The sequence below is a fragment of the Pleurodeles waltl genome, chromosome 10 (assembly GCF_031143425.1).
Source record: "Pleurodeles waltl isolate 20211129_DDA chromosome 10, aPleWal1.hap1.20221129, whole genome shotgun sequence".
NCBI lineage: Eukaryota > Metazoa > Chordata > Amphibia > Caudata > Salamandridae > Pleurodeles > Pleurodeles waltl.
Window position 1 is genome coordinate 735,844,760 of NC_090449.1, and position 257,901 is coordinate 736,102,660.

The 257,901-nt window shown below is 44.0% G+C and overlaps 1 protein-coding gene across 2 annotated transcripts; it reads right to left on the reverse strand.

Annotated features, from left to right (window-relative positions):
* Positions 1-42,855: 42,855 nt before the first annotated feature.
* On the reverse strand, positions 42,856-225,111 carry MTPAP (mitochondrial poly(A) polymerase). 2 transcript variants are annotated; one of them, XM_069211290.1, is made up of 10 exons: positions 224,948-225,111; positions 195,095-195,267; positions 190,751-190,984; positions 177,894-178,118; positions 151,230-151,441; positions 118,192-118,418; positions 100,474-100,566; positions 94,288-94,361; positions 76,072-76,165; positions 44,637-44,770 (listed from the first exon to the last, which is right to left on the reverse strand). In XM_069211290.1, the coding sequence occupies exons 1-9, from the start codon at positions 225,081-225,083 to the stop codon at positions 76,082-76,084; spliced, it is 1,458 nt and encodes a 485-aa protein (XP_069067391.1). In that variant the 5' UTR covers positions 225,084-225,111; the 3' UTR covers positions 44,637-44,770; positions 76,072-76,081. The 2 variants fall into 2 exon arrangements, with proteins under 2 accessions (XP_069067390.1, XP_069067391.1); XM_069211289.1 differs by lacking the exon at positions 76,072-76,165 and having other exon boundaries at positions 42,856-44,770; positions 224,948-225,109.
* Positions 225,112-257,901: the final 32,790 nt, after the last annotated feature.

The following is a 257,901-nucleotide window of genomic DNA, read 5'->3' on the forward strand; positions in this document are numbered from 1 at the left end:
GTACTAGGAGAAAGACACTATTCATTGGTCAAATTGAAGCCACCCTATGAACCCTCCAATGGAAGACCCTGAAGAATTTGGAATGTTTCTTACTTAAACCCACCGGACAAAGAGAAGCCAGCCATTTTCTACGATGTCATTTTGAAGCAAGATTCAAGAAGCCATTTTAGAATGACCCCTTGATGCCTTTTCTCTGTCGCAGAGAAAGAAACTTTTAAGAATTCTCACCCTAGAGACTTTAACTTTAATTTTGCCCCGTCTTGCTCAAGCAGTAACTTTGCCCCATTCTCCTTGCTGCAGCAAGGAAACTTGCCTTAACTCTGCCCCCTTGAAATCTGCCCCATGCTGATCGAACTGATACCTGAATGACGAAGACTTTTCTTGAATGCTGATTGTATTTGGTAAATATGAAAGGATAATTGTATTATGTATTGTGTTTTCCGTCCTAGGTACCAATTGCTTATTTTGATAGGGCCCAAGCTAGAAGTTTTCTAAATTTGTGTTGACTAAATTCGTTTTGCATGAAGCCCCACATGCCAATGCTAATTAGAGGCTAGTCGAGGTATACATCTGATGCACCATGCTAAATTGAAATCTTGTTATGCTGACCGATGTATGAAATTAGTCAAATTCAATTGCTTATATTAGTGATTTGCATTGCTATAACCAAGTGCATTATAATCCAGATATTGCGTGGATTGCGTTTCTTCCGTCGCTACGGACAGCTAGTAATGTTCGTATACATATATCATTTGGGTTTGAGACTTATATACATTGTGTTAGCTTTGTTAATATAGGGAAATAAAAACATTAACTTTTAATAAACTGGTGTGGTTATTCATGACTGAAAGGTCATGTTGCGTCAAAATACTGATTGTTATTGATTCCAAATGTGTTAACTGATTATTAATTGATTATTGGTTATTGATTATAATTAGTTATCGATGATTGATTTGAGTGATCCGACTATTCTTGGATGAGGAGAGCCCAACTAGGTTAAAAGGTTCACCGACCTCCAGCGTGTCCAAGTACAAGTAATTTATAAGGACTGGACGCTCTATCAGATCCGTTTTGATGGGTCAGGGATGTTGTTTCAGATCTTGGATGCGTAGCCGGAAAAGGCCCATTGCCTTATTTTGTTCCTTCTTACACTCCAGCCTCATGGTGTTCTGATTGCAGATATGCAGATCGTCACCAAGATGGTGAGCTTGTCAACAAGAGAGGCAGTGTGCTGGTCGAAATAGCTTTGTAAATGAAGGACCTGATTTTTAGAGGTTGGTGGGGCTATCAAGGTGAACCAGTGTATTTCCATCGGGATGAGGTAATGTGATCACATTTCTTCAGGCCCTCAATGTAATGTGCAGGGCGTCTCTATACTTGCAGTGAAGTTGTGGTTTATGGGCAGGGTTGGACTGCGAGCAAAAATAGGCCTGGCACCACAATAAAAGTGACCCCCCCCCCATTGGTGAATAAGAAAGCTAAAAATGTGACCCACTTTTGCAAATAGGTGCAGTTCTGAACTTCTAATAACATGCTGCATAGGTGTTTTGCACGGTATGGTAGACTGCATGAACTGCTTATTGCAGGCAATTTCTGTGGTAATATCAGGAAACTCTACAGCAAACAAAAGCCCACCAGACCATAAAACAGGCCCACAAACAAACCAAAAATGGCCAATGCGTGACGTGCCAGCTCAGCCTTTCCGTCACTGACAGATTGCCTGATAGGCCAGTTTGACCCAGATTATGGGAAATCCAGTTCTAATCTACCCATAGTTTATAGAGTAAGGGCTCCTGCCAAGACAAACTCTACTTGTGCTGATTCAGCCAAAGGCACAGTATCATTGGAGATTTAACTAGCACTTGGAAAAAGCAAGAGAATCATGTTAATTCTGACCAATAAAGCATCGGTCATTGAGTGGAGAACTCGGTCCTGACAGATATGCCTCCCATCCACAGCAGCTGAGCCTGTCAGGGAGTGCACTGTGGAATCCAGCAGGTGTCACTGTGTAAACAGAAAAACGCAAAAGGTGAATGAGCTAATCTCATAGATGAAAAATGTGTGCAAAACTCATTTATGTAAATAGATGTAATACAATCGAAATGTCCACATCACAATAATCTGTGTTACCAATTTGCATCACCTAAAATGCCCTTTAATTCCTGTAATCGAGAGACCCTGCTTCGTTTATTCCATAGAAGGGTTTTAGGGGAAGATACAGTGGGGAGCACAAGACTGCTTGGCTCCACCTTCTGCTGGTAGTCTTTGTTAGCACAGAGGAGACAGTGGTTGCCTAGTAGAACACTACCTTCTCCCTCTTTGTTTATAGCGAGTGGGATCAACATTGTGATGGTCTGCGTATTTAGGTTGACAAAGTATTACAGACCATAAGAAAACAGCTATTGCTTGAGGTAGTAATGTTGTTTTTGGGGAAGTTAGGGATAATCATATTCATTCACTTGAAATTGTAAATAATAGGTATGTATCCATTACAGAAAGTTTACAGTATTTGTATTCATCTTGATGCTATATTAGTACTATTATGCTTATTATTATAGGCATTTATAAAAACTTCCTGTAATATCTTTGTTTATAGTAATTAATTCCAACAGTCAATGGGCGTGACATGCACACCCTCCCTGGTGAGGGTCACGACTATTGGCTGCCACCATGGAAGGCTCTAAAAAATCCAAATCTCCTGGTGTTCTAGATGCCCCCCATGTTTGTGGGAGGCGTCACTGGAAAGGGGAAAGTCTCCCCTTTCCAGCGATGCTTTCCACAAACAGATTCCTGATCATGGATTGTGGCGTGCTGCAATCCATGATCAGGAATCCCACTTAGGCCCCAGGAGGCCACAAGTAATATGCAAGGGAAGGTCAGCTCAGGTGGTAACGGGCAAGCCCCCCACCTGGGAGCATCCTTTAAAAAAATATATCTTTGTTTTTTTCCCTGGGAGTGGAATCGCACCCCCAGACCGCAAGGGGGGGTCGGCCCACGAGATAATTATCCGGCCCCCCACCCAGGAGCATATTTATTTATATATATTTGTTTTTTTTCCCCTGGGGGCCCAATCGCGACCCCCATGAGATAATGAAATATACATTTTTTTTTAATGGGAAATTGTCAGGGGCCTATATACTGAGAGATACTATATCTCTCTCAATACATAGATCCCTTTTTTTAGTTCATGTGTGGTTTTACTGAGGGCTTATTGTGACCCCAAGAGAAACCGCATACATATATAAAAAGTGATCTATATACATATTAATATATATATTTATATATAAATAACTAGAGAGAGAGACTCTCTCATCATGTGTGTGTGTGTGTGTATATATATATATATATATATATATATATATATATATATATATATATATATATATATATTTACACCCACACGCAACTTTTGTGCAGCAATGAAAATGTCAAGCTAACTCTCGTGATTATGTTCCTGCTAGAGAGAGAGATCCGCATTTTGTAGTAGTTTTGCCATAAAATTGCCCAGAGGGTTAACATGCCTTCTGCAAAGTACAGATCTGTATTTTATGTGGATTGCTGAGTTGATTAGTAAAGGCAGCCGTTACCAGCACTTTAAAACAAATCAAAGTTATGAGAGACGATAGAGAGATGAGGGGCCCTTTCGTTGGGTGATAGTGAGGAAATACAAGGACGAAGTCATGGGACAGGAGCACCAAAAATGATTGTCGCACTTGGCACCACCAGCACTAAATGCTGTGATGATGGGTATGTGGTAACGTTAAGTAATAGTGTGCCTTTTTTGCTTTTTTTCAGTGTCTTTAGAGAACCTGCTGATTGAAGGAAGAAGCGAAGGAAAAGTGACTGACATTTAGTGTTGCACACATCACACACACCCATGCACCAGCAATTTTGGGAACAACATACCTGCCTTCTACGTAGGCTTGTGTTTTAGAGGGCCAGGTTAGCCAGTAGCAGAGATGGCGTCTCGTTGGATGCCTCCTGCTCAAGTTCTAACTTAGGTTATGAAGGACAGCTCTGAGGCAGGATCAGAGACTGAGACACCAGATACTGAGGCAGTATCTGAGGAAGAGGACAATGGAGCAGAATCTGGGAGTGATTTTTCAGTCGGTGGAGTCCCATCTGATGACTCCTCTTCCAGTGGTTCTGAGGGAGACGATGAGGAAAGTCGTGCTGTCCCTTCGCAAGCACAGTGTGTGAAGTGGGAGAACAGCAGGTTAGCCCAACCCAGAGATGAGGCACTGCTAGTTGTCTGGAAAACTCGGATTGGGCGGACAGGTGTCACATGGTGTGGGATTGTACTAAGTACCCCACAATTCAGGTGATTCTGCCACCCAAATCCAGTAGTCTCATTAGGATAATGAGAACCTATGTGACATGACACCACCAACATTTGGTCAGGCACTAATTTTCGGATCCTCCTAAGTATCTCTGTCTCATTATGTGCTAAAGGCACCTCAATGCTATATACGGAGATGTCAGTGGTATTGAGAATTTCCTCTTGAGCTAGGAAGGTAGTACCTATCCAATGCTGTAGGTGGTTCAAGATTGACCTATAAAAGGATCAATCCCCATTTGGCATCCTTATCTCTGAACGAATACCCTTAACACTACCATGGCAAACTCGCAACAGGTAGTAATTGCATCAATCATGCAAACACCTTTCATAGCACATTTATTGACAAATGGCCTCACAGGCCTGGGGGGGGTCCAATCATATTTGTTGTTGAGGCTCATCTGGCCTACAGAACAGAAATATTTCATTCTTGGGTCACTTTTCCAGCAGTTGATGAGAACACTATTACATTTCATTACTACGCACCTGCTAACATACCTGCACAATACAGAGTTTATGCATACTTAGCTATAACTCTGCCTTATCAAGACTATAATAATTGGCTTGATGGCGCCCTACCTCATACAATATTACACGTTAGACTAGGTCCTCTGAGCAATGATGGTCATACCTGGCTTTTACTGGCCTCATACACACCGCACCGTGATGTAGCAATATACAGATTTGTAATGCAAACATTAAATACTAACCCAGCACATGCTGCCCCAGTGCAACAACATGCAGTTACGCCAGGCATTAATCCTGCGACTGTACATTCTATCATGGGTAAAGTACCCGCCAAGTTGGAGGAGACTCCGTTTTGGTTGGCTCAAACAATTAATGCGCTGGAAGACGTTTTTCACCATATGGGCCTCAGGATAAACATAGAATACTTACTATGTGCCTACCATTGGGGATGGTTCTCAAAGTAGATAACTGTAATACTTGGGGCACGGTATTTGCCATGCTCTATACTACTGCACACAGTACACCAACACTTGCCAATCTTCCAGAGGTGTTAAAAAAAATTCAAGATGAATACAGGGCTGCCCTGGCCCTTGATTTGGGGATGCAGTTGATAGGCAATTTTGCCAAGGTGTCTTCAATAATATTGAGTAATCTCAAAGGGGAGGCAGTTGTACTAGCAGTGCGTATGTGGCTCGGGGATGTTCCTGCACTGGATCAAGAACGTGAGCTAGCAAAGATTATCGCCAAGACCTGTTCTTTATTTGTCGAGAGAGTCTAGGGGCCAGACCCATTAAACCACAATTACAGGGTAGATCTAATAAAGATTCTACCAAGCAAGCACCTGAAGGCTCTAAAAAGTGCTGGGATAAAAAACAACAAACACCTAAAAAAGAAAGGGGAGAATCTCCGCATTCGGGGGACCCCTCAAAACCGCTATAATCTTAGAAATAGAGATAGTATAAAAACGCCTGACAGATATCAATATACTGATACACGCCAATCTCATTCCTTTCAGGTCTCACAGGAAAAATGCAGTGAGAGATGTGGGCGATTAGAGCAGCAAACAGAGAACGTGAAACTGAGAAAGAACTCACAACGCTAGGCTGAAATTTCTGTTAAGAAAGAAGAGACACTTCTCCAACAAAAACCCCAATTCAAAAAGAAAGAAGTGGCAGCAGTTGCAATACAACATGCCACTCAGGAAGAGGGCTTTACTGAAGAACAGGAAGTGGGAACTAGCACTGCTAGGCAGTGCAGCAGAGGTCACAATAGTTTGCGGGGATCTTCAAGAGCATCTGGAGGTAAAAGCAACTGATGACTTTTTACAAGTTGAGACTGCGGACATGCATGTCTCCACACCCGATAAGGTGTATAAAGTAACTAGACAGTTAGAAGGAGACATTGAACGCACAATCAACGCCATCTTTTTGGATTGTGTTGTTATCATTTATGATATTTTGCTGGCCGAGAAGGATTGGGCAGCAGAATTTGTCTGTAATCTCCCCTATGGGGAAGAGATTATTGAACAGTCTTTCTCACCCCTTGTTCCCAGAAAGCTCATTGAAATTCACACCAATGATTGGGCAGTGGTGCAGGCACCTGCATTATATCACAGCCACATAGGATGGGATAAAGATTCCCCCTCTCATGTAATACCCAATAAATCCCAACCCCAATCTCAACCCCAATATCCAACAAAGCATGAAGCCAAAGCACCTGTGAGGGAAATCCTTACACAGTTAGAGTACCAGAACGTAACTGAACCCTGTGTCTCACCAATGAACACTCCATTGTTCCCCGTAGCTAAACCAGACCATTAATACATAATAGTCTTAGACTACAGACATTTAAACAGTCATACACGTGCATTTGCTAAAAAAAACGCACACAGCACAGCACTTATGAACAATATAGTGTGCAAGAAACATAAAACAACCTTATATATTTCCAACTGATTTTTTTGGCAAAATATAGCACCTGAAAGTAGAGACTTAACAAGTTTCAGCACTTTAGGCAATCAGAAAAAAAATTGCCGACCCCCACAACGGTACAAGAACAGTCAAGGACTGTTTTCAGCTTGTTTCACATCTATTTTACAAGACATTGACCCTGAGGCGTTGTCCTACATAAATTACATCTACCTCACAGACGATAACCTCATGCAACATATAAGAGGGGAAGCCCGCATTGTTGTGGGATTTGCTGAATTAGGCTTCAAATTTTTTTTTTTTTAAACCAAAATAGCCTTCCTTAGTGTCCTGTTTTTGGGATACGAATTATCAGTTGAAGACAAGAGCCTGGCACCCCAGGTTTTAGAAAAATGCACACAACTACAACCTCCAAACACATCAAACAGCTCCAGTCTTTGTTGGGCTTTTTAAATTTTGGGAGAAAACCTTTATATGACTTGATACGTCCTGACTTTTCCAGTAAATACTGGACAGTCGAACGCACATGCTTTCTCAGAGCATTACAACAAGACATGCTTGCAGCTAAACACTTACACACAACGAACAACAAAAAACACTTGGTCATCAGAGTGATTGCTGGTGCTATGGGTTTCATCTTATGTAACGTTCAATGAGGGTGAGACTGTCCCCATTGCATACAAATCATATTTGTACTCTACTGCAGAACAATGTTTTGCTCCAACCAAGAAAATTCTCACTGCTGTTCAGATGGCTGTCATCAAAGAGAGACCTCTGGCCCAGGGGAAACATATCATTGTTGTATCTCTTCCCTTGAGGCTGTTACCAAATTTAGCGCCCCCAACGCTAAAGCACTACATCCACGTTGGATTCAATAGGCAACGTCTCTGACGGCCTCTGATGTTGACGATATTTTTTACTCAAAATTACAAACTCAAGAATTTTTGCAATACGTACTTGAATACCCAGTTCTAGCAAACACATTGCCTATTGAACAATATCAAACAATTATGTACACTGATGGCTCAGCCCAACCAGCTATAGGCACTAAACATCAATACTCAGCCGCTTTTGGGTCAGGAGTGGCTACATGAAGGATGGTGAATTCCATCCACAGCATACTTACACGCAGACCTTTGGGGACTGCACTGCACAATTGGCAGAGCTTAAAGCTCTGGTGATGGCACTGGGGCACACATATCCAAAACAGCTGATGTTGATTGCCTGTGATTTGTACTATTGTGTGCAGTCCTTCAATGAATATCTGCATTACTGCCAGAATGGGTTCAGAAATTCAAAAGGTAACACCATCAAACACAGACTTCTGTGCGGGAAAGTAAGAGATCTGAAAGAAACGCTTCCTAATGTCCGTTTTGAACATACACTAGGACACCAGCATGTTGGAATACATGTTGCTGGCAGTCCCTTGGCTGATGAAGCAGCCAAAACAGCAGTAGCTACGGCTTCTGTTGCTACAGTAACTCATTCTAGAACAAAATTGGATGATGAAACACTGGCTGCTGTGAAAGCTGTGGCTGGCGGCACGCTCATGCCAGAGGCATATCCTGCCAAATATTCCTACCGCATTTCATGCCTCTATACTGCCCTAGTAGTAATACCAGGGGTGGGTAATCATGTGATTCCCAACAAAGATCAAAGACCAGAATTGATCTAACCAGTGCATGAGGGACTTGCTTCTGCCCATGCTTGTGTGGAGGCTACAATATCATTGTTACAAGCATGTTACTGGTGGCCAGGTCCATATAAACAGACCAAGCAGTATGTCTTTTGTTGTGACATCTGTCAGCAAATAAAGAGGTCCACCATCAAACGCCCACCACAGACACCCCTCCTAATTTCCAATAAACCTTTACAATGTGAGTACTTTGACCATTGTGGTCCCCTATCACATTTTAGTCACTGTTGACTCATGCTCCAGATTTCTATGGGTTTGGCCACAATGCTCAGCTGTCGCTGTCCGTAAAGATTTTCAAGTCTTTATCGGCGCATATGCTGTTGCGGCTTTTCACTTGGACCAGGGCCCTGCTTTCACCTTAAGGGCTTTCAGGGATGCTGTGGCTTCAATAGGGGTCCAACTGCATTAGTTGTCTCCATTTGATCCCAAGAGAAATAGTATTGTGGAGCGAAGAAAACAGGATTTAGAGCAATCTTCAACAGTCAGAGTATTAAGCACGGGTCGTAGTTGGCTTACTCACCTGCATTGAGTCCAGAGAGCACTTAATAATCTGCCCAGAATGTCCCTGGGGTGGCGTACTTCATACGAATGCCTGTTCAGAACACAAATGTATGTTCCAGATCTTGATGGTTCTGGTGCGGAGGCGGCAGATACACCTTTTGACATAAATGAAAGTGTCACTGTCTTGCAGGACTTACAAAGGTTCTGTGATGACAACACATCTGCCAGTGCCACCTCCTTGGGAATAAGGGATGTACCAATAACATATATCAGCTGGATTCCAAAAGTTGAGGATCTGGTGCGTAAAAAGATTGCTGTGAAAAAGTAGTTGGTTCTTCCCATTGTGCACCGGTTCCAGCCCTGGGAACACAGTACCAGAACTGTCAATATAACACCGCTGCCTGCTTCTTTTTTTTTAAATCTGTTTATTGAATTTGTCAAATGCTTTACAGTAATATAAACATAGAAGCGATTTATTATTCCGAGTCATCTTACATCTAGAACACCTCTTATGTCATCGTGATGCAACAACAGATCTCTTGTTCAACATTCAAAAGAAAAAGAATAACAATGAAACACCATTTAGTCAGAGAAAATAGTTGCACGCCGGTGGTTCAGACTCTTGTCTTGAGTGTATGAGGGGGGAGAGAGGAGGAGGGAGAAGGAGGGGGGGTCGGGGGAGGGGAAAAGGAGAAGAGGAAAGGATGGATGGAGGGAAGGTACTGCACATCGTGAAAAGACCATAGAGAGAAGGGGGCGGTGAAATGAGAGCATGCATACTAATGAGATAGCTTCAGTTCAAGGAGGCCGGGTGTCATCCTCTTGTTCCAGCTGTTCTATGAAGGAGTCCCATATGTCCGCCCCCTTGATCACCACCCCACTGTCGCGTAGTGTGTGTAGTATCTGTGCCTCTGCCCTAGCCCAATGCAGTAACTCTGATGACCAGCTGTGCATGTCTGGGGCGCTGGGTGATTTCCACTGTATCGCTATTAGGCACTTGAGTAGGACAAACGCAAGGTCCGGGCACCGATGTCTCTGCTTATCCTTCCCATGTCGTGAAGACACCCCCAACAGGTAGGATTCCGGAGTTGGGAGTAAGGGTAATCCCGACCAGACAGCCGTCTGTGCCGTTATCTCTTGCCATACACGGAGTACCGATGGGCAACTCCATGTCATATGAAGAAAGTCAGCCTCCAGGATCCCGCATCTCGGGCAATCTGAGGTGGAATGTGGGAACATACGCTTTATCCTGGCTGGGGTGAGATATGTCTGGTGTAGGTAATTAAATTGAGTGTATCAAAAACTGGCACTTCGCGACACCTCTCGAGTGGTTGTGAGCGCTGTGTTCCAAGTTTGCGTATGTAGAGGTGAGAGCAACGCCGCCTCCCATCTGGTCTTTGCATGTGTCTGGGCCTCCTCCGGGTAGTCCTGTAATGTCTTATATATCCAGGATATATCGGATTGCGCGCCCGCGCCCAGCAATAGTTCATGAAGAACCGTTGATGTGTGCGGCTCATTATTGCCGTTCCCCCATGTATTGCGCACCAACTGTTGCAGCGCTCCGTGTGCGAGAAATTCGCCCCTGCCCAGATCGAATGTTATCGCCAGTGTCTCGTATGATAGAAGTTATACCTCCCCAAAAATATCTCCGATAGTGTGTATACCCTTTGCGACCCAGGCGGTTAATTTAAACTGCCCTTTTATTCTGTTTATTCCGGGGGTGGCGAGCAATGGGATCTTGGGCGAGTACGGCTGGGACTGCCCCTTCACCATCACGTATCGACACCACACCCATTCCGCCACTCAAGTCAGAATGTTACTGTGGGATGACGGGCCTTCTCGGCCGATGAGCCATCTTAATACGTCTGAGTGTCCCAACCAGGTATGCACCACTTGTTCCTCCGAGCCGTGGGGGTTACACATCCAGTTCATTATCCAGTGTATTTGTGCCGCTGCATAATACAGCTCTAATTGCGGCGCACCCATCACCCCCCTTTCCAGCGGAAAATAAGTCTTGGCTAGGGCCACTCGACAACGTCCCCCGCCCCATATCAGGTCTATCAGCAGGCTGGATAAGGGTGCAAAGAAATTCTTGGGAAGCTTTAGCGGTAAAGCCGAGAAATAATACTTGAGGAAGTATGATAATTTTAGCTATTGCTACTCTCCCCAAGGGTGAGAGTGGAAGTGAACAACAGAAGGGCATCGAGCCTCTTATGGACCTAATCGTCTGATCTAGGTTTCCCTCCCTGAGATCCAGTTTGTCGTGGTATATTTGCACCCCTAAATATTTGAAAGTGGTGTGACACCACTGTAAGCTGTATGCGGTGAGTGCTTCTCTTTGTGGGCCCGGGAACGGTCGCATTGGGAACAGACATGATTTCGACCAATTTACTCGCAGACCAGATAGGTCCCCGAATGCATCTAGTATTCGTTGTAGGTCCGATATAGATTCAGAGCGATTGCGTAAATATATTATTGCATCATCCGCATACAGGGAGATGATTCTGTATTCACTTCCATCAAGAATATCCCAGAGCGGAGCCGCGGATCACAGTCGCGCTGCAAGTGGTTCAATTGCCAGTGCGAACAGGAGTGGTGATAGGGGGCAGCCCTGTCTAGTGCCTCTGCCTGTCGCGAACCACTCGGATATAATCCCACCTGTCTTCACTCTTGCTTTCGGGTCTGCAGATAGAGTTGCTACGCATCACATAAATGCATTGCCAAATCCCATGTGTGGCCAGCCCAACCTGTCAAATGCTTTTTCTACATCTAAAGAGACCGCCGTTTGCGTTTGGTCTAATTCTGGGGTCTCAGCTATGAGCCTTAAGAGGCACCTGATATTAGTGAAAGTGCTGGGGCCGGGTATAAAACCGGATTGATCCGGATGGACTAAAGTTGGCATCAATGGAAGGAGGCGATTTGCTAGCACCTTAATCAACAGTTTGCAGTCGGAATTTAACAGAGACAGGGGCCGGTAGGACCGAACATCTAAGGGGTCGCGACCTTTTTTGTGGAGGACCACTATTATTGCTTCCCGTTGTGACTCTGGGAGACGACCCCGTTCGTACGCCTCCTGTAGCATTTCCAGGTAAGGCATTAACGTCTGCAAAATTTGATAATACTCAGCCGTGAGACTGTTCCCCCCAGGGGCTTTATTATGGGCCATTTGTCCCAAAGCTTGCTGGATCTCGTCCAGTTCTATGGGTTTCTCCAAATCGAATAATTGTAATTCCGTCAAGCTAGTCAATTGAGATGCCTAGAAGAATTCCCTCATCTGATCCGAGGGCGGAGGCCCGCCCCGCCCTATACAGAGTGGCATAGTATTGTCTAAAGACCTCATTGATCTCCAGCTGTGTATTGACTATGTTCCCCGTGTCTAAGCGGATGGCGTTTATGGTGTGTGTTGTTGTTCGCCTTTCACCAGCCAGGACAATAATCTGCTGGAGTGGTCCCCCTCGGCGTGCATTCGTGCCACGTAATGCCGGTAGTCAAATTTCCGTAAGCGCGCATCGGTCTCGGTCCATTGTTTGTTAAGTCCAGTCTTATCGTTCATGTCTCCCTCGCCTGTCTCCACCCTCCTCTCTGCTCCCCGCAATCTCCCCTCAATGCTGTGCAGTTCCGCAATCAGCGTGCGTCGGACTCCTCCGGCCGCCGACATACACAAGCCCCGTATTACCACTTTATGTCCGTCCCACTCAACCGCCCGCAGCGATGCCGATTTCGTGTGTATTTTAAAATATGAGCCTATTCCGTCTACCAACTCAGCTCGGAAGGGGGGATCTTGCAGTAGTGAAGGCTGCAAGCGCCAGGTAGGAGTGTGTGTGATCAGCCTACCCCATCGCACTGCGACAACCAGTGGGTAATGATCCAATAAAGTCTTAGCCAGATATGATGCCCTGTCCAGGAGATGTGTGAGTTCACTTGAGCATAATACCAAATCTATCCGAGTGTGAAGTTGATGCACCGGGGAAAAGAAGGAGTATTCCCTGTCTCCAGGCGTCGTGGAGTCTCCTCTCTGTCAGCAAAGACCGCAGCGCTTGGGGGAGTCTCCTGCTATGGGCGCCCTCAAGCGGAGGGTGGGATCTATCTATGGTTACGTCTGGCATGCAATTGAAATCCCCTCCCTAGATGCTGGGTATTGATGGGTCCCATGACAGAGCTGCGTAGGTGGATAGCAGGAAATCTCCCTGTTTAGTATTGGGTGCATATATACACCGTTATGGCCAGCTGTTTCCCATCCAATTCTCCCATCAAGTGGACGTATCTACCATCCGTATATATTAGTGCATGTTTAACTATATAGGGGACCCCGGGGGCAATCCATATTAACACTCCTCTTGCGTATGCGGACGTTTTAGTGCCGTATATCGAGCCCAACCATTTCCTGCCAATACTACCTAATTCGTCAGTCGTGAGGTGGGACTCTTTGAGTATAGCTATGTGTATTTTATGGCGCTTAAGGTAAGAATATATTCTCCAGTCCTCCCCCACCCCACCTTGAGCATGAAAAAGATGGCGTGCAAAGAAAAGGCAGAAGGATGCGAAAAAACATACAATAACCAGAGCAACATTAACCTGTGTGGTACAACTGGTGCTAACAAAAACACTAATCCAATCAAGGTCCATTCGGTCACTCATGTGGGTGTAAGGGTGTGGTCGGGGAGAATCTGAGTCAGCGAGTATTCGTAGCCCATATGGATGATCATGTTTCCCTTTCAGTCTCGGTCATCCGGCCTACCGGCCGCGTCTGTCCCCTTAGATCAAGAACTGACACGACTTCCATTTCCGGGTCTGTCCCCGTCCCGCTCAGGGGGGCACAGCATGTTCAAATAGCGGTTCTCTGGCAGCCACTGCAGCGCTGGCCTTTTCTGAGCCACTTATGTCTCATAGTATTCCTTTATATTGCTGAGAGCTCAAGTCTTCAGTTCATCCGAGTCTACATACGGTGTTTCAAATGTCATCAGCCGTGCGTGGTGTTAGAGCAGGGCCAAATATAAGTGGCGACGAGGGGGATGGCTTAAGCAGCCTCATGAGGAATTCAAATCTGTGTCTCTGATTTAATTTCTGGACAGTGTTTGCGCTGTCATGAACATATTTGCCTCTTTTAGGGCTTGTGCCTGTTCGTCCGCGGCCTGTGATTTTGAGGTGTGCTTTAGTCCCGTTGTTCATTTTTTTCTTCCTTCGAGGACGTTGTTCCAGCCAGTCCCCATTTCCATCAGCCTCTCCTACTGGGTTCACAAGGCCCTTGGCGTTTAACCACATCCATACATCCTCCGCTGACGGGAAGAAGAGAGTTCTTTCGCCACTCTTAATCGGGCCGGGAACAAGAGGGAGTAAGTGATGTTTTTGTCTCGGAGTACTTGCTTTACTTTGATAAAAGTGGCGCGTTTGCGCTGGACTTCCACTGTGTAGTCTGGATATGCTGTGACCTCAGTGTTCTCCAAGCAAACCGGACACTGAGTCCGGAAGGCTTGCAGGACTTGATCCCTGTCTCGGTAATTTAAGAATCTTGTAATCAGCAGTCTGGGAGGAGCACCAGGACGGGGCGGCCCCCTGGGATCCGGTGGGCTCATTCTACCACCAGCAGTGTGGTACACTTTGAGATAACACTGTGTCCCTCAGCCATCGCTCCAGCAAGAGTTCCGCATTGGGGAGCTCCGCACGTTCAGGTATACCCAGGAACCTGACATTGTTCATGCGTGAGCGTCCTTCTGCATCCTCAGCTCTGCGCTGTAGTAGCGTTATTTCAGCTTCCATGCGTCTGATTTGAGCTTTCATTTCAGAGATATCAGGTTGGGTTGTTACAAGTATTGATTCAGTGATGGTGACTCTGTCCGCCAGTTTGCAATGATCCGCTCTAAGGAGATTAAATTTCAGCACTACTGAGTCTATTTTCGCTTCTAATGAGGTCTTAGTGTTCAGTACCGCCTGCAGCACCTTGTCAAATTGCGCTGAATGAGTAGCCAAGGTTTCGGACATCCTATGTAGGACGCCAGCTTGAGTTCCTTAATCCCCCTCTGAAGGTGGGGTCCCAGCCCCTGCGCTGGAGTGTTCACTCAGTGGCTTTGGTTTAACCATGATTGCGCGTGACGTAGCTGCCTTGCTCACTAAGTGATGCGCCGACTGACCAGTTCATGTCATATATTGCAATTCGCTCAGAGTTCACGGCAGGGCACGAGGTCCTCCCCGGGAACTTCTCCTACCCAACCCGTCCTGTTAGTGTCTTCCTTCTCACCTCTCTCACCCCTCTAGGGCTCTACGCGTGCCTGTCGCCTACACCGCAGCCCCCGGGTAAAGGTGGGGGCGATTGTTCCAAAGTTATTAGGCTGCGATGGCCAGGGGGATTGTCATGCCTGTCTCAATACCGGTCTGTTATTGCTTGGGCCGGTCTGCAACATGCCCAGCGTCTTCTCGTGCTGCTGTGCGGTCAGGGGTTAACCGCCCACTCAAGAGCTGGTGTCGCCGAACCCCCCAGCCCAGGCCACCGGTGTTTGGTTGAGGTACCAGTGGGGGGGCAGGGGTGGAATCAGGGTCTCTTCCCGTGCGGCCGCGATCATCAAGCCACAGGGAGAAAGAGAAGGGCGGGGATGGGGGAGATCTCAACCCCCCGCGCCGTCAGAGACAGGACCCCACTTACTTGGGGATGTCCTGGTTTGCTTTGCTTCCCTTCAGTAGATCATGACTGCCCCGCTGGTCTCCTCCAGGGCCAGTCGAGGATCCTCTGTTCTCTTGTGGTCGTTTTGGTAAAGCAGCTGTCCGGGGGGGCACCCGCAGGGCAATCCGCGGGCGAAGTCGCTCCCCTGCTCCTTCACTTGGTCGGGCAATCCGACCCTGAGTACCCGTGCGGGCCCCTCCACTCCGGCGCGCGGAGTACGCTTCCGTCTTCAGCGGGTCTCCTGGGGGGTCCAGTTCTGTCCCGGCTGCAGCTCTATCTTCCTCTTTCCTCTTCGGCCGCAGGGCATCAAAGGGCTTGGGGATCTTTTCCGCGGTGGCAGCCCGCGGCCTCAGATAAGGGGAGGCCTCACTGTCCCCGTCCAGTACTTGGGCCCAGCAAGGATCCGAAACCCCTCTCTCTGATCCCTCGCGTGCGTTGGGAGCGGCACCGGCAGCGGCTGCCTCCTGGGGGCTCCGCAATGCCGAGGTAGACGTTGGGAAGACTTTAGGGACGGAGATTTGCACGGATTAGTGTTGGGCTGCGAGCAGAGCTTGAACTACACGCCCGCTCCGGCTGCCATCTTAACCACGCCCCCGCTGCCTGGTTCTAAAGAAAATCGCCTTGTCTCCATTGACAATGTCAAGCTACACAATATGGCCAATCCTGCACAGCAGACCTAGAGGACTCCTGGGTAGTACTCGATCCCTCGCACTACAGACCAGGATGTTCCTTTACAGGTCTTAAGCAGCAACGCTGACACTTCTCAGAGCTTGGGGAGGGTGGAAAATGATCTTTCATTAGTTCCATTAACTTCTTCTGCGACAAGTAACATCAACAACATTGAGCGATTCTACTCAAATTCTACACAAACGGATGGTATAGTTTACTATGAACCACCTCGAGAGACTTCTTCCAGCTCTCCTCTTCCAAACACGGCTCCAGTGTTTGCACAAGCTGCTTCTGGATATTTTGAAAACATCAATGACACTTTCACTGACTCATCTGCCACTACTGCAAGAGATCTGTCAAGAGCACGTAAGCTGATAATTTGTGGTTCTTATTAACTGTACTTGCCTTCTTCCTTTGAATTGGGTTTGTCATCATTTTCTTTTTATTGATACATGATCATTACCTTCCTGAACGCTCTACAGTTGAATTGGTGGATGAGGTCCTAAAACCACATTTTTCCTCTCACAAAGTCCGCAGGGACTTGTCCATAGTAAGCATTTCCGCTATACCAATTCCTGATGGGATTGTTTGGAATCAAGTACCACTTGATATATATAGTCTGACGGAGGTCATCCAAATTCCGTATGTATTTAAATTTTCCATGAACAATGTTATAAGACCTGGAGTAGTTTCTGATGACTGGGATGTGAAAACAGTTGATTCTATGATGTCTGATTTGCAATATTTCACTGTATTTGAGAGTGAGGATGTTTATCAATCCAAAGAAAATAATATCAATATGTTCCGTTATAATTATTATGGGCATCTTTCATTTACAGAGCAAGTCCCCCAAATACTATTTTTAATTATACACAGTGGGAACACTGTCCGACTCTTCCAGTGGGGAGTTCCAAAACATATGCTGAAAAGTTTGCATATTTCTCTGGGCACAATGTTAAAAATGCTGAGTCGTATGATTTTAAATTGCCAGTAATCAAAAGCCAACACATTTTATTGACTGATACAAAATTGATTTATTCTGATTTCTTTGTTTCCCGGTTAGCTATAGAAGTCTAAGAATATTGGTTGAAGTAGATAGACTTAAAAAGTGTGTGGGGAACTAAAAATTGGCAAATAAGGGGAAAGGAAGCTTTATTTAGAGTATTCCTTGATACCTGTGCAAATGATATTTGTAAATGAAACAGTAAAACAGACAAATTGTTTGGGCCTGGCAAAAATTAAGGATTTGAATGCGCCCAGTATTCCTGCCCCTGCAAAATTTTACAAATTGCAAACGTACATAAATGCAACTGAAGATCAGCTCGATGAGTGGGTCCAGAATGAAACATTTAACATATCACTTTCACATCCTGGTTGGTGGTTATTGTGGCCAGTAGACACCAATGGGCGCCATAAACGTTTTGTAAACGCCACAGGGGGTTTTAGAACAAATCGGCCGGACCCTCGCTACGTGTCATCAGAACACTTGGGTATAGTGATAACATATAGGCCCTCATTTTTACCCTGGCAGTCTTTTGACCGGCAGGGTAAATGTGGCAGTCCACCACCAACAGGCTGGCGGTGCAGACCGCCACATTAAGAGTGTGGCGGGTTGGCCTCTGCCAACTCGCCACATCTCCACTCATACTGCCATGGCAGTGAGAACCGCCGGGCCGAAGATGATCATCTCCTACCCGGCGGTCCACAGAAGACTGCCAGCGGTATTAGGAGCTGGCTTTCTGCCATGGTTTCGGCAGCGGTAGCATCACCACTAAAACCATGGTGGAAAGGCTACCAGTGACAGAGAATTTCTTCCCTGTCACCAGTAGATGCCCCGCCAGCAAACACTGGACCCCCCCTTCCTTCACCCACAGCGCCCTCCTCCCCCACCCCTTCTTCATCTACAGCACCCCCCTCCCCACACCCCTGCATACATGCACACAGACATCCACACGCATCACACATACACCCATTCACCTACAATTACATACACGTATTCACTCATACGCATCCAAACACGCATTCACAACAACATTCATGGATGCATACTCACACCCATTCATATGCATTCACAACAACATTCATACAGCATACTCACACCCATTCAAACACACATACTCACATGCATACACACTTACATGCAGACACACACTCACTTCAACATTCAGACACGTCTACAACCATGAATTCACACATTCATGCACACATGCAGACACCACACACTCATTCACACACACACAACACCCCCCATCCTCCCACTGCCCTCCCCTGTCGGACGATCACCTTACCTGTTCTGGGGAGAAGGCCGCCCGGCAGGGAAGGGGCGCTTCCACCGCCGACAGCGCCCCACCAGCAGGACATCACCAGGCTGTATTATGGCCCATCATCTGGCAGGTGGTGTCCTACTGGTGTGGTGGGGCTGGTAGTGGAACCGCCAGAGCGCCTCCGCCCGCCAGCACGACTACTGCTGGATTTCCAGTCAAAGTATGGCAGAAGTCCGGCAGCACCCATGATATGGTGGGTCGAAGACAGCCAGCACTAGCGGTCTTCTGGCGCCCGCGGCTTTGGTGGCCTTCATGGAAGACCGCCAAAGTCGTAATAAGGGCCATAGTGTAGGGAAATTATGCCAGCAATGGTTGAAAAGTTCCTCACTTGATGCTGTTAAAGAACACCTCATTCTCCTGTCTAATGATACAGATTTGCAGGATTTCCTGTTAGGCCCCAGAAGAAAACGCAGAAAGCGCTTCCTATATGCACTATATAATGAAATTTGGAAACTTTCCCAACAAGAAGCTGCTCCCGGTTAAGGTAAATAGATCAGGAAAATGTATACAGAAAGCATTAGCCATTGTAGACAATGGGATTAACACCTTGTCCGACTAGATATACACTTTAAACAACATTGTCTCTTCTGCAATAGTACAGAGTGACATGTCATTTTTACACCATGGACAGAGTCAACTAAGGTCAATTATGCAGCTAGGTTGGACACTACAAACATTGAAAGCAGGTTGTGTTCCCTGGCAACACTTTAGCGCAAGGGACATATTTTCAATCATTTAATTTAACACAGCAACAACAAATAATGGCTAAGGAGGAAGCAACTTATGTCATGCTAAACATTAAGAAATTAGAAAAGTTGCCTTTTACTGTGGCTGAAATACCATCTGGTGAATGGTTAATACAGAGGATTATTAATCTGCCTATTTCAACACTTCAATTCACATCCTTCTTGAGACACATTCCAGTAGGCCGATATGAAAGGCTGGCAGATAGTTATATACCCTAGGTGTGGGAGCTTCTGTTTTTGTACAAATGTTTCAATGGCATGAAAGAGGTCTTTCTTAGTGGCAGTGAATGGAAGACTTCTGTGAGCCATTCAATGGTTTGTAAGCAGCTATCCTTGCACAGGGCGTGTAATGCCTCAGCAGCAAACTTGGCTTGCTATCTGAAGGGAGTTTAGTCCCCTTGAGTAGACCTGCGTTCCAGGTGCTCTCAAATGGAAGCTATGTGCTCCTTAACAGTGCGAGTTTTTTTTTTCAAATATGTTTTTATTAACTGTTTGCTGTTTTACATATGTAGGTCTATTTGCAGTAACATTTTGTTCTTATTGTACATTTCTACTGACTGAGACTCGTCCTTGTTATGCTTTGCTGGTAATTTGTTTCACAATCTCCCGTTCATTTTAATTACAGTTTAATATTTATACATCGTTGTTTCCAGCTCTTTAATAACAGTGCGAGTTGTTGTGGAATGCAAGCTGGAATAGCTTATGCTGGAATGTCCTTTTTCCCTCTCCACAAAAATGGGAAGTAGCAGAGATTTGGCCTCATATTGTTACTTCAGATGTGCATTTTGACAAGTTGAGCAGACTCAAGGCTTTATTATTTCAAAAACATGTGGCGCTTACATCTGCGTGTGACACCTATGCGCTTCAAGTTGCGAGGTCATCAGCAGAGATTCAGTCCCTTTTAAGCCCAAACTTTCCGAGACACTTTGGTGAACTCATGGGACGAATATTTTACGCGTCCAGTACTACTGGAATTGTGCATTTTCTTTAAGGCTGTTGGTTCTGGTTTCGTTCATACCTTTTCCTCTATATTTGCCTTAATACCTTCAGTCATACACTCAATATTTTCATGTGTTTTCAGGTGATTCCTGATTACTTTAGCTATAATAAGTGGCATTCTGCTGTTGCTATTTTTTCTGAGCAATGGCTGTCCCTTCACAACAAGGAGGACTGAAATCGCTTCCACCAGCGCAACTGTGTCATGAACGCATGATGCAGTATTTCGGAGCAGCACTTCTGGTAGAACTGGAGTGTGACTGGTCTTTGTTATTTACACCAGTTTTGGATTGTGCGCAGCCGGTGTTTTGATGCCTTTTCAAATGTGCACTGAAAGTTTACGTGGTGTTACTTTTATTGGACGCCGATCTGTTGATGTTCTCGCTGAGGGCTCATTGCCAGACATGCGCGTTGCGGGTTTGTTTGCTACGGGAAGCTGTCTATGACACAAAATGGGAGATTTAAAGGGGAACCCGCTTTTGAAAGGCAAATGGTGAACACTTGGGAGACTGGATGCTCTATGGTTTAGGTAGACAGGCTGGCACTCAGAAAGGAGACGGGAAAGCAGTTGCTAAACCATTTTTTCAGAGGTGTGTAGCCCCCTTGGTAGCCACAGCTCTGGGTTGGACTATAGACCCTTGCATGTTAATAGAAGGGTTTTGCCATCTTGAGAGTGGGCAGAATAAGGACTCCTAGGAAAGCTAGATGCCACATTTCACATGAAGTAGTCATCAGGAGGGAGGGAACATAGTAGCCCATTGGCTAGTGGCAGAGACATCCTCTGATGGCATTTTCTGGGCATAAAAAGGGCACACCTGGCACCCAGAACTCAGATCTCATTGCACTGGAGAAGAAGACAGAAGGACTGCCCTACTTCACCAAGGACCTGGCAAAGAGAGGCTGCACTTACATGAACAACGCCAGCTGAATCTGGTGGTTAGCAATGGAGAGGAGACTGTGCCTACTGTGTCCCGCTTGTGGAGAAGTTGACCCCGAAACCAACCAAAGTAAGAGACTCCAGGGGTCAGTTGGCTGAACTCCAATTCACAGCACAAGACCACAATAGCTGAAGAAACCTGCTAGGACAAGTTAGTAGCCCAGATTCCCAAATTGCCCCTCCTCACCGCCTTGCAGCCTAAGGGACCAAGACCCAACACTTGAAAGTTGCCTCCACCCCCTCCCTGAGTCTGCCGAACCCAGAAGAGTCATCAGAGTGCAGCTAGGTTGTCCAGAAGGCAAGTTACTGCTAAAAGAAGGGAACCGCTGAAACTGCTGCACTGGGCAAATGATAGCCTGGAGGAGACTGAACATCTGCCAAGCTTGAAGAGGCTTTGAGAGACATCGCCCCTATGGCCGGGATCATCTCAACAAGTCTGTGAACTGAGGGGTAGCCCAAGGAAGATCCCTCTTGACCGCACCGCGTCTTTGAGCATCTTCAGCATTCCATATCCCTTGCATCAGGATCGATACATAAAAGTCAATGGAAAGGAGCCACTTATGTTTGAACTGGACTGAAGACTTTCTGGAGAAGTAATTGATTATGTGGACCTTGTAGGTTACCCTTCCTGGCTCCCTGCCAGAGTTGGTCACCTAAAGAAACTCTAAGCAACTGTACTGATACTTACCAAAGTTTTTCCTGACAAACTTTCTGTGTCAAATTTGTTGAATTTGCCAGTGCTTGTTCACAATAAAGTAAAATGCGTTGATTTACTACACCTTGTAAATTCTGTATCTCAGGAACTCTCCAGTGAATCTTTTTCATTTTGATGTAAAAAAGATATAGAAATCTAATCGATTTTTATAAATTGGTACTGGTTTTCCTGAGTGTCTCATATTGCTTCTTCAATTGTTTTGGTACTTCAAAATGCTTTACACTTGTTCCTTTATGTAAGTCTACTGCTCAGGGCCACAGCTACGCAAGGTTGAGCTAAAAGTTTAACAAGCGAAATCTAATGGTCATAAAGCAGTGCTATGTGTATTACACGGTGAGGTCGCACAACCACACCATATAAAACAGCTGATTTTCTTGCAGTGAGGGGTAATTCAAACCAGTGACATAGATTATATTCTATGTACAATTCAAATAAATTAATACAGGTGCACATGACCACTGTTGGTTTTTTAAATCTTTTTAGCGATATATATTTTGCACTATATACAACAGGCTTCCGTGATACCAAATATTGGGATATAACAATCAATGTTATGTAGCTGTAGTGCCAGGGATTCAAGATCAAAGGCCATATAATGTAATCGCCTGTGACGTCACTGAGGTCAAACAGTTATATCACTTCTGCTACTCCTCTCATTTTGGTGAATCATAGTCCATATACTTACACTTGCCAGTCCTGCCATGCATAACGTGCTAGATTAATGCATGTACATAATGTCACTGATCACCTGCATTGCTTGAAGCTTCTAATGAAAATGCATGCCCCTTGACAGTGCTGGAACTAGCTGAGCAAATAAAGCTGTCCCTGCAGGGCCAGCTTTGTTACTTGTAGGTGACAGTCGAGGGTTACAGCAGCATTCATCTTGTAGACTTCCTTTACACTAACTGACCTGTCTGGGAGACTCACCTAGAGGACCTGTTGTTTGTTGCACTATGTATGTCTATGTAGTCAATTGTGCTGGTGGCCACTTCTTCAGGTATCTCAGAGAGTGCATGGCCTGAGTCACAGTTCTGAGGAAAGCAGGATGTACCCCCCCCTCAATACTGCGTTCAAGTGGCTATCGAGAGAAGGATTATTGTAAGTCTGTTGTGTCTGCTTGGGGGAAAGGAGCTGGCCAATCTTCTTTTTTTCAGTAGTTTCTGTTTAACTCATTGCAAACAGGCCGAACTGATGTCAGGGCAATTCCAAGATGGCCAAAGTGCACATTACCCTTGGGCACTGAGTGTGTGTAGGGAAGCGTGCTATGGAAATGACTAGTGCCCTCTCACATTAAAATCCAGATCTGATAGACTTTTGGCCCCAGATTTCTTACCCTTGAATTCTCCCCAGGTGTCAGACTGGCTCCAAAAGATTTTTTGTGAGCATTACCCCTCCATGTCGGTACGTGGCATTGGTCGACTCTGTGCAGCAGCATCGATATTACAAATGGCATCGGCTTCACCTATATAGGCACCACCTCAGCATGCTGACACCATTTCTTTCCCTTCTGTGCTAGCAGCACAGATCAGAGAGATGAGCTACCCCTCTGTCAGTTTTTGACAGGCTGTTTCTTCAACAGTGATATTTGAGGTTATGCTCCTGGTGTCATTAGGGAAGGCAGTTTTTAAACCCTGTGGTGCCTGTCACTATGCCATGTCAGTGACAAACTCACACCTCGTGTTTCCGTGGTGTCTGGAACATGACCATAACTCCAAGTCATGTTTCTACTGCCGGGCCATGGCGCTGAAAGCTTTGAGGGAGGTGTCCCGAAAGCTGCTATTAGCCCAGCAGGTGACTCCACGTCGTGCAGCTCCACAGAAGTTTTGATGCTGGTTGAGAGGAAGTCCCCGGGATTGCTCCAGGAGTCCCAAGTCTTCTTTGACCCATTCAAAATTGTTGGGACATTCAGATAAAAGGCACAATAAACACAAGTTGTTGAGGCGTGCTTCGACTTCTCCCCGGCAACGACAGAAAATCGGTGTTCCATGCATGGTTATTCGGAACCTGCACCTGGGCCGACTCCACACCTTCCCAGCTTTCCGGGAGCTGAAACGACCCCCACTCAAATGAAAGAGTTTTACGAGCCCATACGCCTAATTTTGAGTGACCTATCCCCTCTACAGTGCCTTCAGGTCCTCGGGGATGGGACGGGGGGCCTATCTGGTTCCATGCTGGTGGCTCCGACCCCCAGTTACAATGGGTTATGATGGGCCCGATGGATCCGGTCATGGATCCGGACCGATGTCAGTCATGCCTATGCAACCTCTCCCGGTGCCCGTCCTGATGCTGATGCTCCCGGCACTCACCGGCGACACCAGCCCCATTTTGATAAAAAAATCCAACACTAAGAAGGAGCAGCATCGACCAATGCCAATTCCAGTGCTGATAGGACCCTTGTATCCTAGGTTGGTGCCTCAGCCTTATTCTGATAGGCTAGGCCTCAGGGAAGTACGGGAGGGGTCACTGGACTTTTTAGAATACCAGCCTGAAGAACAGGACATGGACTGGAGTGAGGAACTGGGTGATGCCAGCATACAGGTCTCCAGATCCTGGCATGCTTTCTCTCCCTACTGTGACTACAGAGGAGGGAGCTGCTTACACTGTGGTGGTGAAGAGGGAGGCTGAGGTCCTGGACCTTGAGTTGTCCTCTGTGGCAGTCAAGATGAACATCTTGACCGAGGTGCTACAACCGGGAACTTCCTTCTCTGAATCTCTGCTCTCTGTTAACAAAACCCTTGTTGACATCCTTCTGGGAACCTGTTCCAAACCCAGCACAGGGGCTCTTGTGAAATGGATGATTACCTGCTGGCCCCCCCCTCCCTAGGTGACCCAAACTTCCTCACCCACACCCTACTCTGGAGAGCTTGGTGATCCAGGCTTCTACATCCCATGGCACGTTCCCTGACGCACCCCCAGACAGGGAATCAAAGATGTGGATAGCTTTGGTAAGAAGATGTTTTCTTCTGCTAGCCTTGCATTGCATTGCGGTCAGTGAACACCACATGCTTATTAGGCAGCTATTCCCACACACCGTGGGAGATGGTTGCACAAGTGCTGCCACAGGTGCAGAAGGAGGCCTGGGCCTCCCAATCAGTCCAGGATGCTAGAGACACAGCAAAGTTCACTATACATTGTGGTTTAATTAAACCGACTGACTCACTGGGCAGAGCGATTTGAGTGACAGTGGCACTCAGACGCCATGCCTGGCTGAGAATGTCTGGCTTTTCAGGGGATGTCCAGGCTTCCCTCAAAGACGTGCCCGTTGATAGCACCAGTCTCTTCAGAGACAAGGCATACTTGGCGCTGGAGTGCTTTAAGGACTTGTAGGCTAAGGCCAAGTCCCTGGCCCTCTCTCCTGCCCGCAACATCCTCAGTCTGCCTTTTTGCTCCTTTTGTGGCTACAGAAGGTGCTTTCATCCCCACCAACCCTATCCCAGCCACCGGCCTGCGCAAGCTTCCCAGCCTCTACATGGCCAACGGTGTGGTTCCTACCGATCCCATGGGTCGAGTAGACAGTGGTCTGGTCCGACCGCCACCATCTCCCGGCAGCTGCCACCTCCAAACCTTCCTAATCTTGCCCTTTTAGACATATGTGTCCAGTTGGTGGCAGAATCTGCCAACATCTCCACCACTGGCAGTCTGTAACATCGGACAAGTGGGTTCAGCAGATCATTTAGAGGGCTTACTCCCTCCCTTTCAAAACCTCTCCTCCCTCAATGCCTCCAACTTATGAACAGATGATGGAGGATCACTTGTCCTTGCCCTGCGAGGAAGTCATGGCTCTCTTGGCTAAGGGACCCAAAGAGAGGGTTCTGGTGCCAGAAGTGGGCTGAGGTTGCTATTCCCGCTACTTTCTGGTCCTCAAAAAGGACAATAGTCTTCATCCTATCCTAGATCACCGAACCCTCAACTACTTCCTAAAAAAAGAGAAGTTCAAGATACTCACAATGGCTCAGGCCTTGTCTGCCCTGGACCCAGGACACTGGATGTTAGTGTTGGACTTGCAGCACGCCTATTTTCACATCCCTGTCCTGCCTGCCCATCGGCGTTACCTGCGGTTTATGGTAGGCCACAAGCACTTTCAGGTCATTGTGCTGACTTTTGGACTTACCAGTGCCCCTCGGGTGTTCACCAAGGTGACGCCGGTGGTCGCAGCTCAACTACAAAGATCAGGGATGCCAGTCTTCCTCTTTCTTGATGACTGGCTATTGAATGTGGGCCCACCCCAGGCTGTTGTCTCCCATCTACAGACTACAGCAACCTCCTGCATTCACTGGAGTTCACTATCAACGTGCCAAAGTCACACCTGACTTCCTCTCAGGCTCCCTTTCATTGGAGCTGTTCTCGACACCATGCAGTTTTGGGCTTATCCTCCAGAGCGGTGACTCCAGGATATTCAGGCTTTGATACTGAAGTTTCGGACTCTGTCCTGGCTTTTAGTAAGACTGAGTCTGAGGCTACTGGGCCTTATGGCCTCTTGCATCCTACTGGTGAAACATGCCAGATGGCATAAGTGGGCTCGGCAATGGGACCTGAAGTTCCAGTGGGCACACCATTAGGGGAATTCTCTGACATGGTCCAGACCTTGGAAAGACCTCAAAGGACCTGCAGTGGTGCTAACAAACCGCAATTGGGTCAGAAGTAGACACATCTCCCTTCCCCAACTAGATCTCACAGTAGTGACAGAAGCGTCACTCCTGGAATAGGGCGGTTATCTGGGAGAGGAGGCGATCAGAGGAATCTAGTCTCCGGCGGAATTCAGACTCCAACTTAACATGCTGGAGCGCCGGGTGATTTAACTGGCACTGAAAGTCTTCTTACCTTCCATCAAAGGTAGGCTAGTATAGGTGTTCACAGACACTACCACCACCATGTGGTACTACACAAAACAGGACAGGGTGGGGTCGTGGACTTTCTGTCAAGAGGCACTGCATCTCTGGATATGGGTGGACCAGCATTGCATATCCCTGGTGGTTCAACATCTGGCAGGTTGTTTGAACGTCAGAGTGGACAAACTCAGCCGTTAATGCCTAGTGAACCATGAATGGTGTCTCCATCCAGAGTTGGTGCAAGGTCTCTTCCAGCAGTGAGTAGAGCCTTGGTTAGATCTGTTCACCTCTGCAGAGAATGCACAATGGCAACAGTTTTGCGTGCTGGAGTTTCCAAGGCAGCTCTCGCTCGGAGACGCTTTTCGTCCTGAGTGGAGCTCAGGCCTCCTGTACACCTTTCCGCCCATATCACTCCTGCCCAGATTTCTCAAGAAGATCAGTAACAACTAGGCCCAAGTCATACTAGTGGCTCCAGACTGGGCAAGGAGAGTCTGGTATCTCGAGCTCCCGAATATGAGTGTCGATCCTCCGATCAGGCTGCCCCTTCAGGAGGATCTTTTATTGCAGCAGCTGGGAAGGGTCCTCAACCCGAACTTGTCAACTCTTCGCCTTCTTGTGTGGAGATTGAGCAGTGGGAGTTGATAGCTTTTGACCTTCCTCACAAAGTCTGCAATGTTATTCTGGCAGCCAGGTGTCCCTCCACTAAGACGGCATATGCATGCTGTTGGAAGCAATTTGTATCATATTGTACAGAAAAGTCAATTGACCCACTTTCTGATTCCCTTTCTGATATTCTGCTTTTCATTCTTACCCTTGCCCAGCAGGTTCTGCTTTGGGCACTCTCAATGGTTATCTTTCTGCTCTGTCTGCCTCCTTGCTGCTGCCTAACCGACCCTCTTTAAATATGTTCCCTATTGTAAATATATTTCTGAAAGGGCCTTGTACGTATGTGTTCCCCTTCTCCTTTTATTATGCCTCAGTGGAACCTTAATTTGGTCCTCACATTTTTGATGTGTGCTTCTTCAAGCCTATCCACAACTGTCCCGTCTAGCTGTTCACAATTAAAAACAGCCTTCCTCATAGCCATTACATCTGCCCGAAGAGTGAGTGAGGTGCAGGCTTTATGTTCTGAGCCTCCATTCTTCTCACTTGATACAGACAAACTGGTGCTTTGCACTAGGCCTTCTTTCCTACCAAAAGTGGTGTAGGAAGCTGGTCTGGGGTGTGCTAGATACCTAAGGTACTTACACCTTATACCGGGTCCTGGTATCCTCTTGCAGTGAAGTGTAGACAGTATCTAGAAATGCAAAAAGAACAGATGATGGACGGAATGCTGAACAATGCAAACAATCACTCACAGTCACAAAGATCTGGGTTTAATTGATCGTTTTTTTGCTCACTACACCACCCCAGTTTGGACCAAGCCATATGCAAATCAGTCTTGACTCTGTTCCTCATGAGAACAGTCCAGCCCAAACTGCCAAGCCAGGTCCTCCCTGGACCGGAAACAAGCATTGTAGGACCAGTTTCAAGGTATCACCCTTCATCAGCGAGGCTAGCTTGAATCAAGTGGTGCAGTGAGCACGGGACCCACGTCTGGGCATACCCTTCCCACTTGGGGAAACAAATGCAAAAAGAACAGATGACGGACGGAATGCTGAACAATGCAAACATTCACCCCCAGTCACAAAGATCTGGGTTTAATCCATCGGATTTTTTGCTCACCACGCCACCCCAGTTTGGACCCAGCCACATGCAAATCAGTCTTGACCCTGTTCCTCATGAGAACAGTCCAGCCCGAACTGCCAAGCCAGGTCCTCCCTGGACTGGAAAGAAGCATCCTAGGACCGATTTCAGGGTATCACCCTTCATCAGCTAGACTAACTTGAATCCCTAAGTGGGAAGGGTATGCCCACACGTGGGTCCCTTGCTCACTGGCCACTGGATTCAAGCTAGCCAGGATGATGAAGGGTGAAACCCATTCCAGGATGCTTGTTTCTGGTCCAGGGAGAACCTGGCTTGGCAGTTCAGGCTGGACTGTTCGCATGAGGAACAGGGTCAAGACTGATTTTCATATGGCTGGGTCCAAACTTGGATGGCAAGGTGAGCAAAAGAATGATGGATTAAACCCACATTTGTGACTGGGGGTGAGTGTTTACATTGTTCAGCACTCCAGCCAACATCCTTTTGTGTTGCTAAGGTTGCCCTAAGTAGGAAGGGTATGCCCACACGTGGGTCCGGTGCTCACTGTGCCACTGGATTCAAACTAGCCTGGCTGATGAAGGGTAATACCCTGAAACCAGTCCCAGGATGCTTGTTTCCAGTCCAGGGAGGTTGGACACAAGTTAAATGTGTCAATTGGAAATAAACTAAATAAGCCATCTTAAAATGGGGGAGTACGGTAGTTTACCCTTGCTCACCTGGAGTAATGTGTAATGTGTACAGTGTTAAAAAACCAGAGAAAGAGGTTATAAAAAAGGTAAAAAATCTGGGGTGACCTTGCAGAAAAGGCAGTAGATTTTCTACACTGTTTTACTCTTTTTTTTCAGAAATGGAAGGCTGAGTTGACCTTGGATTTGACCTTGTGAATCCACAGATTGCGGAAGGATCTCCACAGCAAGTGCATTAGCCCAGTATATGATTTTACCAGTTTAGGACTCATGGAGCTTGACAACTGTAATCCAGGGCACTGGAATTATGCAATTGAGGAGGACCAAATTATGCCGCTGGGTTGACTAAATTATAGAGCAAAATGCAGGGTACTATTACTTTATTATTTTGCTATTTTATTACATTTGTTAACACTGGAACATAGTTTAATTTCATTAGTAACAGTTTAAACATAACTACAGCAATAAGCAACTGAAGGGTGACCAGTAAACCTTTGTGAAGGGCCTACCACTGTGCTGCAACACATCCCAGCGTTTCTAGTGACTCTTGATCCATTTGATGTTTTTTGTTCAAATCTGTAAATTATGCAGTGGATAAAGGATTACGTGGCAAATGAGGCAAATCTATAATTTTGCATAAAACTATGCATGTGCAGAATCGTATAAGTATAAATAAATAAATTGACTATGTAATACTATCACAAAATGTGCTACATCATACGGAATAATTTGCCATAATTTAATCAACCCTGCCACATAATTTGGTTTTCCTCAGGCGCATAATTTCAGTGGTCCTGGTCATAAGTTACAAGTAACAACACAGAAGAAAAAAATATATAGTAAACCACTACAAAGATATATATCCTCTCTGAAAGCTCATTTTCACTTACTTCACTTGCAGTTGCAAAATCCTTCGTGCCACAAAAATATTTTCATCTCTCAATTACTGTGTGACAGGAACTTGCAGCCTCGATATACTGAGGGTGTCTTAGGTACCCCTTCTGTTTACACGTGCACAGTAACAGCAGTCATTCCCGTGACCTCACCCCTGTCCCTACGCACTTAAAGTACCCATTGGAATTATAAATGGAAGTCGAACAATTACTCATTGATTGCAAGTCTGCAGGCATGTGTGATTTTTTTCTTTACGGGAAGGACAGATAATGGTTTTTGATGAATGGGTTTTGGGTAGGCCATGGGGCTATCTTGGGTGGGCCTGGCCCACTGGCCCATCCTCTAGAGCCGTGCCTGTTGCTAAGAGTTGTTCGTAACAAGCGGAGGAGATCCTGGCAAGGCCTACTCTGGATTTTAATCATGTGGGTGATACTGAATGAGAGCTAGTCCCAAAAAGTTGCATTCTTGGGTCATTTCGACATTTTTGGCCCAATCGAAGCAGTCGTTTAACAAGACAATACTTTGTTGTAATTGTGAGTTACTTCAACGCACAATATTACAGTGGCTTCGCTAATAATAAATTGATCTTTGTAGGCTTTATAATATGAGAAAGCAAACAAAACAATTTGCTATATTTGAAAATGCTGAGTGCATTTGCGCGCGCAATGACGTAGATAGGGAAGTGTAAGCCCAGGGCATAGGTTGCGGGTCCTATGATTGTGACTGACACCTTCTCTCTACTCTTGATTTTTATCCAAAATAACTTCGAATTCTATCTCTTTTAAGCCCATTCTAAATCATTCTGTTACACGAGGTTTGCAATTTATGATATTATATTTTATGCACATAATCGCTTTAAATTCGATATAAAGTGTACTCAAAGTGTCACGCAAACGACATTGTCACACAAGTACATGGAAACGTGGAAATGTCACACATAAGCAAAAGTATGAACATGGAAGTAATGCCTTGCTTTAAACTTTAAAGAAACCTACTGTAAGAAAATGCCTCCTTGGCATGGTTACCCCCTAACTTTTTGCATTTGCTGATGCTAAGTTTTGATTGAAAGTGTGCTGGGACCCTGCTAACCAGGCCCCAGCACGAGTGTTCTTTCCCTAAACTGTACTTTTGCTTCCACACTTGGCACAGCCCTGGCACTCAGATAAGTCCCTTGTAATTGGTACCCCGGGCCCTGATGCCAGGGAAGGTTTCTAAGGGCTGCAGCATGTCTTATGCCACCCTGGGGACCCCTCACTCAGTACATACACACTGCTTCACAGTTTGTGTGTGCTGGTGGGGAGAAAATGACTAAGTCGACATGGCACTCCCCTCAGAGTGCCATGCCAGCCTCACACTGCCTGTGGCATAGGTAAGTCAGCCCTATAGCAGGCCTTACAGCCCTAAGGCAGGGTGCACGATACCACAGGTGAGGGCATGTGTGCATGAGCACTAGGCCCCTACAGTGTCTAAGCAAAACCTTAGACAAGTGCAGGGTAACCATAAGAGCATATGGTCTGGGAGTTTGTGAAACACAAACTCCACAGGTCCACAATGGCTACACTGAAATCTGGGAAGTTTGGTATCAAACTTCTCAGCACAATAAATGCACACTGATGCCAGTGTGGAATTTATTGTAAAATACACCCAGAGGGCATCTTAGAGATGCCCCCTGAATACCTATCCGACTTCTAGTGGGGGCTGACCAGCTTCTGTCTGCCTGATACAACCAGACGAGTTGCTGGCCACATGGGGAAGAGTGCCTTTGTCACTCTGTGGCCAGGAACAAAGCCTGCACTAGGTGGAGGTGCTTCACACCTCCCCCTGCAGAAACTGTAACACCTGACGGTGATCCCCAAAGGCTCACCCCCTTTGTTACAGCGCCCCAGGGCATCCCAGCTAGTGGAGATGCCCGCCCCTCCGCCACTGCCCCACTTTTGGCTGCAAGGCTGGAAGAGATAATTAGGAAAACAAGGAGGAGTCACCCACCAGTCAGGACAGCCCCTAAGGTGCCCTGAGCTGAGGTGACCCCTGCCTTTAGAAATCCTCCATCTTAGTTTTGGAGGATTCCCCCAATAGGATTAGGGATGTGCCCCCTCCCCTCAGGGAGGAGGCACAAAAAGGGTGTAGCCATCCTCCATGACAGTAGCCAATGGCTACTGCCCTCCCAGACCTAAACACACCCCTAAATCTAGTATTTAGGGGCACCCCAGAACCCAGGAAATCAGATTCCTGCAATATGAACTAAAGAAGAAGGACTGCTGACCTACAAGCCTGCAGAGACAACAATTGCTTTGGCCCCAGCCCTACCGGCCTGTTTACTGACTCTAAAACCTGCTACCAGTGACGCATCCAACAGGGACCAGCGACCTCTGAAGCCTCAGAGGACTGCCCTGACTCCCAGGACCAAGAAACTCCCAAGCAGCGGCTCTGCTCAACAACCTGCAACAAACTTGCAACTTTTCTTCAACTTCAAAGACCTCACTCTTCCCACCGGAATCGTGAGACATCACACTCTGCACCCGACACCCCCGGCTCGAGATCCAGAGAGCCAACACCAGAGGGAGGGCTACCCAGCTACTGCGACCCCATGAGTAGCCTGAGTTGACCCCCCTGGACCCTCACAGTGATGCCTGCAGAGAGAATCCAGAGGCCCCCACTGACCGAGACCGCCTGTAACAAGGGACCCGACGCCTGGACACAGCACTGCACCCACAGCCCCCAGAACCTGAAGGAACCGAACCTCAGTGCAGGAGTGACCTCCAGGTGACCCTCTGCCTAGCCCAGGTGGGGGCTGGACCAAGTAGCCCCCCTGAGCCTGCCTGCACCGCTAGAGTGACCCCCGGGACACTCCATTGAAACCTATTCAAAACCTGACGCCTGTTTTGCACACTGCACCCGGCTGCCCCTGTGCCGCTGAGGGTGTGTTTTGTGTGCCTACTTTTGTCCCACCCAGTGCTCTACAAAACCCCCCTGGTCTGCCCCCGAGGACGCGGGTACTTACCTGCTGGCAGACTGGAACCGGAGCACCCCGGGCGCCTATGTGTTTTGGGCACCTCTTTGACCTCTACACCTGACCGGCCCTGAGCTGCTGGTGTGGTAACTTTGGGGTTGCCCTGAACCCCCAACGGTGGGCTGCCTATGCCCAGGAACTGAGACTTGTAAGTGTCTTACTTACCTCACAATCTAACCAATACCCACTTCCCCCAGGAACTGTTGATTTTTGCACTACTTTTAAAATAGCTTATTGCCATTTTAACAAAAACTGTATATGTTATTGCTCTAATTCAAAGTTCCTAACTTACCTGTGCGGAGTACCTTGCATTTTATGTATTTACTTCAAATCTTGAACTTGTGGTTCTAAAAATAAATTAAGAAAATATATTTTTCTATATAAAAACTATTGGCCTGGAGTAAAGTCTTTGAGTGTGTGTTCCTCATTTATTGCCTCTGTGTGTACAACAAATGCTTAACACTACCCTCTGATAAGCCTACTGTTCGACCACACTACTACAAAATAGAGCATTAGAATTATCTAATTTGGCCACTATCTTACCTCTAAGGGGAACCCTTGGACTCTATGCACACCATTTCTTACTTAGAAATAGTATATTCAGAGCCAACTTCCTACACCTATTAAATACATTTGCTAATACAGTGACTTGCTATATCTGCTATTTACTTTATGTGTGTCAGATATAAGCAAGGACTTTTTAATTATAATTATTTGTAATAGTGTGCCACAGACGGTTTCGTTTGCTTATCTGGGGTTACGTGCAGACCTTCCGCCATCTAGTGGACGTTTTGTACGCAATAACCACCCCTGACACAGGCAATGTGGTAAGGAAACACGAGGATTAAAGCAAGACCGCGCTCTCAATTTCGAGGCACTAGAACTAACGAAAAATCCAAAGGTGTCCCAAACAAGCTGATTATCACTCCACATTTTGTTTTTTTACCGACGGAACACTTCACTGCTCCAAACTTTAAAACATGGGTTCAGGACATGACTAAAGTAAGGCAGAAGACAACTGACCGAGTAGAGGTAAACTAACTGACCGCATGATTTTCAACATTAGTAAACATAACTTAAACAGTATACTATCTGGTTAAAAATAGACTAATGTTAAACGTTCTACTTTTCGGATTCAAACCAGAAACAAGGACAAAAGCAGAAGAGTAAAAGTAGAGCACCAAATAAAATCTGAAAAGGTTAAGGGGTGGACATTTGCACCATTTGACACTGATGTGACCACACAGCAATTATTTGTACGGAGCACCACTCCCAGGGAAAACCGCACAGCCAACCAGTGTCCATGGTTTTATTTCTAGTAATGAAGTGTCAAAAACGTTGCTAGTGGAGCGAGGTTAGCGCGGATGGGCTGAGGTCGTGGTCCTTCATTCGAGGAGAATAACCCTAACTCTAAGGCGAAGCTGTATCCCACAAGATTAGGGTAAACAATCTCCCTATCCAGTTGTGCTGAAACAATTTTCAGAGTGGGGGCTGTCATAGGTATTGTGAAAAATCAAACCTATCACACAAAGAACAAATGTAGCAAACGAGCCGTGCCCCTTCAGCAGGAGTGGTAAATGATGAGTATATGTCCGGTGATGCATTTTGGACCACCCTGCCCCAAATATGTAACTAAATAATTATGCGTTGGGTACTGCCACTAACAAAGAGCACATTTTGCATCTAAATGGCCTCTTGCAATTTGCAACCAAATTTAATTTAGACCTATATGGCATACAAACAATAACGTGGGGAAATCAGGCTTCAGTGTATATTTATCATTAGCGCATCACCCAAGTAGTGCGTGTGGGTAAAGTGCGTAGATCTGCTTTGATCCTATTAAATCTTTGTTTCCGTCACACCTCACAATTACAAAAACACAGTACATCATTTGTACTATACTTACTGCGGACGTATTTTGAAACATTTATATTGTTCATTTACAAGCATTTACATTTTTCTGTGAACTGGAAAACATTTGACACCCTACAACCTTTCCTTTTTTCGTTCTGTACCCCTGCAAGATCGTCACCTGGTGCACGGTACAAATTTACCTAACTTTGCAGTCAAAGGAAAAGTAATCACCAATCTCCCTGTTTGAAAAATAAACAACAATTTGTCAGCGTGTTACCTAACATTTAACCTCCGAATTTGAATGTCAGCAAACATGACGAATTAAACACGAAATGTAAAGGGCGTTTTAATGTTATTCTTCTGAACGCTGGCATTGTTGTTTTTGGGGAGTTGTAGAACCCACAGCACCCCTAGGTCCAGTGCTCTTGTCCCAATTAACCTTTAAAGCCCATCCCCCAACCCCTTCTGGCGATCTTCCAAATGCCTTGTCCAGTATCCCTTTAGGTATACTCCAAAAATGTAACCTGAAATAAATTACATCTCAGAACAAAGACCCCAGATCTGCTCAGTCGTATTCAGTACATCAGCTCTCCACCAAGAGATAATCCTGTTGACCCACTGGTCAGGGTTGAGTTGGTTGCCAGAAATCCACTCTGCGGAAAGTGAATACTGACCTTGACTCTTTCAAGTTTTCCCTTTGACCAATAATTGGGAAGGAAAAATCTGCAACTGCTCAGTTGCCCCTTCACACCAGCAGCACTGAAGAGGAAGGCACGATGGTCACTTCTCTACCGGGTGATCTATGAATACAGATACTGTGATAGATTAATCTGGCCCTACGTAAAAAAGAAACCCATACTTATTACACACCAATCTTCAGCGCCATCACTCTACCCTTTAATAAATTCACCAAAGTGCAAGCTAATATACGGCTTATCATGTGATTCCAACTGCCACTCGAGGAAACCAACCCAATCTTACTACCCCTTCCCTCACCAACCTCCTCCTCACCACTTGCACTTCTTGGTCCTTTTAATTTACTGGACCCCATGGTTCCTTGCCAGGCCTACAAACCCCAGTCTGCGCCACTGCCATCCTTAGAATCTTTGCTCTCACTCCCCTTCATTCTTGAAGACCAAGACAAATGCTTGCTTCTGTGAGAGTGTGAATTTTCTAATATGTTTATTAATGATTTTGGTATACTTAAATGTATGATGAATTAACATGTAAAACGGGTGACTTTTGAAAAAGGTTGCCACAGTTCATTTTCTGTTCCTAATTGAGCAAAAATTCTAACTAAATGTTGTGGTTATTTTCCATAATTCAATGCTTACATAAAAGTGCATTCGGTGCTTTAATAGATGTGTCCACAGCTACCCCTAGTGGGTTACTGAATTATGTCTTACAAGGCCATGTTTTAACCGAGTATTGCATAAGTGGAATGTTCTATTGTTTGAAAATGTTACTAATGCGTGATCTTTTCCACGAAGATGGAAATGAAGTTGTTACTGTAAAAGTTTCTTCCTGCAAACAGAAGTCTGGGTGGAGATGGAACAATGGAGCTACAGACGAGACGGAAGAGGAAAAGTTACTGTTGAGAAAATGTTCTAGTTAATGTAGTATTGTCGTATTTTAGGTTATCAATTTAGCTTTCTATTGGTTGAAACGTAACCACCCCATGGACTGACCAATCATACGTTTTTTTAGAGATTAGTATAACAACCTAGGTAGGATTCTCTAGTGGAATATAGATGAGTAGAGGCAGAGGATGAGAGAGAGAGGAAATTGCAGATTTTAGCGGGAGAGATTGAAGTCGTTAGATTCCAGTGTTCCTGTAGCAGTGTGGGTTTAGCTGTTGTTAGGCCCAGTTCTTCTGAAGACATACCTGATGCTGTCCCCTTGCTGAAGTAGACTGCTTGTTGCTATCAATTTGGTAATGTAAGTTATTGTAATGTTATATGTGTCTCTTTTGCTTTCCAGGTACCAGCTGCAACTTATAATTTGATTGTTGCATATTAATAATATTATTTTTGTTATTAACCCGAGTTAAAGAGTTTTTCTAAATTTGTGTTACTAAATTCTTTTTTACATGAAGCCCAACATGTTAATGCTAATTTGTGGTTAGTGAGGGAATTAACTTGAAATGCTCATGACTTACATTGACATCGTTTGAGTGTGGTACTAATGAATACTTTGCCATTATTACCAGTTCTGGTATTATTAATAAGTGTAATTCTCTTGGAGATTATTTGTTTGTTTTAATTAAACTGAGATATATAAGATGTTCTAATCAACCACTATTAATTCTGTATGCTTACCATTTGTATTTGAGAATTATTTTTGTAACATTAGCATTGTTAATCTAGGGAAATAAGTTCTATAATTCTTCTTAATAAACTGGTGTTGTGATTGAAGGAGGTTTAATATCATTGATTATGCTGATTATTGTTACTGCTTACATTACTCATTGATGACATCCCCTCAAATCTATGTCGCTTCGATCCATCGTTCTCTAGCGCAGAATCCACTATACAGTATAAATAATAGCTAGAATTCTGCGACGCTACAGCACTTCCTTCCAACCATATACGGGGACGTGGGACGCGCTTTGAACATGTTGTACCAGCATCTATTATCATGCACTGCAGGACACTTGATGTACCACAGGATGGTGCAAACCACACCTCTGAAATGTTAATCAGGGCAACTGTGCAGGAGGGAAATCAATCAGTTTTCTGAGTTGGTGGCATGCACCTCACTTTACTTGGAATTTGACAAAAGTAATATGTATGAGCACGGCCATACCCTAACTGGAAAGAACATATTTTCTAACAAACGGAAAAAATCAGAAGTGAAGGATTTGCATTATTCACTAAACACGTACCTGTCTGCTAAAATAATGTTGTGTGTTTAAACTGAACCCTAAAACAACTAAATTGTGAAATAATAGATTAACATCTACTATAGTGCATTGTGTAGGACTGATGCAACATGTGAGTGTAACTCCTACCCTGTCTATTCCTGCCCGTTTGGGAAGCCTGGTTGACTGAGGTGTAGAATATTCCTTTTGTTTGGGCAACAGCCTGACAACTGTCTTCAGTGATCGAAGGAACCTCTAAAGTAAACTGGTGAACCACATCTGTGTGCCCGTGTTGAATCTATTGGAATGGCACATACTGTGTGCCCATGTTGAATGTATTGGAATCACTATGCACTGATGTTTCTTCCTGGACACTACAAGCACTACGAAGGTAATAAGTCAAAAAGCTGTTTTACCTTTTTTACCTCGCACAAACAAGGCTGGTATTAGGACTATGCACTGTGACCGAGCGCTTACATCACACACTTGTCTGGAATTATGACTTCTTAGGAGACACTAGGCAGTGTGAACTATGAGCTAGAGGAATATTTAAGATGGGCTTACTTTGTCCACAGTCAATGCCTTTTCTTGTTGCCAACAAGCCAACCTCAAATTATGCTGTCATATTGGTAAGTAGTAGACCTCAGATTGCATATTCTTCTTCTTTAGTACCCAAAGGATGCGAGTCTCTATGAACCACGTGTCTAGATATTGCACCTCAACAGGAATTTTATTTTTGCAAAGGCATGGTCCCTATCACTTTTGCAGCATCTCTGTCAAATTTTATAGACCTGAAGGTTGCACCTACCCATCTTCCAGGCAGGCTGGCGGCATTAAATATCATGTCTAGTACACCTGCAAAGATCAACTCTTTAGCCAGGACAGCCTCATGAAAACCTTACAGAAATGCTCCAAATATGGAATAACCCCTTGCTCCCATGTGTTGTTTGATGTTTGAGGTTTTTTTTTAAATCTAGGACTGAACAAATTGCCTTCCTGAAACTTCAGAATGCTTTGAGATAATGTCTCAGTAAACAAAGTGAGTGTTGCGACTCAAGGAGTAAACACCAGGAGATAATACTATCTCAAAGAACCTATGTCTCTATTGCTCCGCCTTTCTACCTCACCTCTCCTTCAATATAACTATTTTATCATTCTCCACTCTCTATCTCACCAACTTGATTCCAAACCTCTAGCTGATGAATTATACATCCCTCTATTTATCTTCTATTTCTTAATCTCATTTCTTTGTCGACATCTTTTCCTATGTATTTCTCAGCTCTCTGCCTAATCAGATTGGACTTATCACTCTCTACCTCATCTCCAATTACTTATAACTGCTATTTCTCTATCTCACCTCGGACTGCATCTCCCCTCTCACCCTACCTGATCTCTAACCATTTCTTAAGCTGTACCACCCTCTGCATCTCTGAATCTCAACACCTTTATAGAAGTAATTCCACATCTGAATCGCGTATGTGGGTTAATATTTGTTTCTCCATATTTCCATTCACATGTGGATAAACATGAACTTATTGCAATTGAAACAAAATCATTATGATCTGTTTTATAATCTTTATAAATTTCCTACCGTATACATTTAGTTTTTCTCATTTTACACCACGTGAAGCAAAAGGGGCAATGTTTATTTTGTATGACATAATGTTCTTGAAGAACTCACTGGAGAAGACCTTCTTGCTACCTTCTAAGACTCATTCTGTGAGCATAATGTATTCTATTTATTCACAATTGTTTTCTGTTGTTTATATTACTAGTTTGTTCTGACACCTCTGGATGACATTCAGTCAGAAGGAGTGAATCAATATTCACATAGTGGGTTAGTGCTAAAATGATGGGTTATATGACATATTAGAATACTGTTGTGTCATTTGTTGAAATTATGATACTTAGGCTTACACCATGTTGACTGTGCAGTTTCCATTATTTTCTATGCTGAAATTGGCTATAAATCCATGGTTTCGGGCGTCAGTTGTGAAACTTTGGGTTTCTACTAGAGAGGTTGTCTGATTTCCTATTTATTTGCTGCACATATGAGACAGTCTATTTTTTCAATTTTGCTTATTACTGCATTTCATATGAATATTAAGTGTCTTTATGGCAATTGATTTCTATGTATCTTAATTGATTTAATAAGATTACCAATGCACCTTGCATTTTTCCTATTTCTGACATGCCAACAGTACTGGGTTGAATTGGGTCAACAGGTCGGGCCATGTGGGAGGCCAGCAACGAGCTAATGCCATCTTGAATCTTCACTACCATTTTTAGGTTGAGTGTAAGCATTGGACCTGTTGTATACTTAAGTATATTTATACTGTGGGTTAAAGAGATTTAGGGGGTCATTCCGATATTGGCGAAAAGACCGCAGAGGCCATTCTGGCTTTCCCGCTGGGCCGGCGGGCGCCCGCCAAAGGAGCGCCCGCCGGGCCAGCGGGAAAGGCCCTGCAACACAGAAGCCGGCTCCGAATGGAGCCGGCGGTGTTGCAGGGGTGCGACGGGTGCAGTTGCACCCGTCGCGATTTTCAGGCAGTGAAAATCATGCTGGGGCCCTGTTAGGGGGCCCCTGCACTGCCCATGCCAGTGGCATGGGCAGTGCAGGGGCCCCCACGACACCCGTTCCCGCCATCCTATTTCTGGCGGTGAAAACCACCAGAAACAGGCTGGCTGGAAGGGGGTCGGAATCCCCATGGCGGCGCTGCTTGCAGTGCCGCCATGGAGGATTCTCCCAGCCGGGGCTAACCCGGCGGGAAACCGCTGGACCCGGCTGGGCGACCGCGGCTGTCGGAATTCCACATGAAGCACCGCCAGCCTGTTGGCGGTGCTTCCGTGGACAGCCACCCTGGCGGTCTATGACCGCCAGGGTTGGAATGATACCCTTAATTTGTTAGTTACAGTGTCCTTTAAAACTTCTTGCTCGTTAGTGGTCAGTTCTGCTTTTTCTCCCTCCTTTTTCTGTTTCAGAGCAGTGACCAACCACTGTATTGTTCAACTTTGGTTTATTTATCTGTTGCTGTGACAGACTATTTTTTTACATTTCTTTGGTGGTCCCTTTTCACTGTGCGCATTTTTGTTTTAGGCTGGTAGCTGCCAGCATTTTATTGCAGCATTTCTTTCCTCCCACCTCCTCCCATGTCTCTGACATTTGTTTTGGCTTTATACCAGTGCTGTCCTCTTACCAGCTCTTAAAATAATCTCATTTTACTAAACAAACACCATATGGCCTGCATCGCATTGCAGAGTCTCTCTTCGGGGCCCCTCCGTGCAAGCACTCATGACATTGCACACAGAGCACTGCTTCTCTCCTTTATTTGGGTCATAAACCAGGCTGTTCTGCTAACCGAATTAGAGCTTTGTCGAAATGTGATGCAAAAATGCTTGCAAGACCTTTCAGTTTGGTAAAATACAAGCACTGTCCTTGGCCCGAAGGGTGAAATTCCCTTCATGTTCACATTTAGGAATTTACAACGGTAATAGCTCTAACTCGAGCAAACGTGAGACCTGTTGCATTGCAAATGCTTGTAATTAATACACAAGGTAGTGCATGCCTGAAAACGAACAAAACCAAGTTGCACTAGTGGTGCTGTCCAGAAGGTGGCAGCAATCAACTGTATTTTGTCGTAGCTTTGTCACAATATCTGGGGTTCATGGGATCTGTGTACAGCTAACACTGCAGAATATTCCTTTCCAAAAGTACAGCTCATTTACAGAACCATCTCGATCTGTGTGCATTCTTAAATTACATGATTCGCATCTAGCAAAACACAGCAAATGAATCCAGAAAGAAACAATTTAAGGGGAATGAGAGGCTGTAGAGAAGCGATTGTGCTGCACTGCGCTTTTATGGGACAGCGCTGAGCTGAATTTCCATATGGCGGGCAGCCCCCTTTTGTAATCATGCAGATACGCAAAAACCAATGGGAGATTACTTAAAAGAGAAACCACCAGAAGCATATACTCAACATTCCATGCTCCTTCTCATTCAAATAAATGTTGCACCATTTTAGCAGCAATCTCCATAGCTCGACAACTTGCAGAGGAAAACAAAATTGGCTGCAATTGTACACACCCATGCTAACTGTGAAATGAATTTCTTCATTTGGATATGCTAAAAGTCAAAACAAATGAAGTGTTAGAGGCTTCTGTTGCAAGATCAAGCAAAAGTTGCAGCATGTTCCTGCAAGATTTTGCAGGGGGCTTCCATGCATGCATCAAAAATTACTAAGGCTTTGGTGGGCTGCCCCCTCTATGGCCATCTATTTAAAGTCTCTCCGTTTTTTTGGTTTGAGTCTGCAAGTGCATGCGCTAGCGCATGCGTCTCGCTTACGAGACTCCGATGTGTCCAGTGAACGGCTTGGAGCCCGCCTGCCGCTCACCATTTGCTGGTTTGCGTGGCACTGTTTTTACAGCCTCGCAATCCATAGAGGCACATCTGGCATAATTTCCTTCCTCTGTGAGGAGCAGGGATCAAGCACTAATTAATTCAACTTAATTAGTGTCCATCCGCTGCTCCTGCTACGGATGTGATTGAGGTACTATTTTGTTCTAATTTCCAGTGCCCCATAAACAGAAGGCTTGTGACTGGCAAACAAGTGCCCAGCAGGAAAAACAAAACTGCTAAGTTTTATTTTTTAAAGCTAACTTTATTTTATTTTGTTAAGCTGTCTTTTCTCAGTTTCCGCTCGTGTTTTTTTTCCTGTTTGTAAGGAAGCTGTTGTCGAAATATGACAATTAAATTGTTCGAAATAAGCATGACCTATTGCGTTGCAAATGCTTGTTTTAACTGCTGTTTAACCACCACATTTCAGTGGCATTAAAAATAAAGGAAGACTGCTTTTCAGGTTATTTGTACTTTTTATAGGTTTCATATCAGGGGAAGTAATATAAGATAGCTGCTTGCCAACCAAACAGTTCCTAAAACAAGAGGTTTAACACTCTTTGCACTCTTGCTAAGCGTTTTTTTTTAACTGCATACTGACTCGAACAAAGATCTCTATGGCCAGTGAAAAACACTTCAGTAAAAAACATAATTAATTTATTGTCAGACATGAATTAGTTTGCCGCCATACTGTACTAGACTATACACATAGCATCTGCCTTTCAGAAAAAATAAAACGTAAACAGATTTTGGGTAGCTTCTGTATCTATTTCGACAATTCTGTTTAAAATACTTTTAGTCACCAAAGACATACACCAAATAAAATACTCCTTTGTCCGCACCATACCTGTAAAGTGTTAACATCGAACTATATACAATTGAAGCAGAATTCACTCTCGTTGGCTGCATTACCAGGAAACGCTTATCATGGAATGATTCACCAACCAGAAGACCGACCGATTCACTACAGATCTCTTCAGTGACGCTAAATCTTTTGGATTCACTATTGACGAAGACACCTACCTGAACAGGCACACCATTGAACACTGAGTGTGGGTTCTCACGTTTGTGCTCAATAAAATCCCTGACTCCCAAATACTGGGCCTCACATAACTTGGTAAAACACTATTTACTGGTATCCCAGATTGCAGATGGAAGAGCATCCTAGACCCCAGCACTGAAAAAATACCCCTCCAGTGCCCACAGCCTACCCTTAATCCATCATCCAGACCTGCGGTATCAACGGCAGTGATAATTAGTGCACAAACCTAAAAACAGTGAACTCAAAAAAAATTGTTCGTCACGAGGGATCGGGGTTAACTGAATGTTCGTTCTTATATTTAGATGGAAAATATTTTGTTCATATGTCTCAAAGACCTTTTGCTTTCTTACCTACAATAAAATGTTCCCAAACCTTCATAAGAATGTTGGATTAACAACTGATAATAGAATATAAAATGGTAAACTGATAGGAACCCTAAACGTTAGCTATATCGGTTTTAGGTAAAGCATCCATTAAAATATGAGATCATAAAAAACGCGACATTTTCAAAATAAGCATAGCCATTGTTACACAAATATCTCTTTAATGTAATCCTCTGCAGATGGCCAAACAGAACTCCGATTCAGAGAAATGGAAATGTACATCTTTTTTCAAAAATGTAATAATACTTGTTAATTGAAAAATGCACATGTATTAATGAAAACAAAAGTTATTTTTAATTCAAGAAGTATATGTGATAAATCATATTGTACTTTGATAGAAAAATATAATTGATAGGCTATCCATTTAAAATTATGTTCATGCATCAGGTCTATTAGGTGTTTCAAAGTGAAAGTTATGATTGCTGAGAGAGCCTTGTGGCACAGGTTCTGTAAAAAAAAAAAAAACCTTGTTTTGGAGTGCTCCTGAAAAACTTCTCACTACATTTGCTTTATCAGGGTTGATGGTTGTCTTCCTGTTTCACATTCAACTACTGGCTCCCACGAGAAACTTCTCGAGCACTTTCCTCCCTCTGGATAATTAAAACGGACAGGCAGCGGTTATGAGCTCAAAATAAATAAATGTAGACAAACTGTGGGATAGCATAAGGTAATGTGTAGCCCTGTTTCAGAATCCCAGCAAAAGTGGTCAAAACGAATGGTCTTTGTGGGGCACCGTGTGTACCTTGTTTCATTAACAATGGTCCTATGTCCGCTACTCTGGTTTAATATTAAAGGTCCTTTTCCCAGCATCTTGTGTGGTATTTAATTTATCATTGTTCACTTTTAAAGATTCCAAGAGTCCTTTGATTCTGTCACTTGCAAGCCCCCTTTTTCTTTTCTTCTTAGCTTTGCTTCCACTACTTAGTGCAGTTGGTAGTAGTAATGCTGCCATACCCCATGGCTGAGAATTACTTTCTGATAACTTGCCTCGATCTCCTTGTAAAATCCATGCACTGTCTCTGGCAAGGGCAACAAATCGTTCAAGCTGAGTCTGGTTCACATTCTTGCTTACATTAAGGATGCTTTCAAATGGATTCTGTATATACAGTGGAGAAGGTTCTGGTTTATTTTGTTCCTTTCCCTAAAGAAAAGAAAAGTGCATATTTCAGAAAATGACATCACCATAAAATTAAGTAACATTAAAAACTGCTGCCACTGGGTAGAACATCACTTGACGAGACTTAAACATATATAGTTGTGAAGTATTAACTGCGGTTGCTATGCAAGGATTATTCAATGAATGAGGACGACTGAAAATATGCCAGATTTTCAGGATAGCCATAGAAGATAAACTTATATGCAATACTTCTAAATGGAACTCATTTATATAATGGTTATCCTAAGATCCAGCACCCACGCCCTACACAGAAATCAGAATTATATTGTATTTGCAAAGCATATCGCAATCTTCATATTAAAATCTACCATTTCCATACAAAGCCCTACTTCCAAACCTCTCGATTAACTTCTTATTCAGACCAGTTAACTTTACTGAAGAGTAAAACAGGACTAAGGAATGTTTTGAATTATGGTTTGCTGCACTCCCTTGATACAAGGTTATGTCTTTCAATACACCCACGTTTTTCACAATGAAATACAAACTGATCCCTACAGCTATTTCGGTGATTGGCTAGAGCCCATATTGGTGTGGTGTATCCCAATTTCCTAAGAATGTTGTCACACGTCTATGCAGAGGTTTACAAAAAAAGTGAAAATACGTTTGGGTATAGTAGTTAATCAATATTTACACAGTTTTTAGTTTTCGGCACTTCTCATAGTGTCAGGTATAAAAAAAAAAAATACATTGTTCCATAAGCATTGTGGTTCATTCAGGTGCTGCTTTGCAAACGCAGTTCACCACAGGTATCTTCTTATGCAGCCATTATGTGAAACCACAAACCTAAAATCTCTAGAGAAAATTGACCAAGTTTCTGATTTTATATATAGGAGGTCCCACGTTGTGATGCTCAAGTAAGCAAGTGCATTAATTGATAAGCACTTTGCCTGATTTGAATTACCTTATTAAATGTTACAGTGATACAGAAGCAATAAGTGCACACGTTTTTACATATAGCTTCTGAATAGTGGTTGATTTTTGGTTTTAATACACGACAAAGTGCAAATTGTGTATGCTAATTGGCAAAATGTTAGATTTTGTTCTTTGATGTCAAAGTTTGGTCATAATATGTCACAGTACGACGTGACTTGTCCTGATGAAGTCGCATGCGAACCTGCCACAGCGACGAAATACATGTTGGCTGAATGATCTGTTTGAACATGCTAAAGATTGAGAAGAATGTGAATAAAAGACTTACAAATTATAAGGACTATTCATATTGATTATTGTAATTTTGATGCTCGGGAGGCTATTGTATTGATTTCCAATCCAGAGCCCTGCACCTGGGCTGAAAGGGAAGAGCTTTCCCTACAACCTGAGGCCTTTTTTGATCATGATCACTGATGTCGTCACATCCCAAAATAAAAGCAGCTGGAGCTGAAAGGTCTGCCTGCTTTCAGTTTGATTGACCCTTGGGGGCAGAGATTAAGGCCAGAGAAACGATTATGATAAACAGTAGACAAGAGGGATTTTTGTAAAAAGGGGAGCAGCAGCTCCCCGGGTATGGTCAACTGCTACCCCCCACCAAGGGATCCCAAAGTCTATGTGCCAACCTGGGATGGGCAGACTGCAGTGGGTGACTCCAAGTTAACCATCCCAAAGGAGGGGGGGGGAGGGGCAGAAAGCACTACTAGACACCAGGGACTATTTTTGTTATAATTAGAAGAGGGGTTAAGGACTGGCTTATATCAGCCACTGGTGGACTACTATTTTATTTAAGTGTATGGGATTGGAGGCTGACGTGCATTGGCATCAGGCTGTACCCCTTTACCCCAGTACCACCAACAGTGATTCTATCGCCCTGGAGGCATGACTGGGGACTTTACGCCTATAATGCGCCACAGACGGGTAGAAGAAACACTAGAGACCAAGGACTTATTTTTTTAGGGGGCAGGAGGAGTCCTCTCAGCATGAGCAATTACTCCTCCCACTACCAGGGACCATAACAATTTTTAACCCATAGATGGGTTAGTCCTCCCTGCTTTTGGGCCACATCCCCCACCCTTAGGTCATAGCCAGTCTTACCACTTGGGGGTGAATTGAGGGAGGCACCCCACAAGTGTAAAAAATTATACCTAAGTGCTCCAAGGACTTCTCAGTTTACATGAGGGATGGTGCAGTTTTTGGACCTGGGCGGCAAGCACCTGGTGAAGTCTACCGCATCTGGCATGTTTGACAAATACAGACCCCAAGGGAATCCAGGTTGGTGTTGCTTGTGTGAATCCATTTATGTGTTCTTACCCAGCATGCTCTGCAAACATAACCTCTCTACATTAAGAACAGATTTCTTCTCCGTTTCCAAGGTGGATGACTGCAGCATTTTGGCCTAAAGTCAGTCCACACCCAAGGAACCCTACCAGCCCTGGCCAACCTACAGAGGGGGCTGTGGTGTGTGACTTGCAAGGATCCCATTACACTTTCCCTCCTAGAAAGACCAGCAAATATCCATACATTTTCATACATTTTTGCTGACAAAAGGCTCAATTTCCTCACACCGCATTAAGTGATGTGATAGAAACCTCCAGTGATTTCAACCCTACTTTAGATCTTACTATGGTGCACCAGCAAACTGCTGATAAAATATCCCACATGTGTGGGGGAGGAGGGGGGGGGGGGGGGGGGGGGAGTATTCCACCTGACAGGAATGGATGAAAACTTAACAAGCTGAAACCACGTGATTTCAGAAGGTCTCATTATTGCTACAATAATCCCACCCAAAACTAACAGGGAAAGTGGAAAATAGAAGATAATAGGACTTTTGCTGTTGCCTACAAGTTCCAGAGTTTTCTGTTACCAGTACTTTCAAATTTTCAGGGTACTGTGGTTAAGAAGAATATGTCAAATCCAGAAAAGACACTCAAGGCTGGATTCCCACAGATCAATAGGTTTCAGAACTACGTTGAATAGGTTCCTTGGGTGCCTGTCAGCTCAGACAGAATGCAGAAAAGTGTGAGAACATGTTTTTAGCACAGTTATGACATTAGCGGAATCCACACAAGCCACACCACCCTGGAATCCCCCGGCTTTGGCAGGATTCTTTTTGTGCGATCCAACCCTGAGTCCAAATACCTCGGCTAGCCTCCCACATCTCAAGATTGAATGGAGCCCAAAGCAAAAATCCTGACGCTTACACTGTGTATTTTGGGGCCTTTCCTGACCTGGAGATGGAAAAGCCTACAGTAATTTATTTTTAAGTGTGAAAAGTATGAGAACGAGGGTTGGTATGACTTTTCATGGTCCTTATAGATTCAAAAACTTTCCCTCAGAAATGTGTGGAACCTATGTGATTTTACAGAAAAATGATGTCTGAAGGACATTCTGGTTAAGAAAAAGTAGTGGCACCCCCACGAGCCACACTCTCTGAGCTCTACCAAGTGTCTAGTTTTCAGACATGTTGCAGGTTGGTATTTTATCTTAGGTGCCTGATGACCTTGGTTCCTAATAAGGCAGAGCTACCCACAACCCAAGAACGACTGAAAGAGTGCCAGTAATCCTGGCACAGCTGACAACCTAGGTGGTGTATCCACAGTGCATTTCCTGTCCCAGGCAACAGGTGCATCCACATAAATACATACTGCTTTATTAGTGAGAAGTTTTGGAGAGCTGAGTGGTAGGACTTTCGTCATATCACACAGGTTCCTGGCCTAAGTTAGTGAGCACAAAAAACATATTTTAACAAAACAATCTAAATATCCTGGCATTCCGGGTTATCCCAAATCTGGAGTAGTACGAATAACTTGCAGCCCTCAAATCTGAGTCTTGGGTATATTTGAAAAAATGCTTAGCTTTCCTTCATGCTCACTTTGTATTCATAAGATTTTTCTTTATGGAGTGATTCCTGGTTGACACACAATGAAAACAAATATCATTGTAAGCTGCATCTTGGTTGATGGCTCTATGTATTGCAAGTATTTTGACAACAGACAAAAAAAAGTACCTACGTTTTTATAGAAATAGGGTTATGGAAGCTTAAGCGTAAACTGTGCCGGGTGTAAAAAAAAAACAAAAAAAAGTGAGGTGGAAGTTAAGGGGGAGGTAAATTATCATTGCTTATAGGATGGCATTTTTTCAAAACAATTTGAAGAATATAATTTTATTGCAAAAAACAGCATATTAATTTCATTTAAGTATTCATTTCATCCCCACACTCTTCCTCAGCCCCAGCAGTTCTTGTTGCATTGCACACCTGCGCCAAAATAAAACACCCCTAATATCTAATGCTTGGTTTCATATTATGCAAGTCAAAGCCTACTCAACTAATATCATTGGTTTCCTTCCCATCTGAAAAGTCAGAATATAATTCAGGTAATTGTTTTGCAAAACAAATTCGAAGAAAAATACTGGAAAATATTGAACGAAAAAAAAAAATCAAAGATCAAAACACTTGAACCTACAAAATTGGAGCGTTATATTTAAACGTGTATCAATTTCTTCACCCTTCATCTTACTTTACTAAAGAACAGATCGCTTGGAATAAACAAATACAACTTGTAAGGCACGTTTCTAGCCTGACCAGTTTGGTGTCAACGTTTTACAATAACAGTTAAGTGATAAAGCCATGAAACACAAATAGGTATTTTCAAAGACCTACCAATACTTTAGCTCTCAAACGCTAGCATTATAAACAAGTCAACTTTGATTTATCAGGCTCTATATTTCAATTTCGCTAACAATTATTTTTATTAGTAGTTTGTGGAACTTTCGTGCTGCTATACAAATGGTTCAGAACTTTAGTAGTACATGATGTGAGTCAAAAGGAAAATAACTATAAGAAAGCAACAATCAAGCTCGTGTGATTAACAGAAGAGCTAAACGATTTGTCGCTACTTTTTAAGTGCATTTCAAAGCAGAGGCGCAAAACTAAGTTCTAAATCCTTGATAATACAGAGATCTTTCCATCTCGACAGAAGACACAACAGATGGTGCTAAAAGGCTAGGTACTCAACTGTGCAGTTGCTGAAGGTGTTCTGGAACAGACAGAAGGTTTCAAATGCGTGTTTTTTACTCGGCAGCTAGCGAAACAACCTACCAGTCACATCTTTGTAAGTCGAGAAAGAATCTAGCAGCGACGTTTCACGATCTTTAAAGCCTGATAATCGTTTTTGCTTGAGGATCTCTACAGATAATTGTCAACTATTTGATAGGACAATGTTTGTTCCGTTGTCGCTGAACTGAAGAATCATGCTGAGAAGAATTTCGTATTTGATTTGTAAGGTAGGAGCTGCTCTGAGTGAATACATAATTATGTAGGAGTAACCGATTCCATTTTTTGATATGCATAAACGTAGATATTTGAAATGTTATTGGATTTAGTTTAACACGACCAAGTGTGAACAGAATTTAAATAAGTGAATTTAATAAGGTGGATAAGTATCGCTTAGATTTAAGAAGTACTGTTATGCGCTTCATTGCGGTAATTTTTTTAAAAAAAGGCCACCATGCTTAAATTGCTAGGTATACATATCGGCAACAACACATTGTGTTATACACTCCTGAATATGGTGTTTAATGAGATCCACATAGCTGGCTGTTGGGCTAAGGTGGAGTAATTTAAATGTAATGATCTGAGACAATGTCTTGTTTAGATGTATTATTCAACATATTCTATTGACATATTGGATTGTTATTGTGATAATTGTGTAATGCTGCCTGAAATTCATATCGGCACTGCAGTGACTGTGCTGTGAGAAGATAGCAATAATGAAAATATATCAGGGGGAATTTCCCTGTTACATATACAAATTAATACGTGTCGTAGAATAAGGTTATTTCTGTTTAAGCTGCTGATAGTTCCAAAGAATTACATTTAAAAAAATCATAATTCTAAATAGTCTTTTTCTTTATTTGTTTTTTCCCCCAGGCCTAAAGGACGCTGAGAAACATTAACGAATACAGAAGAGTAAATTAAATTGACATACAATAAATATGCTAGAAGAAATTTAAATATACATGCATTTTGGGAATGAGTTAAGGCGACATCAAAATATTGTGAACAATATATTTATTAAGATTATGTATATACAATAATTTTAATTTATGATTAATCTTGCACTTAGTTATGGTTGCATATGTTTGTATGTTTCTAGCCCTGAAGAAGTCCGTTGGGACAAAACGCGTCGGCTATGGCTAGTTTCATTAATATCTGAATCTACATATGGATCAACATGGATGAATTAAGATTTAATATTTTTTTAAGAAGACTTGACTGATGGAATATGTTCATGTATGGTTCTCCGTAAAGGTTATGAGACATGCAAGGAAATTTGCTCCCCTAACATTAATGGATATATATATGTGCTGAGTCTTGCAAGTTATTTTGGTACCAGAAATCCTGGTGTTGAAGGATTAGTGGGCTGGCCCTCATGACTCGTGCACTATCAATATATACCAACCTTTGTTATATTGACAGATATACCTTGCAATGTGACCATCCAAAAAGACTGTTTTTTGACATATTTGTAGGGGTTCCTTAAATCCAAGATTGGTCTCCACTGCTTTGACTTCTTCTGATTAAGAAGAAACTGGAGTAGAATCCTTTCCCTCTCTGTGAGAGGGGTACACTTTCTATAGCCCCTTTCTTGGTCATACTGTTGACTTCCCTTCTGAGACTGCACAGATGCTTTTGCAGGAAATTATGTGGTGGCATTGGGGGTGGTGTGTGTATAAATTCTAGTGTGTGTCTGAACCGGACTAGGCCTAAGACCTACTGATCTGATGTTATCTGCCTCCTGTGGGTTAGATGATGGGTTATTCTTCCTGCAACTTTGAGGGAAGTGGCGGGCGCCTTTAATAGGTCATTATCGACGAGTGGTGTCTTTGCCTTGCTGTCCAGATTTTCCTCTGGGAGGAGGTCTGACATAGGCTGTCGATGGTGGTTGCCTTTGTTCATACTGTTTTGAAATTGTTGGGTTGTAGAGGAATACGTTGGAGAATGGTATTACTGGTATCCCCTCTATAAGATAACTGTCCTCTTTATCATACTCCTCAAAAGGGAAATTTTCTATACTGCATTCTGCCAAGTGACTTGGCAGTGTCTGTGTCTGTTTAAATTGCTTCGACAGCCTCGTCAAAATGTTTCCCAAACAAAGCTTGTCTATATTATGGCAGATCTAATATTTTGGCTTTATCCTCGGGCCTAAACCAGACTGCTTTAAGCCAAACTTGGCAGCGTAAAACCGCTGCTCCAGACAACGGTCTGAATCCAGTTGTAGTGATATCCATCACACATTCGATGATTTCAGAGGATGTGCATTCCCCATCTGTTAAAATCTTTTTGCCTCTCCTTTGATGCCTTCTGAAAGTTTTTCTCAAAATGGGGAAATATCAGACCATAGCTGTCTGTCATATCTACCCAGCATGGCCAGTGAATTTGCAGCTCTGACTGTGAGCACTGACATAGCTGACATAGCTGAAAAACGCTTTCCTATGTTGTTGAGGCGTCCAGCGTCTTTATCTGGGGTTCCTGATAGAAATGCTGAAGGATTCCTGGATTTTCTTTGAGCCATCTGAGACGGCTGAATCCAGCTTAGAATGACCCGTCATGGCCTTATATTTTTGATCAAGCTGTGGTAACACTGCTGCGACCGAGGCTGGAGTGCGCATTACTTTCAGGCCCTCTTCCCAAATATAATAAATAATGGGCATGGCCCGGACAGTCTTCCGGTAAGGTTTGTTAAAATCATAAAGGAAACCGTCCTTTAGTTTTGCTAGAATAGGAAGCCCAAATCAAAGCACTGCCCTCTATTATTTTGTGAAAACCCCTATATCTTCTGGCAGAGAGTCAACTGGTGTTGGTGAAGGAGATGAGGGTGTTGGTAGTATGTAATCATCCCATTCATCTTGGAAGTCCTCAAGTTCCCCTTCCTCTCTCTCATCCTCAAATGATTAGGGATTATCCAACTGTGTTACCCGCGGAGAATGTGGTAGCTGCGGAGAAGAAGGCAACTGGAGTGCAGGTGCTGGGGCTGCAGGAGCAGGATCTGGGGTTCATAATAATGTTACTCTTATTCTTCTCCCACCTCATCACTGGAATACTCCTAGCATTTAACATGTAGCTTTGAAGGGCAAAGAGCAGCCCCAAAAAGACTGTCCTCATCTGAATCTTCAGCCAGGAGGTGGGAGGGCAATAATGAAGGCACTTTACTTGGTGATGTGTGTGTCGGTGTAATTATATTTTGTATTTTTTGTTTGTTGACAGGTTTTGTCATCAACAAGATCGTTGACAATGCCGTCGATGATGGAAGATCCAATTTTCTTTGTCAACAATGTGTTCACTATCGACGGGGTACGTACCGTCAACGGGTCGCTGACTGTAGAGAGAGGCATCGTTGTCTGTGATATCATCGACGACAGTGACATTGTTGACTGCAGTGTTATCGTCGATGGATGCTTTTTCATTGATGTTAACAAGGACGTCGACAGGAGAGTCGATGACGAACTAATCTTCAGCGCAGACGAATTAGGTGTACTTCTAGCCGATGACGTAGATGATGCAGATGTCGCCATAGACACTATGATAGTGTTTGCTGCATATGTCGTTGATGCTGCTGTCACCCCATTCGTCATCAATGGAGTCGGCAGCGATGATTTTCTCATCATCAGTCGGTGCAGCAGATGAAGGCTTTTTAAAAGTGTGTTTGACCTGGGGTGGAGGTGTTGGAGGTTAAGAGGTTGACATTTGAGGCTTATTTTGTAATTCTGAAGCCATCTTCTCCTCCTCAGTTCTAGAGAACGGGCCACTCTTCTGGGAAGACGTAGAAGGGCTATGTCGGTGGGAATCATGACATCACGTTTTGAACACGTTTTTGGGTGGTTCACCAGAAGAGTGAGCAGTGGATCCTTTTTTACTTTTTTTAATAGGTGTCTTTTGTGAAAATAGAGATGATGTATTGCTTTCTTCCACCGATACAGGATTGTCTCTTGATTTAAGTTTCTGGAGCCATAGAAGGAGTCACCCTTCACAGTCCCTTAAGGTCTTATTAGAAAAAGTGTGAAATACCTTGCAGTCCTTGGTTTTATGTTCAGGATAGAGGCAGTAAATGCAATCCTTGTGAGGGTCATCCATGTGAAGCCTCTTCTTTCTACATGCCACAGGGTCTAAAGAATCCTTTTTAGGTGTATATGGCCTCTTAAAATGTCAGTTTAGAACACCAAAAGCACAGACTACCCGTATCCCGTATAAATCTGTGAGATGTTGTTGAGAAAATCCTTTTCCAATCTGCCATGACTTCGGGATCAGCTGTTGATCTCTTAAGGGTTGGAGAGTCAATTGTCCTAAAACAAAACTGATATAGGGAAGCACAGAAGAACTTTAGGATAACCGGCATGATGGCAGACTTTGGAACAATGTTTGCAGTACAGAGGGTCACAGGGACACAGCAACAGGTTTTCATTTGTTGATTAGGTCTCTGAGCCGTCATTGCTAACATTTTGGAAAGACAAGATTCATGCCTACTGGTACTATTAGCTCCTACTGTGGAATTCTCCACAGATAACAATGGGTGTCTGGAAAGGGTTATGTTTTAGAGAATAAGGTCCTCCCTCTGTCTATATTAGTCAAACCACAAAAAACGAAAAGAAGAATTTATTCCTGTTTTTCCTGTCTTTTATAGGTTTTAACCATTGTCTTTCTCAAAACTGTTTCTTTTATTCCCTTCTCTCTCCTATGATTAGTCTTTTCAGTCTTTTATGCACAGTCTTTTGTCTTTGACTGTTTCTTTTCTTGACTTTCTTTTAGGGACTCCGTGATTCAGGCTCAGGTTTCGTTCCAGGAGATGGAAAACAAGAACATAGAATAAAACAAGGAGGTAAGTCTGGGGGTTTATTGTCTTGTTTTAGAAATAAAGGAAGGGGTTTGTGAGGGGACAGTGACAAATAAGCACACCGTCAGTGAATCTCTTTTCCCTTATTTATGTGCTTCTGCCCGGTGAAACGGTGATTCACAATATATCTGAGAGGAAAAAAAATAAGTGAGTGAATACCCCTTAAAGCGAGAGGGTTTTTGTTTCTTGAAGCACCCTTCTCTGAGAGAAGAAATGTTAGACTGCTCTTCCTTGCTTTTCGTTGAAGTTAATATTATATTTGTATCCCTTCTTCAGGTCTGTTTCAATTCAGTTCCTTGTCTCCCTTGAGAACCCCAAAAAGGCACTAAAAACCCATGTATGGGTACGTACCTCAGCTCCTTCGGGCTGGACCGGCTTTCTCTGCTCTCTCCGCAGTCTCCGTGGAGGATCTCCCCTGTCAGCTCCTTCTCCTCACACACCCCTGCGGCGTCTCTACTTTGCTCTTTTGGTTCGCGCGAGCCTACTTCCGGGTTATAAATGTCGTCATGAGGTTTTGACTCCGATGGCTCATTCTCCAAGGGCCCCCGGGGCACTTCGGTAATGGCCCCAGGGTTGTCGGTGTGTACAGGGTTTCGATAACCCTGTTACAGTGCCTTTTGGCAGTAATGAAACACCTCATTAGAATCCAGGGAAAAATGTTTAAGCGGTTCACCTCTTTCCTATAAAAGTGAATCCCAAAAGTTAACATTTAGCTGCCACAACTTCATTCATGATAAAGTCTTGTGGAGTACCTGAATGTACAAACTAAGCACCTAAACTATTTTATATGTATGATGAACCATTAGGATCTCTTTGAAGACACAGGAGCATTGTTAAACCAGTAAGATGGTTACACCCAAGTTTACTTTAAGTCTCTTCTATCTAGGACATGGGTACTCACAAACATTTTCCCAGGGCCCAAAAAATGTGGTCTTTGAGGTGCCTGAGGGGCACATTGGTGCCAGCGGGGTGGTGGTTGGGCAAGAGGGCTGAGGGATTGGGGGTGAGGTATATGCTATTGAAGTAAAGGGTATACATCTAGTGGCTGAAATGTACAATGTGAAACCAGAAAATCTGAGTTTAATCTCGTCTTCCCCACTTTTCTAAACTGTGTGATCCTAGGCAGTTGTTTAATTTCACTGTCTCTCCTTTTCCTTCATTTTCACATACAAGAGATATAGAAACACAGGCTACACAAAAAGTGCACATGACAACTGACCTCCCTCTTTAATTTACAATTGGTGGTGCTGTCAGGGTACGGGGAAGAATTAATGCTCCGAAATCTATGTTTGAAAACTATCACTTTTGAATGAATACTCCTCAATGCACTAATATAATACATTTTACTAAGATAAAAAGGTTCTGCATGTTAACTAACGACGCTTTTTGAATTTTGAAGAGACTGTCATAGTTCTACACTTTTGCTGCAAGATGTATTTAAAATGAAGATGTGTCTAAAGTTAAGAGCAGGACTCCATAGTTACTTGCTTTAACACCAATTAAGCTTAAAATAAACGATTTCCTGTCTATTTTTTTTTTTTATTGTTAGTGCTGAGCTGAGTAAACAGCTACCCAGTGTTCCTGTTGCCCCGGGTGCAGCATGTAAAAGCCAGGGGGGAGCGCGAACGCAGCCTGCGGGTCGCATTTTGAGTATACATGATCTAGGTTATCATTCTTCGATCTGTACTAATCAAGTAGCAATCGTGTACGATAGACTAACTTCAAACTCACTTAAAAAAATAATTTATACTGCTCTCACCAACATACAAAAACATCTTTGGTCTGTTAATTCTTGATGAACTAACTTCTACAGATGTCTTACCTGTTCACTGAGCCACAATGATCTCACTGATTTTGACGCTTGATACATACCTCTTCGTGACACCTTACAGAAACAGAGCCTCAAAAGCAGCAAACCTCTATCCTCAAGGTCTCAAAAATGCAAACCTTTTCCAATATCGATCCAACTTAAATCTGAAGCTTATGCTTCATTGGGTCTAGACTAGACTCTGAAAATAATTCTGGTAGACATATCTAAAGTTATGCTCAATCCACTCAAAGCCATTCTTCCATTCCACCACAAGGCTAGTCTCCTCTTCAAACAAATATGATCAAATACTCCCCCATTCTCGGTGCCTTACATTGGCTTTCTACTCACCAAAAGTTCAGCGTTAGAACTGGGATGTCTCATATACAGGGTTCTATATTTTAACACAGCCTCGTGCCTCCCAGACCTTCTAAAAATCTTTGGTGATGAACAAGTCCTTCAAAGGAAAGGTACACTTTTTGCCAAAAAGACCAGGTTTTAGAATATTCCATGCTCATCGCCAATGTTTAGGTACTTCATAGTGACATTTTAACAATCATATTGTCACCATTGGAAGGTTAAACGTGTTTTAAATTCTCGTCTTACTTGCTCGACTGCTTGAGAGGTGGACTTCACTTCAGTCCATTTTAAAATGCTGCTTACTGCTGTGTAATATGTCATCTCAAGAGAGGGATCTAGTCCTTTCTGCCAAGGTTCAGTTAGGCACCAGCCACAGAGGACAGTAAGTGGAATGAATATGTGAGTTTAGTTTCTTGAAATGTGACCCTGTACAACAAAATTTGAGCTAAATAGGTAAAAACAACCCAGCCGCATCAAAAACTCGGACTGTTACAATATGAGGGCAGCTTCACTACAACTAAAAGAATTGAAATGACCTTACAAGTCAAGTCTGGCTGTAGACCAGTACAAGTGTCCATGTTTAGGAGACTAGGATGGAAACGTGTACATACTATGAAGAGACCTCCCCACAACAGATTAACCACAAGGAACAGATTATACAACTAGGGGGTGTTCACAAAACAAGGAAAGAAAAGAGAGAAGGCAGGTTAATAACAGCCACAGAAGATGATTTGCTCCCTTCTCCATTTGGATTTTTCTGTTAGCCTAATGTTTTACAACAGTAACTCATCTTCCAGCCTTATATTTAATTGAGTCCTGCAGGTGGCAGTGTGCTCCATGTCAATCGCCTCCTTTGTACACAAAGTTCGCTGCACTCAGCAGCACACAGGACTGCAAATAAAACTTTTAAATGAATACTTCTCAATGCACCGATATAATAAATTGTACCTAGGTGAAAAGGTTCTGCATACTAACTAAAAACACTTTTTGAATTTTGAACAGACTGTCATATTTTTACACTTTTGCTGCAAGATGTGTTTAAAAAATGAAGGTGTTTCTAAAGCTAAGCACAAGTTTCCCTAGTTACTTCCTTTGTTTAACACCAATTAAGCCTGAAATAAATAATTGCTGGTCTATTTAATATTTTTTATTGTTAGTGCTGAGTTGAGTAAATAGCTGCCCAGTGCTCCTTTTGCCCAGGAGGCCGCATGTAGAAGTCGGGCGTGGGGGCCGGGAGGTATGCGACCTGAATGCAGCACTTTGAGCATACATGATCTAGGATATCATCATTCTTCGATCTGTACTACTTAGGGGAGGAACACAAGCCCCTGCGGCGCACAGGGGGCCCAAATCCTTCAGGGGAGCCCCATTCAGACCAAAGCCTATGAATATTTGTGAGATGTTGGAGGACTCGGTGGCGCCTTATCACATTCTGCAGGGGCGCCCATCACTTGGCAATAATCCTCTGATTCCGCTTCTACTCTCCACATAGAATCATGGGACTCCGCGCCTGTGACGCCCTTCGCTTTCTATTCCTCCAGAACATACATTCTCTTTCTGTCATATTGTCCCACAATTTCGTCCAAGATCGCCTAAGTTGTGATTGGCCCTTGTGTCTTATGACTTACCAATGCACTCTTCCTCCTTTCCCTTTGGAGATGGTGGCTGACTAAGGCACAGCCGTGAGAGAGCCCACGGCTTCTCTGAAAACGTGCTCTAGGAGCATGCAGGTCAGCCTCTTTCTGCTAGGGCAGAGGTCTTCAAACTGGGGGGCCTCAAGTGATCCCAAGGGGGGCTCCAGCATCTGGCCAAAAGCAGCATTATGCAGATAACAGGCCTTTGTTTTAAGCAGAAGCATGTTATTGCATTTTTAAAAAGGTAACATTACTTAACTGCAATGTTTATATAGGTCTAGACATATATATTTAAACAGTGCCTTCTTTATAAAATAATTGTGAAAAATTATGAGGGGGGGGTGGCACAATGATTTTTATTTTTCAACTGGGGGGGCGCAGCATGAAGAAGTTTGGAGCCCACTGTGTTAGGGTGACCAGATTCTGAGGAGAAAAAAAATGGGACAGGTCAGACATAAAAGAAGGACTAACAACTTTACACTCAGTTTTATATCTGGCATGCCCAGGTTTTTTGCGTAGCTTTGTGAATGTGTACCTATACATGTGTGTGTTGTGTATATATATATATATATATATATATATATATATATATACACACATATACACACACACACATTTACAAGGCTACATATATAAAATTAGCTATGACTTGACCTCCCACCCTGCAACCCCAACTCGCCCCCACCCACCTCTCGCTGCTCCCCTCTCCTCTCTGCCGGAAGCAGACAGGGGACTGTGTTGCCTGACATTAACAGATACATCATTTTAATTATTGCATACTTTTTAGGCCTCTATTAAAGGAGAGCATACCTTGAACTTATGCTTCCCTAGATAATCTGACCTTTGTCCCAAAAACCGGGACATTTATGTAATGATCTGACCTTTGTCCCAAAAACTGGGACATTTGTTTAAAATTCAGAGAAGCGTCCGGACACCGGGACAGTCCTCTAAAAACCGGGACTGTCCGGGGAAATCCGGGACGTCTGGTCACCATACTTTCTGCGCATCTGAATTTACTGCCAAGCGCCCTTTGGGGCTCTGCTATGTTTAGTAGAGGTGGGAGTGCCAACAAATCAACAGGGAGAGCCAGGCCAAGAGCCTGGGAGCCCATGCTCGAACTGAGCCCTGAAAATGTCTGCTTTGTAAATCATAGACCAAACATCACGTAAAATATAATAAAGTCCTCATAATTCAAAAACGTTTATTTCTTTAGCGTGTGGAAGCTTTTACATTAGCAAGTCACTTTATACCACTGCACTGAGAAGTCCTTTTTAAGGTGATAAGTTTTAAACATGAACCTTTAGTGCAGAGGTCCCAAACCTTTGCGACCCACATCTTCCTTAACCTATTGGCTGTGGCTCCCCATTATGTTACTTTTTTCATGCAGGTGGCGGGGATGTAAACCCTGCCTAGGAAGTACTTTATTTTTTCTCCCTGAAATTACTGGGATGAAGCTGATGAAGGTATTATAATCACACGGCTCCCTCTTGGCTGCCACCCCCACACTGCCAGCAGGGTGCACATTCACTGGTGCAGGTGCTAGGCCCTTCCTTCCAGTCTTTGCTGGACACTATGTGCTAGTGGTGCTCCTACAGTGTCTCAGAAATTAGGTATTTACCTCTGGTCTCTTCTCAGTATGTCCGAAAGGCACACACTGCGCTTGTGGTCATCCTGGACCTGCTCTCACTTCTCCATGAAAGCTCACTTGGTATGCCAGAAGCCCTCATTCTACACCCCTGTGTGGAGGGATTCATCTTGTGCCTGCTGCCCCGTCTCCCCACAAGCCCCATCAGTTTGTCCAGGGAAGGAGGAGATTATCTTGGAATTGCTGCACCATGTACACTGTATTCCCACTCACAGTGCCGGTAGCACTCACTCAATGTCGCAGCAAGAGGGCGTTTACCTTGGGCCTGCTGTCCCTCTTTCCTCCACTGTTATTCCATCACAATTTTCTTTTAACTGCTTTTATGATTTTAGCTTCTTTTATGTTGATAAAGTGATCATGTTAAATTTGAACCGACCTATCCTTAGCTGTATCACTATCAGTGCAAAATTAAAAGTATTTATATATTACATTAAGAAAGCATTATACCTGTTACATACAAATTCATAAAAACACGGACATACAAAAGAAAATCCCAAACCACAATCATCCACTACCTGTGTTAAATAACATGCAATAAAAAAGATCAGACCTATTAATATGTTTGTTATTAGTAGCAGGCCAATGCAGCCTCTTGAGCAAGAACAGTGCAATGTCATTATGTACTACCAAAAACCTAAAGGGAACCGCAAACAAAGATAGGTCAAGTGTCACAAACTGGAAGCACGTTTAATATCTTCAAGCAGTCCCACTCTTCGACAATTTGAACAACCCCAAATGCATGTGCACTTGTGCAGTGCTATCATTCTACTTGAGAAAATGTTTTTGTTCTATTCTCTCAGCTCTCGTTCCTGGGATCTCCTTGTTTTAGGCCTGCAGAGCAAATACACAACTCTTCGGAAAGTACTAATAATCCACTCTAATTGAATTGCTAATAAGACAGGATGAGATGAAGCTGCTTCTATTTACATTATCACAGCCTGCTGGTTCCGCACATATGGTAACCACAAGCCCGCGCCAACTAAAAGGCTTCCACGCATGCCCTTTCCTCCGAACTAATAAAACAGCAAGGCACCTTTCACCATACACACTCTGCTTACCTTTGCAAGTCAGCTGGCCGGGGTATGCTGGGCACAGCCACTAAGCTGACCTCTGTGGAATGCCTCTGGCTTTCCTGCTGGCGCAACTGCTACACTGCAGTGTCAGCCCTGCCTACTTCCTTCGGGCCCTGCACTCTCTTCGAGGATGTCATCCGTAGAGCAAGAGCGGGAGGGAGGGGCAGCGCTTCGCCTGGATACGCTACCCAGAGGTGAGTACACTGGAAAAGGTGAGTACACTGGAAGGAAAAGTTCATCTGGAACTAAACTGTTCGCAGACAGCACGAGGTTAAAGTTACAACGCAAGCCAAAGGAACAGCAACGCTAAAGGAAAGGATCAGTGTAGTGGTTCCCAAACTGGTGCGCATCTGTTCACTGCACTGCTGGGCTAGTTTTGACGGCACACCCGGGTGACGCGGCACAGATTGAGAACTACTGCTAATTTTGAGAACTAGGAGAAAAGAGAATTGTCATGTGAACCCTGTACTGACCTAGATTATTGAGTAACATTTCTCATTTTAAGGCTTTGTTTTTAACTTTGCGCACCTTTTGGTAGTTTTGTTTATATAGCACGGGGACAAACCTGAAGGTATTAGTGATTTACATAAGCACCCATTACACATTTATTGTTGTCTATAGGGATGGGGAAATGAAGTGATTTGACCGGAATCACAAAATGTTGAGCAGACACACAGACTCGAACCGGGTTCCCCAAGTCTTAAGTCTAGCGCTCTGGCGCTCATGTCACATCCAGAGTACGGGAAGGAGGGAGGCATAAGCCACATGGAAGGAGGCAGGCATAAGCCACATGGAAGGAGGCAGGCATAAGCCACATGAACGCTCTCCTCATTATGGGCTTGAGGTTCCACAAGGACCTTGAGCTAAGCCAGAGACAGGCTTGAACCTGGCTCGAGCTTTCAGTGGCTCGCCCACTTTTAATGTTATGCTGCATATGAACGTTTCCTGTGTGTGTGTGTTTGTCTGATGCCTGAGAGTCCGTAGGGCAAACTGTCCTTGATGTCCTATGTGGCATATGTATTCATGAACACCAGAATTTGAATGGATTCATTTAAGGATTTTGACTAATAACAAATCACTTGATTGCCCTACTGGCATTTTAGAATTTTATAAAGGTGAACAGAGTACCCTGATGTGACAGCACTTTATAAAACCCTGATAATAATTGTCTTGTTTGAAGTGCGTTTTGATGTCCGAAGTCATGAAAAGATGGTAGCTACTTTTTTTGGCATCTTTAGTAAGAATTTCACTGTACGGTAGAACAATCCATGGACAAAGTCTGCTGTGGAAACCACCCGGTGGAAATAAGGAGAACAAGGCAATACTTTAAGACAGAGTAGGACAGTCCACCATATGTGTCACCGGTTATATTAACATAGGCATGCATAGCGAGAATGGCACAAAATACAAAGTGATCATGCTTGGCGGACAGGCACAACACAGGAGAAAATGGTAAGCAGTAACAGTTGCTCAAACAGCCAGGTATCCTAACCGGCCTGCACGTCAGAAGATGCCCTGGTAGGTCGGTAAAGGGTGGAAAACTGAAGGCAATAATATGAGAAGATTATGCGGTTGACACTATAGAAATAGGTCCATTTATACAAGTGGGGCCCCAGAACGGGGGAAAAGCTAAGAGTAAATTACAATTACTAGATGGGCACGTTTGATTCCACTAGAAGGGCATATGCACAATCAGGGATACACGAGGAGCAAAGAGAGCCTCAGTTGTCAAAAGGGAGCAATATTCGGTGGGGCAGCTGATGGAACAGTACAGATGACTGTAATTGTTACCATTCTATGTACAGGACAACAACAGGAATGGAGCAGCCTGTGATAGCGAGTAACAGTGGCAGGGGAGAGATTGTGGGGCTCATACAGAGGCGGAAGAGTGATAAGGTCTCCATGACTGAGCAGGGACAGGTTCAGGACACTCTTTACCTGTGTTACTATATATTGATATTTGGCATTAATAAACTTATTAAGAAATATATGGAAAATGTCACTTACCCAGTGTACATCTGTTCGTGGCATTAGTCGCTGCAGATTCACATGCTGTGCACATCCCGCCATCTGGTGTTGGGCTCGGAGTGTTACAAGTTGTTTTTCTTCGAAGAAGTCTTTTCGAGTCACGAGACCGAGGGACTCCTCCCATTTCGACTCCATTGCGCATGGGCGTCGACTCCATCTTAGATTGTTTTGCCCGCAGAGGGTGAGGTAGGAGTTGTGTATGCTAGTAATAGTGCCCATGCAATGGAGTGAATGCGTATGTACATAATAAAGTTTTAAGTAATATATTTACAAATGTACAAATGTTTAAGATCTACTTCTAAACGGCTACAGGCTCCCGGGGAGGCGGGTGGGCGCATGTGAATCTGCAGCGACTAATGCCACGAACAGATGTACACTGGGTAAGTGACATTTTCCGTTCGATGGCATGTGTAGCTGCAGATACACATGCTGTGCATAGACTAGTAAGCAGTTATCTCCCCAAAAGCTGTGGTTCAGCCTGTAGGAGTTGAAGTAGTTTGAAATAATGTTCTTAATACAGCTTGACCTACTGTTGCTTGTTGTGCAGTTAGCACATCTACACAGTAGTGCTTGGTAAATGTATGAGGCGTAGACCATGTTGCTGCCTTACATATTTCATTCATTGGAATATTTCCTAGAAAGGCCATGGTAGCACCTTTCTTTCTGGTTGAGTGTGCCTTTGGTGTAATAGGCAGTTCTCTTTTAGCTTTAAGATAGCAGGTTTGAATGCACTTAACTATCCATCTAGCAATGCCTTGTTTTGAAATTGGATTTCCTGTATGAGGTTTTTGAAAGGCGATAAATAGTTGTTTTGTCTTTCAAATTAGTTTTTTTCTGTCGATGTAGTACATTAGTGCTCTTTTGATGTCTAATGTATGTAGTGCTCTTTCGGCTACAGAATCTGGCTGTGGGAAGAACACTGGTAATTCTACCGTTTGATTTAAGTGGAACGGTGAGATTACTTTTGGTAAAAATTTAGGATTGGTCCGTAGAACAACTTTATTTTTGTGTATTTGAATAAATGGTTCTTGAATGGTAAATGCTTGAATTTCACTCACTCTTCTTAGAGATGTGATGGCAATTAAAAATGCAACTTTCCACGTTAAGTATTGCATTTCACAAGAGTGCATGGGCTCAAAAGGTGGACCCATGAGTCGTGTTAGGACAATGTTGAGGTTCCATGAAGGAACTGGTGGTGTTCTTGGTGGTATAATTCTCTTTAGGCCTTCCATAAACGCCTTTATGACTGGTATCCTAAACAATGAAATTGAGTGCGTAATGTGTAGGTAAGCAGAAATTGCCGTAAGATGTATTTTAATGGAAGAGAAAGCTAGGTTAGATTTTTGCAAATGTAGTAAGTATCCTACTATTTCTTTTGCAGATGCGTGTAAAGGTTGAATTTGATTAATATGGCAGTAATAAACAAATCTTTTCCACTTATTTGCATAGCAGTGTCTAGTGGTAGGTTTTCTACCCTGTTTTATGACCTCCATACATTCCTGTGTGTGGTCTAAGTGCCCGAATTCTAGGATTTCAGGAGCCAAATTGCTAGATTCAGCGATGCTGGATTTGGATGTCTGATCTGTTGTTTGTGTTGTGTTAACAGATCTGGTCTGTTTGGCAGTTTGATATGAGGTACTACTGAAAGGTCTAGTAGTGTTGTGTACCAAGGTTACCTTGCCCATGTTGGTGCTATTAGTATGAGTTTGAGTTTGTTTTGAGTCAACTTGTTTACTAGATATGGAAGAAGTGGGAGAGGGGGAAAAGCGTACGCAAATATCCCTGACCAGTTCATCCATAGTGCATTGCCCTGAGACTGATGTTGTGGGTACCTGGATGCGAAGTTTTGGCATTTTGAGTTTTCTTTTGTTGCAAATAGATCTATTTGTGGCGTTCCTCACATTCTGAAGTAAGTGTTCAGTATTTGGGGGTGATTTTCCCATTCGTGGATCTGTTGGTGATCCCGAGAGAGATTGTCTGCTAACTGATTCTGAATCCCTGGAATAAATTGTGCTATTAGGCGAATGTGGTTGTGAATCGCCCAATGCCATATTTTTTGTGTTAGGAGACACAACTGTGTCGAGTGTGTTCCTCCCTGTTTGTTTAGGTAATACATTGTTGTCATGTTGTCTGTTTTGACAAGAGTGTATTTGTGGGTTATTATGGGTTGAAATGCTTTCAGAGCTAGAAATACCGCTAACAGTTCTAAGTGGTTTATATGAAACTGTTTTTGGTGAATGTCCCATTGTCCTTGGATGCTGTGCTGATTGAGGTGTGCTCCCCACCCTGTCATGGATGCATCTGTCGTTATTACGCATTGTGGCACTGGGTCTTGAAAAGGCCGCCCTTGGTTTAAATTTATACTGTTCCACCATTGAAGCGAGATGTATGTTTGGCGGTCTATCAACACCAGATCTAGAAGTTGACCCTGTGCCTGTGACCACTGTGATGCTAGGCACTGTTGTAAGGGCCGCATGTGCAACCTTGCGTTTGGGACAATGGCTATGCATGAGGACATCATGCCTAGGAGTTTCATTACTAATTTGACCTGTATCTTTTGGTTTGGATACATGGCTTGTATGACATTTTGGAATGTTTGGACTCTTTGTGGACTTGGAGTGGCAATTCCTTTTACTGTGTTGATTGTTGCTCCTAGGTATTGCTGTGTTTGACACGGCAGAAGGTGTGACTTTGAGTAATTGATTGAGAAACCTAGTTTGTGTAGGGTTTGTATGACGTAATTTGTGTGTTGTGAACACTGTTTTTGCGTGTTGGTTTTGATTAACCAATCGTCTAGGTACGGGAACACATGTATTTGCTGCCTTCTGATATGTGCAGCTACTACTGCTAGACATTTTGTAAAAACTCTTGGCGCAGTTGTTATTCCGAATGGCAACACTTTGAATTGGTAATGTATCCCTTGGAATACAAACCTTAGGTACTTCTTGTGTGAAGGATGTATTGGTATATGGAAATATGCATCCTTTAGATCCAGTGTTGTCATGTAGTCTTGTTGTTTGATCAGTGGGATTACTTCTTGTAATGTAACCATGTGAAAATGGTCTGATTTGATGTATGTATTTACTATTCTGAGATCTAGTATGGGTCTTAGAGTTTTGTCTTTTTTGGGTATCAGAAAGTACAGTGAGTAAACTCCTGTGTTTAGTTCTTGTTTTGGTACTAACTCTATTGCTTCTTTTTGGAGCAATGCTTGAACTTCTAGTCCTAGAAGATTTATATGTTGTTTTGACATATTGTGTGTTTTCGGTGGAATGTTTGGAGGGAATTTGATAAATTCTATGCAATAACCATGCTGGATAATTGCTAAGACCCAAGTGTCTGTTGTTATTTCCTCCCAATGTTTGTAAAACTTGGTTAGTCTCCCCCCCACAGGTGTTTTGTGTTGGGGATTTGTGACCTTGAAGTCACTGTTTGTTTGGAGGAGTTTTGGGACTTTGGAACTTTCCTCTGTTCCTTTGAAATTGTCCCCCTCTATATTGTCCCCGAAAACCTCCCCGCTGATACTGGCTCTGGTAAGTGGGCTTTGTTTGTGAGGCTGTGGCTTCTGTGGTTTGCCCTCGAAACCCCCCTCGAAATTGTGTCTTTCGAAATGTGCCTCTGCTCTGTGGGGAGTAGAGTGCGCCCATGGCTTTGGCCGTGTCAGTGTCTTTTTTAAGTTTTTCGATCGCAGTGTCCACCTCCGGCCCAAACAACTGCTGTCCGTTGAATGGCATATTCAGCACAGCTTGCTGTATCTCTGGTTTAAATCCTGATGTACGCAGCCATGCATGTCTCCTTATTGTTACAGCTGTGTTGACAGTTCTAGCAGCTGTGTCTGCAGCATCCATTGCTGACCGTATCTGATTATTTGAGATACCCTGTCCTTCTTCTACTACTTGCTGCGCTCTCTTTTGGAACTCCTTGGGTAAATGTTCAATAAGGTGTTGCATCTCATCCCAATGGGCCCTATCATATCTGGCTAGCAAAGCTTGCAAATTTGCAATACTCCACTGGTTTTCTGCCTGTGCCGCCACCCTTTTGCCTGCAGCATCGAATTTTCGACTTTCTTTATCTGGAGGTGGTGCATCTCCTGAAGTATGAGAGTTGGCTCTTTTGCGCGCTGCTCCCACTACAACAGAGTCTGGTGTTAGCTGTTGTGTAATGTACACTGGGTCTGTTGGTGGCGGTTTATATTTTTTATCTACTCTTGGAGTAATGGCTCTCCCTTTAACAGGCTCCTCAAACACTTGTTTGGAGCGTTTTAGCATTCCGGGTAGCATAGGAAGACTCTGATATTGGCTGTGTGTGGACGACAGTGTATTAAAAAGAAAGTCGTCTTCAATGGGCTCTGAATGAAGGCTGACATTATGAAATGCAGCTGCTCTTGACACCACTTGTGCGTAGCCTGTACTATCCTCTGGTGGCAATGGTTTAGCTGGATAGCATTCTGGACTATTGTCTGACACTGGTGCGTCATAAAGGTCCCATGTGTCAGGGTCATCTTGACTCATTCCTGTATGCGTTGGGGATTGCATCATTGGTGGAGTGGCTAATGGTTGCGGAGAGTGATGTGGGGATGGTGGTGGTGTTACTTGTTTAGCCACCTTTGCGTGTGGCTGTTTGTCTTTGTCTTGGAAGGCAAGCTTGCGTTTCATTTTGACTGGAGGAAGAGTGCTGATCTTCCCTGTATCTTTTTGAATAAAGAGCCGTCTTTGTGTGTGATCTGGCTCTATTGCCTGCAATTCCTGTCCAAATCTATGTGTCTTCATTTGTGTGGACAGTCCTTGTTCCTCAGTGTAGGAACTTGTTTTCGGTTCCGAGGCCGGATATTTCGGTACCGAAACCTTTTCGGCTGCTTTTTTCGGCTCCGACTAAACCTTTTTTACTTTCGGCGTCGTGCTCTCTCGGTGCCGGCCCGTGTCGGTGCCGGTGTCTCGGTGCCGAATCTTCTCTGAGCCACTATCTCGGGCCCGAGATTGCTGTGTGCCGGTATCTCGACCGGAGTCGGATGACTTCGACACCAGCTCGCCCTTTTTCGGTGCCGATGAACGGTCACCTACTTTTCGGGTTAAGCCATGGCCTGTTGGCGGTGGCGTCCCCTGGGCCTTAGCGCTTTTCTCGTGAGTTTTTGTTTTCGACGTCTTACTCACGGTTTTCGGCGTTTCCTCAGGATCGATCTCCTCAGACTCTGACTCCTGGGTGGAGAATGTTTCTTCCTCCTCCTCGAAACGCTCTTGTCCTGTCGGCGCCGACGCCATTTGCAGTCTTCTTGCTCTTCGGTCCCTGAGTGTCTTCCTGGACCGAAACGCTCGACAGGCCCCGGCAAGTATCCTCCTTGTGTTCTGGTGACAAACACAAGTTACAGACCAGATGTTGATCTGTATATGGATACTTGTTATGGCATTCTGGACAGAAGCGGAATGGGGTCCGTTCCATCAGCCTTGAAGAGACACGTGGCCGGGCCGACCAGGCCCCGACGGGGATGGAAGAAAACCCCGAAGGGCCACCGGAGCTCTTCTTAATTCGGTGTCGATCTGTTGTAACTAACCCGATACCGAACGCAAACAATACCGACGATTTTTCCGAGATTCTAACTAACTTTCCGACCCGAAACACAGAGCGAAAAGGAACACGTCCGAACCCGATGGCGGAAAAAAAAACAATCTAAGATGGAGTCGACGCCCATGCGCAATGGAGACGAAATGGGAGGAGTCCCTCGGTCTCGTGACTCGAAAAGACTTCTTCGAAGAAAAACAACTTGTAACACTCCGAGCCCAACACCAGATGGCGTGATGTGCACAGCATGTGTATCTGCAGCTACACATGCCATCGAACATATATATATAAATACATATTTCAAAACTACTTAACATTCTCTTTATTGACTCTAAAGTCTAAATATTGATGAACTGATTGTTGTTGCAGTAACTGAGATTTCCTTTTGCCACTCTCATAAAAGATCCAGAAAAGTTAATGAATAAAGAGAGATTTCAGGGTGATGTCCCCAGCAAGAGCGATCCATGAGCATGTGGTCCTCAAACGTGTGTAGGCATAGGTGTCGGCCTCAAAGCCCTCCCCACCCATTACCAGCCATAAAGGGAAACCATATTTGCAGGAAAATGTGTAGCTTGTCCAGTAACTTATGAGTCTTTCACACAAGGCTGCTTGATACAATGTGGTCAACCATTCGTTGTGGGTGGGTAAATGTAGTGATATCCAAAGACGAAGCATACAGATGTAAGCCCTAGCCAAGGCTGCAAAGAGGAGCCGTTATGGCAGGAAGGCCAGCAGTGCATGTATTATAATCAGCTCTTGTGTCCGGGTGAGTGGAATGTTTAGAGTCTCGGTAAGAGAGTACCCACAACAGTGCCACAGGTCAGTCAGGGCTGGGCAGTTGTAAAGGACATGTAGGAATCGCATGCAGCCTGGGCACATCGGAAGCAGTTTGAATAAGGAAGTAGGCCTGCCTTGTGTAATTTGTGGGGCATCCAATACCAGTCCTGAATCACTGAGAAGAGACAGAATTTCACTCTGGATTTCCTGACAGCTCTGTCCAATTCCTCTACCAGCGCCTTCCAGATGCATTCAGTGTATTCCACGTTTAGGGCATCCTGCCTCGATGGTAGTAACTTATTACAGGTGTCTAGCTACATCACCATGGCCACTTAGTCCTCTCCAGCACACAGCTTTCTACTACCTACTCCCGCCAGCTCAACATCAGAGGAGAGGCAGGCAGTGGCTCTTGAATTTTCCTTTTGCCCTCATTTTCCTATGGTGCTAAAGCCGAAATAAAAGCTCAAAGAAAAGAAAAGTCTGGCAAAATCCACCAGGAAGGTGACAGACATCTGTTTTACTAAAGCTGCAGCAGTAGAGTAGACTAACATGTTAACATGGAGAAGAAAATGTCATATTTTGAACTGCAATATGCAACCCCCTACGACAACTCTGCAAAAACACATGCTACAATGTTACTCATCACTGCCTAATTCTAGGTTAGGATTGTATTTTGGAAAATGCTTTTAGATCATATTTTCTAATCATCATATCTTGTGAACGTGCAGATGTCTATTCTCTCTATGTACTAAAGATAACAGTTTCTCCAACAATTGGGCTTCCATACTCAATCTAATATATGTGTACATAAGATGGTTGTATATTTGTCTTTTGTGATACATTTTATCACGTATATATTAAATATTTGGGGAGCAGTGTGGTATGTGGTATTAAGTACACCCATATGTATGTAAATAGGATGTTGTATGTCACCTTGTTGTTCTGAGACATTTTAAAAGTACTTGGTCTGAACCAAGGTATGTTCCTCTGTACATCCAGATTTGCAAAAACTGGGGCACTTTCTCCCACAAATATCATATGGCGTTATACCACTCCAACTTCAACCACATCTAACTCATTTGCATCAAACTCCTTCCTACCAAAATCCTATCCAATATATCCTCGCATCGCTCCAGTAACTAGGCCTGTTGAGTAATGTGGTCTTTGGGAGCAGCAGGCTACCGCTTGTCACAGCCATTCACTGAGTATTAAATCACATCAGGGGCAGCTTGTATGCATTTGGAATAAAAAGCTACAGAAAACAGCAGTCAATGCCTAATTCCACAAGAGCACATAGTACCCCCCACTACTAACACAATTGCGTGAATGGTGGGCATGTAGGCAAGGGGTGAGCAGGGAAGAAGAAATGGACGGGTGGGTGAGGGGAGAAAAAAGGGACTGTTGGAAGCAATACACACAATAAAGGACAGCTGAAGATAGCTAGGAAGGGGAGATGAGAGGGGTCAAGCAGCAATGGGAGGGTGGTGGTGGTGGGGCAGCAACTAATGCAAGGGGTGGGTGGGTAGAGACAGGTCACAAAAAAGATGCACTCTGCGGGAGTGCTGCACTACAATTCTTTTTAAAAAGTACCTTTGCAGGCACACGGGCGCAGACGAGAAGCAGTATTTGGTCCAGGCTCCCCAGCAGGGGCACATATGAAGCCCCAGGTGGAAGCAAGAGGTGAGGAGGAGGCGAAGCAAGGAAATGAGAGCAACATGAGAGCAAACCAGTAGTAAGTAAAGGTAAGCAATGGGAGGGCTCCAAGCCCCTTTTAAAAAACTTTTATCAAAATAAAAGTCGAATGCGCATAACACTTCAAGGTTGGGTAATGTCTCTTTGAAAGAATTAGAAACCAATGTCAGAAGAATGATCATTGCATTCTGAACTGACTAACAATAACTTTGGGTCAAGGATTTTTTTAAATGTACGTTTGTTCAGCATTCTTAAACAGATATTAAAGACTCGCTGTCTTAATCAGGATCCCATAATTTACTTCTAACAATTAGTTTTCAGCTTTTAGTGCTGGCTATTTGCAAGCTGTGCTCACTCCTAATATTTAGTGTTGGCTTCAGTACATTGAAGCTTGTTTTACTTCAAGAGGTTCTGAGGTGGCTCGCAATAGCTCCCCTTAAAAGGCAGTCTCTTTAACTCAGATTGTATTTTTTTTTCTTCTTACAGGTAACTGCATGTGTAATGATGCAACACAATTAGTATGTGTCTTGCAAATATATAATTGGGAGGTGGGTAGGTCATGTGTGAATCTAAAGCATTACAGGTTTCAAGCAGATTTGCTACAGGTAAGAAGTATTTTCTGTTTGCTGTGCACATGTTGTGCACAAAGGTGAAAAACATTACTGAACCCTCTAGCACAGTGGTCAACAAAACAAATAAAGCAAATACTTGAAACAAAGCATTAGGCACTGCTGGGGAGGGACCTGAGTATCTACTCAATAGTGTTTAGTAGATGTGTTAAGTGAAGATTAAGTGGCAACTTTTTCAAATGTCTGCTAATGGCAGGTCTGCCAGTCACACCATTTCTGCAAGTAGAATTACAACAGTGATAGCTTGCAGTTTGTGTCTGGCTTTAGAATAACAAAGTTAAATGTATCTAACACTTATCCACTTTTGAGATTGGGTTACAAGATGGGGATGTACAAATGCATCAATAATGGCTTGAATCCGCTGACTGCACATTTGGTAGAATGTGATATATCTTTACCCATACAGTGAAGATTTGGGGCTTTGAGAAAAAAGGATAGCAAATGAATAGACTGAATGACATGAAAAGGTGCACATACCTTTGGAAGAAAGCAGGGATCTGTCTGCAACATTACTTTATCCATATGATTTTGCATGAATGGCTCTTTGTATGACAGAGCTAGAAATTTTCCTACCCAGTGCAAAGTGATGCCAAGTGGGAAATCACGTTCCAACACAGAAACCTACTTTTCAGGACAGAAACTGAAGGGCAGAAGAATTTCACCCAACAGTCGCTCATTAGCCCAATAAGAACTACATTCAGGTCCCAGCTGTTAAATGTGCATAGAAACTGTATGCTGCTGGGCAGATTTAAGAATGGCTCCATAATATGCATGTTTCATCTGTTGGAACAGAATTTACAGGCTCGACTGGTCCCAAGTCCCTGTGGCCAGCATTAATTATGCCACGTACTGTCCAGATGATCTTACATTCCTGTTTTATGGTAATAAGGTGCTGGTTCATCCTCATCTGTGCAAAACTACTGGCGAAGAAGGTGGGATAGTAGCACTCTTCTGTTTTAGGAATAGAGAAAGCCATAAGCTCAGGAGGTAAAGTCTCTTGAAAGTTAAATTACATTGTTTTTAATAGGTGGCTGAGGGATCCTTGTAGGCTAGTCCATTATGTGCTCAGTGTCATGATAAATGTAAATGGTATGCTGGAGTACATTCGACAATGGTGGCTAGAATTAATCCAAATTGTCAGGTTAATGGGCAGGTCTCGGTGCAGACGGCTTGCTAGTCATTGATAATTTGCTCAGGGTCAAAAAATTAGTGGGGTCTTCAAGAAGCAGAGACTAGTTTCAGAGTTCAGACACTTCTCTAAGCAGAGGCTACTCCAAAGCTGAAGGGGATTTAGGATGCTCAACCATTTGTTGGATGGATTTTCAGCCTTTTTTCAAGGAGGCCTTTTGGGTAAGACATGGTGCTAGTTTTTGATGCTTTGTTATGAAGATTTGAGAAACCTATTGCGCTAGGCCCCACCGGGAAGGTTCTCATGCTGTAGAGCTTAATCCTGGGATATGAAGTTCTACTGGGGCTGCTTCTCCATGTCAAGTGAAGTAATGTAAGGTGTTGTCTTAGTCCTTGATGCAGCACCCAGAAAATATTGCTCCTCATTGATAGAATCCTTGGAAATATAATGTGTAATCCACTCCGGGAAATTGTTCCGGCTACCTCATGGTTCTCCCTCATTAGTGTTGGACTCTAGGCTCTCGAAGTCATTGGCAACCCTAACTAGGGCTTAGTGGATGCACCTTCTGTGTCTTCGAGGCCAAAAGTATTTAAAGATTGAAAAGCCTGCCAAACTGCACATACACTTTCGCCGGTGCCTCTCGGCAGACACAGGTTAGTAACCAGGTGCCTTTTCTGACTACTGGAATGTACTCTTACAATTCTGACAAATTTAAAGAATGTATTCCATCACCACACCCCATGAGTCGTTCTCATACAATATGGCCCTAGGCTCTTCAGTTCAATCTGGTGCTGGTCGGTGTTCTCAATACTGCAATGAAAGTCCTTCATAACTCCGCTCCCCTATTGTCAAAACAATTTTCAGTGCTCAGCAATGCTTAATATGTGAGAGAAAGAGTGCCAGGGCCCAAACCTCTGCTCAGAAGCCGGTGGTCAGTGCAATTTAACATTGGCGTGCCGAATACCCCAGCTGGTAGTCTTTAATCCACTACCAGACTAGTGGGTGGGATCTGAGGGGCACAACTTACCCATCCTTTTCTAATTTAAGAAAAACTGCTCCCCTACTTTTTGAGAATAGAGGATTGTCCCAGGATGGTTAATTCTGAGAGCTGAAATGCTTCAGCTGAAACTTAAGGCAGGGTGTCTCCTGTGCTGTGAACCCGGAGTAGGGGCATACAACTAAACAAGCCTTCTTGCCAGGTTGCCTGCCTGCCTGAAAGAAATGTAAGCGTGCACAACTAGTTAATCTGCAAATGTAAAGGTTGCCTGGAAGCTGGTATTGGCTTTAATTTATGAAATCACTTGAAGCTTCCTGATGACACAGATTTATTCATTGTGAGCGGACACCAGCTGAGCTATCAGGTGCGTGTTTTTAATGGTCATTTATGATAAACTGCACTATATGCATTGTGGGTATTACTAAATCTTTATTTTGGAAACACTTTCTTTTAAACCGTTCTGTGCATTTTGCAGCAGCCTACGTGTACTGTGTGTAATGAAGTTTAAAATAATAAGAGACATATTCACAGTGCTTTCTGTCACAGACTGGCACCTCATAGCACTAAACATGCACAGGTCACTATTCTTTATTGCACCAACCAAGATTCAATTATGTGGCTCTTTGATTACAAACACAGACCCATGAAGTGCATTAAATAATAGAGGTTTCATAATGTACGACAGTGCATTTCCACTGCTTTAATTCACTCATTTAAGCTGTGTCTTATTTTGTGTGTAGTTACCACAATGTGAAAGACCAAAAAAAGTTACATCATTTTGTTTTTAGCCACGTCTTTGACCCCACCTCATCTCACCATGCCTCCTCTATGCACAGCATCAAAGTTCCCATACTTTTTTAATGCACTTCGACCACTGTACCAGACACTTCCCTATCTCTTTTTCTCCCTCCTGCAGGTTCCTGCTTTCTCCAGTTGTGACGGTTTTGCTGTCCTTCTCTTCCTCTATCTTTCCGAATTCTGTGTTTTTCCCACTCTTGCACTCAGTAAATATCGGATGCGTGGAAATATGGTTCCCAAAAATAAGAGTTGGTGGCCAGGGCCGGGCTGGCCATAGGAGCATCAGGTGTTTTACAAATCGGCTGGACTGTTTTCTGAATGGGGGCAGATTTCACAGAGGTGCTGCAATATCACCCAGTAACAAAAGCAGCAGAGCTTTGTAGCAGTAGCACCTCGTCCACCCATGACTCGGGGTCAGTCCCACAAAATTGCCAGTGCTGCTTTTGGTTCCCAGTCCAGCCCTGTTGGTGGCCCCCAGTGACAATCATGGCTCAAATTAACCACTGGTGTGCAGCGATCCATGAAGCACTGTGTTGCAAGTCCAAACCTGATGTTTGTTTGCTGCAATCTCAGGGGCAGTCTGTGTCTGACCTAGGCTTTGCTGGTTTCAGGGGAGCTCTTCACATGTTAACTCTAAAACAAAAACACTTCTATGAAAAAAGCTGTAATGTACGAGACCACCACTAGATAGCAGGAGTGTGCTCTGTATTTGATCTACAGCGGCACGTGCTGCAAACATTGTTACAGGGTGCAGAAATATCGTGATGGAAGATTAAAACAGCATTAAAATATTGTTACCAAGGCACTCAACATAATAAATGCAAAGTAAAACACATCAAACCTTAATAAAATACATTTCCATACCATTTTTATAAAGACTAGTATCTCTCTGACAAAGGGATAAATAAAAGACAACATATTAGATAGACAAAGTCAAGTGGGCACAGACAATGAAGTGCACCTACATTTCCCTTACTCAGCCGTTAACCCTTTGACTGCCAGGCCTTTTCCCCTCCTGTGCAGAGCTTTTTTTTGTCTATTTGGGGCAGTTTGCGCTTAGGCCCTCATAACATACCCAGACTTTGTGGGTTACCCTAGAGGAGAACAAGAAATTAGCCAAAATATAGCTAAAGTTTATTTTTTTCAAACAAATGGGAAAAAGGTGCTGCAGAAGAAAGCATATGTTTTTTTCCCTGAAAATGACATCAACAAAGGGTTTGCTGTGCTAAAATCATCATCTTCCCAGCTTTCAGGAACAGACAGACTTGAATAAGAAAACCACATTTTCAGCACCATTTTGGCATTTTACTGAGACATACCCCATTTGTGCTATTTTTCTGCTTTCAGCCTCCTTCCAGTTAGTAACAGAAATGAGTGTGAAACCAATTCTGGATCCCAGACAGCTAAACATTTCTGAAAAGTCAACAAAATTCTTCATTCACAAAGGGGTCATTTGTGTAGATCCTTCAAGGTTTTCCTACAGAAATTAACAGCTCAAATAATAAAAAAATATTGAAATTGAGGTGAAAAAGAGCCATTTCTGTCCACGTTTTCTTCTATAACTTTTTCCAGCTATGGCAGATTTTTTAAAGCAATATACTGTTACGTCTACTGGACTCTTCTGGTTGCGGGGATATATAGGGCTTGTAGGTTCATCAAGAACTCTAGGTACCCAGAGACAATAAATGAGCTGCACCATGCAATGGATTTTCATTGTATATTGGGTATACAGCAATTCATTTGGTGAAATATAAAGAGTGAAAAATAGGTATCAAGGAAACCTTTGTATTTCCAAAATGGGCACAAGATAAGGTGTTGAGAAGCAGTGGGTATTTGCACATCCCTGAATTTCTTGGTCCCCATAATAGCATGTGAATTACAGGGCATTTCTCAAATAGACTTCTTTTTTACACATTGTCTTACATTTGGAAGGAAAAAATGTAGAGAAAGACAGGGGGCAATAATACTTGTTCTTCTATTTTGTGTTTCCTCAAGTCTCCCGATAACAATGGTACCTCACTTGTGTGGGTAGGCCTAGTGCCCGCGACAGGAAACGGAACAATGACACATCACATTTTTATACTGAAATCTGGCATGTTTTTTGGAAAGTGCCTAGCTGTGGATGTTGGCCTCTGGCTCAGGGGGCACTTAGGGAAACCTACAAAAACTGTGTTTTTTTTTAGTTTTTTGTTTTTTTTAAAGTAGACACCTAGGGGAATCCAGGATGGGGTAACTTGTGGGACTCTCAACACGTTCTGTTACTCAGAATCTTTTGCAAACCTCAAAATTTGGCAAAAAAAACACTTTTCCAAACTGCCTAGCTATGGATTTTGGTCTACAGCTCAGCCGGCACCTAGAGAAACCTAGCAAACCTACACAATTTTTAAAACTAGACTTCTAGGGCAGTGGTCCCCAAACTTTTTCGACCAGTGGCTCCCTTGACCTATTGGCAGTTGGCTTCGGCTCCCCACTGTGTTATTTTTGTTTTGGCGAGTGAGGGAGAGGGCCGGGGGGGGGCTTGTAAGCCCAGCCTCTGGAGTTCTTCCATTTCGTTCCTTCAAAAATATTTGGTAGGAACTATGACGGTATAATAATCATAGATGTTGCAAAATACAAAAATATATAACAGTTGTTTAATAAAAAAAAAAAAACCTTTCATTGGTTAAGACAGAAACAATGCTCTTCAGCACTGTGGTCTGCATAACGATTTCCTTTAAAACTATGTTTTGGCCCTTAAAAATTGCCTCCAGCACAGGGAGCTCTCCTTCAAGTCATTCTAGTTGTCAAGGAGCCACTTTTGATATATAAGAATGCAGCTCCACTAATCAGCTCTACTATATTTCACTTTCAAGTACTTTACTAAAGTACTTTATTAAATGTTCCAGCAGCTACCATTATCTTAACTCTGCTTCTGTCTCTTCTAGCGTCTCATGGAGTTATTACACTCTCCTGTCTCAGACCTCTGTATTTGTCTGCAGTCTCTGATTCCTTCTCACTATAGTTGTGTGTCACAGTTCGTGTCAATTCAGTTCTTATTATGGGACAAAACTCCGATGGAGGTCCACATAACACCATATCAAAAAAGTAAAAACACATTTCTGCATTAAACATTTTGCATACTATCATAGTTATAAGAACTTATTCATACACTATAAGAGTTATTAAAAAGTCTTCCCACCAACTAACATAAACAAGACTAAAAACAGTGCCCTTCAGGATTAAATAAAATATATTTTTAAAACAATACCACAATTTCCTTAAAAGTGACACCGTACATACTTAAGTCTAACACGTGCCTCTGTTTTTATTTCTGCATTGCTCATAGTTTGTGTTAACTGTTCTGACAGATATGAGCAATTCCTGTGCTATTTTGCATGTCGCACTGCCATCTAGTGGTACTAGAGGGAGTTTCATCTTAGCAAAACATGGTTGAAAACCAGTTTGAAAAATGAAAGAAATTGCACTCGGAATATTGAGGCTTTACATCATGGCACCCCTGGGTAGTTTTGGAGGTGCACCAGGGTGCCACGGCGCAGACTGGGAACCTCTGACCTAGGGGAACCCAGGATGGGTTAACTTGTGGCGCTCTCACCAGGTTCTGTTACCCAGAATCTTTAGCAAACAACATATGGCAAAAAAAACAAAAAAAAACTTTTTCCTCAAATTTCGGTGCTGCAAAGTTCTGGAGTCTGAGGGGAGCTGCAAACTTCCTTCTACCCAGCATTCCCCCACATATCCTGATAAAAATGGTAACTCACTTGTGAGGGTAGGCCTAGTGCCCACGACAGGAAAAGCCCCAAAACACTACGTGGACACATCAAAATTATCAAACACAAAACTACCTGTTTTTGCGGGGGGCACCTGGGTTTTTGGTCCTGGGCTCAGCAGCCATCTAGGGAAACCTACCAAACCCAGACATTTCTGGAAACTAGACACCTGAGAGAGTTGAGGGAGGTGTGACTTGCATGGATCCCCCAGTATTTCTTACTCAGAATCCTCAGCAAACCTCAAATTTAGCTAAAAAATAAAATAAAAAAAATTCCCCCCCATTTCTGTGTGGGATCACCGCACTGGCACAAATTTCCTACCACCCAACTGTCCCCTCAGTCTCCTGATAAAAATTATACCTCACTTGTGTAGGTGGGCCAAGACTGTTACCCCCCCCTTCAGTTGGGGTGGGGGCATAACAATTTTGTCCCTATTTATACAGGGAGTGCAGAATTATTAGGCAAGTTGTATTTTTGAGGATTAATTTTATTATTGAACAACAACCATGTTCTCAATGAACCCAAAAAACTCATTAATATCAAAGCTGAATATTTTTGGAAGTAGTTTTTAGTTTGTTTTTAGTTTTAGCTATGTTAGGGGGATATCTGTGTGTGCAGGTGACTATTACTGTGCATAATTATTAGGCAACTTAACAAAAAAAAATATATACCCATTTCAATTATTTATTATTACCAGTGAAACCAATATAACATCTCAACATTCACAAATATACATTTCTGACATTCAAAAACAAAACAAAAACAAATCAGTGACCAATATAGCCACCTTTCTTTGCAAGGACACTCAAAAGCCTGCCATCCATGGATTCTGTCAGTGTTTTGATCTGTTCACCATCAACATTGCGTGCAGCAGCAACCACAGCCTCCCAGACACTGTTCAGAGAGGTGTACTGTTTTCCCTCCTTGTAAATCTCACATTTGATGATGGACCACAGGTTCTCAATGGGGTTCAGATCAGGTGAACAAGGAGGCCATGTCATTAGATTTCCTTCTTTTATACCCTTTCTTGCCAGCCACGCTGTGGAGTACTTGGACGCGTGTGATGGAGCATTGTCCTGCATGAAAATCATGTTTTTCTTGAAGGATGCAGACTTCTTCCTGTACCACTGCTTGAAGAAGGTGTCTTCCAGGAACTGGCAGTAGGACTGGGAGTTGAGCTTGACTCCATCCTCAACCCGAAAAGGCCCCACAAGCTCATCTTTGATGATACCAGCCCAAACCAGTACTCCACCCCCACCTTGCTGGCGTCTGAGTCGGACTGGAGCTCTCTGCCCTTTACCAATCCAGCCACGGGCCCATCCATCTGGCCCATCAAGACTCACTCTCATTTCATCAGTCCATAAAACCTTATAAAAATCAGTCTTGAGATATTTCTTGGCCCAGTCTTGACGTTTCAGCTTGTGTGTCTTGTTCAGTGGTGGTCGTCTTTCAGCCTTTCTTACCTTGGCCATGTCTCTGAGTATTGCACACCTTGTGCTTTTGGGCACTCCAGTGATGTTGCAGCTCTGAAATATGGCCAAACTGGTGGCAAGTGGCATCGTGGCAGCTGCACGCTTGACTTTTCTCAGTTCATGGGCAGTTATTTTGCGCCTTGGTTTTTCCACACGCTTCTTGCGACCCTGTTGACTATTTTGAATGAAACGCTTGATTGTTCGATGATCACGCTTCAGAAGCTTTGCAATTTTAAGAGTGCTGCATCCCTCTGCAAGATATCTCACTATTTTTGACTTTTCTGAGCCTGTCAAGTCCTTCTTTTGACCCATTTTGCCAAAGGGAAGGAAGTTGCCTAATAATTATGCACACCTGATAAAGGGTGTTGATGTCATTAGACCACACCCCTTCTCATTACAGAGATGCACATTACCTAATATGCTTAATTGGTAGTAGGCTTTCGAGCCTATACAGCTTGGAGGAAGGCAACATGCATAAAGAGGATGATGTGGTCAAAATACTCATTTGACTAATAATTCTGCACTCCCTGTATGGGGTGGGGGTATGGCCATACCCCCACCCTCTTTTTTTTTTTGTATCTTACCTGGTGTCTAGTGGGCTTTCTGCCCCCCCACCACCTCTTGGGGGCAGATGGGCCATACAAAAATAGGCCGATCTGAAATGGCTAACAGTAATGTGCCCCCATGGGGAGTAACCCTTGGCAAAGAGGCTGCCCCCCTTTCCTCCCCAAACAAAACGCACATACCAATCCCTGGTGCCTAAGTGGTTTCTGCCTCCCTTGGGGCAGATAGGCCTCAAAATAGGCAGATCTGCCCCCAAGGAGGGCAGAAATGGCCAACAGTCAGGCGCACCCTTTGGGGAGTGACCGTTGCCCAAGAGGTATTCCTTCCACACAAAAAAAAAACTAATCTGTGGCGTTGTTGTGGTTTTTGCCCCCCTTGGGCCTAAAAATAATAGGCAGATCTCCCCCCGGGGGGGGCAGAAATGGCCAATAGTTATGTGCTCCCTTTGGGGGTGAGGGGGGGGGGGGGGGGGCGACCCTTGCTCAAGGGGCTGTCTCCCCACAAAACAAAAAAACTGATAACAAAACAATCCTTGGTGCCTTAGTGGATTCTGTCCCCCTTGGGGGCTGATGGGCCTAAAAGTTTTTTTTTTTAAATAGGCCAATCTGCCCCCTGGGGGGGCAGAAATGGCCAACAGTTGTATGCCCCCTTTGGCGGAGTGACCCTTGCCCAAGGGGTCACCCGGCCCACACAAAAAAAAAAAAAAAAAAACTTGGTGTCTTTGTGGCTTCTGCCCCCCTTGAGGGCAGATGGGCCTAGAAATAATAAGTCAATCTGCCACCAAGGGGGGCAGAAATGGCCAAGAGATATGTGCCACCATTAGGGAGTGACCCTCCCACACAGATAACAAATGCACACAGATCCCTGGCGCCTAGTGGGTGGCCTATGAGGAGAACAGGTGAAAACCAACCTCATGATAGCTCAAATAAATACATACATATAACCATATTGATGTAACACAATTACAACAATTATTTATATAAAAATTAACTAAAACTTATATACACTTGCAATACAAAAGTCTTGGTATGACCAGACAGGCAACGGGGAGGCGGGTGCGATCTGTGAGGAATCCACAGGTGGCTAGTGTATCCACCAGAAAAAGCGTTACCAAAGGTAAGCAACTTATTCTTCTGATGGATACAACTACCTGTGGATTCCTCACCTTATGAGCAGCGACCCAAAGCAGTACCGCACTCGGAGGTGGGTGCCTGACTAGTCACACCAAGAAATCCTGTAACCCAGAACTAGCAAAATGGCCATCCCTTCTGACCTCTGAATCCAAGGGGTAGTGCTTCGCAAAAGTATGAAGGGAAGCCCAAGTTGCCACTTTACAAATATCTACCACTGGCACACCCCTACCCAAAGCTGAAGTGGCAGCATTAGCCCTGGTAGAATGAGCTCTAATACCCTCAGGAGGAGTCTTCTTTGATAATGAATAACAGATCTTAATGCAAAGAATGACCCACCTGAATAAGGTTCTTTTATGGACAGCTCTGCCTTTCATCTTTCCTACATATCCAACGAAGAGTTGGTCATCCAACCGAAAGTCCTTTGTTCTCTCAATATAGAAACTGAGAACCCGTCTGAGGTCCAAGCAATGGAGTCTTTCTTCCTCTTTTGAAGGATGAGGAGGAGGGTAGAAAGATGAAAGGGTAATAGGCTGCCCCATATGGAAAGGAGTGACAACTTCAGAAATGAAAGCTGCCCTGGTTTTCAGCACCACTTTGTCAGCAAATGATGTAAAGGGAGGTTTGACACTAAGGGCCTGACGCTCACTCACAAGCCTAGGAGTCATAATAGGTATAAGGAAAACTGTCTTAAAGACCAATAATCTTCAAGGACAAGAATGCATGGGTTCAAACGGTAAACCCATTAAAAAAGTTAAAACCAGATTTAAATCCCACTGAGGCATAAGAAATGGAGTGGGACGAAATTTATTTGTTAAACCTTTTAAGAACCTAACAACAATAGGTGATTTGAACAAGGAAGGTTGATCTGGAAGGCAAATAAAGGCTGACAGTGCCGACAAATAGCCTTTGACAGTTGCAACTGCACAACCTTTCTGTGCTAACATTAAAGCAAACAACAGAACATCAGACAGATGGGCTCTCAAGGGATCAATTTGTTTCTCTCCACACAAAGCCACAAATTTTGTCTACCTGCCGGCATAAGCAGTCTTAGTGGAGTATCGTCTGGCCGATAAAATAACATCCACTACCTCTGGTGTGATAGAGAAAGCACTCAGATTGCCCCATTCAATCTCCAGACATGCAGGTGGAGGCTCTTGAGGTGGGGGTGTAGAACCTGCCCCTGCGACTGCGAGAGGAGGTCTGCCCTGAGAGGGAGACGGAGCGGAGGGCACAGTGAGAGTTGGAGAAGGTCCGTGTACCACACCCTTCTCGGCCAATCTGGAGCTATTACAATGACATGAGCCCGATCTGGACGAATCTTCCTCAGAACCCAAGGAATAAAGGGTATGGGGGGAAACGCGTAAAGCAACTGGTCGCACCAAGACATCTGAAACGCGTCCCCAAAGCTACTTGCACCGGATACTGGAGGCTGCAGAACGAGGGGCAGTGCGCGTTCTCCCGAGTGGCAAATAGGTCTATCTGCGGAAAACCCCACATCCGAAAGATGTGAAGGGCCAGATCCGGATGGAGACACCACTCGTGATCGGCCGAGAAATGCCGACAGAATGTCTGCACGTACATTGAGAACTCCGGCCAGATGATCTGCAACCAAGCAAATCCGTTGGTCCTGAGCCCAGGACCAGAGCCTCTCTGCAGAGAAGGTACGAATCCACTCCTCCCTGCTTGTTGATGTACCACATCGCAGTAGTATTGTTCGTCAAGACTTGAACTGACTGACTGCAAAGGGACAGGAGGAAGGCCTTGAGAGCCAGATGTATTGCCCGCAATTCTAACAGATTGATATGAAAAGTCTGCTCCAATGGAGACCAAAGACCTTTGATCTCCAGGTCCCCCAGATGAGCTCCCCACCCTAAAGTGGAAGCATCCGTTATGACCGTAGCCACTGAAGGCGGTAGTGAAAACGGCCTTCCTTGGGAAAGGATGGCGTCCACAGCCCACCATCGTAGTTCCGCTGCAGCGTCTCTGGAGATCGATATTGACTCCTCGAGATCCCCTTTGTATTGAAACCACTACCTGCGGAGGCACCACTGAAGAGTCCTCATGTGCCAGCGTGCATAAGTGACCAACAGAATGCAAGAAGCAAACAGACCAAGCAGGCGCAGGACCTTGAGGACTGGAACTACCGCTCCATTTTGAAACATTGGAATCAACGATTGAATGTCCTGAATCCGCTGAGGCGGAGGATAGGCCCGATTCAATGTTGTATCCAGTACTTCCCCAATGAACAGGAGGCACTGAGAGGTGAAACTTTGGCCCGTTTATCAAAAAGCCCAAACTGAACAACAACGGAGTTGTCATTTGCAAGTGATGCAGCACGAGCTCTGGGGTCTTGGCTTTGATCAACTAATCGTCCAGGTAAGATAATACCAATATTCCCGTCCTCCTGAGACTTGCTGCAACCACCGCTATCACCTTCGTGAAGACTCGAGGTGCTAAAGTAAGACCAAACGGAAGGACCGCAAACTGGTAGTGTTGCGACCCCACCACAAACCGGAGATACTTCCTGTGCGACTTGAGAATAGGGATATGAAAGTAAGCATCCTGCAAGTCGACAGACACCATCCAATTCTCTTTGTTCACCGGCATAAGCACCTGCGCTAGTGTCAGCATCTTGAATTTCTCATGCTTGAGGAACCAATTCAAAATCCTCAGATCCAGGATAGGTCTCAATCGATCATCCTTCTTGGGGATCAGGAAATATCTTGAATAACAACCCTGACCCCTTTCCCGCTCTGGAACCAACTCCACTGCGCCTTTTGATAACAGGATTTGAACCTCCTGCTGCAACAACAGGAGATGGTCATCTGAACAAAACAAAGCACGGGGAGGGTGGGAGGGGGAAACTCCTGAAAAGGAAGGACATATCCTTTCCACACAATATTTAGAACCCAGGAGTCTGATGTGGCTAACTCCCACCTGTGAAGAAAAAGACGTAACCTTCCCCCTACAGGAGAAGTGTGACTCAAAATGGGTAGAAAACTAGAACTGCTTCCCTTGTTGTTGTCCCCCAGAGGAAGAGGATGATGCGGGGTGCTGCTGGGAGGCCCCTCTTGTCCGAACCCTCCCCTACCATCTAAAGGATCTATATGGGAGGCTGGCAGGCTGTTGGACTGTGGACTGGGGTCTCCCACGATAAATGGCTCCACGCCCAAACCCCCTGAACCTCCAAAAGGACCTGAAAGGGGTAGTAGTGGAAGCCTGCAGACCCAAAGACTTCGCTGTAGCCCTAAAGTCCTTGACGCACTCTAAGGCAGAGTCAGCTTTGGCTCCAAACAGCTTTTCTACGTTGAAAGGCAGGTCCAATAGAGTGGTCTGGATATCAGTAGAAAAGCCAAAAGACCTCAACCACGCATGCCTCCTGGTAGCGATTGAGGTACCCATCGCCCTAGTCACGGAGTCTGTAGAATCCAGACCAGACTGGATAATCTGCTTAGCCGCAGCTTGATAGTCTGACAGGAGCTCACCAAACTGCCCCTGCATATCCTGCGGTAAGTTTGGAACTACAGCTTTAGCCGCGTCCATCAGGGCGTGTACATACCTCCCTAACAAACAAGTAGCAATTGCCGCTTTCAGGGCCATACTGCAGTATGAAAAAGTCTTCTTGGCTGACTGCTCCATTGTCTTGGACTCTCGGTCCGAAGGAATAACAAGGAAGGAGCCTGGTGCAGAACGTGCCGAACATGAGGCCTAGACTACTAAACTCTGCGGAGTCGGATGCTTTGATAAAAATCCTGAATCTCCTGGAGCCACCCTATACCATCTTGCAACAGATCTGTTCACAGCTGGCGATGACACAGGCTTCCTTCAAATCTCCAATATAGGCTCCGTAAGAGCATCATTAAATGGAAGCAAGGGTTCTGCTGAAGCTGAAGAAGGATGCAGGACCTCGGTCAAAATATTCGTTTTAACCTCAGCAGCCGGCAACGGAAGGTCCAAGAAATTATAAGGGGCTGGGGTGCCCAATGAGAATGCCAAATGACCCCTGGGACCAGCCGTAGCACCAGCAGGGACCATAGCATTGACTATGTTGAACATGGCATTAAAAAATGCTGCCGGATCTGCTCCTGGAGCAGGGAAGGCAGGATACCGCTGATCTTCCTGCGGCACTTGCACCGGCTGGGCATCAGAATCCTGCACCCCAGGCAAAAAGCGAGGACTCTCTTGGGATGCAACCACCTGGAAGACAAATGGCGCTGGAGAAGCCGGAGGGCTTTGAGGCTGTGGAGTCACCGTAGGACTAACCTCCCACGTCGCACGACGCTGTCTAGATGGAGACCTGGATCGTGAATGACCTCTAGTCGAACAATGCTGAGTCGTGTCGGCGCAGCTTCTTATGTTTCTTCGAAGAAGTATGTGAAGATGATCTACAATGACTTCTGTGCCCTTTCTTTGCCTTAGCCAGGAAGAGTTTGTCTTCTCTCTCCTTCAGCGCCTTTGGATTCATGCTTTGGCAGGACACACACTCCTCCACGTCATGCTCCGAACTTAGGCACCAAAGGCAGTCATCGTGAGGGTCCATAACAGACATGCAACCCCGCACTCACAACAAGGTTTAAAACCTGACTTCCTAGGAGAAGAAATTGTAACCAGAGACAAAAAGGACACCTTCGAAACAGTAACTAGAGCTAGGAGAAAACCGTTAGCGTCAAAGGCACGTCGATGAGGTCCTCTTATTGTCACGGTTACGTCAGACGGAGCTGCGTGCGGAGCCGTGCAATTGTGACATCCTCATTGAAGTGGAGAGCTGGGAAGAAGATTTTCCGTCGAATGCTGGCGCATTGGGTGAATTCATAAGGTGAGGAATCCACAGGTAGTTGTATCCATCAGAAACATAATTGTAAAATAATAATTGTTTCCTAGTGGGTTTTGACCCCCCCTGGGGGGGCAGATTGGGTAAAAGACAGACCAATTATTGCCCCCCGGGGAGTGACCTTGACTGAGGGGGGCACTCCCCAAAATAAACACAAAAAAATCCCTGTTGCCTAGTGGGTGGATTCCTGCTCCACAATTGCGGACCTTGCCTGAGATCGTGGAGCAGGAATCCATTCAAAACTCTCTCCTTTTCCCCGGTGTCTGTCCCCCCCATACACCACACCCCCCACAAATCCCCTCCAGGAGAAGGACTCACCACAAACGAGCCCTCCTTCCTGCGACCAGCGATCGCAGGACCCACTTAAATATGAAAATGCGCTCCCTCGGCGAGATGAGTACCGATAACAATGAGAGAAAGTCCACACTCTGAGGAAGACCGTTCAAGCCAGCTGTAATAAAACTTTGCTAAGAAAACTTCATCCTGGAGTGCGTACTTTCTCTTGTTAGCTATATAAGTATATATATATATGGAAAATGTCACTTACCCAGTGTACATCTGTTCGTGGCATGTAGTGCTGCAGATTCACATGCTGTGCATATATTCCGCCATCTAGTGTTGGGCCCGGAGTGTTACAAGTAGTTTTTCTTCGAAGAAGTCTTTTCTCGAGTCACAGGATCGAGTGACTCCTCCTCTCGGTAATAGTGCACATTGGCATCGACTCCTTTGTTAAGATTGATTTCCCGCAGGAGGGTCCATGCAAATGTAAATATATATACATATGTACAAATAAATACTGCAACGACTACAGGCTTCCGGGGAGGAGGAAGGGTGCATGTGAATCTGCAGCACTACATGCACTAACAGATGTTCGCCTGGGAGTCCTCTCTATAGTGTTGGTTCTCTGGAGCTCAAGCCGGGGGCGTCGGGTGCAGAGGGTGAAGTCTCACACTTCCGGCGGGAAGAGTGAGTTCTTTAAAAGTTGTTCGAAAGTTGCAAAAACGTTGCTGTAGGTGAACAGTGCCGCTGTTCTCTGGAGTTTCTTGGTCCTTTGGTTTTCAGGGCAGTCCTCTGAGGCTTCAGAGGTCGCTGGTCCCTGTCGGATGCGTAGCTGTTCCAGTTTTCTTTGAGTCAGGAGACAGGCCGGTGGGGCTGGGGCCAAAGCAGTTGTCGCCTCCATCGTCTCTGCAGGGCTTTCAGGTCAGCAGTCCTTCTTCTTGTTTCAGGTTGCAGGAATCTGATTTCCTGGGTTCTGGGGTGCCCCTAAGTACTAAATTTAGGGGTGTGTTTAGGTCTGGGGGCAGTAGCCAATGTCTACTGTCCTGGAGGGTGGCTACACCCTCTTTGTGCCTTCTCCCTGAGGGGAGGGGAGCACATCCCTAAATCTACTCAGGGAATCCTCCAATCTCAAGGTGTAGGATTTCTAAAAGCAGGGGTCACCTCAGCTCAGGACACCTTAGGAGCTGTCCTGACTGGTGGGTGACTCCTCCTCGTTTTTCTCATTATCTCCTCAAGCCTTGCCACCAGAAGTGGGGGCAGTTGCCAGAGGGGCGGGCATCTCCACTAGCTGGGATGCCCTGTGGTGCTGTAACAAAAGGCATGAGCCTCTGAGGCTCACCGCCAGGTGTTACAGTTCCTGCAGGGGGAGGTAAGAAGCACCTCCACCCAGCACAGAGTGACAAAGGGACTCTCCCCATGTGGCCAGCAACTCATCTGGTTGTGGCAGGCTGGCAGAAACTGGTCAGCCTAGCACTAGGAGTTGGCATCAGTGTGCATTTATTGTGCTGAGAAGTTTGATATCAAACTTCCCAGATTTCAGTGTAGCCATTATGGACCTGTGGAGTTCGTGTTTGACAGACTCCCAGACTATATACTCTTTATGGCTACCCTGCACTTACAATGTCTAAGGTTTTGCTTAGACACTGTAGGGGCATAGTGCTCATGCACATATGCCCTCACCTGTGGTATAGTGCACCCTGCTGTAGGGCTGTAAGACCTGCTAGAGGGGTAACTTACCTATGCCACAGGCAGTGTGAGGTTGGCATGGCACTCTGAGGGGAGTGCCATGTCGACTTAGTCATTTTCTCCCCACCAGCACACACAAACTGTGAGGCAGTGTGCATGTGCTGAGTGAGGGGTGCTCAGGGTGACATAAGACATGCTGCAGCCCTTAGAGACCTTCCCTGGCATCAGGGCCCTTGGTACCAGGGGTACCATTTACAAGGGACTTATCTGGGTGCTAGGGCTGTGCCAGTTGTGGAAGCAAAGGTACAGTTTACAGAAAGAACACTGGTGCTGGTGCCTGGTTAGCAGGGTCCTGGCACACTTTCAATCAAAACTGGCATCAGCAAAAGGCAAAAAATCAGGGGGTAACCATGCCAAGGAGGTATTTCCTTACAGGTAGGCTAATGCTTTTTGAGTATTGAGAATTGCACCTAGGTAAGGTTGAACCTGTGCTGCTTGAAGATGAGATTTCTGGTAATTAACTGTGAACCCTAATGTGTGCAGGGTATCTAGTGTGCATGGAGTGTGTTGGCACTGTATAATATTGCTTGATTTTATTAGCCAATCGTCTAGATAAGGAAATACATGTATGTGTTGTCTTCTGAGGTGAGCCACTACTAAAGCTAGACATTTTGTGAAAACCCATGGGGCTGTTGTTATGCCGAAGGGAAGTACCTTGAACTGGTAGTGTTTGCCTGGTATTACAAATCGTAGGTATTTGCGATGACCTGGATGTATGGGAACATGAAAGTAAGCATCTTTGAGATCTAAGGCAGTCATGTACTCTTGTTTTTGTAGTAGCGGAATTACGTCCTGTAAAGTGACCATGTCAAAATGTTCTGACAGGAAATATAAATTTGGAGGTCTGAGATCTAGAATGGGTCAGAGTACCATCCTTTTTTGGTATCAGGAAATATAGTGAATATACTCCTGTTCCCTGTTGTGATACTGGAACCGTTTCTATTGCTCTTTTTAGTAATAGAGATTGTACCTCTTGTTTTAGCAGAACATTGTGTTCTGGGGAGAGTCTGTGAGAATGAGGGGGAATGTTCGGTGGAGTAGAAATGAGTTCTAGGCAGTAATCATTGCGGATAATTGAAAGTACCCACTGATCTGTGGTGATGCCTTGCCAGTGAGAGGGGAATTGTTGCAGTCTTCCTCCCACAGGAGATGTGTGGGATTGTGGGATGTTGATGAAGTCATTGTTTTGGGGAGTGGTAACACTGTTTGAGGCATTACATTTTCCTGTGGCTCTAAAGAGTTGGCCTCTGTAAGAGCCTCTAAATGATCCTCTTGGATAATACTGCTGGGTTTGTTTAGGCTGTAAGATGGAAGCCTCTGTAGTTTGGGGTTTTTAACCTCACCTAAACTGCTGTTTGCGAAAGGAACCCCGAAAAGGTGTGGTATATAGGGCTCCCATGGCTTTTGCAGTGTCAGAGTCCTTTCTGAGTTTTTCTATAGTTGTGTCAACTTCAGGTCCGAATAGATGCTCCTTTTCAAAAGGCATGTTAAGCACTGCCTGCTGTATTTCGGGTTTAAACCCACAGGATCTTAGCCATGCATGTCTACGAACTGTTATGCTAGTGTTGATACTTCTAGTTGCAGTATCAGCTACATCGAGGGCCGATCTAATTTGATTATTAGTGATTGCTTGTCCCTCTTCAACAATTTGTTGTGCTCTTTTCTGATGGTCTTTAAGTAAATATTGCAAGAATTCTTGCATTTCATCCCAGTGTGCCCTGTCATACCTTGCTAACAGGGCTTGAGAATTGGCAATACGCCATTGGTTAGCTGCTTGTATAGCTACCATTTTACCAGTTGCATCAAACTTTCTGCTTTCCTAGTCAGCGGGAGAAGTATCCCCTCGAGACTGGCTATTGGCCCTTTTCCTTCCAGCACTAACTATAACAGAGTCTGGTGGTACCTGTTGGGTGATGTAAACTGGATCGGTAGGCGCAGGCTTATACCTTTTATCTATTCCTGGGGTTAAAACCCTAGCCTTGACAGGTTCCTTAAATATGTCTTCAGCATTTCTAAGCATACCAGGCCGCATTGGTAAACACTGGTGGCATGAGTGAGTGGAGGACAATGTGTTAAAAGAAAATCCTCCTCCAATGGTTCAGCATGCATCGGAACTCCATGCTATGCAGCTGCCCTAAAAATGACCTGAGTGTAAACCGTACTATCCTCTGGTGGTGAAGGTTTGGACGGATAGAGATCTGGGTCATTTAATGGTATAGGATCTGGGTCATATAAGTCCCAGGGGTCCACTGTATCTCTTTGTGAGTAGGTGTGAGAATGTGTTGGTGAGGGCAATGGTGGTGGGGTAGTGGGTGGTGGAGAGAAAGAAAGCTGTGGCGAATGTCGTGGAGAAAACTGTAACTCCTTTCTTTTAAATATTTTTGCTGGTGGTAGAGCAGTATCAAGAGTCTCTTGAAACACCAGCTTCCTCTTGGTTTGTGAAGGAGGTGAAGCAATAATTTTCCCCATCTCCTTCGGAATATGTTTCCTTCTTTGTCTACTGTGGAGAAGGGTGGCACAATGGTTAGAGCGGCAGACCCTGATGCAGAGATCTGGTCCGGGACCAGGGTTCAATTCCCACCTCGGCTGGTCTTGGGCTCAATTGCCTTGGACAGATAATTCTCGCCTCGGTGCCTAATCTAATTAATGGGTCCCACTTTGTAACTCTGGGCAATAGCTTGCTTAACATCCACAATGGCCCTCACAGCGCTTGGATGCTTGGCTTCACCCTGGGGCTGTCCAGGAGTGGGCGCCTCACAGGGAAAAGCCAGGAGGGGTTCCACAGCGGTATGCATACAGCACCTTGAGACCCTAACGGGTGAGTAGTGCGCTATACAAGTGCAAAGTTTACAGTTTACTGTCCATAACCTCCAAAATTGGCTGGATATCAGAGTCCTCAGAATGATATTCAGATGTTTTTATGTCTTTGGAGGATTGTTCAATAATTGTCTTTGAACTTTGTTTCAAACGGCTTGAAAGTCCTATCTCTTCTGTATAGAAGGATTTTTTCAGCACCAAAATAGTACCTAATTTTTTCGGTCCCGAAGATAGCGTCTGTGATTTCGGCCCCGAAGCCGGACATTGCATTTTCGACTCCGAAGAGTGTGGACGTCGACTCGGAGGTGGAGCTTTTAATGTGTTTGCTCGACTCCGGAACCGAAACAGGCGTGGCCTGTTGATGGAATTACTTGGCCTTTTTCGGCACCTAACCCGAGGGTCGGTCGCCAACAATTTTCTTTCGGGTGGAACCAGGGTTTTCTGGCAGTGGTGCATGCAAGGCCTAATAGGTCTTTTGGTAGGTGTACTCACATGCTGAGCCGCAGTGATCGGCTGGCTGTCTTCATCCGAGTCTGCTTCGGAGTCGGTGTCCTGAATTGAAACAGCCATCTGTGCCTGCTCCTCCTCAAAGGTGTCTGTGGACTCTGTATACTTAACAATCTTCCTCTCTATGTTCTGGAGAAATGCAAAGATTACATACCACATGCTGATCAGTGTAGGGGAATTTAGCGTGGCATCGAGGACAGAATCAGAATGAGTCCAATCCATCAGGCTGTGGCGTGATAGGCCTGAACAGGCCCAAGTAGGGCGCAAGCACCCTAAAGGGCGTTTTCTTGTTCCCGACTGTACAATCGTCTCAATTGCAGATGGAAACGCGATTGAAACAATCACAACAGTAGAATAAAGTTAATATAAAGTTTCCGAATCGAAAGTCTTGGAGCGAGAGGAAGCACATCTGAACCAGACAGCAGAAGGAAAACAATCTAACAAGGATTCAATTCCCATGCGCACTATTACTGAAAGGAGGAGTCACTTGATCCTGTGACTTGAGAAAAGACTTCTTTGAAGAAAAACAACTTTTAACACTCCAGGCCCAACACTAGGTGGCAGAATATTTGCACAGCATGTGTATCTGCAGCTACACATGCCATTGAACATACATATTAATCCAGAAATAGGAGTACTCCCGGGCTTCAGAAAAACAATTTATTAAAAAGGCAAACGTGTTTCAGCTACATAGCCTTTTCTTAATGCAAATTACATCCAGACAAAAACATGTCGTTTTTAAATGTCTCATGCTGCACTCCCATTGGGAAATCAATCTAAGAACACCCAAAAAGGACTTTTTAGTGTCCATAGCTCGCACGTTTCCCATCTTGCCATCTTTAAAACGTTTTCAGACTTTTAAGTAGTCCCAATGCTGGTGTCTTTTCTGTTTCTACATTTTAATCACAAGATGCTAATGTTCATGCACACCATGTAAGATTGACAAGATTAGGACGTGTTTATTTTACACAAAGCAGGTCTGCACTCATGGGGAAGGGTAAACGTTCTTCATTCAAACATGGTTAAACAAAACAGGCACATTTTGGCAGGCGCCTCCATCAATGTCAGCATCTTGCAACAAGGTGCACATTTAAATACAACTTTGATTCACTGATTGCTTCTTTGATGCACTTACATCAAATAAGGATTGGTATCCAACGCTCAACACTTTATCACCTCCCCTCTCCTCCTGGGGTACCTGGTCACTACAGAAGAATTTACATAAATACTCATCACTCCCATGGTAGGTGTAAAAAATGCCTTGTTACAGGATATCCGTGGTCACCGTTAGGGTCAGATTATGACCATACTTCCTGGGGAATTAGGCTGGTACCAGATTTCTCCCAGTTCATCTTTAACTTGTTCATGGCAGTTCTTGACTATCGACCCCCACTGCATTAGTGCAGTAACTCTACCTGATATCTAAAGTGATTCTGACTTAATTTAATTTTCCCTCAAATTAGTACTATTGCTTGTCAGACAAGGGGAAACACTCCTGTAAATTGTGTGCGGTGGCAGGGCGATGAGGGTTGCATGCTCAGGTAATTAAAGACACTTAAAAGCCAGGGAGCAAAATTAAAAGAGGCTTGCAGGCTTTTCCAATCAACCAAAATGCCACTGCCAGGAGAAAGTGCTTCTTACTAACATCTATGTTGACTATGTTACTAGTCTCTGCCTTTCACAGCATAAAACAAGGGATTTTCATGAGCGTAATGGCCAGAAAGTACCCAGATAAAGACTCCAGTGGCAAAATGTTGCACGGTCCTTTTGAGCCAGCCACCAAAAAAAGAAATCTAAAGAGCCAATATTGCATTATGTGAATCAGCTTATGACCAGCACATACAACATGCAAAGAAGGGGGACATATTATGAGTTAATGAAACAAATCTTCAATCTTCCTAACACAATGCAATCACCTAGAGTTTTAAATAGTTTGACAGAAAAGTGATGAAGGAAAAATGGCGGATTGTTTTGCAACTCAAAAGACAGCATCTTGTAGCATGTGTGATCACAGTGATTTTGCCTGAAATTAAATAACATCATTTTTCTCTGGAGTGGCTTCCACCATGACACAAAGCAGATTTCTTAACAAATTGGTGAAAGGAGAACAAAAGACCACAGAGGACATTGTAGGTGACGAATACCTCTATAAAATACTGTCGTTTTTAAACATATTTCAAACTACAGTTATAAACTGTAATGGATAGACTCATTTTAACAAGACAACTAGTTCGAAATTGTACACAAATGATTTTCATAGCAAACTCACTTGTTTCTAAAAATTATAATCAAAGCACATCTGAGGATTTCCAAAGCATATTTCATGAAAAGCTGCAGCTCAAACTTACGTTTTGCCATTAATATAATCTATATTTGAAGAAAGTATTTAACAATGATTAAACTAAAACAAATTACTTACTGTTCTAATGTTTATCATATTCTTGTTGAATGCAAAATTCCCATAAAATTCAAAGAATTCACTCAACAACACACCTAGAAAAAAAGAAAATAATTCAAGCAGCTGAATATGTTACTACGTATGTTGATTACCATAGGTTTACTGCATAAAAAAAAATGATTTTATTAAAGACAAGTAGGCTAGCATCATGCATCAATCTTTTATTCAGCACTTCAGAGCAGCAAACCTTAAATGTTTCAACAGCAGAACTCACAACTACGTCACAAATAGACAAAACACTCAGGTCTATATAAGTCTCCCATGATTCTATTTTCTTCCTCTTTTGTTTGTCCTCTTCGGCTTATACTCCTCTTCTTATTCCTTGATACTCCAACCTTGACTGATCTAGCAAAAAATATATCAGAACACCTCACAAAATGTAAAATATCATTAAACTGAATACCATATTTCAACTTGTTAAATAAACTTTCCATTTGGAATTCTTTAACTGACCAAAGAATTAACCGTCCTGTAAGTCAAACCTTTATCAAATAGATCTGCTAAAAAATTAGTTACTTCCACCTCATTCGCTTCCTGCGATCTAAGTCCCTCTCCAAGCACTAACATAACCATACTCTCTATTCTTCTCTATACCTTTTCTTTGTCCATGGTGCCCAGGATTCATCAAGCAAACCTGAAGCTTACTTCAAAAGTTTCGTGAATCTTCCCGAATCCCTAAAATGTTCCAAACTAGAAGGTTGAGTGAAGGCGAAAGCACTAACAGATGCTGGTTCCCTTCTATCCCTCTTTACAATCCTCTCCTACACTCTATTAACTAGGGTCTGTCCATTGCCAACTCCAGAACTGTGGGGAACTGCTACTGTGCCTTCCAAAATGGTGTCACTAAAACTATCCAACACCACTGCCTCCTGCATTGTAACAGTACTTGCTGAATTATCGAAAAAGGAGGAAATGCATATGGTTTCATTCCTGAACCAATCCTGGATAAACGCATCCACTGCAATAGCTCCTGGATCTGGCCTCCAACTGACATTGTTGGCTAACTGACTGGTCAATCTGCATGCGAACAGGTCTACCTTCAGAGGACCCAGAAGGTCCTGGAATTCTCCTGAAGACAGAAACGTCCAGCTTCCAATCGCTGAAATCTGTCTGGTTCCTTGAATACCAGTCCGCCACCATATTGTACACCCCTGGAAAATACTCTAATCTCAAGCCAATCTTGTGCTCTAGGCAGAATTCCCACATTTCTTGAGCTAACTCCGTCATCTTCTTTGACCGGCACCATCCTAACTTGCTGATATAAGTTTCAGCCGTTATATTGTCATCTTCAACATGGCAGAGGACCTTTTAAACTGTCTGAAGCTCTGCAGAGCAAAAAAGCACTGCTTTAATCTCCAGATAATTAATGTGATCTTTCCTCTCTAAGAGGTCCAAAAAAACACCTATCTCTTGATTTGAACAAGTCGCTCCCCAACCTGACAGACTGGCATCTGTTTCCAGTATGACATCTGGTTAAATCACAAAAATAGCATGTCCATTCCATGCATCCACATTCTCCATCCACCAACTTAACTCCTTTTTTGCTTCCATAGACAGTACCACACTGTCCTCATACCATAACCCCCATGCCAAGGCAGCTGTCTTTAACCTCTGTATAACCATGTAAAGCAAGGAACATGGAAATATCACCTGAATTGACAATGACAGAAGTCCTGTTACGCAGGCCAAATCTCTCAAAACTATCTCCTCTTTTCTCAACACATTCCTTATCTCTTCTCTTCTTTATTTTTCTCTGTGGTAGCTGCAACTGCTTTTTCAACGTGTCTACCACAAAACATAAAAACTCCATGGACTGATGAGGAGCAAATACTGATTTCTCTGCATTGACTATAAAACTGAGAGTTTCCAAAAGACCTTTTACCAAGGTAAAATGGTCCTTTAACTCTTCCTTGCTCTGAAACATTGTTCATATATCGTCCAAATATACGATTAATCTTACACCTCTTCCTCTCACTTAACCTACCACAGGCCTTATCACCTTTGTGAAACACCATGGGGTGATGAAAGGCTGAATACTAGACATTGAAACTGGTATAAACTGACCTTTCCATCTGTACTGCATTGATCTTTGACTGTCCGGATGAATTGGGATTGTAAAATAAGCACCTGTATTGCTGTCTATATCCAACCACCGGCTCCATCTTGACAACTGATTCCATCTTGTGTCTAACTTCAAATGCCATCACATTGGTGGCACAGATATTTTTCCACGCACAGCTTGTTTACGTGTTTTCGCTCTTTGTCACCAAGGACAGGAACATAACATGGGGGAGTAGTAGAGATAAGGATGTACTAGGCTGAGAACATTTATGGTAGAGCAGGGTACAGCTCGGTCTTGGAAGTACACCATGGGATCTAGACGGTCTCTAGAGTGTTCTATCAATACTGACTGGGTACGGCCAGCATTTGAACAACAACTTATTCAACGGGAGTGGGGTTTCTAGAACCTTCCTCTTACATTTGTTTGAAGTATATAAGGTGGATAAGTTTGAAAACTGAGGGAAGAAGGAACTCATCTGAGAATGGACACATTGCCCAGAAAACAAATCTCACTGAGGTCGGTATACCTCTTGTTTCGGTTGTCCAAGGTTCCACAACCTGAAGCTGGCTGGTAAGGAATTATGTTGGAGTCAAGCCCCATGGTGATGCATGTTTAATTCTTATTTTTAGCTTTGCAGTGTGCATGCATGAATACATAATCACTATATACATTATATTCATTCTTGAAATATTGCATTTTCTTTGTTTCTTTGATCATTATTATCCTGCAGCTCTGATTATGTTGAGAATTGCACGTGTGTTGCTGCATTTGAAATAAAAGCTCATGTTATTCTTTTAGTAAATGAAACTTGAGAAGTGCCTTAATAAATGAATTACTCAGACTTCGGCCCTCATTATGATCTCGGCGGTGATTCCCCTCTGCCCCCCCCCCCACCCCCTGCTGGGCCGGTGGCCGGAAACAGTGTTTTCGGTCGCCGGCTTAGCAGGGACCAGGGCCTTAACATTGACGGCGGCTCCAAATGGAGCCTCTGGTAATGTTGGCGTGCGGCGGGTGCAGCACACCCGTCGCGCATATCACTGCCCATAAATCGTGCAGTGACCTGCGCGACAGGGCACTGCACAGGGGCCCCTGCACTGCCCATGACAAGTGCATGGGCAATGCAGGGGCCCCCAGGGGCCCTGGAGCACCCCTTCTGCCAGCGTTTCCCTGGTGGGGGAACAAGCCAGGGAAAGGCTGGAGGAAAAGGGATCATTATCTGGTGGGCAGCACTGCTTGCAGCGTTGCACTGTCGGATAATGATTTCCGCCATCGGGATGCTGCCTGTCGGCGGTAGCCTGGCGATGGTGGAAGGCCGCCTGTGGCGGTCCCCACAGCCTTCATTATTTGGTGGCTGAGACCTCATAATGAGGGCCTAAGAGTGCTGCATTCTTTGCATTCCTTTCACTTTGTTTCCTCTCAGTCTGAGGCAGAGCAGAACAGCATCCTTGAGATCTAATTTGATCAACCAATCTCCTTCTAGCAACATATCACCTAAAAGATGGACACCCTGAATCTTGAAATGATTGTAAGTCACAAATTGATTCAACACTCATAGATTTTACAGGTCTCCACCCTTTGTCTTTCTTCTCCACAAGAAATATTTTTCTCACAAAACCTCTCATGTAATCGTCCACTTCCACTATTGCATTCTTTTCTAACATCTGATTCACCTCTTTCTTTACCACCTCTTCTAATTCCTTGTGAAAACACAAGTCTCTTGGCTCTTTTGTCTGGATAGGCTCCTTCTCAAGTTCTATAAAATTACATTTTACCGCAGAAATAACCCATGGGTTGTCTGTTAACTTTTCCCATTGTTCACTGAACAATTTCAACCTTTCTCTAACCCCTCCTTGGGTAGAGCCAATACTCATCCTCATACTCATTCTCACCTTGATTTGATGTTGAGCCTTCACCCCATGGCTTGAGATGATCTATTTCTTGGTGCTCTGCCTTTCTGGAAATAGAAACCAGTAGGGTGCATGTAATAACTGCCTCCTTGATAGGTAGCACCTTGTGTCCGCAATAATTGGCCTTGAAAATTCCTTGGCTGGGAGGTTGCCCTCTCCTCCCAGCCCTCCCATAAAAACTGTTCCCAGAGAACCCTCTTCTCATTGATGACTGCGCTTTGTCCAGACGTGTGAAGGACTGGACATACTTCCTGATATTCTTTACCATCTCTTCTCTGAACAGAGTACCTTTTGCCTCATCCGAGGACTCTGACACTGAAATCCGCCAATTTGGGGTTTATCCTCATCAGCATGGTCTTTCGCCTCTTGGCCAAAAGTCCCGCATTGGCACTGCCAATGAAACAAATTGTCCTTTGGCACCAAACCTGCAGAAGATTTATATTAACATCTGTTCCCTTTATACAGGCTTTTTCAACCTGACCGAAAATGCTAACCACTGGACCTAGGATGTCCAGAATCTTATCTGGGCAAGACTTCAATTACTTTCCTAAACCTTTCCTCGGGTTCTTGCCCAACTTAAATAAATATGTTAGTATTTTGGGGTCAATATTGGGGGGGGTCATAGTCACTTTCTCATCAATATGGGGGCATGAACACTCTGCCCTTAGTACATTTCTCTTGTCCTTCTCATAGGGCTTACGCAACCATATTTTTATGTCTTCCAAAACATGCTCCAAGAGCCACTACTCTTTGCTTCTGAGATGTTTGAAATCCTTTGGGTCAAATACTTTTTTCCCCCCCAGAGGGTCTAAAAACATAGATCTATTCCTTTCCTTCCTTCTTAAGCCATCATCACAGTCATCGTCTAAATCATCTTTGCAATCTAAATCTAACATATATTTGCCAAAAGGTTAACGTCCATCCTCTTGATCAAGCTCATTCACCTTGTCCCTTTCCGTGGCAATGTTAAGCTGCCCATCACACTTGTCACTTTTGGACAAATAATCTCTTTGAGCCGCTTGGGACTCCTCTCTCACTTGTAGTGTGCTTTCTTTTGCACATACATTTACCTCCTGGACTTGTAATAGACTCTTCCTCTCCATTAGAAAGAGAGAAATACTGTTCCTCATCTTGATTCTTTCTTCTGCTATGTTGAGCTTCTTTAACAGAATCTCTCACTGCCTGCTGCAGTTCCTGTGTAACTATTTTCCTTATCATTTCCTCCTGACAAGGCTCAATCTCCTTCTTTGACACATTCACCTAGCTCCCTTAATACAACCTGACAGATTGCAAACAAAACACCGTGGCAAGTAACAGAACTAAAATGCTTTCAGTTTCTCTAATTTATAATCTGCTCCAAATTAACCTTTTCTATGTATATATATATATATATATATATATATATATATATTTTTTTTTTTTTTCTTTTTTCAAAATGTAACCTTGCCTCATGAGCAACGACAGTTGACATGCACTCCTCTTTTTACACCACAGGTTATGCCGGCACACAAACAGTTGCTAGGTAACTATAAGCTGCGAGTGGAAGCAGGAAAGCTCCTCACTCGCTATCTCCCTGCACAGCTAAAACAAGCCCTAACTCATGTAAAAAGATTCAACGTGCCAACTGGTCACAAATGTCTCATTTGAATTAGACTAAATACTGTGCAAGTAGCGCAATACATCTTGATGGTAATTTGTAACATTTACCTGACACAAAGGCTTTAAAATAATACATTAAACCCACAAAAAGATGCATTCCCTTACCAAATAAAGTGTTTCACCAAACTGAAAGGAAATGTATACTCTAAAGAGAAATCAATGTTAACAAGTGTTTAAACCCATAAATTGGTTTTCCCACAAATATGATATATATCAATATAAAATTAAACATTTTCCGATAAACATGACATGTCTAAACAATTCCTAAAAAAACTAATTATAACCAGTTCATAAGAAGCTCCCAAGTAATACTTATCTGCTCAGAAGCAGCAAACAAAAGAGGAAGAACATGGAACCTTTGGAGACATATGGACTTGAGTGTTCTATTTGTGATGTAGTTGTGAGTTCTACTGTTGGAACTTTTAAGGCTGCTGCTCCGAAGTGGTGACTAAAAGGCTGGTGCAAAATGCTGGCCTCCTTTCTTGCGATACAATTTTAATTGACAATTTAAGATCTTACCTAATGTTTCAGTATTTTTGGAAGCTTTGATTTTATTTATATCACTAACAAATGTACAGTCATTGTCATCAATAATGTGGACGTCTTCGGCATCTAGAAATAAAAACAAGAGTCAAACAATATTTATTATAGGATAAACAAACATATGTCATAGTTCTGCCAAGGCATGTTTAGTGAACATGCTTGAAAGGTCTCAAAGAAAATTAATGAGCATGGTTAGGAGTACCCTGCAGTATCAAGGGCTAAACAGTACTCGGGTCAAATCCTCGCCAAGTGATTAAGCATTTATTGTTATCAAGTGGTAAGCTCAGTGAGCATTTTCTCACCGCTGACATCTTTCAGGTCAAATGTTTGAATATCAATAGGGTTAACTCCGTAATACATCCTTCCAAGGTTCCTGAAGGCAGTAACATTACACTGGCTACTAGTGGCTGCTGTTATGTACTGTGCCACAATATGGCAACAATGTGGATACAAGAAAAATATAACACACACTGTCAATGCCAAAAGGTCTTGCGTTGGCAGCTAGCCTTTTGACTTTGTCATTGTTTTGTCATGGCCTCTGTAACACTACTGTTGGGGCAGCAGCAAGGTCTTCGCCAAAAACAAAATGGCAAAAAAAAAAATGTGTCAACCTCAAAGAGAATAACTGACATCGACACTGAAGGGAACTACTTTGTGTGCGGATGTGCACATTGTAGTAGAGAGGAAAACCATTACTCTTGGCGAAGCTAGTGATAAGGTGATTTTATTAATGCTAATTTGATCTAGTCACTAATTAATATTAGTGAAACCTAAGCCTAACCAGAAGCTGGCTGAAGTAAAACAGCATTTCGTTCTAAAGCTTTGCATGACCTGTCTATGGCCTGATTGCTTGAATTGATAATGCTAACAAATTCCACCATATTTCAGCTAATGTGAATTGTTTCAATAGTGACCCTAGCATGGCTGCCTCATGACATTTATTTCCTTTTGAAACAATGAAAGCTAAATACTTTACTACTTTTCTATCTACCTAATCTGTTGTTGGTATGCCCAACTTTGCTAAATCGACAATAAGCATTGAGAAATCCAATAGGTCTTGCCTATGGGCGAGCTAGTAGCCTTGGCAATTGGGTGGGGGTGAGAAGCAGGACAGTAAAAATAGCTATCTGAAGTGGTCAGCACAGATTGCATCATTGCCCTTTCTTGCCTTCTTTCTGTTGTGAGGTGGGGAGAAGAAACAGGGACAGGTGGTTGACGGGGGTGGGAGAGACAAAACAGTGACTAGGACGAGTGGTGTGAAGATAAGTTAGTGGTGGTTGGAAGGAGAAGAAACAGGGATGGGATAGGTGTGGGGGGGAGAAATCGGGGTGGATGGGGGAAATGAAACTGAGACTGAGCTCAGGGAGGTGGAGAAGAAACAGGGATGGGGTGGAAGTAGGTTAAGAGGAAATAGGTAGGAGGGAAAAGAAGCAAGATGGATGGGGTGCAAGTTTGAGTTAAACGGAGCAACATGTTAGGGGGAAAAGCACATGGATTGGGGCTTGAAGAAAGGGCAACATGGATGGGAGGCAGAGGGAGGTGGGGAAGAAACAAATAAAAAAATAATGCCTCAATCACAGCGCGAGCAGCGTAAGGACCTTAAGAAATTTGAGGCAATCAGTACTTGGTCTATGCTCTTTCAGAAAGAAGAGGAAGTGAAGCCAGCTCACTCTGTCTAATAAGAAGGCATCAAATAAGAGTGACAAGCCCATGAATGGCAAGCAATGGGCAGGCTCCAAACCCCTTATTCAAGATAATGCCACTTACATGCGTGAGCTCATGAGCTGTGCTCATGCGCTTATGCAGGTGGGACATAAAAAGACATGAAGCGAGCAGCACAAAATTTCTTACAGGCAGCTGCATTATTTGTTGTTGGAGAGAGCTAATGCTCTGGAGGACTGCCACCGGCTCTGTGGTACTGGAAACTTCCATCAGATACTGTTTGCACGAGAAAAGCCTGAAAACCATATGTAGGTGTTGGCAATTTACTTGTCATATTGTGCTGTAAACTGTTGTTTTTCTCAATTGCCATGCATTTTATTGCCCTTTTTCAAGAGGTATTAATAAGCTCCAATTTACAATTCATATACTAATACACTCCATAATAAGGTAGCCCGAAGTGCATTGAGTAACTATTGATTTTGGTCCATAACGGCGATGGAAATATTTTTATACGCTGCCACACATACTCTCCAGGTACAAATTATTTTAAAGAAAAATTGGACAGCTGTATAGTGATCAGCATACTGTTCTCCCCTTGTTAGTGTAGAACGCTGTCCTGCCACAAACGCAATCAAAAACTTGTTTACATGTTCAAGGGGAGTAACTTTCTCTCGATATGTATCGGACGGTTCTACATTTAAAAAGATCAGCAAATTGCACAACTCTGAGTTTGATAATCGGCGGAATTTCATTTATTTATTAATTCAAGAATGTGATTTTGTTTGCGATTTTATTTTGTGTATTCTTGGGGTTTACTGATATTTGAAATCGCTTCACAAGAATAAGCTAAGATCAAAATTGACTCTAAAATAAAAATACTAATAAAATGCTATGCAAATTACATCTTGGCTGCATAATTATGGTTCATTAATTATCAATGAACCATAATTACGTAGCCACATTATGACCCATATTAATAGAAAGGAGTTCCCCAAGAGAGTAAATAGATTATTTCAATGAAGAATAATACTTATTTATTATTAGTTATTAATTAGTACTATTATTAACTATTAATAATACTGAATATTAGAACACAAGCAGCGTTGACAGAAATAAATCATTATTACAGAAATTTCTCCAACTGTGCATGAAGTGATATTGGGAAAGGCAATGTAGACAGGCACGTAATGCATGATGTTCCTACATCGCCTTGCCCAAAATCACTTTATACAGAGTTGAAGAAATTTCAATATTGTGTCTCACATTTTATTTCTGTCAATGCTGCTGTGAAGGGCCAGTAATATCAATGCGACAACATCAGTAAACACAGAGATAATGTAAGAGGATGTCGCATAATTGCCAGAGCTGTCTACTTAGGAAGAAGGAACCCGGTTCGAGTCTCAGCATCGGCTCAAGATTCTGTGATTCTGGCCAAATCACTTAAACTCCCCACCACAAAAAATTAATGTGGTCTTATGTAATGTGCTAATGGCATTCATGTAATGCACAATTTATGTTACACAATGTGTCCAGTTTGCGCTATATAAACTGCAAAAATGTAAAAAACAAAACAAAAACAAAAAAACATAAACAACAGAAAGAAACGGTAGTAACTGAAAGAAAACGAATAACTGCCAAGTGAGGAGGGGGATAAAGAAAGATGAACGAACAGTTCTTGAATTAGAGAGGGATTACAGGAAGGCCAAGTTAAGGATTGGTTAAACTGTATTCTTGATTTTTCTTTGGAAGAAGCAGACAACGATCAATGTCTTCTGTGTTGTTTAATTATTAGAATTGTTTTGGTTTATCTCCGTAAAGAGAAAATTGTAAAAGAGGGTGAACCGCTGCGAGGAGCGAGTTGTGACATCATATTGTGCAGCGCTGGTATCTGTCGGTCAGTGTGAAGCTGCGCTGTGATTGGCTGAATTTAAGAAAGAGATGAAGTTGAGAGAGCGTAGCTTATATAATCAATATTAACATGAAATGATTATGAACTCAATGTGTAATAATGCTGCATAGAAAATGTATTAATGTATTTTCCTAAACGTGTGCTTGAAAATTTGCCCACGGGGAATGCCCGCCAAAGTATACGGGGACTAATGAAACTGATTAATAATGTTGAAATATTATGATAGAATATAGAGGATATATATTAGAGTTTGCTAATAAATCATTAGGCCTTAGTTAGCATGAGTCGAGGCCTAGCTGCCTGACTCTCATATTAAATGTGTTTTCTATCGTGCAGTGTGCTGACTTGCTGAAGGACATGAACTGTTTTTTTTTCATAAGCTAGAAGCTGAATGTAACTGTAGTAGATCCGTTCTCATGAAATTCGACTTGCTTGTAGAAACATTTTAGCTGAATGCAACACTGTAGATCATCCGAAGGTACAAGGTCGCCTAAACCGGTACAGACAATGGAGCCACTGACTGAAGAGCAAAAGACCACAAGACTATGAAATCATACCGGACATTCCATCCGTTAAAGACGTCAATCATAAGGACCAATAAAATACGTGAGAACTGTTATGGGGTGACAAATTCGATGAGCTAATTTGATGTTAATTGGTTAAAGATGGTGGGGTGCAAACCTTTGTCCAACCAGATTTTAGGGGAATGTACAACGAAAATGGGATAAAAACCCTTGACACCAGGAAGTGAGAGACACTAGAGAGAATTAGGGAGTTAATTAGGGAGATGCAGAGATGCTGATGCGATTTGCTATGATCCAGACACTTCGGCACTCTGAATAGAGACTTTGCTGTTTGGTTCTTAAAACCATTCTTGCCTTATATTGCCCGTTTACACTATACCTCCTTATGAGGGAAGTGCCCCTTTTGCCCTTCCTGCCTTGAGCTGAGTTCCTGGTTCATGGCGAATCAACTGATGTCCTGAGGACGAAGACAGAACCTGAGTGCTGCCCAAATTCGGAGGGTAACTATATGACAATGAAATTGCAATAGTCTGTTTGCTTTTCCTTTCTAGGTACCAACTGCTTCTCTTTTGACAGAGGCCATAGTTAGATGTTTTCCAAATTGGTGTTACTAAATTGTTTTGCATGAAGCCCAACATGCCAATGCTAATTCAAGGTTAGGTGAGGGGTTCACTAAACTGACGCAAATAGATAAATGACTGAATCTATGCTTTGTTGAATGATGCGCTAATGTTACTCTGCTAAGGATAGCCTATGTTGACGCCTTGTTATGTTCTAATATTTGTGATTCTTGCTTTGATGAAATCTTATCACAGTTGCCATATTGTGACTTTGCTAATGTGCTTCTTGGTCTTGAGATTAATAAACTTGCTAGTAGAATTGTAATCAATAGGGACTAAATATCACAAACTTCATACTAAACTGGTGTGGTTATTCATGACTGCAAGGTCATGGTGGATTCTGAGTTTTATTAATGTCTTTGACTAAAGTGAATTGTCTTATTCTGGTAAATACTGATGACGTTATTGACATATTGATTGACATGCTGATTAGCTATCTCGTCCTAAGGTGTCTTCAATCAGGGTCAAAAGATTCATTGGCCTAAAACGAGTCCCAAAGTGAGTAAATTAGTCATAAAGGGACGCGTTAACAAAGTCATAGGTTCATTGTAATTCTAAACTGGATTGTGATTTGACAAAAGGGTTTTGTGTTCGATGTGTACGGAACAGATTCAAAACAAATAAGATGCTGTAATTTTGAATTGGTGAATTTGAATCTGAAATAATGAAGTTTTTTTAAGGCATTACAAGGTCTAATGAAAGGTGATATACTAGTCCCAGATAGAGAGAGTGAAGAAGCACCTCCTAACAATATGCCTGCTTATCACATGATGGTTGAAGAATGGTTGCATACATGTGTTTGGCTTCATCAGTGGTGCAAGATCACTGAAAAAGAAGGGCCATTGAGCTTTCCTAAATGGTGAACCTTTAACTTATGGATAATAGGAATATTACGAGAAGCATTACATGAAATGAGGCCTCCTCCTATACCTACACAATTTGAAGCATTCGGTGCATGGGGAAAAAGTAGCACAAGAGACTACTGGATAAAGAGTTCAGAGACTAACAAAAAGGGCAATAAGAAATTATGCAGATTCTGTATGGGATCAGGGAGCACAACTGTGGAGAATAGCTTGAGCAGAAGGTACTAGATGATATTCTGTACTTACAAAAGAAGAACATTCAAAAGTTAAAGGATTAAAAAAAACCTGTAAGGAAAAAAAACAAAGGAGAGACTGAGACAAAGGCCGAAGTTAAATACAATTCAGATTCTGATGATGATTTATTAGAAGAATTATTGACTACTCGTCTACCACCATATGTGGGTTCTATGCCAAATAATGGTGCTCAGTTGGTAAATAATGAGACTATAGCTACAGCTCCAATTGATCTGGGTGTTTCACAATTTGCTAATGAGATTCAAGCTATAGAGCCTGTAAGTGTACAGCCTGAATTGACTCAGCAAATTATACCACAGCCAGTAATAACTCAACCGATTTTTGCAGTCTGTATTACACAGCCTGTATCACAGCAAGCAGTTATTAGTACTCCAGCAAAAGCGAGTACAGCTCAAACAAGTACATAAACTCCATTTAATGTGATTACTGCTGCACAGGTTATTCAATTAGGTACGTCGCAAACAGTAGCTGCACGTGTCATTCCGACTTTAGTGGTTCAGCAACCAACTGGGGGTAGCCTGGTAAGTAGATCAACTTCACAAAATTCACAGATTTTGGTATGGACACCACCCCAGACTGTTCAAGCATTAAGAGAGGAGAGGAGATTTGATTTGTTTTGACAACTCAAACAGTACAAGGTGAATGTAATTGGGAAGGGGGTCTATTTCCTCTTTGGGTTGAGGAGGCTGCCAGAAATTGTATTAAAGTTGAGGATGCAGAAAGACTGAGTACTAGTTCAAGTCCAGAAGTTACTCCAGCTCCTGTAAAGGAGACATTTTTAAATGTTCCCCAATTAAAATTTGAATTAGAAGAAATATTTGAGGTTTAGATCTCAATACATAGCACCAAGAAAAATAATTGGTCTATTTATGTTAAAAAATTACCAGGAAAGCAGCAACAGTTCATGACAGATTAACTGAATTGGCAAATAAATATGAGTGATATTTCAAAAAGCATACGATTACAAAAAGTTTTGAAGTGCAATTCAATGATGTGGCAATTGAGCACATGCATCCTTCAGGAATGCAAATACATCTTGTAGAATTAATAAAATGTGTGCACAAATGGAGTGAGAGTTAGACGTATTTGAAATTAAATGGTCTCAAAAATATGAAAAGAAAAATAAACAAGCTAACGAGGCAGAAGAGAAAAAGAAACAAACAGCTCAGTCAGAAAAAAAGCAACATCAGCAGCCTACCCTTAAAGGGAAAGGCAGAGGATAGGTACATGTCCCATGGAGTAAAGGAGATCTTGCAGCATTTACAAATAATTTCCCTAAATGGAGAAACGGCCAATGAAATGGTATACACGAGTGGAGAGATTTGTTAAGATTTCAAAAGTTCTATGGGAAGATTTGAATGCCTTTTTTGATACTGAAGTTCCAAGTTATTTGTGGGCTGAATGTAAAATGACTGTTCAGTGGCCAGCTACAGAGCCAATGAGAAATCCAGTTAATAATGCACCATCACCTATATTTATGACTATATATAATGAGGCAATTACATTCCTGAGAGGTAGATTTTCACCTGAGGATCTAAACTATTTGAAACTGAATCAAGTGCAGTAGGAAGTAAAGGAGATAGTGCATGAGTATTATGAAAGGCTGATAAAGATATTCCAGCGGCATACAGGAAAAACGCACCTCAACTCAACAGATATGAGTTTTTTATTCATGAAGTTTGAGCTTAGTTTGAGACTTGAGATTTGTCCGGATGTACCGCCAAATGTGATCTGTTGGCAAACAAAATGAAACAGGAGAAGCTAACGAAGAACTTTGTGCTGTCACAGACTAAGTTTGTGTAACATGGGTTTTCAAATCGGATGCAGTACAGGAAAATAGAATGCATGTAATTGGTTTCCAGACATGGACGTAAGGTGTATAAGGAGGAATGATGATACCTCAGGGTAGAGGAAGAGGTGCGACAACTGATGCTAGTACAGGTGTTGATATTGCAACGCTGAAGAAGATGAAACCTTGTCACATGTGCAATAAGGTGGGGCATTGGAAGCACACATGTAGATTGGATCCAGATAGAATGGTCAATAATTAAATGCAGGGAGAGAATCAAACGCAAATGCGAAATGTAGCAATGCAACAATTACAGATACCAATGAAAAATCAAGTTAAAATGTTGTCTGTGCGACAAGCACGGATGGTTCAGGCAAATGTAAACAATGTCACATCAAATCAGCAAGAATCAGCTTCCCAAAATGAACCTAAATGCAATGCAGGTTCAAAATCAGGATACAGTTCAGCATTTCCCCATGTTTATTGATCCTGAAATGCCAAATTCAGGCACGTCACAAGGACGGGGCTAGGGAGGGGAGGCAGACTGCAAGCATGGCGTAGTCTTAGAGGCAAACCAGAGTGGACCATTTGTAGATGGTGAGGTGAATAGTCACTAAGTATAATTTCTTATTGACACAGGAGTTACTCGTTCTACTGTGAGAACAGTGGAAGTACCAGACCTACCCCTCTCGGTAAAAGAGATCCAAGTGGTAGGAGTTACAAATAGACAAATGACCTACCCAATTTCAAACTAAGTTTCTGTAAAATCAGGATCATTTGAGGAAAATCATCAGTTTGTGGTGTGTGATTCTAGACCTCTAAATCTGCTAGGGAGCGAAGTGTGTGTAACTTTATCAGGACAATCTATTGCACGCCACATGGGGTTGAGTATAAAACTCATGATGAAGATGCAGACTTTAAAATTGCTAGCAAGATGTGGTAGGGATCTACCCGTTGTTAACAACAAAATAGTTACCTACAGATCTGATTAAAAAGGTGAACCCAAATGTATGGGATTTCACTAGAAAAGACATTGAATTAATACAAGGAGTTGAACCTGCAAAAATGAACGTGAAACCAGATGCAGTTTTCCAAAGAACACCGTCTTATCATATGACACCAGAAGTGACAGAGGGAAGAACACCCTTGATTAAGGGCATGTTGGAAAAAGGCATCTGGAGGAAAATAATTGGGAGCCCACGCAACTTGCCAATTATGGGATTGTGGAAGCCCAATGGCAAGTTTAGGGTAGTTCAGGACTTGAGGAAGGTGAATTAAACTGTAATCTCATGTTGTCCTGGGGTACAGACTCCAGCCACCATACTTTATTAGATTCCATGTACAGCTGAATGGCTTTCAGTGAATGATCTCTGCCAAGCTTTCCTTTTGATGCCCTGGCATGAGGATAGTCAGTATCTGTTCTCTTTAGAAAGTATTGGCATGCTGTTGTGATCCACAAGGGTATACTGAGAGTCCTGTTTTCGATCAGATTCTGAAAAAAAAATCTGGAATCATTGAATTTACCCAGTATTTCAGTTTTGATACAATACATAGACAATATTTTGATTGCATCAAGGACAAAAAAATCTTGCAGAGTTGACACCATTGTCATGTTGAATCATTCGGTAGAAAATGGACCTAAAGTGTCACAGAACAAATTGCAATATTGCCAGAGACAAGTCCAATACTTGGGACATATCACTGAGTAGGAAACAAGAAAAATCTCAAGGGAAAGAGTTGAAGCAATTGTTTAAATGAGTCCGCCTAACACACAGAGAGAAGTTGGATGTTTTGGGAGATGGTTGGCTACTGTAGATAGTGGACTCCTAAATTTTCCTTGGTGGCAAACCCTTGTTGAAACTGGCACACAAAGATGTAACAGATCGGGTTATGTGGGACAATGAATGCATGTGAGCGTTCCTAGAGTTGAGAGAAAGTCTCTGTTGTGCCCCGGCACTGGGAAAGCATGGCTATACCAAAAATGTCATATTTGTTCTGTAGTGAGAGGGAAAGCTGCACTCTCTAAGTGCTAATCATTATTCATGGAGATGCTAAAAAGCCTGAGGCATACTTCTCCGCAACTCTTGATCCTGTAGCCACCGTTTTGCCTGGCTGTCTTAAAGCGTTAAACCATTGTAATGGGACATCCTCAAACTATAATGTTTTCTCACTCTGTGGAAGTATTGCTTATCAAGACTCACTACCAAACTAACACTCGATTAACTAAACATGAGCAGCACATTTTGGTGAGAAACAACATTGCACTGAAAAGATGTCAGGTATTGAATCCTAGCAGACCGTTGCCCATTTCCGAGGGAGAAGAGTCTGACCAAGCTGAACATGATTGCCTAGATGTTACGGATTTATGCACCAAACCCAGACCAAACTTAAAAGATGAGCCTCCATTGGTCCTGACTATAACATTTGTGGGTGGCTCATGCATAAGAACGAATGAAGGTTCTTTAAGAGCGGCTTATATGGTTGCACAATTCAAGCAGTGATTGAAGTCTCATGGCTTCAAGGAATTTCCTCGGCACAAATGGTAAAATTAATTGTTCTTACCAGAGCTTAAAACTTGTCATCACAAATGTGCGACTGTATTTACAGATCGCCAGAATGGATTTGGTATTGTCCATGATTTTGGGCAATTATGGTCTCAGAGAGATTTTAGGACCTCATCTTGTTCCCCTATACGAAATGGTCAGCAAGTGAAGAGTCTTTTAAAGGGCATGCAACTCCCAACTGAAATCGCTGTCGTTAAATGTGCAGCACACATGAGTGACAATTGTTATGTCACAGTCGGTAAGATGTATGCTGAAGAAGTGGCACACTATTGTGCAGTTGTAGCCTGCACATTCAACAACTCATTCACAAAAGAAAACCCTGATGTTGAGAATGGCTGACGACTGGAATGAGAGACAAATGCAAAAAAAACAGAATCAGCAAAGCAGAGTTGGATAAAAGAAGGATGTGGGATGGATGAAAATGAAATTTGGGGTTCAGTAAATAGAAGACCGAAATTACCAAGATAGTCTGCTACCTCCAATGACCAGACATTTCCATAGCCAGACTCATTAAGGAAGAGACGCTACGATTCATACCTTCAAAAAGGTCTGGTTTAATCCTAGTTTCAGAACACAAGCAGAAGAACTGTCTCATCAATGTGTGACATGTCAACAAACTGAATATGGCAAAAGAATACCAGTTACATTGAGTCATGTAGGAAGATCAGGAGGGCCTTGTAACCGGATGCAAATGAATTTCATTGAAATGCAGGTTTGCAACGGGTTAAAGTATGTTTTGGTAATAGTCTGTATTTTCTCAAGGTAGTTGGAGGCTTATCCAACCAGAAACAATAATCTCACTGTGGCTAAGTTATTGTTGAGGGAACTCTTTCAAGGGTATGGCATGCCTGTCTCTCTAGCATCTATGTTGTAAAACATAATTTGAAGATTATATGAATGAAATAAGAAATGCGTTATGTGCAGCATTACAAGTTGAACAGAAGCTCTATTGCAGCTATCATACAGAAGCTTCTGGAATAGTAGAGCAATTGAATGGAACCATCAAATCAAGATTGGCAAAGGGGTGTGGCTCCACTTCTTTGAAATGGCCTGATGCTTTATCTTTAGTATTAATGAGTCTACAAAGTATACCTGACAGGAAGACTGGCCTATCACGCCCATGATATCCTAATGGGGCGAGCAATGAGGCTACATGCAGTTCAAGAAAATATACTTGTGAGTATTACAGATGGCTTGATACTCGATTACTGTAAGGAACTGGCTGATGTGGTGCATTGCGTCTCTCGACAGGTTGAAGCTGTTCCTGCAAATCCGAACCAGGAGCAGTGCCACAACCCTAGTCCTGGTGACTTGACCCTAATAAAAAAGTGCATGAGGAAGACCTGTCTAGAGCCATGTTGGAAAAGCCCCATCAGGTGATTCTGGTTGCAGATACTCCAGTTATATGTGATAGTAATGTGAATTGGCTGCATGCTTCACACACCCAGAGATTGAGAGAACCTTTTGAGTTAATAGTATTCTATGAGCCAGAACCAAGAGCATTGGTGTACGTACCACCACACATTGTATGAGAAGAAATTCAAGAAGGAAATTGCGATCAGAAATACCAAGAGGAAGAAAGGGGTGAAGAATCTCTGACAGGTGAAGAGGTAAAAAAAACTGGACATTAACAAAGTGGCACTGGAGAAGACCTGGTACTACAAACAGATGAAGTAACTTCTGAATCTGCTTCTAAGAGAACAGAGCATTTTGAGGGAACGGAACAACATCTGGAACAGAGACAAGAGCTGATGCCCACAATGAGAAATGGCCAAAAGCTTATAGTGAAAAGAAAACAAGATTGAGTGTGTCTGCTGAATCTATACCACCAACATTCAGAGAAGAAACAGAATCTAGAGGTATCAGTGCAACAGAAGAGAAACAAAACACGCTCAGGAGATCAGAAAGAATCACAGTTCCATGTCATAGATACAGAACGCCTGAATGGAAATACTATGTTAGCCAAGTTCTGAATGTCCTAATTTCTGATCAACCTGATTGGAGCAAATAACTGCCAGAGCCTCCTTGAAGGTTTCAAACCTAAGATAGATTGTACTTAAACTATAGCACCTAAGAAATTCAAAAAGGATTGAGAGATCATTCAGATAATAAAAAGAACTAATAAAAACAGATTAAAAAAAGAAGATAAGAAAAGTGCCAATGGCCGAGGGAGCAGTTAAATAGAGATAACACTTTAGAACACAAAGTAGGGTTAAGGATTGTCTATACGAAGATCATAATTTCATAAACAAGAAGAAGAAATCAACAAGAAGAAGAGAAATAAAGAAAAACTTAATAAAAAGGAAATAAGACTAACTTAAGACAACTTATCTGAAGAAGAACCATATTCCAATTGTTCAACTTACCAGTAATGTTTGCTGTTATATTCAACTTATTGGTAGTAGATCAGATTTTAGAAACAACATGTGTAATGTCAATAGAAATAGGTGTAAAATATGTTTAGGTACTTGCCTGAAACGCATAATTTTAGTAGGGTTTGTAACAGTATTAATCAGACACTTGACACCTGAGACAGAAAAACCTCTAGTAGAATTATTAATCTAACACAGAAACTAGATCTAAATGAGGATGATGTAAAACATAATTTGTAGCTTATATGAATGAATGTTTATTCTAGATTAGTACAAGAATCCACTAGGGCTTTGGAAGTTAAAGACTGGTACTTCAGTGCGCACATGCATCATCTGCTGATGAACAAATTGCTTACCATCACATTCCACTTTCATATGCTATCTGTTGTAATTTCTCCTTAGCTTAGTATACAGGCAATGACATTTTGAATATTACTTTTTAAATGTCGATATAGTGGTCTCTAAAGTACCACTAATGAAAAGCATGAATTTACATCTGCAAGCTAAAGACATGGAGACTGCATGGTACTATTTTAGACCATTTCTCCCTGTTAACACATTTAAAGCTCATGAAAATAATTTAACGTGTTTAATGAATTCACAAGAAAAAGCTTTTATTATGATGTTAGAAGAAAGGAATGAACAATTTACAAAGAACGCCTAAAAAAGAGAGGACGTTCCAAAGTATGTATGGAGAAAAGAAGATGAATATAGAAAGAAAATGTCTGTACCTAAACTTAAGTTAGAAAAAAATACATAAAGGGAAATTATGTACGTTTAGAAGGAGAATTAGTGGGAAGAAGACACCAGTGGGAAATAGTAATTGTGAGCATGTGTTTAAATTATCTAGAGGACCTTGGCAAATTTTAAAAGAAGATGACCCACCTCACCTGGAGTTTATTTCATTTGTGCACAGACTACTTACTTTACATTACTTGCAGTTTGGGAGTGTATTTGTTACATAGGACTACTATTTCCAAAGGTGTATCATGCACAAAGCTTAGATGCACTAACAATGATACCAGCAGACAAACTTACTCACACAGTGCAAATGAGGGAACGCACTTGGTAGGAGACATATTAGAAGCAATGATACCTGCAGCAGGTGTGATTCTAAATGATGAAAAGATTAAAAAGCTTTCAACAGTAGTTGATCAATTATTAACAAGTACTTCTGGAGCTCTATTAGTAGAAAACACTGCACTTGTAGAGGTTAGATCATTGGTTTTACAAAATCGTTATGCATCAGACATCTTATTAGCTGAGAAAAGCTCATCAGCAAGATGCTAAAGATTGGAAATTGTTGCACATACATCACAGACAAGAGTAGAAAGATTGTGAGCTATGCAGAGAACTTATCTATTTTAAGTTTAAACTTTGAACCTTTAGAAACAACTAGCATAGTTAAAAGCTTCACAAAAGGATTCACTACTGTAGCTAGTTGGCTTAAAGCAACAGGAGGGGTAATTCCCAAAACCATATTAATGATGAGAGTTAATGATAGTAGTAGCTTATTTCTTATCTACTTCAGCTGTCTATAAAGCAATAAAACTGATATCAGTGAAAAAGAAAGCTAGAGACATGAAAAGAAGAATGAAAAGAGATTTGAAATTCAGTGACTGAGTGAATGAAGAATATAAAAGATTAAAATAAAGAGAAAATTTGAAAAGGAAAGTACATGGCAATGAGGAAGAAGATGAAAGTGAAATGTGCCAAAATAAAATTTGAGAATGTGTTGTGATGGTCCCAAACCATCAAAGGGAGGATTGAGAGAGTGACTTTATTAAAGCTAAATTATTGTAGTCACTATTTAACCTTTGTGAAAGCTAGACCTAACCATAAGCCACATTTTAAAGGAGCATTTCTTCCAAAGCTTTGCATGACCTGAATTGCTAACGCTAACAAATACCAGCATATTTCAGCTAATTTTAAATGCTTTTTTTCGTAACCTTAGCATGGCCGCTGAAACAATGAAAGCTACAGTTTTTACTTTTTTTTCTTATGTTTTGTTTGTATGCCAAACATTGATAAACTTACAAAAATTGCTTCTTTATGAATAAGCTTATGGAGTGGAAATGCATGGGAAGAGAAGTGAACCTGGAATTCATTATGAATTCAAGTGTTTTGTCTTCTAGAGAGTCAAGCCAGTGGGAAAATATGGAATGTAACTTTAGTAGACGCAAGAAGAAACATCTTCTGATAAACTCTGTGCATCAAGCATTACTTGACTACTTTGTCAAGCTGAAGAAAAAAAATCCTTCACAAGCGTACTCAAAAGCTGATTGGCTATGAGCTAAAGTTTGAGATAATGGATTGAACATTTTTTTGATGTTCATTACTATTATAAAAAGGTCCCAGGGAACGTACAGGCACTGTACGAATAGTTCTAATGGCTTAGACAGACTGAGATACAAGGAGAGACTCGAGACAGATTTCTCTCTGTAGCTCAGATTTTGACAAATTGAGGTCTGGATACATTCAATTGCTTCAGCCGTGACCATTTCTGATGCAGTATTCTTCGTGAGTACTGATAATTTTTTCCTTACTAGACTGCTGAGAAATATTCTTTTTAGTGAGTTTAGAACAGAAATTGATTTTGGGACATGCTTTAAGCAATGTTCTGTAATATCGATTAATAAATATTATAAACTAATGAGAAAAATAAAACTGTTAAACTAAAATTAACTCACCATTGACTCCGTATTAAGGTAAATTTGAATGTTTATTCTTAACTGATGTTGTTGAGAAATTGAACCCACCCCCAAGGATCCCTCTGGTATTAAGTGGTGCGGCGTATCTTAATTTTACGTTAATCTAGCTACAATTCTTTATGTACGCCATTCCTTTTCTTAATGCCAATACTTTTCACAATCAGGATAACCTTAAGTTAGACTTTAAAGGCCTTCTAGACCATGATTACACTAGTAGTTTCAAAGGTAAACTTAAAAAAAAAGCCTTATCAATGCCCTATGTTTACATGTGTTGGTATTTGACTTTTGTATTTACAGCTAAATTATGTAAATTAGACATTTTTTGGGTGCAGTTGTTCCTGTATGTCAGTCTTGCCATTACTTGTTTCTCACATCTAAAATTCCTCTTCAGAGTGCCTTTTTCTTTTTTTTCCAGTAGATCTACTATCTAGCTTTTAGAGGGCAACATTAAAATCTCCATCGATGATTAATAGTGAAGACTAAATTACTAATTTAATTAGAACTTACTCTAAAACAGAGGGAGCCTCTGTGATGAGGAGAGGCAATTTGAAAATGGGAACAAAAGGGGATGTGTGCAGCTATGGGAAAATCCATCACTTCTAGCTGAAATTTCCAAGATGGTGAGGCAATGGCGGGACAATGAATTTTGGGGGCTAAAACAACTATTTGACAGTGAGGGGTTTATTTATTCCTCAGGCCTACAGGACAAATATTAAATAGAGGCCAGGGTTCTTCTGCTAAAATCAATTAAGATGTTATTCCTCTATGTTCAAAAGCAAAGAGGGAATACAAATTTTCAAAGTAGTATTTCATCACCCACCACCCAAAGGCACTGCATAGAGCTTGCCTATATACGCTTCTATTAGAATTTAGTACTGAAGATCATAATAAAATCATAACAAATGACAATAAGACATGCAGACTGACATCATGGAACAGGAATGGAGAGATCTGAATTGGGAAATGCATAATCTTCCAGTTAGTTCGATCTTCCTTGAATCCAAAATTTTTCATTGTATAGATTATATAACACAGAAACATTTGAATACAATGTCCCCTGACCATAGTGATTTATGTATAAAGCATTAAGGGTGGTAGGTAAGTGGTATCACATAATACATCCAAGAAATAGAATATTTTGGGATCGGGTTTTAGTCACCTAAATGTAGTTTCCAAGAAAGATCTGTGCAGAGACCTCCGTTAGGCTCTTATTGTTAAAGCCAAATAAGAAATAATGACCATCTTGATAAGAACTTGATATTCTTAACCTGAGTTGGTGGCTTGTTCCTTAATAGCACAAAAATGGAGAGAAGAAAAAGTCCCCTACACAGTACGAATGAGAGTGAAAAATGAAGAAAATTATGACTAGAAAATAAACTTTATTTGCAGCTAAACAAGCTGGCAAAGTTCCAGCAGATTGGGGGTAATTTCAAGAATGTAAAAATAAAATATAAACAGAGCATTTGCCAGATACTGGGAAACTCAAGGTGGGAGTAAAGTGTTTTTATTAGGGACATAACTCTCTTTCTGGTGTATCGGTGGAACATTGCAAATCCAGTTTGCTGCTCTAAATAAAAACAAAACAAAAACTAACTGATGGTTAACATTCAGTCATTCCCCTATTTATTGTATCTGAAACTCTTGGGCTCTTATTACAAGTTGGAGGGAGCAAGCTGTGATATATATCGCACATGGCAAATACACCCAATTATGAGGTATTTATAACTGGTGGAAAATATTGCCTATTCTGAGTTTTCAACTTAAAAAAGAGGAATAGCATAAAGAATTGTGTATTTTACACATTACATTGAATTTATCATATTTTTCTTTTTTCTGTGGCTTCCCCACCCCCTGATACATTTCAGAAGCTTTGACAATCTATCAGGAAAAACTCTGATGGCATGACAATTATTACACAACTCTTCACAGAGATTGAAATATAGCCCATAACTTTTAATGACAGTCCAAATGACTGGGGTATATGGGTTACAAATAATTTGGTGCTGCAGCAAAAACTGTTGCTTAATGGATGGCGACCACTACTTGAGTTTGACTCAATGATTATCGTTCAGCAATACAATGGTCTTGGCAGACCCGTGCGGCTTTGCCTGGTCAACCATTGAGTTTGCAATGATGGCAGTAAAAAGAGTGCTAATAAAAAAATACACCTGTGTCCCTCTGCCTCATCTTCCACACAAACCCTGTTATGCCTATGTTGTCCTCCACTTACAACTCTTAAAAATAACACAAAACACATGCGATAAAATGATAGAAACTGAATTCATCCCAATGATTACCTATGAACTATAACAACAGTTGTAAAAAAGTGTCTATGACAAGAAAGGTATTTCATAAAAATTAATTGTATTTAGCATAACTATTTATTTACAAAATTAGAAACACCAACTAATTAACTTTAAAATACCTGCTAGATCCTTCAGATGGTTTAGTGATGGAATAATAGGGGGGGTTCGTTTTTGCAAGAAGAAGAGGACCATCATGGTTAAAGAGAAGTTTGAAATCCAGGCACCAGGAATACTGCTTGTGATTCCATGCACCCGGGCCCAGCATCGCACACTGAAAACAAGTGCCCTCACTCTTGAGTCAAGATTGCCATATATATAAAGCAGTTCTGAACTTCTCATTGCAATTCTGCAAAATATAAGACAAGACAGAACAGGTCATTACAAAAGCAGTGCTATAGCAAAAATCAACAAATGAAACACAGAATGCCCATGGGTAAGGACACAGTTACAACACAGTTAGCAAAATAGGGAAAGCATTCCTTACTAGGGTAAAATGTCCTGCATAAGCCAAACGTTTTTTCCATAGAGGTGGTTATATAAATAAAGAAACTGGAATAGTGTTGATGACAGATGGCTGCTATATGGAGCATTATGTAAATTATAGTTCATGACTCACTGGGGAGGAGTGTGCATACTTCTTTCTTGTGACACTAGATAGCAGCTTTAATTTTTCTTTAAGGTAAAAAAAACTGTCCTGTAAGAGCAATCCCAGGACTTTATCTTCAGAAAAATCTTAAAATGCATGTTTTCCGGCTATTTCTACCACAGTAGTCTCCTACCTTGTAGTTAGGTCCTGATTACTCTGATTCTACCAGAATCCATTTGGAAGCTGGAGTTATAAAGATGTTCTATTGTAACTTATTTATTTTATTTTTAAAGTTTTGTATAGCAAAAACATGACCCATGAGGGTATCAGAGCCCTTTACATGTGGTAAAGAAGGAAGTAATAGGAAAATCCAACCACAAGATAATCAAAAACAGTACAGGATGAGGGAGCTCCAAGTTGAGGGAAGAGACCACTACAAGGTTCAAGCCACTAGTACAATAAATAAGACAATAACAGGCAAGTAATTTATATGGGTTTGGGTATTGAGCCCAATTAGGGTCTGGAGAGAAGTGTTTGTGAGCTCTGGAGCAGAAATTTGTTCATAAGCACTTTACCTTCCTTTTAAATGATGCAGTTGATAGGTTCAGTCTGATTTCTGGGGGCAAGGAGTTCCACATTTTTAGGGCAGTACTTGAAAAGGCTCCATTATATGTTTTCTTTTTAATGAAATTTCTGTGGTTTCAACAGTAAGGTGCTGGTGCTTCTAGAGGATCTGCAGCCACCCGATGGCACCGGTTTTTGTGATAGATACGTCATGTCTTGAAATATAGGGCTTTGTGGATCATACAGACCTAACTGAATCCTTGCTTCGTATGGTAACCAGTTTAGGGATTACAGGTCAGAAGTAAAATGATTGTATCTTTTAGATCCTGTGATGAGCTTTGCAGCCAAGTTAAAAGAGACCCTTAGTGGAGCCAACTTAGATCTAGGTAGGCCGCAGAGGTTTGCACTTCCATATTCAAATTTGGACATCACTAGGGCTTGACAACGGTCCTATTTTTCTTAAGATGTTCATTTGGAAGTTAGCTCCTTTAGTGGCAGTACTGATGTGCTGCTGCATGTTCAAGATCGTATCTAGTGTTATTCCTAGTGATCTTGTGAACCCATGATGTGTGGTAAGCAGTTAAGGGGTGTTAGTTGCTTCATCCATTCCCCGATATCGGGTGACTGATTGTGTGGGGCGATTAAGAGAAATTCAGTTTTGAGAGCATTTAGTTTGAGGTGGTTGCATGTCAACCAATTTGGGTTTTTTAGTAGTAATATTTCAGTTAAAGGTGCCATGAACAGGTTAAAATAGAGTGGGAAAGGGTGTTGATACCTGTGGGACCCCAAGTGTTACTGGTGTGGGACTGGAGAGGGATTCATTAATTAACCTTGATTCTTTGGGTTCTATTGTGTAGAAATGAGAAGAAACAATTTAGTACTGGTCCGGATAGACCCATCCTACATTCTAGTAAGTTTAGGAGGCCGTCATGTTTAACCGTGTCAAAGGCTGACAAGAGGTTGAGGAGGATTAGAAGACAGGATTTGTTTTAATCTACCATTTTTACTGCCACATCTACTATGTGCGTTAGAGCCGATTTGGTGCTGTGGTCCTGGTGGAAGATGGAGTGGAATTGGTCTAAAAGTTGGGACAGTTCTATGTGGTTACATAATTGAATGTGGACACATTTCTCCAGAAGCTGAGTGTTGGAGACTGGGCGGAAGTTGTTCGGGTCCATGTGGTATGCTGTAGGCTTTTTAACAATAGGGGTTACTTGCCCAGATTTCAGGCAATCTGAAATAGTGCGTTGGAGGGTGAGACATTTACTATCTTTGTCCAGAGTGGTAGTATAAACTATTTTAACTCATTGAAGAAATTTGATGGCAAAAGGCCGTTGAAGTCGTTTGAGGGTGTCAGTGCTGTTACAATTTTGAGACTGTTGTTTTTCTCAAAGGTTTTAAATATGATCCACGTGGTAATGTTTTGGGGGGGGGGGGGGGGAGGGTGCCCTTTCAGACATTGGGGCTCAGTGATTCAGGTAGAGGTGGGGAGGCTGAGATGTCGAATGACTGGAAGGTGCTCCCTGGCTATCAGCAGGTCACCTTCAATTTATTTGGGGTTTTCCAGGAAGGAGGCAGCAAAATCTTTGCAGTTTAGCTGTGGACTGGATCCCACTGGGAAATGGCTGGGTTGATTATTCAATTGTCGTTTGATGACCTCAAATAGTTTTTGGGTCGGTTTCTAGCATTATCAATTGCTTTTGAGCTTCTAATGTGTTTGTTATAGATGTTCCTCAGTGTTCTCTGGTGCTTGAGGTGTTTGAGGGACAGTGAGACTATCCATGAGGGTTCAGCATTTCTCAAACTACGTCTTTCTGCATTAACACGGTCATTGTACCGGTTTGGAGTCTTTAGTGGACATTCTTTTTACTTGTAAGGGTGCAATCATGTCTAGATGGTTCATCATGGCATTGTTGTGGTGCTCTGTAGTCATGGACATCTGAAATATTCACTGGAGGAGGCAAGATGTTATTGCTGAGAGATGAAAGATCATTCAGGTTTACATTTCGCAAGCACCTTTTCCATTGTTTAGGTTTCTTTAATTGAGTCTTATTTGTATCACCAATACTGTGTTGAGAAAGGTGATACGGTGATGGTCTGTCCAGTCACAGGGGACTATAGATTTGAGCTGAATGAAGTTAGCCTTAGCAATGATTAGATCCATGGTTGCACCCTTGTATGGGTAGGACCGTGGCAGAATTGGATGAAGTTGAGGTAATCAAGGAAGGTTTTAAGGCTGTTCACTACAGAGTCAAGGTTGAAATCTTCAGTGTTGCCCTGCACAGGATGAAACCATTTCCATAATTTGTTCTATGAATGTGAGGCTGCCTCCTGGAGGATGGTAGATCGTGTACAGTTTGAATATCAGGCTGTTGTTACTTGCAATATCGATACACAGGTATTCAAATGAGGAGAAAGCAACTATTTGGGACTGTTTCACTGAGAGACTATGACGGGGTACGCATGTGATACCGCCACCTGGTCTCTGGGATCTATCTAATCTTATGATGTCATAGCTAGGAGGGACGAGTAAGTCAAGGATAGGTGCAGAGGAATCATTAAGCCATGTTTCAGTTAGGATTAGGAGGTCAAATTCCTGGGTAAGAATGAGGTTAGCGATGTCCGCTGCATGCCTTACTGCTGATCTGCAATTGAGTAGCATGCATTTCATGTGAGGTATATTGACCGCTGAAGTAGTTTGTGTGATGGTAACATGCCTAAGGTTGGAATTATTTACGGCTCTGGAGTTGGGCCTAAAGTTCTCTGTGTGGGTTCACAGGAATTGTTTGGATTTGTTCCAAATTGTCTGTTATCAGAGTGAGTGGAATTATATGAGAGGAGGAGGGAGTGAATGTAACTTCAGATAATGTATCTTTAAACCTAATGGGCCGAGTGGAGTCCTGGGGAAGGGTAAAGTTCTCCATCCCGGGTAAGGAGAAGTCAAGATAATAGAGGTCTCTTTGGCAAGGGGTTATGATGATAAACTAGCGATGTAGTTAGTGTGGCTGGCATGGTTGTGCCTATAATGCCCAGGAGTTTTGCTAGACCTCTGACTGTTTTCTAGCTCTGAGGTGATTCCTATTAGTCTTTGTAAGTCTGCCTTAAGTTGTTAAAGGTCCAGTGTAATCTCGCCAAGTATTGATTGTAGTGAAGTGCAGGAGAGAGTGGTAGAGGTTTGGATCCAGGTGGTAGGTGGGGGAGTGCTCAGTACTGTGGTGTTGGAATAATGCTGGTCAGGGTGAACGAGCAGAGGGGAGAACTGGTTGGAGATGGGGTTGAGGTTGACGGGGGAGGTGGAGAGCTTGCAAGCTGGCTGGGTAGGAGAGCTGGGATTGTATGGATCATGTTGTTCTACAGGATTGGTAGATCGGTCTTCGAGGAAGTCATCGATTGGACCACGGGGAGTGTCATAGGCAGGTTAATGATATCCACGCTAGGGTATTCAGAGGTCATAAGAAGAGACAGGGTGGTGGTGTTACTTTTGTAGCAATGCGTCTCTGAGTCCCCTGCTCTAGTGGTGAGATATGGGTGCAATTCATTGTGACGCTTCAGAAGGGAGACTCGGACCGTACAAGAGTTGGTGGGATAATGGTGTTATGTATGATTAACGCCAAAGAAGGGCAAGGGAGAGAGGTGGAACGCTTGATGTAGTTACACAGTGTGAGGAAATAACTTGGAGGTTGTTTTGGGTTATCTGAAGAGCTAGAACGACCTTGGGAGGGGTGGATTTATTATGTGTCAACACGTTTTTCATGGTAGTGAACATTTCATCAAATAATTCTAGGTTGTGGTCAGACTGTATGAAGATAACTCCATTATTGTATAGGGAGATGGTTCCAGCTCCTCTACAGGCGGGTAAGGAGCTGTTGAGAGTCTAAGACCAGCAATGAGTACAGGGCTTTCCTCCACTGTATTCGTCTTGTCATGTAGAAGATAAGATTACTTATTATAGCTCCTTTTTTTAACAGAAGTAGTTGTCAGAGATTAGAGTTTCTGGGTGTGATTTCAGGAGTCTATGTTTTAAGCTCTTGGAACCATTTTTGTTAGATTGGGAGGGTACATAAGTTAATAAGCATTGTGGCCAGCTGGCTCAAATTTTGTGTCAACTGCTCTTAGGAAGTTCGGGTCCATGTCTGAGCGCGTAATTAGGACCAGTTAGACAAATATGTTAAACAAGTCGGTGTGGAGTCAAGTTGTAATATTGGGCATGGTGTCCATAAAAATTTCTGTGCTACTGAGAAGAGGTTAAGGGTTCATGTTCTACCTGCTGAGGATCATTCAAAGCTGCACACTTGTGTTTCACATGCAGGGGGTTGAAGTAAGTGATAACGTTTTGAATTGGGAGATGTTTAGGGAGTGAGGAAAATGTAGCTCAGATATTAAAAACATTACTGATGGCACAGAAAAAATGAGTGGTCGAGTGCAAAGTTGCATTGATATGGCGAGTATGGATTGTTTGAGAAAGAGCAGATGTCAGAACAGTACTTTTCATAATATGGCTGCTCCTTAGGGTCTCCAAGTTCCAGTCTTGGGCTTGCTCATTGAGTCTTTTTTTACTTTCCAAGAACGACATATGAATGCTCATTGAGCAATAAGTCCTTTTTTGCTTTCTATTAAACTTCATGTCAGCAGTCCTATTACAGTTTCTATTCCAGTGGTAAGTAGTCCTATGTTAGTTTCTCTGCAAGAGTGGAAGGGCTGCCATCTTGGGAATGAGGTGCTAGAGTCTGGAAGGGGAGAGGGTGAGCCCTAAAACTGCTGGTTAGGTCAGAGACTGCAATATCAACATTTGTAGGAGGATCCCATTTATAAGAAAGCCTCAACAACTACAACTAAGGAGTATAATTTGTTTTTGCCGCGGACTCACACAGCGTGATAGTCAGCTGTAAATAACAAGGTGGATGCAAATGGAGAAGGGTAGATTTGGGGCAGGCTGCAAGTCAACAAGAGCGGGGAGGAGGAGGAATGCAACTATAACAGGTGTTAGAAGTGGGGTCTCTAGGTGGCAGTCAGTTTGCACCCTGTCCAAGTAGGTACCCTCACTCTTGTCAGGATAAGGGAGATACCTACTCAGATAACCCCAGTCAGGCTTATCTCAGAAGCAACGTGTAAAGCATTTGCACATAACACACAGTAACACAGTGAAAACACTACAAAAGGACACCACATCAGTTTTAGAAAAATACCCAATATTTATCTATTTAGAACAAGCCCAATACGACAAAAATCCAACATACAGTGATAAAAATATAAATTCTGCAAGATTTCTCAAAAACGCAGTTCCTTGAAGTCAATAGCTCCACCTGGGGCTATCACGGGATCTTGATCAACAAAACCAACAGTTCAGGCCGGATGCAGCATTGCGGGCCAGCTACGGTGTCAGGACAACCCGCAAAACAGTACCTTTGGAACTGCAGGGCATTGTGATCCCCGTGGTTAGCTCTGGAGAGCGGTGTCGCTGGCATCACGGTGTTGGTTCCGGAGTCTGTGTGGGAGTCGTCGGGCCCTTGAAGTCACAAGCATGCGGATCGAACTCCGGGCTGATGGAAGTCAGGAACGTTGGTGTAGATGGAGTCGGGGCTGTGGTGCGAAGTGGGACGATGCGACATGCGGTGCCCACAGGTCATGGGGCAGGCAGCGGCTCGGTGACTGCGTCAAGCAGCGTTTGTGAGACCAGGGCTGTGGTGTGAAGCGGGGCAGTACGACGTGCGGTGTCACCAGGTCATGGTGCTCGCAGAACTGTCATCAGTAGACCCAAGCCAGCGGTGCGGGACATGATGGTGCTTCGTTACTCTCACAAGCGGTGTCCACAGGCCACGGTGCAGGCAGGGATGCCTGGTGACGACACTGGAGTCGATGGTGCTGGCGTTGGTGGACCGGGGCTGCGGTGTGGGACAGGATGTTGCTTTGTGCTCCTCACAAGCGGTGTCCACAGGCTACGGTGCAGGCAGCGGCGCTGGTGTCAGCAGGAGTGTCGTCGTCAGGGAGGCCCAGGCTGCGGAGTGAGCAGGTGATGGCGGATTGCGAGGTCCACTGGTCGCGGTGTAAGCAGTGGCTCGGTGAAGTCTGATGACGGCACCAGTGAGACCAGGGTCGCGGTTGCGAAGCGGTTCAATGCAACTCCGTGCGGCGTTGGCAGGTCACAGTGCAGCCAGCGGCTTCGTTGCCACCGTCGCAGTGGTTTCTCCTCTTGAACAGCACAAAACACACAGTTCCCACTGCTGCAGGTCGAGGAAACTGAAGTTTTTGGTGTACCTGAGACTTCCAACAGACAGGAGGCAAGCTCTACTCCAAGCCCTTGGAGAACTTTCTCAAGCAGGACAAACAGCAAAGTTCACCCTTTGCACTCTTTTCAGGCAGAAGCAGAAACTGCAGGCCAGTCCAGCAAAGCAACACAGCAAAGGGACAGTACTCCTCCTTCAGCTCCTTCCTGGGCAGAGGTTCCTCTTGGTTACAAAAAGATTCTAAAAGTCTGGGGTTTGGGTCTTCTTCTTATACCCCTTTCTGTCTTTGAAGTTGGCAAACTTCAAAGCAAAGTCTCAAGTGTTTATCAGATCCTTCCTTGTCCAGGCCGAACCCCAGACACACACCAGGGGATCGGAGACTGCATTGTGTGTGGGCAGGTACAGTCCTTTCAGATGTGAACGACCACTCCTTCATCCCCTCTAGCTCAGATGGCTCATCAGGATATCCAGGCTACACCTCTGCCCCCATTTGTGTCACGGTCTAGAGAGGGGCAAAACAGCCTAACCCGTCAGACTGACCCAGACAGACAATCCACAAACAGACAGAGTCACAGAATGGTTTAAGCAAGAAAATGTCTACTCTCTAAAAGTGGCATTTTCAAACAGACAATTTAAAAACCAACTTCAGTAAAAGATGTATTTTTAAATTGTGAGTAAAGAGACCCTAAACTCCGAATTTGTATCTGCTCTCAAAGGGAATCTGTGCTTTAAGGGTATTTTAAGGCAGCCCCCATGATAACCTATGAGAGAGATAGGCCTTGCACAGTGAATACCGAATTTGGCAGCATTTTACAGTTAGGACATATAAAACACACTTGTATATGTCCTACCTTAAACATACACTGAACCCTGCCCATGGGGCTACCTAGGGCCTACATGTATAAAAAGGGAAGGTTTAGGCCTGGCAAGTGGGTGCACTTGCCAAGTTGAATTGGCAGTTTAAAACTGCACAAACAGAGACACTGCAGTGGCAGGTCTGAGCCATGGTTATAGGACTACTAATGTGGGTGGCACAACCAGTGCTGAAGGCCCACTAGTAGCATTTGATTTACAGGCCCTGGGCGCCTTTAGTGCACTTTACTAGGGACTTACCAGTAAATCAAATATGCCAATCATGGATAAACCAATCAACAGTACAATTTCTATAGGGAGCACTTGCACTTTAGCACTGATCAGCAGTGGTAAAGTGTGCAGAGACAATAAACCAGCAAAAACAGACCTGAAAAAAATAGGAGGCAGAAGGTAAAAAGTTTGGGGATAACCCTGCAAAAAGGGCCATTTCCAACAACAGGTAGTTGGGGTAAGCCATGAAGCATCGAGAACTGAGCTCACAGAGTGCCAGGGTCAGATCATGTGACAACCTGCAACAATATCAGTTGTTCGTTCCAATGTTTGCGGAAGAGCCGGACGGGCCATGACGCATTTGCGTCGGGAGTCTGTGCAGAAGAAAACCTGCTGGGAAGAAGGTGTGAGCAATAAGGACAGACCAGTGCAGGCAGCAAAGTAGCAGGAAGGGAGCCTGAGGCATGACATGAACAACTTGGCCACAGGGAGGCAGCTCAATAACAGCAATCAGGTGCAGGCAGGCCCGGTGTAGTGCTCAGAAAACTGGTCAGCCCTGCCTCAGACCCATTTCTGCATACCACTGCTATGATGTCAAGGATGCCCTCTTGGGCAAGAAAGCAATGCCCAGATCAGTTCAAGAGGCAATGGGCAGTAAAAGTGAGCATAGGGACAACGGGCGGGTTCGCTGCTGGAGCGGGGCAGAGAAAGCAGCACTCACTCACTTTCTTAATCACAATGCCCGAGGACAGCTTAGACTTGAAACACTCCGCAGGTTGGAGGAAAGTGGGGCAGTCAGGGGTCCGAATCTATGCACAATCCACTGGTCACAAAGCAAGTACTACAACAGATCGAAAAATAAAATGGTCACTGACTTCTCCCCCCTGTCAATGGCGGCAGATGTCTAGTAGCTGCACGGTCACACAAGGGGTACAGGGAGATCAGCTAAAGACATCGGTCATGGAAGAGTTGGACATAAATTGTCTGTCTGCTATGTGTGCGTGCACTTCGAATCATCCAGGATTCACCTTTGGAATGGGAATATTTTCAGAGAAAGCAACCGTGTGTAGGAGGCTGGACTGGCTTGTAGTGAGTACCAAGGGGTACTTACACCTTGCACCAGGCCCAGGTATCCCTTATTAGTGTAGAGGGGTGTCTAGCAGCTTAGGCTGATAGAAAAGGTAGCTTAGCAGAGCAGCTTAGGCTGAACTAGGAGACGAGTGAAGCTCCTACAGTACCACTAGTGTCATATGCACAATATCATAAGAAAACACAATACACAGATATACTAAAAATAAAGGTATTTTATTTTTATGACAATATGCCAAAAGTATCTCAGTGAGTACCCTCAGTATGAGGATAGCAAATATACACAAGATCTATGTACACAATACCAAAATATGCAATAATAGCAATAGAAAACAGTGCAAACAATGTATAGTCACAATAGAATGCAATGGGGGCACATAGGGATAGGGGCAACACAAACCATATACTCTAGAAGTGGAATGCGAACCACGAATGGACCCCAAACCTATGTGACCTTGTAGAGGGTCGCTGGGACTGTAAGAAAACAGTGAGAGTTAGAAAAATAGCCCACCACAAGACCCAGAAAAGTGGGTGCGAAGTGCACCTAAGTTCCCCAAAGAGCACAGAAGTCGTGATAGGGAAATCCTGCAAGAAACAACAACACCAGCAATGCAACAACAATGGATTTCCTGACGAGAGTACCTGTGGAACAAGGGGACCAAGTCCAAGAGTCACGATCAAGTCGGGAGTGGGCAGATGCCCAGGAAATGCCAGCTGTGGGTGCAAAGAAGCTGCCACCGGATGGTAGAAGCTGAGGATTCTGCAGGAACGACAAGGGCTAGAAACTTCCCCTTTGGAGGATGGATGTCCCACGTCGTGAAGAGTCGTGCAGAAGTGTTTTCATGCAGAAAGACTGCCAACAAGCCTTGCTAGCTGCAAGGGTCGCGGTTAGGGTTTTTGGATGCTGCTGTGGCCCAGGAGGGACCAGGATGTCGATATTTGCGTGAGGAGACAGAGGGGGCGACAAGCAAGAGAAGGAGCCCACTCAGAAGCAAGCAGCACCCGCAGAAGTACCGGAACAGGCACTACGAAGTGTAGTGAACCGGAGCTCACCCGAAGTTGCACAAGAGGGTCCCACGAAGCCAAACACAACTCAGGAGGTCGTGCAATGCAGGTTAGAGTGCCGGGGACCCAGGCTTGGCGGTGCACAAAGGAAATCCTCGAAGAGTGCACAGGAGCCGGAGTAGCTGCAAAACACACAGTTCCCAGCAATGCAGTCTAGCGTGGGGAGGCAAGGACTTACCTCCACCAAACTTGGACTGAAGAGTCACTGGACTGTGGGAGTCACTTGGACAGAGTTGCTGAGTTCAAGGGACCTCGCTCGTCGTGCTGAGAGGAGACCCAGAGGACCGGTGATGCAGTTCTTTGGTGCCTGCGGTTGCAGGGGGAAGATTCCGTCGACCCACGGGAGATTTCTTCGGAGCTTCTAGTGCAGAGAGGAGGCAGACTACCCCCACAGCATGCACCACCAGGAGAACAGTCGAGAAGGCGGCAGGATCAGCGTTACAAGGTTGCAGTAGTCGTCTTTGCTACTTTGTTGCAGTGTTGCAGGCTTCCAGCGCGGTCAGCAGTCAATTCCTTGGCAGAAGGTGAAGAGACAGATGCAGAGAAACTCTGATGAGCTCTTGCATTCGTTATCTAAGGAATTCCCCAAAGCAGAGACCCTAAATAGCCAGAAAAGGAGGTTTGGCTACCTAGGAGAGAGGATAGGCTAGCAACACCTGAAGGAGCCTATCAGAAGGAGTCTCTGACGTCACCTTCTGGCCCTGGCCACTCAGAGCAGTCCAGTGTGCCAGCAGCACCTCTGTTTCCAAGATGGCAGAGGTCTGGAGCACACTGGAGGAGCTCTGGGCACCTCCCAGGGGAGGTGCAGGTCAGGGGAGTGGTCACTCCCCTTTCCTTTGTCCAGTTTCGCGCCAGAGCAGGGCTGAGCGATCCCTGAACCGGTGTAGACTGGCTTATGCAGAGATGGGCACCATCTGTGCCCATCAAAGCATTTCCAGAGGCTGGGGGAGGCTACTCCTCCCCAGCCCTGACACCTTATTCCAAAGGGAGAGGTGTAACACCCTCTCTCTGAGGAAGTCCTTCGTTCTGCCTTCCTGGGCCACGCCTGGCTGGACCCCAGGAGGGCAGAAACCTGTCTGAGGGGTTGGCAGCAGCATCAGCTGCAGTGAAACCCCGGGAAAGGCAGTTTGGCAGTACCCGGGTCTGTGCTAGAGACCCGGGGAATCATGGGATTGTCTCCCCAATACCAGGATGGCATTGGTGGGGCAATTCCATGATCTTAGACATGTTACATGGCCATATTCGGAGTTACCATTGTGAAGCTATACATAGGTAGTGACCTATGTATAGTGCACGCGTGTAATGGTGTCCCCGCACTCACAAAGTCCGGGGAATTGGCCCTGAACAATGTGGGGGCACCTTGGCTAGTGCCAGGGTGCCCACACACTAAGTAACTTAGCACCCAACCTTTACCAGGTAAAGGTTAGACATATAGGTGACTTATAAGTTACTTAAGTGCAGTGTAAAATGGCTGTGAAATAACGTGGACGTTATTTCACTCAGGCTGCAGTGGCAGGCCTGTGTAAGAATTGTCAGAGCTCCCTATGGGTGGCAAAAGAAATGCTGCAGCCCATAGGGATCTCCTGGAACCCCAATACCCTGGGTACCTCAGTACTATATACTAGGGAATTAGAAGGGTGTTCCAGTATGCCAATGTGAATTGGTTAAATTGGTCACTAGCCTGTAAGTGACAATTTGGGAAGAAATGAGAGAGCATAACCACTGAGGTTCTGATTAGCAGAGCCTCAGTGAGACAGTTAGTCATAACACAGGTAACACATACAGGGCACACTTATGAGCACTGGGGCCCTGGCTGGCAGGGTCCCAGTGACGCATACAACTAACACAACATATATACAGTGAAATATGGGGGTAACATGCCAGGCAAGATGGTACTTTCCTACACAACCCACCCCCCCCAAACGAAGGACAATAAGACTAGCCATGACCTGATGAGTCTTCATTGTCTAAGTGGAAATATCTGGAGAGTCCATCTGCATTGGAGTGGGTACTCCCAGGTCTATGTTCCACTGTATAATCCATTCCCTGTAGGGATATGGACCACCTCAACAATTTAGGGTTTTCACCTTTCATTTGTTTTAGCCAAAGTAGAGGTTTGTGGTCTGTCTGAACAATGAAGTGAGTGCCAAACAGGTATGGCCTCAACTTCTTCAGTGCCCAGACCACAGCAAAGGCCTCCCTCTCTATGGCAGACCAACGCTTTTCTCTAGGGGTCAACCTCCTGCTGATAAAAGCAACAGGTTGATCCTGGCCCTCAGAATTAAGTTGTGATAAGACTGCCCCTACCCCTATTTCAGATGCATCAGTTTGGACAATGAATTTTTTGGAGTAACAGGGGCTTTTCAGGACAGGTGCAGAGCACATGGCCTGCTTCAGCTCCTCAAAAGCTTTCTGACAGCTAGCTGTCCACAATACCTTTTTAGGCATTTTCTTAGATGGGAGGTCATTAAGAGGGGCTGCAATGGAGCCATATTTCTTTATGAACCTCCTGTAATACCCAGTGAGGCCTAAGAAGGCTCTCACCTGGGTTTGAGTTGTAGGGGGAACCCAATCTATAATAGTTTGGATTTTCCCCTGAAGTGGTGCAATCTGTTCTCCACCTACCAGGTGTCCCAGATAAACCACTTTCCCCTCCCCTATCTGGCACTTTGAAGCCTTGATAGTGAGGCCTGACTTCTGCAGGGCCTCCAAAACTTTCCATAGGTGGACCAGGTGATCATACCAGCTGGAGCTAAAGACAGCTATATCATCTAGATATGCTGCACTAAAAGCTTCCAGCCCTTGCAGGACTGTGTTCACCAACCTTTGAAAAGTGGCATGTGCATTTTTCAATCCAAAAGGCATTACTGTGAACTGGTAATGGCCTCCAATGGTTGAAAATGCTGTTTTTGCTTTTGCATCCTCTGATAACTTGATCTGCCAATACCCTGCAGTCAAATCTAAGGTGCTTAGATACTTGGCAGATGCCAGTGTATCTATTAGCTCATCTGCCCTGGGTATAGGGTGAGCATCAGTTTTGGTTACCTGGTTGAGACCTCTATAGTCTACACAAAACCGCATTTCCTTCTTTCCATCTTTGGAATGAGGTTTTGGTACAAGTACCACAGGATAGGCCCATGGACTTTCAGAGTGCTCAACCACTCCCAGTTCAAGCATTTTCTGCACTTCTTGCTTTATGCAGTCTCTGACATGGTCAGGCTGCCTATAGATCTTACTTTTGACAGGCAAGCTGTCTCCAGTATCTATAGTGTGCTCACACCAAGAAGTGGTGCCTGGCACAGTAGAGAAGAGTTCAGAAAACTGACCCAGGAGATTTATGCAGTGGTCTTTTTGCTCAGCAGTGAGACAATCTGCCAAAACTACACCTTCCACTAGAGCATCTTGTTCTGTTGAAGAGAAGAGATCAGGGAGAGGGTCACTCTCTTCTTCCTGTCCCTCATCTGTTGCCATGAGCAGGGTGAGATCAGCCCTGTCATAGTAGGGTTTCAGGCGATTGACATGGAGCACCCTAAGGGGACTCCTGGCAGTGCCTAAGTCAACTAAGTAGGTGACTTCTCCCTTCTTTTCAACAATTATGTGGGGTCCACTCCATTTGTCTTGGAGTGCTCTTGGGGCCACAGGCTCCAAGACCCACACTTTCTTCCCTGGTTGGTACTGAACCAAAACAGCCTTCTGGTCATGCCATTGCTTTTGGAGCTCTTGGCTGGCCTGAAGGTTTTTACTGGCCTTTTTCATGTACTCAGCCATCCTAGATCTTAGGCCAAGTACATAGTCCACTATGTCTTGCTTTGGAGCTTTTAAAGGTTGTTCCCAACCCTCCTTAACAAGTGTTAGGGGACCTCTTACAGGGTGTCCAAATAGGAGTTCAAAGGGGCTGAAGCCCACTCCTTTTTGGGGTACCTCCCTGTAACCAAAAAGGAGGCAAGGTAACAGGATATCCCATCTCCTGCGGAGTTTTTCTGGGAGTCCCATTATCATGAGAGTTTTGTTAAATCTCTCCACCAGTCCATTTGTTTGTGGATGATAGGGTGTGGTGAACTTGTATGTCACACCACATTCCTTCCACATGGCCTTTAAGTAGGCAGACATGAAATTGCTTCCCCTGTCTGATACCACCTGTAAGGAAATGCCTCCTTGGCATGGTTACCCCCTGACTTTTTGCCTTTGCTGATGCTATGTTTTGAATTGAAAGTGTGCTGAGGCCTGCTAACCAGGCCCCAGCACCAGTGTTCTTTCCCTAACCTGTACTTTTGATTCCACAATTGGCACACCCTGGCATCCAAGGTAAGTTCCTTGTAACTGGTACCCCTGGTACCAGGGGCCCTGATGCCAGGGAAGGTCTCTAAGGGCTGCAGCATATCTTATGCCACCCTGGGGACCCCTCACTCAGCACAGACACATTGCTTGCCAGCTTGTGTGTGCTGGTGAGAACAAAACGAGTAAGTCGACATGGTGCTCCCCTCAGGGTGCCATGCCAACCTCACACTGCCTATGCAGTATAGGTAAGTCACCCCTCTAGTAGGCCTTACAGCCCTAAGGCAGGGTGCACTATACCATAGGTGAGGGCACCAGTGCATGAGCACTGTGCCCCTACAGTGTCTAAGCCAAACCTTAGACATTGTAAGTGCAGGGTAGCCATAAGAGTATATGGTCTGGGAGTCTGTCAAACACGGACTCCACAGCACCATAATGGCTACACTGAAAACTGGGAAGTTTGGTATCAAACTTCTCAGCACAATAAATGCACACTGATGCCAGTGTACATTTTATTGTAAAATACACCCCAGAGGGCACCTTAAAGGTGCCCCCTGAAACCTTAACCGACTATCTGTGTAGGCTGACTGGTTCCAGCAGCCTGCCACAACCGAGACATGTTGCTGGTCCCATGGGGAGAGTGCCTTTGTCACTCTGAGGCCATTAACAAAGCCTGCACTGGGTGGAGATGCTAACACCTCCCCCAGGCAGGAGCTGTAACACCTGGCGGTGAGCCTCAAAGGCTCATCCCTTTGTTCCAGCACCGCAGGACACTCCAGCTAGTGGAGTTGCCCACCCCCTCCGGCCACGGCCCCCACTTTTGGCGGCAAGGCCGGAGGAAATAATGAGAATAACAAGGAGGAGTCACTGGCCAGTCAGGACAGCCCCTAAGGTGTCCTGAGCTGAAGTGACTCTAACTTTTAGAAATCCTCCATCTTGCAGATGGAGGATTCCCCAATAGGATTAGGGATGTGACCCCCTCCCCTTGGGAGGAGGCACAAAGAGGGTGTACCCACCCTCAGGGCTAGTAGCCATTGGCTACTAACCCCCCAGACCTAAACACGCCCTTAAATTTAGTATTTAAGGGCTTCCCTGAACCTAAGAATTTAGATTCCTGAAACCTACAAGAAGAAGAAGACTGCTGAGCTGAAAAACCCCTGCAGAGGAAGAACAGAAGACACCAACTGCTTTGGCCCCAGTCCTACCGGCCTGTCTCATGCCTTCCAAAGAAACCTGCTCCAGCGACGCTTTCCAAAGGACCAGCGACCTCTGAATCCTCAGAGGACTGCCCTGCTTCAAGAAAAACAAGGAACTCCCGAGGACAGCGGCCCTGCTCCAAAAGACTGCAACTTTGTTTCAAAGGAGCAGATTTAAAGACCCCTGCAACTCCCCGCAAGAAGCGTGAGACTTGCAACACTGCACCCTGTGACCCCGACTCGACTGGTGGAGAATCAACACCTCAGGGAGGACCCTCCGGCGACTCCGAGACCGTGAGTAACCAAAGTTGTCCCCCCTGAGCCCCCACAGCGACGCCTGCAGAGGGAATCCCGAGGCTCCCCCTGACCGCGACTGCCTGAACCTAAAGTCCAGACGGCTGGAAAAGACCCTGTACCCGCAGCCCCCAGCACCTGAAGGAACGGAACGTCTGTGCAGGAGTGACCCCCAGGAGGCCCTCTCCCTTGTCCAGGTGGTGGCTACCCCGAGGAGCCCCCCCCCTTGCCTGCCTGCACCGCTGAAGAGATCCCTTGATCTCTCATTGAAATCTACAGAGAACCCGACGCATGTTTGCACACTGCACCCGGCCGCCCCCGCGCTGCTGAGGGTGTACTTTTTGTGCTGACTTGTGTCCCCCCCCCGGTGCCCTACAAAACCCCCCTGGTCTGCCCTCTGAAGACGCGGGTACTTACCTGCTGGCAGACCGGAACCGGGGCACCCCCTTCCCTCCATTGAAGCCTATGCGTTTTGGGCACCTCTTTGACCTCTGCACCTGACCGGCCCTGAGCTGCTGGTGTGGTAACTTTGGGGTTGCTCTGAACCCCCAATGGTGGGCTACCTTGGACCCAAACCTGAGACTTGTAAGTGATTTACTTACCTGACAAAACTAACAAAAACTTACCTCCCCCAGGAACTGTGAAAATTGCACTGTGTCCACTTTTAAAACAGCTATTTGTGTTTTATGGGAAAAGTATATATGCTACTGTAATTATTCAAAGTTCCTAAAGTACTTACCTGCAATACCTTTCAAATGAGATATTACATGTAGAAATTGAACCTGTGGTTCTTAAAATAAACTAAGAAAATATATTTTTCTATAACAAAACCTATTGGCCTGGATTTGTCTCTGAGTGTGTGTTCCTCATTTATTGCCTGTGTGTATGTACAACAAATGCTTAACACTACTCCTTTGATAAGCCTACTGCTCGACCACACTACCACAAAATAGAGCATTAGTATCATCTCTTTTTGCCACTATCTTACCTCTAAGGGGAACCCTTGGACTCTGTGCATACTATTCCTTACTTTGAAATAGTGCATACAGAGCCAACTTCCTACATTGGTGGCAGCGGTGGGATACAAAACTTTGCATTTGCTGGACTACTCAGCCAATACCTGATCACACGACAAATTCCAAAAATTGTCATTAGAAATTGTTTTTGCAATTTGAACTATTTTTTCTAAATTCTTAAAAGACCTGCTAGGGCCTTGTGTTAGATCCTGTTTAGCATTTCTTTTAGAGTTTAAAAGTTTGGTAAAAGTTTGAATTAGATTCTAGAACTAGTTTTTAGATTCCTAAAAAGTATTCCAACTTTTAGAAGCATAATGTCTAGTGCAGAGATGAATGTGGTGGAACTCAACACCACACCTTACCTCCATCTTAAGCTGAGGGAGCTAAGGTCACTCTGTAAAATAAAGAAAATAGTAATGGGCCCCAGACCTTCCAAACTACAGCTCCAGGAGCTGTTGGCCGAGTTTGAAAAGGCCAACCCCTCTGAGGATGGCAACTCAGAGGATGATGATAGTGACTTGGAGGGTGATTCCCCCCTACCAGTCCTATCTAGGGAAGACAGGGCCTCTCAAGCCCTGACTCCAAGCATAATAGTCAGAGATGCTGGCTCCCTCACAGGAGGGACCAACCTCTCTGAAATCACTGAGGATAACTCCAGTGAAGAGGACATCCAGTTAGCCAGGATGGCCAAAAGATTGGCTTTGGAAAGACAGATCCTAGCCATAGAAAGGGAAAGACAAGAGATGGGCCTAGGACCCATCAATGGTGGCAGCAACATAAATAGGGACAGAGATTCTCCTGACATGTTGAAAATCCCTAAAGGGATTGTAACTAAATATGAAGATGGTGATGACATCACCAAATGGTTCACAGCTTTTGAGAGGGCTTGTGTAACCAGAAAAGTGAACAAATCTCACTGGGGTGCTATCCTTTGGGAAATGTTCACAGGAAAGTGTAGGGATAAACTCCTCACACTCTCTGGAAAAGATGCAGAATCTTATGACCTCATGAAGGGTACCCTGATTGAGGGCTTTGGATTCTCCACTGAGGAGTATAGGATTAGATTCAGGGGGGCTCAAAAATCCTCGAGCCAGACCTGGGTTGACTTTGTAGACTACTCAGTAAAAACACTAGATGGTTGGATTCAAGGTAGTGGTGTAAGTAATTATGATGGGCTGTGCAATTTATTTGTGAAAGAACACCTATTAAGTAATTGTTTCAATGATAAACTGCATCAGCATCTGGTAGACCTAGGACCAATTTCTCCCCAAGAATTGGGAAAGAAGGCGGACCATTGGGTCAAGACTAGGGTGTCCAAAACTTCCACAGGGGGTGACCAAAAGAAAGGGGTCACAAAACCTCCCCAGGGGAAGGGTGGTGAGACAGCCAAAAACAAAAATAGTAAAGAGTCTTCTACAGGCCCCCAAAAACCTGCACGGGAGGGTGGGCCCAGAGCCTCTTCACAAAACAATCCTGGGTACAAGGGTAAAAACTTTGATCCCAAAAAGGCCTGGTGTCGTAGCTGTAGTCAGTCTGGACACCAAACTGGAGACAAGGCCTGTCCCAAGAAAGATACCACTTCTAACTCCACTCCAGCTAAAACTGGAATGGCCAGTCTCCAAGTGGGATCAACAGTGTGCCCAGAGCAAATCAGGTGCCACACTGAAGCTACATTAGTCTCTGAGGGTGGGGTGGATTTAGCCACACTGGCTGCCTGGCCCCCTAACATGCAAAAATACAGGCAGCAGCTCTTAATTAATGGGACAAGTGTAGAGGGCCTGAGGGATACAGGTGCCAGTGTCACTATGGTGACAGAGAAACTGGTTTCCCCTGGCCAATACCTGACTGGACAAGCCTATCCAGTCACCAATGCTGATAATCAAACTAAAGTACATCCCATGGCAATGGTAACTTTAGAGTGGGGAGGGGTCAATGGCCTGAAACAGGTGGTGGTCTCCTCAAATATCCCAGTAGACTGTTTGCTTGGAAATGACCTGGAGTCCTCAGCATGGGCTGAGGTAGAACTGAAAACCCATGCAGCCATGCTGGGTATCCCTGAACTGGTGTGTGTCAAAACAAGGGCACAGTGCAAGGCACAGGGTGAAAAAGTAGAGCTGGAGTCTGGAAGAAATGCCCAGCCTACCAAGAGAAAAGGAAAGTCAGCTGGGAAACCAGCTGCAACACAACAAGAAAAAGAGAGCCTCTCTTCTCAGGAGGAAGTTCTGCCCTCTGAGGGAACTGAGCCTATGGAGCTGGAACCTTATCAGGTTGAGCTCTTGGGCCCAGGGGGACCCTCAAGGGAAGAGTTGTGTAAGGGACAAGAAACCTGTCCCTCTCTTGAAGGCCTTAGGCAGCAAGCTGCTGAAGAGTCCAAAGGAAAGAAAAATGGAACACATAAGGTCTATTGGGAAGATGGACTCCTGTACACTGAGGCAAGAGATCCCAAACCTGGTGCCACTAGGAGAGTGGTAGTGCCTCAGGGGTTCAGAGAGTTTATTCTGACCTTAGCCCATGATATTCCCCTTGCTTGGCATTTGGGACAAACCAAGACGTGGGAGAGGTTAGTCAACCACTTCTACTGGCCCAACATGTCCCAGAAGGTTAAGGAGTTTTGCACCTCCTGTCCCACCTGTCAAGCCAGTGGTAAGACAGGTGGACATCCAAAGGCCCCCCTCATTCCACTTCCAGTGGTGGGGGTCCCCTTTGAAAGAGTGGGTGTGGACATAGTGGGTCCACTGGAACCTCCCACAGCCTCAGGAAATATGTACATCCTAGTAGTAGTGGATCATGTTACTAGGTATCCTGAAGCTATTCCCCTTAGGTCGACTACTGCCCCGGCAGTAGCCAAGGCCCTCATTGGTATCTTTACCAGAGTGGGCTTCCCTAAGGAGGTGGTGTCTGACAGAGGTACCAACTTCATGTCAGCATACCTAAAACACATGTGGAATGAGTGTGGAGTGACTTATAAATTCACTACACCATATCATCCACAAACTAATGGCCTTGTTGAGAGATTCAACAAGACATTAAAAGGCATGATCATGGGGCTCCCAGAAAAACTCAAAAGGAGATGGGATGTCCTCCTGTCATGTCTGCTATTCGCTTACAGAGAGGTGCCTCAGAAGGGAGTAGGGTTCTCACCCTTTGAACTTCTGTTTGGCCACCCTGTAAGGGGACCACTAGCTCTTGTGAAAGAAGGCTGGGAGAGACCTCTTCATGAGCCTAAACAAGACATAGTGGACTATGTACTTGGCCTTCGCTCAAGGATGGCAGAGTACATGGAAAAGGCAAGCAAAAACCTTGAGGCCAGCCAACAGCTCCAGAAGTGTTGGTATGACCAAAAGGCTGCACTAGTTGAATTTCAACCAGGGCAGAAAGTCTGGGTTTTGGAGCCTGTGGCTCCCAGGGCACTTCAGGACAAATGGAGTGGCCCTTACCCAGTGCTAGAGAGGAAGAGTCAGGTCACCTATCTGGTAGACCTGGGCACAAGCAGGAGCCCCAAGAGGGTGATCCATGTGAACCGCCTTAAGCTCTTCCATGACAGGGCTGATGTAAATCTGTTAATGGTAACAGATGAGGATCAGGAAGCTGAGAGTGAGCCTCTCCCTGATCTTCTGTCATCAAACCCTAATGATGGCTCAGTAGATGGAGTGATCTATTCAGACACCCTCTCTGGCCAACAGCAAGCTGACTGCAGGAAGGTCCTGCAACAGTTTGCTGAGCTCTTTTCCCTAACCCCTGGTCAGACACACCTGTGTACCCATGATGTGGACACAGGAGACAGCACGCCTGTCAAAAACAAAATATTCAGACAGTCTGATCAAGTTAAGGAGAGCATCAAGGTGGAAGTCCACAAGATGCTGGAATTGGGAGTAATTGAGTACTCTGACAGCCCCTGGGCTAGCCCAGTGGTCTTAGTCCCCAAACCTCACACCAAAGATGGAAAGAGAGAGATGAGGTTTTGTGTGGACTACAGAGGACTTGACTCTGTCACCAAGACAGATGCCCATCCCATTCCTAGAGCTGATGAGCTGATTGATAAATTAGGGGCTGCCAAATTCTTAAGTACCTTTGACTTAACAGCAGGGTACTGGCATATCAAAATGGCCCCTGGAGCAAAAGAAAAGACAGCATTCTCCACACCTGATGGGCATTATCAGTTCACTGTTATGCCCTTTGGTTTAAAGAATGCCCCTGCCACCTTCCAAAGGTTGGTGAATCAAGTCCTTGCTGGCTTGGAGTCCTTCAGTGCAGCTTATCTTGATGATATTGCTGTCTTTAGCTCCAACTGGCAGGATCACCTGGTCCACCTGAAGAAGGTTTTGAAGGCTCTGCAATCTGCAGGCCTCTCTATCAAGGCATCCAAATGCCAGATAGGGCAGGGAACTATGGTTTACTTGGGACACCTTGTAGGTGGAGGCCAAGTTCAGCCACTCCAGCCTAAGATCCAGACTATTCTGGACTGGGCAGCTCCAAAAACCCAAACTCAAGTCAGGGCATTCCTTGGCTTGACTTGGTACTATAGGAGGTTTGTGAAGGGATATGGATCCATTGTGACAGCCCTCACAAAACTCACCTCCAAGAAAATGCCCAAGAAAGTAAACTAGACTGTAGAATGCCAACAGGCCTTTGACACCCTGAAACAAGCAATGTGCACAGCACCAGTTCTAAAAGCTCCAGATTACTCCAAGCAGTTCATTGTGCAGACAGATGCCTCTGAACATGGGATAGGGGCAGTTTTGTCCCAAACAAATGATGATGGCCTTGACCAGCCTGTTGCTTTCATTAGCAGGAGGTTACTCCCCAGGGAGCAGCGTTGGAGTGCCATTGATAGGGAGGCCATTGCTGTGGTTTGGTCCCTGAAGAAGCTGAGACCATACCTCTTTGGTACTCACTTCCTAGTTCAGACTGACCACAGACCTCTCAGATGGCTGATGCAAATGAAAGGTGAAAATCCAAAACTGTTGAGGTGGTCCATCTCCCTACAGGGAATGGACTTTATAGTGGAACACAGACCTGGGACTGCCCATGCCAATGCAGATGGCCTTTCCAGGTTCTTCCGCTTAGAAAATGAAGACTCTCTTGGGAAAGGTTAGTCTCATCCTCTTTCGTTTGGGGGGGGGTTGTGTAAGGAAATGCCTCCTTGGCATGGTTACCCCCTGACTTTTTGCCTTTGCTGATGCTATGTTTTGAATTGAAAGTGTGCTGAGGCCTGCTAACCAGGCCCCAGCACCAGTGTTCTTTCCCTAACCTGTACTTTTGATTCCACAATTGGCACACCCTGGCATCCAGGTAGGTCCCTTGTAACTGGTACCCCTGGTACCAAGGGCCCTGATGCCAGGGAAGGTCTCTAAGGGCTGCAGCATATCTTATGCCACCCTGGGGACCCCTCACTCAGCACAGACACATTGCTTGCCAGCTTGTGTGTGCTGGTGAGAACAAAACGAGTAAGTCGACATGGTACTCCCCTCAGGGTGCCATGCCAACCTCACACTGCCTATGCAGTATAGGTAAGCAACCCCTCTAGTAGGCCTTACAGCCCTAAGGCAGGGTGCACTATACCATAGGTGAGGGCACCAGTGCATGAGCACTGTGCCCCTACAGTGTCTAAGCCAAACCTTAGACATTGTAAGTGCAGGGTAGCCATAAGAGTATATGGTCTGGGAGTCTGTCAAACACGGACTCCACAGCACCATAATGGCTACACTGAAAACTGGGAAGTTTGGTATCAAACTTCTCAGCACAATAAATGCACACTGATGCCAGTGTACATTTTATTGTAAAATACACCCCAGAGGGCACCTTAGAGGTGCCCCCTGAAACCTTAACCGACTATCTGTGTAGGCTGACTGGTTCCAGCAGCCTGTCACAACCGAGACATATTGCTGGCCCCATGGGGAGAGTGCCTTTGTCACTCTGAGGCCAGTAACAAAGCCTGCACTGGGTGGAGATGCTAACACCTCCCCCAGGCAGGAGCTGTAACACCTGGCGGTGAGCCTCAAAGGCTCACCCCTTTGTTCCAGCACCGCAGGACACTCCAGCTAGTGGAGTTGCCCGCCCCCTCCGGCCACGGCCCCCACTTTTGGCGGCAAGGCCGGAGGAAATAATGAGAATAACAAGGAGGAGTCACTGGCCAGTCAGGACAGCCCCTAAGGTGTCCTGAGCTGAAGTGACTCTAACTTTTAGAAATCCTCCATCTTGCAGATGGAGGATTCCCCAATAGGATTAGGGATGTGACCCCCTCCCCTTGGGAGGAGGCACAAAGAGGGTGTACCCACCCTCAGGGCTAGTAGCCATTGGCTACTAACCGCCCAGACCTAAACACGCCCTTAAATTTAGTATTTAAGGGCTTCCCTGAACCTAAGAATTTAGATTCCTGAAACCTACAAGAAGAAGAAGACTGCTGAGCTGAAAAACCCCTGCAGAGGAAGAACAGAAGACACCAACTGCTTTGGCCCCAGTCCTACCGGCCTGTCTCCTGCCTTCCAAAGAAACCTGCTCCAGCGACGCTTTCCAAAGGACCAGCGACCTCTGAATCCTCAGAGGACTGCCCTGCTTCAAGAAAAACAAGGAACTTCCGAGGACAGCGGCCCTGCTCCAAAAGACTACAACTTTGTTTCAAAGGAGCAGATTTAAAGACCCCTGCAACTCCCCACAAGAAGCGTGAGACTTGCAACACTGCACCCGGCGACCCCGACTCGACTGGTGGAGAATCAACACCTCAGGGAGGACCCTCCGGCGACTCCGAGACCGTGAGTAACCAAAGTTGTCCCCCCTGAGCCCCCACAGCGACGCCTGCAGAGGGAATCCCGAGGCTCCCCCTGACCGCGACTGCCTGAACCTAAAGTCCAGACGGCTGGAAAAGACCCTGTACCCGCAGCCCCCAGCACCTGAAGGAACGGAACTTCTGTGCAGGAGTGACCCCCAGGAGGCCCTCTCCCTTGTCCAGGTGGTGGCTACCCAGAGGAGCCCCCCCCTTGCCTGCCTGCACCGCTGAAGAGATCCCTTGATCTCTCATTGAAATCTACAGAGAACCCGACGCGTGTTTGCACACTTCACCCGGCCGCCTCCGCGCTGCTGAGGGTGTACTTTTTGTGCTGACTTGTGTCCCCCCCCCCGGTGCCCTGCAAAACCCCCCTGGTCTGCCCTCCGAAGACACGGGTACTTACCTGCTGGCAGACCGGAACCGGGGCACCCCCTTCTCTCCATTGAAGCCTATGCGTTTTGGGCACCTCTTTGACATCTGCACCTGACCGGCCCTGAGCTGCTGGTGTGGTAACTTTGGGGTTGCTCTGAACCCCCAACGGTGGGCTACCTTGGACCCAAACCTGAGACTTGTAAGTGATTTACTTACCTGACAAAACTAACAAAAACTTACCTCCCCCAGGAACTGTGAAAATTGCAGTGTCCACTTTTAAAACAGCTATTTGTGTTTTATGGGAAAAGTATATATGCTACTGTAATTATTCAAAGTTCCTAAAGTACTTACCTGCAATACCTTTCAAATGAGATATTACATGTAGAAATTGAACCTGTGGTTCTTAAAATAAACTAAGAAAATATATTTTTCTATAACAAAACCTATTGGCCTGGATTTGTCTCTGAGTGTGTGTTCCTCATTTATTGCCTGTGTGTATGTACAACAAATGCTTAACACTACTCCTTTGATAAGCCTACTGCTTGACCACACTACCACAAAATAGAGCATTAGTATTATCTCTTTTTGCCACTATCTTACCTCTAAGGGGAACCCCTGGACTCTGTGCATACTATTCCTTACTTTGAAATAGTGCATACAGAGCCAACTTCCTACACCACCTCTTTTGGGAAGCCCACACTGGAAAAGATTCCCAGGATGGCCTTTGCCACTGCAGGAGCTGTAGTGGTCCTTAGAGGAATTGCTTCAGGATATCTGGTGGCATGGTCCACTACCACCAAGATAAACCTATTGCCTGAAGCAGTAGGAGGGTCAAGGGGGCCAACTATGTCAACCCCTACCCTTTCAAAGGGAACCCCAACCACAGGCAGTGGAATAAGGGGTGCATTTGGAGTGCCACCTGTCTTGCCACTGGCTTGACAGGTTTTACAGGACTTACAAAATTCCTTTGTGTCCTCTGACATTCTAGGCCAATGAAACAAGGGGACAAGCCTGTCCCAAGTTTTCATTTGCCCCAAATGTCCAGCTAAGGGAATGTCGTGGGCTAGAGTTAGGAGGAACTTTCTGTACTCCTGAGGAATCACCAATCTCCTGGCAGCTCCAGGTTTTGGATCCCTTGCTTCAGTGTACAAAAGGTTACCCTCCCAGTAAACTCTGTGAGAGTCACTGACATCCCCATTTGCTTGTTTGACAGCTTGCTGCCTTAGACCCTCTAGTGTGGGACAGGTATGCTGTGCCACACTCAGCTCCTCCCTGGCAGGGCCCCCTTCACCCAAAAGCTCAGCAGTGTCTGCTTCCAGCTCTTCTGGTGTAGGTTCTGCACAGGGTGGAAATTCTTCTTCCTCAGAAGTTGAATTCACTGTAGAGGGAGGGATAGTAGGTAGTAATTTACCTTTACTAACCCTAGCTTTGGGGAGCACTTGGTCCATTCTTCCAGGATCCAAGTCACCCTGTCCTTTTTGCTTTTTGGCCTGAGCCCTGGTTAAAGCAAAAATATGCCCTGGAATGCCCAGCATTGCTGCATGAGCTTCCAACTCCACATCTGACCAAGCTGATGTCTCTAAATCATTCCCTAGTAGACAGTCTACAGGTAAATCTGAGGCAACCACAACTTTCTTTGGACCAGTAAACCTCCCCCCCCCTCCAGTTGAGATTTACAACAGCCATGGGGTGGCTAAGTGTGTTGTTATGAGCATCAGTTACTTGGTACTGGTGACCAAGTAGGTGTTGTTCAGGGTGGACCATGGTAACACTGGCACCTGTGTCCCTGTAGGCCTGAACCTCAACACCATTTATTAGGGGTAGTTGCTTGTACTTATCCATATTAAGGGGACAAGCAACCAAGGTGGCTAAATCAATAGCCCCCTCAGAGACTAACACAGCCTCTGTGGTCTCCCTAACAAGACCAACCCCAACTAAATTACCAAAAGTGAGCCCAGCTACTCCCTTGGATTGGCTATTAGTAGGTTTGCTCCCACCACCACTGCTATTACTAGGGGCACTAGGTGTAGCAGCAGGGGTTGTAGTGGTAGGAGGCTTGGTGCTTTTCTTTGGACAACTGGGATCTGTTGTCCAATGGCCTTTTATTTTACATAAATAGCACCATGGTTTCTTTTCTTTGTTTTGATTTGAAGAGGATTTGGGCCCACCACCCCCACCAGAGTGTTTTTGTGGGCCTGATGAAGACTCATTTTTAGATTTGTCCCCACCCTTGTCTGAAGACTTACCATCCTTCTTCTTGCCATCCTCGTCACCCCCTGTATGAACTTTTCTGTTCACCCTTGTTCTGACCCATTTGTCTGCCTTCTTTCCCAATTCTTGGGGAGAGGTCAGATCAGAGTCTACCAGGTACTGGTGTAACAAATCAGACACACAATTATTAAGTATATGCTCTCTCAGGATTAAGTTATACAGGCTTTCATAGTCAGAAACTTTACTGCCATGTAACCACCCCTCCAAGGCCTTCACTGAATGGTCAACAAAGACTACCCAGTCTTGTGAAGACTCCTTTTTGGTTTCTCTGAACTTCATCCTGTACTGTTCAGTGGTTAAGCCATAACCATCTAGGAGTGCATTCTTAAGAACTGTAAAATTATTGGCATCACTTTCCTTTACAGTAAGGAGCCTATCCCTACCCTTTCCACTGAAAGATAGCCATAGGATAGCAGCCCACTGCCTTTGAGGGACCTCCTGTACAACACAGGCCCTCTCAAGTGCAGCAAACCACTTGTTAATGTCATCCCCCTCCTTGTAAGGGGGAACTATCTTGTGCAGATTCCTAGAATCATGCTCTTTTGCAGGATGACTATTTGGAATACTGCTGCTGCCACCATGGGGTCCTAACCCCAACCTCTGCCTTTCTTTTTCTAAATCAAAGGACTGCCTATCTAAATCCAGCTGTTGCTTCTTGAGCTTCAGCCTGGATTGTTCCACTCTCAATCTATTGAGCTCCCTTTCTAACACTCTGTCATCAGGGTGGGTGGGTTGGGCATGCCTTGAAACAGAAGAATGGTGTGAATGAACAGAGGGAGACCTGGCCCTAACAGATGGCACACTAACATTCTGGACTACAGAAGTAACACTCCTACTGTGATGAGAAGCAACACTATTACTGTGATGTGAAGCAACACTCTTACTGTGATGTGAATTCACATCAGCACCAGCTATGCTAGGTGGCCTGCTAAGGGGCAGGTTGGAAAGATTCCCTCCCAAATCTTTTGCTAGGGGTGCCCCATAATCAGAGTGGGAACCATCAGCTAATTTCTCACCAGAAGTGCCAACTAAGGTCTTATCTTGTTCAATGAGCATATTAACCAACAGCTGTCTTGAGGGATTCTTCCCTACCCCTAAACCTCTATCTATGCAGAGACTCCTTGCTTCCATCCAGCTAAGGTTGTCATAAGCTATGCTGGACAGATCAAGAGTTTGGCCTGTACCAGACATGATAGACAAGAGTTTAAGGGACAGAAAAAGAAGAAAAAAGTTTCAGTACTTTTTAAAGAACAGAAAAAAACTTTTTAAACTTTTTAAGAACTTTTTGAAAGTTTAGATGTACTTTTCAGCACTTAGTAAAAGAAGTGAGAGAAGAAAGGCAAAACTTTTTGGTTAGGTGTACATACACTGAACTTGTTTTGTATATTTTTCTCTTATGAAAACTACAATGACAAAAGTGGTAAGTAGTTGCAAAGTACTTATCCCACCGCTGCCACCAATGTAGGAGGCTGGACTGGCTTGTAGTGAGTACCAAGGGGTACTTACACCTTGCACCAGGCCCAGGTATCCCTTATTAGTGTAGAGGGGTGTCTAGCAGCTTAGGCTGATAGAAAAGGTAGCTTAGCAGAGCAGCTTAGGCTGAACTAGGAGACGAGTGACGCTCCTACAGTACCACTAGTGTCATATGCACAATATCATAAGAAAACACAATACACAGATATACTAAAAATAAAGGTATTTTATTTTTATGACAATATGCCAAAAGTATCTCAGTGAGTACCCTCAGTATGAGGATAGCAAATATACACAAGATATATGTACACAATACCAAAATATGCAATAATAGCAATAGAAAACAGTGCAAACAATGTATAGTCACAATAGAATGCAATGGGGGCACATAGGGATAGGGGCAACACAAACCATATACTCTAGAAGTGGAATGCGAACCACGAATGGACCCCAAACCTATGTGACCTTGTAGAGGGTCGCTGGGACTGTAAGAAAACAGTGAGGGTTTGAAAAATAGCCCACCACAAGACCCTGAAAAGTGGGTGCAAAGTGCACCTAAGTTCCCCAAAGAGCACAGAAGTCGTGATAGGGGAATCCTGCAAGAAACAACAACACCAGCAATGCAACAACAATGGATTTCTTGACGAGAGTACCTGTGGAACAAGGGGACCAAGTCCAAGAGTCACGATCAAGTCGGGAGTGGGCAGATGCCCAGGAAATGCCAGCTGTGGGTGCAAAGAAGCTGCCACCGGATGGTAGAAGCTGAGGATTCTGCAGGAACGACAAGGGCTAGAAACTTCCCCTTTGGAGGATGGATGTCCCACGTCGTGAAGAGTCGTGCAGAAGTGTTTTCGTGCAGAAAGACCGCCAACAAGCCTTGCTAGCTGCAAGGGTCGCGGTTAGGGTTTTTGGATGCTGCTGTGGCCCAGGAGGGACCAGGATGTCGCCAATTGCGTGAGGAGACAGAGGGGGTGCCCAGCAAGAGAAGGAGCCCACTCAGAAGCAAGCAGCACCCGCAGAAGTGCCGGAACAGGCACTACGAAGTGGAGTGAACCGGAGCTCACCTGAAATTGCACAAGAGGGTCCCACGAAGCCGGAGGACAACTCAGGAGGTCATGCAATGCAGGTTAGAGTGCCGGGGACCCAGGCTTGGCTGTGCACAAAGGAAATCCTCGAAGAGTGCACAGGAGCCGGAGTAGCTGCAAAACACGCGGTTCCCAGCGATGCAGTCTAGCGTGGGGAGGCAAGGACTTACCTCCACCAAACTTGGACTGAAGAGTCACTGGACTGTGGGAGTCACTTGGACAGAGTTGCTGAGTTCAAGGGACCTCGCTCGTCGTGCTGAGAGGAGACCCAGAGGACCAGTGATGAAGTTCTTTGGTGCCTGCGGTTGCAGGGGGAAGATTCCGTTGACCCACGGGAGATTTCTTCGGAGCTTCTAGTGCAGAGAGGAGGCAGACTACCCCCACAGCATGCACCACCAGGAAAACAGTCGAGAAGGCGGCAGGATCAGCGTTACAAGGTCGCAGTAGTCGTCTTTGCTACTTTGTTGCAGTGTTGCAGGCTTCCAGCGCGGTCAGCAGTCGATTCCTTGGCAGAAGGTGAAGAGAGAGATGCAGAGGAACTCTGATGAGCTCTTGCATTCGTTATCTAAGGAATTCCCCAAAGCAGAGACCCTAAATAGCCAGAAAAGGAGGTTTGACTACCTAGGAGAGAGGATAGGCTAGCAACACCTGAAGGAGCCTATCAGAAGGAGTCTCTGACGTCACCTGCTGGCCCTGGCCACTCAGAGCAGTTTAGTATGCCAGCAGCACCTCTGTTTCCAAGATGGCAGAGGTCTGGAGCACACTGGAGGAGATCTGGGCACCTCCCAGGGGAGGTGCAGGTCAGGGGAGTGGTCACTCCCCTTTCCTTTGTCCAGTTTCGCGCCAGAGCAGGGCTGAGGGATCCCTGAACCAGTGTAGACTGGCTTATGCAGAGATGGGCACCATCTGTGCCCATCAAAGCATTTCCAGAGGCTGGGGGAGGCTACTCCTCCCCAGCCCTGACACCTTATTCCAAAGGGAGAGGGTGTAACACCCTCTCTCTGAGGAAGTCCTTTGTTCTGCCTTCCTGGGCCAAGCCTGGCTGGACCCCAGGAGGGCAGAAACCTGTTTGCAGCAGCTGCAGTGAAACCCCGGGAAAGGCAGTTTGGCAGTACCCGGGTCTGTGCTAGAGACCCGGGGAATCATGGGATTGTCTCCCCAATACCAGGATGGCATTGGTGGGGCAATTCCATGATCTTAGACATGTTACATGGCCATATTCGGAGTTACCATTGTGAAGCTATACATAGGTATAGTGCACGCGTGTAATGGTGTCCCCGCACTCACAAAGTCCGGGGAATTGGCCCTGAACAATGTGGGGGCACCTTGGCTAGTGCCAGGGTGCCCACACACTAAGTAACTTAGCACCCAACCTTTACCAGGTAAAGGTTAGACATATAGGTGACTCATAAGTTACTTAAGTGCAGTGTAAAATGGCTGTGAAATAACGTGGACGTTATTTCACTCAGGCTGCAGTGGCAGGCCTGTGTAAGAATTGTCTGGGCTCCCTATGGGTGGCAAAAGAAATGCTGCAGCCCATAGAGATCTCCTGGAACCCCAATACCCTGGGTACCTCAGTACCATATACTAGGGAATTATAAGGGTGTTCCAGTATGCCAATGTAAATTGGTTAAATTGGTCACTAGCCTGTTAGTGACAATTTGGGAAGAAATGAGAGAGCATAACCGCTGAGGTTCTGATTAGCAGAGCCTCAGTGAGACAGTTAGTCATAACACAGGTAACACATACAGGGCACACTTATGAGCACTGGGGCCCTGGCTGGCAGGGTCCCAGTGACACATACAACTAAAACAACATATATACAGTGAAATATGGGGGTAACATGCCAGGCAAGATGGTACTTTCCTACACCGTGTGTAGAACCAGTTTTGAATACTGTGAATTTCTGAGTGTTCCTTGTTGCAAAGGTAGATAGTTGAAGGGTGGATGGCAGGTTATAAATAGGGATATTTATAGATTAGTGATTCCAGACCCAGGAGCTTTACCGTGGAGCTCCATCTTGGACTGCAATTGTTATATGTAAATATAACCCCACTGCCAATATAGCTAGGCGCGCACTCCAACAAATATGTACTGTATCAACAACCATCTTGCTGCCTTTTTTGCATACAAGCAGATAAGGCTCATCATTTATTCCCACTTATAATTTTGTATTTAACTGTAAAATATTGATATTCTGAAATCGTGCTTTAATTGTGCTTTCAGAATAATTTTGTTTGATCTCCTGAAGGACTCACAGTGCATCATTTGTGGTGTGATGCCAGTGGCTGGTCGAGCAGCCGCATCATGCTTCAGTGAGTCTCGATGTAACCAGAACCAGCTTGTCTGACAAATTCCGAGACAGAGTTTTTTCCTTTCACAGACTAAGCTGGAATTCTGTCAGGCTGGTAAAAGACTAATGGCCAACTTTTGTGAGAAGTTGTGAATGAGGCAGTCTGCTTTTCATATCAGGCAGTCATGGCCTGCACCTTCTGTATTACACTTGTGTGACGAAACACGTGTTGGCTGTATCTCGTTGATGGCACAATGATTTCTAGCATCTACAAATAAAAGACACCATCTGCAAACAAGACTTGAGACTCCATTCAACTTTGTACTTCAGCAACATACTCTCAGGGATACTTATCCCTGCCACACTATTGGACTATACATTCTGTGTGCTGTGGCCATTTTGTCCCACCTTCTGTATTAAGCTCATCTGCTCTGTATAAGAGTATTCCAGGCTGAGAGAGACCCCAGACAGTGTGTGGCATAAAGGCAGTTTATGAATTGTATTGAACACTGGCTCAGAGTCCCTTCACCGTAAGACACTATGGACTTCTCAAATCATCATCTTATTGTATAAAGCTCAGACTGCCCTATTCCTGATCTGCGGTTTGAGACTTGGTTCACATGTGAATTTCACACCAAGGAAGAATGCACAGAAAACCTAATTATAAAGGTTTCAGATCATTAGTAACCAAGAGAGCTCAACAGATTACAATTGTATCATAGTTTGGGAAGCTGTGGATCCCAAAGGTCAACGAAGCTTGCTAAAGAGTGTAACAATACCAAAGCTTTCAACATTATCACATGCTCACCTCTCCGGGTCAGTGTCTTACATATGGCTTACAACCTCTTAGACTTCCCATAACTAACAATCTCCTCATCATGGCATAGCCAGTCTACGACTATGAATGACTCTCCTGGCATCCTTACATGGTTGACCACGAGGTACTGATTCCCAAACCATTCACTTGTTAGGAAGAGGAGTAGTTGTGCCTTTGAATGCTTTTTTATTCAACTTCCCTATATGCTGGGTCTCAGTTCATGCATGTGTGATCCTTTAAATCAGATTAGCTTCTACTCGCCCACGATGAACCATAGTGTTTAATAACTCCTGCTTTTTAACATCTACCTACCTAGAACTGTGTCCCATGCTTTTTTATTTCATCTCTGGCATTTAAAGTATATTCTGCATTAATTTTTATTCTTACAATGACATGACAGCCACTACCTCCATACTTCTTTTGTTAAGAATACCTTAATTGCCTTCAAATATCAGATCCACTGTCCTGGTCCTAATGTTTCACAGGTTAAAATAGGGAATTACTTTTTTTAATGGTCTTCAGCCTAATTAAAGCCCTCAGAATCAACATCCTAATGGGCCTTCATTTAAAAAAAAAAAAAGAAAAAAAAAGGGAGTGTTCTTTTAACATTCACTGCAACCACACAGAACAAACAGCAAAAACGTCTACTTTTAGGCATTTTAAGAAGTCCTTCTGTTCCTAGAGTTACCTGTTGTTTGCTGTCAGATCACACTGAAACCCTGCAGGCTGATGTGAAAACCTCACCAACGGACAACGAGCATTCAAGATCTTTTGCACACCTACGCATCCTGGGCCAAAGTTGTCAATGCATTCTCCAATCACAGAAAGAATATTCTGTGTGGCCACTCTTCCTGAGGAAACTCGCTTCATCTGAAATTCCACTGAGAAGGGTCCAGGCAACTACAGCAAAAAAAATAGTGATTACATCTTAAAAAATTGTTTTTCAATTTCAGAAAGACTATCACTTAATGCAACGTTACTGCTGAGCCACCAAGGAAGATATACTGCATGTAAATTAAATTAGCGCAACATTTCACGGAAATGGTCTTGATGTTCCTATTACAAGGACTATAATATATAATAACATATTCAAGAAAGAAGAAGGGCCAAGGCGATGGGTGCCGCACCTTTCCACTTTAGTAGATATGTAAACTTCAAAATTCATCCATATGCGTGGGACCCGAGGCTTGAGGACCAGCCCCCCTGGTCCTCAAATCACCAGGACAAAGCCCTGGAAAAACATTATTTTCATGAGACTCAGCACTCTTATGCGTTCCATGTTAATGTAACTAATTTGTCAAGACTTTTTTTGGAATACTATAAAGGCACAAATTTCCAATACTTCTTTATGAGTGAAGAAAATCTTTATTAAAAAATTATTCATAATGATCATTTTCTTCAATGGTTAATAATGTCCATACATTTTTTTTTCCAATATTTATTGATAGTAGCCAACGCGTTTCGTCCATAAGGCTTCTTCGTCCTCCTACTCCTGTACACCAGTATTCAGAAAAGAGACTTGACTAATTATTTACATTAACATGGAACACACGAGTGCCGAGTCTCATGAATATAATATATAATACCAAAAACAAAAAGAGGGACTGAATAGTGGGAGGTTTTTAGAAAAAGAGAAAGAATGGTCCTGTGCATAATACTCCCATATAAATCGCACAACACTGAATGCACAGTTCCATAACAAATAGAATGAGAAATAATCCCAGCATGGGATTATTTCTCATTCTAAAATATACAATAACCATGGCAAGTAAAAACAGCCACAAGGAAGAGAATAATACAATCAATAAAAATAAAAAATAAATTGTCCTTTTACCTTGTTACATTAAACAGTAAGATTAAAAATATGAGCAAACACACCAAAAAATTACAAATTACAGAAAATAAAAAATACAATAGTATTTTAAGAAATAAATTAAATCCAATAAGGAGCAGAGGAACAACTCAACATTCAACGTTTTATGAATATAAATGACTGCCAAGTGTGGAGAAATACTTGCACTGTAATTCATATTTGCATGCCTCTTTCCATTATTAATACTCTGTTATAGAATGTCTATAACAAAAAAAAAAAAAAAAATTTAATATGGGATTAAAAATCAAATCCATTGAAAAAATACAAAAAGGTTATTGGTGTAAGTGGTGTAGTCTGAAATCAAATGGTTTCTCTTCTACAAAGGGGGAATTTCCTTCAACCGGCTCATATCGTGTTGGTTAATTCACACATATGAAGCCCTTCAGAACAGTCCTTCTAGGCTATGAATTTTTCAACTATAAGGTAGAAAATAATGTTTCAGAATTTCAGCCACTTGCCTTTTCCGTTCAAATATCCACGTCTAGTTGTTTTTGCCATTGGGGTGTTTTTAGCATCCCACATAATATAAAATATTGGGTGACAAAATGGCCTATCCCTTTTTAGTGCAATTATAGGTGATCTTAACCTATTTTGAGAGCAAGGAAGAGGCACAAACTACTTCTGTGCTGAAGCACTGAGAACGGAAAACATGAAATCCATTATTATGCCGATTTGTATCTGCTGAGGGAAAGGTTCAGTCTCCAGTGGAGAAACTCAGTGACTGCTGCCAACAACAGAGGACATAAACAGTTGCTTTGAGACTTCTCCTGGGAAGAACAATTATTTTTTCTGCTTTATCAACTGAATTTATGAACTCAGCAGAAGCACCACTGGTGAATGCTAAACACTTTGGATACTTGAATTAAACCATACAAATTGTCTGGTTGGAATACTGGGGAAAACTTGTTGGACACTGCCACAGGCAACTCACTTTCCATGCTAAACCTTAAAAACTCATAATCCCTTTACTCCCTCTGATTCCTCTTAAAATGACAGGACTCCCAGGAAATGTTTGGAGTAGAGAGAAAATGGGGATTTTTAGAGAACACACATAAAGACAGCCTAAATTTGTCAACCATTCAAGGTTGTCTGAATGGACAGATATTTCCTGTATTTTTGAAGATCTGTGAACACTGTTTCAAAGAGAAAAACAGAAGCATTTCCTAACATGTTCATTTCCAAATCGTTCTTTAGTGTGGGGGTGAAGCGGAGACTTAATGACGGGCCAGGAGAAAAAAGATTTTGCAGGCTGAAGATACATATAAGCAGGCACATATGAGGGCAAAGGTATGTCTGCACGTATTCCACTCGAAGCAGTTCTAATGAGCCTGGAGGATTGTGTGCGCCCTACATGCATAGTTGCTTTGAACAAGTCTTTGTTCCATCTGAGTCTTAAGCATCATCATCAAAAGATGAAGAGTAGCTTGAGGAAATGTGTCTGCTTGCGCATATAGAAGACAAGGTCAAAGGAGCACAAGACGTGAAAGAAGGGATGGACAACAAGGACATGGATTTACCTTATCCTCAAACAATCCTGACCAGGGTGAAAAACCTTGGATATTACCGCAATTAAGTGTATATTGGACTACTGCTTCTGTTGCAACTTTACTGGGGGTCACCATTAGGTTTCAAATTTGGTGCACACGTTTTTCAGAGCAAGTATGATCCTTAGAAGATTTTGCAGCATTTTGTAACATTACCATGTGCAGGACACTTGAAAATACCACAGTATAAAAGACTTGCAGAGCTACTGACAAGCTTGCAGCTTTTTAGGATACCTAGATTATGTTTGTGCAGCAGCTACTTAAGCGATATACACCGGAGACATCACTGATGAGCAACAAATGGAGCTTCAAAGTTGGGAAATCCTTTCTGTGGTGGCATGTGTAAATCGGTAGGTAGCCTGAAGCACTACAAGAAATCTACCTAGGGTTCAATGTGCTAACATAACTTTTTGACCATTATTTTAATACAGGGAGAAATGTAGGGGATAATTTCTTCCCAAATATTAAACTTGGTGAAGCACTGGCAAGCAAAGATTTATTTTTTGTAGGCATGTATATGGAATAAACTACATATCCCTCCCAAGATGCAGTCACACCCACACAGAGAACCACTGTTATCACTATTATGCTTTGACAGTTACTAAACGTTAGTATTGTATGCTCACAAAGAAGGAAAATGTATCATTATACTCTGCTCAAAATATCATGACATTTCGGTGCATGGGGAGCCCACAAAGCCAGAAATAGTATATTACAATTCCACCAAAAACATGGGTGGACAACTCTGACAACCTTGTAAAGAGCTAACACTGTACGCACGGCTTTTGGAACCTTTTTGTTTTTTATATATGCTGGACATTGTAGCCACAGCCTGCTCTGAGCTGTAGGTCCCCACATCCTCAGTGGCAAAGTAATATGTCATAACAGAGAAGAGACTCTTCATTGCTCCTGGGGAAAATCAGATGCACTGTGAGGTGCAGCGAAGTGTGCAGAATACGGCAAATCTTATTAAGAGCATCATGACTAGCATGTATACACCAATCTCTGGATCAAACAGACACTATTACTTTTTAGTTTTAGCAGAGCAGACAAACATCACTAGACTTTGCATGTATGGTGGGAGGTCTGTTTATAAGGAGCACTGCATCACTTAGGTGAAGTGCTATTTGTGACAGCCACTTTCCCTGCCAATCCAACGATAGTTCTGCATATGGGCTAGAAAAATTACTTCAAAGACAACAATGCTAGATACTGTTCAGAAATGCAGTTTATTTGGAGAGCAAATAGTACGTGTTGGTGTCCTTCCATCTTTGCTTCTGAAAGCCAGGTTTTCATTGTTTATAATTAAAAATATTCAAAAAATTATGTTTCAAGATTAAGAAATGTTGGTCACAATATATGGAAAACCTAAGTGAGGTGTTTGGGATGAGAGGGGAGATGTGGGGGTTAATGCGCATTGAAAAGAAAAATTCCACCATTAGTGAGTGTATATTTTCTGGAAATGTGTAATTTGATATTGTGAAACTGAGTCCATTATGATAAAAAAAAAATGAGTCATGGAACATTTTACCTCCTCAATTTAATGGAGGGTGAGGGCAAAAAGGCCCCAAATACATTTGTTGGCTTATTCTTGATACACCAAAAATTTTAACAAAAACAGAATAATCTTATGCTTCAGTGATATCAGCACACACCAGCAGTTAAATGAAAGAGGAATCACTGTTATAAGATTCACAGGTTCCTCTTCTTTTAAGATCACCCTCTAACTCCAGTTTTCTTGATCGGGAATTGTATTTCCTCGACAACTTGTCTCCTTTCTCTGAATTATAACTATTGTGTCCATTTTACAGGTTTACGATCATATCAGGTTTTTCAGCTGCAATTTCATTGTTTAATTAGTGTTCCTTGAAAAAGTCTTCAGTATGTTTTCCTTTTCTATCAATTTCGTGTTTTTAACACTTTTAATAAAACGTGCATGTTCCTTCTCTCTTCAGCACCTCCTAACACATTTCAAGACGTAGCAGTCTTCCTCTGTCTGTCAAATACCACAAAATATTAACCAAGTTTTCCTTCCTCTAAATACTGCTGAAACCAATAGGACACCATTCTTCATCACGTTATTGAACAATGTTACATATTCGATGTCTTTGCAGGGTCTTACGTGCGTACAACTTTGTACGCGCGTAAGATTTAATTTGTAACCACGTGGCAGAAATTCTGAGTGTCATCAAGGCTTTGGTGGCTCCTCCATCTTCTGTATATAGCACCCAGTGTCTTGCTTATCTAAACTCATATAGTTTATTTACCATTACCCAAAATCAACCATTCAAAAGATTTCCCACTTTCCTCCTTAAACATGGCCCGCGTTTATTACACCTCACCTATTCAATGCTTAACATAATCACATTCAAAGCTTGGAAAAAAGGTGTGGCTCTTAAAAAAGAATGAATTTGACTAAATAGAATAGGTAGCGATCTTATTTCAACTACACGTGTCTCATGCAGCCATCATAATTGTAACTAACCCTGAGACCTACTCTGAGTTTGTCCTGAATCCTTTCATCACATCTCAACACAGTCTCCCCCGAAGTGGAAAAGGGTGAGGTGATGTTTGTGAGTGATGGCGGGTCTCCTGTTAGTGACTCAACAAAGTAAAGAGTGTGGTAAAGGGCCCCCATACATCTGTAAGAAACCCAAAGGATAATAATAACGTACAATCTGCGGCCCATCCTTTATGCTCCTTCCTGTGTATATTTCAAAGCATATTACTAAATGAAAAATACAAATGAGATGTGCTAAATAAGAAAAAGAAAGATATTCTGCTTACTAGAGTACTCACTATTTAGATTACTCACAAAATGAGTAATTGTTAATATGCGCATGTCATGATTTAATCACCAATTTGTGATTCTCTAGAACAAGTGTGACACATAAGCAGGATCACAAAAGGTCATTCATGAAACTCTAAAATTGGTTAGCACAGGACTTGAGGATTAAATTAAAGTAATTATGCAGTGGACAAAGGGGCTTCTTTGACAAATGTTCAGGAAATAATCAACAATTGACATCTACCAGCAAACCAGCCAGATTTCTCTGATCCTCTACCGGATACTTCATCTAGCAGTGATGGTTCAAATTGGTTAAGATCTGTGTTCAAATGCTGGGGGGTACAGGGCCTAAATTTACTATAACCAGGTCCGATAGCAGCACAAAACCACAACAAGTGTCTCAAAACAGACACATACTCAACTAAAGGGCTTCTCAGGAAAGTAACAATATAAAGACAGAGCAATCGGCTTGTATTTAGTTCAACTCACACTGGTATTAGCTCAAGTCATTTAGGCTTGACTTTAAACCCAAGCCATTTAAAGAAGCTGAAAGGAAGTGAGTGACACACTATAAACTCTTCTATGAAGAAATTTGTGCCACCTTCAAAAAAATTGCCTTCTAAAAATACATATTCATCAACACACGACTTTCTTCATCAAAATAAAACCTAGGTGATAAAATTACAAGTCAATGACGAAATATATCATGGCACAGAATTTACCATAGAAAAAGGGGTTTACATACTGAAATGTCTAAAAGGGTCACATGGGCCAATATCCACTGCAAACAACTTGCAATTATGATACTACATTTGGAATGAGTTGCATTGCATACATTAATGTGTACATCATGATTGTTCGAAACAATGCTAACGAATGTGTCCAAAGCAACAGTAAAGACACTTCGTACATGTTACAATGAAGTGTTTAGACTACAACTCTAAGATGAATTTATTGGATGCATTATTAGCAATATCGATAGAGGAAATATTTTTGTGGGAATATTATTTTTTATAACAGTCTACATCAGCATTTTCAGAAATACTCAAAAAGGCAATAACAAACAACAGCAGGCATGGCAATTTGACAAGTACATTCATTTGAAATCCAGTATTCATATATGATTAACTCAGAGAGTAATATCATTCCCTGACATTACATAAGACCAGAGCAACGAAACATACACTAAAATACGCTAGAATATAAACAGCAAAAACCATCTCATCACACATCAATGCAAAGATGGTACGGTAAATCGAGGCTTCAGAGAGTATGCCCTTATTTAAGCTGCTAGGCCATTTAACTGCCTATGCAGAGCTTTATTGCACAAATCATTGGCTATGCAAGTAACAGCCCCAAATTAATTTATGAATTCATGACACAGCCCGCAGTGTAGACTTTCACAAGGCCAAGTCACAACTGAGCGCAAGTTTCAGCCACTATGGTCTAAGAACCTGGAGTACCCCACATCCCCAAACAGACTGAGAAAATGGCAGTTTTCTAATACGCTCCACTGGCACCTAGAAACCAAGTCATGCTTCAAATGCCACAGATTTTAGGTCTTGCCTACACAGCGCATGTGCTGTGCTGCAACAACATCAGAACAAGTTGGCATACTACCTGGCCAAAAGCACACTATTGTTTGTTTTTTCGTTGTCACTCTCATTTGCAATCTTTTGACTGCTTTGTTTCCATAGGCTCCCCTTCCTTTCCTGTGTTAGGTCCTTCCTGGATCATGAACCAAGTAAAAGTGCTCTTCTTCGTCTTTTTGTAACACTCTTTTTTAAATTTTATATGCATTTCTTTCAGTATTATTCCTTAACGTGCAATGTGCTTTACCACCGTTAACGCAGGCATGCGGCTTCTTATTTATGATGCTTTCACCCTGCCATCTCTATTGATACCTTATACCTACAACTGTACTACTCTACAAAATTCCACTCTACTCCACTCCATGTCACACCATTCCACACAATGCCACTCTACTCTATGCCTCTTCACTCCACACAATGCTACTCTACATCACTTCAGACAATGCCACTCTATGCCACTTCACTCTACGCTACTACACTCTACGCTACTCTACTCTGCACATTGCCTCTGTATGGCACTCTATGCCATTCCACTCTGCCACTCTATGCTACACCACTCTACGCCACTCCACGCCATTCTACTCTGCTCCACTCTGCGCTATGTCAATCTAATCTATGCCACTCCACTGTACACCATTCTACTCCACACAATCGCACTCTATTGCACTCCATTCTATGCCACTCTAGTCTACACAATTCTACTCTATGCCACTCTCCTTTATGCCACACCACTAACCATTAGCCACGCTGCTGTACAACATGGCCAAAAGGCACTGGCAAAGCCAATAGCTCTCACATAAGCGAGACCGACTGGATTTGCCAATGCTTGTTTTGTAAACCGTGCACTACATGGAGGTGAAGGGGACTAAACAGTCATTTCAGAAGCAGCATCCTCCACCATCATCATATTAGCTTCCCTCTACTATCACTTGTCAACTCCCCGACAGCCGTTTAATAGATCTCCCTTAATTTCTGGTTATTGTGTACAAGTAATCTGTAACTCTGGGAGTCTTTCTTGGATTTCAAAGAGTCAGTTGTAAACTTAGCTTCTTTTTTGTTTGATTCGAGGAGAGATACAGTGCCACATGGAAAGTGTAAATGGCACATCTCGATTGGAGGTATCTGTAAAATACCAGGATTTGAAGGTGGTAATCAGATTAAAAATCAGGAAAAGACTTAACACAGACATGAGAGATCACGTTCCCCCACTTTGGAAAAGCCAAGAAGGTCTCATCACCTTTTGATACCCTTAGGCCCTGCATCCTACTGTAGCCATATCCAACCCAAAGAGGTGCTTCTCTAGTTATTAAACCAATCCAGCCCACCATTTTCAGTGTCTCACAGTGCCTTTGTGTCCAGGGAGAGCACCTCTGTAATCCAGCAGCCATAAACCAACTGCACAAAGTCGATTTGAGCTGTCATACTTTAAGTAAGAATAAATGGGCTGCACAATAATACCAATGCATATTTACAATCCGTAGAATGTAGTTATATGGTAATAGATAGTACTTGCTCATTGACTGCCATGAGCCATAATACATCCACAAAACCTTCTGCATCAGTTTAAGGGATAGAGAAAAAAAAACACTAACTACATCAAGATGTCAAGTGATGTCCAACCCAGGGAAGGACACCATCTTAAAGTGGGATCTTCTCCGAATAATACAGATGGGGAGCATGTAACAAAAGCTCTGCACATTACCAGCATACTAACAACCTTCTGCCTACTAAAAACTCTGTACTCTGGTAACCTGTCCTCATTCATACAGCTAATGTTTTGACTGCAGCACCCAGAATGAGGGCAGGTGGTATCCTATTTGTGTCTGCTTCCTGAAGGGGAAGGGTTTTGACAGGGTACAATGGACTCCAACTCTGGCGACTGGTTTTATGTATTACAGAAAAAGACTGTGTTGCTATCCATTTTTTTGACGGACCTGTAAAAAAGAAACACAAATAATGGATACCAAAAACGTTTTCAATGTCTACAACTGCAAGAGGTATCTTTAGATTGTGAGTTGAGCATAATGTAATATCCTCATTTTGTCACAGGTGAAGTTGCAAGGCCTTGGTGTATCAGGCATCCAATGACATGACACTGTCTATTGGCAAGGGCTTTAACAATTACCTTTGATTCAAGTTAATTCCAGAGGAGGGTCTGTATGAGGCAGAGAAATCTGGTGGCCCCCCACAACTGAGAGCAAATCTGTTTGGTGTTTAAAAGGCCCAAGAACAACCAAATACTTTGGATGCTTTTCTGGTCTGTAATAATTACTAGACAGTCAGTTCACCTGTGGCATTTTCCCTTTAAATAGCATACTTTCAGATTTCCGAAGATCCCTCATTGGCAAGACATTGAAGAAATGCTACCATGTCTTGATTAGACCTGTGATCAGTGGCTGTATACCATTTTGAACAACAATTCACAAATGTTTGGGCGATGCTCAATGCATCAATAGGTAGCTCAATATCCAAGTACCTAATATTCATAATGTTTTCACCAGCTCTTCGTGTGACGTGAGCCAGTACAGAAGCTCACCTCTTTTGTTCCAGCTTTCACACGGTTGTCGCTGGGATACCATCCAGGTAATCTTTGTAGCCTAAATGATGAGTTGTTTAAGTGACGTATTACCCACCTCGAATGCCCTCAGAGGTTACTCTAATTTTCAAACATGTATTTCAATTTGAGCTAAAGAAGGTAGTGAATAGAGATAAATCATCTATTTACTTTGTTAATTTTTCCCCACCTGGTCAAAGCCTTGGCCCTTTTCCCGCACAGAGGGTTGAGTGCTTCACAAAAAGAGATTCAAGGCAACTGACCTGATGTTTAACTTCAAGTAAGATCATATTTTCTCCTTGATGTGATCAATGAATTGTTCACTTATCACAGGCCATGCCTTTAAGCACCCCGTTCTCTTCCTTTCAGTTGAAGTACAGTCATTTTGAACCTCCATCAGGAAAGACAAAAAGGCAACGTCCTGTACTAAAGATCTCTTTAGGGGTCCCCATAACAGGAGATACCCCATTATGCTTCATTAAGTTAAACTGTGAAAGATGAAAGGTAGCTGATCTGCATGTGAAACCCGAGGGGAAGACATTCCCTGACTGCCACCCTTGATCTATATGGTTGTAAGAGTGGTCGAAAGACTGTCTATGCCCAGAGGCACCTATCTGTCTGCACACTGTTCGAATTTAATTGTATCCACTTGATGATTTAATGCCCCACATGTAGTCTGTGCGGTCTAGTTTCTTTAGTATGAGCACCTTTCGGTCTGCAGAGTCTGTCTGCAAGGGTTGATGGGTTACTCTGAGGAAGGCTCTCTACACTGCAGCCTACTCACATGCCACATTGATTATTTCTAATAGAAAAAATTGCCATTGAAAATTACCTTATGTTTTGCTAGGTAAAGAAGCAAGTAGTCCAACTATATTGCATGAAGCTTTTTCTTAACATTTTCAGAGGATTTACTTGTTATGTTACATGCACTTGGTATAGCGCACAACTCACTCCCAAAGGAGTATCTTGGCGCTTTGCAAAACAGGACTAGACCTATCTTGAGAGTTCACATTAGAACAGCCATGTCTTTAACAGCTTCTTGAACTTCACAAACTCGGCACAGGTGTGGTTTTGAAGAGGCAGTTTGTTCCAGTAATATAGGGCCAAGTAAGAAAAGGACCTGCCACCATATCTGGAAGTGGGTATATACTGGATCTTGAGAAGGGCTTTATTTGTGGACCTAAGCAGTCTGAAGGGCTGATAGTGATAGAGTTTAGACTACAGGTAGGTAGGAATGGCCTTATGTAATGCCTTCTGGGTCAGGCAGCATAGCTTAAAGATTGCCTGTTTTTGTTGGGAAGCCAAAGTAAAGTATTTAGTACAGAGGTGGCAGAAGATGGCGGAAGAAGGCTACAAATTAGCCGAGCAGCTGGATTCTGCACAATTTGCAGTTCGGACATCGGTGTTATTTGCTGCCACAAAAAGTGAATTCCAGTAGTCTAAGTGACTGGTCATTAAAACTTGGACTAAAGTCTTTCTGCGGTTGGATGACAGCTATGGAAAGACTTTGCTTAAAAGCTGCATTGTGGCATATCAATTACCACAAGTTGTGTTGACTTGGTCTTTCATAGATAGCGTTTGGTCGATCTTTAGCCCACAATTTTTCACCACCCGCTTGGGGATGAGAGCTGGACCAAATTCTGACCACCAATCAGCAGACCAAAACTCCTGTGCTTTGCCAAATAGCATAATCTCTGTTTTCTCGCAACTGTTAGTCATCCAATCATCGATTTCCCTCATGCAATTTGCAAACTGATATTTCACTTCTGGTGGATCAGGACCACAGGAGATAAGGAGTTGGGTATCATCAGCATGGGATATGACCTCAAATCCACATTATCTCACTATTTGTGCTATAGGCGCTACATAGATGTTAAATAGTGTTGGGCTCAGGCAGGAACCCCATAGGACTCCTTTATTAATAATCATTGTTCTTGATTTAAAGGAGTCCAGCTAGATGTTTTGGGTTCGATTATCAAGGAAATCCATGAGCCAATGCAGAGCACTATCGCATACTCCTGACTCGTATAATCTGTGGATTAAGACTGCATGAGACTGTATCAAAGGCACAAACAGGTCCAGTAGTACCAACATGACCCGGGTACCTGCATCTAGCAATAATCTAATAGTGATAATGACTGCCACTAATGCTGTCTCTGTACGATGTAATGCTCTAAAACCCGGTTGAGATGTGTCTGGGATCTAATGCTCTTCTAGGACGTTTGCCAGCTGTTTGTTGATGTAGTTTTCTAGAATTTTGCAAAGTAAAGGGAGCAGCAGGATTGGTTGATAGTTGGAAAGGATCTCAGTGTTGGCAGAAGGCTTGTTAAGAATCGGAGTTACTTGGGCGGACTTCCACTCAGTCGGGAGTTCAGCTGAGACTAAAGAAAGACTGCACAGTGCCATCACTGACGGTGTAATGAAATTGGTTACACAGGAGGATATTTGGGGGGGAACAATGATCCAAAAGGGAATCCTGATTTTGCTAAAGTCAGCATCTTCTGCACCTGCTCCAGAGACCAACTGGAAAGTTCTTATAAATTATGTTACTTTTTTCTAGACCAAATCTGTATAGTCTGAAAACACCATCAACTTTAGGTTATACATATGGTCCTCAATATACAATCTCTATCCATGTATTTAAGGATATTGACAGAGGTGTTGCATCCAGAACCAGCCCTGGAGCAGGGACCAATGCACTCTATTGACAAGAAAACAGAAATAAAGATCCTCTATCTCAGTAGAACGTGATCCACACTTTCAGGAACAGGTGTGGGCTCATCCTCTTGGTGCACTCCAGACCTTGATCACTCTCGGATCAAAACGTAGGGCCTTCCCTTAGAATTTTCAACTCACTCAAGAAGGATCTTGGATGTGTGGTCTGCTTACACAGAGAAGTCCACAGTTTACGACCAGTCTCTTCAAGTACACAGAATAATCCCTCTGCTTCTGTTACCTTGTCAATAATGTTTCCCCAGGCATCAGCAAAGAGGCAAGAGAGCTGCCCACACGCCAATCTTCCTTTCAAACGACACATAAGTACCATTTACGGGCTACCGTAGAATTTACAGCACAATATTTGGGTTCTTATTATGGTGGGGTGGCAGGAGAATGGACCGTGGCAAACGTACCCAATCTGACCCCCTTGAACATGAACCATTATTTAAAAAATCGTGACTTACGATGAACTGAAAATGTTGGATGCTTCGGTTGAAATACTTAAACATGAAGATTTTGAAATTTGTATAATTAGCTCCAAATTAATCTTCCTTTTTTGTATTGTAGTGCATTAGGGAAATAAACAATAAAAAAAAATGGATTCAGTGGTTGAACAATTTACAACATTGTGAAAGTTAGTTAAAACCTGGTGACAAGTATATTAAAGTCCTGGTTTGATCTAAAAAAAATACAGCACTTCATGAAAACAATATAAACATCATGTACTTCACACCGATAAAGTGATTAATCTGTGCTTTTTTTGTTAAAAGCTTGAAACTCTTGTTTAAACCAAAGAGAAAGCAAAAAGCAAAACCAAAGTGTAACAAACAAGTTAGTTCCCCTTTGGCTCTCTTCCTTTATCACAGAAACCGCTGTGGAGAATGGTCAGAGAAAACAGAGTCTGGGAAATCACCGAACTGTAATTTTTTTCGTACTGACTAAAATAGTTATTAACAAATCTGCTTGAGGAACTACATTAATGGCATAGCTGCCAAGGTTTCAGACTGCTATGTGTGACAGTTTCATAATTTCAGTGCATTTATGAGTGACATTTCAACGACTATTTGTGACACTCTCCCAAGCAAAATCAAGCAATGAAGAGGGAAACATAAATAGACCTGCTGCTTCCAGGGGCCGCTTAACGTGCTGACCAACCAACCGACCAACCGACTAGCCTTTCTTAACCTCAGAGACAATCATACCAGCTGCTTTCGGTGTCTCGGCTGCATTGGGTTAACAACGGCTATGAAATTAATGCCGGAACGTCAGCGCTCTGGGTTTCTGAGTGACAGACTCCGAAATCGTAAAGTCAGCAAAGAATACTCCCATTCGGGTCCAGATGTCAAGAGTTAAAAGAAAGCCAAAATTATGGATAGGATTGTTAACTGTCTGTTTTTTGCCTCATCGACGCTGGCGACCCTTGCTGTGCCTATGCAGGGCAGCAAACATGGGTATGAATATAACAGAGTGCAAGCTCATCCTTTGTAATTATACACTGGCCTGGTGTGGGAATGGATACTCTCGTGAGAGACTGTGAGGGACTCTGGAATGTGTGACAACATTTATGTGCCTTAGTGCGTGGTCAAGTATGGAAATGCATTACTCTAACGCTCAAAGAGTGATACTTGGTAGGGCTGTAATGTAAAAGATTCCCATACGTCATTTATACATTATCTATGGATAAGTAACACGGCCATACTCACACATGGCCACTGTTTACGAAGAGGTAAAACAAAAGACAGTTTAAATTACTTTACAGTTTAAAACTGAGAGAAGAGTTTAGAAACTCAGATGCACGAATATGCCACTTTGAGACGACCTTCACACAGATATTACACTAGCATCTCATTGAAAAACTAGGCTTTTAATTCTGGTAGTAAAAATAAATACATCGCAAATGTTTTATAAATATTTGGTGTCCAAGTACACAAAACTCATGTAAACAGAGCAAACCCACAGAATAGCAAAGCTACCTGTACTATAGTTTCTGTGGCTAAGTCTAAAAGCCAGAGGTCTTGTAGCCAGTGGGTTCCTGCGCAGGGAATCAGAAACAAGGGTAAATAGAAAAGGAATCAATTCTGGAGCCCGATGTGATTGAATAATTCACCCAAAGCCAGAGGTATCTTAGTTAAGCAATGACAGCCAGTAGAGCCAAAGGGGTACCAAAGACCAGGAGTAACCAAAGGGGTACATGACATTTTATTTGGTAGTATTAGCATTTTCACACAGATAAAGCCTTTCTTGCAAGAGAATGTATACTAAAGCAGATGAAAACAATTTAAAAAGCAAAGCAGGAGAGAAGGATTGAGGCAGTAAAAGAAAACAAATTGGGCAGAGAATTCATTTTTGAAGAAGGCTAACATAGATGGCGTGGTTTGGAGCAAGGGTGAAATAGTATGTACTGCTAAATACCCTTTGTTGCATAATAAATCTCTGCCAAAAGAAAAAGACTTTCAACAAGTCTCTTTTCATTCTATATTGTTTTTGAGACAACAGGAATGCTGGTAATGTTTTAAATGTAAGCTAGCAATGGAAGTGAAATACAGAGAATAAAAGTTTGCTCAACTACAGACAATCAAAAATGTCAGCTCATACAGTTACAGTAATTAAGGTAATGATATATGTATTGTGTTAGTGATTTAAAAAAAACTGTTGTTCTGACAAAGGGCATATAGCTACCTGTATGTATGCTCTGTTGCTAAAAGAGGGATGTTTTTAACAAATTTGAGTTTGTGGTGACTTGACTAGTTTGACGAAGATGATTACCTCCAACTGTCAAAACAGCTTATCCATACCAATAAACTGGATGCCTTAAGTAGAACCCATAGTACAACTGAGAAAGATTACCAAAGCTGCAATCAAAAGCAAAAAGTGACTAAAAACCATGCCAAAAGAAAGTGTCTGAAGAAAAGTGGAAAGTCTCAGTCAAAGAAAGAGCCAACAGTAGCAGAAAGAAGGTACCTAATAATAGAACAAAAGGAGTGAGTGAACTTTCAGTGTAGCCTAAACCTTATTGGCCTCATTTAAGTCTTGTTCTGAGATTGGCAGATAGATATTTACTACATCAGGGTGACAGAGTAAAGTACTGTGTCTCCGTTACGGAGTCCACACCTTCCAAATTCTGAGATGTCGGCCGGCCCGGCGGACATGTCTAACATTGGCAGGAACTACCATATGGTGGGCAGTTCCAGTCAAGGTTGTCAGACCATTGCTACAGAGTACTTTCTTGACAAACTCTAATTCAGGCCATAAGTCTCTTAAAAGTCTTCAACTAAGTGGAGCTTGGCTGTCAAAGAAGAGGACCACCTTTGTGTAGAGCTCCGTGGAGGCACCAGGGCCAAGACTGATTTTCAGGCACTCTTGGGCTGCATGGCTAGATCCAGCAAAGGGTTAAAAAAAAAAAAAAAGGGAGGCACCGAACTGGAAGGGGGGGGGGCAGATGAGAGCCCACCAACAGGGAAATGGCCTGACTATCATATGTGGCACTTACACCATGTGATTTCTTATGAAAGGTAGGTCTGCATCGAAGTCTCTGACTTAATGCAGACTAAAGGTATATGTGCGCAGGATACGTGCAAGTCAAACCATGCTTTGTGGATGGTATAGCTGCCCAGGCACTGTATGCTGATTACCATAAAAGTGCAAGAATTTGCAATGCAATGGGTCTCGCATTTGCTCGAGTTAGAGCTACTGCCGTTATAAACTCCTAACCCGACTTTTCTTGGCACATTAATTGAAAATGAAAAGTAATATAGTTTCACATGCGTGAGCCGATTCAAAGTAACATGCCATGAGCGTAAAGCAGCTCACAAAAGAAAAAAGTTCGCTCGCAGTCAAACCTATCCTCAAATGTGCAATTAGCCATGCAACATGGGCGATGTCCAAAGCGGTAACCTAAACCACCGCAAGGAGGGACAAACGTAAAGCATTTACCAACGAAAATAAAGGATTTTTGAAGGGCAAGGCAATGAACAAGTGATAGTGATGGGAATGCGGTGGATGTGGTTAAAAGCCCAGATACATACCAAAACTTTGGAAAAGCAGTGCTTGCGTGCTGCTATGCTCAACCTAAACACTTGCAAGTGTTATAGGCTCTCAAGAACTACCATAAACTATAACTGAGACGTAACCCATCTTTGTGTCATTCTCATGGTCTCTCAATCCAGCAGGAGTTAGAATAAGACGAAATGCCTATACCAGATTGCGTTTTTGTATGTTGGTGTTAAAGTGTAGTTTTTTTCCTTACACATCAAAAATCTCAGTTCATACACACAATGTAAAGAGGCAGCTTGCGTGGAGCCACCTCCAGTTAGATAACAAACTTATCACCTGTGCCCTGTATTGAGGCTCCTGCAATGGAGACGGTGTGTCTTACAGTGAACACCAGGGCCCTTGCTACTCAGCATGAGGATAGTAAATGGAGGACGGGAAATGGTATAGGCTGAAAAATGCAGTGCCATCTTTTCTTCTTCTGAGATTTTAGTTTACCTCCTATGAAATTTGAAGAAGTGGAAACAGGTTTGACTGCAGCCGTAGACAACATAGGGCCCTAACCACACTGTGACTAAAGGGTTCTCCTCCCACTGATCAACATTTGAGCCTTTGAGAAACCTATGGATGCTGACAGAAAAATATGGTCTGGTTCACACGTTTGTGGGGCCACAGTAGAAATGTGACACTATTTAGAGACTGACTAGTACTATCGCCACGTGGAAGATTTTGCGACAAAATGCATTTCCAAGGAAGAAGTAGGGTACACCAAAGGAAAAGCACAGTTGATGCCATGATATGTAGAATTATAGATGGTTTACTATGAATTACTGGGATGTTTTTCACAAAGGGGTTCTGAGTGATATAAAATAGACAAAGAGAGCAATGCTCAAGTAGTCTATCATATTGCTCAAAGCTCAGAGGTGAAAAAATGTCCCTGTAATTCAGTTTTTATCCATCTACAATTTTATGTTATGTATAACCCAAAATCATCTTCCCTGCTTTTAACTGCTACGTAGGGGGGCAGAACAGAAATGAGCCACAAATAACAGCCTCTCCTCACTGCTCCAAATTAGAAAAAAAAGAAGAAAATAAAAACAACTTACCAACCCTGACCACCTTCCCCTGCCTTCCTTCCCCCTCCTATTCTGTACTTTCTGCTTTGATTCAAAGCAGACACGTAGAGCTGTGCTAACAGGCTCTCACAGCCATGTCAGCCTGACCTGGAGGGCCTTTCTGACATCACAACAGTGGGTGACCAGTTTTATTATCAACTGTTGCTATGACCCAGAAGTGAGTTATGACATTCAGAAACTGAAATAAACGATAAAGACTTTCTAAGAGAGCCATTAATAACCAAGGAATTAACAAAAGTAGGTTTGAAAAATGGATCAATCTATTCTAAAATGGCTGAACTGACAGAAGAGATAGGACCAACCAGAAGACTGCCTGAATATCTCACAGGATTGGGGACTCAACATTTGGCAATTGAAGCAGAAATTCATAGACCTGGAACACAGCATGAAGGAATAATCACATTTTTATGGAGCCCTAGAAAAAATGGATAATGGGTGTGTGTAAGCTTAGCTAGTAAAAATCTTACCAACAGTACTGAACCTTTCCTTCTCACCTCCCCTTGAATTCCAACATGCTCATAGGATTGGCACCAAAGAAACGACTAGACAACATATTATGTACTCCAGGCCTATAAGCCCATGCTTTCGTGGGCATCAGAAGGCACAGCACGTCTTCCAGGCAGCATGCCAGAGTGGCCACTGCTGCCAGATGGCATCAAAATACAGATCACTAATGACTTGTCTGACAAAATGGAACGTGTTCATAAACCTACCACCAAACTGCTATGTTAAGACATAAAATATTGACACTCGGAACTGGCCACAATCTTGATCACAATAGATGCTCTTTCTGGAGATTACACAGATCCAGAGGAGTTAGGGAACTTTCTAGGTAGCTTGGACTAAACCCACTCTGGGACACTGAACACGGTGCCTGCTTCTACGGTCCTGCAGGAATCTACATACATATCAGGGAAGGAATGACAAGAAGGGAAAATGACAGAAAGACCATTCAATAAAACATCAAATGAGACAGGTTGATTAAAACTGTAGTAGAGATTACACCAGTCCTAAAGAGACAAATCTGGATCACGTTTGAAGTTGCAAAACTTATGATGCTGATCAGTAAACACTGTTCTCCAGGACTAGGAGAAAAGTGTGTTGGGGGAGTGTTATAGTTTTGTATCTTTTTATGGGTCACTCAGCCCTGGATGTGCTATGTATCTGCTCAACTTCTCTTTTTCTTTCATTTGGTGACTAGTAATACTGATTCAGAACAAATATGCGTATTTCCAATGTTGCTCTGTCCTATGCCCATTCTTGAAGTCTGTCTGTCTTCAGCTCTTTTCCTGGAATCAGTCTGATTATTTGAATACGCCATGCCTCCCATTCCATGGTTGAAACGATGTCAGTTTACCTTTGTTAACTCTTATTAACGAGAACAGATACTAACTTCTTCATCAAGACTGAGATTTAACAGAGCAATTTATGCTTGCTGTTGAGGCTACACACTTGTGGAATGGACAAGTTAGCCCATATTGGGCATATTCAGTCCTGCATACAAACAATAGTTATAACCAACCATTCCGTGCCGCGCACAGCCTTTGCCCTTGCGCGGGGGGCTGTAGGAGGAGAAGGATGATGGGTACTCTGATCCCTTATACCAATTATTTCTATTTTCAGCTCCCGGGACCCTCTTCCGTACCATAAAATGGCGGCTGAATCTTTCTAGTCAGGTTGTGGCCAGCCAATTACTGAGCTTCTATTCGTGCACGCATTTGCGGATTTATTTGTGGTCATAAATATACAAATTTGGATTTTCCTAAATTTCTCATAAAGTACTGAACCGATTTACACCAAATAATCAGAAGCACAATCTGCGTACTGAAAGCTAGCTTTCTGACAAATTTGGTTCCATTCCATCCAGCGGTTTGGGCTGTAGTCGTGTCTAAAGATCCTAAGGTAATTAACATGGGAAACACAACTTTTTTTACCCCTGTTCTTTCTTGGCCACCGATTGAAGGCTCTCCCAAAACTTTCCATGCGCAACAAGAATCATCAGAGCCCTTTTTTGTGGGGAAAATTTCGTGAAGATTCGTCAAACGGTGCCAAAAGATATAGGCAAGTCAAAACATGTTTTTTTTTTTTTTTTTAAATGGAAACATCTTCCTACCTATAACTACCTACTGGCGACTACCAGTAGGTAACAGGCATGTGTGTGTGTATATATATATATATATATATATATATATATATATATATTGAGTTTATACATACACACAAGTCTAAGGGTGTGAAATTTAATAACATATCTATTCGTCCATTGGACAGGTTGCTTCATAAATCTACTTGTCCTGTATCAAAAAAAACAAAAAAATTGATTTGTCCCTTTGGTGCTATGTACTGCAGCGACAAATTATGGCCGCAATCTCATTATGTAAGTGTAAGAGCTCTGATTATGCCAGGGCTAATTCTATAGTAGGGCTTGAAAACTAGCAATGTCAAGACTTACAATAGCAATTTCCTTATTTTGCCACCTTTTTGCAGATCTACGAACTAGGGCTGGAGGAAGGAGATAATAAAATAGTTCCAGGGCTGGAATGCCTTTGAGTCTGTGCAAACCCACTTACTTGTATGTTTTAAGGATTTTTACCATCTGTTCTCTAATCTGTTCCCATACTGACAAAGGTTGGCAATTTATTCTTGACAAGGGCAGAAGTAGTTCTTCCAGCATTGGGAAAAAGTGGTTGGAGGGAAACTGAACTTGTGAACACACAATAGATTTTTACAAGAGCAAATCTACACATGCATATTTACTTGTGCTAAAACAGATTTCACAAATGCTTTCAAGGAGTACGATTTCCTGGGCTCGCTCTGTAAATTCGGGTGAGTTCATGAAAGCCACTAATGCAAAAACATACATCAGGGGTATGCTTTTAGGACTTTCTTTAAGAACTGGGCACCTACTTAGTTCTGGCATTAACCAGGACATTGTGTTATTATTAGAATTCTCTTTCTATCCATCTATCAGCCAGCTTTACTGTGAGTAATAGCATTCTGTTCTTCCACAAGAAGCATGCAGGCACACAAAGTAGTTTTTGTTCAGTGTCAGTAAATACTGTGGCAATGTGTGCTTTTTGAGACCAACATTTTTTTTTGCTTTTTGCTAATGTTTGTTACAATGGCAAAGGCCTGACAGCTTCCACATCAATAAAGTGTTACAAAAACCGTGACAAAACAAGACACATATTGACAAAACCAAAAGACTGACCACCAATGTCAGATAGGTTGGTTTTGCCAGTGCTTATTTTCTTGTATCCAATAATTTTATTGAAAATGGCTATGCTAATTTTTCATTATGCTCTAAGACACTGAGAACCTTGTTCCCCACAATTTGAACAAGAAGTGAAGCTACGGAATTTGCTGACTGACTGAATGCTCAGAATTCATTCCTATAATTTACCATCTCCATTGGTGGTAGTAAACTACCTTTTCTTGGCCTCTTGATTGGAGCACGGAATGGGTATTTAGAAACACAGGTATACTATAAACCTACAGACAGGAACAACCTCTTAAGATTTGAAAGCTTCAACTCCCGAGATTTACGGGAAAACCTACCAGTAGGCTAATTCCTGCGCCTAAGGCGTTACTGTTCCAGTACGAAGGACTACTCTATACTTGCCAAAAGTTCCCGAAAATCTAGCGACGAGAAACTATCATGACCATCTGATAAGGACAGCTAACAAAAGAGCCCTAAATAACAATAGTGAGCAGTTGCTTGAGTCTATTAAGAGGCCTAGAGTGGAAAAACTGATTTGTGTCTCCACTTTTAGTCCACAATGAAATCATTTGCACAGGGTCATCAAGCTGAAATGGAAAATCTTGGTGTCAGGGAGCCTTACGTTTGAACAACCTGTGTTCTCCTTTAAAAAGGCCAAAAGTATCAAGGATATGCTAGTGCATACACATCCAAAAGAGGGGAAATCACAAGTAGACAGCTAATCCTTTGAAACCACCGCCTCCTGTAGGCAGTGCTCCATGTGGGAACCGCAGTGCCTGCCCCTTTTCTAGACAGTTAATAGATGTTGATCTTGGACTTAACACTCCATGGAAACTAAGAACTCTATCGAACTGCAAAAGCAAGAATGTTATTTATGTGATAAAATGCCCCGGCAACTTAAAATATACTGGAATGACCACTAGAAGGGTGGAATCTCCTATTTGCAAACACAGGAGCACTATCAGATGCAAACGAGACTCCATGAGACTGACCAACCATTACATTGCAAAAAACCATAGTGCTGATGACACTGAATGGTGTGTTACTGAAAAGCTCACACAAACACGACAAGACATGACTCAACCAGTCTTATGGTTTGAACAGAGATTGGTGATACTGATAAACACTGACGAGGTCCCTTGGGCCTCAATACATAGGTGAAGTCATCTTACATCTAAAGCCAATGCAACACTAGTGGCCCCATCGAGTTTTTAATATCACAATTAAGAACCAGCAAACAACACTGTGGAAGGTTGGAAATGGTAGGGCTTTGGGGTTTGCTCTTATGTGACTTTTGTAATCCCAAGCAGTATAATGGTAATGATGGAGAGTCCTATCAAATACCTCTGCTGAATGCCACTGGAGTGACAACCTCACCCTACTCTTCGCAGACAAAGCTACACACTTAAACCCCTGGTGATTTGCCTACACACACTTTATGGTTTGAATTGATTATGGACCCCCAACAAACATATTGACATGGGTAGGATATACACCACCCTGGTGGTACAACTTTGCTCTAAGACATTGAGAACCTTGGTCCTTACATGTTACAAGATAAACAGTGTGACAGTGGTTAATTATTCACCAGCCGTTCTTTAGATCAGGTGACCTTACTGGAAGTACCGCCTTGGATGGTGAAACAGTGCACTTATACTTCGAGAACTTAGGTCCCCACAGAGTACCAACAGTACTCACTGATGACAGTAAAATTATTAATCGCCAATTTGGTGGCTACAACATTACAAGGAACTGCATTTCTTTTTTAAGAATGAGGATCCTCTGTTATTCAGCATTAGAGGAAACTACATTTCCCATGATCCATGGGCGTCACTCATAATATGACATGTCCTCCATCGGCCCTCTGACACTGTGGGGATCTTGAAATAGCAGCTCCCACCGCCTTTTTGATTGTACAAGTGGCTGGAAGCTGGCATTAGTAGCTGCAGAGGAACGGTGTTTCTTTTGAGGACCTGAGTAATGTTTTGGGTGAGCTACTGTTCCCGCATTCACCCGCCCACCTCCTCACTTATGATATTGAGATTTTTGCAAATAACACAGGATTGACTACCATGCTTTTATTTCTGTAGTAATGCGTGAGTGTTTATAGCGGTTGCCGAAATCAGGATCCCTCATTTAACAGTGGTTCTGCTACTTCTTGTCCATTTGCCTACATGTGAATGTTGATTTTCTTGTGCGAGATGCTGTAAGCTTAACGGAAACACTAACTTGCTGATGGCATTTAACCCTTTTGGTGGCAGCATGCAACGCTAATCCTTTAACAATCTGTTATTATGATCGCATACCAAGTGTAAGCGAAGGATATTGCCTCAAAAATGAAACTTTCTGAACCTTGAATATAAGAAATGTATAAAACATTCATTATGCGTGTCTGGCTGACTCACATTATAATTTATTTATCTCATTCCAGAGTGTGTGACTACAAAGGACATCGTTCCTATCACCCAGAACAGAAGTTTGTACCCCTAAAATTTAGGGTAAAAGGGCTGTTAACATTTGGGCATTTACAGCCCCTATAATTAATGAATTATTCAATGATTTCCAGTACGGTTGAGAGTTAGAAGCTCACTTTTCCTCTACCCCACTAATATTGTAGCAACAGTAACGCATGATTTTTCAGCACAACAGTCACACTTTTTTAGCAGTGATTACTACTTGCATGTTCACATCTGTGTGCAGTTGCTTTGAATTTAAGTGATAGCTATACAACAGGATACCTGAAAAAGATATATGTTTTTACCTTTTCCCTAATAGATGTCTGTAACGTATTTCACCACTCAGGTAGGACTTCAGTGTTATTCTCAATAATTTGGGGGGGGGGGGGTGTTATTACACCACAGGGCTCGAAAAACATCCTCGACCACTCGCTATGGCGAGTTTTATTTTATGAGGTCGAGCTATTTTTAGATTCCATTCAACCCTTCTGGCATGTGGACAAGGAAGAGGTGTTCTGTTCAGTCAGAAACTGAATTAGCAATTAAGATGCCTTTAAATCTTATTCATGTCACATTTGCTCTGTGTTCGGAGACAGGTGTCAAAAGTCAGTTTGTCTTCTTGCAATGCAAATACTTTTCCTTGTGACTGCAGAGTTCTAGAATTTTGTAAGATGAACTGTCTGACCAATGTGAAATGAAAGGCTTTTGGTATCAGGTTTTTCCTAACACACATTTATATAACTAAGTCAAATTTACAAACATTTCAAAATATAATTCAGTAGCGGTGAAAGACCATTTTTTTGTACTTGTGTGTGATGAAAAACAAAGTCAGAACACTTTACTTGGTGATGTGCAAATGATAAATGTTTTCTGAAACTCAATTTTCACAGATTATGGATAGTACAATATATAGTTTTATCAGTAAAGCTGCAAGTTAGTGGGAAGGTTTTTGGACACTTCTTGGAAATTGACTGCCTGTAAATGACAGTGTGCTACCACATCATGCTTTAGTCATATATTTATTTAAAGTGAGTGTTTAAACATAAACTGAGAAACACTCCTGCCCTGATGGCAAAGCTATTGGTAAACTAAGAGGCAAGTCATGCATGGATCATGTGTAGCCTATATTGTGGCTAGGTTTATTATACATGGAGCAAACGTTTAGTTTATTTAATCAAACAAAAGAGGATTTTTTTACAGCAGAAATGCTGGACTCACACATTTGAAGGTCCACTCATAAGTGAGAATGAAGAAAAGGCAACTGTAAAATACAATATTTGCTAAGGATCACACAATTTGAGACCCATTTAAGGGTCAAATACTTTACAGTTAGGTCGAGTAGATTGTTCAAGCTATTCGACCTGCCGGTGTAGTAACATTGTTGTCATTTTTAGAGGCCTGCTCCATTTTCACTAGGGATCCGGAGCCCTGAGGAATGACCCATGCCAGGTTAGGCTTTTTGTGAGCACAGAAATATGTTGGCTTATTCTGACGTGCTGAGTATCATTTTCAGTAATTTAGTTGCTGTGTTTTTAGTCATACCTACGGACACCACTAATAAAGGTAAATTATACTGGTAGTCCAGAAGGTATTTTTAAACTCATCTGGATCTCAGTCATTGTCCACTAGCTTTTTGTATGAGAACTCTCGTTCTGGTGTAGAACTACTGTAAGGTTGAGTCCGCCCTGGTGGCACGGTCCTACCAGGGTGGTGGAGAGGTGGTCAATGATAAAGCATGACATAACTAAGTGTGTGAGACCACCTCTTCCATAGAAATAAATCTGTTTTTGTTGCTTCCACTAGTGTTCATGCTAACCCCAAAAGGTGGGATGATATAGCTTTAAATAGGAGTAGGAACAGGTAATAACCTACCTAATAATTTGCCTGCCACCACATTATTTGTGATATATATTTTTTTTAAATACTAGCATGCATCAACAAATGCTTCAAAGAAATAGTACCTAAAGTTCACATTAATTTAGCAAAAAATGTTTTTGTACTTGCATTTTTTTCTGAACATTTTATTTTGAATGCAAAGATCACCAATCGTGCTTACAAGCTTCTGCAAACATTTGTATCTAATCAGAAAGCATTCTGGGAGGGTTGCGTTGGCTCTCATTTTACCAATGAGGCTACTGGATTTGGGCAGCAGCATGACCTGAATTGTGGGGAACTGAGTTCGATCCCACACCATGTGACAACTGTGGGCCTAATCCGTTTCCAGCCAGCTAGCAGTGCCTCACCTATGCCCAAGAGCAGGGGTGATCTGTGGCAACAACACGCATGACATTGTGACTTCTCTGGGAAATTGTGGTGGATCATATCTCATCCTTCTCTTTCAGTTACATTTGTCTCACACATGCAAAGACAAACAGAAGCAGGGAATGGTTCAATGAGATATATTGAATCAGATGCCTCCTAGATAAAATGACACAAACTGCAATAATTAGGATGATAAAATATACTAGAAGCAGAATGGTGTCAAGAAGCGTGAAACACAAGAAAAGTCACTTGCACTCCACTGTCACTATGCAAGATGTGTGATTCTTACCTACACCACTAATGTTCTCTGTTAGAGCACAGCAGAATAAGCCCTAATCTACTCTTCAGGACCCCCCGGGAAGACATCATTCTCCATACCAGAGTCTGAAGCTTGTTGTCTATTGAAACACCTTCCGCATGTAAGCCAGGAAAGCAGTTGGTTGTAGTGAGATCTAACAGCATGTGGTAGCAGTAATCTGGCTGGAACCTCCTTAAACATGCAAGGGACAGATGTTCTTATAATAAAACAACTAGTGTTCTGAGTAAGTGTCCCCATGTAAAAATACATATGTTTCTGTGAAATGTTAGATGTTAGAAATGTTTGTGCCGGCAACCCTATCTTGTCGCAGCCTTGAATAAAGCATAGAGTGAAAGAATGTTGTGCTAAGAAATGTTAATGCTTTCCTAAGCGAACGGACAGCAAGATAAAATAAAATAAACCATTGCCACAAATGTGGTTGTTTCTAAAAGAATAAAATGAAATACAATGAAACACTACTAGGCTAAAGTGCACAGACAGCAGGCCTAGTTGCTCAAACAGCTTTCTCACAGACATCACTAAAACGGCTTCACAACAGGAGCACTATACGTAGCCTCATATTGTTAAACTTTTCAAAATTGTGTGTACCATGTAAACTGGCAGCCAAAGGGTTTGTGCTATAGAGGGTTGAGCCTTCTTGTCCCAAGGACAAAGTAAACATGAAAACTTGTTGTTCTTGACCCCAAATAATATGTCCTGGGCATCGGGCTATAGGAATCCCACACCCCTAAAGTCAAAAGTCTAAAACCAATTGACGCATTCTTTGCTTTGGAAACTACTACAAAGGATTTGCATGCTCTCTTAATATCAGGGACACCAAAGGCTAAAATATGCAAAAACAAACATTCATTGTTTAATATGAGTCCCATCTCCATTTCAGTATTTTTATTTAACTCTTACCTTCCCAATGGCACTCTTTCTAATGTCATCAAGATCCAAAAACAAGTCTAGATCACAGCCCAATTTGCCAAACGAGTTGACTGTCGAGCCAAATGGTTTCACTGTGGCTTCTGGAAAATATGCACTCACAACATCGTTTATCAGTGAGCTGACCAGAAAGCGAAGCCTAGTGTTCTCTTCGGTGAGCTGGTACTCATCAACCAAACAGAACAGCTGCTCTTCAATCTAGATGACAAAAATGGAGCACGTTTTAATAAATATCAAGAAAGGCTGAGGGCCCATAACGTGAACCTGCGATAGCATAACACATTTTATTCTATAATGGTTAAAGATTCTGATAAAATGTCACACTCTTTAAATTAAACAGTCATATATTTGAGCACACTTTTTTGAACTGCAAATTAAACACAGTTTTAACAAAGGAGATATTAACCAAAAATCTGTTTTGAGTCAAGTGCCAAATGAAGTACAAGGCTTCAGTAGGACTTTGGAAGTGTTTTTTGAGATTGTGGTTTACATCTGTCAATATAAAATGAAGAGCTCAAGATTTCAAATGTAAAGAATTTACCATCAAGGGAAAGTCGGAGGATGGGATGGTACACAAATCATAAAATAATGCCCGAAATGGCAAATGCTCTATGGTTCTTATTACAATGATGGCAACACAAGCCTAATCCTTGTGTATTGTATGGCATGTCTTAGAATGATTTTTCCCACTGTAGGAAGCATAAAGCTTCAAAGTAAAATCTCACTCATGCTTTAATAGAAGGACAACCAAAGAAGTCACATCACTTATTTCAGCACATTTATAAAATACCACAGCACACAACGTATCTTCAAGTTTACTTATCCCTACTTTCCTGGGTAGGTCTGAGGACTTTCTGTAGGTGTTTCATACATTTCTAAACAGCTTAAAAGAAAAAAAACTAAATGAGAAATAGATTATTTGGATACCAATAGGAAAAATGTAGTACTAGTTTGTAGGTGGAAAGAGACACCTGTTAAGTATTAAATTCATGGTTCAATATGTAGCAGCACACAAAAGAACCCTCTGACATGGATTGCAATATCTTTATTCATAGGCTAAGGCAAGAGAAATAACTTACTTAGCTGTGTTTGTCACTTTACATTTTTTATTTCTGCATGTATATATATTGTATATATATCAATCTGAAAATCTCATCAGGTGCCAGAATGGATCTGGAAATCATTGCAAGAGCTCCTGTACACCGGCAGGTGGTGCCACCGCCCTCTGTCACAACTCTGTCTAGCCTATGGAGATTACTACATGGAGCCACATACAGGTGACATCCCTGCAAGTCGAACTTAACTGTTTGCTTTTTTTCAACACCCTCAAGTGCTGTGCCTGGCTGACAATACAGTTTGTAGGCAATGGACCCCACAGAGCACAGATACCCTATGCCACCTACGGGTACAGAAGACATTTATTATTGCCAAGACAATGGCTGCTTCGTTTGGCTGTCCTAATGTTGAGGGAGCCGGCTAGATGATGGACCACCAGCAAGAGCCAGTGAAATGCCATACAGCACCACAATCTCTACGCCTCCAGAAAAATAGCCTGTGGCCCCAAGCCTTCCTGCTTATTACAGCAACATATTGTGGTCCTGATGTTTGTTAGCACTTGGATTCACCAGCCCTTGATGGACTACAGAAAGGCCTTAAGAGTCAGAAAGATGGCATGTAGCTTCATAAGTTTTATATGATGGAGATGCTCCACCAGAAACTAGAGGCCTCTGACCTCCACCTCATCCAGTTGAATTCCTCTACTGAGAAGTGATGCATCTGTCACCAATGTGACTTCTTAAAGGGTACAAAGAACTGTATGGCACAGGTCTGACTGGCAACCAATTGGGGTCTGTTGTTCACCATTGTAAGCCCCAAGACTCCTTGCTGGAGACATGGGTCTTATTTGAGATGTACCACCAATGCTGAGCCTACTGCCGTAGCAAGTTCAATTGGAGGGCTCTCGTGTGCTACCAAGAGCAGGTGCCAGCAGAATCACAGAAGAAAGTACCAAAGGAAAAAGCATAAGTAAGAAAGTGGAGAAAGAGGCTGAAATGGTAACTTAGATAAGGGAAGGTAGAACACAGAAATTCATCACAATCCTATATGTGACAGTCAAGATAAGAGTCCCCACGAAGTGCATAAAAACACAGAACCAAGGGTTGTGACATAAGCTTAGGTTAACAAAGAGATGAAGGGCAAGAAAAGAGAGACTTAAGGTAAAATTGATACAAGAAGGCATAACCAACGTGAATGCTATCAATGTAGTAGAACTGATATATTGTGTATACCAGTAAGTACCTATTTATGTCCAGCACAAGGGTTTTAATGCTTGGAAGTGAAATGTCAGCAAGGGATTTCAACAGTAGCAAATATCAGTGTGAGGTAAGAAAGCCATATGGCTGTAGTCAAGTAAAGAACATTGGAGTGAAACAAAGCAAAATATTGTAAATAAAGTGTTTAGAAATATGGAATATCACTACAATTAACACTGAAGTGTTTCGGATGAGTCAAAAAGCACGGCAGAGGGAGCCTGGAATCAATTTTAAAATCTGCAGGCTGGCATGTCATAGCTAAAGAGTTGACAATGGCAGGGAAATTTGTGGTATATTAGCTCCAGGTTCAGTACCTGGTCCCAAGAGGAAGGTGAAGCCAGTGTTTGTTTGCGAGAACACAGAATGCACTTAAGAACCTAACACAGGTTTCCTATGCTTCTTTTTCAACTTGACTATCAACTTCGCATTACATGAAGAAAGTGATCTTGACTAGGACCGATGTGATCAGGAACAGCCACATTTTTTGTCCTCAGTGATATGGAGTTTGGTTTTGTGTTCCCTGATGGTTTTGGGGTGCTCCACTGACCATATGCTGCAGGACATGGATTCATTTTTAGTGGAGCAGCATGACAGTCAGATGTCAGGTGGATCCATAGCCAACATCCACTTCTGGCACAGGCTGCATGGTTTGAAAACAGTCATTTCAAGGGCTACATCCCAGCACACATGACAAACATTTCACAAGGATTTCAGAAAATTATCAAAAGGAATGGAGTTCCAGATCCGCACTGAAGGGTGCAGAAAAAGAGGATCTGAGGTTCAGGGGCAGTACCAATATACAGCTACTTGTCTTCATATATGGAGGGGGATGCAGCACGACACAGGCCAACGGTGCCATGTATGGGGTTGCAGGAGCTATTGCAGATGTTTTCCAGATGCACGTTGATGCCTGTAAAGATTCACAAGGTGAAATATACAAATGGGTTTCCCCCACCCTAACCACTGCATTCAAAGCTTTGGCAACTTTTAAGTTATTTTCGAACTAGAATTCCAAAATTACAACACATCATCTTTGTGCAAGAAAGATTATTCAGAAAAGTTATGCTCAGCTTATTACCCTACTCTCTGCATGGCCCCTTTTACTTCGTGCCCTAGCACTTGCTCCTTTGTTAAATTGTGTCTAATTGAGGAGAATAAGTCTTTGAGAGGAGCACCATGCACAGAATATAGGATAAAGCAAGAACTTTATAACAGCAAAGAGCTGGTAGCAGCACAGACTCACAGGGAGAAAGACAGAACGAGACTAGCAATGGGGCTGTGGGTGTGTAATATTGCTGGGCTGATGGACTTGCAAACTAATTGGCACTTTGGGGGAAAAACTAAGCAGCACAGCTATGGAATGGTATTTCTCATTCCTAGAAAGGCAGAGAAGGGTTAGGATGGATGAGTTCAAGTCCACCCCATCTCTACTTGTGGGAGCCCCAAAGAGTTATTCAAACAGAAAAAACAACGGGGTAAAAGGACTACCAAGTAAGTTCTGCTTTTATGGCACATAGGAGACCAAAAGTGTAGGCATTATTTATGTATTTACAACATTTATATAGCCCAATTGTCACCAACTCTGGTATCCTGGCGCTGACGACTAGAAAAAGGTACTGGTTCAGCAGGTTATAGGCAAATAGGATGAGGCAGAAGTTTTTTTTATTTTTATGAAATAGCCAGGTCGTCAAGGCTCTCCTAAACTGTAACAAGCCCAAAGATGTTCTAAGGCAGCTTATTCCAAAACTGACCCACATTAGGTTGGAAGGCTGGACCACCTAGACTCACTTTCCGAAACCTAATAACACAGACCAGGTTTCCGGCACTTGAGCACAGGGCTCTTCTGGGAGTGTAACCTCTCAGTCTATCTCGTAGCTGTGCCAGACCCCTGCCTTGCAAAGCCTTGAAGACAATACACATTGCTTTAAAAATAATCCTCTGCCTCACTGGAAGCCAGTGGAAGTCCTTCAAGGCCTCAGTCACAGAGGATCTCTGAGGGCTATTTAGTGCAAGTTTGGCTGCTGCTACCTAGACTCTGAGTAATCTATTAACTAAATCAGGTGATGATGATGGCTGACTAATGGAATGTTATGTTAGACATAAAAGGTGACAACCAACTGTGGTTATGTTGCAATGCTGGTAACTATTGTATATAAGCAGATTGGTTACATGAGGATGTTGTTGGGTAGAGGAGGCCGGGGTTATCTACTGCTGCAATGCTTGGTTTTGCTTCAAATTTCTGCCTGTATATATCCCTTGTCTTCTTTTCAATAAACAGATATTGCAATATCTTGCAATGATATGCACTGCACTGTTTTTTTCTTTTTGTTGTTGTGGATACTAAACTCAATAAAACAGAGTTATAAGAAATAAATCAGGGGCTCCAAGAAATATAGCACTGAAGTAGTCCAGTCTACTTAATATCACACATCTCACCACAGGAGACTTAGCTTGGGCGGGTAGTAGAGGTAGCAGCTTCCTAAGACCCTGTAGCAGTGCAAAGCAAATGCTAGCAACTGGACAGCTGTCATCAAGTAATACTCCAAGATTCCAAACAGTGACTAATGGTTGAATCTCGCCACCGCCCGAAATGGGCCAAAAATTGGGAGGGAGAGCCATGGTGTACTGCCATTTGTTAAATTTTGTTTTGACCAATGACTTTGTGTTTCACCACTGCGCATATTAGTTGCTCAATGTTCACCAGTAGCACATGGTATGTTTTGTTCAGTTTAGCCGCCTATGGGCTTTGACATTGCATTAGTCATTACATTCTGTATTCTGCCTATTGGCTTTGACATGGCATTAGCCATTACTTTCTGTATTCAGTTGAGCCGCCTATGGGCTTTGACATTATATTAGCCATTACATTCTGTATTCTGCCTATTGGCTTTGACATGCTGTATCCAGTCTAGCCGCCTATTGGCTTTGACATTGCATTCCTATTGGCTTTGACATGATGTATTCAGTTTAGCTGCCTATTGACTTTGACATGCTATTAGATATTCTGCCTATTGGCTTTCACATGCTGTATTCAGTCTAGCTGCCTATTGGCTTTGACATGATGTATTCAGTTTAGCTGCCTATTGGCTTTGACATGCTATTAGATATTACATTTTGTATTCAGCTCAGCTGCCTATTGGCTTTGACATGATATTATACATTGCATTTTGTATTCAGCTCAGCTGCCTATGGTCTTTGACATGATATAAGACATTGCATTTTGTATTCAGCTTAGATGCTTATTGGCTTTGACATGACACTAAACATTGCATTTGATATTTAGGTTAGCTGAACCAAGATGTTTTGTTCTCACAGTAGACTAGACCTGATAAGAGAGGGTACATGGTGTTGTTTTTCTCCGCTTGAGCTTGGGAACAGGAGTAGTCTTGGAGACCTGGCCAGTCTCCAAAAGGCTTGCTCAGTTTCCCAGGTCTGAGAAGAGGGGGCACAACTTTGTAACGAATGTAACAGGCTGCAGAGAGTCAGATTCGAATCTGCCGGACCTCGTGCTGGAGCTTGGCGCCAGCTGGCAGCAATCCCGTGTGGGTAGATGAATCTCTTTCTCCCGGCTGACAGGGGGTCATCAGCTTGCAGACCTTAGAAAGATGAAGCTGTAAATAGTTTCCCACACGGTGAAGTATTTGTTTTGCTTTGCATTCAATATCTTATAAATATAACCTGCTGTGTATATTGCAAACTGATATATTTTGTTTGATTAACGCGGGCTTGAAAGCTACTAATTCGTCATACATAAAATTTGTGGTTGGGGAAGAATTAACAACAATAAAAGTCTTCTTTGAACTCAGAAGTGCATTTCTGGTGTTTTATGTATGTGCTTAAAAACTAGATAAGAGGAAAGCACTACAATTGGTACCAGGAGTGGGGTCGGTCATTAAGAGGTGATTAAGGGGTTTGACGAGTTGGTAGATTTCTACGTGCACACTTTAAAAGTGTAATTGTTTTTGTTGTTTTGAGAATTACAGAAATTGTTTTGTTGTTTGGAGAATCACAGTAGCACGGCAGACCATGTCTGAGAATGCATGTGTTGTTAAACTGCCCGATGGTGCTAAGAAAAACTGTGAATTGTTTTCTGTTTGGAGAATTACAGAAGCACGGCAGACCATGTTTGAAAATGCATGTGTAGCTAAACTGCCTGATACTGCTTTGAGAAATAATTCCTGTTGTACATATGTTGAAAACGTGTTTCACATTATATTGTCTTTTGGAAGTAATGATGACAGAAAGGTCTGGATACCTTTATCTGCTTACAGAGAAATGCAGAAGAAATGTAGGAAGTTGGAACATGAAAATAGGAATTTACGTGAGCAAATTAGCCCGACTGAAAGTTATAAAAAGGCTGTTTTAGAAGAATCTTTCTTGTCCCATTCCAGTAATGAGGGGGTTAAGACAGCTCCGAGCTGCACTGAGTTTTCGTGTGAGCCAGGGTTTTTGGCAGTGAAAGCGCATTCCTTAACTGATAAGATGGACGAGAGAGACCAGAATGTGATTTACGAGTTACCGTTGCAAAATGCACAAGTAAAACGAAGGATTTTAGAGCAAGACACCCCGAGTTTCATTAGCTTGTTTGATTTTTGGAAAAAGAATAGCCCTCATTTGAGAGAAATCCTAACACTTTTGTATATGGTCACTGTGAAAAATTATATGCAGTTGCGCGCTTGTGATTTGGCAAATGAAATAATGCAGACTTTAGGTTTCTGCGCAGTGCAAGAAGGAAATACTTATGTACATGTAACTCAAGAACAAGGAAAGAAAATAGTGCCCCTAGCTAGAATCATACAATGGATCTGGTACTTGCAAGACAGGGCTAGAGTACCACAGGTAAAAGAGTTATCAATGAAGTTGTGTGCACCATTTGAATTCGTGTCTACTGAAGATAAAAAGCATGTTTGTTTTACTAATGATTCATTGACTGAAATGTTGCTTTCTGGCACAGTAGAAGGAACAGCGTTGTATAATGTGTGTCAGATTTTAAAGCAAGAGCTACGTGAGATGTGTCATTTTTACGCTGATTTTTGGTCCATTACTAATGTTTTAGCACCTAACTGGTTCAATTACCTTGCAGATGTTAATGAGAAAAATTCAGAGAGAGAAGTGTTCACCCAGAATTCTGCCTTAGTGGGGATGGCTAAGTGGGTGCCCCAGAAATGTGAACAGCTGAGAGAAAAAGCCACTTACAGGTGGGCAGAGATGAGAGAGATGCACATTCCCCTAGATTTGATAAAAACTGTGCAGTACGCCCAAAAGCAATCTGTCATGCAAGCAGTCACAGAGCAGTTGGGGAGAGGAAAGTTACCAGGACAGAAATGGCAAATTGATCAGGTTTTAGGGAGAGTGATTGCTGAAAATTACCAAGGAAAAATCGAAATTATGCTGATACCTAGAAAAGAATCTGATTCATTCAAACAAATTGGAGACAGAATGGCCCAAATTGGCAAAAGTGCAGTGAATGGAGGTTTGTTAAAGAAGGAGTCTGCCCCAGCCCTTCTGACAGTGCAAGAAAAGGGAAGCTGTGGCGCAGCAGATAAAAACCTCAGTGCTGATGTGTGGGCTGAAGCCCAAAGTGATCCTCCAGAACCTGCAGAAAATATAACAAAGGGCCTCAAAAACGTCCTGCTGATTATAAAACAGGGAAAGAAAGAGGAAGGGTGCAGTTTAAATGAAAAATGTTATTTGCAAGAAAAGTCATACTTGTTTCTTTTGCAGATCCTACCACGTTTCGCCACTGTCCCTGAGTGTGCTGTGTGGTCCCCCTTCCGGTGTGTGCGTGTGGGGTCGGGGAAGGGACCGAATCCCCAACCTGAACCTGGCCGAGTAAAGTGCCAGCACCATGGATCCATTTTGCGCAAACTGCGCCTTCAGTTCAAGTTCAACTTGTTTGATTGCATTCTTCCACTGGAACTAAGCTGTGTTTTTTTTTTTTCCCTCTCGTATGGAACTCTGACTTTTGCTTATCTTCCAGCAAACCTTTCAGGTGGACCGTGCCCCTTTACATGAGTAGAACTCATGCCACATCAAATTGCTAACACTGTTGAATTAGAGACTCATTCAGAGTATAAAAATTGCCCAGTCTTTTCTATGTAGATGTATCTGATGTGAAAGGTTATGAGATCAATGTGTTAATTCACTTCTATTGCTTTACAGGGATTGCTTTGATCATTCAAATCTGACTTGCTGATAATGTTTTTTTTTTGTTTGTGCTGATGTTTTTTTGTTTTTGTTTGAAACAAGAGATATGTGAAACAAAAATTCATTGGTCAAAGGGCGGAATGTACTGCCATTTGTTAAATTTTGTTTTGACCAATGACTTTGTGTTTCACCACTGCGCATATTAGTTGCTCAATGTTCACCAGTAGCACATGGTATGTTTTGTTCAGTTTAGCCGCCTATGGGCTTTGACATTGCATTAGTCATTACATTCTGTATTCTGCCTATTGGCTTTGACATGGCATTAGCCATTACTTTCTGTATTCAGTTGAGCCGCCTATGGGCTTTGACATTGCATTAGCCATTACATTCTGTATTCTGCCTAATGGCTTTGACATGCTGTATCCAGTCTAGCCGCCTATTGGCTTTGACATTGCATTCCTATTGGCTTTGACATGATGTATTCAGTTTAGCTGCCTATTGACTTTGACATGCTATTAGATATTCTGCCTATTGGCTTTGACATGCTGTATTCAGTCTAGCTGCCTATTGGCTTTGACATGATGTATTCAGTTTAGCTGCCTATTGGCTTTGACATGCTATTAGATATTACATTTTGTATTCAGCTCAGCTGCCTATTGGCTTTGACATGATATTATACATTGCATTTTGTATTCAGCTCAGCTGCCTATTGGCTTTGACATGATATTATACATTGCATTTTATATTCAGCTTAGCTGCCCATGGGCTTTGACATGATATAAGACATTGCATTTTGTATTCAGCTTAGATGCTTATTGGCTTTGACATGACACTAAACATTGCATTTGATATTTAGGTTAGCTGAACCAAGATGTTTTGTTCTCACAGTAGACTAGACCTGATAAGAGAGGGTACATGGTGTTGTTTTTCTCCGCTTGAGCTTGGGAACAGGAGTAGTCTTGGAGACCTGGCCAGTCTCCAAAAGGCTTGCTCAGTTTCCCAGGTCTGAGAGGAGGGGGCACACCTTTGTAACGAATGTAACAGGCTGCAGAGAGTCAGATTCGAATCTGCCGGACCTCGTGCTGGAGCTTGGCGCCAGCTGCCAGCAATCCCGTGTGGGTAGATGAATCTCTTTCTCGCGGCTGACAGGGGGTCATCAGCTTGCAGACCTTAGAAAGATGAAGCTGTAAATAGTTTCCCACACGGTGAAGTATTTGTTTTGCTTTGCATTCAATATCTTATAAATATAACCTGCTGTGTATATTGCAAACTGATATATTTTGTTTGATTAACGCGGGCTTGAAAGCTACTAATTCGTCATACATAAAAATTGTGGTTGGGGAAGAATTAACAACAATAAAAGTCTTCTTTGAACTCAGAAGTGCATTTCTGGTGTTTTATGTATGTGCTTAAAAACTAGATAAGAGGAAAGCACTACACATGGGGACCCTGCTTCAAGAGCAGCTTAAACATTCAGTTTTGTTAAGGGAGTTCAGGCTCGACATTTAGCAATATCTAACACACAGTTCTGAAAGTCTGCCACTACTTATGGCTGTCTTTTTAAGAGGCAGAATCAGCTGTGTGTCATCTGCATTACTGACTACCCTGCTATTGTGTGCTCTCCTGAGGGAAATGAGCAGCCTCATATAAATATTGAACAGGATTGGACTGATTGCCAAGCCCTGGGGTACCCCATGTTGCAAATATTTAAATCCATATAGATATGGGGGCAAAGCAGCCACCTGACAACGATCAGAGAAAAAGGATTCCACCCACTTTAGTACTACACCACCAACCTTAAAAATTAGGCTAATCTGGCTAATACAGAATGATGACTGACAGTGTAAAATGGAGTCGACAGATCAAGCATGATCAAGACTGCCGACTACCCACAGTTCACCTTCATCCTTAGCTCATCTATATCCACTAGAAGAGAAGACTCAGTTCCAAGTCGAAGCCAAATTCTTCATCCTCCAGTAAAGAGGAGGCTTCCAGCTACTGAGACAAATTCATGCTCACAAATCGCTCCAGCACTTTCACCGGGAAAGGCAGTAGTGAGATAGGTCAATAGTTGCTTAAAACTGATGGACCTGCTAAGGAGTTTTTTTTGTTTTTTTAGAAGGGGGTGACAATTGCCTTTTTCCAGACTTCTGGTACTTCACCCGTAAATAGAGATTGGTGAAAGACTTGTCACATAGAAGAAAATAGTTAATCTCAAAACTCTTTTCATAGCTTAAGAGGTAGGGGATCTCGAGGCGAGCCCAATGAGGTTGATATAACAATAGATCGAATGCATTCTTCCGAAAAGAGACCAAAACTCTCTAGCCTACCTATATGGCTCTCAGATTAATCTGATTTAATCTGGACCATAGTAACTCCAGGCTGGGAAGAGGGGGTCAATTTCTTCCATGATCTTAATGATTTTCTTTTCAAAGAAGTAAGCTAGGTTATCGGTTAATTCTTGTGAAGGTGTACTATCCTGCTTTACACAGTCCGGATTGGATATTTCCAGAAGAATATTAAATACCTTCCTAGTACCTTTGGGGAAGCAGCGATAGTGTTGGCTGAGTATTCAGCCTTCATCGTATTAACTTCTCTTTTGTATTCCTGTAACAGAGCTCCAAGGCTTTGTCCATCTGCTTCAGAATACCTACTGCACCATATTGTTTCCAATCTCCTGCAAGCAGATTTAAGGGCTTTTAAAGATTCATTGTACCAAGGAGCCAAATGCCTGTGGCGGGATTTCAAATCTGTACTAGGAATAACTTTATCCAGAGTTTGTAAAAATCCCCTGCTCAAAAGCTATGTAGTTGGAGTCTACTGGGTTCTTAGGGCTAAAGATGTTATTCAGAAAGTGTACCCGAACTAGGCTTGATCAGTTTACGCCACAGCCTTCAAGTTCTTGTGGAATTATGTACTGCCATTGAGTCGCCAGATTTCTTCAATTGCACATAAACGGAGATTAGAGCATAATCCTTTCAGTGTAGGGGATACAATATCTTTGATGGAGACCAACCCATCAAGGTAAAAAAATTAGATCATGGGTGTGTCCCCCTCGATGGGTGGGGTTTGTTGAAGGTCCAGGAAATCTCAAGAGTTCTCTCAATAGAGATTATAAATCTCCCTCTGCCCACAAGTTAAAATTCCCCAGTACAAAGAAGTTTGAGTCGGCAAATGCCATATTGGAAAGAAATTTTAACACAGGATAAAGCTGTTGACTAGGGAGGCAAAGAGGTCTGTAGCACATGAAGCCCAACAGGGCACTACCTCTCTCTGTCTTCAGTGTGAAACCAAACACATCTTGACCTACCAGCTCATCGAGCTCCAGTGAGGAGAAATTCAATTTTTCCTTATAAATTATCTCAACTCCTCCACTTTTCTGATCAATCCGTGGTTTATGAAGGGATTTGAAGCCTATAGGGCATGCCAGGCCCAACTCTGCTACACAGTCAGGAGTTGCCCAAGTTTCTGTGACAAACAGCAGGTCCCCATAACCAGAGTCTCATATTAGATTGACTTCAGTGGCGTGTTTTACCAATGACTTAGCATTTACTGGACCACATTTCAAAGTGCATGTGAGAATCATTTTTTGCTGAAATGCAATATTTAATATTTTTGTGTTCATTTAACTGTTTTCAGACAGCATCCACTGCTGTAAGGTAGGACTGCATTTTACATGGAACCACAGTGAGGTCACAGTCATACGGAAAACGCAAACAAGATGGTCAATGCAACAATTGTATTATTGGAAATAGATAGATCAAAACGAAAAGAAGACCCAGAGAAGAGGGCACGAGAACTAAGGGGAAGAACATAATGGGAAAGAGTGGGGTTAGGTAGGAAGCCAGCCAGGAAGGTGGTTAAGCACTGAAATAGACGAGGAGGATAATAATGTAGGATACTTCCTATGCCTGATCCTTAATAAGGGGATCCACAACTGTAACCAGATAGTCCCATTTTATTCATCATGTTCACCATGTACTGGGCTGACTTAAAGTGAAATATTACTGAAACTGACTTGTTGGTGCGTACTTTCAGAGCCACTACATAGCTGAGAGGAGGAGACTACCTACGTAGCAGCAACCTGAATATCAACAAATTTGAGTACACTCAACTTATTGCTGCCCTTTTCAAAAAACATTCCTAATGAATGAGTAGCATTGTTTGGTATATGGCTTATATAAGTATTTACAACCAAATATCTGATATAGAGTCTATAAAGGTATTCACACTGATTTACGTTTCCTAATTTTTCCCATGATTCAACAATGCTTTACTTACATGTTAGGACCTTTCACAAGATTATCATCCATACTTATTCAAACCCAAAGAATGTTAAAATAAACAATTCCCACTCACTCATATACTTACATTCTCCGCACTGGAAAGCTTTGCAATCAGTTCATTGATGGGGATTGTTGACTGCTTTTGGTACCCAACAGGTTTTTGGTTAGCAGCTTGCTCGAATGAGGTTGTTGATTTTATAGTAAAAAGCCTTGATTTGAACGGCACCACACAATCTTCTTTAATTACTGGGATACTAGCTCTGGAAAATAGTGACTCTACGCTGTCGAGTTTGGAAAATTCAACCACAGCATGGGTGCCCTGTGAAAAAGAAAGGACCAGATTCAGATTCAAAGATGTACAACTTGTAGTCTTTTAATTTCACCGGGTTGAAAGATTGGAAATATATATAACACATTTTACTCCATCCAAAACAGGAGTCTGAATGAATTGTATTAATTGCATGGTTATCAAAGCTAACTTACTCTACTAAATGTGGAATCACACTTCTTCACTTCTATTCGTAGCCCACACACATCAGTAATAGAAAAAAAAAGTATTGGGTAAAAGTCAAATCAGACCAGCATTTGCAAAGTCAATACGTCTTGACTATGTGCGATCTATTGGCTTTTCCAATGTTTTTAGCCATGTTACAAATGACTAAAAGTAAAGATTGAAAGCTTTATGACACAGCCAGGGTTTATTGTGTTATAGTGTGTTTTTAGGGTTGAGCGCAAAGCTGGTGTAATAACTCTATGGGCTTTTAACACCACCCTCGAGTTTGGTTGCTTCGTGGACTTGCCTTTTAAAATTGGCTAAATTTCATTAGTGGAAGGCATGCATACGTCATGCCTTTTCCAGTGTTTAGCCCTCCTCGAGCACACCGGCCATCTACTAAAAATATACGCAGCTCCATGTTTTCCGTATGGGTTCTGGCCTACTTTTTTCTCTTTATTTCACAGGCAGCGTGATCTCGCAGGGCAGTAGTCGAGCACTTTGCATGACATAGACCTTGTTACATGGCTATTTGCCCTTTTTTTCCGGTTACATGGCTAATTACACTTTTGCCGGTTACATGGATAATCTATACTATAACGTCCCTGTAGATCTATAGTCTGGGGACCGCAAGCGCACTCCTGAACAAACATGTAAAATATGAAAAAGCCACTTCAAAAATAACAAAAATATATTTTATTCACAGGCAGAACTGTTTAATCTTAGTAATAGTAGAACATTAGACTAAATCAGTGCAAGTTTCTTTTAAAGGAATCATTTTCAAACATGAATGTTGAACGTTCATACTTCAACCCACCCTGACAATGCCAATAGTGAACTAAGAGGCAAGTCAGTAATATGCAGTTGGGGTTACTTGGGTTGCTATACTACACAGACAACATTTTAGTAAAATCAAATGTTGGAGAAGTTTTTGTATAGCACACATACTGAAGGTATACATTTCAAGATCGTACTATATGTAATGATAGAGAACAAGCATAGGCAAAGCTTATTGGATTTCCCTATGCAAAATCTATTGTCTTTGTTAATGTTTTTTGTACATTTTGCAGATGATTGAAATAAAGACGTGAGGTAACGGAAAGAGCTGCCGACTTGGGGAACCAGGTTTTAGTCTTGGCATCAGCTCAACATCCTATGATCCGGGCCAAATCATGTAATCTCCCTAGTACCGTAAAAAAGTGTCTGTGCAATATAAATGGTGCTCTTATTAAGTGCTGAAATACCTTACAGAACTTTTATGTGCCTTTTATCAAAGCATCCCTTACTGTGAAAAAAGGTGATCCATACACGTTTAAGGTTTGCCAGTGTCCTAAGTGACAAGAAGAGGGAGCCTGTGAGAGAGGAAGGGTGAGAAAGCACGGTGGTAGTCACAGGGAGCACTGGGACAGGGGCTAGGGAGTGGGGAGATATCGGCCATTGCTGGTTTTGAGTTGGAGGTAATATTAAAATATAGCAATAATTGGTGTTCCCGGCTTACTAGAGCTTATGGCCCCTGTGCCACTGCGCCTGCTGCACCATTCAAGTTATGTCCCTTGTGCCTGCAAGGTAACTGCACTTGCGACTGCTTGTTTAGTAGTAAAATATTGCAATAATCGGTGTTCACTGGGTTTCCAAAAGCTTTTGGCCCCTGTGCCACTGCACCATCTGCACCATTGAAATCATGACTCTTGTGCCTGCAAGGACAAATGAGGAATTATTTTATATCCAGTGATATGTCTTACGAAAAAGGCACAGGTGCAGACAAAATACAGAATTATTGTGTTGCTAACAATAATAAAAGCTTTCGTAAAAAGTGCCTTTAAACTTATCCATCTGTCTAAAAGGAGTTGCCACAGACTTCATAATAAAGCATATGCTTTACACATCAAAGTAAAAACCAAGCAGTTTTAAAATTGTGTTACAATAGGATTGTCTTTTTCCTGTAAAAAATGTTATCATGTTAGTGAATGGGTCATAAACAGTGTAAAGTTGCCTAATAGTTTTCAAACATGATTTTAGAAATGTTCATGCTTCCACCCACCCATACAATGCCAATAGTGAACTTCATGTCCTACGAGTGAAAGGCTAATGTTTTAAGCAGCTGAAGATGAGATACCTTTTGAGATGGCAATATCTAAAATATATATTTTTTTAAAAGGATACAAATGGGCTCCATGGAGAAAGTAAGCAGCATTCCTCTTTCCTGTAATTGCTCTCAATTGGAAGTCAGCCGAAAGTAAAAAAAATATTAGGCACCCTTAGAGGCAGAGCTTGACATTTGAACCTCAGTCTTTGAATGCCCAGCAAATGGGACGAGATAGCAATATTTACAGGCTTATTACAGTAAAAAGTTTGTGGAAGAATACTGTAAACATGGCTTTGTCATGTGGAGGGAGGAATTTGAGGTTGGGAGCCCAAAGCAAATGAAGTCAGCAAAAAGAAACTAAGAAAACATGAGTTCCAAACCATAAAGCCAATGGCAAGAAATGGGCAGAATGCATTTCCAGGTCCAATTTCTGAAACTCCACAAGATGCCTTTCGTATACCACACAGCTGCTCTGTCTCGTAAGCTGCGACCTAAAAACGGGACAAGGAGTTTCAGGCTGTGTGAACAGCAAGGACAAATGGAGTTCTAGATCCTTCACCACTCACTGATGTGCAATGCTATGTGTATTTGACCACTGACTCCATCTTGACCATTGACTCCATTTTGTGTTCAGCTTCTGGTGCCGTCTCAGCAACAGCGCAGGGTTTCTCCACACAGAGCTTGTTTTTCCACACTGAACGTGTTTTTGCTCTTCTAACCAGAGCAGGGTCATACCATGCTAGAACATATTATGGAGGATGCGGCTACGATAAAAGAGTACAAAGCTGAGAATATTTTTCATCAGAGAAAGGTACAGTTCTGTCTCAGGACCGCGCATTGGGGCCTGGCCAGTTGTTTTGCATGTTTTAGGCAAATACAAAGTATAGCTTGCTTTTGAATTCCATAACAGAAGGGAGGTTACTAGAATCTTCCTCTTCAGTTAGTTTAAGGTACAAAAGATGAGGAAAATGTAGTGCCGAAACAGAGGAACTCACCTGTTGAGTAGATGAACTGCCCAGGAAAATCCCATCTGAGGAAGGTCTCCTGCCTCAACTGTTGAGGGTTCCACAGCTTGGCGCTGGCAAGGATCATGGATTTAACCCCCATGGTGATGCATTTTAATTCTTAATTATGGAATGTTTAGTGTGCTTTCTGGTGTTTTCATATCATTCCCCTGATTACATTCTTTAAAGCACAATGCATGTATGCTACACTGCCGTTCTCAATAATTTCTCAAAACCACTTTCATTTCTTGTCTCTTTAGGAGCGTACAATATCTGAAGTAGTGAGGTTGTTAATTTCTGGATTACAAAGATAATTGTGCGCTATGTGATATGGATCCAAGCCCTTGGAAGTATCTCTCCAAAACATCTAAGAGCATAACTGGAGGAGGCTGCCACATTTTCAGAGTGGAACCAGCAGCTAGGTAAATGCTCATCACTGTAGATTTGGGAAGCTCCTTCCTCAATGAGATGTTTTACTTTGGAGGAACCTACTACTTTAAAAGGTTTTGTCAGCTTGCCTACTCGGGCAACTAAAGCATTTTAGTTTGTTAATTCACCTCTGAAAGCACCAAGAAGTAAATATGTGAGCATGGCATTTTCATTGGGGTAACAAAAAAGGCAACATTCTAACACTATTGGTGCAAGTACTTACTTTCTTCTATATGTTGCTGGGAAACAGCTGAGCAACGTGAAAACAGTTTATGCTTTTAGAAAGGTTACTTGCATTGCCGAAGAGCTTTGTAAACTTTTAGCTGACCAAACAATTGTAATCAACACATGCAAGGGTATAAATGTGAGCTTTGAAGTATCTGGATTTCACTTGTTCATTTTCTGTGTAATACTTACGAAACTTTCATAAAAGAAGTGAGTGTTGATAGTGCCATGTTGGGATAAGTATTTGAGGAACTTTTTCTCATTAATCTTGGGTGGACAACTAATTAAAACAGTATGCTTTGCTTGTTGCTGCCTTTCCTCTTGAACTTTGATGAAAGTCCTCCTTGAGCTGCAACTTTCAGAACCTAGAAAAAACACAAGGTGATAGTCATCAAAACACGTTAAGTATGCAAGAACTGGTTTACAGCATAATTACTACATTTGTCACACTTCAAACTGGAGGTTAATACATGGACAAAAGTATGTTCTCATCTAGACAAAGTCAAAAAGCATTGGTTTAATAAGCAAAGCCAACTCACAAAATATGTTTAGCATTAATTAAAACGCCTTAGCAGCATAAATAAGAGTTTTGCAATTTTTAATACTGTGTGCTTTTCACACAAATAAATCAGGCATATCTGAAGGTGGACCTTAGTGGACAATCTGACAATGGGGAACTGCTCGCAGCACTAGGTTGTGCGTCAGCGACAGGCAAAATAATGTGTTACGGAGTGGGCAGTGGTTTAGGGTGGCACCATGGAGTGCGCATCCAGAAATTCTAGTGAAATAAGTATTCACAAACATTTTGAAGGTGATTTTCAACCCCAGAAAAACATGTAAAATTACTCTTGCAAAAGTCAGGAGTAAGTGCATTTCTAGAGCTCAAATGGAGAGGTAATGGCCCCATATTTAATGTTGTCGCGGTTCTCAACGGTCTTACCCTCGCAGCGGGGAGGCGTAGGGGAACGGTCCTTGTTCCGACGGGTTCTGCTCTGGCCGAGGTAGGGGCGACCCCTTCCGGTAGCCACGGTGCTGTTTGGTATGAGCGAACCACTACAGTCCGTGCCCTCCAGAAGGAGTCCCAGAGGAAAAACCCCAGTAGGGTAAAAAACCTCCACAGGAACTCCCTGAAACGAAAGGAGGACACCAGGGTATTAGGACCGCAGTTCAGGAAGGCAGGAAAACAAAGCAAATCAGGAACAGACAGGATTCGCAGAAGGATATCAAATAGGAGCGTCACTATCACCAAGGAGTGTTGCAACGCAATGAACAGGCAGTTGGAATCCCCTTAAATACCCCTGGACAGGAAACAGGAAACAGGAAGTAGAACACCGCCATCTTGGATTGGGGAAAAGAAAACAGTAATGAATTAGGTATGTGTGTTAGACAATGCATGCTGGGTAGAGAGGAAGTGGTAAGCATGCTGGGAAGAGAAAAAAGGCAAGTATAAAGAACCCCCAGTGTAAGGGTTCGGTTTGTCCTAGGAACATCGGTAAGTGGTGGTGGGCAGGTGAATACATGCAAGAGAAATAAATGTTAAGCGCATAATGCGCTGTGTGCGGCCATGCCTGAAACCCCCTCGGGGTTTCAGGCTCTGCCGCGTCTGCCTTTAAGGCAGAACTTGAAAAAGGGGGAGCGGCGAGCGCCGTGACCCCCAGACCGGCTCCCTGGAGCCTTTATGGCCCTCGCCGGAGCCGCGGCGACCCCCGCGACCTGGGTGTCTGCCTCTGCGTCTACCGCGGCCCGGGCGTCGGCTGCGGCAAAATTAACGTGCCGCGCCGCAGCAACCTGAGCCCGCGGCCGCAGCGAGCGCTGCGGTGTAACAGTATGCCCCCTCCCCGAGGCCCCGGGTTTGTGAGGGAAGAGCCGAAAAAAGCGGCGGATTAAAAGAGGAGCATGGACTGAAGAGGCATCCTCCCAGGAACACTCACTCAAAGGGTACCCCTTCCAATGAATAAGGTATTGGAGGCGCCCATGGAAAAATCGAGAGTCACAGACCTCCTGCACTTCGTATTCAGGCACATTGTCAACCAACAAAGGAGGGGGACAGGGCAACTGCCTATGAAAGAGATCAGGACGGTAAGGTTTCAGTTGCGAGACATGGAATACTGGGTGGATCTTCCATGTCCGAGGTAGGCGAAGACGCATGGACACTGGGTTGATCTTCTTGAGAATGAGAAAGGGACCATAAAAGCGGGGCTTGAATTTGTTTTGGGTGAGTCGGAGAGGTAGGAATCTAGAGGAGAGCCAGACCTTATCATGGACTTGATATAGAGGAGCCGCACAGCGTCTCCTATCTGCTATTGTCTTCATGCGGGACTTGGTGGACACAAGGTTAGAATGGATAATTCGCTGTATACCCCGTAGCTGTCGAACGAAAGAGGAGATGGCGGGAAGGTTGGAGTTGTCTCTCAGGGGAGTTGGGAAGGCCCTGGGATGGAAACCATAGGAGCCATAGAAAGGAGAGACTTTAGAGGCACTGTGTAGAGAGTTATTATAGGAGAATTCGGCAAGCGGTAAGTAGGGAGCCCAATTACTTTGTGTAGCGTTACAGAAGCTACGTAAGTACTGCTCGAGACCCTGATTGAGTCGTTCTGTTTGTCCATTGGTTTGAGGGTGGAACCCGGATGACAAGGCCACCTGGATCCCCAAGATCTTGCAGAATTGGTTCCAGAAACGGGAGATATATTGGGGACCTCTGTCTGATATAATAACTTGGGGTAGCCCATGTAGCCTGAAAATTTCTTGAGTAAAGACCTGACTTAACTCCTTTGCCGTGGGTAACTTTCTCAAGGCCGTGAAGTGGGCCATCTTGGTGAAGGAGTCCACAGTTACCATTATGACGTGGTTTCCCATTGAGGAAGGTAAGGCGCACATAAAATCGGTGGATATGGTAAGCCATGGGCCTGGGGGAACAGGTAATGGGCGGAGTAAGCCCACAGGTCTGGTTCGGGGTGTCTTGGCTTGAGCACATGTAGGACAGGATAACACATATGCCTCAGTGTCAGCCTTGAGAGTTGGCCACCAGAAAGAGCGAAGCAAAAGATCTTGAGTCGCTTTCACTCCTCGATGACCCGCAATAGGAGAATCATGGCACATGTGTAAGGCTTCGATTTGCACTGTTTTAGTGGGTAAAAACAGGGCCTTATCATGATAATAGTAGTCATGATCTATGTGCAGCTGTGGACGTAACCTCTTTAGTTCTGTTTCGTGTAGACGGGCATATTCAGACTTAACTTGATCTAAAAAGGTCTGTGCTACCCCTATGATTTTATTGTTGTCGAATAAGTTTTGAACCGCGGAATCACCGCACCCAGGATAACGTCGGGACAGGGCATCCGCCAGGATGTTCTGAGAACCAGGGATGTAGGTGATATAGAAATCATACTGGCTGAAGAAGAAGGCCCATCGAGCTTGCCGGCTATTTTGGCACTGGAAATTTCTTAAACACTGTAGATTTCTATGATCGGTCCGGGCTTCGAAGGGCTCCTTTGATCCCATCAAAAAGTGTCTCCATTCAGTGCACGCGACCTTTAAGGCGAGTAATTCGCGTTCTAGCACGGAATAGTTTCGCTCAGAATCAGATAGAATGTGGGATAGATAGAATACAGGGTGTTCTAGGTCATCATCGTCTTGTCTTTGTAACAAGGCAGCCCCAATGGCTCTTTCTGAGGCGTCTGTGACAACAATGAATTGTTTGCTAGTGTCTGGGTGTCGAAGAATAGGGGCTTGACTAAAGGCTTTCTTTAAGTCCTGAAAAGCTGACTCAGCGCCTGGTGTCCAACAAAAACCTTTCTTTAGGTGTTCCTTTTTGAGGGTTTGAGTAATGAAGCTGGTTCTCTGGGCAAAGTCTGCTATGAACTGCCGGTAGAAGTTGGCTAGTCCCAGAAAACATTGAGTCTCCTTGATGGAAGAAGGAGATGGCCAGTTCAATATAGCCTGTACTTTGTCTGAGTCCATGGCAATTCCGGTTTGGTCTATACAGTATCCCAAATATTTCACTTCTATCTGATCAAATTCGCATTTTTCAGGCTTACAGAACAAATGATGTTGTCGGAGTCTTTCTAAGACTTGGCGGACGTGTTTGGAATGTTCCTCTGGATGAACCGAATAAATTAGGATATCGTCAAGATACACTACCACTGTTTGTTGCAAAAGATCAGAAAAGATAGAATCCATGAATCTTTGAAAGATGGACGGGGCATTAGTGAGTCCGAAGGGCATTACTCTATATTCGTAGTGACCAAAAGGTGTTCTAAAGGCGGTCTTCCACTCATCACCTTCTCTGACTCTTAGCAGATGATAGGCTCCTCGGAGATCCAGCTTAGTGAACCTCTTGGCTCCTCTGACTGCTTCTAAGATGTCTTTGATGAGGGGTAGCGGATACCGGTCTTTGATAGTGATCCTGTTTAACCCTCTGAAGTCGATACAGGGACGCAGGTCTTTGGTTTTCTTTGGTACAAAGAAAAGAGGAGCCCCGGCGGGTGAAGAGGAGGGAGTTATTAACCCACTTTGTAGATTCTCATCTAGGTACTCCTTCAGAATTTGTTTCTCTGGTTCGGTGAGGGAGTACATCCGCCCAAAAGGAACTACAGTGTCTGGCTCTAAAGAAATGGCACAGTCGTATTCTCTGTGGGGTGGCAATTCAGGTCTTTCTGGCTTCTGGAATACATCGATATAGTCCTGATACTGTCTGGGAACTCCCTGTAGAACATTAATGGATCCTCCCACCTGGGCAGGTGCTGTTGAGAGACTTTTTGGGGACCAATAATCCCCGGCCGGATAGCAATGGTGTTGACAAAAATGGGAGGATAACGAAATGGTTTTTGTTTCCCAGTTGATGTAAGGATTGTGCCGTGTAAGCCATGGAATTCCCAGGATCATGACATGGTGTGGTGATGAGATTAAGTCAAACGAGAGAATTTCCTGATGTTTACCGAACTGTAAACAGAAAGTAGGGGTGGTGTATTGTACCGGTCCAGAGGCCAAGAGTGACCCATCAACAGTATGTACCTGTTCTGGTATTTCTTTGGGTATTTGTGTTATTTGTTGTTCTTTGGCCCAGGTTTCATCTAAATATAGGCCACTGGCTCCGCAATCCAATAAAGCCAAAGTTCTTGCTTCGCGGCCATCAGTTAAATGGAGGATAACTGGTAAGAGAAAAAGAGCAGTTCCTTCCTCCCTGGAAGAGCAAATAGAAGGTATATCACGATATCCCGTCCTCACCCTTCTTACTGGGGACGGGAGTTGGCGTTTCCCAAGGGCTTGGTTGGACGAATGGGGCAGGCGCGAATTAGGTGACCAGCTGCACCACAATATAGGCAAAGCCCCTTCCTTCGTCTATGTTCCCTTTCGCTGGCGGATAGAGGTCCGCGAGCTGTGTCAATCTGCATGGGCTCTTCCTCGGTATTCCCTTTGGATTCAGGGCGGGCTTCCTCGGAACGATGGGCGAAGGGACGAGATGGTACTGAGTGAAAAGGCAAACGACTCTTCTTTTTCTCCATTCGTCGTTCATTTAACCGATACTCTATAGTTAGTGCTTGGTCCATCAACCCTTTGAGGTTTTCTATCCTGGCAGAATGTACTAGTTCATCTTTGATGTCCTCTCTTAGACCTCTACGGAAGAGTGTCACCAAGGTACGTTCCACCCAGGTTGTTTCTGCAGCTAATTGTCTGAAACGGGTGATGTATTGTAATACATCCTGACTCCCTTGTTGGACTTCGCAAAGAGCCTCTTCTGCTGACGCCTCGAGTCCAGGGCGTTCAAACATCTGTTTAAAAGTAGTGATAAAGGTGGAATAATTAGATAGACAGGGATCGTTTCTGGTTACTAGAGGTGTGGCCCAGGCCAAGGCTGGTCCTGATAAGGCACTAATCAAATACCCCACCTTGGTCTTATCTTGTACAAATTGCGAGGGGCGAAAGGCAAAGTACACCGTTAAGGCATCCAGGAATTCTTTTAATGTGGTGGGATCCCCGGAAAATCGAGGTGTAGAGGCGGCTACTGCAGGGACATCTGTGGTCCTGGAGGCAAAGGTTTGTCGATAAACAGTATTCTCAGTACGTAATTGCTGGAGTTCTTGAGCCTGTTGTTGTATCGTCGCCAGCAGGTCCTGGTTAGTAGGTTCCGTGTTTACCACTGGGTTATCCATAGTTCCGGACTGCAACAGGAATTGTGGGCGTTGCAATCTGTCGCGGTTCTCAACGGTCTTACCCTCGCAGCGGGGAGGCGTAGGGGAACGGTCCTTGTTCCGACGGGTTCTGCTCTGGCCGAGGTAGGGGCGACCCCTTCCGGTAGCCACGGTGCTGTTTGGTATGAGCGAACCACTACAGTCCGTGCCCTCCAGAAGGAGTCCCAGAGGAAAAACCCCAGTAGGGTAAAAAACCTCCACAGGAACTCCCTGAAACGAAAGGAGGACACCAGGGTATTAGGACCGCAGTTCAGGAAGGCAGGAAAACAAAGCAAATCAGGAACAGACAGGATTCGCAGAAGGATATCAAATAGGAGCGTGACTATCACCAAGGAGTGTTGCAACGCAATGAACAGGCAGTTGGAATCCCCTTAAATACCCCTGGACAGGAAACAGGAAGTAGAACACCGCCATCTTGGATTGGGGAAAAGAAAACAGTAATGAATTAGGTATGTGTGTTAGACAATGCATGCTGGGTAGAGAGGAAGTGGTAAGCATGCTGGGAAGAGAAAAAAGGCAAGTATAAAGAACCCCCAGTGTAAGGGTTCGGTTTGTCCTAGGAACATCGGTAAGTGGTGGTGGGCAGGTGAATACATGCAAGAGAAATAAATGTTAAGCGCATAATGTGCTGTGTGCGGCCATGCCTGAAACCCCCTCGGGGTTTCAGGCTCTGCCGCGTCTGCCTTTAAGGCAGAACTTGAAAAAGGGGGAGCGGCGAGCGCCGTGACCCCCAGACCGGCTCCCTGGAGCCTTTATGGCCCTCGCCGGAGCCGCGGCGACCCCCGCGACCTGGGTGTCTGCCTCGGCGTCTACCGCGGCCCGGGCGTCGGCTGCGGCAAAATTAACGTGCCGCGCCGCGGCAACCTGAGCCCGCGGCCGCAGCGAGCGCTGCGGTGTAACAAATGTGCGTTGTGGGATAGAGTTTCTCCACAGGAAATTATTATTTTTCTGTGGAAAAAGAAGAAAACAATTGTAAAGCACATTCTCAAAATTTAATTTAATCTTGCAGACTGTACAACTTTAATACCATCACCAGGATTAAGTCTGAAGGAAGAGTATACATGATAGTCAATGATTAGCACACATTTTGTTCTATAATACTGGGGATTTATGTGACTTCCCGAGAGTCACTAATGTATTTCTATTGCCTTGGGAATTTTACCATGCCAAGTTTTCTAACATTTTACACAGCCTTTGGAACTAGGCCCCTAGTGAGTAATCTAGATAAATAAATGTGTGCTATTAATATTAACATAAATTGCATTTTATGTAGTGCGTCAAACTGCATTTGTGCAATTTCCAAGCGCTGTAAATAAAAGGTGTTACCAGATTTAATTAACTGAATTTCCTGATTAGCTGTCCCTGCTGGAATTCAGCCTGCAACTTAAAATCACTACACATCTGCAGCAAACAATTGTATCTTACAGAGCCTTTTTCTGCCAATTAATCTATGCACACCCAGCAAAGTCATAATAAAACAAACTTGGCACTCTTAACAATATAATGTACGCTCACTACAGGAACATCAAAATTATTCTTGAACTTAATTAATGACATGTTAAAATAAGTGAAAATGGAGAGAGCTTGTACTGACTTTATTAAAAACGACTTCTACATGGAAGCTGTATGTCCCTTAACCGGTACGTTTCAGAGTAGCGAAAGATGAAAACGGCAAATAAATAGTAATTAATGGCAACACCAAAATATTTAGCCAGTGGCACCAGAGCACAAACCTATTGGCTTTGTGCATGCACAGTGTCATTCTTGTATTGTTTTTTTCATATAACATAAGAAAAATCATGGCAAGAAGACCTCCGCTCATGCACAGGCCGACATCTTGCAATGGTTTAAAGCCATTAAAAGAGGTCACCTGACGCTTTATTAGAGGCACGCTGTGGACGCTAGCAATGGAGGGGCAAGCACGGAGAGGGGAAATTTATTTAAAAAAATTAAAAAGTTAGAAATTAGGAGGGGCAGTGTATCAACAGCAAGGACAAGAAGAGACAATCATCATGTACTGCAATGGAAAGCTGTGAACCCAGAAGTGAAAGCATACAACTACAAGCAAATCAAATTGTCAAAAAACAGAAACCCTCCTTTAATGCAGAAAACAAAAGAGAGGGAGGCCATCAAGTCAGAAGCAAGGGGCAGAGACAGACAAGAAAGGCATCAAATCATGAGCAAGGGACAGACCAAAAAATCCACTTGAAGTATACTGGTTGCAGTAGGTCTGCCAACAGCCAGCTAAAGCTATCTATAATGTGATACCTTTAAAAGGAGGTCAAGTACATAACACAATAGATACGTGCAGCCAGTTTCAGTGAAAGATAGAAGTAAAGCCATCAAGAGTCTTGCCGCCTTTGTAGATGTTCCAAATTGAACTCAGAATTTCATTGGCAACTCATGTCTGTTTTAGTTACACAATTGTAATTTTTAAACTTGTCATAACAAATATCCTCCAACAGGGTGAGTATGCGCACACACAGACAAAAAAACAAAAAGTTAATAAAGATCATATGTTAGGAGTGGGGGAATATATGTGGCAAATTGAGCTGGGAGGAATAACACTTCTTCCAGGGGTCCATGCTATAGACACCTCTGCCCTATTTCTTTCCCAAGACAGTGAACTTGTTCTTAGTCATTCGAAAGTGCTCAAAAAGTGCGAAAGTGCACGGTACACCAGGAATCGCTAGTAATGCATAATGGAGTAGATTCAGGTAGAAATGTAGCTGGCCTGACACAGTAGAACTTATGGCGAGGCTATAAAACCTTCCCATTAACATTTTGATTTTTGCATATTATTTTCTTCATGGAATAAATAAAATACTTCATCATTTTTTACAAGTAGCAATTTTATAAGTGGGCGGGTGCCCCACTTTCACTACTGATTTATTGGGGGTTTCACCACAGTGATTTTTGTTGAGGTATCACCAGCAACACCAGCTGCAAATGCTCTTGGAAGAACAATAAAGGTGTGTGAATGGAACTCATTTTATTCTCCTTCAAAAGATGGGAATTTATGTTCTTTCTGCAATAAAACGTTTGACAAGCAGATCGCAGTAGGGCCTGCTTAACTCCATTGACTAGGCCTTGGCCTTTATGATGCCTGCTGCCATTAGAAAGAGCAAAAAGGACAATTTATAAACAGAAATAGGTTTTATACTGGCACTCACTGTTTTAGGCAGAGGGTCAGATGGGTATCTACTGCAAGAATATGTGTTATCGTCCCTGCAAGTCCACCTAGCCTTCCATCATTCTAAGTCTTGCCAAATGAGTACCTATAAATTGGGTAACAGCAAACATTTTTTTCTGTTAAGAGTTCCTAGAGAGCTACACTGAAGTCAATGTGTGATCTACAAATACACATTATGTTAGTGACTATCATGTTTAGAAAGACATAGCATGGAATGTCCTCGACTGATCATTTCAGAATGGAGAATGTTGATCTTCAAGAGAGATGGGAGTTGGAGTAGAGAGCTGGAGTGGTTACACCTCTGATGGATGGGCTCTCTGTAGCAGGATAAACGTATACCAATAAAAGAAGATATTATCAAGACTCCATCCTTTACACATTGGCGATGACTGGAGAAAGAACCCTACTTGAACAGAAAGGAGACCTGAACATCTATACACTGAGAATTCAAAGAGGATAGGGTTAAGAATCAAAACGACCACTCATTTCACCTGTTAAGCTAAGTACCACCCACTGACTTGGTGCATGTGGTTGATTTTTCTTATTGAATATCACTGTTAATGACTTCTATTTGCTGCTGTGGCCTTCATCTATGCTGCCTGGGGAGTTGCAAGGGATGTTTAACTGATAACTGAAAAGGTGTTTTGGATAATTGTGCTGCACCGCACCTTCGTATCACATTGGCCCATATTGTGTACTTTTGCTGGCATAGGATTTCTTAACATCCATTACTCCAAACGTTGATGCTGCATTGGCTGAACAAAGCTCTTGTGTCATTTCATCACACCAACAGCATAAGCGCACAGTACACATCATCTCTGTCATCTGTCATGTTGAAAAGCTCCATCTTCTGGCCTGAATGCAAGCCACACACAAAGAAGGAAGAGTATTGACCAAAAGACCTAGTATGTATACATTAGCGACTATCTAGGTTGGATTCATTCTACATCATTACGCTTCAAATCGAAGTCGGTGGCCATCTTAGTTGAATTCACAATATACTATTCATTGATCGGAGATCTGCGACATGCAAGCACTTGTCTACTTTAAAGTTGCATGTTGGATCTGCAACACTCACACACTTGTCTGTCATGCACACAGACGATAACATCAACATTGCATGTCATTAATTGTGATACGCACACAGGTTTAGCTGCAACACTCACGCACTCATTAACTTTAACACTGGGTGTCGATTATGCCACAAGCCGGCACTTGTCAAACACGCACACAAGAAACAACATCAAGATTGTGTGATCTTCTAAATCACCATCATCTGCACTGGAACATAGTCTGCTGTGATTAAGTATTTGTGTGTTATCTTCTGTGATATGCATAGAAGTGAGTGATTATCATAGTAACGTTTCGTAAATTATTTACAGCACAGTGTTTACCTTTTGGACAACCATTAATGTTATTACATGTGGTAAGTAGTTAGATACAAAAGTCATACAGATTACAAATAGCTTTGACTGTGTGGTAAAGGAGAACACTTTATAATTATTATTCAAAAAGTAACTACACCTCAATTTTTTCTTCCTTCCCCTGGTAACCCAGCATTTCCTTGGAAAAGGTGGAAGAAATGTTGTGTCCACTATGCCAGAGTATGTGGTACCTCTCCTGGTGCTGAGAGGAAGACATCTTTACTTATGAATTTCTAGGAGCAGGGGGGCAGGAAGCATTTGAACACTCACCCAAATTATCCTCAGAAGATGCAAATGGCCTCAATGAATATGAAATTTGTTAAATAAACTAGATTTACACCATTTACTCGAGTTGAGTACCTTCTTGGAGAGAGAGCTATCACTTTGGAAGAAGAATACAACAAGTTTGGGAACCTGTGGAGGCATATATTACTGCACTAAGAAAGTTTTTATCCACTTTCAATTTTGGTGTAACAGTAGATGAGAGGTTGTGTGATCAATTTATGTTAGAACGTACATTAGGCAAGGGAAAGGAAGCATTGTGGCTTAAAGAAAATCCTACTCTGGATGAAGTAATAACTATTGCAAAGTCGTGATAATTCACAGGGATGTGTAGAGACTATTCATAACAATAGGTGCTAAAAAGAAGGAAACTGTGAGTGTTGTCACATCTAAAGGGTCAAGCATAACAAAAGAAAAACAAGAGGTAAAGACAACCAAGAAACCTCATATTAAATGCGTAATGTTGGAAATGTAGAAAATTTCATAGACTGCCCAGGGTGGAAAGCTACATGCAAATCGTGTGGAAAAAAGAACATTTAACATCTCGTTCCAGATCGGAAAAGTATAAGAAAAAAGTAAGGGAAGTATGCTGTCACTCTAGTGATGTATGTGAAGAAGTAGTGTTATATGTTGGAAGTCAAGAACGAGAAGGACCCTTTGAAATTGTAAAAATCAATAGCTCTCTGGTGAGAATGCAATTTGATTCATGTGCAAAGATAAATCTAAATTCAAGAAATTTCTTTGAGGAAAGTTTGATAGATTCAATAAAAATGCAGAAACCAGACATTAAATTTTAAGGGTATGGAGGACAACCCATTAAGTTGATGGGTTATTTTTGGGGCACAGTTGATTTACATGACAGTACGATTCCAGCACAAATATATGCATCGGTCAATGGTGATTCGCTAATTTACTGGTTTCAGCAAAAGGAGTTATCAGTATTCCTTGATTATAATGAAAACACTTTCAGTGAGGTTAAAAGATAACTGGTTACTGAAAAGTAATTATCTCAAACATATACACAATGTCTGAAACAGCTGATTATAAAAGAACAAGGCCACTTGAGAAATTATGTATACTACATCAAACTAAAGATAGGTGTGAGTCTGATAATAGGAAAAGTGAGTAATTACCATTGATGGTTAAAGAAGCCATTAATAAAGAATTGGAGAAGCTAATAAAATGTGTGATGTGATTCAAGAGTTTGAAGCATGTGAATGGGTGCACCTGTGGTCATGGCTCGTAAAGCAAATGGAGAGGTGAGATTATGTTTAGACTTAAGCGAACTGAATAACGTTGTTGTGGCAGATCGTTATCCTTTACCAAGTATCACTGAAATATGTAACTTGGATGGTCCAAAGCTTTTCACCTCGTTAGATCTAACCTCAGCCTATCATCAAATATCTTTACACTCACAATCTCAAGAATTAACTTCTTTTGTATCTCCTTTGGGGACTTTTAAATATGTATGGATGCCTTTTGGGTTAATATCGGCTGCTGCAGTTTTTCAGAGAGCAATGGAACATGTGTTGAGAGGAACTGAAGGTGTTAAAATATATCAAGATGTGTGTTAATACAAGGAGAAAATTGTGAGAAGCATGATTTCAGAGTGGAAACGGTACAGATTGAGTGAGAGTGGTCTTACCCTTAAACATGAAAAATATGAACTTGCTGTGGATGAAATTAAATACTTAGGACATTTGATTACGGCAGAAGGGACATGACCCAAAGAAAATCTAGTTAATGAAATAATTGGTATGCGTTCCCTCCAACAAGAATGAATTAGTGAAATTTCTAGAGACTGCGGAATTTTATTGTAAGTTCTTTCCAAAGTTTGCTCAAGTCTGCAATAGTATGAGGAAATTGTTAAAGAAAGGGGTAGAATCTAAATGGTCACAAGAATAAGTACAGGTGAAGAAGAACAGATCTATCTAGAGCAGCAAGTTTAAGCAGCTGTGCACCAGGAACTAAAGCTATCACAAGGACTGATGCAAGTGCAAAAGGCCTAGGTGCAGATTTAAAGCAAGGTGCTGCAGGGAAAGTAAAAACTATTATTTTTTTTGTCAAGAACACTACGTGGAGCTGAATACAATTACACAGTTATAGAGAAAGGAACATTAACTGTGTATTGGGCAGTAAGGAAACTTAAAAAATTCTTATGCGGAAGTCAGTTTGAAGTGATGACAGATCATAAACCATTGATGGAAGGCTTTTGTTAAAAAAAAAAAAAAAAAAAAAATGGAATTGATGCTGTATCCAACAGAATAAGGAGATGGCTGTAGCTCTGCAGGAATTGCTTTTTGTGGTGTCTTATGTGTGTGGTGTGATGAAATTTGTAGCAGATTGTTTCTTGAGATTGTGCGTAGATGAGAACAGCAATCAAGCAAGACAGTAGTGAGATGGAAGATGCATTTGGATATGAGACTGTCAACATTTGTATCTCGAGGTTTTGTAAAAGAAGAGGAATGGAAAGAACCATTGGAGGATGATATATTACTCAAAAAAGTAATGGGAAAAATAAAAGATGGATGGACTGTAAAAGAGAAGACATGATGAATTTAAAGGATTTTAGCAGGTAAAAGAAGAACTTTCTTTGGAAGATTATATGAAAAATGAAGGGTGAAAGGTTAGTTCCACCTGAGAAAGTCAAAATGAGATTGATTTAAATGGACTCATGAAAGTCATCCAGGAATATCCACGACTAAACAGAGATTAAGAGAAAATGACTGGTGTCCAGGAATGGGTGTTTTAATAGAAAGGGTAGTGTGTGACTGTATGGAGTGAGTGAAGAGTGATGAAGTCCTGAAATGCAGGATACAACCAATGATAATAAGAGAAGTAGTACCTGGTTCTCTGGTTCGATATAGCCCTTGATATTGTAGGACCAATTAGATTGTTGGGCCAATGAGAAATATATAATATCTAGTATCGATATGTATTCTTGACGGCCTGAATTGAAAGAAGCCAACTCTGTGTAAACAAGTGATGTAATTCTGTTTCTAGAAGAATTGTTTGGTAGAGAGGGATTTCCAATACCACTCCTGACAGATAACTGTGTTCAATTGACATAAAAATGAATGGAGGACTTATCAGACGAGAGAGGCATTAAACGTAAGAAGACTTCATCATATCATCCAGAAACTAATAGCATGATATAGCGCTTCACCAAAGTGATCAAAGATTGTGTTCAGCATGCATTAGCCAATGGGCTCAATGGGATGGATGAGTTGAAGAAAAAGCTCCACATGCACAGACTAACTCCACATTCTTCAACAGGTGTGACACCTTTTTTTTATTATTTAAGAAGAGATTCCTGAATGACATGGTGAATCTAGCATGGGTAAACCACATGAAAAGAACAGGAACCAAAATAGGAGCTGAGGATGAAAGGGCAAGGACTGAAAGTGATAAAAGTAAGGAAAATTAAAAGAATGTTTTGAATAAAAGAAAAGAACGTCTTGATGAGTGAATGGCTTTTAAAAGTACAAAAGTCAAAGTAGGTGTTTGGGTCAAAGTAAGGAATCCAAGGAAATGTGGTTTGTTGGACAAATTTTGTCAAACGATACAAGTAATACAAGTTTTTTTAAAATGCAGTAAAAAAAAAACAGACCATCGCATTTGGAACTTAAATAGGATCAGTGTGTGGAAGGAAGTTTCAAACAATGGGCATGACTCAAACGTCTCAGAGAAAATGTTACAGAACTTAAGTGATAAGGAAAACCAGAAGACAATAAAAATGAAAGAGCTTACATGTAAAAGACCAGCACAATTTAATGACTTTGTGTTATCAATGTGAAAGGTCATGTTAAGAATACAGTTTTACAGCTGAATACAGTTTGACAGTTAGCAGTCAACCTTGTTTTAAAGCTTTACAAGCTACATTGATCATTATTTAAAAAACAAAAGGGGGGGTTAACTTGTTTGTTAACCATTGTGGGCGAGGTGTGTGTTATGTGGAAAGATATAGCATGGAATGTCCTAGGCTGATCATTCCAGAATAGAGAATGTTGATATTAAAGAGAGATGGAAGTTGGAGTAGACAGCTGGAGTGGTAGGATCTCTGATGAATGGGGTATATGTATCAGGATAAACTTATACCAGTAAAAAAAAAAAAAAAGAGAGATTATCAAGACGCTTGCATGGGACTCTATCTTTTTCACAAGAACATTATCCTTTTATGGCCAAGTCTGTCACCATTGGGCCACCAGGAAATCTATTGTTTTCTGTACAGATCAAAAATCCTCTTTCTGCTTAAAAAACATCTGCTGCCTAAATTGGCGACTTGATGCCACTCTGGTTTCTACCCCTGGTTCTCACACTTGATCATAAGGTATGATCCCAAGTAAATAACTTTAGCCCATGGTACCTCTTGTCACTTATTCATCAAAACTGGAGAAGCTTAGAAATAGGCTAATGCCAGCACCGTGATATTTAGAAAATATATTCTTTAATATTGACTTCTATGCTTGAGCATTCAGCCTCAGCATGAAGGTATGAGTTCATAGGGGCTACATAAAGATGCCAAAAAAAAGAAGAATTAAGACCATGCAGGGATGTGGCCATATGGAACGGAAATCTTTTTTTGGACAAGTAACATTCTACATCACAGAAAAGTACCCACCTATGAGGGAAAAGGTTTGATGTGATGTGTGACCAGTGAGGAACTCATATTTTGTCTTTATCAATAGCAGTGATAGAAGGGGAGTTATACAAAATAGGTGTGCACATTATTAATGCCTTTAGCTTGCCGTGATAAGTTAATCTCCAGTTTCCATTTTATGTTTCAAAGTTTCCTTTATGCTTTTAGTTCATATTCTTAACTGAGCACAGCATGAAGGTCAGCCACGTTAAAGTGTTTTTGAGTGCATAATATAGGGAGGTCTATTTTCCATGCAGAGACATCACATGACATTTGTTAAGAAGTAGGGGACTATTTTGGGGTTTTCATTCCATAATCCCTTTCTCTAACTAAGAGCATCTTAAAAAATAAAATTCAAAGATATTACAGATATTAACCTTATTGACTGTGAGTACCATGTCATATTCTGTTTAAGTTCCAATCCCTTTGCCACATTCTGGAGTAAGCCTTGAAAGCCCACTATTGCGTCTTTTGAGAGACAGGTTTACAAAATGAACAAATCTGTTACGCAAATGCAATTTTATCAACTTAAACCCTGACAAAAAATTGTAAAATATTAGTATCCACTGTGTACAATACGTAGTAACACCTACTAATGCAAGGCCCAAAGAAAAGATTTCACAATCTACTAGTGTCTTTTTCCCATTACAACCAGGTGATGTCCCACTATGAAGTGCTCTTCCCAAAGATCATGATTTGGACAATTTCAGTTATGCAGGCATTGAACCTGATCCAGGTAAAGGGGGTTTTGTCTGTGATGGAGAGTTTGTGTTGCATGTCAACAGCGTAGGAGAGGACTTTGATGTTGTGAGAGCAGATAATGTTGGCTAGCGAGATCATGTATGTTGTACATGGTTGGGCTCAGGGAGGAATCTAGCAGAACTCCACAGATAAGGCCATAGGTGTCCTAGGTGTTCGGTGCCAGGATGACTGACTGGATCTTGCCAGTCAGGATGAGCAGATCCATTGAGTGTGTGTGTGTGTCCCTGGATTCCGGTGACATGTGAGCATTGAAGGACGATGCAGTGGGAGAACGTGGCAAATGCTGCAGAGAAGTCCAGGAGGATGAATGTTGCTGTGTTTCTTCTGTCCAGAGTCATGCAGATGCCGTAAGGGCAGCTTTTGTGCTATGGCTGGGTCTGAAATCAGATTGAGTTGTGTTGAGGAGTTGGTGGTCTTTGAGGTATTCGGTAAGGCATTTGTTGCTGCTTTTCTCTAAGACCTTGGCCAGGGTCGGTAGCAGGAAGATCGGTCTGAAGTTGGTGAGGACTGAAGGGTTCAGAAAGGGGTTTTTCAGCAATGGGAGGACAGGTGCGTGTTTCCAAGTGTCTAAGAAGGTCACTGTAGAGGTGGAGGCATTCAGAGTTGGTGTGAACTGATAAGCTGCAGTCCTCTGGAGTATGCGTGGTTGTAGGAAGTTGGCTCTGTATGTGCTATTTCAAAGTAAGGAATAGCATGCACAGAGTCCAAGGGTTCCCCTTAGAGGTAAAATAGTGGTAAAAATAGATAATACTAATGCTCTATTTTGTGGTAGTGTGGTCGAGCAGTAGGCTTATCCAAGGAGTAGTGTTAAGCATTTGTTGTACATACACATAGACAATAAATGAGGTACACACACTCAGAGACAAATCCAGCCAATAGGTTTTTGTATAGAAAAAATATCTTTTCTTAGTTTATTTTAAGAACCACAGGTTCAAATTCTACATGTAATATCTCATTCGAAAGGTATTGCAGGTAAGTACTTTAGGAACTTCAAATCATCAAAATTGCATGTATACTTTTCAAGTTATTCACAAATAGCTGTTTTAAAAGTGGACACAGTGCAATTTTCACAGTTCCTAGGGGAGGTAAGTATTTGTTAGGTTAACCAGGTAAGTAAGACACTTACAGGGCTTAGTTCTTGGTCCAAGGTAGCCCACCGTTGGGGGTTCAGAGCAACCCCAAAGTCACCACACCAGCAGCTCAGGGCCGGTCAGGTGCAGAGTTCAAAGTGGTGCCCAAAACACATAGGCTAGAATGGAGAGAAGGGGGTGCCCCGGTTCCGGTCTGCTTGCAGGTAAGTACCCGCGTCTTCGGAGGGCAGACCAGGGGGGTTTTGTAGGGCACCGGGGGGGACACAGGTCCACACAGAAATTTCACCCTCAGCGGCGCGAGGGCGGCCGGGTGCAGTGTAGAAACAAGCGTCGGGTTCGCAATGTTAGTCTATGAGAGATCTCGGGATCTCTTCAGCGCTGCAGGCAGGCAAGGGGGGGATTCCTCGGGGAAACCTCCACTTGGGCAAGGGAGAGGGACTCCTGGGGGTCACTTCTCCAGTGAAAGTCCGGTCCTTCAGGTCCTGGGGGCTGCGGGTGCAGGGTCTCTCCCAGGCGTCGGGACTTTAGGTTCAAAGAGTCGCGGTCAGGGGAAGCCTCGGGATTCCCTCTGCAGGCGGCGCTGTGGGGGCTCAGGGGGGACAGGTTTTGGTACTCACAGTATCAGAGTAGTCCTGGGGTCCCTCCTGAGGTGTTGGATCGCCACCAGCCGAGTCGGGGTCGCCGGGTGCAGTGTTGCAAGTCTCACGCTTCTTGCGGGGAGCTTGCAGGGTTCTTTAAAGCTGCTGGAAACAAAGTTGCAGCTTTTCTTGGAGCAGGTCCGCTGTCCTCGGGAGTTTCTTGTCTTTTCGAAGCAGGGGCAGTCCTCAGAGGATGTCGAGGTCGCTGGTCCCTTTGGAAGGCGTCGCTGGAGCAGGGTCTTTGGAAGGCAGGAGACAGGCCGGTGAGTTTCTGGAGCCAAGGCAGTTGTCGTCTTCTGGTCTTCCTCTGCAGGGGTTTTTCAGCTAGGCAGTCCTTCTTCTTGTAGTTGCAGGAATCTAATTTTCTAGGGTTCAGGGTAGCCCTTAAATACTAAATTTAAGGGCGTGTTTAGGTCTGGGGGGTTAGTAGCCAATGGCTACTAGCCCTGAGGGTGGGTACACCCTCTTTGTGCCTCCTCCCAAGGGGAGGGGGTCACAATCCTAACCCTATTGGGGGAATCCTCCATCTGCAAGATGGAGGATTTCTAAAAGTTAGAGTCACTTCAGCTCAGGACACCTTAGGGGCTGTCCTGACTGGCCAGTGACTCCTCCTTGTTTTTCTCATTATTTTCTCCGGCCTTGCCGCCAAAAGTGGGGCCTGGCCGGAGGGGGCGGGCAACTCCACTAGCTGGAGTGTCCTGCTGGGTTGGCACAAAGGAGGTGAGCCTTTGAGGCTCACCGCCAGGTGTGACAATTCCTGCCTGGGGGAGGTGTTAGCATCTCCACCCAGTGCAGGCTTTGTTACTGGCCTCAGAGTGACAAAGGCACTCTCCCCATGGGGCCAGCAACATGTCTCGGTTTGTGGCAGGCTGCTAGAACTAGTCAGCCTACACAGACAGTCGGTTAAGTTTCAGGGGGCACCTCTAAGGTGCCCGCTGGGGTGTATTTTACAATAAAATGTACACTGGCATCAGTGTGCATTTATTGTGCTGAGAAGTTTGATACCAAACTTCCCAGTTTTCAGTGTAGCCATTATGGTGCTGTGGAGTTCGTGTTTGACAGACTCTCAGACCATATACTCTTATGGCTACCCTGCACTTACAATGTCTAAGGTTTTGTTTAGACACTGTAGGGGTACCATGCTCATGCACTGGTACCCTCACCTATGGTATAGTGCACCCTGCCTTAGGGCTGTAAGGCCTGCTAGAGGGGTGTCTTACCTATACTGCATAGGCAGTGAGAGGCTGGCATGGCACCCTGAGGGGAGTGCCATGTCGACTTACTCGTTTTGTCCTCACTAGCACACACAAGCTGGCAAGCAGTGTGTCTGTGCTGAGTGAGAGGTCTCCAGGGTGGCATAAGACATGCTGCAGCCCTTAGAGACCTTCCTTGGCATCAGGGCCCTTGGTACTAGAAGTACCAGTTACAAGGGACTTATCTGAATGCCAGGGTGTGCCAATTGTGGATACAATGGTACATTTTAGGTGAAGGAACACTGGTGCTGGGGCCTGGTTAGCAGGGTCCCAGCACACTTCTCAGTCAAGTCAGCATCAGTATCAGGCAAAAAGTGGGGGGTAACTGCAACAGGGAGCCATTTCTTTACAGTGGTGATGACAGGAATCAGATGAGGCCCCTGAGATGATAGCTTTAAGGTGGTGATTTCTTCTGTGGTGATGACAGGTCATGTGGTTAGCGCTAGTTCTTTGGATAAGACTGGAAGGTGTTTAAAAGGTCTGTTGGGTCCTCTTTGGGGTTGAAGTTGCTGTGAAAGGTGATGATTTTGTTGGCGGAGAATGGATAGATATTGTTGCAGGGGTTCTGGGAGAGAAGGATTGAGCTGGAGGCAGCCGCTGATGAGGTGAAATCCTTTACACTGGCGAATATTCTTTTGTTTTGTTTGGTGCTGGTACTGATGCAGTCCGCATCATTTGGTGGTAGTGTCACAGGGGGATTTGAAAATGCTCCTGTGTGCACTGTACTAGCTCAGTCTCCCTCTGCACTTCAGTTGCTTGCAGTGACATTTCATCAGTCTGAGCTCCAATTGACCTGGGGTCCAGATCTTGTTATATTGCTGTGTTTGAGTGGAGCCAGAACAGGGGGTGATCTAATTGCTGAAATCCTTGATTGCTGTAAGGAGGCTGTTGCTGTGTTCAAATCAGTGGGTGTTGAGAGTGGTGTTCCATCCTTTCTTAGTGATGCTGTCACAGTATTGGTGGGCTGGTCTCTCTGCGGTACATATGCATTGGATCAGGACAGGGATCCTGAACTTGACATGGTGTGGGCTGGTCGAGTCCAGGGTCCAGGAGGTGTCCAGAGAAGTGGGTAGGCCCCTTTACTCATTGGGTAAGGCCAAGTCTTCCAAAGTGTTCAATCTGTACTTTTGAGCTGAGGTTGGCATGGTCTTCCAGGTGGAAGTTCAGTTCTCCAAGTAGAACGTAACTGCTAGTGTTGAGGGCGAGTGTTCTGTTAGATAATCTTTTTTGTCACAACTAGAATTATTAAGTGCCCACTATAAAGGTGTTTTCACCAATCTGCAATAAGGTTGTAACTTTAATAGCCTTTCATGCAAGTGGATGTGTATGGATATCTCGGTCTCCTACTTTAACAAAAGGTTTGATCTTGGGAAAATCATACCCTCCATGTGCCTTTGTTCACAAATATGACAATATGTGACGTCTCTCAAAAAGAGTATTAATGGAAGGAATAAACACCAAAGGCATATTCCCAACATCATTTTCCTTCACGCATTCAGGTCTTATTAACATTAGGTGTTAGCATTCAGTATTTGCATGTCAAAAACTCAAAATGTTACTGAAGCTGCATTGTGCAGGACTTCTCCAGTGTTGCAGTTCCTCCTTCCAAGCCACAGACTGGTACCCTTGAGAGAGAATCGGACACATGATCACAGCTGTAGTTGTCCATCTACCAGTCCCAATCCTCCTTCCTTGCTCATCCTGTGAGGGACATTTCACATCATGGTAACCCATTGTGGGCAGTTCAAAAGAAGGGTAAACCAGCAGGAAATGGGACAGCTAGCCACACAACTAGGAGGATAGATACAGGAAGGAGGAAAGTAAAAGAGGCAGGAGAAAAAGGAAGAGATCTACCTCAATAGTCTGCATTACCTGTAAGGGAACAGCAGTTGGGGGCCTTGGGCAATGATTTAAATAGGTCTTTTCTCACCTGTATGGAGTACCTGCATCTTTTTATTTTCTACCTTGAGTACCAGAACTTTTTTCTCAAACAAGGAGGGTACTGGTACTCATAGGGGCCTGGCTTTGAGCAGGTGGCCCTCTGTTCGTCAATCAACTCATACATCAGCAGCACCTTCAACACGCTCTGCATGGGTTTAATCATGGTGGACACATGGGTTGAGCTAGTGTCAGACCAGCAGCTCTTGTCACCAGGACACAACGATCTCCATGTGCTTCTCTGGAGGTCATCAGACCAGAGGTGTGGCTGCACTGTGCTTAGTTTATCCTTTGGGTTGACAGGTACCTATAATCCCTAACAGGTGGGTGTGTGTGACACGTTGTTCAGGGTAGAACAGCGCTGTGACACCACTTCTATAGCAGTACGTACTATAAGTAAACTGCTACCATTAGATTTTGTGACATAAATTCACCAGTACGTTTGTCAAAAGACAAGATGTTGAGCACTATACACAAGTCAGATACTTGTTACTGAGCATCTACAAAAAATATACAAGCATTTTTCCTGCAAAAAACATCCTTCAGCCTGCATGCTAATGTAAATATGTTGTGGACAGAACAAAACATTTACAGTTACTTTCACTGTCTCTAGCCATTACTCGACAACCGAATTGCCTATTTGCGTGTATAAATAATAAAGGATCTTGTTACCAAACTCACTGATCACTATTTATCGACCTTGGATAGATGAGAAGATAAGCCCAGTGAAAAATCTGAAATGCTCTTTGCACATAGATGTTTGCAGCAAGAGCTAAGTTTTATGGGCTTACATGCCACACAGATGTAGTACACAGCTGTATTTGTATCTAAAGCCAATAAATGTAATACATGGCTAGGTACGTTTGGTATTTACACTCATGGTTGCAATTTATTGCTGTGATCGGACATCAAATTGTATTTTTTTGTATTTTAATTGCACGGAATGCATGCAGATCAGCCTAAGAGATACTTTATAATTTTTGATATTACATTTATAGCGTACTTACTGCATCAACCACTCCTCTCAGCCTTACTTTTCTCTCCACATAAAGAGGAATGTTTAACATTGTGCAGAGGATGGCCGGGTCCTCGTATATGGCGCTTGTGTGCCAAAGGTGGCTCTCGGCCGTTCTCCAAAAACAGTCTCGGGGTGGAAAAGAGGTTTTGGGTGGTCACTGAAATGATGATCAGTGAGTGCGATTTTCCCACCCCAGAAGGGGCTGTAAGCCCACTAGGCACCACGGATTACCTTTTGTAGGAGGCTGGCCTGGCTTGTAGTAGGTACCAGAGGTACTTACACCTTGTGCCAGGTCCAGTTATCCCTTATTAGTGTAGAAGAGGTGTTTCCAGCAGCTTAGGCTGATAGAAGGTATCAGCCTAGAAGGTAGCTATGGCAAAGCAGCTTAGGCTGAACTAGGAGACATGGAAAGCTCCTACTATACCACTGGTGTCACATGCACAATATCATAAGAAAACACAATACACAGATATACTAAAAATAAAAGGTACTTCATTTTTATGACAATATGCCAAAAGTATCTCAGTGAGTACCCTCAGTATGAGGATGAGAAATATACACAAGATATATGTACACAAACCCAAATTATGCAAGTAATAGCAAAAGGAAGTAATGCAAGCAGTGTAAAGTTACAATAGATTGCAATAGGAGCACATAGGTATAGGGGCAACACAAACCATATACTCCAAAAGTGGAATGCAAACCACGAATGGACCCCAAACCTATGAGAGCTTGTAGAGGGTCGCTGGGACTGTAAGAAAACAGTGAGGGTTAGAAAAATAGCCCACTCTAAGACCCTGAAAGGTAGGTGTAAAGTGCACCTACAACCCACAGAGAGCACAGAAGTCGTGATAGGGGGATTCTGCAAGGAAAACCAACACCAGCAATGCAACAACAGTGGATTACCAGACCTGAGTACCTGTAAGACAAGGGGACCAAGTCCAAGAGTCGCGACAGTGTCGAGAGTGGGCAGGAGCCCAGGAAATGCCAGCTGAGGGTGCAAGGAAGCTGCCACCGGATGGAAGAAGCTTGGTGTTTTGCAAGAACGAAGAGGACTAGGAACTTCCCCTTTGGAGGATGGATCTCCCACGTCGTGAAGAAGCTTGCAGAGGTGTTCCCACGACAGAAAGACCGCAAACAAGCCTTGCTGGCTGCAAGGATCGCGGTTAGGGTTTTTGGACGCTGCTGTGGCCCAGGAGGGACCAGGATGTCGCCACTTGGATGAGGAGACAGAGGGGGCGCCCAGAAAGTAGGGAGCCCTCACAGAAGCAGGCAGCACCCGCAGAAGTACCGGAACAGGCACTTGGAAGATGAGTGAATCGGAGTCCACCCGAAGTCACAAAAGGAAGTCCCACGACGCCGGAGGACAACTCAGAAGGTTGTGCATTGCAGGTTAGAGTGTCGGGGACCCAGGCTTGGCTGTGAACAAAGGAAATCCTGGAAGAGTGCACAGGAGCCGGAGCAGCTGCAAATAACGCGGTGCCCAGCAATGCAGTCTAGCGTGGGAAGGCAAGGACTTACCTCCACCAAACTTGGACTGAAGAGTCACTGGACTGTGGGAGTCACTTGGACAGAGTTGCTGAGTTCCAGGGACCACGCTCGTCGTGCTGAGAGGGGACCCAGAGGACCAGTGATGCAGTCTTTTGTTGCCTGCGGTTGCAGGGGGAAGATTCCGTCGACCCACGGGAGATTTCTTCAGAGCTCCTGGTGCAAGAAGGAGGCAGGCTACCCCCAGAGCATGCACCACCTGGAAACAGTCGAGAAAGCCGGCAGGATGAAGCGATACAAGGTTGCTAGTAGTCGTCTGGCTACTTTGTTGCGGTTTTGCAGGCGTCCTGAGCAGTCAGCGGTCGATCCTTTGGCAGAAGGTGAAGAGGGAGATGCAGAGGAACTCTGGTGAGCTCTTGCATTCGTTATCTGAAGAATTCCCCAAAGCAGAGACCCTAAATAGCCAGAAAAGGAGGTTTGGCTACCTAGTAAGGAGGATTGGCTACTAAGAGAGGTAAGAGCCTATCAGAAGGAGTCTCTGACGTCACCTGCTGGCACTGGCCACTCAGAGCAGTCTAGTGTGCCAGCAACACCTCTGAATCCAAGATGGCAGAGGTCTGGGGCACACTGGAGGAGCTCTGGGCACCTCCCCTGGTAGGTGCAGGTCAGGGGAGTGGTTACTCCCCTTTCCTTTGTCCAGTTTCGCGCCAGAGCAGAGCTGGGGGATCTGGCTTATGCAGAGATGGGCAGCATCTGTGCCCATCAAAGCATTTCCAGAGGCTGGGGGAGGCTACTCCTCCCCAGCCTTCACACCTATATCCAAAGGGAGAGGGTGTTACACCCTCTCTCAGAGGAAATCCTTTGTTCTGCCTTCCTGGGCCAGGGCTGCCTGGACCCCAGGAGAGCAGAAACCTGTCTGAGGGGTGGCAGCAGCAGCAGCTGCAGTGGAGACCCCGGAAAGGCAGTTTGGCAGTACCCGGGTTCTGTGCTAGAGACCCGGGGGATCATGGAATTGTCTTCCCAATGCCAGAATGGCATTGGGGTGACAATTCCATGATCTTAGACATGTTACATGGCCATGTTCAGAGTTACCATTGTGACGCTATACATAGGTAGTGACCTATGTATAGTGCACACGTGTAATGGTGTCCCCGCACTCACAAAGTCCGGGGAATTTGCCCTGAACGATGTGGGGGCACCTTGGCTAGTGCCAGGGTGCCCACACACTAAGTATCTTTGCACCCAACCTTCACCAGGTGAAGGTTAGACATATAGGTGACTTATAAGTTACTTAAGTGCAGTGGTAAATGGCTGTGAAATAACGTGGACGTTATTTCACTCAGGCTGCACTGGCAGGCCTGTGTTAGAATAGTCAGATCTCCCAATGGGTGGCAACAGAAATGCTGCAGCCCATAGGGATCTCCTGGAACCCCAATACCCTGTGTACCTCAGTACCATATACTAGGGAATTATATGGGTGTACCAGTATGCCAATGTGAATTGGTGAAATTGGTCACTAGCCTGTTAGTGACAATTTGGAAAGCAGAGAGAGCATAACCACTGAGGTTCTGGTTAGCAGAGCCTCAGTGAGACAGTTAGTCATCACACAGGGAACACAAACAGGGCACATACTTATGAGCACTGGGGCCCTGCCTGGCAGGGTCCCAGTGACACATAGACTAAAACAACATATATACAGTGAAATATGGGGGTTACATGCCAGGCAAGATGGTACTTTCCTACACCTTTTTCCCCAAACTTTGGAGTAGGGGCTGCCAAAACAGGCTTCCCAATGCACGCCACACTCCCCCAAGTATGGGAGCAGTCTTTCTGCTCCCACCCCCAAAGACAAATGGGGTCAATAGCCCCCGATGAACACACCCCCAGGGGGCCAGAAAGTCCACTAGGCACCAGGGATTACATTTTCTTTTTTTACTTTAGAGTGGGGGCTGCCCAAAATGGGGTTACCAATGCCCCCCACCCACACCAAATATGTAAATAGTCTTTCTGCCCCCCTGCCTCTCTGGAGGACAGACAGGGAAATTATCCCCGATTCACCCCCCCAGGTGGGGGCAGCAAATAACCGATGGGGACCGCCCATCACCATGGGCATGGTTATGCCGCCACCCCAACTGAAGGGGAGATCAGTAATTCAGCACCCCCCTGCAGACTAGAGCATCTCTTCCCAATGGCAATCAAGAGAACATCTGATGCTTTTGGGTTTCGATTTTACATATGAGCTAAAAGAGCTTGGCTAACTCCCAATATCGTCCCACTTGCAATGGTGAACTGCTCCACTTTTTTAACTTGGGTACGCTGCCACTTGGAAAAACCTACCAGACCCAGACACATCTGAAAACTAAACATCTGCAAGAGTTCAGGGTGGTGTGTTTCACATATACTCTACACCATATTCTTACCCACAATCCTCTGCAAACCTCCAACCCTCCCTGAGATCATGCATTTTCCCTACATTCCTCTAATGGAAACTTTTGAAATCCGCAGGAATCCACAAAATTCCTATCACCCACCATTACTCCAGCTGCACCAATAAAAATTGTACCCCACTTGTGTGGGTGCACAAAGCAGAGTCAGCATAAAAACATATGGAAAACACTGCCCTTTTGGACCCGCTTTGGTTCCCCCTCAATTTCTTCACGTTTTTGATCCTTCCATTTCACAGGTACTTACTTGGCCCACCTACACAAGTGAGGTATCATTTTTAATCGGGCCCGAGGGGGAACGCTGGGTGGTAGGAAATTTGTGCGAGTGCGGTGTTCCACACAAATGCGAGGAAAAAGTGATTTTTTATTTTTAGCAAAATTTGAGGTTTACATGTGATTCAGGTAAGAAAACGCTGGGGGATCCACACCAGCCACAACTCCCTGGGCTTCCTCAGGTGTCTAGTTTTCAGACATGTCTGGGATTGGTAGATTTCCCTAGGTGGCTGCCTAACCCGGGCCCAAAACCCAGGTGCCCCCCTTGCAAAAACAGATCAGTTTGTGATAAATAATTGTCACATTACATTTTGGGCTTTTCTCTGTCTCGGGTACTAGGCATATCCACAAGTGAGGTACCATTTTTAATCAGGAGACTTGGGGGAATGCTGGGTGGAAAGAAGTTTTTGGCTTCCCTCAGATTCCAGAACTTTCCATCACAAAAATGTGAGAAAAATGTGTTTTTTAGACAAATTTTGAGGTTTGCAAAGGATTCTGGGCAATGAAACCTGGTGAGAGCCCCATAATTCACCCCATCCTGAATTCTCTTAGGAGTCTCATTTTCAAAAATGTACAGATTTGCTAGGTTTCCCTAGGGGCCGGCAGAGCTACAACAAAAATCCACAGTTAGGCACTTTGCAAAAACTTGTCAGTTTTCAATGGAAAAATGTGATGTGTCCACGTTGCGTTTTGCAGCATTTCTAGTCGCGGGCACTAGGCCTACCCACACAAGTGAGCTACCATTTTTATTGAGAGACTTGGAGGAATGCTGGGTGAAAGAAGTTTGTGAATCTCCTCAGATTACAGAACTTTGCAATACCGAAAGGTGAGGAAATGTCTTTTTTAGGCAAATTTTCAGGTTTGCAAAGGATTCTGGGTGACAGAATCTGGTGAGAGCCCCACAGGTCACCCGATGCTGGACTCCCTAAGGTGTCTAGTTTTCAAAAATGTACATGTTTGCTAGGTTTCCCGGAGGACCAGCTGAGCTTCAGCCCAAAATCAAGAGTTAGGCACTTTGCAAAAAAAGTGTCCATTTTCAGTGGAAAATGTAATGGGTCCACGTAGCGTATTGGGGCATTTCCTGTCACAGGCACTAGGCCTACCCACAGAAGTGAGGTACCATTTTTATTGGGAGAAGTGGGGGAACACAGAGTAGCAAAACAAGTGTAATTAGCAATTGTCTTTCTCTGCATTTGCGCCTTCCAAATGTAAGACAGTGTGTAAGAAAGAAGTTGTTTTGAGAAGTGCCCTGTAATTCACATGCTATGGGTACCCCCAAAATTCAGAGATGTGCAGCTAAGCACTGCTTCTAAACTCCATATCTTTTGCTCATTACGTAAGTACATAGGTTTCCTTGATTCCTATTTTTCACTTTTTATATTTTACCAAATGAATTGTTGTATAACCAGTACACAATGAAAACCCATTGCAAGGTACAGCTCATTTACTGGCTCTGGGTACTGTACATTCTTGGTGAACCGACAAGCCCTGTGTATCTCCCCCAACCTGAAGGGTCCAGTGGACTTAACATGTATATTGCTTTTGAAAATCTGCCATAGCTGGGAAAAGTTACAGATGAAGACATAGACAGAAGTGTCTGGTCTTTATTTTCAACTCAATTTCAATATTTTTTTTATTTCAACTATTACTTTCTATAGGAAAACCCTGAAGGATGTACACACGGCCCATTGCTGAAGTCAGAATTGTGTCTACTTTTCAGAAATGTATAGCTCTCCAGGATCCACCATTGGTTTCACACCCATTTCTCTCACTAACTGGAAGGAGGTTGAAAGCACAAAAAAATATGAAAAATGGGGTATGTCCCAGTAAAATGCTAAAACTATGTTGAAAATTTTAGGTTTCCTATTCTAGTCAGCTTGTTCTTGAAAACTGGGAAGATGGTGATTTTAGCACCACAAACCCTTCGTTGATGCCATCTGCAGGGGAAAAAAACTGATGCTTTCATCTGCAGCACTTTTTTTCCGCCAAAAAAACTATTTTGCTGTACTTTTGCTAATTTCTCAGACCCCACCAGGGGAAACCACAAACCCTGGGTATGTTTAGAATCCCCAAGATGTTGTAAAAAGAGGACGCAAATTTGGTGTGGATATCTTATGTGAACCAAAAGTTACGGGGGCCTAAGCGCAAACTACCCCAAATAGACAAAAAAAGGCTTGCCACAGGAGGGGAGAAGTGTTGGCAGCAAAGGAGTTAAAGGCTGAGTCACAAACAGCAATATCGCGAGTGCCTCTCCATCAATGTTTCTTATCCAATGACAATGAGAGAAAGAATATGCTATTCAATGAATGTATACAAAGTAGGTCCCTTGGAAAGCAAGTCTGGTTCCAGCTTTGACAGAGACACCCATTAATGCTGACAATGAAGCATGACTGATGAATTGCTCGCTTTTTTTGCAGCTGAGCATTCATGAATTGGGATAAACAGGAAGCCAGGGCCTTTCTCATAAGTAAGCAAGCTTGGAGTATCCTGAGTTGCAATGACGCGAATAACTCTGGTGGCTAATACACTTGTTAGAAAGAACTCTGAATTTTAATTAGAGGTTCGATTCACCACAAAATGACATAGAGGGTCAAAGTGCCCGGTCGAAAGCACAGCATGCAAATCACAGATTTGATTTTTTTATGTAGTTATCTCAGCTGGTTACTGATTTCGTTGCATAGATCTTTGCGTTACCTGCAGATCACAAGCTAAAATCCTTCTAATGTAGATCAGTTAGTTATGATCCTGCAAAAATGTCCTGTTTGCAAACAAGGCACATTTTCAGAACCTTACTGTTTTCCCTCATTGTTTTGTTCTAGGCTGCTAGAAAGGGGTTACTGTGGATAGTACTAAACACTTGTTAGTAAGTGCTATATAAATGATTATTAGTGTAATAACTAATGGATGGATATATCTGGCATTCTAACAACGTATGCAAATTTCTTGTATGCAAAGTTTAGGAAGGTCATAACCTACCCCCCGCCCCACCCCAAGCACTGCCCTTATGCCGGCCCCAAACTCCACCTCCATCCCATTGCTCCTTTTGATGAGTACATATTCTATTTTTCTATTTAAAGCACTGCCTAGGAGGCTAAAACATAGCTCCAACATCCATCACGTCTATTTTTATATTTATCCTATGGGATCAATGAAAGCAAGCTGACACCACAACTCTCAAAATGAGTTAGAACTGTCAAATGAAAACAATGTATCTTCATAACATGGAACAAAACAGACAAGCATAAGACATGTCTCTCTCGCGTGTCACAAAATGTGAGGACTGATGCGACCGCCGACCACCAATTAATTCATAACGTACTACTGAACGAGCTAACATCAGGGTATCTCCTTTACGGGAGAAGCCAGTTCTATAACGTAATCTTATGCAGATTGGCTGCGCGTCGCTCGTACCTGTCTCGTCAGGTTTTGACACCTGCTCCTCCCGAGCGACGATTGCACTTAGCCCCCGAAACTTCAAACAAGCAATCCGTACAGACTGGGGACATGAGTTCCTCCTAAGTATTGGCAACCCTATGCAGGACGCCATGACCAAAAGAGAAACTACACAACCGCGCATGCGGCCGACGGCTGCTACGGATCTCGCAGAAGGTCAAAACGCGATAGAGCATTCTAATACATCTGTGTTCTGTGAGTCGGAGTGCCTTATGGGGGTGAAATGAATCCTCTGCACTAGGAAGAGCACGATGACCATTCGTTAGTCGCGATGTTGGGTTGCTTTTTCCCGTTCTACCTGATATTAACCAGCAATTTGACAAATGCCATATCAAATAACATAAAACATGTAGCGTAGCTCTTAAATTGCTGGTAAAAGGTTTCAGGTTACAGCCATCTGTGTGATCTTGCCTTCGCAAGTTTAAATCCCCTCAAAGCCTTTCGTCCTTTCGAGTTCAATGTTTGATACTGTGATCCAAAACACAGCTTCTTCATTAACTCCTAGGCACATGCGTGCCAACCTTCCTGTTTAGCGGGGGTAACTATGACAGCGTAGTCAAAAACGTGATACTTTCCAGTAGGTTTGCTATGTTCACAATTGTTACAATTTATATAAAAACAAACGTTCGGCTCGTATATACGTAAGCATTTTAGTTAAAATGTAAAGCTTCACTCGTGCAGCAGACGTTACATAAAAGAACTAGCTTCTGATTCTGAGTGCCCGAACATGACTGATAAGAACCCTTGCACAGGAGAGCATTAGTTTATAGTCAATGAGCAGTAAAATATACAGTGCTTCTTTAAAGGTGCCACGTTTTGAAGTTGTCAACAAGGCCGCATGACGTTCAAATGTGAATCTTCATTTTACATTACAGTGTGGTGAAAGAATAATATTTTAGAAAGGTTACAGAAGAAACATTACATAGTTTTAAAGAAACTGATGAAAAAGGACAGTTGGCCTATCCATTTAAGGGTTACTGACATCAATGCCTCTCAGGAAGGTGGGGGTAATTTTTTTTATCAAACTACGTCCTACGCCCTCCCTCCCCCCCCCCCCCCCCCCCACACACGCACCCCAACCACAACCAATAGGGTTCAACAAAGATAACTGCATGCGCACTGTTCATTGTGATCAATTATGATAGTCTAATTGGTTCAAATGAAGCAAACAGAAGAATGCAACTATCAAAGTGCACTCAATGGTTAAGAGAGATATAGGAATGAAGGAATCGTGTTCAGCATAAATGGAGGTCTGTGAACTCTACCTTCTCTAAAGTTGAGTGAGATAGGCACTGTAGCCTGACATGGTCAAAGGAGGCTCCCAGGTCAAAGACTGGTGGAAGGGACAACTAAAATGGTCTAAGAGGATGAGTGCCGTCTCCCTGTAAGGGCCCTGGATGGTAGGTGTTAATAGTTTATTTATAGTATTGTTCATTGGAAAGGCTTTCCACCACTGGTTTAAACGGGCCGGTACTGTCTGGTACGGAGTACCAGCGCTTTTTTATTTTTAGAGGGACAGTACCTGCACTTCTCTAGAAAAACGTAATACTTTTAATTGGAGAGTACCGGCACTTCTCAGAAATAAGCAGTTCTATTTTTCCATTTCAAGCACTGCGTTTTCACAGTCCATTTTTGATATACTGCTTCTTCACACTTGGCGTCCAGGATATGGTTTGGGAGGGAATATTTGTGGGTTTTCACAGCTAATAGGGCAGTCACCACAAATATATTTTTTGGTGAAAACGGAGACTGAGATGCCAGTGTGTTTAGGGTGCTGTCACGTGCTTGACCTACACGGGAATTAACCCTTTTAGAGGCACAGGATGGAGGTGCCCTCAGCCTGTGCTTTACTCAGAATAGATGAGATTTTCTTGACTGGTTCTGGATTGCAACTTCGCAGTTGAAGAGAGCTATTGACAATCGAACACTGTCCAAAACAGTTGACACAGCAGGTATTCTTGACAATTTAATCCACCCAGGCACAGAGAATGTTGGCTTTTGAGTTAGAACTAACTACTTCCCAACATGGCAAAGAATATGGAAAATCTGCAAGCAAATAGGAAAAATGATAGGTATTGCCTTAATGGAAAAAAACGATGCCAAAGTACCAGCATTATTAATTTTTCAGCACTCCACGAATTCACTTCTGTAGCACACGGCTAATAAATCTAATCTTGACTTTGACCTATTATACCAAATAGTAGCCAGTTTGAGCCTTGGCTGTCTAAGGTGTATCCCGTTAGTTATTTATGTTTTATGTAACATATTTCACATATTCAGGCACTTAGTCCAGAACCCTCTTAATTTCGATGTAGTACGTGTAGTGTTAGGCTGCATTACAGAGGCATCTAATTTACTTAAGGAGAAGATACGTCAAGACTTGTATGCGACGCAAGTAGGCAGGTTAGTGATAACCAAAAATCGGAAAAGCCCCAAAATACCTACATTTGAAGAATGCTTAACTACAATGCCTAAAGTTTAAGAGCGTGAAATAATTTATGCAGAGAGAATTTACAATGGGTAGAAATTCCATCAAATATGGGGCTTTTGGGACTTGATTTTCTCAACCTAATGGTTTCCGAGCAGCAAATCTGTATAATGTTTATGTGTATGTTATCAGATATTCTCTTTTTAGATGTATATCGAGTACTAGCACATCAGCAATCTTATTTTATATATTCACGTGAATGACATATTCAAATCATTAGTACTTTATGGTGTCCCAAATAACAAAGAGTAACAAAACATAGATTCGACAGAATGTTAAGGTGGCGGTACACTTTGTATTTCTATATCTTCTGCGATACATTATTAGTTAATGATCCTTAACAAATGTACGTTTGGTCTTTGGCCCATATTATAAGTGGCCAGACAAGTATGTCAGACTTTCCCCACCCCCGGAGTTACCGGTACCTCCAGGCGAAGAGTGGGCAGATCACTCCCATTACAATTTGGACCCTGAGGCTCCCACTTAGGCTCTGACTACAAGTTGCACGGTATTGGTAGGGTGCAAACTCTACATGCAGAATTAAAATTATTGTGTGATAACATCTTGCCAGTACCATGCAAATGCGAGCTAAACCCTGTGTAATGGGGAATTATGAGAAACCAGATGTATGGGTCCTTAAGCCATACAAACTTCCCAATTCAGTAGGGTTTAACACAAACATTTATTACCTGCTTGGAGTAGATGGTAAATATATGCTGTGGCCTTTGTGTGGGGTGGGAGTGGTTGGATGGGGGCGTGGGGTGTATGGAAGGTAAGGGGAAGCAAAGCTCTGGCAGATGGCGATCCACAAAACAATAAGGAAAGAGGCTTGTCTCATGCCGCCAGAGCCTCATTAAGTTTTACAGGGCAGAATTACCTTCAGGTAAAATTGGGTCTGGGGTTCAAGCACCTGGGTAAACCAGAATCAAGCTGAGCGGAATGTCATATGATAGTTCCACTCTGCCTAACTCATAATCAGGGCCTAAGAAACAAGAAATTAAGCTGGAAATCAGTAATTCATGGCCTTTTGTCAGAAAAGTATTCATTTTCCTCTGTACTTTCTGTTGGAAACAGCCCTTTTTGCAGGGTTATCCCCATATTTTTTGCCTTCTTCTTCGTATTTTGTCTGATTTCTTTTTGCTGGTTTATTGTCTCTGCGCACTTTACCACTGCAGATCAGTGCGAAAGTGCAAGTGCACCTGATGTAAATTGTACTGGTGATTGGTTTATCCATGATTGGCATATTTGATTTACTCATGAGTCCCTTGAAAAGTGTACTATGCATGCCCAAGGCCTGTAAATCAAATGCTACTAGTGGGCCTGCAGCACTGATTGTGCCACCCACATGAGTAGCCCTGTGAATATGTATCAGACATGCCACTGCAGTGTCTGTGTGCAATTTTAAATTTCAAATTCGACCTGGCAAGTGAACCGACTTGCCAGGTCCAAACCTTCCCTTTTTGTACAGGTAAGGCACCCCTAAGGTAGGCCCTAGATATCCCCATGGGTAGGGTGCAGTGTATGTTAAAGGTAGGCCATATACTGATGTTTTTTACATTCCCGACAGCGAAATATGCCAAATTCAGTTTGTCCTGTTGCAAGGCCTATCCCTCTCATAGGTTAACATGGGGACTGCTTTTCAATACATTTTAAGTGCAGTTTCCCATTGGGAGCAGATGGAGATGTGGAGTTTGGGGTCTCTGATCTCACAATTAGAAAATGCAATTTTTGGTAAAGTTGGTTTTTAGATTGTCAGTTTGAAAATGTCACTTTTAGAAAGTGGGCATTTTCTTGCTTAGCCATTCTGTGCCTCAGCTTGCTTGTGTATTCCACGTCTGGGTCAGACTGTAAGTTGGGCTGTTGTGATTCCCTCTAGATAGTGACACAATGTCAGCTGGGGTGTAGCCTGCATATCTTGGCGAGTCTCCTGGGCTACGGTGGGGAGGGAGGAGCTGACATTTACACCTGAAAGGGCTGTGCCTGTCCTCAGACAATGCAGTTTCCAACCCCCTGGAGTGTGTGTAGGGCCAAGCCTAGGCAAAGCAGAGTCTTGTGAAGAACAGAGACTTTCCTTTGAAGTTTGCCTAGTTCAAATGCAGAAAGGGTATAAGTATGGACCCAAACCCTCAGACATTTAGAACACTTCTAGATCAAGAGGAATCTCTGCCAAGGAGAAGAGCTGGAGGAGGAGTACTGACCTTTTTCTGTATGTGCTTTGCTGGGTTGGCCTGCAGGTTCTGCTTCTGCCTTAAAGAGGGAGAAGACTGGACTTTGCTGTGTATCCTGCTTCTGAAGTTTCTCCAAGGGATTGCATGGGAGCATTTGCCTAGTCGGCGTTTTGCAGAGCTGCACCAGCACTTGACTGATTGTAAGCTGACTGATCCCAGGAAGCTTGCTATGGAGGCAGACCGCTGGGTGAGTACCAGGGTCCACAAGAAGGTGTATGTGGGAGACTTAGCCAAGGGTGGTCAGGGTCCCCAACAGAGAAAGGAGGGGGAGGTCAAGGAAGACACAGACAGGTCCCAGGGTAAGGGGGGAGAAAAAGGATCCCATGCCCCTTCTGACAGGAAAGAGGGAGGTTCTGGTGGGAGGTGGCCCAGGGCACCCCATTTTCAATCCCGGTGCTTTGAGTGTTCCCAGTTAGGACACAAGCAAGGGGACTCTTTCTGTCCTAAGAAACCCCCCACTGGTGGCCGCTTTACAAGGATTGCCAATGTGGCCTTAGGAGGAGGTAGCCACCAGGGGCAGGTCATAGACCATGCCATGATATCCCTTAGTTGGGAGGTAGACTCAGAGAGTTAGTTGGTGATCCCTTAGGGTTGGAGTTGTCACTTCCACCAGGTGACAGTGAATGGAGTCCCAGTCACTGCTCCGAGGGACAGTGGGGCTAGCCATACCGTGATGGTGGAAAGGCTCGTCTTCCCAGAGCAGTACACTGGCCAGGCGTGTAGGGTGACACCAGCCCATGGGCAGAACTTCTTATGCCATATGGCTCTGGTATCCTTAGAGTGGGGTGGGGAGGCAACCCAGAGGAGGGACCTAGTTAGTCCCCAGATGCCCATAGACAGCCCTCTGGGGAATGAGTTGCCCCAGGTGTCAGCGGAACTGGGAGGGGTGGCCCCCCAGAGGTGCCCTCGCAGTTCAGTTGTCTGGGGCTACCACTCAAAGGCGGAAGGTACAGGACCCCAGCAAGAGGGACAGAAGGAGTGAGAGCCCACCTCTGTCCCCTGCTCAGCTTGAGGGTACAGACCCTAAGGTGAGTGGCCAGTCTCAGGATACCACCTCTGAATTGGTGGGAGGTGATGTGGAAAAAGGGTGCAAGTCCCCTGGGGTTACTGCCCCCCATCTTTCGAAACCACAGGGGCCAATAACCCTAAGATGTCTTGGGGCCTGGCTCTTGACATTGACAGCTGTCAGTGGCCTCTGTTGGTTGCAATCCTTGTGGTCAGAGTTTTCCCTGGGAGAGGAACTGAAGTCAAACCCCAGTGGTGGAAGGGGTTACATCAAAATGTTGGCCATGATGGTACTGTCGGCCTACTGGGATGCATTTGTGAGCAAGATTAGGTTAGGTGCTACACAGATGGAGTCCTCAGATGAGGAAAAGGGTTCTCCCAAGGTTAGTTCAGTGGGCCCTGAGAGTGTTGACCGAGGTATCCACCTGGGTTCATAGAGGCATAGAACTGGCAAGAGCCACTGCAGTAGTGGGCCATTGCCCAGTTTCTATCGACCTAAGCAGGGAAGTCCAACAAGGTATTGATTGGCCTTCCCTGGCTTTAGGCTGGGAGGAGAGTTGTGTTGAAACTAGCCCTTTTTGCCTTCTTCCTCCTATGTTCTCCGATTTCTGTTTTTCTGAAATTGTCTCTGCGCACTTTGCCACTACAGATCCGTGCTAAAGTGTAAGTGCTCCTGATGTAAATTGTATTGGTGATTGGTTTATCCATGATTGGCATATTTGACTTACTCATAAGTCCCTAGTAAAGTGCACTATGCATGCCCAGGGCCTGTAAATCAAATGCTACTAGTGGGCCTGCAGCACTGATTGTGCCACCCATATGAGTAGCCCTGTGAACATTCCTGAGACCTGCCACTGCAGTGTCTATGTGCAGTTTTAAACTGTAAATTTGACCTGGCAAGTGTACTGACTTGCCAGGCCCAAACCTTCCCTTTTTGTACATGTAAGGCACCCCTAAGGTAGGCCCTAGGTAGCCCCAGGGCAGGGTGCAGTGGATGTTAAAGGTAGAACATATACTGATGTGTTTTACATGTCCTGATAGTGAAATACTGCCAAATAGTTTTTTTACTGTTGCACGGCCTATCTCTCTCATAGGTTAACATGGGGACTGCCTTTCAATATATTTTAAGTGCAGTTTCCTATTGGGAGCTGTTAGGGATCTGGAGTTTGGGGTCTCTGAACTATCATTTTAAAAATACATCTTTAGGTACATTTGGCTTTTAGATTGTCAGTTTGAAAATGTCACTTTTAGAAAGTGGACATTTTCTTGCTTAACCATTCTGTGCCTCTGCCTGCTTGCGTATTCCGCGTCTGGGTCAGACTGACAGTTGGGCTGTTGTGAATTCTCTCTAGACAGTGACACAAAGGGAGCTGGGGTGTAGCCTGCAAATCTTGATGAGCCTCCTGGGCTAGAGTGGGGAGGGAGGAGCTGACATCTACACTTGAAAGGTCTGTGCCTGTCCTCACACAATGCAGTCTCCGACACCCTGAGGTGTGTCTGGGGTTAGGCCTGGGCAAGGCAGAATCTTGTGAACAACATAGACTTTCCTTTGAAGTTTGTCTAGTTCAAAGGCGGAAAGGGGTATACGTAGTGGACCCAAAACCCCAGAAATTTATAACACTTCTGGATCAAGAGGAACCTCTGCCCAGGAGAAGAGCTGAAGAGCTGGAGGAGGGGTGCTGCCCCTTTGCTGTGTGTGATTTGCTGGGTTGGCCTGCAGTTGCTGCTTCTGCCTTAAAGAAGGCAAAGACTGGACTTTGATGTGTATCCTGCTTCTGAAGTTTCTCCAAGGGTTTAGAGTAGAGCTTGCCTCCTGTTGGGAGTCTCAGAGATAGCAAATACTTCAGCTTCATGTGTTTCGTGCTGCATTAGAAGAAAAACCACTGCAACACCGTCAACGCCGCTGCTGTCTGCACCGTGACCAGATGACACCACATGGAGCTGTGCCCCACGTCGCACCGCAACCCTTGGTCTCACCGACGATGCCGCCGCCACCTGACGCCGTCACCGAGCTGCTGTTTGCATCGTAACCTGTGGGTCCCGCACTCCGCATCACCTTGCTCACACCGCAGACTTGGCCTCCCTGACGACGATGCTCCATGCTGAAACCGACGCTGCTGCCTGCACATTGGCCTGTGGACACCGCTCGTGAGATACACGAAGCACCGTCCCGTCCTGCACCGCAGCCCTGGTCCACCAACGCCAGCGCCATCAACTCCAGCATCGTCAACAGACACCCCTGTCTGCACTGCGACCCGTGGGTGCCGCATGGAGCCCGCCCAGTGCCGCAACGCCATGTTGGGCCTACCGATGACAGCGCTTCAGCAACAACAATGGCTCTGCCTGCACCATGACCTGGAGACACCACACGCCGCACTGCCCCGCTTTACACTGCAGCCCTGGTCTCTCCGACACCGCAGGACACCATCACCAAGCCTCTGCCTGCACTGTGACCTGTGGGCACCACACATCACTTTGTCCCGCTTCGCACCTCAGCCCAGACGACATCCATGCCAGTGCTCCTGACTTCGTCATCAGCCCGGAGTTCGATCCGCAAGTCTGGTGACTTCAAGGGCCCGACGAACCCTGCACCGACCTCTGGAAACGACGCCAGCGACGCCGCACTCCAGATCTCATCATGAGGACCACAACGCCCTACATTTCCAAGGAAGTGTTTGCGGGTCTTCGAAATACCATAGCTGAACTGTTGGATTTGTTGTTCACGATGCTGCAATAGCCTCAGGCGGAGCTATCAACTTCAATGAACTTCATTTTTAAGTTAAATCTTGCGAGATCCATATCTTTATTACTGTATGTTGGATTTTTCTTGTTTTGCTCTTGTTTTACACAGATAAATATTGGCTATTTTCCTAAAACTGGTGTGGTGTCTTTTTGTAGTGTTTTCACTGTATTACTGTGTGTTATGTGCAAATGCTTTACACATTGCTTCTGAGATAAGTCTGACTGCTTGTGCCAAGCTACCAAGGGGGTGAGCAGGGTTTATCTGATCTGGGTATCTACCTTATCTTGATTAGAGTGAGGGTCCCTGCTTGGACAGGGTGCAAACCGACTGCCAACTAGAGACCTCATTTCTAACACTTTCACACATGGATTTTTTTTTTTTTCAGTAACCTGAATCTCTAGATGAAAGTAAATAAATCTGCAGTGTTCAAGTGGATATTTCCAGTGGGGCCTTCAACTCCCATTACGTGCCCAATCCTGACTGGATGGCAGAGATTTTGTGGCTCCCACGGATTCCAAAACTTTCCTTCACAGGAAACGTGTGCTTTTAGCCAAAGTTTGAGATTTGTGGGACATTTTGCGTAAGTGGGAGACACACAAATCACAGCATCCTGGACTCCTGTGGGTGTCTAATTTTCAGAAAATCTGGGTTATTAGGTGTCCTTTGGTGGTAGCCAAGTTTGGGCTAAACAATCACAGCTACGCACATCACCAAAATGTGTTGATTTTGATAGTAAAAATATAATTTCTCCACATTGCATTTTGGGGTCTCTCCTGCAGCAGCCACACAAGTGAGGTATCATTTTTATTGGAAGAAGTGTGGGAGCACATAATAGTCAAACATGTTATTATCAATTGAATTTCTCCCCTTTCTGGCTTGCAAATGTAAGTCGGTGTGTAAGAAAACACACTTTAAGTAAAACCACTCTGTATCACATGATAGGATAGGTAAACCATCCTTGTCAAGTGCCATGATCGCAGGTTAGGCTAATGCATTTTAATGCCTATTCCTGCAGCACTGGACTAGCATGAAATGTCACACCTGCTCGATGACCCGGGCGTCAGTGCCACACAAACTGGTATTGAGAGTCCCGAGGCCGCGGAGATCAGCCCTCTTCCTAGTTAAATTGGCACTTCTTATTTCTATGGGTGGGCGAGACGCTATAAAATAAATGTGTGATGTAGTCTATGTTATCTATGAAGCACTCATTTTTTTTACCTAGGCAAGGCTTGTGGTATATAAACAGTTGAAAAGTAAGCCTGTAATTATTACACGTTTATTTTTCATTATTTTAAAATGCGCGAACCTTGCACAGGGAAACAAGAACACTTCATAACTAATACTTATTACAAGAGTAATGTATGAAGTGCTTTTTTTTCTCTGCAGTGTTTTCTCTTTTTAAACTGCTAAAAAACATGTGATGTTTATTTCGCTCTATTTAAACTGCTGAAAAATAAGAGTGTAAAGTACTCAGTGACAATTATGAAGCAATTATGAAGCACATTCTTTTCGATGGGCACTGTTTGCACTATATTAACTGCTGAGAAGTGCATGTGTAATGTGGTCTGTAACACTCTTTTCACCCCAGACACGTTTTGTGCTATATAAAACTGCATGTCACATATCTATGCCCTAATTTCAAATGCTTGTAATTGTAAAGATAAAGCATTAAACTTTGATCTGAGAAAGTGATATTCATATAGTGGTTGATTTGCACAGTGCCGAACCAGAAAACTGGGGTCATTCCCAGCTTCCCTACTTGAGGAATTTGTGAAATCCCAGGCGAATTATCCAACTCAACCTCCTTTTTGTTCATTCTCATGCATGGGAACGCCTTCAAATATGGAAGTTCAGGATGTGTGCTGTACAAAATCCTCTCTTATGTTTGATTTAATACCCCATAATATTACTCCATTTATAATAAGATTTTACGCCACATGTAAGGCATGACGACTGACTTGTTTCCTAGTTCACTAACAGCATTGTCCTCAGGGCATCACAGCATATCTTTCTCAATGCTGTGATATGATTTGTGATGCCTGTGATATACCCTGATGTACTAAGGTGAAACGCTTCAGCATTTATAAGAGTATACCATTTAGATTTTTGGAGACAGTTTATCAGATTTTGACATTATGTTTCTGGCATGATTTACGTGCCAAATATTTTCATGGCATTGCTTGTATATAGGCACTTAGAGCTCCAGGCTCTGCCATGGCTCAGTTGTCTATCCTAATTTGTTAGAACAACCACCTCTACTGGCTTGAGACCACAACACCACTTATTGTAGGGACAGCCTGTCCCCTGGCCCGGAGAGCCATACATACCTGGCTGAGATATGTCTTGCAATTAGATGACCAAGATGACTGTGTGCATTCTTCATTAGAGAAACACCTGCCATATATACCTGTTATGAGATTAAATAGCAAGGTCTTGGTAAATTACTCCGTATTATTTTTTTAATATATCACTATCTCACTTCTGCCAAGTTGGATTGCTTTAAAACCCCGAAAAAGTTTAGAATTTCGATGTGTTTCTTTTGCATTTGTGTCTGTGAATTTATATTTCAAGGGCTAAAAAATATTGAATTCTGACTCTTTCCCCCATTATTTTACCTATAATTACTTGAAAATACCAGTCGGGGGCAACCTTAGTGACTGAGTGTGAATATCTGTTGCTTTCACTCTTATTACCTGTCAGGAGGATTGTCTAGTATACTATGGTAAATGCAAGCCAAATGTTCTCCCAAAAAGGATCAGGTCTTATTCACTGCAGCTATCACACACAGATTAGACACTTTCTGGAAATAACTACTGTATGATCAGGTACAATAGGCTAATTACTTTTACTGTCATAGGTTTTGCAGTAGTTTCAAGCCCCTTTAGTGCTTTTCCTTGCTCAAAAATAGAGTAATTTCTGCTAATTATATTTTTCTGTAGATTTCACTGGTTGGTTTTACTTATGAGAAAGTGACAATCGAAATGTAATACATTAGGCAGCAGAATGTCACTCATAATCCATTTGAAATCAATGAAATGTCACACAAATGTAATCTGAAAATTTGGCAGCCCTGGTAATCCCAAATTCAGTGTTGTACAAATCACCACCATTCCAAAACTCAGGTGGACATTATGACATTGAAGGTGAGTGATAAAGTGGCAGAAGTACCGCCAACAGGCCAGCGGTAAAAACCACCAAAATATGACCATGGCGGTGAGAACTCCCATTGACAGCCAATGTACCACACCAACCGCCAGGGTGTTAACACCACGCATGCCGGCGGTTGCCATTAACAGCCACCATATCACGACACAGTGCACCGCCACGATTTCCAGGGCGGAACCAACGCCATCAAAAGCCTGGTGGAAACACTGCACAGAAGACTCACGATCAGAGATACAGAGAAGCAACAGGCTGCCATGGAACCAGAACTGCAAGTCTTCCCGATGCTTTTCTACGCCATGCTCCACCTGGAACACCAACGCCGATGAAGACGACGACGGTGCATACAGCCACCTAGCACACAAGGGAGGGAGTGAGGAAAAGGAGAGTGACACACGCACGCACAACATACACCATTCACACACACACCATACACACAACCAGCTGCAGACTTAAACGAATGGCACGCAACACACGGCATAATAATACAAGGACAACAAGAAGGCAGTAATGAGAATGTATTGAATGGGAAGAGCCACTAAATGAACCCAATGTATAAAAAATAGATATGTACAAATGTCCACAAAGGGCCAATGCCCAGTCCAAAGTACAAAGGGCCCACATGGCCACAGGGCATAGTCCACGGCCCAACTTGTTCCCTCACATCATCCGCACAGAACTCTGCAGGGGGATCAGATTGCAAGTGGGCAGACACCTCAGGGGGATGGTGGTGGGGGTCACTTCAGCTGAAGTCGGGAACTTGCCCACTGGTTCAGGAGGGGGCTCCATGCCCCTTTCTCTGTGCTGAGAAGTACAAGGCCACAGTCTCTCAGGTGGGTGACTTGGCCACTGGTTCTGGAGGGGGCTCCACGCCCATTTTACATCGCTGGGGAGTGCAAGGTCACAGTCTCTCGGGTTGGTGACTTGCCCACTGCTTCCGGAGGGGGCTCCTTGTACAGCAGTCCCAGGAGGGTAGCCTACATGCCCTCTGCTGGCGGTGAGAGCTGCACTGTCTCATCTGGAGGTGAGGGCTGAACTAGGTCAGCAGGTGAAGGTGCCTCCTGGGCAGCCTCTGCTGGAGGTGAGGGCTGCACTGTCTCAGCAGGTGAAGGTGTAGTCTCTGCAGGAAGAGTGGGCTGCACTGCCTCAGCTGGAGGTGAGGGCTCTGTGACCACTGGTGGTGGTGTCATCCTGCCAGCCTCTGCTGGAGTCGAGGGCTTCTTCCCCTTCATGTCAGGAGTTGAGGGCTTTTTCCCCTTCATGGCAGGAGTTGAGGGCTTTTTCCTCTTCATGGCAGGAGTCGAGGGCTTCTTCCCCTTCATGCAGGAGGTCCGGGCTCCTTTTCCTTCATGGCAGGAGTCGAGGGCTTCTTCCCCTTCATGGCATGGGGTGTGGGATCCATACCCTTCCTGGCTGGTGGAGTGGGATCCATCACTGTCTTGCCTCCATGACTAGGAGGTGCCTCCACTGTCTGCTTTGACTGTTTGGATGAGTAGCTGGGCTGGGTAGTTGTGACCCTGCTCTTATGGACAGGACGGGAGGGGAGAAATGGGAGAGAAGAGGTCAAGTTGGGCAAGGAAAATCTTCTTTGGGACAGTGGGGTGGGAGGAGGGAGGAGGGATGGGAGTGGAAGTTGAGGTAGTGGTTGTTGGAGGTGTATGTCTACTGGACTTGGGTGCAGGTGCATGGGCTGTGTGCTTGTGTGGTGTGTGACGTGGATAGCTGTTGGGTGTTTGAGTGCTTGTGTTTGTGTCCTTTAGGAGGGGGGACAGACAGGGTGGGAAAGGACACAGGGGACGCGCGTGCATGGATGTTGTGGAGGTGTCTGCTAGTGAGGTGTGTGTGCTGCTTGGTGTTGTGATGCTGGTGGTGGATGTTGCTGCAGTGCATGCAGGATTGAGTGTGGACATGACTGTGAGTGAGGGGCAAGAGGAGGAGGAGGAGGAGGGGGAGACAGTGGATGTGGTTGTGTGTGCTACTGTCTGGTGTTTGCTTGAGTGCTTGTGGGATGAAGTGTGGTGCCTGAATTTGACTGTGCTACTCTTTTGTGATGTTTTGTGTGCATGCTCATCTGTATGTGTGCATGGGATGGGTTGGGGTTGAGGAGACTGGGACTGGGAAGTGGTAGTTGGAGGGGGATGGTAGAAACAGAGACAGTGGCTGCCATCAGAGTCAGGCCAGAGCCTGAATCGGTCCTCCCTGTGTCCCTGTTGTCCTGTGCCTCTGCCTCCTGAACGGTGTACCCACTCCCACAGACCCCTGGTCCCTGATTGTCTTGGGGGCGAGGTGTGAACTGGGGTCCCTGTACCGGTGGGCACACTGCTGACTGACGTGTCCTGGGGACAAAGGTGTGGGTACGCTGGGTGGGTGCTGTGGTGTTGGATACTGATGGGGAGGCTCTGTGGTGGACTGTGAGTGGGCTGGGGTGACCGACTGACCAGTGGTCCCTGATGGGCCAGGTTGTTGATCCAGATCCTTAAGTCCAGAGTTACTGTCATCACTGGGGGCATCTTCTGTTGGGGGGCTGGATAGTCGTGACACCTCCTCTCTGCTGAGATTGGCTGGGGTACCTGTGGGGATGTAAGTGATGTATTATGCTTCATTCCTCTGACATATTGTACATCCCTATCTTCCCCTCTATCGTTGCTGTTGCCCTGCCACCTTTGAATGTTTTACCAATGGTTTACCACCGTTGAATGTCCGCTGTGGTGATTCGTGGGTCATGATGTGGTGGGCGTTGTTTTGTTGGTTTAATAGTATGGGTGTTGGTACAGATAGTTTACCACTGACCTTTGGGCTGGCAGATTTGTGTATGTGGTTGTATTCTCTCGGTTTGGTGTGTGTGTGTCAAAATATTGCGAACAGATATCTGCCACCGCGTGGTATGTTTGCGGCTGTCACCGTGGCAGTAAGCGGGATTTACCGCCAATGTCATGATGAGGGCCTCAGTATCTTGGACACACTTAAAATGCACATAGGTTTTCTTCATACCCATTTTTAATTTATTAAATGTTACTGTTCGAATTGAAACTTAGTCAGTACACATTGCAAAATCACTATAAGCTGCAGCTTAGTTATTGGCTCTTGGTATCTTTGGTTTTTAGGCAACCAATAAACAATGTATATCCCTTTGACCAGATTGGCCTGCTGGATGTAACATTATATTACTTTTGTAGATCACTCACTGGGGCAATAAAATTCAGATGAAAACATTATCATTTTTTCTTTTTTTTTCAAGTTTTTATTACGTTGTTTTTTAATTCAATAATTAGTTTTTTGGGTAAATCGTGAGCACTCTAGACAAATGACTCCTGGCTGAATTCAGAATTTTGTCTAGGTTTCAGAAATGTATAACATTTCAGGGTCACACAAGCATTTCATACCTGTTACCTCCACAAAATATATGAAAAATATACTACGACATAGAAAAATGCAAAACTATAGTATTTTTTTACAACTCTGGTTGATCCTGAAAGTGGGAAAGATTGTGATCTGAGCACAGCAAGCCTTTTGTTAATTCCATTTTCAGAAAATTTGAGCTTTCTTGCACAGTCCGTTTTTCTTATTTTTCCCTAAAACCCCAAAATGTTTTTATAGTTTGGCAATATGTCAGTTTCCACCAGGGAAATCCACAAATCCTAGGTACATTTAGAATCATCAACCTGAAAAAAAGGCACACATATGGCCTATGTACCTTTTATGGAAAAAGGTTCTGAAGGTTTAAGTGTGAAATGCCCTTTTCCCTTGGTACTTGGGAGGGAGAAGCTGCAGCAGCTAAGGAGTTAACCTCACATTGAACAATTTTACTTTGTTGTTTAATGTGTATTGAGGGAAGATGATGGTGTGTTAGTTGTTACGTTTTTGTCTTTACCTTACTGTTCACTGCAAGGCACCTCTTTGTTGGTATTCTTACTCGTGATGGATAGATCTTCAGAAGCCTGCCTTGGCTATTGGGTTTCTCCATTGTAAGCATGAGTGTTACTGTCATCTCTGGAAATCTGAATCTAGACAGAACTAAAGACCTAGTTTCATACCTATTGTTCAAGCTCACACCAGTTAGATGTGATTACTCTATCAGGAAACGTTTCTTACAGTCATAGATTCAGTTATGGAATTGACACACTTCTCTGCGGTATCCAATTGCTCAAATGTATTCCATTTTCACCAGAGGAACTTGCTTCACATAGTTACTATTCTTTGCATGAGGCTGATACTAGCTCTATGCCTTTTCAGCATCTAATATATACCTTTCATGCACAAAACTGGCCTTTTGTCATACACGCAGATGATCAATAGCAACCATACCCACATGCATACACACACTCACACACAACACCTCCCACCCACCTCCCCTGTCGGACACCCGACTTACCTTATCCGGTGAGAATGTCGTCCAGCAGGGAACGGGTGCTTCCACCGCTGGCAGCACCCCACCATTAGGACACTGCCAGGCCATATTACTGCTCGTAATATGGCTGGTGGAGTCCTTTTGGTGGTGGAACTGCCCATGCGCCTTCGTCCGCCAGCATGACTACTACAGCAGGATTTCCACCCAAAATGTGGCGGAAATCCTGCAGTACTTGTAATATGGTGGGTGGAGGACCGCCAGTGCTGGCGGTCTTCTGGTGTCCGCAGCTTTGGCGGTCTTTCATAAAGACCACCAAAGTCATAATGAGAGCCATTGTTCTTCTTTTCTTCGATATTCCTTTTCTTCCCTGAAAAACATATTTTATATGGACCAAATATGCATAGGCTCTTCTTGACACTTGACACTCTTTTTTGCTTCCAGATTATATGCAGAAAAAGTTTGTTGAGAACCCCATCACTTTTCAGAGTTTCTAGACCACTCCTTGGCTTTAATTGGAGTTCCAAATCCATGGAAGCGTCACACTTGATGGATCTTTAAGTTCCTCAATGCAGGTGGTTATAGAAGGTGCCAGCTGCCATGCCGCTGCTCCGAGTTGCTGGAAATAACTTACATAACATATAATTTCTCCTTCACCCTGACACAAGGACAATAGACCCATATGAGCAGGCTGTGTATTCTGTTTACTGTTAAAGATCTTCAGAAGAAAATAAAATCTGTAAACTAATGTAAATTGGTAAGGTTAGAACTATTATTGTTATTCAAATATGTAGCCTAGGTCACGGCGTCCTTGATCAAATGAAAGATAATTGAAATGTTGGTGGGTCACACCTGAGGTTGCATTAAAAGGTGGGACCAGCATTGTGCTAAGAATGCTTGAAACTGTTGTGGATTGCCGACATACTTATGCAGATGGGCCATGCTCATGGATGTACTTGTACCAACAGGATTATGATGCATAATGGTGAAATTCGAAGTTGAAGGTCCTGTTTTGATTTGAACCTTAGAAGACCATGATGCTGGTATTTCACTTTGCACTACTAATTCTGTTATTTTTTTGTCAACACAAAATAACTTTCTTGCCTGACAACCCCCATGGTCAACCTCAGCCTTTGCAATTGTGTGAACCATTATCTGAAGAAGATTAACATGGGAGTTAACATTATAAGGTGGGCCTTGAAATCTATCAGAACCCTGAACCAGTATGGGGTCATGGTGACAGGGTCTCCTAAGATAGTTCTCCCACCCTCCTCTTTAGGGAGACTAATGAACAGGGCTCTTGAAAAATTCTCACTGCAGTCAGCATAATCTCCCCAGTGGAAAATGGGTGCTTTGGAAATGGAAGGAGAGAAAGTTACTGTATACACAGCTCTTCCATCTGAAACCACAAACCTTATGCATGGATCAAGGTGCAAGTCACTCACCATCATTCTTCGGTAAGTAGATATTCTGAGAACAGATACGTAGGTAACAGAATACAGTAAGCATGTATTAAAACATTTCTCTGTAATACCCTCAGCCCCCCCTTCACTCCTGACACCTCCCAGCAAGACCTGCTAAAAACAGTAAGTACTCCCCCCGCCCAGCCCCTCGCCCAGCCCCGCGCTACTCACCTCTCTTCTCCTGTACATCTGTCTTCTGCCTTCCGCTCTCTCCTCCAACCTCTCTCTGCACCTCTGCTGTCCTTCTTCCCTTCACTCTCTGCCCTCTTCTGCAGCCCTCTTGCTGCGTGTTCTGCTCTTCCTCGGCCCCGCTCCTCTTCCTCACCGCGTTGTCTTCCTGCTTCTTTCTTCATCTGTGGTCTTCTTCTGTGTCCTTCTTCTGTGTTCTTCATCTGTGTCCTTCTTCTGTGTTCTTCATCTCTGTTCTTCATCTGTGTTTCTTCTTTTTCCTCTGCACCCCGTCCTGCGTGTTCTCTCTTCTTCTGTATCCTTCTTCTGTGTTCTTCATCTGTGTTCTTCATCTGTGTTTCTTCTTTCTCCTCTGCACTGCGACCTGCGTGTCCTTTCTTCATCTGTGTTCTTCTCTGCACCCCGACCTGCGTGTTCTTTCTCCTCCTCTGTACTTTTCTCTGCGTGTTCCTTCTCTTCCTCTGTGGCCTCTCCTCATCTTCTGGACGCTTCCCCTCTGCTTCTCAGGTCTCTCCTCTTCTGCCTGACTCTTCTTCTTCTTGACTCTTCTCTCTTCTCTCCGGACTCTTCTCCTCTTCTTCTTCACTCTTCTCTCTTCTCTAATGACTCTTCTCTCTTCTCTCTTGACTCTTCTCTCTTCTTTACTCTTCTTCTTGACTCTTCTCTCTTCGGTTCTTGACTCTTCTCTTCTTCTTTACCCTTCTTCTTGACTCTTCTCCTCTTCTGTTCTTCCTTACTCCCCTCCACCTCTGTAACCCCCCCTCCCCTATCTTTTCTCCCCTCCACCTGACCCCCCCAACCTCCGCTTTCCCGCAGCCACCTCCTGATCGGCCCGACCCCCGCTCCCATTCGTCGCCCCCCTCCTGCCCCCCACCACCAGCTGACCCCTCCTCCCCCCCCTCCTCCCTCTTATGGCGGCCGCTGCGCGGCAGAGTCAGCAACCCTTGACCCGAGGGTAGGTCGCTCCCCCTGCCGCTGCAGCTCCACCAGCCCAGGCTCCTGACACCTCCCAGCTAGACCTGCTAAAAACAGTAAGTACTCCCCTCGCCCAGCCCCTCGCCCAGCCCCGCACTACTCACCTCTCTTCTCCTGTACCTCTGTCTTCTGCCTTCCGCTCTCTCCTCCAACCTCTCTCCGCACCTCTGCTGTCCTTCTTCCCTTCACTCTCTGCCCTCTTCTGCAGCCCTCTTGCTGCGTGTTCTGCTCTTCCTCGGCCCCGCACCTCTTCCTCACCTCGTTCTCTTCTTGCTTCTTTCTTCATCTGTGGTCTTCTTCTGTGTCCTTCTTCTGTGTTCTTCATCTGTGTCCTTCTTCTGTGTTCTTCATCTCTGTTCTTCATCTGTGTTTCTTCTTTTTCCTCTGCACCCCGTCCTGCGTGTTCTCTCTTCTTCTGTATCCTTCTTCTGTGTTCTTCATCTGTGTTCTTCATCTGTGTTTCTTCTTTCTCCTCTGCACCGCGACCTGCGTGTCCTTTCTTCTTTCTTCATCTGTGTTCTTCTCCGCACTCCGACCTGCGTGTTCTTTCTCCTCCTCTGTACTTTTCTCTGCATGTTCCTTCTCTTCCTCTGTGGCCTCTCCTCATCTTCTGGACGCTCCCCCTCTGCTTCTCAGGTCTCTCCTCTTCTGCCTGACTCTTCTTCTTCTTGACTCTTCTCTCCGGACTCTTCTCCTCTTCTTCTTGACTCTTCTCTCTTCTCTCGTGACTCTTCTCTCTTCTCTCTTGACTCTTCTCTCTTCTTGACTCTTCTCTATTCGGTTCTTGACTCTTCTCTTCTTCTTTACTCTTCTTCTTGACTCTTCTCCTCTTCTGTTCTTCCTTACTCCCCTCCACCTCTGTAACCCCCCCTCCCCTATATTTTCTCCCCTCCCCTCTACCTGACCCCCCCACCCTCCGCTTTCCCGCCTCCACCTCCAGATCAGCCCGCCACCGCTCCCATTCGTTGCCCCCCGCCCCCAGCTGACCCCTCCTCCCCCCCTCCTCCCTCTTATGGCGGCCGCTGCGCGGCAGAGTCAGCGACCCTTGACCCGAGGGTAGGTCGCACCCCCTGCCGCTGCAGCTCCACCAGCCCAGGCTCCTGACACCTCCCAGCAAGACCTGCTAAAATCAGTAAGAACTCCCCCCGCCCAGCCCCTCGCCCAGCCCAGCCCCGCGCTACTCACCTCTCTTCTCCTGTACCTCTGTCTTCTGCCTTCCGCTCTCTCCTCCAACCTCTCTCCGCACCTCTGCTGTCCTTCTTCCCTTCACTCTCTGACCTCTTCTGCAGCCCTCTTGCTGCGTGTTCTGCTCTTCCTCAGCCCCGCTCCTCTTCCTCACCGCGTTCTCTTCCTGCTTCTTTCTTCATCTGTGGTCTTCTTCTGTGTCCTTCTTCTGTGTTCTTCATCTGTGTCCTTCTTCTGTGTTCTTCATCTCTGTTCTTCATCTGTGTTTCTTCTTTTTCCTCTGCACCCCGTCCTGCGTGTTCTCTCTTCTTCTGTGTCCTTCTTCTGTGTTCTTCATCTGTGTTCTTCATCTGTGTCCTTCTTCCTGTTCTTCATCTCTGTTCTTTATCTGTGTTTCTTCTTTTTCCTCTGCACCCCGTCCTGCGTGTTCTCTCTTCTTCTGTATCCTTCTTCTGTGTTCTTCATCTGTGTTCTTCATCTGTGTTTCCTCTTTCTCCTCTGCACCGCGACCTGCGTGTCCTTTCTTCTTTCTTCATCTTTGTTCTTCTCTGCACCCCGACCTGCGTGTTCTTTCTCCTCCTCTGTACTTTTCTCTGCGTGTTCCTTCTCTTCCTCTGTGGCCTCTCCTCATCTTCGGGACGCTTCCCCTCTGCTTCTCAGGTCTCTCCTCTTCTGTCTGACTCTTCTTCTTCTTGACTCTTCTCTCTTCTCTCCGGACTCTTCTCCTCTTCTTCTTCACTCTTCTCTCTTCTCTCGTGACTCTTCTCTCTTCTCTCTTGACTCTTCTCTCTTCTTTACTCTTCTTCTTGACTCTTCTCTCTTCGGTTCTTGACTCTTCTCTTCTTCTTTACTCTTCTTCTTGACTCTTCTCCTCTTCTGTTCTTCCTTACTCCCCTCCACCTCTGTAACCCCCCTCCCCTATCTTTTCTCCCCTCCCCTCTACCTGACCACCCCACCCTCTGCTTTCCCGCCGCCACCTCCTGATCGTCCCCGCTCCCATTTGTCGCCCCCCTCCCACCCCCCGCCCCCAGCTGACCCCTCCTCCCTCTTATTGCGGCCGCGCCGAAGGCGCGCCAAAGGCAAGCCTGTCTGCGCCCATCCGCGCCTGGACCGCGCCCAGCGCCACGACCCCTGGCCCCCAGCACTCCCAATCCCCACCGCACCGCTACGACCCCAACACCCTCCACGCCCTCAACCCGGGGCGCTCCAGTACCTGCTTCCAAGCCAACCCCAAACGCACCCATGGACCCTTCGCATGCCTCACCTGCAAACTCACCTTCCACCGCGAAACCACCCCGTCCGCCAGCCCACACACCAACAACCACCTCAAATGCATCCTGATCAACGCACGCTCCGTCCACAAGCACGCCGTTCAACTATGGGACCTCCTGGACTCCACTACACCGGACGTCGCCTTCATTACTGAGACCTGGATGAACGCCTCTTCGGCCCCCGACATCGCCATAGCCATCCCCGACGGCTACAAGATCTCCAGGAGAGACCGCACCAACCAAGTAGGTGGAGGAATCGCCATTGTCTTCAAGGACTCCATCAATGTCACCACCTCCACCGAAGACACCCCCCTCGCTGCCGAACACCTGCACTTCCAGATCCACACCGACCCCAGGACCACCCTCAGAGGAACTCTCATCTACAGACCCCCTGGACCACGCGCCCTCTTCAGCGACTCTATCACTGACTTCATCTCCTCGCACGCCCTTGCCTCGCCGGACTACATCCTCCTCGGTGACCTCAACTTCCACCTGCAACAGAACAACGACCCCAACACCACCGCCCTGCTCGCCAACCTCGGTCTCAAGCAACTGGTGAACACCCCCACCCACATCGCCGGTCACACGCTCGACCCCATCTTCTCCGCCAGCAACCACGTATCCTTCAGCCACTCCTCCGTAATACACTGGACCGACCACAGATGTGTCCACTTCACCTTCTGACGCAAGACTCGCCACCTCCGCACACAATCCATCCCACGCCGACATTGGAACAAAATCCCAGCGGAACAGCTTCTCTCCACTCTCAGCGACAACGAACCCACCTTCTCCACTGACCCCAACGACGCAGCCCTCAGCCTCACGCATTGGATCACCAACTGCGCAGACAACTTCGCTCCCCTCAGACGCCTCCCAAGACAGACCAACACCAAAAAACCTCTCTGGTTCACAGACACCCTCAAGGAATCTAAAAAAAACTGCCGCACCCTCGAGAAAGCCTGGCGCAAGGACCACACCGCAGATAACATGTCTGCCCTCAAGAACGCTACCCGCGTACACCACCAACTGATCCGCGCCACCAAAAGTTCCTTCACAGACAGACTGGACAAGAACACTCACAACAGCAAAGAACTCTTCAACATTGTCAAAGAGCTCTCCAACCCTAACGCTAACACCAACGCCATCACGCCCTCACAAGACCTCTGCAACTCCCTCGCAACCTTCTTCCATCGTAAGATCACCGACCTACATGACAGCTTCGGACACCAGACCCAGCCAACCACCACAGAACCTACAACCCCAGCCATCACCCTCAACGCCTGGACTCACATCAACACGGAAGAGACCAAAGCCACCATGAACTCCATCCACTCCAGTGTCCCCTCGGACCCCTGCCCACACTTCATCTTCAACAAAGCTGACGACATCATCGCCCCGCATCTCCAGACCATCATCAACAGCTCGTTTGCTTCTGCCACCTTCCCCGAGAGCTGGAAACACGCAGAAGTCAACTCCCTACTGAAGAAACCTACGGCGGACCCCAGCGACCTGAAGAACTTCCGCCCCATCTCGCGCCTCCCCTTCCCTGCCAAAGTCATAGAGAAGACCGTCAACAAGCAACTTACCAACTTCCTTGAAGACAACAACCTACTCGACCCCTCTCAGTCCGGATTCCGAGCCAATCACAGCACAGAAACCGCCCTCATCTCAGTCACAGACGACATCAGAACTCTGATGGACAACGGAGAAACAGTCGCCCTCATCCTCCTCGACCTCTCGGCTGCCTTCGACACCGTCTGCCACCGAACCCTAATATCCCGCCTCCGCTCCACCGGGATCCAAGGACAGGCCCTGGACTGGATCACCTCCTTCCTCTCCAACCGCTCCCAAAGAGTCTACCTCCCACCTTTCCGCTCAGACCCCACCGAGATCATCTGCGGCGTCCCACAAGGCTCCTCGCTCAGTCCGACTCTCTTCAATGTATACATGAGCCCCCTCACCGACATCGTACGCAAACACAACATCAACATCACCTCCTACGCCGACGACACTCAGCTGATACTTTCCCTCTCCAAGGACACCACCAGCGCCAAGACCAACCTGCAAGATGAAATGAAAGACGTCACAAAATGGATGAAACTCAGCCGTCTGAAACTGAACTCAGACAAAACGGAAGTCCTCATCCTCGGAAACACCCCGTCCGCCTGGGACGACTCCTGGTGGCCCACGGCCCTTGGCACCGCACCAACCCCCTCAGACCACGCACGCAACCTCGGATTCATCCTGGACCCACTTCTCACCATGACCAAACAAGTCAACGCCGTATCATCCTCCTGTTTCCTCACCCTCTGCATGCTCCGAAAGATCTTCCGTTGGATCCCCGCCGACACCAGAAAGACCGTGACCCACGCCCTCGTCACGAGCCGCCTGGACTACGGCAACACCCTATACGCAGGAACCACCGCTAAACTCCAGAAACGTCTGCAGAGAATTCAAAACGCCTCCGCCCGCCTCGTCCTCGACATACCCCACAACAGCCACATCTCCGCCCACCTGAGACACCTGCACTGGCTTCCCGTCAACAAAAGGATCACCTTCCGACTCCTCACCCACGCACACAAAGCCCTCTACAACAAGGGACCCGAATACCTCAACCGTCGCCTCAGTTTCTACACACCCACCCGTCAACTTCGCTCCGCCAGCCTAGCTCTCGCCGCCGTCCCTGGCATCTGCCACACCACGCCAGGTGGGAAATCCTTCTCCTACCTGGCGGCCAAGACATGGAATTCCCTCCCCTCCAACCTCAGGACCACCTTGCATTCCGGAGGCAACTCAAGACCTGGCTCTTCGAGCAGCAGTAACCCCATCCCCCTAGCGCCTTGAGACCCTCACGGGTGAGTAGCGCGCTTTATAAATGTTTATGATTTGATTTGATTTGATACCCTGCAACAGTCTTACCTAATAATCCAAGGTCTTCAGCTGTTGCCTGCCCTGCGATGTAATGGGAGACCACCCCAAGCTCTGGAATAGAGAATATATGACCATAAGCAAAAGAACAATGAGAACTGTACAAATAACTGAAGACTCAAATAACAAGGGAATTAAGAATGGGAGTGTGTGATGTGGCAGGGGGGTGATTACAGAACATTGACTCAAGCTGCAAGACAATTGATGGGCATACAAGTATAGACCAGTGGACTAGGCATGTTTGATGCCACTCAAAGGAGAAGAGCATAACCATAAGATAGAGTGCAAAGTACGCAAAATGGAATCATAAGAAATGGAAGAGAAGAAAAAGGAGAGAATTAGCATGGTCAGGGAGGCGCCGATGTTCCATAGTTCCCCACCGTCACAAAAACTCCCCCACCCGGAAACCACCCATCAAAGACCTCTTGGCCATATTTATTTCACAAAAAATTGTCACAGTAACCACATTATTCACATATTGTTTACAAGTGAAAACCTAACCTTAACAGAGATACTAGTACATGCACATGCAAATCACCTAACCATCACTAGTTTGTTCCTGTGCAACCAACAACCTAACTGTTCCTGAGTGAGATCATGACTGGTTCCATGACCATTCCACTTAACTCCCTATCCAGAGGATGAAACCCTTCTTATGGGAGGTAACCACCTTCCCTCTTCTCTACCAACAGCTCTTGTGCATGGGGCTCACCTGGACTTAGGATACCTACCTACCTACACCTATGTTCTTCGTCCCCCAGAGGGCTTGTGCCAGTTCGTGCCAACTGTGCCTGCACCAGTGGTTGACAGGTAAGGACCACGTGTCAGCAACCACCCCAATTTCCTGCGACACTGCAATTTCCTTCCGACTTGCTGCCAGCACCCCTTTGAGAGTTCAGTGACGCTGTTGTTGTTTCTTGGTATAAAAAGGATGCTGTAGGTGCCCTGAATTGTCCCTACCAATCATGACCTCACCTGCCACAGGCCAGCATAGTTCCCCTACTAGCTGCCCCTCCCCCAGACCATGAGCATGATCCGAGCCAGGCTAGCAAGTTCTACAAAAACATGGAAGTACCCTTCTGTGATATGTGTACACCACCCTGCAAGAAAAAAAATGCTCACCTCTGACCCATCCATGAAGAATAGATGATAAGCTTGCTGTTCTGAAAAACTTACCAACCTTCATCTTCAACCGATTTGCCGACTCATTGAAGAGCCTGACCGACTTACCACCCCTCCAGCTCATCCTCAGGACAATGTTGAACCAGGCTACCCTGGCTCCTGGAAACATCTCAGAGAGCCAACCCTTCTCAGATACAATCAGTTCAAATAAATCTTTGCACCCTACCTTGGCCAAGTCATTGCCTCCTAGATGCACGATTACCACCTCCAGGAGTGAAGGCCTCCGGGCATTATTTTTCCATTGCAGTTCTTAAGTTTACAAGGTGCAGCCCTCCTTGACTCTATAAAGTCAGCTGGTATCTGGCACTTCTTGCCCACATCACGTGGTTCCCCGCTGCATAAAAGACCTTTGAACGCCTCAAGTAGGAGTGACTCAACACATATAATTCTCTAATTCCTCTTGACCCTGAGTCAAGAGGAGCCAATTAATTATTAGGCAGGGGTCTCACCTTATTATGCCCCCCACCTGCATTGACAGGAGTATCGTAGAGGAATGGGAAAGATTAATGTCAGAACATCCAAACAAGTTCAATCTCACATAGTACCTGTAGCTGTCAGACTTCCATCTGCCTATCCATTGAATTGTTTTGCCTCCCAGTCCCATGCCTGCAGGCACAGTGGCTACCTGTAGGAAAGTGTGACTGTTGGCATGGATACTCCACACTTTTTGCCTAGTGTTGATACCAACTTTGAAAGTGTGTGCTGACCCTGCTAACCAGGCCCCAGCACCAGTGTTCCTTCCCTAGAACTGTACCTTTGTTGACACAATTGGCACAGTCCTGGCACACAGCTAAGTCCCTTGTAAAAGGTACCCCTGGTACCAAGGGCCCTGTGGCCAGGGAAGGTCTCTAAGGGCTGCAGCTTGTATTATGCCACCCTGGGGACTCCTGACTCAGCACATGCATACTGCCTTGAAGCTTGTGTGTGCTGTTGGGGACAAAAAGACAAAGTCAACATGGCACCCCTGTCAGGGTGCAGTGCTCCCAAACCACTGCCTGTGGCATAGGTAAGTCACCCTTCTATCAGGCCTTACAGCCCTAAGGCAGGGTGCACTATACCACAGGTGAGGGCATAGCTGCATAATCAGTATGCCCCTAAAGTGTCTAAGTCCATTCTCAGACATTGTGAGTGCAGTGCAGGAATCCGCGACAGAGCCCTGGACTGGGTCACCTCCTTTCTCACTGGCAGAACCCAGAGAGTCCGCCTCACTCCATTCAGCTCGGAGGCCACCGAAATCATATGCGGCGTACCCCAGGGTTCGTCCCTCAGCCTGACCCTCTTCAACGTCTACATGGCCCCGCTCGCTAACATCGCCCGATCCCACAAACTCGACATCATCTCACCCAGCTGATCCTCTCCCTCACCAAGGACTCCACCAAGACCAAACTCCATTAAGGAATGAAGGCCATCGCCGAATGGATGTAGAGCAGTTGCCTCAAACTCAATTCCGAGAAGATGTAAGTCCTCATCTTCGGCTCCACCCCTCCGCATGGGATGACTCCTAGTGGCCTGCCACTCTCAGAGCTCCGACTCCCACCGACTATGCACGCAACCTAGGATTCATCTTGGACTCCTCATTATCCATGACCCAGCAAGTCAACGCCATCTCCTCCTCCTGCTTCAACACCCTCTGCTTGCTCTGAAAGATCTACAAATGGGTACCCAACGAAACCAGAAGAACAGTCACCTAAGCCCTCGTAAGCAGCAAACTGGACTAAGGCAATGCCATCTACGCAGGAACCACTGCCAAACTGCAGAAGAGGCTGCAACGCATCCAGAACGCCTCTGCACACCTCATGCTGGACATCCCCTGCCACTGGCACATCACAGACCACCTGGGGAACCTGCACCTGCTCTCAGTCAACAAGAGAATCACCTGCAAACTCCTCACCCACGCTCACAAAGCACTACACAACACCAGACAAGAATACCTCAACAGACAGCTCTCCTTCCACACCCCAACTCGGCATCTCTGCTCAACCGACCTTGCCCTCGCAACCGTCCCACACATCCACAGAACTACAACTGGCAGTAGATCATTCTTGCACCTCGCTGCCAAAACGTGGAACACTCTTCCCACCCACCTGCACAAGACCAAAAACCTCCTTACAAGCAGGAAACTTCTCAAGACCTGGCTCTTTGAGCAGTAGCAGCACCTCCCCCTCCTTCTAGCCCCCCTCCTCCTCAGCGCCTTGAGACCCTCACGGGTGAGTAGTGCGCTCTACAAATTCCTGGTTGATTGATTGAGTGTAGCCATATTGAGTATATGGTCTGGGAGCTTGCCATTAAGAACTCCACAGCACCATAATGGTTTCACTGAATACTAGGAGGTTTAGTATCAAACTTCTCAGCACAATAGACCCACACTGGTGCCAGTGTGGGAACTATTGAAAAATGCACACAGAGGGCATCTTAGAGATGCCCCCTGTATGTTAGCCCAACTGCTAGTGTAGGACTGACCGGTCTCTGCCAGCCTGCCAATTTCAGACGACTTTCTGACCACATGGGGTGAGTGCCTTTGTGCACTCTGTGGTCAGAACCAAAGTCTGTCCTGGATGGAGGTGCTTCACACCTCCCCCTGTAGGAATTGTAACACCTGGCAGCGAGCCTCAAAGACTCAGGCCTCGGATTACAGTGCCCCAGGGCACTCCAGCTATTGGAGATGCCCGGCCCCTGGACAAAACCCCACTTTTGGCGGCAAGTCCGGCGGGAAATTAGGGAAAACGGGGAGGAGTGACCACCCCAGCCAGGACCACCCCTAAGGTGTTCAGAGCTGAGGTGACCCCCTCCCTGCATATTCCTCCATCTTGGTTTGAAGGACAGGGACCAATAGGGATAGGAATGTGCCCCCTTCCCCAAAGGGAGTGAGCACAAGGAGGGTGTAGCCACCCTCAGGGACAGTAGCCATTGGCTACTGCCCTCTGACCCTAATACGCCCCTAAATCTAGGATATAAGAGCCTCCCTGAACCCAGTTCACTAGATTCCTGGCGACCTACAAGAAGAAGAAGGACTGCTAAGCTGCAAACCCCAGCAGAGAAGAAGGAAGATGACAAATGATTTGGGCCCAGCCCTACAGGCCTGTCTCCTGCTTCAAAGAACATGGAAAAAGGACAGTGATGCGTCCAGTGGGCCCAGAGACCTATGCCAACTCTAGAGGACTGCCTGGCACCCAAAAGAACCAAGAATTACTGAGGACAGCAGCTCTGTCCTAATGAAACTTTCTACCAAGGACTCCCACCTCACTCTGGATGCATGAGTCCTGACCCCTGTGCACCCGATGCCCACGGCCCCTGTCCAGGTGGTCAACCCAGCAAGAAAGGGTCCCCAGGCAGTTGGGAGCAAGAGTCTGCCCTGGGTTCACCCCTCCAAGCCCCCATGACGATGCCTGCAGAGAGAATCCAGAGGACCTCCCTGACCACGAGCTCCGGACAAAGATATCCGATGCCTAAAGGACACACCACACCCCCAGACCAAAGGCCTTGGAGAACCTGACCCCTGGTGCAGCATCGACCAGTAGGTGGACATCTGCCCTTTCCAACCAGGGGTTTGCCCGAGGCACCCTCCCGACCTCGCCTGCAGCCTGTGAGTCACCCCCGGGGCCCCCCATAGACCTGCATTGGAAACCCAACGTCCTGTTGGCACCCTGCACCGGCCGCCCCTGTGCCACTAAGGGTGTGTGTTTGGTGCCTACTTGTGGCCCCTCCGGTGCTCTTCTAAACCCCCCAGGTTTGCCCTCCGAGTCATGGGTACTTACCTGGTGGCTGACCGGATTCCGAGTACCCTCTGTCTCCAAAGGAGCCAACGTTAATTTGGTTCCTCTTTGACCTCTGCACCCGACCGGCCCTGTGTTGCTGGTGGTGGGTGTTTGGGGTTAACTTGAACCCCCAACAACAGACTACCTAAAACCCGGAGATAGGAACTGTAAGTCAAATACTTACCTGTACAACTGTTGAATCTTTTCTTCCCCAGCAACTGTTGAAAATTGCAGTGTCCACTTTTAAAATAGCTTTTTGCCATTTTAAAGAAAACTATATACATTGTTGATTCCATTCAAAGTCCTGATTATATCTCTGCCAAGTACCTTGCATTTTATGTACCTAACTGCAAACTGAATCTTGTAGTTCTAGAAATAAATTAATAAAAGATATTTTTCTGTATAAAAACCTATTGGTCTGGAGTTGTCATTTAGTGTGTGTTTCTTCTATTGCTTGTGTGTGTACAACAAATGCTTAACACTACCCTCTGATAAGCCTAACTGCTCAACCACACTACCACAAATAGAGCATTAGTATTATCTTTTATTGCCTCTGTCAAGCCTCTGGGGAATTCCTGGACTCTGTGCACACTATATCTCATTTTGATATGGTATATACAGATCCAGCTTCCTACACTACCCCATTCCTAAATAAACAAGAGCTATACTTAGCAGGCTCCAACCCTGCTGCCTAGTGAAGACCCTAGCAAACTGGAACTTTGTGAGTGGCATCCCATCTTCGTGTACCAAAAGGGTGCCCACCGCCACCTGTGCCTGTTGAGCCACAAAAGCCTCCAAATTCCTTAATGAACAGCACCCATTCCACTGCCCTACCACACCTGTATCTGATGCAGTGTCACCTTCCTGGCCCCTAGACTTTGCCCTAATGCCTTTATGGGTGCTGTGACCTTCGCCTAGGAAAATCTAGACATTCCTGCCTTGGAATCCAATTCTATCGCAAGGAATTGGATGGTTGTGGCTGGTCCACATGTCTTTGCTTGTGGTGGGGGTACTCCACATTTCCATCAGCTCCTGAAACATTTCTAAGGCCTCCCCCAATGCCTGCAGTGCCTGGGGGACCCAAGAACAGGAAATCATCCAAATAATGCATTACCCATTGGTGACCCAATTTCTGCCGGGAATACCCACTCCAAAAAAGGGCTGTAGCCCCCAAACTAAGCACGAGAGACTGAGCAGCCCATTTGTCAAAGTAGAAAGTGCCTTCAAATTAAAAAAATTGAGTAAATGGAAACTAAAAGTGGATTCTATATGTATACTTTTGCAAGCAATTTCTTAGGTCCCAGCTCCCGGAGCATTGTATTTGCCTCATCTAATGAGGCATACCTGACTGACCCTAGTGCCTCATCAATAGCCTCATTCACCGACCTTCTTCTAGGTGCTGATAAGTTGTGGGTCAAACGGTAGTCCCCAGGATTTTTTTTTCAGGACCACCCCTAAGGGAATGCACACAAAATTCTCCAGCAGGATGGAGTTGAATTGACCTGCCACCCTCCTAAGATTCCTCTTCTTCAAGGTCTTATTCGTGGCAATGCTTTGGTTTGCCCGTAGAGACTGATTTTTGCAATAGGTCACAGCCACACACGCAGCCTTCAGCTGGAATTCTGAAACCATTCCTGAAACCTTCATACAATGATTGTGCTGCCGCTTTGTTGCTGTAAGCATTGAGCCAAGTCATCATTGCCTGCCAGTTATTTGATGAGGGGGCCTAGACCAGTGCAGAGTGTTCACTCGTGCTTTTTCGGACCTCTATCTTTTGACTTTTTTTTATAACATTTTGACTCTGGATGTGAGGATTGGCCTCAGAAAGAACAGAAATGTTTGAATTTGCACAACTTTGGGGCCCTGGAACAAGATCTATTAAAATCTTACTATGAGCCCTTCCTTGCTCACCTCCCCACCCACCTTCCTCCCATCTGAGTAGCTGCCCCGGAGACCACCTGAAAGCAGGATTGGGCTTCTGCACCTTCATGAAGTGCAGCCAAGTGTTCACATCAATCTGGTCACATGCTAGAGCGGGTCTAGTAGCCTTTCTCTTCCGAAATTCCTTGTCATATTCCTTCAATGTGTTCCCCCCAAACACATCAGGTGCACATACTATCCTATTCTGATAGCACGCTAATTGCGCACCAAGGTTCTAGAATTGCTTGCCCATGATTGCCTGGAACATCATGAACCCCTTGACCCAGTTAAACAATGTTTCCTCCACCTTCTTCCTGTAGGGGCGATGCCCACAGTCCCTAGAATGTGGGCACTCCTTACACTGTTTACTCTCTTCTTGCTCTGGCCTATTGGAAATCCATTTGAACATGTCAACATAATTGCCCTTCCAAATGTTCTCTTTTGCCTCAGCAGGCATGTGCCTGCCCAACTGATTGTGCTCAAAACACACATCCCCTAAACCAATGGTCGGTAATAGTGTAACCTTAACTGCTGGTGCAAAGTTCTGTGTATAGGGTGGGGCCCCAACTGCCGCTGGTACTGCCTGTGCCACACTGCTTACGTAAGGAGTACCAGTGACCACTGACCCCTGTACATTCTGATTGCCAATCGCTGCCCCCCCCCCCCAACCTCTGCTGCAGGTGCGCTTACGTAAGGAGTACCAGTGACCAATGACCCCTGTACATTCTGAGTGCCAATCGCTGGCCCCCCAACCTCTGCTGCAGGTGCGCTACCCGCAATCGTCCGACCTTGCATATCTTGCACACCTGCACCACCTAAATGTGCCACCAGTTTCCAGGCTTTCTCAACATAGTCACTCTCCACTACTCCTGCCAGCGCACCGCCCATGAGTAGTGCAGATAACATCTCTGCCTTTGATAGCCATGGTAGCACACTTACCTCCTCCCCTCACTGCCCTAATACCTTCTGCCTGCACAGCCCTAGGGTGCCCTCCCGAGCTGCCACAGAGAGTTTGCAAAAAGCTCCCTGATCAGGCGGGAAACAAACACTCAGTCCGTATGCAGCTCCTTGAGGGGCTGTTGCAGCGCTGTGGCCTTCCTGCCATTTGTTGGGGGTGCAGAGTGGGCGTCCTCTTGCACACCCTAAAGTGGCAACAGCGAACAGCACTTCATGTTCTGGTGGCGAGCAGGAACAAAAAGACCTGCTTGCCGCCTGGCGGGCACTTTTTAGGAGCGAGGTGCTTGGCCCGAAATTTCTACTTACCCCAGAAGCACTTTAGTGCTTCCGGGGTGACTTTCCAAGTAGCCATGCCTCCCCCGGGCTATCCTCATGGCCTGGAGTGAGGACCACAAGCTCCCATGGCCCCCGTCTCCCCGCCATACCCATTAGCTGTCCCGAGTTAGAAGACCCTCTTTGAGGATGAGATGGTCAGCTAAACCAGGAAGTGAGAGAGAAAAGAAAGACTGCAAACAAAGAGGAAGTTTTAAGAAAGCTGAAATTACCTAATAACTAATTAAGAAGTATCTCTGAAAGGGAAGTTTCAAATCATTCTTATTGGTGGCCAGAGAGGTAGGGGTTCAAAGCAGGCCTGGGAGTAATTCACTCAGTTTTGGGAATTTCATGTTACATTTGTTATGCGAAACACACAAAATGATGCCATTACTCCACTTTGCTTAATTAGGAGTATTTTGCTGTAAGGATTTACAGCGACAGTGCCATTATCTGCAAGAATGTACTGTGAACACATGGGAACAACAGAATGTGGAATGCTGCTGTTCACGGTTCTTTTGTTTATAAGGGTAATCATGACAAAAATTGGCAAGGGGTGCATTTTACACTAAAACTAGCCACAAAATGATGGATTTGCATTTCACGTAATTTTGCAAACTTACAAAAAAAGTAAATTATGCTAATTTTGAACACTTCAGGGTCAAGGAATTGGAGGGAGAGAGTTCTAAATTCTAACTGCACTCCAAGTGCTGGATTGTTCCCAGTGGTGGATGCCATAAATCTCAAGGGTGGGGTAGGGACGTGGGGAAAGAATAATATATATTTTTTTTAAAGTACCCGTCC

What these genes read in the sequence shown, in the direction of transcription:
- MTPAP (XM_069211289.1), bottom strand. Translation starts at nt 225,083, where the DNA reads ATGGCGTCCTGCATAGGGTTGCCAATACTTAGGAGGAACTCATGTCCC. An exon ending in GTCAAAACCTGACGAGACAG is followed by an intron (nt 195,268 to 224,947) that starts GTACGAGCGACG and finishes TGTTTTTTCTAG; the next exon opens with GTTCTGAAAGTTGCAGCTCA. An exon ending in ACTTCTTTTATGAAAGTTTC is followed by an intron (nt 190,985 to 195,094) that starts GTAAGTATTACA and finishes TCTTTTTCACAG; the next exon opens with GGCACCCATGCTGTGGTTGA.